This window comes from Leucoraja erinacea, chromosome 5 (assembly GCF_028641065.1).
Source record: "Leucoraja erinacea ecotype New England chromosome 5, Leri_hhj_1, whole genome shotgun sequence".
In the NCBI taxonomy this organism is placed as follows: Eukaryota; Metazoa; Chordata; class Chondrichthyes; order Rajiformes; family Rajidae; genus Leucoraja; species Leucoraja erinaceus.
Window position 1 is genome coordinate 52427314 of NC_073381.1, and position 288358 is coordinate 52715671.

Genomic DNA, 288358 nt, shown 5'->3' on the forward strand with positions numbered 1-288358 from the left:
TTCTTGGGTCAAGCCAGGAAGCATAGGCATTCCTAGGTTTGAGGCTGAGATTCGAGGTAATACCAGGAATATGACAGGAAATGGTGAGATCAATTCTGCATATTTATAAGGTGCTGGAACCACATAGCATGTCTATCAAATGTATTTCTAATATTCTTCAGCATTTTAGCATTTTAGCATTTTAATTATTTTTAAATTTGCCTTTGCATATTACTCCTTCAGATCATTATGCTTCTAAAGAACAAGCACACATTTGTTTTTATCTTGCTCAGTGATCACCCCATCTGTTGTTAATATTAACCTTCAGGACCCATTTAGTGCAACACATATTGAACATGTTGTTTTACTATCAAAGATAAAAGAAACCCGAGAAACCAAAGCTCAAAGCTGCACATGCTGGTAATCTGAAATTAAAACCAGAAAATCCTGGAAATGCTCGGCAGGTCACGTAGCTGCACCTGGTGAAAGAAAACATTTCAGAAATGACCTCTCCTCAGATCTTAAAGATGAGAGAAGGCATGGAAAATTGTCTGTGTAATAATCTGTAGGAAGGAACTACAGATGCTGGTTTAAACCGAAGATAGACACAAAGAGCTGGAGTAACTCAGCTGGACAGGCGGCATCTCTGGAAGGAAGGAATGGATGGTGTTTTGGGTCGAGACTTCATCTCAACCCGAAACGTGCTGCCTGTCCCCCTGAGTTTCTCCAGATTTTTGTGTCAGTGTAATAAACCAGCCTTTAAGAATGGTATAAGGCAAAGAACAAAGCAAACGCACATGGCTGGACAGGGTCTCAAAACCAAGGACGGGGTCACCTGCTGGCTCAAAAACCTTGGCTCAAGAACCTCACCAAGTGTGAGCTGCTGATATATGCCACATAGGAAACCCTTTAGCTCACTGCATATTGATCATTGATATTGATTATTTCCATTAGTGAGAGGGACATCCAGCTTTGCATTTGCACCCAGAGGACACATTGACAGTGCGGAACTGTCAAAGGGCATATATCCATTGAGGGCACTCCTCCTTATACAACAAAGGTGGTTAGCCAGTACAGTGGGCTGATAAGGGAGTGACCAATGCAATCACTACACATGTGTTACATTGGCAATTAGGTGATCTACCACACTGGCAAACACATTAAGTTATTTTCACTGCTTCCTCTCAGATACCTGCCACAGTCAAATCCTTGCCATGAGTGCTCTTTGTCAAATTTCTTCAATAGCTTGCCCAGATTTGTCTGCATTGCCATACCCCCCCCCCCCCCCCCCCCCCCCCCCCACACACACCCCCCTCCCCCCCAGCAACCCGCTCCTTTGAGTGGTCTGTCCCACCACCTTCCTCACTATAGTACGCTCCCACTCCTTGCCACTCTGCCCATTACTTGAAAGAGAGCTGGTTGTATTGTGGTGTAACCTTTCAAGGGCTGTCATCTCATGCCAAAACCTTGTGAAAAGATGCCACTGAAAGAGGAAATTCGACACTGAATACTCACTATTCCTAAAGAACAATAGGACTACATGTCGCTGCATACTAGTACTGTTTTGAAACTGGTTTGATGAATTTTTCAACATTATATAACCTGTTGCAAATGGTATCAGGGAAATTGCAAACACCATTTTAATGTTGGCAATATGGTGCAGATAAGATTAAGAATCTGTTCCAAGCATACAGCAAATTTAGAGATAGAGGGCCATGGAGAGAACAAAAGTAAAGATCTTTAAGAGGTTTATAAATTGCTGTAACGTACAATTTCCTCCCAACCTTCTCTCCCAGCACCCAGCTATAAGCCTTGATCTTCTGGTCATTAATGTCAACGGTACAGGAAAAAAACAGGTAGGGGGAAGGGGGGGAAGGGGTGAATGGGGAAGGGGTGCCTTGGGGAAGCTTGACTTTGATCAATCCAGTCAGATCATACCTTTGGTCTATATTTCACAGTCAATGGTTGAAATACAATTGATTACCATCTGGTTTATCACAGGACCATTGTGACAGGTTTTCAGCTTCATTGCCAGTTTAGCTCACCCATAATCTGGGGCACCAACTTGGTGGAGGGATTGAAATAGACAGGGAACTGCTGAATACAATTTATAGTTTTGATTAAAGTGTTATAATGCTTACAAATAGACATTAAAAAGTTCTTGAGTGACAAGTTCTTCTTGTTGATATCTTATATTTCTGTGCAACCTAAAATAACAAAATATTATCTGCCAATCTGGGAATAGAGCATCTGCACAGAATAACCCATTCTCAAAAATAATATTGCATACACTTTTCCCATGATGATAACTGTAGGGGAATTTGCATTCAAGAATTTTGCAAATATTTACTGTGTCTCCACACAAAAATAGCCTCGGAAACCTTCAGACCCATGTGTTCCACATAATGTTGGCACATTGATCTTAAAACTAAATGGTATCCAAAGGATAATTAACAAGAGTTTGGATTATCTCTGGTTTACTTTATGCCCTTTGCATTTATACTGTAGCTGCCTCCTGTTTGTTCAGTTTCCTTTTCATAATGCTATTTTGATAATTGTTATTCCAACAAATTTGATCATTTATATTTTCCTCCTTCCTTGTAGTTCATGGAGTTCTTGTAGCTTTAAGATCTTGAATCACTTAAAGTCAGATTTTGGGATTATTTTTTATGTTTGAATAGTGTTGGATACCGACATATTAGATAGAATTTCATCCTTGGTCAATAAAATCTAAATACATGAGAGTGTTGCGTCTGCACATGGTATTCTGCTTCCGAATTTGTGAAATAAATCAATAACCAATCAATAAACCAGCACAAATGCAAACACAATCTGCATCTTTATTGCTACCAACCAGCAATGTATTTCCAGGCACATTGGATGCAAGGAATTGTATGCTCAAAAATTAATCCAGAGTACAATTCAGCTTGTTCTTTCTGTTAATCTGTAATGAGCTATTTGTTTTTACTTGCAAAATAAGACTATTAAGTGATGTGCAAATAAATAACATTTCAGAAACCTCAGATACTTCCAGAAATCAGCAGGCAGCAAGATTTGCTACATTGAAGGTTATATCCAAGTATGGTAACTATTCCCCTCTGCATGGATGTAAGTCCTTGAATGTTTGCATGGAAGTGGTAAACAGTGAGATCAAAAGGATACTTTTTTTAATATATCACTAGTGTATAAATATTTGGGACTAAATCTCTTGGCAAAATCTGCTCTGGCAGTGAACATGCACTGTTCACACGAAGCATGCTGTGCCTGCCTTGCCTTGCTCACGTTCTGCCCAACTTTCATGTACTGGGCTTTTAATGTCTCTGAGCTACACTTGGCAGAACTTTGCCTTCTCAAGCTGAAGAATCCATCCGATGGCTCATAGCTGTGGTCTGGCTGCCAGCCATAACACTCTCAGCCTGCTGTTGAAGGAGAGTAAACCCTATCCTGAAGTCTAGGAGATCAATGGATGTGAGATTGGTTTTATAAAATGTTTGAGGTTAAATGGTCACCAATACCTGGGAGGGGGAAATGTTGGGATTTGCAACAGGTTAATATTGCTGCCAGGTAATCCAGATGAATGGACTACCTAAAGATCCTACCAAATTCAATGGCAAGTTTCTATGAAACTATTTACATGTTGGGAATCATATGTACTCAGTCAGGAGCAAGTAAAATGCTGTTGGGCAGAAGGACTACGGCAAAGTTGTATCCAGGAAATGAGGGAATCAATGGAGGAAATGATTGTAGGCCAGCAGAGGGTTAGTTTTGGCGGCAGGGATATCAATGGTCCGGCCTTTATAGATACTTTACAAAGGGCCATATATGTAATGGGTCTGATCTTGAGGTGGATGGTGAGGAGTGAATCATTTCTGCATGTCCTGGCCCTCAAACAGGAGTCATTGGTCTAACGGGCTGATGCCACTAGGATTTCTGGACAGGCATTGTAGGGCTGAGTATAGAATCGGAGGTAGGACAGCTGGTGGAAAATTAAATTCAAGTCAGGCAAGATGACCTTTTGAAATACAGTGGCAAAGAAAAAGAACATGTCTATTATTTAGATAAGATAAATTGTAGAAATAGGTGAGTTAAATCATTGCTGTTGTTCTGTATGCTTTGTGTATAAAAAGCCAAGCAGCTTAACAATGCATATGAAGTCTCCCCGCAATAAGCCTTTACTCAGTTTGCAAAGACAAATATGTTTTCTATTCAAACAAGATGCTATTATTGAAAGGGTTTAATTAACATTTAGAACGCACTGTGCCTCAGTTCTAATGAAATAAGATGCTCAAGAATATTTAGTCAGTGACTCTACGCTTGAAAATAAATTCAGATTACCCTCCAAATTTCCAAAGAACATAAGGGAACATTTCTGAGATATTCTATAAGCCACTAAAGAAATGGTATTTATTCTATACTTGATTTTTTTGTTTCCTTCCTGCTGTATTGTGGAAAACCAAGTACAAAGAATCCTTTTGGTATATAACTTGATCCAATCCGCCGAGTGTACACAGATAAGCCTTACTTGTCTTAGATGGGGTATTTCACTTTGGGGTGCAAGGGGTCTTTAACTTTGTAAGCACCCTTTATGGGAGACTATTTGCATACCTTGGTTATGCAAGCAAAGAATTTCACTGTGACTTGTCACATGTGACAATAAAGTATTCATTCATTCATTCAATTAATTTTTGGCGAGTCTCAAAAATTGACATCCTTGGAAAGAGTGGAAAGAGCTGAATAAAGATGCTTTGGCTACAATTTGATATGTAGGAGCATTATTGAATTAGACAATGAGGTATTGAAGGAGGTGAGAATGGTGAAGAGCAGCATGTGAATGAGGAAATTCATTTAATATTTAGGCTGACACCCTTCACAAAAGCTTATTATTTTAACATTTTCTTTAGAAATTGGTAAAACCTGCCCTACAAAGAGACCAGCCCTGCCCTTTGGTAGCAACTGAAATAACAAAGTTAGTATGTCTTTGAAATTCTGATTTTGATGGCATAAAAGGATTCATAAATTTTAACAGATTTATCAAATTGTTTAATCATAGTGCATTTCAATTTGAATTTAATTGATCACCAGTCCAAAAGATATAAGGTCTTTCTGAATTTGCGTTTCTACATTCCAGTATTAAATTTACCCTTTCATTGCATTTGAGAAAATCCTTTTAAGTGATATTTTTGGCATGTTCCATTACCTTTTTTCAGCAGACTTAGTTCCAAGGCATTGCAGAAAAACAGTCTACCTTACTGTTTATTCAGCTGGCATACTATGACTTGTACAAACTGTTTTCACCACAGTTTTGTTCTTTGTACTGCATTTGGTCTGAAGAACGTTCTGTGAATTTTTAGGGTTTTGTTTATGATTAGACCTTAGTGTGTGTGTTTTCTCACATCACATGGGAAGAACGTCTACAATATATCGATTAAATATTCATGCTTAGAGTTGCCCTTATGAGTTTTATCGTAGCATTTCTGTATTAAAATTATGAAATTATGTGAACATGTAATGTAATTTTCTTGACTGGAAGTTACACAATTCCTCAAGGGAAAAAGCAGTTCCACAAGCTCCTGAAGTCAAAGGTCAGCAGAGAACCCATTACCTAAAGAACAGACAGTGGAGAGAACACAGGAGCCTTAGCCAATTGCTGGCAACCAGACCTCACGTGGGTTCTTCAACCCTCTCTAGATTACATGCAGCCCAAATAACAAATTAAGTATCCACTGAGAACCAAGAGTGGGGTGATCTTGAAATAGACACAAAAAGCCGGACACCCTTCTTCAGACCCGAAATGTCACTGATTCCTTGTCTCCAGAGATGCTGCCTGTCTTCGCTTTGTGTGTCTATCTTCGGTTTAACCAGCATCTGCAGTTCCTTCCTACACAGTGGGGTGAACCTATCGGGAGCAGACAATAATTTATCAACAGCAGGAAGGCGCACTTGGAAATCCTCCTTATCATGACCTCAATCCATAATGAGAGTGCCCATGACTCAGTTTCACTGCCATCTATTCAGGCCAGCCTTACCATATTTCCTGCCTGATGAAAAAAAAAACAGAAGATAAAAAACAGATAGACACAAAATTCTAGAATTAGAATTAGAATTACCTTTATTGTCATTCAGACCTTACGGACCTAGAGTAACTCAGCAGGACGGGCAGCATCTCTGGATAGAAGGAATGGGTGATGTTTTGGGTCGAGACTTTTCTTCAGACTATATCCTGACAAAAATAAAGAGCAAAGCCTTGGAAGCAAATGGTATCACCACTGATATTCTAAAACTCAGCGGTGAAGAACTTCACTCATAAATTCACAATCTCATTGTTACATCTGGAAAGAGGAGGGTACACCAGGGGATGGTAGAGATGCTGGAATATTGACTACCTTCAAGAAAGGAGACAAAGTTCAACCTGGGTGTTACAGAGGATGTCTCCTCTGGGAAACTCATTGCCAGAATCCTCCTCAACCACCATCTCTGGGTGTTTGCAGAACTCTTCCCTAAATACATTTCAATCACCTAGACTCTTGGTCCTAGAGGTTGAGTGGGTATGATCTTCACCATATGCCAACTCTTAAAAATGCAGAGTGGCAACAACCACTAAACATCATCTTCTTCAGCCTTATCAAAGCCTTTGACTCCATCAAGCAGGAGAGACTATGGAAACACCAAATCCAAATTAATCTACCCACAAAAAATAGTCATGATCTAACACTTGTTCAACAATAGCATTGAACCAAAGGTTCTACAGCTGAACCTATATCAGTGAAGACCAGTGAGAAACAAGCATATGTCATTGTGCTGACACTATTCTTGTTTTTTCTTGCCACTAATGGGAGACTGTTCAATCTACAGCTACCACAGTGTAGTACCTTTGATGAGGGAGCGGAACCTAATTTCCATCAAGCCACCCTCAGTATGGAGCTCATTTTCAGAATTTATGGGAGATTGTTCAATCAACAGCTACCACACTCCAGAGGCAAGGTCCCACATCTCAGACATCAAAATGTGGACAGTACATGCATTTTGCATGCTAAGAGACCAAGCGCCAAATACTTGTTGACATCCAATAACGCATACAGAGGTTCTGCTTTACACTCAACGTCATAAGTCTGGTATAATCCTGATCTCCCAATCTACCTCATTGTAGCCCGTGCACTTTTTTTTATCTGCACTTTCTCAATAATAAACCAGTGCCAAAGCATCCGGAAGACAGAGCTCTACCGGCCCTGTCCCCATTGCACTATACTGCCATCCAACATTAAAGCTTTATAACGTGACACTGGAAAACATGGTTCATTCCCCATATCTCGGGCACCGGCTCTTGGTAAAAGCAGAGATCAACGATGAAATTCCCCACTGGTTTCACTGCACCAGCACAAGTAAAAGGTACTTGAAGATCAAGACCTCAACCCTGGACCTAAGCTCATGGTCCACTGGGAAACTGTAATTCCCTGCCTTCTTGTATGTTTCTGAGATCCTGGCCACTTGGAGCAGGCATCTTGAGGCTATGCCTCCAAAACATCCACTGAATTACCCGGAAGGACAAATTGAGACACGTCAGTTTTCTTGGGATTTTTTAAACTGTTCCTGTCCTTCAGTATGATGCACTAGTTTAGCTTAGAGGTTCGGACTCCTGGAAATGCCATTGTGTATGCAGTATAAGCACACAGAGCATCTGCTCAAGTGCATACCTTTAAGATTCCCCACGGCCAAAACAATGGCATTCAATTGACCAAGATCCACCTGGAGGATGGATTTTAATTTTCACTTTTATTCAGTAGAAATAGAACCTAAATTCCAAATGTACAGAAATACATTTAAAGACTCAATAGAAGTCTCCTTGCATGGAACACTGATACTGTATCCTAGTGGAACGGAATGAATGTTACAGATTTTCATGGTCTATTTGCTTTCAAGATTGCATGAAACCCCTGATGTGTGAAAGAAAAGGTATTTATTTTAATAACGGTCAAGAGGGGAAGGATTAAGTCAGATAGTACAGGAAGAAGTGGCCCCAAGACAGAGTGGTGTAGATTCTGGAAATCTGAAATAAAGGCAGTAAATGCTAGAAATACTTAGCTGGTCATGCATCTTCTCTGGAAAGGGAAACACAGTTAACATTTCAACCACTTTTCATCAAGATACACAAATAGTTCAAACTTTGTCTTCATTCACACTTTTAAAATATTCCTTGTGATATTATGATACCAAAGACATTTGTTGCAGGAAAAGTCAAGTCAGGTTTATTTATCACATACACATACAAGATGTGCAGTGAAATGAAAGTGGCAATGCCTGCGGATTGTGCAAAAAAACTACAGAACAGAATAGAACAGAATCAGTATTTACATATTAGGAAAAAAATAGCTATTTTTAAGATGACACAACACAGTACACAACATTGGTACAGTAAATTAGTCCCTGGTGAGATAAGAGTTTACAGTCCTAATGGCTTGTGGGAAGAAACTCAGTCTCATCCTCTCAGTTTTCACAGCATGACAGCGGAGGCGTTTGCCTGACCGTAGCAGCTGGAACCGACCATTGCTGGGATGGTAGTGGTCCCCCATAATGTTGCTGGCTCTGGATCTGCACCTTCTGATGCATCGTTCCTGCAGGGGGGGTGAGTGTAGTTCCCATAGTGCGTTCAGCCGAACGCACTACTCTCTGCAAAGCCTTCTTGTCCTGGGCAGAGCAGTTCCCAAACCAGATTGTGATGTTGCCGGACAAGGTGCTTTCTACAGCCCCAGAGTAGAAGCACTGAAGGATCCTCAGAGAGACTCTGAATTTCCTCAGCTGCCTGAGGTGGTAAAGGCGCTGCCTTGCCTTACTCACCTGTGCGGCAGCATGTGATGTCCATGTCAGATCCTCTGTGATGTGGACTCCCAGGTATTTAAAGCAGCTCACCCTATCCACAGTAGCCCCATTTATCTCCAGTGGCGTATACGTCCTCGGATGTTGTGCCGTCCTAAAGTCCACAATCAGCTCCTTAGTTTTTTTGATATTCAAGAGGAGGCTGTTGTCCTGACACCAGAGTGCCAGATCAGCCACCTCTTCCCGGTAGGCTTTCTCATTGTTATCGGAGATCAGGCCCACAGTGTCGTCAGCAAACTTGATTATAGAGTTGGAGCTGAACCTGGCCACACAGTCATGTGTGTACAGGGATACAGTAGGGGGCTGAGGACGCAACCCTGGGGGGATCCTGTGTTCAGGGTGAGGGTCTTCAATGTATTTCTGGGACCTGGCGGTGAGAAAATCCAGGACCCAGGCTCACAGGGGAGTGTTAAGTCCCAGTTCCAGCAGCTTCTCAGCAGGTCTGGTGGGGACTATCGTGTGAAGGCTGAACTGTGGTCAATAAACAGCGTCCTCGCATAGCCCCCCTTCTGGTTGTCAAGGTGAGAGAGAGAGAGCAGTATGCAGAACCTGGTGGACCGCATCATCCGTGGCTCTGTTCGGACGGTATGTGAACCGCAGCGGGTCCATGTTGCGAGGCAGGAAGGTGCAGATGTGGTTCTTGTCCAGCCTCTCAAGGCGTTTCATGACTACCAAGGTGAGGGCCACCGGTCGGTAGTCATTCAAACAAGCTGCAGAGGCATTCTTTGGTACAGGTACAATGATGGATCTTTTGAAGCAGGCAGGGACCACAAACTTGTCCAGGGAGAGGTTGAATATTGTAGTGAGCACTGGAGCTAGCTGAGCAGCACAAGACTTAAGTACTCGCCCAGACATGCCATCTAGGCCTACAGCTTTCCTCGTGTTCACCCGTGTCAGAGCCCTCCTCTCGTTGTGCTCGGACAACGAGAATGTGTGCCCATCCCCAGCGGAGGACCTCCCTCCAGCCTCGCTAGCCAGCGCGCTGGCGGTGTTGTTGTTAACCGGCAAGCTAGGGGTGATGTTGCCTGTCTCGAAACGTGCGTAGAAAGAGTTCAGGTCATCAGCTAGGGAGGTGCCGGCACTTCCTGTAGAGGGGGGGGGGGGGGTGAGGGGGGTGCTCCGGTTGTTAGTTATAATCCGTAGCCCCTGCCAAGGGCGTCTGGTGTTCTGCTGCTCCATCTGTGACTCCATCCTGTCCCTGTACCTCCTTTTTGTGTCCTTCACCGCCCTTCGCAGTCGGTAGGACTCTACCTTGTAGACGTCCATGTTTCCGGATGCCAGGCCAGAGTTGTTGGCAGCGGTGCGAGCATTCAAGGCAACACGAATGGACCTGTCCACCCAGGGTTTTTGGTTCGGAAAGGTGCTTACCCTTACCGTAGGGCCGATGTTGTCGGTTATTGTTGCAATGAAGTCCGTGACTGCTTCCGCGAACTCACAGACATCCCTGGAACTTGCTTGGAACATATTCCAGTCGACATCGGTCAGTGCCTCCTGCAGCATGGCCTCTTACTGGTCGGACCACCGCTTTACGTTTCTTGTCACTGCCGCCTCCCGAACTATCCTCTGTTTATACTCCGGCAGCAGGAAAATGGCAGCGTGGTCAGATTTTCCAAAAGGAGGAAGTGAAACGGCTTTGTAGTCTTTCCTGGACACAATAACACAATACCATTTATTAGTAAGATTAAACGAGAACTTACCAGTTTGAAGTTTGATCTGTATTTTATGAGGAGGAACGTTGAGGGAATACGTGAAGAAGCCCGCGTACGACGCATGCGTGTCAGCGGTGTGAGGTCACAGATACACTATAATGACCTAAAATAGTAAGATTATTAAAGAGATACCAGTTTAAGATATGACCATACGAGGGTGGGAGCGGAGGGCACGTATTCCCTCAACGTTCCTCCTCATAAAATACAGATCAAACTTCAAACTGGTAAGTTCTCGTTTAATCTTACTATTTTACTTCGGAGTCACGTGAGTGACTACGTGAAGATTTCAAAGCTCTGTGACCTCATGCCGTGGAACGAGTCCATGCTTCACAACTGCCTTGGTAGTTTGGGAGAAATTGTTAATGATATTCAAAACATTCATACCAATTATTTAATGGAAATGATAAATAATATCTAATTAATTCAAATCATAACCCCGTATTCTTCATGGATAAATTATCATACAGAACTTAAAATGTTCCCCGAAAACGTTCCCATACTGCTAACTGGTTTGTTATAAAATTTCTGAAAAACGTTTTCTCCGACAACCATCCTGAGGATTTGGTCCATGGATACATCAAGGCGTTTTGCTGCGGATGTAGCTGCAGCCCTGGTGGAGTGAGATTTAAATATGTTAGTGTCCACTCCCGCCTATCTTAACCCATATTTCAGCCACCGCGAAATGGTCTGAATTTACACTCTACGGTACGGTTTCTTATAGCTGATTAAACGCCATTTCCTTGCCTCTGATAGCCTTTGTCCTTTCACTGTATAACAAAACGTGCTTCACTATACAGAGGCGTTTGTCCTCCGGGTAGGCCATAAATTCTATGACCTGCCCCGCTGATCCTGGTCTATTATGTTTAATAACACGGTCCTGGATCACAAAAACCAAACTTCCTGCCGCCATAGTGAAGCCATCCAGTCTTACTTTTTTGCAATAACTGGACCCTTTGCGCTGTGACTAGCGCCATCAGCATTACCATTTCTTAGTTAGTTTATCCAGATTTAATGCTGTAGCCCGGCGACCAATTCCTTAGCATAGTCAGGACCACACTTACCTCCCAGATTTGTTGTATCTTGTTTTGGGTGGCTTGGTGTTAAAATTGCCTCTTAAAAGTTTAACTACCAGAGGATGTGATCCCACAGACTGTCTTTCTGTTCCTTGCCACCAATAACTTGACAATGCACTTCTGGCACTATTCACAGTGCTGTAACTAAGTCCTCCATAGTGCAGGCTGGTGAGAAAACTCTAGCACCGCCGGAACATCCTTATTTCTGTGGTCCAGAAGGTTATTATGGCAGTAATTAGTCCATTTTTTAATATGACCTAAATACTGTATTTGTGTAGACCTTCTTTGTGCTGCTGTGATCATGTCCACAGTTCTTTTTGATAGCCCCATGTCCCGTAGCGAGTCTTTCAGAGTCTACAACCCAATAATTCAATATTTTCTATGGCATGGATAGCTATCCTGAGTTACTGGATGCACCAGTAACTTAGGACTATGTCTTAAAGTTATACATGGTTCCAGCACCATGTCCTGTACCACGGAAACCCATGGTTGGGTAAGCCAATCAGGTACTAAGAAAATCCCAGATGCCGATTCCTGTTGAATTTCCCTTAGTACCCGATTGATTAGGCAGAAAAAAGGAGGAAATGCATAAATGAACCATTTCCCCCCAGTGCAGTGAAAATGCATCTGTAGCTTCTGCCCCAGGATCTGGTTCCAATGATACATACCTCGGTAACTGGTGATTTAAACCTGGATGCAAATCTAATACCCGGCCTTCCATACTTTACTGTGATTTCAGCAAATACCGTTCTATCCAACATCCATTCAGTACTTTCAATAAATTTTTGTGACCTGGTGTCTGCCACTAAATTAGTATCCCTGGTAGATACGTAGCCCATAACCAAATAGTCCTTTGGACACACCATTGCCAAATTGAGTTTGCCAATTCATCACAAGATGTTGATATATTTCCACCCATATGACTTATATATGCCACCACCGAGGTATTATCTATCTGCAATCTAACATGCTGCTGTTTCATTCCTGAGCAATAAGATTTTTAACCCATAAAATGCACTTAACATTTCTAAGTACTTTATACCCTTAGTGTTAAGTAGGTTAGCTTCTTGTATATTCCATCTCCCCCACAGCTCGAGATGGTATCAGTTGTACCCCAACCAATTGCACTGGCATCTGTTTGTAATAGCACAGACGGGTTGTCAATAACTATTGGGTTGGAGCCATACTTAACATTGTGTTCCCACCATTGTAATTCTTTTATGGCTTAAATTGTTAGCTCCATTGGCCATCAAAAAAAAAATGGCCTCTATTAATTTTTAGTGCTCTAATCCTTTTGTAACTCTGTGGCTTTTCCTATTAGTAAAGTCATTAACATATTAAATGTGTTAATGGTGTCAATTTTGACTTAATTGGATGGATAATGAATCCCAGCTGTTCAAACAATTGTTTTGTGGCAACCACTGCCTGACATGCCAATTCATAAATTATACCGACAATAAGTATTCATCCAACTATGTCATTACTCTATGATTTTGTTGTTGCAGCAATGCCAAAGCTGGTTTAAGAATTTTACCTCTGATGGGTATTGTATAGTAAGCATCTTTAAGATCAATACTTGCCATAAAGTAGCCTGCTGAAACTAACTCTTTAGCAGTGCTAAAAGTATCCATTTTAAAATGAACATATTGCACAACATTGTGAAGCGTTGATAAATCAATAATAATACGGCAACCCCCATCTTTCTTATTTCTAATAAATATGTTTGAGACAAATTCCTGTTGTTCAGGTTTGGTTTGTTCAATTACCCCTTTAGTGAATAATCTTTGTAGTTCTATGTGGGCTTTAGCTTGTTCCCATTTAGTAAGCATGTATATTCTGTCCAGTGTATATTGTACTGGAAGGTTTTGTTTGTGTAGAAACTCTATCAGATATCCCTTAATACTTCTAAGAATATATCTGTCCATAGTTATATTACACCATGCTTCCAAATGAAGTTGCAATGTCCCTCCAACTTCCGTGCTCCCTATTAATTCTGGAGCCCCAGATTCACCTACCTCCATGGTTATCGGTGGTAACTGAGTTATTTTCTTGGTTTCACTCGTGGTTGTGGAGGGCCTTGAGGTGGAGGTTTGGGTGGATGCTGAAGTAGAAGCTTTCGCATTTCCCACAGTGGTCGTCCCGGCCCAAATATTCACCATGTCACTGACGGCCGAACCTGCTGCAGCCACTCATACCGGTTCCCCAGCTCCACAAAAGTGGCCGCTGCTGGCTGCGCTATATCTTGCAGCTGCTCATCCTCACTCCGGTATCGGTAAGTATTATCCGGAGGCTGTTTCGCCACATCACTTTCGCAGTGATGTCTTTATTAACACTGGCAGCCATCCTGGCCCAGTCAGATCTTCAATACCCTCCTCAGAGGCGTCTGACATTTCATGCAGCCCTTATGGGAAACTGCTGTGGGACTTATATTTTTTGCCCACTGTGGCTATCCTCCATATCCCGGAGCCTGCCACTGTGGAGAAATTTACTCCAGCAACCGCTCCAGCCGACTTACATGCTCTCGGGCACTAGTCGATCGCGGGTGCTTTAATATATCAGACCGCTCCTGCCGACCTTGGTGCTCTCGGGCACTAGTCGCACGCGGTATTTCCCGCAGCCGGGCCCCATGCCTACGGGCACTGGTCGCTCCCGGCCGCCCGATATAACTATGCCGCTCCTTGTCCACATTCATGTGACTGCCACTATGAAGGAGCTCCTTTTTCCCCCGCTGTTCCCGTCCCCCGTACACACGGGCACTGGTTTGCGGGTTTTCCTCGCTCCGCCGCTGACCACACCGGTCCTGTATGTGGGTCCACCACTCCACCCGGTCCCGGTACTCCCAGGCACCTGTGCTGGCTGCTGATCATGCTGCAGCCACTCGTACCGGCTTCCTTCAGCGTGGGCTAGCGGGTCCAACGCGTGCTCAGTGCTCTTCGGCACTGACAGCTCGCTATTTTTAGAACATTGCGGAAGTGCCGTTAATGCGCCCTTTCCGCACTTCCAGCGCCTCGGAACCATCTAGTACTTTAACAAAAGGATTAACACACATATTTTATGAAAACCCCATTTTTGTTTTACACCATTTTCCCACATACCTATAGTAAGGGTCCGTGGTGTTGTACCCGAGTCGTCAGGAAACCCTGCTCCAGCGTCGTTATCCTGTCGCTGAAGTCGGCTCCGTCCCCTGTTTTAAAACAAATTAACGGGCCCCCAGCCTCTGCTGGCTGCCTGCAATCTGCAGACTCTCCCCAGCCAGCTGCTGGTCCTATATATCCCAGCTGTGGACAGGTGTAGTAAAAAAAAAAAAAAAAAAACGGGAGAAAATCGGGGGGGTAAGTTTGGCACAGCTATTCCCATAACGGGAATTCAGGCTGTTGCCTGTTTTCCCCCCCTGCCTCTATTCCAGCGCGGTCCAGCGGGGCCAACGCGTACTCAATGCTCTCGGGCACTGACCGCTCGCTCGCTATTTTTAGACCTGCGGAACCCCCGTCAGTTTCCGCACCTTCCAGCCCCTCAGACCCATAAATTAGTCATGCACTCACCGACTAGTGGGGCTGTTACGGAGTTGTCAGGAAACTGCTCCAGCGACCGTTGTCCTGGCTCTAAAGTCGGGTCCGTTCCTGTTCAAAAGAAATTAACGGGCCCCGGCCGGTACCAATTCTGCAGACTCTCCCCAGCCAGCTTCATCAGCCTTCTAGATAAAAAAAGGGTAAGTAAAGAAAACAAAGTTCCCTTACCTGTTGCAGGTTCAAGTCCTGCCGATTTGGAGGAACGTCCTTCCTCCAGCGATGACGAGTTCGAATGCGTGTAGCGATATGACACGCATGCGTCGTACGCGGGCTTCTTCACGTAGTCACTCACGTGACTCCGAAGTAAAATTGTCATTTGAACCTCACATGAGGTTCAAACAAAATTTGGTTTCTGCAGTCATACAAGAAAAGAGCCAAGACACACACCAACACAATTTACACAAACATCCACCACAGTGAATCTCCTCCTCACTGTGATGGAAGGCAAAGTCTTGTCTCTCCCCTGCTCCCCATTCTTCTCCCGATGACAAAGTCAAAGCCCCCGGCGGGCGCTTTCAACGCTTCCAGGTCACTTTCAACCCCGCAATTTGGGCGGGAGAAGTCGCCGTTGCCGGTCACCCGCAAAGCGGTCTCACACCGGGGACCCGCGAGCTCCCAGTGTCACCATCCACCGGAGTCGGGTCGCAGCCGCAAGCCACCACGGCTCTCCACGCTCCGAACCGGCCAGCTCCACGATGGTAGGTCTACAGCTCCGCCGGCTCCGTGATTTGAGCCCCCAGGTCGTTCCGGTTGGAGGCCGCTCCACGGTGCTAGGCCCCAACGACAACGGAGACCCGACAGGGAAAAGGTCGGGTCCCCGTGCAGGGAAGAGATTTAAAAGTTTCCCCCGCCCACACCCCGCCCCCCACACATACACATTTAAAAACCCACCACAAACTATACCCTCAACGGGACAAAAAAAAAAAAAAAAAAGACAGACAGACTGCAGAGGCCACTGCGACGTGGGTCGCTCCACCCACCCAGAGTATAACAGCGTATAGCAGTGGTCCAATGTTCTTTCCCCCCTGGTGGCACACGTGATGTGTTGGCAGAAGTCAGGCATGACCTTTTTGAGATTTGATTTATTAAAATCTCCAGCCACCACCATAGCAGCATCCGGGATATCCAGTCTCTGAATTTATATAATAGCAACAGTATTTATAAGGCCAGTTCAGGTCAGTTTCTGCTCAATAATAAAAATCGGATGTTGGTGCTTGGAATTTGATTATTGTAATGCCTTCAAAGGTCAGACAGGGAAAGGCAGCAGATTTTGGAAATGATCATTGTTTCATATGTATGTGGCTGGAAAATTGCTTGTTGTTTATCAGTCCAAGCCAGTAAGTTGTCCGTTATGAGGCGTACCTCATTACCTAAACCTTGGTGAGCCAACTCAGACACTTCATTGGAATTACAAAACTATTGCAACATGTCCAGAAAAGGCCTCCTACTGTCTTTTCTTCCATCTGTGCAACTCATTTGATGCAACAGATGGCCCTTCAGTCCCCAGACTAAATGCCAACTATTAGTCACACTACTCTCTGCATGTTTTTAGAAATGTTTTTCTTTATGTTCAAATTTTAAATATGTTCCCTTGCTCTGTAAACTACTTGTTAATGGGGCCTGCTTCCCTCTCCCTACTTTTCCTACACTATCAGCACCAAAATTGGTGGAGTTGTAGACTGTGAGAAAGACTGTGGGATATAGATCATTTACACATATTGGATGGATAAATGGTAGACAGAGTTCTACAATGATAACCAGGACACTACCATTCACAGTGAAGGCCCAACATTGGTTTAATTTCCTAAAGTGGATGTATAGGGTATGGAGGGATATAAATCACATGCTGACAGCAGAAATTAGTGTACCTTGGCATCTTGTTTGGCTTGGACACTGCAGGCCGAAGTGCCTGTACTGTGTTGTTCTATGTTCTATGTTCCATTCTCCTCTGAAGTCAGTGCAAGCATGGTTGCTCAATTATAAAATAATAGTCTTGTTGTGAACTGGAAATTGCTTTGCAATGGCATTAAAATGGCTGTATGACCTGACGGGCAGTTTCCAAGGCGTGCAAAACAACTGGTTGGTGGATCTAATTAACTATAGTGTTTAAGAAGGAACTGCAGATGCTGGAAAATCGAAGGTACACAAAAAAGCTGGAGAAAGTCAGCAGGTGCAGCAGCATCTATGGAGCGAAGGAAATAGGCAACGTTTCGGGCCAAAATCCTTCTTCAGACAAATTAACTATAGTGTTGGATATTATCTTTGAATAATACCTCAGAATTGCCTTACAGTGAAAATCGTATTTTCAGGCAATGGCACGATTTCATATTATTATTTTGCTTTTATTTGTTCTTTAATTGCATCTCAGCATTCAAGATTCAAGATTCAAGAGAGTTTATTGTCATGTGTCCCTGATAGGACAATGAAATTCTTGCTTTGCTTCAGCACAACAGAAGATAGTAGGTATGACTACAGAACAGATCAGTGTGTCCATATGCCATTATATAAATATATACACACATGAATAAATAAACTGATAAAGTGCAAATAACAGATAATGGGCTATTAATATTCAGAGTTTTGTCCGAGCCAAATTTAATAGCCCGATGGCTGTGGGGAAGTAGCTATTCCTGAACCTGGTTGTTGCAGTCTTCGGGCTCTTGTACCTTCTACCTGAAGGTAGCAGAGAGATGAGTGTGTGGCCAGGATGGTGTGTGTCTTTGATGATACTGCCAGCCTTTTTGAGGCAGCGACTGCGATAGATCCCCTCGATGGAAGGGAGGTCAGAGCCGATGATGGACTGGGCAGTGTTTACTACATTTTGTAGTCTTTTCCTCTCCAGGGCGCTCAAGTTGCCGAACCAAGCCACGATGCAACCGGTCAGCATGCTGTGCACCTGTAGAAGTTAGAGAGAGTCCTCCTTGACAAACCAGCTCTCCGTAATCTTCTCAGGAAGTAGAGGCGCTGATGTGCTTTCTTAATAATTGCATCAGTGTTCTCGGACCAGGAAAAATCTTCAGAGATGTGCACGCCCAGGAATTTGAAGCTCTTGATCCTTTCAACCATCGGTTGATATAAACGGGGCTGTGGGTCCCCATCCTACTCCTTCCAAAGTCCACAATCAGTTCCTTGGTTTTGCTGGTGTTGAGGGGCCAGGTTATTGTGCTGGCACCATATGGACAGTTGCTCGATCTCTCTTCTATACTCTGATTCATCCCCATCAATGATACGTCCCACAACAGTGGTGTCGTCAGCGAACTTGATAAAAGAGTTTGCACTATGACCAGCTATGCGGTCATGAATATAGTGTGAGTACAGCAGGGGGCTGAGCACGCAGCCTTGAGGTGCTCACGTGCTGATTGTTATCGAGTCTGACACATTTCCACCAGTACGAACAGACTGTGGTCAGTGAATGAGGAAGTCGAGAATTCAATTGCAGAGGGATGCGCAGATACCCAGTTCTGCGAGCTTGGTAACCAGCTTGGAGGGGATGATTGTATTAAATGCCGAGCTGCAATTAATGAATAACAGCCTGACATATGAGTTTTTGTTGTCCAAGTGGTCCAAAGCAGAGTGGAGGGCCAGCGAGATCGCATCCACCGTTGATCTGTTGTGGCGGTAAGCGAACTGCAGTGGGTCCAGGTTTTTGTCGAGGTAAGAGTTGATTTGCGCCATGATCAACCTCTCAAAGCACTTCATCACCACAGGCGTTAGTGCCACTGGTCGATAGTCATTGAGGCACGTCACCTTACTCTTCTTGGGCACTGGTATAATTGATGCCCTTTTAAAGCAGGTGGGAACCTCAGACCTCAGTAGTGAGAGGTTGAAAATGTCCGTGAAAAAACTCCAGCCAGTTGGTCCGCACAGGTTTTTAGAACACGACCAGGTATACCATCAGGTCCAGGCGCTTTTCAAGGGTTCACCCCTCTGGTCACCCCTCTGAATTGCTGGCCAGATCTGCATTTAACACCTAACCCAAACTGTCCTTTAAAAAGGCGATGGTAATTTACTTCCTTTAACCATTGCAAACACTGTGGCAAATGCCATTGAGTGCAGAGTTCTACACTGCTCTGTTTCTGGTGGATTCTTAAATTATTACAGTGAAATTTTATTTTTAAATAGTTGCAAATGGAACATTTACTCATTACCTTGCATCAGGAATTTCCTGTAAATCTCTAGAACAATAGCATAATATCGTAGAATCATTGATTTATACAGCATAGAAAACGGCAGTAATTCTGCTTACATCCTGTAAATGGTTTCCACCATTATTCTGCCAAATACAATTCTGCTGACAAGTAGGAACTTTTAGGATATTTCCATTGTTGGATTCAAATAACACTGCTATATTACATTAATAGGCATCCGACTCTTTCATAAAATCTGCCAGTTTTCATAGCTCAAATAAAAATAATAAATTTTGGTATTACGTTCACACCTGAACCAACAACTGTCTAATTTTTTGTGGGGGATTAATGCACCTATTGACAACACCTTGGTTTTATAAAGCACCACATTAATATCAACATAATCAAACAAAGAATGAAATAGACCCAAAGAAGATGTTTGATGAGAACTTGGTCAACAGATATATTTTTATGGAAGTGTTTTGTATGTTTTCATAATTCCAGAACCTAAAAGCTGGACAGTTGAAGGGACACCTCTACATCATGTGACAAAGGTCAATAGTGGATGGATGAAAGCCCAGATCTTGAGAATTGCATCTCTCTCAATGGACTGGTTGGCTGAAGGATGTCCCTGGAACAGAAACAACAGAAATCTGAACATATAGCCTAGTATTTTAAACGTTGATGAATCAGGTGCAATTTAGATCACTAGGAAAATTAGTGATTAAGGTGGTGCATGGGGGGATGGGAGCAACAGTGCTCTCCTTAAACAGTTTGAAAGAGTGAATGATAGAAGGCTAGGACGGAGCCTGCGGCCGGGGCCTGGGTCGACGGAGCCTGCGGCCGGATACTGCGTCAGAGCCGCAGAGTCGTCAGGAGTGGAGCTGCCGGTGCACGACGAGGAGGTCGGTGTGGTGGTCATCAAGGTCATTGTTGAGGTCAGGCCACGTGGGAACTTTGTGACTTTGTCAGCACCCTTTATGTGTCGACTATTTGCATATCGTGGGTATGCAAGCAAAGAATTTCACTGTGACTTGTCACATGTACCAATAAAGTATTCATTCATAAAGTATTCAGTTATTCATTCATTCATTCATTCAAAATGGTGGAGTCTGATGCTGATGAAACATGCTTCATGGGTTTACTGATGGTTCACCTGAAGTAGGCTCAATAAGAGAAATAAGGATGAATAAGAAAATATGGTTAGAAGCTCAGCATGTAGTTCAATAAAACTGTTCAATTCCCTTTCTCCAGAGATGCTGCCTGTCCCGCTGAGTTACTCCAGCTTTTTGCGTTCATCTTACCAAAATACCAATATGGCTCAGAAACCACGCCTGAAGAAGGAGATGTTTATCAGGCCAGCATGTATTGACTATTCTAATTGCCCTTGGAGGGTCATGGTGAGGTACTTTCTTGAACAACGACAGACTCTCCGGTGAGTTGCTTCCACAGTTCTGTTGGGTTGAGAATTTGAGGACATAGATGCAATAACAATGAAGGACTGTTGATATCTTTCCAAATCAGGTTGGTGTATGCAGCTTGGAGGGAAACCTGTAGATACTGGTATTTCTATGGATTTGTTTCCCTTTTCCCTTTTAGTGGTGGGATAGAGGTTTGGGAGTAGCTTAGCTAAGTAAGCGCAGTGTATTTGTATGTAATACACATTCAGCCACAGTGCTCCAGGACAGCAGGAAAGGATGACTTATCAGTCAAGTGGGTTGCTTTATCTTTCATTGGACTGAACTTCCAGAGTATCATTGGAGCTCCATTTATCAGGCGAGGGGCAAATACTTCATCACACGACAACTCGTACCTTATAGACAATATAAAGCTTTGTGGTGTGATGAATTGAGTCACTCACTCGTGGATCTCCAGCTTTTATCTGCCCTTGTTGCCTCAGTGGGTCTTAGGCTGGTCCAGTTAAGTTGATCCATGGTGCCACATAGAGATGGTGAAATACTCAGGCACAGTTAATATGAAAGGTAGGGTTAGATTGTCTCTTGTTGGCACTTTTGTTGGGGAAATGTTTCTTACCATCTATGTTCCCAGGCCAGAATGTTCACCATGTTATGGTGCATGAAAGCAAGGATTGCTTCATTTGCTTGGCTCTGTCTGTTGTAAATAGAATAGAGATTTATACAATTGTCAATGAGCATTCCCATTCCTGACCTTATGATGGAAAGAAGATGATTGATGAAGCAAATGGAAATGTTTGGCCCTAGGACACCTCCTTGAGGAACTGTTGCAATGATATCCATGATGACTGCATTCCAAACAAGCTTAATCATCTTTGTTTGTTTGAGGTAAGATTCCAAATATTGCAGTTTTCTCCTTGATGTCTATTGACTTTACTCGATCAGAACTCATTGGGGCCACACTCAGTCAAATGTTGTCTCAATGTCAAGGACAGTCACTTTAATCTCACTTCTGGAATTCTGCTCTATTGTCTACCGATGGTCTATCGATGGTCTACCGATGGTCTATCGATGGTCTACCGATGGTCTATTGATGCTCTGTCAAGGTCTTTGCAGCGTGGGAATGAAACTGGAGATGCTGGAGAAAATCCACGCAGATCGCGGGGAGAACGTACAAATTCCGTACAGACAGCAAGCGTAATCAGGATTGAACCCAGGTCTCTGGCGCTGTAAGGCAGCAACTCTACCATTGTGCCATTTGGGAAAAATTTAGCAGATAAAAACCTTGGCTGTTAAAACTGGGCTGCAGGAATGTATGTGGAGGGACGACATCATTTTCCTAGTATGGGAGTAGTCCACACAAGCAGTGCCATTACATTTTTTTGCCTTTGAGCTCTTCAAGTGTTTTAAATTTCCTCGTTTACAAGTACATTTAGACTTGGAAGTCATTCATACTTTTTTGCATAACATACACATGGTTTTTTTTCCAGCTGCATTTACTCCATGAACCACAGAAAGTACAGTAATGTTAACAATGAATTGCGTGATTAATTGTGTCTGCATGAATGACTTCCTATTTCAACAAAAATGAAGCATTTAGCACAGATTTCTGTCAGCAGCATCATGCATTCCTACTTAGTGTAATTTGAAACATCTGAAACGTTATTTTTAATCTTTTTAGTTGTGAGCTATCTTCTGGGCAGTTAAATTACTGGTCCTGCCAACCGCACAAACTATGATCTCATTTGTGTTGTCTAGTCTGCCAAATTAAGAAAGAAAACTGGGCCACTTACAGACAAGTTAAGAAATTCTGTGGAAAAAGTCTTAAAAAAAATTCCATACATGGCCAAAAATAGTTTGCTGAAAATTTGTATGGGCGCAACGTTAGCATGACTTATGACTTGGAGGGAAGTTCACGGGTAAAGATTTGGGTCTCGTGATTAATAGAGGTTGCAGGTGCTGTCAATGACGTGTTAACATGGAGCATCCACCACCATTTTCTACATGCTTATATCCTATGTTATATATACCAGCGATGAAGTTGTGTTATATAATAGACAATAGACAATAGACAATAGATGCAGGAGTAGGCCATATTGCCCTTCAAGCCAGCGCCGTCATTCAATGTGATCATGGCTAAAATAATGCTTATTTTAAGGTGGTAGATAAGCATTTTTACAATCTTATATACCATATGGATGCTATATATACCCAGTGATGAAGTTGGGAGGTTATAAGTAATGCCTCTACTTGGAACAATATACCAATAGTTGTACAAGAAATAGATGCAGGAAATGTAGGCCATTGGCGTACTGCGCATGTTTGTTCCATTGTTTAAAAAGGGTTCAAGCCAGCGCCGTCTTTGACTTCAGTGGTGGGCAAATGGAAAAGATGATCATGGATAAACAGGGTCTGATTAGGAACAGTCAACATGGATTTGTGCCTGGAAGGTCATGTTTGACTAATCTAAGGTTACTAGGGAAAATACGAGGGTAAGCATTTGTACATATGGACTTAGTAAGGCCTTTGACAAGGTTATGGAAGGTTGGTTAAGAAGGTTCAACTGTTGGTATATGCAGGAGTAGCACAACAGTGGCTGGAAGGGATGCAATACTCAGGGAGGTGTAATGATGGATGGCTGTTTAAAAATGTTGGATCCTTTGTGCCAATGAAGTGAATGATACCAAGGTGCCCAAAGTCTACAGAGTGATTTAGGCCATGAACGCAAAATCGTTGGCAGAGGAGTTTTGATAAATTGAGGTGCTACACCTTGGCCAAATGAAAATGGAGTAATGGTATGGTAGGGAATTGAAGAATACAGTTGAACAGAGGGATCTGGGTATAACCGTGCATAGTTCCTTGAAGGTGGAATCTCATATAGGTAGGGTGGTAAAGAAAGCTTTTGGTAGGCCTTTATAAATCAGAGCATTGAGTATAGAAGCTGGGATGTAATGTTAAAATTGTACAAGGCATTGGTGAGACCAAGTCTGGAGTATGGAGTACAATTTTGGTCGCCCAATTATAGGAAGGATGTCAACAAAATAGAGAGAGTACAGAGGAGATTTACTAGAATGTTGCCTGGGTTTCAACAACTAAGTTATAGAGATATGGTAAGTTAGGTCTTTATTCTCTGGAGCGCAGATCACATTTTGTTCTTTAAAATGATGAGAGGGATAGACAGAGTTGATGTGGACAAGCTTTTCCTTTGAGAATAGGGAGATTCAAACAAGAGGACATGACAATTAAGGGACAGAAGTTTAGGAGAATATGAAACACTCAAGAGTGCTGGGTGTGGAACTCCAGCGGCAGCATCAGTCTGGATTTAAAAAGGATAGGCATGGATGACGGAGGGTTATTATGAGTGCAGTCAGGGAAAAAAAAAATTTGTTCGGCACGGACTTGTAGGGCCGAGATGGCCTGTTTCCGTGCTGTAATAGTTATATGGTTATATGGTTATATGAACTGGAGAATATTTTACTATAGTCCTGACTTACCTTGTAGATGGTAGGAATGAAATGGGGATATTGTTTTGGGTCCAGAGAATGCCCAGGCTCTACATGTACTATGGTAGTTATGTCCCATTGTTCAACGTTAACTCCCAGAAGCCTCTCTGGAGAAAAAGGATTTGTGTCTTGGGGTCTTTGGGTATAAATGACCTGCATCTTTGAGTTTTCCAGCATTTTGTTATTGGTATAAACCTATTTTGGATTTCTGTTGTGGTGATTTCTGCTGCAGTAGCTGCAGTAGAATATTCATATTGATTGTTGATAATTAATTCCTTTGCATGCCTGTCAACCTTTTGCAGATTGTGTCATGTGACTGACTTCTCTCTGTATTGTAATAATATTTTAAACAAATGTTTCAGAGGAACCTACATAGAGCTCTTGAGCAAACTGCACACATACGGTATTGAGTGTTTAATTTTGAACATTCTTCAATGGACATCAGTAGGGGTTTAACAAGCAGCTGAGCACACATACCCTTAGCAGCTGTGGAATGTCAACAATATATTAATTCCCAGGGCACAAGTCTCTCTTGTCAACATGAGCCTGAATGTGACATGTTGGAACTTCCTCATTACCTGAGCCTGCTGAATTTCCTCTGGCTTCTGACTGGAACAAAAGGGAAATTAAACTTGACTAGGGAGGGCCTCACATCATTCACAAATTCATAAATGATAGGAGCAGAATTAGGCTGTTCGGCCCATCAAGTCTACTCCGCCATTTAATCATGGCTGATCTACAGTATCTCTCCCTCTTAACCCCATTCTCCTGCCTTCTCCCCAAAATCCCTGACACCCATACTAATCAAGACTCTATCTATCTCTGCCTTAGAAATACCCATTGACTTGGCTGCCGCAGCTTTCTGTGGCAATGAATTTCACAAATTCACCACCCTCTGACTAAATCATTGCATCCTTCCTTCCTCCTCCTCCTTCTGCTGATCATGGACAAAGGCCGTGTCCAATTTGTGGTGACATTTTGGAACAAAAGGATAGGTAATGTTTCGGGTCAAAGCACAAACTCCTTCCACATCATACGCGAGCTTGCTTCCAGTAATTAACTAGAAAAATAATCATTTTGATCTTTCAAGTTAATAAAATTATTTTATAGACTCTTCTGTGAATTAAATTCATTGAACAAGTCTGCCCTTTCAAGTCAATGTTTCATTAGCATACTGCTGAGTTTGGAAAATAACTTATCACTGACTTAATAGCCAGTAATTTGCCTCAAGCAGGGTGGGCTCTTTAAAAACACTTCAAAATAATACTTTTAATGAAAATTAATATATTTTAATAAATTAAAACAAATTAAAACATTACCCTTAATCAATTATTTAAGTTAGATTAATAACTGAATATTGTGAAGCTAGACTGTTTAAAAATGGTGTTGTATCTGTGATTAAAAAAAGCAAGCTGCTGAAGGCAAAAGGATGGTCAACATTTCAAGTTATGACTTTGCCTCAGGACTTCCAGCAATTTGCTACAGGTGCCAGCATCTACAGCCCCTTGTGTCTCCATCTCATATCTGTGATTATAGTTTTGCTCAAAAAGTGTAACCAAAAAAGAATCCAGTTTGGTTTTTGAAACATGGGTTTCAAACATAGGAAACATAGTATGGGTTTCACGGGTTATGGGAAGAAGGCAGGAGAATGGGGTTGAGGGGGAAAGATAGATCAGCCATGATTGAATAGCAGAGTAGACTTGATGTGCCAAATGGTCTAATTCTGCTTCTAGAACTTATGAAAGGGTTACAAGTAGGTGAGATTTCTGTATAACAGTAAACTTTGATTAAAATCGCTACAGATGCACTTTCGCAATAAAAGAGGCTGAAAATTTACAATAACAATAACAGAATGTATTGACAGATAAAAGAGATAATACAGGAAAGTATTATTTATTTCAGAAAATGGTCAGCCTAATTAAACAATTCCACAATACCCCAATCAGCAAGAATGCATATCAGATGGTAATTAACCCATTAGTCGTAGCAAAATAAACCCAAAGAGCTGGAGTAACTCAATGGCTCAGGTAGCATCCTTGCAGAACATGGACAGGTGATACTTCAGGTCAGGAACCTTCTCCAGACAGTCTGGGGAAGGGTCCCAACCTGACACGTTGTCTGCCCATGTCCTGGAATCCCACCTTGCTCACTGTGTTGCGCCAGCACTTTGTGTCTTTTTTTTGAAAACCAATGTCTGCAGTTCCTTGCATCTCCAGTTATAGAGAACATTTGATAGATTAATTGGCCATTGCAAGTTGCACCTAGTGTATCAGTGCGTGGTAGAATCTGGAAGAACTGATGAGAATGTTGCTGGAATAAAAAGTGGGATAATGAAGGATTAGTGTGATGGCTTGCATGGACTCAATCAGCTGAAGACCCTGTTTAAGTGCTGCATGATTCTATGGCTCTATGAGAGCGTGATCACAAAAATAAACTTGAGGAGAAAAATGCTTGCCTGTTTTGGACAATGAAATGCCTCATCATGGATTGTGTGCTGCCAATTACATGATTATTAAAAAAAATGCTTAGTTTGTGAATGCCAGGGATCAAAAACAGAGTCCACTACGAAGAAGGACAAGGTCTGGAATGTCTGCTCTTCCTTGTCTCTCCTCATGCACACACCTGTAGATATCAGGTTTTTACCTCATATTATTGCAGTTAATTAATGAACTGCATTTTCTCTGCTGGTTTGGTGGGGTTTGAACTCATGTCTCTGAATCTTTAGTGATAGCCTCTCTATGACCAGGTTCAGTAACTTTACATTTACTCTCAACAAGTCGGCAAATAATGCACAAATAATACAAGTAGAGGTTGTTGTGCCATTACCTTCATGGCTACTTTGCTTAAGGACACATGCTGGTGGTAGTTAGAAAGTGACTTCTTCAAACTATTCTTGTTGAAGCCTCTGGCCATGTTGGGAAAGGTGTTGGGGTATGCCGCCTGGTGTTTGTTGACCACACATCCTCCAGTGGTAGCCTATTGCCTGCCTGTGTTGGGATGTGGACCGCAGTCATAATGATGGCAGTCACAATAATTCCCATTGGGGTGTAGAAGGAACAGCGCTCAATGTTTAATATTCCAGGTGTAGGGGCCAGGAATTGGACAACACCATTACATCTGAGCATCACAAAGAGTTTACCACGAGGGGGATGCTGGAGGGATGAGTGGAGAGCTTGGGCCAACCCAAGTCTCTGTGAAATAGAGGAAACAGCATTCCGTCATGAAGCAATCGTGCCCTTCGGTCCTCAATCTTGTTTTCTCGGCACTATACATAGGGTGCAAAGGAGAGGAGCTACTAGACCCCAATGCTTCAATATCCCTGATGACCACATTCCAGGCACAATGGAGGCTTCCTCATTGCTTCCAGGCACGGTATCCCCTGTATCTGTAACGTGCAGGGTCAGGGATGGCCCTACCATTGAGGATATCCCTGTCAAAGGGAACTCTGATGCCGTCGAGATCTCGCAATAGCTCTAATCTATTTAAATGGGCGAACAACCTTTCTGTTGCAGCACTATTTTCTGCTGATTCTTTTCACTTAAGAAGTTTAAAATGACTATATTTAACGTTAACGTATTCTGCTGCTTGCAAAATGGCATCACATGCTGACACCATATTTTTTAGAATAATTTGAACACCTAGAATAAATGCTTCCTTGGTAAAAATGGTACTGCCAAGATTTGGTGTATAATTATATCCATAATAATACACTGTGGCTTATCCTTGAAAACATTATTTGTTATTTGTGAGGAATGTACAGAAATTATGGTAAAATACATTTTTGCTTTCAAACTACATTCCTGTCACATAATTATCATCTATCCGAATTTTCAGACATCTATCACGCACACTCGACATGAATAAATTCGAACACCTTTCTTAAATGTTTCCAACAAATCGCAGCTGATAATCAGCTCAGCAACCTTCAGTATATTGCCATGTATTTTATTGTCAGAATAGTTAGATTTTTTTAACAATTTTGCATTTGCAATACCTTTGTGAAACCTGTAGGGTAATCAAAACCACAGTTTACACAAAGAATGAGCTGAGCTCAGAACTAAAATGTGCCGTTGTGGAGATTTTATGCTGAGCCTGCATTCTTCGGAAAGTTTGAAAACAAACAGCAGAAAACATTACTCTGCTGCATGTGGTGCATGCCAAAGTATATCTGTGGTCAGCATCCTCTTCAAAATGGGTTACAATTAATTAGGTACTGCAGCACGATCCCAAAGTACCGTTCTTTATTTGACAGTTTATGTAGGGTCAAAATCCGAACATAATCCAGTCTCAGAAGAACATCCACTGTTTTGATAAAAAGAAGTTTGAGGCATCAGTGTCCATCATTAGCCATGTATAAAACAGAAGCTATATCAGAATGAAAGCTGGAATCTGCGTAAACATATGTTAAGTTTTGAAAGGAAGAGGAAAACAGCCATTTTTGGTGAATTTGGAAATCATTTGCTCATTAGAATGTATTTTAAGAACAGATTTAAACAAAGGTTCTTTTTATATCTAACTGCATGTTAGATACCTGTTTCCTTTAGGTGAATGGCTAAAGTCATTGGATCCAGGCTGCCGTTTTATTAAGGAACGTGAGACCATGCATTGGAAGCAAACAGAGATCCTGTGTATGCAATGGAAGGAGAAGTGTCTGGAGAAAGCGAGTTATGGAAGGTAGGCCAGTAATCAGACTTGATCTCACTGAATAGTAATACAGGCTAGAGAGCTTTCTGGGACCCTTATCATGGCAGAAGTATTTGGTCATTTACCAACAGATTATTTTGAGCTAAACAAGAGAAATAGTAAGATTAAACGGGAACTTACCAGTTTGAAGTTTGATCTTGATTTTATGAGGCGTTACGATGAGCGATTACATGAAGATGGGCCGTCCGTCTGCGTGCGCGTCAATCTTCAAAGCAGCGGTGTTAAATCACAGATAAAAAAGTAGACCTGAGAATAGTAAGATTGTGAAAAAAACTAGAACTTCCATGTGACCTTGATAGTATGAGGGTGGGAGCGGTGGGCACGTAATCGCTCATCGTAACTCCTCATAAAATCAAGATCAAACTTCAAACTGTTAAGTTCTCGTTTAATCTTACTATTTTACTTCGGAGTCACGTGAATGACTACGTGAAGATTTCAAAGCTGTGATTTTACGCCGGCTATGAATCCAGGCATCACACACTGAATGGATTGACCATGGATGAGATTATTGTTAAAGCATTCGGACGTAGTTAGTAATGACACTGATGCTTTAAAATAAAGGAAAAAATAAATGTTTTATTTGCTTCCCCTCCAAACCTGTGGGAAAGCTAGGTAACAAAACTTAAGATGGCAGGAGCAAATACCCCTGGTCCGATTATGGGTTTATTATAAAACCGCTGGAACGTTCTTTCGTTCACCCATCCTGCAGCTGCTAGGATGTCATCAAGGGGCACGTCCATCGTTCTTGCTGCCGACATAGATGCAGCCCTGGTGGAGTGAGATTTAAAGATATGAGTATTTATTCCCGCTACCACCATTACCTCCTTTAACCATCTGGAGATAGTTTGTGTCGACATCTTTCGGTGTGGTTTCTTGTGGCTGATGAGGACCGATTGTTCTGAGCCTCTGAGGTTTTCCGTGACTCTCAGGTAGTGGTGTAAATGTGTTACCACACACAATCGTAGGTCCTCTGGATATGCCAGGAACTGGATCTTCATCCCTGGCATTCCTGGCCTGCTCTGTTTGATCAGGTCCTTAACAATGAATGTTATATTATTCGTGTTGCTGGTCGTGTAGTCCAGTCGTAGTTTTTGTAGTGTCTGGACTCTTTGGGCTGTTATTAGCGCCATCAGCATTACCACTTTCAATGTTAGTTTAGACAAAGATAAGGCCGTTGGCTGTCCCCACTGACGAAGTAAGGTCAGTACCATGCTCACATCCCATGTGTCCGTGTACCTAGGCCTTGGGGTATCGAATTGTAAATTCCCTTCATGAATTTTATTACGAAGGGGTGCGTTCCAATCAGCCCGTGCCCTGCCTCCAGTGTCAAATAGGAGGATAGCGAACATCTGGCACTGTTGATTGTGCTATAACTTAATTTATAGTCATAGTACAGGGTTGATAGGAACTCCAAGACATCCGTTATCCGAACTGTGTTGTATGCTATATCGTTTGCATGGCAGAAAGCTTCCCACTTCTTAATATGAGTGGCGTACTGTTTTTTGGTACTGTCCCTCCATGCCTTTGTGATGACATCCACAGTTCATTTGGATAATCCAATGTCTTGAAATGGCCTCTTCAGAATCTGCAAACCAACAAATCAATCCGGTCAGAAAGTGGATGATTACTCCCTGAAACTGGGTTTACTAGGAGATCTCTCCTCTTAGGTACAACCATTAATGGCTGGACTATGATCCCCAGTATTTTTGGGAACCAGGCTTGTGTAGGCCAATCTGGTACTACTAAAATGCCTGTGGCTTTGTCTTGCTTGATTTTAGTCAAGCATCGGTTTATGAGGCAGAATGGTGGGAATGCATAAATATACATTCCTCCCCAGTTTAGGGAAAATACATCCACTGACTCTGCTCCTGGGTCTGGCTCCCAGGACACATATCTAGGTAATTGATGGTTTAATCTAGATGCAAACAGATCCAGATCTGGAGTGCCAAATCGTATAGTTATTTCATTGAATACCGTACGATTCAAAATCCATTCTATGTTGTCATTAAACATTCGTGACCTTGTATCTGCCACCGTGTTATATCTTCCTGGTAGATATGCCGCCGTGACCCAAATATCCCTCTCGATGCACCAGTGCCAAATGAGGTTAGATAATCTGTCACAGGATACCGATTTTACACCACCCACGTGATTGATATATGCTACCGCAGTAGTGTTATCAATCTGAATTTGAACATGCACATGTTGCATGTTGTTACAGAGAGACTTGAGTCCATATTGTGCCCCCAACAATTCTAGGTAATTGATTCCATATTGTTGGAGTATAGTTGACTCTTGCTCATTCCATCTGCCTCCACAGCTCCTGGCTGTGTTAGTGGCTCTCCATCCTAACCCGCTTGCGTTAGTTTGGAGAAACACTGATGGGCTCTCAATTAAGATTTCCCTTGAGCTGAGTCTTATGTTTGCCATCCACCATTGTAGTTCAATAATGGCTTCAGCTGGTAAGCGCATTGATTTGCCAAACTGACCTGCATGCAATTTCAATGCTCGTTCCTTTACACGCTGTAAATGCTGGTAATGCAAAGGTCCGTAGCGTACTGCAGGAAAGGCAGCTACCAATTTGCCAATAGCACTTGCTGTTTGTCTGATAGTTGGTTTGTGTTTTTCTATCAGATCATTGCAGGCTTTCCTCAAGTCTTTTTGTTTGCCTTTCACCAACATGGTTACTGTGTTGATAGTAAATCCTAGATAATCAATTACCTTGGTAGGAGTTAATTTTGATTTTACTGGATGGATTAGGAACCCAAGTTTTTCAAACAACTTTTGGTTGCCTTGACTGTTGCTTCCGCCAATTCTTTGGTAACTCCAAAGATGAAAATGTCATCCAAATATGCCATGACTATGTGATTTTGAGATCTTAGCAGCCCCAGAATTGGTTTAAGTAATTTGGTAAACAGTCTAGGGGCTGATGTCAACCCATTTGGCAGAGCCTTGTATTGCCATAATTGACCCATCCAGGTAAACTTCAAATATCTCCTATACTCTTTGTGAATAGACACCGAATAGTATGCATCTTTTAGGTCGATGCATGCCATATAGCCATTTTTGGAAACCAACTGAGTTGCTGTTCCAAAATTGTCCATTTTAAAGTGTTTGTATTGCACATATGTATTTAGTTCCGTAAGATCCAAAATAATACGGATCCCTCCATCTTTTTTCTCTTTTGGAAAAATATTGGATATAAATTGGTGAGGTTCTGTGTATGACCTCTCAATGACATTATTGTCAGATAGCGTTTCAATTTCTTTTTGTATATCCATTGTCTCTTTTTGGGAAAAGACATATGTGCGAGTATTAGAATGTGTTGGTGGTGGTGATAAATTTAAATTGAACTCAATTTTGAATCCTTCTATACTGTGCAATATGAATGGATCCTTAGTAACCCAACACCATTCTTTTAAGAAGTATTTCAACCTTCCCCCCCACCTGTAAGTGAGGTTTGTTTGGTATGTTCCCTGAGGAACTGGTTTGAATTACCTCTGTTGTTCTTCACGTAGTTACTCACGTGACTCCAAAGTAAAATAACCTGCATTCTATAAGATCATGACATAAGGGGAAACTTGATTCACTTTTACACTAACCGTTCTGCTTGCCCCACAACCGCACCCTTAATTTTTGTTGCATAACTCTACAAAATGATTTCTGTTGACATCAGCCACTAAATATCTAATATGCTTCAACGTGAGACATCGGTGTGGAATTTTAGCTCAGTAACTTCTTAAATAAACTTGTGCGTTACAATAACAAACAAAGGAATGCAATTGAATCCTTTCAACATAGATCTGCTTAAAACAATCCAAAGCTGTTGGTTATTAATGATATCATAGTAATTAAAAGTAGCTGCTTTATTTGGTCTTGAGGCTAAGATCAGTGCACATATTAGGCTGAATATATGGGACTGGATTTTTCAAGAGTCGATTATGATCTGCCATCAATATTTTGTTTAATTAATAATCAAGATGACTTCATTTTTTCTGAAGTATCACAGTATGGTTATTGCATGGAAGGAGCTCATTGGGTGAGTTGAATCCATATTGTTATTGGCAATGCAGTTATTCCTATCTTCTCATATTTCCTTATGACAAAACCTGATTAGTGCGGGTGCCAAGGGTAATGGGGAGAAGGAAGGAGAATGGGGTTGAAAGGGAAATTGATCAGCTATAATTGAATGACGGAGTAGGCTTAATGGGTTGACTGGCCTAATTCTGCTCCTATCACATGAACCTATGAATTCATGACATCGTCCTCTGGTCTTCACTACTCAACCAATGGTATCAGTTTCTCTTTATCTATTCTGAATATACTCTTAATGGTTTTAAATACCTCTGTCAAATCCTCTCACAACTTTCTCTAATCCAAGGAGAACCAACTTCAATATACATTTGTGAATGAAGTACTTTATCCGTGCTCCCTCTAAATCCCGTACAACTGTCCAGAAGAATGCATCCAGAATTAGTCGGTAATCCATTTATGATTGAACTGGTGTCTTTTAAAGATTCATCATGATTTCCTTGCTCTTGTACTCCATGCACCTGGTTATAAAGCTTAGGACCCTGTATGCTTATTTAAACATTTTCTCAAACTGCCCTGCCACTATCGATTAATTATTTAAATCTACTCCAGACATCACCCTTTTAACTTTCATTCCTTTCAGTTTTTCATTCTCCCTACCTGAATATAACAATATATTATATTTCACACTTCACCATTCTTCCTTTTGCACCAGCCTATATGTATCTCCTTAAAATAGTTACTATCCTTCTTTCTGTTCATCATGCCACCAAGTATTGTGTCATCAGCACATTTAGAAATGCCCTGTACACCCAAGTCTGAGTCATTAATGTATATTCAGAAAAGCTGTGTGACTAATGCAGATCCCTGGGGAACTTCACTGTTAAGTAATCCTTCAACACTGCTCTCTGTTTTCCGTTACTGAGACAATTTTTTATCCATGCTACTACAGCTATTTAATTCCATAGCCTTTAATCTTGACGACAAGAATATAGCATTGTCTTAGCATGGCACCTTGTTAAATTCATTTTGGAAGTCCACATATATCACATTACCATCATCTCTGTTACTTCCTTAAAGCAATCTATCAGCTTAGGTAGACATGATGTGCCTTGAACAAGTTTATACTGACTTTTTTTCTAACCAATCCATTGGGACAGTCTGACTCCCAAGCTAAAACTGACTGGTCTGTGTATTCTTACATTTTTCCAGTCTTAAGGCATCTCTGCTGAATCTATAGATGTTTAAAAGATTGTGTCTGGAGCCTCTGTAATTTCCTCCCTTATTTTTCTCAGCAACCAAGGATGTTGCCATCTGGACCGGGGGAATTATTCGCTCTAAGTGTAGCAAGCCTTTCTACACCTTTTTATCAATTTTAATCAATCCAGAAGACCAACTTCAAGTGTAGAACGGAACTGCAGATGTTGGTGTACAAAAATGCTGGAGTCATAGTCAGTCTGAAGAAGGGTCTCAACCCGAAACGTCACCCATTCCTTCTATTCAGAGATGCTGCCGGTCCTGTTGAGTTACTCCAGCATTTTGTGTCTATGCCAATTTCATCTTCATTTACTGAGGCACCAGCAGCATTTTCTTCTGCAGTGAAGAGTGTTGTGAGGTATTATTATTCATGTCCTCTGCCACAATGCATAGATCTTTTTTTTTTGTCTCTGATCAACCCTTCTCTTCTCTCACAGCCCTTTCCCATCCATTGCCTACAAAATATTTGTGGATGTTTTTAGCTGCCAGTTTTCTCTTTCGTTCCCTCTGTCTGTCCTATCCCTCATTGTTCCCACTGTATACCCGAGCAGCCTCTGGAGATTGTTTTATTTTATGTTTTAAGAAGGTATCTGTTCATTTGCAATTCTTCAATTACATTTGCAAATCCTCTGCAAATGAAGCAGCCCATGTTGTATGTAGCAAGAGCCAAACAACATTCAGGTGTTGCTTGAGAAATGGTAAATAACATTCATGTCACAATCACCATCTCCAACATTAGAGAATCTAACAACCTACCCTTGATGTGTAGGAAAGAATTGCAGATGTTGGTTTACATCGAAGATAGACACACAATGTTGCAGTAACTTTGTGGGTCAGGCAGCATCTCTGGAGAAAAGGAATAGGTGACGTTTTGGGTCAAAACTGAGAACAGTCTGAAGAAGGTTCTCAACGCAACATGTCACCTATCCGGAGATATTGCGTGACCTGTGGTGTTGCCGCAGCATTTTTTGACTATCTTCAACATATCCTTGATGTTTGATAGCATTACAATCACTGTCGACATTCATTAACATACTGGAAATCTCCTTTGACCAGAAATCCTGGATCATCCACATAAAGACCATGGCTACAGAGTTTGAGTATTATCCTATGATGAGTGATTTCCCTTCCCACACCACGGTCCTTTGTGCCATGCATGAGATAAAAGTCAGGAAAATAATTCTATATCTTCCTACTGAATGTCATAGCAACATAGCGGTCACAGTGGCGCAGCAGTAGAGTTGCGGCCTTACAGCTAAAGCAGCGCTGGAGACCCGGATTCGATCCCGACTATGGTGCTATCTGTACGGAGTTTGTACGTTCTCACCGTGACCTGCATGGGTTTTCTCCGAGATAGACAATAGACAATAGACAATAAGTGCAGGAGTAGGCCATCAATGTGATTATGGCTGATCATCCCCAATCAGTACCCCATTCCTGCCTTCTCCCCATATCCCCTGACTCCGCTATCTTTAAGAGCCCTATTTAGCTCTCTCTTGAAAGTATCCAGAGAACCGGCCTCCACCACCCTCTGAGGCAGAGAATTCCACAGATTCACAACTCTCTGTGAGAAAAAATGTTTCTTCATCTCCGTTCTAAATGGCTTACCCCTTATTCTTAAACTGTGGCCCCTTGTTCTGGAGTCCCCCAACATCGGGAACATGTTTCCTGCCTCTAGCGTGTCCAAACCCTTAATAATCTTATATGTTTCAATAAGATATCCTCTCATCCTTCTAAACTCCAGAGTATACAAGCCCAGCCGCTCCATTCTCTCAGCATATGATAGTTCCGCCATCCCGGGAATTAACCTTGCAAACCTACGCTGCACTCCCTCTATTGCAAGAATGTCCTTCCTCAAATTAGGGGACCAAAACTGAACACAATATTCCAGGTGTGGTCTCACTAGGACCCTACACAACTGCAGAAAGACCTCTGTGCTCCTATACTCAACTCCTTTTGTTACAAGGCCAACATGCATTCACTTTCTTCACTGCCTGCTGTACCTGCATGCTTACTTTCAATGAATGATGAACAAGGACCCCCAGATCCCATTGTTCTTCCCCTTTTCCCAACTTGACACCACTTAGATAGTAATCTGCCTTCCTGTTTTTGCTACCAAAGTGGATAACCTCACATTTATCCACATTAAACTACATCTGCCGTGCATCTGCCCACTCACCCAACCTGTCCAAGTCACCCTGCATTCTCATAGAATCCTCCTCACAGTTCATACTGCCACCCAGCTTTGTGTCATCTGCAAATTTGCTAATGTTACTTTGAATCCCTTCATCTAAATCATTGATGTATATTGTAAACAGCTGCGGTCCCAGCACCGAGTCTTACAAGTCACTGCCTGCCATTCTGAAAGGGACCCGTTAATCCCTACTCTTTGTTTCCTGTCCGCCAACCAATTTTCTATCCATGTCAGTGCTCTACCCCCAATACCATGTGCCCTAATTTTTCCCACTAATCTCCTATGTGGGACCTTATCAAATGCTTTTTGAAAGTCCAGGTACACTACATCCACTGGCTCTCCCTTGTCCATTTTCCTAGTTACATCCTCAAAAAGTTCCAGAAGATTAGTCAAGCATGATTTCCCCTTCGTAAATCCATGCTGATTCGGACCGATCCTGCTATCCAAATGTGCCGCTATTTCATCTTTTACAATTGACTCCAGCATCATCCCCGCCACCAATGTCAGGCTAACTTGTGTATAATTCCCCGTTTTCTCTCTCCCGCCTTGCTTAAAAAGTGGGATAAAATTAGCTACCCTCCAATCCACAGGAACTGATCCTGAATCTATAGAACATTGGAAAATTATCACCAATGCATCCACGATTTCTAGAGCCACTTCCTTAAGTACCCTGGGATGCAGACCATCAGGCCCTGGGGATTTATCAGCCTTCAGTCCCATCAGTCTACCCAACACCATTTGTTGCCTAGTGTGGATTTCCTTCAGTTCCTCCGTCACCCCAGATCCTCTGGCCACTAGTATATCAAGAAGATTGTTTGTGTCCTCCTTAGTGAAGATGGATCCAAAGTACCTGTTCAACTCATCTGTCATTTCCTTGTTCCCCATTGTTCCCCATAATAAATTCACCTTTATCAGTCCTCAAGGGTCCAACTTTGGTCTTAACTAATTTTTTCCTCTTAACATACCTAAGTAAGCTTTTACTATCCTCCTTTTTATTCTTGGCTAGCTTACCTATGTACCTCATCTTTTCTCCCCGTATTGCCTTTTCTCTTATCTTCTGTTGCTCTTTAAACATTACCTAATCCTCTTGCTTCCCGTTCATCTTTGCTAGGTTGTACTTCTTCTCTTATATTTTTATACTGTCCCTGACATCCCTTGTCAGCCACGGTCACCCCTTACTCCCCTTGGAATCTTTCTTCCTCTTTTGAATGGTCTTCGGTTTCCTCCCACACTCCAAGACATACAGGTTTTTAGGTTAATTTGTTTGGTGTATGTGTAAATTGGCCTTATTGGGTGTAGGATAGTGTTAATGTGTAGGGATCGCTGGTCGGCGCCGACCCGGTGTTCCGAAGGGCCTGTTTCCACGCTGTTTCTCTAAACTCATTATCATGAAAGAAAAAGCAGCTCACTTCATTGATTATTCATTCATCATCTGCTCAACATTCATTCCATTTACCACAGTCAAACAGTAGGTACCGCTTGTATCATCCACAAAATGTGTTGTTCAAACAGCATCCCCTCATTCATGACCTCCATCAAGAAAAAACAAGAACAGCATGTTCCTCTCCAAATTTCACTTTACATTGCCATGGAACTGTATTGCCGACCCCCCCTTGATATTCAGCGTAAACCTTGGACCTCCCAAGATAATAGCAGAATGAGAGACACCAAGAAGGCTGCTCACCACCAGCTCTCAAGGGCAAGTAAGGATAGGCAATAAATGTTACCTACCCCGTGATGCCTTCATCCCGCAAGATGGAATAACAAAACCTAAACTTTTTTGCTGTTTTTGATTAACCTTTTTTTTATATTCGTGGCTTAAAACCAGAAAAGCCACATGCACATCTGTGATTCACCATTGATGCTAGTATGCTATTTTTAGTACAGCGCAAATATTGATACTCTTATTTTAACAGTACCTTCCTTATTCTTCAGGATGTGTTTAAGATTTAAAAAAGGCATGTGGAGATTCTGTGTATATTTATATTTTCTTCTTTATAAACAAATCGAGAGAGGGAGGCCAACAAATACAAGAGTGTTTTGCTGCAGGTTGAAGCTGCCCTGTATAAGATAAAGATCAGCCACAGTAGGTGCATTGCAATATTTTTATTTTTATGATTATAAAAGCAAGCATTTTAATCCCATAATAAGTAACAATGTTAATTTAATGCTGGGTTTAGTCTATGGAGTGATTTGCCAAAATAAAACAAAATGTTGAATCATGCTATACTGCTTGGTAATATATTTTTTCTGTCATTTCTCTCCATTCTAGTTAATACACCAAACCTCTCAAGCACAGAGCTTCAAAATGCAAATAGTAATGCTCATGTAGGATTGTGTCATGAGTTTGGTTAGATTCCTTAAACAGGAATCTACAATATCAGTAATTATAGCGCCCAACAGACTTAATTGTTAATATCAATCTAAACTTGTAACAGAAAAAAAAACAAATCCTGATACCTAGACAACTTTCTTTGATATGAATCGAATGAATATTGGTTTTTATCTAAGATCCAGGAATGTGTTTACAACATTCCAGAACATTTTGTTACTCTGAATAACTTACCAGAACTTTAAAAAGGATCTTTTCATCACTCCAAATTAGTGAAGGTCTGGCAAAATGACAACGAGTAATCCGATTACTCACATTTCCATGGGTTCCTTCAAATACAAAATGACAAACAAATACATCCAGTAAAATCAGAGCATCCCAAACTTTCAACCTAGTATTGAAGTTAAACAGTTTGTAGTTTGAAATAAGTTATTTGTTAAAGTTATCTGGCTCTTTTAATCAAACATCCATAAAATGTTAAAATTGATAGAAATAATAAACAATATTAAATTGAATATTGGCCATTATTTTTATGACGAATCATCTGAGAAAGTCATTCTTCATATTTTTTGAAATGGTTAAATATATTTAAAATAAAGGTTTTTTTTGTACAAGTTGGCCGATGAACACAGAAAAAAACAATTTGAGTAAACCGATATGATGCCGCAAAGAAAGCTGGAAACAGACATGTCAATACATGGATCCAAATTTTGTTTGATGGTTGGGATTTACATGATTCGGATTGGCATCAAAAGCCACGGGGAGAAGGCAGGAGAATGGGATTGATTGAATGGCAGAATAGACGCGATGGGCTGAATGCCCTAATTCTGCTCCGATGTCTTCTGGTCAAATAGAATCATTGGAAGATTGGGACATTGGTGTAAGAAACACAATCACAACATTTGCTTGAGATACAACAGTAGGTTTGGTGAATGACAAGGCCAGTAAAAGTCTTCAAGATGAGTTGGTAAAATGAAGGGACAAGAATATTAATTGCAAATAAGTTGCCATCTTATCAACTTATAAGATAATATAAATGCACATTGGGATGAAAAGAAACAAGGAATGGAAAATGAACATCCAAGTCAAGTCAAGTCTAGTTTATTGTTAGATACAGTGAGGTACACATACAATGAAAATCCTTCAATAGAAAGTCTGAGAATAAAAGTTTGAAATACGTTATTCCCCTAAGTATGTGCGCAGGTTGGTAAGGTCATAATAAAGCCAATAAAATATTGGAGTTTATAAATTGGGAATAGAACGGTGATGGTGAAGACTTAATTGTAAATCTGCACAAAACATTAGTAAGAGCACTGTTAGACTACTATCTGCAATATTTTCACTGACTATGAAAAGAACATTAAAGTCAAAGGTAGAATGCATACAATAGATTGTTTTGAGGAAACATAAATTGCCTGCTACTGCAGGTACACCTGCTGCATACCAAATGCTATGCAGAGAATGTTCACGCACAACTTAACTTTGTTGTAGGTATTGTTATTTAGGTAATTACAGGACGTTCCCAGTGCACATACATGCCTCACCTTGTGCGTGCATAGAAAACTATGTAGAACAATTTTGCCAAGAAGATACAGCATCCAGTGGTATTCATCTGTTACGTCAGAAATCTGGCTAACAATATTGAGCAAGAGCGATATGAATGTCATCACTTTCCAACGTCCATTCATGTGAAACACAGCACAGGAAGACTGCCTCACATACTCCACATTAACCATTCATCGCCCGTTGATACTAATTCCACATTAATTCAATATTAATCTCACCACATTCACATCCACTGTCACCAGATTCTACCTCTCACCTACACATGAGAGGTAATTTACTTTGGCCAATTAACCTGCCAATGGGGATCATGACAGAAGCCTCCTCGTGGCGATGCCCGGAAACGACGACACGATGCACTCTGTGACGCGTCGGGCGACCAATTCTGTCAACATGTTGGACAACGACGGAAGCCAACAGCGAGCTATACGTCGTCTGACACATGAGCGAACGGACCTGCCGATCCGTACATCTTTGGAATTTTGGCAGGAAACCAGAGTACCTGAAGGAAACCCATGAAATCACAGGGAGACACAGGAACGACAGGTGCTGGAATCTTAAGCAAAACATATAGTGCCAGAGGAACTCAGTGGAGCATCTGTGGAGGGAAATGGACAGATGATGAGATACTTCTTCAAACTGATGGAGTGGGGAAAGAAAGCCGGAAATTCAGGTCGAGATACACCACCAGAGACCCAAGTTTGATCCTGACTACAGCTGCTGGCTGTATGGAGTTTGTACATTCGCCCCCATGTGACCGTGTGGCTTTTCTCCGGGTGCTCTGGTTTCCTCCCACAATCCAAAGATGTACAGGTATGTAAATTAATTGGCTTTGTTAAAATTGTAATTTGCCCTTTGTGTGTAGGATAGTACTAGTGTACAGGGTGATTGCTGGTAAATGCAGACTCGGTGGACCAAAGGGCCTGTTTCCATGTTGTACCTCTAAAGTCTAAAACTTATAACAGAAGACAATGGGTTGACAAAGTCATGAGGGTCTGCATTAATTGTGAAAGGCCTGAATGAAGTGAATGTGGAAAGGATGTTTTAACTAGTGCCAGAATCAAGGACCAGAGGCCAAAGCCTCAAAATAAAAGAATATTCCTTTAGAAAGGAGATGAGGAGGAATTTATTTAATCAGAGGGTGGTGAATCTGGTGAATTCATTGCCACAGACAGCTGTGGAGGCTAAGTCAGTGGATATTTTTAAGGTGCAGATTGACAGATTCTTGAGTAGTAAGGGTGTCATGGGTTTTGGGAAGAAGGCAGGAGAATGGGGTTGGGTTTTGATTGAATGGCAAGTAGAATTGAATGGCAGGAGAATTAGGGTTGTGAGGGTACGATAGATGGAGCCAGGTACGATACTGAGTTGGCAGATCAGCCATAGAATTGAATGGGGTGCAGGCGAATGGCCTAATTCTTCCTCCCTAAGAATGTTTCACATGAATGGGCTGAATGGCCTAATTCTTCTCCAAGAACACATGAACATGAAGTTATGAATGGTATAAGTCTATGGATTGACCACAGAATCGTGACCAACAAGCAGACTTAGTGCTCATTAAATATAAGCTGGCCAGTGGTTGAGACCATAGTCAGAAAATGGAACCTAACATTGTCAGTCCAATCCAATGGACCTACTCAACAGAGCTAACCAAGGTATAAAAGGACACAACGTGTTGGAGTAATTCTGCGGGTCAGGTAACATCTGTGGTCAACATGGATAGGTAACATTTTGAGTCGGGACCATCCTTCTACTTCTTTCTACAAATCAAAGTATGCTGCCTAAACTTGATATTATTTGCCCATTATCAGTAGGCAGGTATTGTAGCATTAAACCATATACCGGTCAATAAAGTAACTACAGTCTATTTGGCGCTGACACTCACTGAAAGTACATTCTTTCAGTGAGTGTCAGTGCAGTCAGATTTAGTAGGGAGTAAATCTTACTTATGCCCCATTATAACAGAATGCTCAAAATGTTATAACTATGGTCATTTGGGTCGTTTTAGGTTATGATGGAATTTAGTTAAAAGCTCTATGACTGTGGAAAGGCTTTCATAAGTAATAAATGCTCTTCTTGGAAATGGGCATTACTTCAAAACCCTCACACAGATTTAGGAGGAATTTATTCAGATAGAGATTTAGTAGATCCCGGAAAGCATTGCCATAGCAAGTGAATGAGTCAGATTTCCAATGTTAATTTGACAATTAAACACTTTTGACTCTTGACTCATACTCTTGAGTTATACAGCATGGAAACAGGCCCTTTCGCCCAACTTGCCCACGCCTACCAAAATACCCCATCCACCTGCCCGCGTTCAGTCCATATCTCTTTAAAACTGTTCTATCCATGTACCTATCAAAATGTCATTTAAATGTTGTTATACTCTTATTTGATTACATTTGAATAAGAAAAAATGGCAACAGGCCCTTTGGCCCAACTTGCCCATGCTGACCAAGATGCTCCATCTACATTAGTTCCACCTGCCTGCGTTTGGTCCATATCCCTTTAAACCTTTTCTATCCATGTACCTGTCCAAATGTCTATTAAATGTCCTGATACATGTATACTCCTATTTAATTATGTTTGAAATAGAGTGGTGCATATAGCAGTACAATTAGTTTGTGTTACTCCCTGGAAGAACTGATGCAGATCTGATGGGGTGTAAAGTACTCGCCTGTTACTGCATCATTTCATCATTCTATCCGAATATCTGGTGAATATTGGGAGTTATGAATCCGATTATATGCATAAATAAAATATATTGGATATTATTTCAAAACAACTAGTATTGATATAGTTCGATTAACATTATATAATGTCACAAAATACTGTGGAGGATCATTATCAAGTGAAGTTATCACATAAAGATGGAAGCATTTCAAAGGATGTGAGAGAAGCAGCAACGTAGTGGAGTTAAAAATGGGGAATTCCAGAGCTTAGGACACAGCATATGAGGCACAGCAGCCAAGAATCAAACAATTGCAACCGGTCATGCACAACAGGCCAGAAGTGAAGGAGAGCAGGTACATTTATGATTCATGTTTAAGGTTTCTGTGACCAGGTTTGATAATCAGCTAATGTAAAACAATCACCATTGCTTGTGAGCAAGCAAAATAAATCAAGCACACATATTGTGCATTGTTCTTATAATGTTGTTTAAAAATGCAACTACCGTACGATGTCCAACGTTGTTATTCTCACACACGTATTGTGCTGCAAAGTTAATTGCTGTAATTTTTCACAATTTCTCTGTTGACAAATTTGTTAAACGAAGTTTGTATAACTTATTGTAGAAACAGGAGACATCCTCAAGAGGGAGAGTGGGCAGCCGGAAGTGGTTGTGCACGTAGGCACAAACGACGTCGGGAAGAAGAGGAAGGAGGCTCTGCAACGTGAGTTTAGAGAGTTAGGAGGAAGGCTGAAAAGCAGGACTTCTAGGGTGGTTATCTCTGGATTGCTACCAGTATCTCGTGCTGGTGAGGGCAGGAACAGGGAGATAGGGGGTCTGAATGTGTGGCTGAGGGGCTGGTGCAGGGAGCAGGGATTTAGATTTATAGACCACTGGGATCTCTTCTGTGGTAGGGGTGACCTGTACAAAAGGGACAGGTTACACCTTAACTGGAGGGGGACCAACATTCTGGCAGGCAGGTTTGTTAGTGCTACACGGGTGGGTTTAAACTAAATAGCAGGGGGGGAGGGGTTGATAAATTGGGAGTATAAGGATGGAGTTAACGGGGAAGAGAGTACAGGAAAAGTTACGAAAGACACTCAAATTAATGGGACGGAAAGTTCAAGAAGGGATAAGAGAGTAAGGTCAGGTGAAATAGGAACGGGTGTGAGAGGGGAGGTGAATACCGAATTAAAAGTGTTGTATATGAATGCGCGGAGTATAAGAAATAAAGTGGATGAGTTTGAGGCTCAGTTAGAAATTGGTAAGTATGATGATGTGGGAATTACAGAGACATGGCTGCAAGAGGGCCAGGGCTGGGGACTGAATATTCAGGGGTATACGTCCTATCGAAAAGACAGACAGGTGGGGATGGGGTGGCTCTGTTGGTAAGGAATGAAATTCTGTCCCTTGCAAGGGGTGACATAAAATCAGAAGATGTAGAGTTATTGTGGATAGAACTGAGAAATTGTAAGGGTAAAAAGACCCTAATGAGTTATCTACAGGCCCCCAAACAGTAGCCTGGATATAGGGTGCAAGTTGCATCAGGAGTTCAAATTAGCCTGTAACAAAGGTGGTTATGGGAGATTTCAACATGCAGGTAGGCTGGGAAAATCAGGTTGGTACTGGACCCCAAGAAAGGGAGTTTGTGGAGTGCCTCTGAGATGTATTCTTAGAGCAGCTTGTATTGGAGTCTACCAGGGAGAAGGCAATTCCGGGTTTAATGTTGTGTAATGAACCAGATTTCATAAGGGAACTCGAGGTAAAGGAGCCATTAGGAGCTAGTGACCATAATATGATAAGTTTTAATCTGCAATTTGAGAGGGAGAAGGTAAAACCGGAAGTGTCAGTATTACAGTTGAACAAATGGGACTATGTTGGCAAGAGGAAAGGGCTGGCCAAAGTTGGCTGGAAAGGGACCCTGGCAGGGATGACGGTGGAACAGCAATGGCAGGTATTTCTGGGAATAATCCAGAAGATGCAGGATCATTTCATTCCAAAGAGGAAGAAAGATTCTACAGGGAGTAAGAGGCAACCGTGGCTGACAAGGGAAGTCAAGGACAATATAAAAATGAAAGAGAAGACGTATAACAAAGCAAAGGGAGTGGGAAGCCAGAGGATTGGGAAACTTTTAAAGATCAACAGAAGATAACTAAAAGGGCAATACAGGGAGAAAAGATGAAGTATGAAGGTAAGCTAGTCAAGAATATAAAGGAGGATAGTAAAAGCTTCTTTAGGTGTGTGAAGAAGAAAATTAGTTAAGGTCCCTTTAAGACAGAAACAGGTGAATTTATTATGGGGAACAAAGAAATGGCAGACAAGTTGAACAGGTACTTTGGTTCTGTCTTAGACAATAGACAATAGGTGCAGAGGAAGGCCATTCGGCCCTTCGAGCCAGCACGAAATGGCAGATGAATTGAACAGGTACTTTGAATCTGTCTTCTCTCAGGAAGATACAAATAATCTCCCAGATGTACTAGGGGACAGACGTGCTAGGGTGATGGAGGAACTGAAGGAAATTCACATTAGGCAAGAAATGGTGTTGGGTAGACTGATGGGACTGAAGGCTGATAAATCCGCAGGGCCTGATGGTCTGCATCCCAGGGTACTGGGAAGAAAGGAGGTGGCTTTAGAAATCGTGGACGCATTGATGATAATTTTCCAATGTTCTATAGATTTTCAAGAGAGTCAAGAGTCAATTTAATTGTCATTTGGACCCCTGGAGGTCCAAACGAAATGCCGTTTCTGCAGCCATACATTACACACAAATAGACCCCAGACACAACATAATTACATTTAACATAAACATCCATCACATAGCTGTGATGGAAGGCCAAATAAACTTATCTCTCCACTGCATTCTCCCCCCCCCCCCGATGTCAGAGTCAAAGTCATAGCCCCCGGCTGGCGATGGCGATTGTCCCGCGGCCATTAAAGCCACGCCGGGTGGTGCGAGGTCGCACACCGGGTCTTGATGTTGGAGCCCCCGGTGTGCGCTCGCAGAGTCCGCAGCCATTCCAGCCGCGCGGGGCAGTGATGTAGGCCCCGCTCCAGGAGCTCTTCGACCCCGCAACTCGGGCGGGAGAAGTCGCCGTTGCAGAAGCCCCGAAAAGCGGTCTCCCTCCAGGGAGCCGTGGGCTCCCGGTGCCGTCGTCCACAGACCCGTCGTTGGAGCCTCCGACTCTCCGGCAGCAGCGGCAGCAGCAGCGCTCCACCACCACTCCACCCGCTCCGGACTCGGCCAGCTCCGCGACGGCAACGGTGAGTCGACACCTGAGTCCCCGGTCTCTTCCTGTTGGAGGCCGCTCCTCGTTGCGGCCTCAACGACACCTGAGACCCGACGAGAAAAGGTCGGGTCTCCAGTGCAGGGAGAGATTCAAAAAGTTTCCCCCCCCCCCCCCTCCCACCCCACCCCCGCCCCCCCCACACACACACCCCAACATAAAATAACAAAAACTACATAAAAACACAGACAAAAAATAATAAAAACGCGGACAGGCTGCAGAGGCCGCTGCTGGCCAGAGCCGCGCCGCCTACCGGATCAGTTCCAGTGGATTGGAGGGGTGTTAATGTTATCCCACTTTTCAAGAAAGGATGGAGAGAGAAAGCAGGGAATTATAGACCTGTGAGCCTGACATCGGTGATAGGGAAGATGCTGGAATCGATTATCAAAGATAACAGGATCGGTCCGAGTCAGCATGGATTTATGAAGAGGAAATCATGCTTGACAAATCTTCTGGAATTATTTGAGGAAGTAACAAATAAAATGGACATGGGAGAGCCAGTGGATGTAGTGCACCTGGACTTTCAAAAAGCCTTTGATAAGGTCCCAAACAGGAGATTTAGTGGCCAAAATTAGAGCACATGGTATTGGAGGTAGGGTATTGACATGGATAGAAAATTGGTTTGCAGACAGGAAACAAAGAGTGGCCATTAACGGGTCCCTTTCAGAATGGCAGGCAGTGACTAGTGGAGTGCCGCAAGGCTCGGTGCTGGGACCGCAGCTATTTACAATAAAAGTTAATGATTTAGATGAAGGAATTAAAAGTAACATTAGCAAATTTGCAGATGATACAAAGTTGGGTGGCAGTGTGAACTGTGAAGAGGATGCTATGAGGATGCTGAGTGACTTAGACAGGTTGGGTGAGTGGGCAGCTGCATGGCAGATACCGTATAATGTGGATAAATGTGAGGATATCTACTGGAGGCAAGAAAGGGAAGGCAGATTATTATCTGAATGATGTCAGGTTAGGAAGAGGGGAAGTACAATGAGACCTGGGTGTCCTAGTACACCAGTCACTGAAAGTAAGCATACAGGTACAACAGGCGGTGAAGAAAGCTAATGGCAAGTTGGCCTTCATAACGAGAGGAGTTGACTATCGAAGCAAAGAGGTCCTTCTGCAGTTGTACAGGGCCCTGGTGAGATCATAGTGTGCAGTTTTGGTCTCCTAATTTGAGGAAGGACATTCTTGCTATTGAGGGAGTGCAACGTAGGTTCACAAGGTTAATTCCCGGGATGGTGGGACTGTCATAAGTTGAGAGAATGGAGCGACTGGGCTTTTAGAAGGATGAGAGGATATCTTATAGAAACATATTAAATTATTAAAGGATTGGACACGCTAAAAGCAAGAAGCATGGTCCCGATGTTGGGGGAGTCCAGAACCAGGGGCCACAGTTTAAGAATAAGGAATGGGCCATTTAGAATTGAGATGAGGAAAAATCTTTTCACACAGAGAGTTGTGAATTTGTGGAATTCTCTGCCTCAGAAGGCAGTGGGGGCCGATTCACTGGATGCATTCAAAAGAGATAGAGCTCTTAGGGCTAGCGGAATCAATGGATATGGGGAGAAGGCAGAAACTGCCTTGTTGTGGATGATCAGCCATGATCACATTGAGTGGCGGTGCTGGCTCGAAGAGCCGAATGGCCTACTCCTGCAACTATTGTCTATGTTTCTCTGTATATAACTGCAGATGCTGGTTTACAAAACAAAAGTCTCAAAGTGCTGGAGTAACTTAGCTGATGAGGCAGCATCTCTGGATAATATGGATAGGTAATGTTTCGGGTCGGGTCCCTTCTTAAGACTCTGAGGGTTTCAGACTTCACTGTGAAGAACCTTTATTTGTTTTAGCAGCACATTTAATTAAACCAGTCATTTGCCAGTGTAGGAAACAATCTCCTCACCGTTTTTGCTTCCATGTGGTTGTGCAACAGGTACTAAAGAATTGTAACCTGCCACCAGTGAAGTCATGAGATTTATAGATTTTGTTACTTATGTCTTTCTGTTTGCGAAACATCATGAGAACATAATGAATAATCCCTTCTCAGTGGAATGGAATTTTAGCCTAACTGACTGGGGCTATTCAGATTACTTTGCCTGATTCTGAAGGTCTTGTGATCACCATTGTATATTGAAAACAGATGTGCCCTTGTATTTTTAGTATCCAAGATATGTCCTTGTGTTTAAGGAAAGTTTTTAAAAAAATCTTTTCATGATATTTATAAACCACTCAAACAGGTATATTTGTTTTTAAGAGGGTGCCACGTTGGGGAATGTTTCCTCTAAGATTTTCCTGGATCTGCTGACAGGTTAACCAGAAGATCGTCATTTCTAATGTGTGGCCTTCTGCTCAGCAATGGGCCAGCCTCTGAGACACCTCTGCACTGTCAGGAAAGTCCTCATACATTCTAACGGCAAGTAAGAGGTAATCAACATGTGAGGTAGTGCAGTTGATGAAGTCTTCAAGACTTTTGATAAGGTCCCACATGGGAGATAAGAGCCCATAACACCAAAGACAATTTGATAAGTTAGATCCACAATTGGAGGCAAAGAGTTGGAGGGAAGTTTTGTGAATGGAAATCTGTCACCAATGGTGTGCCACAAAAATCAGTGTGGGATCCTCGCCGGATATTATTTACATTAATAATCTGGATATGTTAAGAAAACACGTGGATATTTGCACTCAGGTGGGGCATAAAATATAAGAGTGGGGAGGTTATGGTGCAACTGTATAAAACATTAGCTAGGCAACTGAAGGAATGCTTTAAGCAATTCTCATTGCCGCACTATAGGAACGATATGATTTGCACTGGAGCACATTTGGAGTGATTCACCAAGATGTTAGACACAAAATGCTGGAGTAACTCAGCAGGACAGACAGCATCTCTGGAGAAGGAATGGGTGGCGTTTCGGGTTCAGACCCTTCAGAAACCAGTCTGAAGTGGGTCTCGATCCGAAACGTCACCCATTCCTTCTCTCCAGAGATGCTGCCTGTCCCGCTGAGTTACTCCAGCCTCGGTTTTCAGGACGGACGATGACAGCGATGTCAACATTTGAAACATGGAAGATGGACATGAAAAAAGAAGACCAAGATGGTGCCTGGGATGGAATGTTTCAGTTATGAGGGGAGACTGGATCAGCTGGGTTTGTTTTCCTTGAAGCAGAGGAAGCTCTGGGGAAACCAGTTGAGGTGTACAAAATTATAAGGGGCATAGATAGGGTGGTCATGAGAAACTTCCCCCAAAGAAGAGGTGTCTGTGACCTGAGAGCATAGGCTTAACGTAAGGGTTAGGAGATTTCCAGGGGATAAGAAGAAGAATTATTAGACATAGAATGAGTTTAAGATCTGGAACTAACGATGTAAGTGAGTATTGAAAGCAGGTATGCTCATAACATTCCGTTAAGTATTTAGATGAGCATTGGAAATGCCATGGCATAGAGGCTATGTGCCAAGATCTGAAATATGGGATTAGTAAGGGTAAGGCTTGATTGTGTTTGTTTCCAATTGGGATAGGCTCAACATGGCACAACATCATATTCTATTTATCTCCTAGTTCTCGGGCTGCTAAATTTGCTGGTGACCCTGTGCCAACCAACCTGGCACAAGTACACTGACCCCGTCAAATGATCAGGAGAAATTGGCAATTGTGGGGAAAGGTGAGTTGAACTTTTATTTGATTCAACTGTTAATTAAAATGTTGGCAGAAGTATAATTTTCAAGTCTGTTTGGCGTTGTATGTGAATTTGTGGGCACCAAAATGTTTTAAGTTTTGTTTATTTTTTAAATTGTATTCAATTTTAACGTGTCCTGAATGTTTGCAAATGACAAGGTAAATGACAAGGTAATATGCCAGTGCTGTCTTTGACAACAAATGGATGGGGGGGTTGTGGCCTATTGCCACGGTGTGAGTGAATCTGACTGTTGGTACAGTTTGTCGTTGTCTAATGTGTGGCAGCCGGGCTCCAGGTGATGGACAGTACCTGGGACTCCACTGGAACCAATGGTGACCTCCACAGCAAACACCCAGCACTCCAAGGGCAGCAGATGATCTGCCCTGATTCTATGAACAGCCAAAAGTGAAAGCAGAAAATGAATGCACTTATTCATGAATTCAAAGATTTGATACGTCTTTTTAAATAGTTGCAAAAGTCCCTGAACCGAATGTCACCTATCCATTCCTGCTACAGATGCTGCCTGACAAGTTGGGTTCCTCCAACACTTAGTGTTTTATTCAAGATTTCGGCATCTGAAGTTTTTGGTGCACTAGCTTCAAAAGGTTGGACTGACCCATATTCTATTGTAAAAGTACATTATTCTGGAATATCTATAACCATATTTTAATATCTTGACTCTTATCTCATTCAATGACCTCTCTATTTGTGAGCCATTAACATATGGTGTGATTTATTTTCAGAGTACCTGTGCCAGTTCTGCCAAGTGGCTGTAGACTGACTTTCAGGAACTAATAAAGCCATTCTCATCGTCACTGCCAAGCTTCATCTTGTTTGCCTCTCGTGCCCAGTGTCTTAAGTTGCATTGCTGGATAAGTATCAGGAGCAGCATTTCAATCTCCAGTGCATGCATGTAATGTGACATAGATGGTTTTAATTGTTCTATGGGCCCGGAGAAAACTTGCAATCATTGCACCATTTGCTGCGATCTCACGACATCTCGAGATGGCTATGCAGTCTTCTCTGGAAGGAGCTTCCAGAACTTATTACATGCACAGCCACAGTACCACTTGGTTAATATCACAGAGGCACCCAGGAGTGCCTATGAAGAGATAGTGCCATATATGTTTAGTATGTTGGTGGCCTATATAGTCATGCAATGAGAACACTACCCCAAAAAGGCAGCTAACATTATCAAAGATCAACTGATATTGTTAATCAAGCTGTCAAGAGTATTCATATTCATTAAATAAAAATCAAACCTCTTTGTCTTCTTGTGCATCCCTCCATTTATCCAAAAATGTATTAAACCTTCAAACCTTCAAACCGAGGGAAACGGCGCTCCCGTGAGGGCGGCTCAGTCCGAGCGTAACGGCGCTCCCGTCAGGGTGGCCCAGCTCGAGGGTGGAACGGCGCTCCCGTCGGGGCGGCCCAGCTCGAGGGTAACGGCGCTCCCGTGAGGGCGGCCTGGCGCGGGGCTGAGACGCTCACGTGAGGACGACCCGGCTCGGGGCTGGAACGGTGCTCCGGTGGCTGAGACGGCGTTCTGGCGGCAGTGGCGTGAGTCCGGGGTTCGGCCGCGGGCCAGTGGACGACGTCGTCAACAGCTGCGTTCGCTGGACTGGAGGACGGCAGCTTCGACCACCCCGGGCCGTGGTGTTTGAACCGGCCCGTTCGCGGAGCTCGGTGAGCCGCGGGACTGATTTACCATCACCCGGTGGGGTATCGCCTCAGCGCAGAGGGAGAAGAGGAGGGAAGAGACTGCAGCCCTAAGATTTTTGCCTCCATCACAGTGAGGAGGTGCTTGGTGGATTCACTGTGGTGGATGTTAATTTGTGTTTACTGTCTGTTCTGTTGTCTATTATTGTATTATTGTATGTATGACTGCAGGCACGAAATTTCGTTCAGACTGAAAGGTCTGAATGACAATAAAGGAAATTCAATTCAATTCAATTCAATTAATTTCCTTGGCACATTGTCAACATCTCCATTACCCTTTAAGGTTGAATCTTACCCCTAAGTTGTTATTTTTGGCTTCTGCTTTCTGATAGTTGAAATGTTCTCCACTGTGAACAGATTTCTCCTGGACTAATATTTTTCAATTCAATTCAATTCATATCTTTGAAAGCTACTTAGATCACATCAAAGCCTTTTCAAAAAAGAAATACATTAAATTTCCTTAATTTTTCCTTGCTACTTAAATTCCTGATATCCAGAATCAAATTATTGAAGTGATTTTTTCAGCAGGAAATTCTTCGTTCCAAGGATCACAGTGCAATGACATATTAATAACGTAAATTGATATTTACTTAAGAAAGTTAACTCCTCAAATTACATTGTTTAAATGTCCTGCCCTACTAATGATTTTCATGCTGTTTGTGAAATAGATTTTTCATGCCAAGGAGTGGTGTTACTGTGAGCTCAGTTGAAGCCAGGGAATGTAATTATAATCTGAGACTAATTCAACCTCTGGCAACGTATCAAGTCATGACAGTGCGTCTGGCCAAAGTATTCCTTTATCTTCATGGAGCTGCACAAAAGAACACTACAAAATATCATTCAGGAACGGCTACTTCAGAATGTTGGATCTTCTGTAATATTATAGCTTGGGGTGAAAGCAGCCCAAAATGCATACAGGTAGCATTGTACTGAGCCATTTCTTTTAGTTTAAGTGATACAGCATGGAAACAAGCCCTTCAACGTATTTAGTCCACGCCGACTATCGATCACCCATTCACACTATTTCTATGGTATCCCACTTTCTCATCCACTTCCAGCACACTAAGGGCATTTTTTGCAAGGCCAATCAATCTACAAACACATATGTCTTTGGGATGTGGGAGGAAACCCGAGCATCCAGAGGAAACCCCGCGCTCACAAGGAAAACATGCAAACTCCACACGGGCAGCACCTGAGGTCAATTTCGAGCCCGGATCTCTTGCACTGTGAGGCAGTGGCTCTGCGAGCTGAGCCACTGTGCCACCTCGCTTCCTTACTATTACACTATACTGACAAGGAACAGCTTACTTTCACCTGTCAAATATAATTTTAAGAAAATGACAGTACCAGAAATTCTTCCATATTCCATATTTTGAATATTTTGTGCACAATGCAATACACACACCCCAAAGTATTTGATGGTGCCAAAGAAGAAATGGTCAAAAGCTTCAAGTTCCTAGGAATAAATATTATTAGCAATGTGTCCTGTACCAGCCACTTTGAAGCTATGGTGAAGAAAGCACACTAACGCCTCTACTTCCTTAGAATGCCTAGGATATTCAGCATGTCTCCAAGAAGCCTCATCGACCTCTATAGACGTGCCATAAAAAGCAGTTTATCGGGATGCATGCAGCCTGGTTTGGGGACAGCTTCATCCAAGACTGCAAGAAATTGCAAAGTTGTGGACATAGCCCAGACAATCACACAATCCAGCCTCCCTTCCATCGACTCTATCTACACTTCACACTGCCTCAGCAAGGCCACCAGCATAATCAATGACCAGTTTCATCGCTGTCAATCCCTCTTCTCCACTCTCCCATCAGGCAGGAGATATAGAAGTTTGAAAACCTATACCTCCAGATTCAGGAACAGTTTCTTCCCAGATATTATCAGGCAACCGATAAGCTGGACAGTGGTCTTGACCTCCCATCTATGAGATCTGTGAACTTTCTTTAATGAGACTTTACTGGACTTCAATGGTATATTTTTGCACTAAATGTTGTACCCTTTATCCTTTATCTGTGCAGTGTGGACAGCTTGATTTTATTCATGTATAGTTTTCTTTTGACTGGATAGCAAGCAAACAAAAACTTTTCACTGAATCTCGGCACGCATGACAATAATAAACTAGTTCACATGGAGGAAAGAACTGCAGATGCTGGTTTAAATCAAAGGTAGACAAAAAATGCTGGTGTAACTCAGCATCTCTGGAGGGAAGGAATGGGTAGCGTTTTGAGTCGAGACCCTTGGTATTAGTGCAGGATTAATGCAAATGTTGTCGGTGGGCTGGAGGTCTTGTTCCTGTGCTGTATCTCTCTATCTCTCCAGGACTATCCCAGAACATTGTCAATGAGCTGAAAATAAAAATAAATACTGCAATCACCAACGTATTTTTTAACAGTATATGAAGATTATTTTCTTGGGTCAGGGAATTTGTAATGAGGAAATAATAAAAATAAGCAAATATTTGGGAATATTCTGCAGAAAAATTGCAAAAACATTGGTGGTTGAGGAATGGAGGTTGTGCTAAAGATAGTATAGAATAGTGGAAAAAAGTTTGCATTCTCTTAATAAATATCTGGAATACAAGTTATATGTTCAATTAATTCAAAAACCTCAATAATCCTCTGACTGAAAAGATAACAGTATAGAACATAAAACAGTACAGCACTGGGTCCTTCGACCCACTATGCCAGTGCCGAACATAATGCTAAGATAAACAAATGTTATCTGCTTGCACATAATCCATATAGAGTACCTCTACTTTCTGCACATCAGTGTGTCTATTCTAAAAGCTTCTTAAATGCTACTACTGTATATGCCGCCACCACCACCCCTGGCAGCACACTCCAGGCACCACCACCCCTGGCATCACACTCCAGGCACCACCACCATCCTGGTAATAAACTTGGCCCGCACATCTCCTGTAAGCTTCACTCCTCCACATTCAAACTATGACCCCTACTCTTTAATTTTACCACCCTGGAATGTTAGAAAAATGTGGGATGATTGAACAAAACCATTTCCATTCATCAATTGCAATCAATAATTAAGCAGATTAGTTAGAGCAAATGTGAAAACAGTTTTCTTCTAGAAAACAGTTAAATCTTTCTTCCATTTAATGAACCATGCTTCAACTTTGACCTAAAATTGATCCATCACATGCTGCTGCACGTGATTGATCTATTGGGTGAATGAACAAAGCAATAAATTGCACATTTAAAAGTTAAACCCAGGGCGGATTTGTGTGAGAGATCTTAAAACACACGTCTTTTGTTTTGTATGTGTGGGTAGGGGTCTGGATGGGTGTCATTAAAGTAACAATTTTCAAGAGATGGGGTTGAAGCCTCTGTCTGCACAACACAGCAATGCCACTGTTAGCAGGACAATAGAGTCTGGGGCGCATTTATTTATCTGAAGACTTGGCAGTGAGAATAATGTGCCATACAAGGTCACTAAGTATTGCAACAAAGAAATGTTTAACTACGGAAAGGTATTTTAGTTAGAACTGCAACAAAAGATAATGCGCACCCTGTGATTACTTTGGTGATCACAAAGAAAAATAACCAATTAGAAGTTTGAAGATTATGTATTACATCTGGTTAAAATGTAGCACTTGTGGAGTTAATCTTACAAAGCTAGAATTATCCTGTAGAAACAAGAAACTGTAGATGCTGGTTCACCAAGGAAAGACACAAAATGCGGGAATAATAGATAGATAGATAGATAGCCTTTTATTGTCATTCAGACCGAAGTCTGAAAGAAATTGCAGCAGTCATACATATAATACAATACAATAAAACAACAATAAACACACATTAACATCCACCACAGTGAGTCCACCCAGCATCTCCTCACTGTGATGGAGGCAAAAGTCTTAGGTCTGCAGTCTCTTCCCTCCTCTTCTCCCTCTGCGCTGGGGCGATACCCCCCCGGGCGATGTTAAAAACAGTCCCGCGACTCAAACACCGTGGCCCGGGGTGGTTGAAGCTGCCGCCCACCAGTTCTGCAGACGCAGTCGCTGGCCCGTGGCCGAACCCCGGACTCAGGCCACCACCGCCAGAACACCGTCCCAGCCACCCTCACGTGAGTACTGTGCCGTCTTCAGCCTCGGGCTGGGCCGCCCCGACTTGGGCGTCCGAACCTCCCCCGGACCGGGCCGCCCCGACTTGGGCGTCGCTTCTCCCCTGGACCGGGCCGCCCCGACTTGGGCGTCGCTTCTCCCCCGGACCGAGCCGCCCCGACTTGGGCGTCGCTTCTTCCCCGGGCTGGGCTGCCCCGACTTGGGCGCCGAACCTCCCTCGGGCTGCCAGCGCCGCACCTTCCCGACCTCGGCCGCTCCGACGGGAGCCTCGTTCCACCCTCGGGCTGGCCGCCCTCATGGGAGCGTCCCAACCTCTTCCACCCCTGAGCCGGCCCACCCTCACGGGAGCGAGCTCAGAGCGAGTCCTGACAGTACTCTGCCTCCGGAGCCTCGAGGTCGTCAGCTCAATTAGGCCTCAGCACAGACGGAGGCAGAGAAGGGGAATATGACAAAAAGGTCGTATTCCCCCGCAGTGAGAGACTGCAAACCCCGTTTCACCCCCCCCCCCCCCCAAAAACACAAGCTAAAACCAAAAAACTAGACTAACCAAACAAAATAAACAACATAAAAAACACAAAACAACGGGACTGCCGGTAAGCCGCTGCAGCCAGAGCCGCGCCGCCACTCCATAACTCAGCGGGTTAGGCAGCATCCCTGGAGAAATGGATAGGTGATGTTTCAGGTCGGGTAGAGAGCCACAGTCTTTTTCCCAAGATTGGAGAATCAAGTACAAGATATCGTAACAATATTTAGATGACATTTGGATAGGTAAAAGGACATGAAAGGTTTAGAGGGATATGGATCAGGGTGGTTGACATAGACAAGTTGGGCAGAAGGGCCTGTTTCCATGCTATATGATTTTGTGATTCTAATACTTAATTTGCAAGGCCCGGTGATCTTAGAAACACAAGCTGTCACATTTTCTGACTTGCTCTGAGCAGCTCAATAAATTTTCCCTAAGAAAATTATACATCTGCATAAAACTAAATATTTTTTTCATCAATGTATTATTTGCGTATGTGTGTTCTGAGCAGATTGCCATCTGCTGGCAGTAACCGGAATTGAGTCCCAGTCCAGAGTACTGAACATTTCATGGACTGTATTTGTAGGTAAATATCAAATAGCCTGGGAACATCTCTGCAGACAAGTCATGAGACATAATTATGTGTTAGTTGAAGGTGCAGATTTCTATGATCAAGGAGTGTCAGTGATGCCCTGCTGAATGGGCCTTTGGCAATGTGAAACAGGAGATGATCTTTTCACCCATCTAACCCTTCAGTTTTGTCCAAGTTACGGATCATTGATGAGGATAGAATTTCTCATTTTTTCACTAGAGTTGTCTCGCGAACTGTTTTTCTGGAGATCTACCCAGTAATGTAGTACAGATGATATTTTTGTATAATTTCCTTGTCTCTCATAATAAAACTCTCACTATTTGAGGGGTGGGAAATTTAAGGAACATTGTGCAATAATGATGAAGAAACTAAGATTATGTCATTTTCAGGATGATACGTAATTTGAAAAACTGTCAGGTGATGTTTACATATTATACATATCCAGAGGACTGGGAAGGTGTGGATGTTATGCTGCGTCTGTACAAAGCCTTGGCTAGACTACACCTAGTATGCTATTAGCATTTCTGGGCACACACATTAAGAAAGGAGATATCATCCATGGAAGGAGTATTGTGTGGATTTATCAGAATGACACTGGGGTCCAGGGCTTAAATAACATGGAGGGATTGCACAAAACATGATTGTACTCCCTGAAAGTGTAATATTAATCAGCATATCAAGGTGAACTGTTAAGAGATAGCTTATTTCTGTTTAGGTGGCCATCACAGTATAGGACTAAGAGACATGACCTAAAATTTAGAAACAGGTCATTAGCAAATTAAAACAAGAAATAATTCCCTGCACAAAGGGTGAAGTTAGGAACTGTCTTTACAAATGGTAATAATTGCTAATTACTGTTAATTTTAAATATGAACGATAGAGTTTTGTTAAATAAAGATAATGGTGCAAGGGCAGGTAAGTAAAGTTAGGTCACACTTTTCCAATGCTTTTCCAAAGTGGTAAAAAGGGCTTAGGGACTAGATAACCAGATTCTCAGCCCATGCTGTTCCTTCACTATTGTAGCTTTTGCCATTCTTAACGGCATTATGTTTAAGGCTAGATTACGTCAGGATTATCTCGTTCTATGGTGGGAATTATATTTGCCCATCAATTATTTGGTACAAATGTTACCAGCCAATTATCAGTAAAAACGGCCAGAAATGTTTATGTTTTTTTTTAATTTAAAATAATGCTGTGTACCTCTAGCTATAGTCCCTTCACAAATCATTTAGTAATCTCATTTAGCTGGTTGTGACAACCATTTCAAACATTAGTGAGGTTTCTTCTTAACGTGACACTCGCACTGTACTTGGTGCAGAACTAATCTTATGTGGAATATAAGATCACCTCTCGTTCTCACCTGGAATTTGCACTTCCTGGAGTACATTTGTGCTCAAATTGTACAGTCTGCAATAAATGTATAACTTTAATGCATAAATGATCAATAATATAGTCAATGCTTTGGTAAAATTGAGATATTGCTAGATATGCTCACATGTTTCTCCATTTTCAATTTGGAGCTCATTTAGTGTGCATAATCAGTCGGGTTGCATATTTTCCTCAAATCCAAGACAAAAGCCCGCACCCCCCCAGTAATATCCAGGGACCTTTCCTTGCTGCTTAACCATTCTGCCTTCTGATAGTCAGACAACTAAACAGAATCAGCTGCACTCTACTTTTAAAAATTTATTCAGGTGTGTTTTTGGTCAGAGGCAGAAACCCATGTACAGGAGATTGGCACCACCTCTAAAAACCAGGAGGTCTGTTCTACAAAGGGTACATCAAACAATACCAATGGCAACCAGCACTTCCAGTTTATGGCAGCACATTAATCACCTTAAGGCCACACATTCCACCCAACTGCCAACTACATTATATTGCATGTCCATAAGTGGAATAAACACCTTCAATCGTGTCTGCTATGTAACCAACTAGTACAAATTTAATCTTAATCTGGCCAAGACTCCAGTCAATCCTTCCATAAATTGGATTTACAGTATTTTCAAATTCAAACATGTCTTTAACATGAAATTCGTATTGTACTTGGTGTCTTCAAAATTAAATTGATTTCTTTTTTTTAAACAAAGTTATTAATACAAGACGGTGTAAAATGAAGATAGACAAAATGCTGGAGTAACTCTGCAGGACAGGCAGCATCTCTGGAGAGAAGGAATGGGTGACATTTCGGGTGGAGACCCTTCTTCAGTTAAAAATGAGATGTGTGGCTATCTTAAATTAATTTGCCTTTTATCTCATCCCAGTGTTTTACCTTGTTTTTCATTTACCCTTCATGGCCTTAGAAAACTTTAAATGTTTCAGAGCCAATTAGTATTTCAGTAGTGTAGTCAGTAGAGGCAAACAAGACAGCCACTCTGAACTCAGCAAGATCCTGCAAACAGGAAATTAGATCATTGCTAAGATATATCTCATGGTTGAACGGTGGACTTTAGCCTGGTTGCTGCAAGAATTCCCTGCCCTTCTTTGCACAGGCTGTGAACAAGTTGTAATATAATGTCACGTTTATCCACTGTGAAATATCATTGAATGGACAAGATGCATGTTAACCCTTTCGTTCGAGTACTGAATGTACTTTGGAAATTTGTCAACCACCAAAAATCACCCTTTCCTTGTTACTTGAATCATATTCTGAAAACACATCAAATAATTGAAGTAATTTCATATTTGGCACCATGACCCTCTACCAGTCCCTCGCCCAATATATCATGTATCAAATGGTGCTGACTGTGCATTTGCATAGTGATCATCCTCCTGTTTAACTTCCCTTAATTATTTATATTTGGTTATATGTTTTGCATGAAATACTATTCATTAAGCATAGGATCATGTGTCATCTTTTTTATATTTTAAATATATTTATGTCAATATCAGTGGACATCACTTTGAAACCCAATTCCCCTCAAAGACCACCTATTTCCACCTTGGTAACACCTCTGCCTTTGGCCCTGACAATCCCTCAACTAAAACCTTCAAGAGGGCCTTTGTTAGTGGCTGGATGAACATTCCTAGATGATTTCTTTATCTGCTTCTGTGAGATTCAGTTTATTCAATATCTTGCTGAATACAATCTATCAATCCTCGGTCCATCTTCTATATTTTGTTTGTTAAGCACATTGACTCCATTTTCCTATAGATAACATTCTCATTTTGTTCAATAACATGACCAGCTTCACTCTCCATTTTCTCTGTGATCCCTTTCAGCTTTCCAGCACTCTGCTTTTCCTTGTCCAAACCCTATCTCTTCAGCCTGGTATGTCTCAAGCAATTGTGGCACGGAAATTCCTTCCTCAATCTTTTGCCCCAGAAAGCTCCTTACTTAAACAAAAACATCACTTGAACCAAACTCTTTATTTAGCCCTGTCTATTCTGGAGGAATATGGCTTCTGTGCCACACTCACTTCTGTGATAATGTAGTGAAGTGATTGCATTTTTGCTACTGCGCACCTAGTATAAGATATTTAGATCATATATCACCAGGTCACCTGAAACAACCCGTACATGGGCCCAAAAGAGATTTTGGGGTGTCCTTTAGAGTCATAGAGTTCTTTGGCACAGAAATAGGTTCTTTGGCCCAACTACATCTATTAGCGATGTTAAAAAACTTACCTTCTTATCTGCAGTTCTGCCACTGGCCATGCGCGCGACTTTCGCGCCTTTGACGGGGGCGGGTTTAAAATGCCGTTTTGTACTGCCTGTCTGAGGCGGATTTCCTCGGGCTGCTAGTTGCTGAAGAAAAATCGATCCGACTCCCGCTCACACAATTCAATATTTGGATTAAAATAAAAGTCGACTTCGAACGCCCTCAACGCCTACAACGTGACGGATCGCAAGAACGGGACGAAACAAAGTGTAAGTCGTGTATTTTACATATAATCTTCCTTCTTGGGATGGCTTTAATTTAATTTTACGTTGCGAAAATGTGATTTGGGCCCCATACGAACTGGCAGTGTTTTTCCTGCCGATATGGAGTTCAAATTCACCACAACCGCAACGTTCCAATCGATCGCGTTCCAGAAGCAAGATGATTTAAATGCCTTTTTTTTTGGACAATCATGTCATAAGCCGTCCAAATTGTCTATATTTTGTGTTATTCTCTCTCCATGATCATTATTTTTAAACTAAATATTCACAACAGTTTGAGTCACATGTATTGTGCAAAACATAATAATTTTGATTATATTTTGAGAGGATGTTTCTGGATTAATTTATGGGAATTAAATTCCTTCCATCTGGCATAAGAATTCATGACAGTGAGATTTAAAAATCATGTTATAATGTGAATTCTTGTGTGAATGGGATTAGCTTGTTATTTGGATACTTAGGCTATTTAAAATAATTATCCTTTTCTTAAGAAATCGAATCTACAGGACATTTTTAATGGGAAAGTAGTGGGCAGAAAGGCATGTCATGCCTGGTTTGAAGAGCAAAAACTTGTAGTTTACAATGCCAAATTGAAAAGTTGAGGAAAAACAGGGTGTACAGAGTTGCTTATTGGTTACAATCTGGGGAGTATGATGATGCTACTGATTATGATATGTCAACGTACCAGCTAGCAACTGATCTTCTCCATAAAGACTTGGTCTATTGCTAGAAATTGTAATTTATTTACCTGTCTGTTACAGACTTACAGCATATAATACAATAATATTAAAGTTCTTATCTTGAGAATATGACATTTTTGAATTTTCAAGGCAGTCTGGGTGTTTATTACTCTTTCCGTCACAACGGTCAAATTTGTAATTAGCTACAATTAGGTAATTAACTAATTATATGCTTTAATTTCAGGTCATCCAAGTAAGATGTTTTATATTTGTTTCAGAATGCTTCAATCTATAATAACTGAAAATGTCATTCAGTTCTCTTAATTTTTAAGAAAGTTATGGGCTTTTGACTGTCCTCGATCACAGCTTTTGCGTTAAGCCAATGTAAAAGCAATAGGGAACAAGATGCTAATTTCCGAGTATGAAAATAGCCATAACTTTTTTAATACTGAAGATATGAAAGTGAATTAGGTGTCAAATTAAACTTCTTTTTGTGCTTTATCTGATCGGATAAATTGCAGACTTGATTTTTAAAATCTCAAAATATTGTAACATTGCTACATCTATGCCAACCAACATGCCTATCTATACTAATCCCAATTGCCCGCATTATTTCCATATCCTGTACTCCCATCCACCCCACCCCACCCCCCCCCCCCCCCCCCCACCCTCCTACACCCATTCGCACCTCGTTCTCCCCCCACTATAATCAGCCTGATGAAGGGTCCCGAACCGAACTATCGCCTACATGGTTCTCCAGAGATGCTGCCTGACCTGCTGGGTTACTCCAGCACTTTGATTTTTTGCTCAAGATTCCAGCATCAGTAAATCGTTGTGCCTCTCCCCATGTCTTGCTCATTCAGCAGCCGCCAAAAGGTGGCCACATACGTGTACTGCCTGGGTGAGGTATTCTACATGATTTTACTGGATTGTATGCAAAAACAAAGCATTTTATTTTACGTGTGACAATGACATATCATTGAATCATTCAACTACCTGTCCAGATACCCTTATGTCTTTCCAAAATGAAGTTGCATTTGAAGGTTAGGTCTGAGCTATTTACTCTGACATTATTATTACACCCCCTTGTCGAGGGCATAGCTGGAGCAGAGGCCGCCACAAATCGACAGGCAGCCTGTTCTCAGACTGACTGATGTTAACATTCCCTCGACTTGTTGATGCGGTTGCGAGCCGTCACTCGTTCATTTTCCTCTTAATTTCCGAGTGCAGCTGCCAGATCTGAAACTCGCAATCCACGTCTAGGATCACGACCCAGAGGGGGGGAAGGTGCACGTCCTCATGTATACACACACATCGTCTAGCCGCTTTCCTGCAATCTTGGCTGTCTGAAACTTGTCTAATATCTGATCGGGCAGTGGGAAATAAAAATAATCAAAAAAAGGACGACATTCCAACACGTTCTTGTGCGATCTTGGAAACTTCAGTAGACATAACAACCCCCTTGCCACTCCTCTGCCAATGTTCGCTGCTCCAACACTTTATATTCAACGAATGCTGTAAATTTAATTTAATAAATGCATTCCTTGGCGTGAAATGAAATAGATAGTTGGATGTTTGAATTGGTATGCATTTCATATTCCACCCTCTCGCCAACGTGCTGAACACACCATGTTTCAAGTGCAAGGTGTTTCACATTGAAACAGCGAGTGTGGGCATTTGAACAGAGGCAAGTCCCCGACCCAAGCCCGCGTCGCTCTTGTTTTGAAATGCGCCGGGCCTGGAGGTATGCGGCGTGTCAAGAGGTCAGATACAATCCGGTGTGAGGCAGGAACTGCGAAGCTGCCCAGGAATGTTGGTGTTGATCCAAAGGCAAGTCTGCTTGGCCTGGGCGGCCGCCTGCTTACGTCAGCCCTGCCAAAACAGGATAAAAAGCCGTCGCTTCAGCCGTACAGCACACACAAACTGATCGAGACAGAGACAGAGAGAACAGCAAGAACAAGGCTCTGAAGACTGACCCCGTTTGCAACAGCTTGCAAGTGGAAGAAGAGAAAACTCCAGTGCGAAACAAAATGTTTGCTGTACTGAAGAACGTTAACTTTGCACCATTCCTACTGATGACACTGGCTTATTTGGTGAGTTACTCTGCGCTTACAGAGGCCGAGGAAATATCCATCAGACTCAGGCTGCGAAGCGAAAACTCGCCTCGCCGTGCAAACAAGAGGGGGAAAGACATACCCAGCAGATCAAACAGCATCTAATGAGAAAGGAACAACTATGGAGAAACTGTCTGATGTGCTGAGTATTTCCACCATTTCGTATTTTTCTTGCAGATTTAAAAGATCTGCAATGGAAATATCCACGTTGATTTACTCATGATTTTAACGTTATTTAGTAGAAGTTGCAATCCAGGTTGCTCGGTCTGTGTCATCCATCTGCAGGATGCAAGGTTTGTTTCTAACTGGTGTGATCTGTGCTTTACAGGCCTCTGCCGATGAATGCCGAGCTCCCTGCGACTGCCCGGTGCAGACACCTGTCTGCACTCCCGGAGTCTCCCTGATCACGGACGGCTGCGGATGTTGTAGGGTCTGCGCCAAGCAAGTGGGCGAGGTGTGCTCCCGTCGCCAGCCCTGCGATCACCACAAGGACCTATTCTGCGACTTCGGATACGCCACCTACGCCACAGTCGGTGTTTGTGCAGGTAAGAGTCGGCGGCAGCCCCCACCTACCATCTACACGCATTATGTTACACTGTGTTCCAGGGGCAACCATGGGAGGGCATTTAAACCGAACCCCGTGTAACTGAAATAAAGAAGGGAAAAATGCCGCGCATTTTGCCGCAAAAGTGTTGAAGAGCATTTTATATTTTGTAGATTTAAATATCATCGAAGTGAGCTTTAATATGCACATACTCTTGCAGCTGTAGGAGTTGGATGCATCTTTCCTACTGCTCTTTTCTATGATCTAGAAAATTAATTTACATATTGTGCCCAAACCAATGAATATGGGAGCAGAATTAGGCCATTCAGCCCATTGAGTCTACTGCACCATTCAATCATGACTGATCTATTTTTTTACCTCAACCCTATGCTCCTGCCTTCTCCCCATGAACTTTGATGCCCCTATTAATCAAGAAGCATCGTGAAATTGCAGCACTTTCTCCCCACCAGCATGTTTATCAGTTGTAATGTTTTGTTGGTCAAACTAAATAGCTTATGGAGATATCATTTGTGGTCTCTTGCAGCTAAGGATGGAGCTCCTTGCATGATGGATGGCGTTGTGTACAAGAGCGGTGAGACTTTTCAGAATGGCTGCAAGTACAGTTGCACCTGCATGGATGGTTCTCTGGGCTGCATCCCTATCTGCAGCCCCAGCATCCGTCTGGCCAGCCCAGATTGTCCACTACCCAAGAAGGTCAAAGTACCTGGCAAATGCTGTGAGGAGTGGATCTGTGAACAACCCACTCATGACGCTGTATTTGGGCCTGTGCTGGCAGGTAAGATGTTTGTCAATTATTAAGCATCAATTCCAAAGAGACACCTATTACACTATCATTATTATAGAAAATTGATTTGGATAAATTAATTAAATCAGGCCAATGTTTGTAACAATGAGATCAAGTACAAGAAGATTAAAAATTCCACAACAGGATTAACTGAGCTAAATCATAGATTCTTAAGTCATTATAGTATGACATTTTTAATGAGTTGATATTTTTCAATCATTAAAATATATTTAACTAACTTGGACAATTTGAAGGAAACAGGTGAACAATTGTTGATTTAGTTCTACAGTCACTGCTTCTGATGTGCAATATGGAGGAGAGTTGACTTATTTTTCATCTTTATCACTCCAGCTTACAGGGAAGAGGAGACCTATGGGCCTGACCCGTCCATGTTCCGTGCCAACTGCCTCATGCAGACCACTGAGTGGAGTGCCTGCTCTAAAACCTGTGGGATGGGCATCTCAACCCGGGTAACCAATGACAACAGAGAGTGCAGACTGGAGAAACAGTCCAGACTTTGCATTGTCCGGCCTTGTGAAATGAACATAAAAGAGACCATAAAGGTAAAAACAAAACCTTGCTCCATCAGCAGATTAAAAACTGTGATTTTGTTTTGAGTTATCTTTGCATTTGTTCCAAGTTTACTCTTTTGTAATTGGACTTCATCTTTTGTCATTCCTCCCACAGAGAGGTAAAAGATGTATCCGCACTCCAAAGGTTTACAGACCCACCAAGTTTGAATTCTCTGGCTGTACCAGCGTGAAGTCCTACAGAACCAAATTCTGTGGCGTCTGCACCGATGGCCGATGCTGCACCCCGCACAGAACCGCTACCCTACCCGTCGAGTTCAAATGTCCTAATGGACAGCTCATGAAGAAGAAGATGATGTTCATCAAGACCTGCGCCTGCCACTATAACTGCCCCATGGACAATGACATCTTCCAGTCCTTGTATTACAGGAAAATGATGGGCGATATGGCCTAAACTATGCAATTGATCCAATGCCACGTAACTGGAAAGATTTACCCTCTCGGCTGCAAAGCTCACTGCATAAAAAAGAGGAAAACACTGACATGGTGATGAGAGAATAAAAACATGTCACAGCACTCAGCCTAGATTTTGAAACTGCATTGCTTGTACACTGTTAGCTGTAATATTGTAAATAATGTATATATGTGTACAGTTGTCTAAGTTAATTTAAATGTGCCTTGTGTTGTTTGTTGGCCTTGCAAAATGGATATTGAGAGGCCATAAAGATGAAGTGGAAACCCTTCCATGATCAACAGATTTTAAATCAAGATTTATTTTGAATTATCTTTGATTACTGTAGTTATAGATTTGACAAAATGACTGTTTGATTATTTTTGTTTTTGAACAGTTGTTGTAACATTTGAGAAATGTAACCAAAATTTCAGTGTCTGCACTTTTCTAGTTCAGAATAAAATATATTTTTGATACAAACTTAATTAGTCCTTTCATAATTAACAAATCTACACAGATGGAACATTAACACACAACAATAACTGCAAATTTAATTTCCTGGATACTAATGCTAACCCTCTGCCACATCAACAGAGTGATTTAGATTGCCTGCAAACTAGGAGTGTCATATAACCATATAACAATTACAGCACGGAAACAGGCCATCTCGGCCCTACAAGTCCATGTCGAACAAATTTTTTTTTTTTTTTTTTTTTTTTTCCCTTAGTCCCACCTGCCTGCACTCATACCATAACCCTCCATTCCCTTCTCATCCATATGCCTATCCAATTTATTTTTAAATGATACCAATGAACCTGCCTCCACCACTTCCACTGGGAGCTCATTCCACACCGCCACCACTCTCTGTGTAAAGAAGTTCCCCCTCATATTACCCCTAAACTTCTGTCCCTTAATTCTGAAGTCATGTCCTCTTGTATGAATCTTCCCTATTCTCAAAGGGAAAAGCTTGTCCACATCAACTCTGTCTATCCCTCTCATCATTTTAAAGACCTCTATCAGGTCCCCCCTTAACCTTCTGCGCTCCAGAGAATAAAGACCTAACTTATTCAACCTATCTCTGTAACTTAGTTGTTGAAACCCAGGCAACATTCTAGTAAATCTCCTCTGTACTCTCTCTATTTTGTTGACATAAATATTGGTGAGGAGGCACCCAGATTTGAACTGGGGACCTCTTGATCTGCAGTCAAATGCTCTACCACTGAACTATACCTCCCTGTAATCCGATAGCGAGTTCAGTTTTGCACCACATTATATCATTAAGGTGACCTGTTTCTATTTACATAATATCATCCAACACTGTATCTGAGGATGGTAGAACCTATAGATATGATTATTTTAGCACCCTACTCTTAGCCCCTGTAAGCACAAGACTATCTCTGACTTTATTGCTCTGTTGTCAAACATGCTCTAAAATACTTGGTTAATAATTTTGCAGATGACACTAAAGTATGTGGTATAGATAGCAAAGATGGGTATCAAAACTTGCAGCAGGATCTTGATCAAGTGGGCTGAGGAATAGTTAAGGCAGATGAGTGTGAGGTGTCACATTTGGGGAAATCAACCCAGGTAGGTCCTACAAAGTAAATGGCAGGCCCTTGTAGAATGTTGTAGAGCAGAGGGATCTAGGAATGCAGGTGCATAGTTCCTTGAAACTCATCACAAGTGGATAGGGTGGTCAAGAAGACTAGGTGCATTTGGCCTTCATAAGTCAGTGTGCATTACTGAGTATAGAAGTCGGGGTGTTATGTTACAGTTGTGCAAGATATTGGAGAGGCTGCGTTGAAGTGTTCAATTTTGGTCACCCCGATATAGGAAGGATCTTGTTATGCTGTAAAGGGTGCAGAGAAGATTTACAAGGATGTTGCCAAGACTTGGGCTGAGTTAGAGGGAGAGATTGGGCAGGCTAGGTCTACATTCCTTGGAGTGTAGGAGGCTGAGTGGTGATCTTATCGAGGTGTATAAGATCATGAGATGAATAGATAGGGTGAATGCACAGTTGTTATCCAGATTGGTAGAATCAAAAACAAGAATACTTAGGTTTAAGATGAGAGGGAAAACATTTAATGGGAACCTGAGGGACAGCGTTTTCACACAAGAGGGTGGGGGTATATGGAATGAGCAGCCAAATGAAGCAGTTGTGGCAAGTACTATAGCAACATTTAAAATATAATGGACAATTACATGGATAGGAAAGGTTTAGAAAGATATGGGACAAAAGCAGGCAGATGGGATTAGCGTTGATGGGGCATCTGGGTCAGCATGGGGATGTTAGGCCAAAGGGCCTGTTTCCATGCTATATGACTCCATGCATTCACTTGTCAATGTTGTGCCCCATGATACACATTTAAGTTCCTGCCTGAGCAATGGCCCTTTATTTTAAGCTTTCATTCCTATTTTCAAATTAATCCGTGGTATCTGTTATCTCCTTCAGTTGTACAACTCTCCACAATACCTGCATTCCTCCCATTCGGGCCTTGAACAAATCCAAACAGAACCATACCCCCATTAGCAACACAGATGCCAAAGCACAAAGTCCATGCGATCTTCCCTAAACCTCTTTCAACAAGGTGTGTCTTGAATCTTCCTCTTTGATCATTTCTTTGGTATGCCTATTTCAAACTTTGTTTGATGACTCTCCAATAAAGTGTCCTAAGATGTTCAAAATGCAATATAAATGATATTATTGTTGGATTGCTTTACCATTTGACAAAGCATGCACGATGGACTTTAGATATCATATGATACTCATTTTAATACTCCCATTTCCTCACAATAGGAGGAGGGTTTCTTATGCCAACTGTCAGTGCATTCTCATCATTCCTTCAGTTAATTTCCTGTAACCTGATCTCTCTCACATACCACAGGAAAAATGGTCCCAATGTTGGGCGGGTCCAGAACCAGGGGCCACAGTCTTAGAATAAAGGGGAGGCCATTTAATACTGAGGTGAGAAAAAAACTTTTTCACCCAGAGAGTTGTGAATTTGTGGAATTCCCTGCCACTGAGGGCAGTGCAGGCCAAATCGCTGGATGGATTTAAGAGAGAGTTAGATAGAGCTCTAGGGGCTAGTGGAATCAAGGGATATGGGGAAAGGCAGGCATGGATTATTTATTGGGGATGATCAGCCATGATCACAATGAAGGTGCTGGCTCGAAGGGCTGAATGGCCTCCTCCTGCACCTATTGTCTATGTTTCTATGTTTCTACCCAGTAACCTCCCCATCCCCCGGTAATTTTTCCATCTACCTGCATAGAAATGCAATTTGCAATTGTTAATTAACCTACAACTAGTATGGGTTTGGGGTTTTGTGAGGAAACTGGAGCACTCGAAGAATACACTTGGTCATAAGGAAAACATGCAACCACTGCATAGCAGTTGAGGTCAAATCAGACCCTGACTTTCAAGCTGAAATGGAGACTGTTTCGCAAGCACTATAAATTCAATTCTAAAATGCAATAGAGCTTGGAATTAGTTATGCAAACAGGGGTAAATAATTCAGGACATCACAATAGCAACTTTGCAATGTGAAAGAAATTGCTGCCAAAATAATTTGTGATTTGTTTTCCTCTAATTGCACTTGCCAATCTAAATGTACATATTATTTGGAAGAATCAATTAGTATACAGCCCGTCTACATCAAATTTGCTTCAAGGTAGAACTATAAATTGATTTAGGATATTTATAATATTCAATTATGGCTGATCTATTATTCCCTCGCAACCCCATTCTCCTGCCTTCTCCCCATAATCTTTGACATCCTTCCTACCCAAGAGCCTATCAACCATTTCAGTAAAGCACTCAATGTCTTGGCCTCCACAGCTGTCTGTGGCAATGAATTCCACAGACTTACCACCCTCTGGTTAAATAAATTCCTCCTCATCTCTGTTTTGAAAGTACTGTACGTCCTATTATTCTGTGGCTATAACCTCTGGTCATAGACTCTCCCATTACTGGTAACATTCTCACCACGCCCGTTTTATCTATGCCTTTCATTACCAATCTGCAGATGTAATGGAAACTGTTGATCATGTTCACCTCAGATACTATAAACATGGGGACAGTTACTACATAATATATCCTTGAACTATAAGTGCATTATGTAGAAGAGACAGGTATTTAGCCTTGATAAAGTTATGCCACCTTTACAGGGTTTAAAATCATCGTGGGGCTGGTCGGCATCGCAGCGTGGGGAGCGGTGGTGACTCGCTGCTGCGGCCCGACCACATAGCTCGGAGGCTCCAGCTGCAGCCGCAGGTCCAGTGGACTGTCGGGACATCGGGAGCTCGCGGGTCCGGGTGGAGAGACCGCTTTCCGGAGCTCCCGCAACGCGACTTCTCTAGCCCGAGTCGCGGGGTTGGAACGACCTGGAGCGGGGCCGTACATCGCCCGGCGCGGCTTCATGGCCGTGGGCCATTCCAGCGCCTGCCGTGGGCTCCAACTTTGTGACATTTAGACCGGGAGCGGGGCTTGGACATCTGGAGAGAAATGGAAAACGGGAGAGAAAAGACCTTGCCTTCCATTGCAGTGGGTTCACTGTGATGGATGTTTTTGTAAATTGAATTATGTGTATGTCTGTAGGAAATTGTATTTGTTTGTATGGCTGTGGAAATAACTAATTTCCTGTCCTATCCATGTACCTGTCCAATGTCTCTTAACTGTTATGATAGTACCTGCCTCAACCTCCTCCTCTGGCTTGTCCCATATACCCACCACCCTCAGTGTGAAAAGTTACCCCTCTAATTTCTATTGAATCTTCCTCTTCCTCTTTGGTTACAATTTCTAGAGATAGTAAACATTCCAATACATCACTCGTGACAGTCATAGATTTTTCCATTCAGCATTTTAAATTGAAAGGAGAGAGCACGCTCTAAGTGGAAAATGAAGCAAAGCAATTGTTTTAAGAAGCAAGAGTCGGTCATTTTTGGCAAGATCATAAACTGTGCTTGAACTTTTCAACTTTTATTTTTAAATCAGTTTAGGGTTTGTTATTGGTGTTCAATGGACACATTGTCGTTTTGTCAAGATATTGGATGTGCTGAGAATCTTTGAGGGATACTGTCACAGAGAAAATATCTGACCTGGATAATTTCCATGTTGGTCATCACCATATTATTTCTACTCTTGCTTCCATTGCTATGTATCATGTGACTTTCATAGATGGTAATGGCTATTTAAAAAAAATATTGCTTGTAATGCATTACAAGTCATTTTAAAATGTATTTGACAAACAATCGCTGTAAATCTGGTGGCTTCCTACTGTCCCCAGGGACTCTGTAATTCAGAACTGGCTCGCCATCCACTTGATGCATAATGATTCCCCTGTTCCACTATTGCCTGAAAAACTCATGAGTTTGAAAGAAACCTCTTCTTGTACTTTCTTACCACCTTAGTTTCACTGTGAAGGGTGTTTGATGGGCATATGATCTGGGACTGGAACAATGGAATTCTAATGGGCCCGTCCCACTCAGGCGACTCTTGTGGCGAATGCCAGGGACTAGTTTTAATGGAATTCATCTACGACACCTGGCGACAACCTATGACAGCAAAAATTGTCACCACTGTCGCCAAAAATCTTTCACACATTGAAAATTTTGCGGCAGACGCCTGTAGTCGTCCAGATAATTGCCTGAGTGGGACAGGCCCATTACTTGCTGAAATGAGGAACAGTAAATGTTGGTTTACAAAAGACACAAAGTGCTGAAGTAACACACTGCGTCAGGCAACATCTCTGGAGAACATGGATAGGTGATGTTTTGGGTCGGGTCCCTTCTTCAGACTGAGTCAATACTGTACACAATCTATGGGTGGTCTCACCAATGTCCTTTCTAACTGAAACATAACCTCCCTATGTTTCACAGTACTAAACAATAATGTTCTGTTAGCAAGTAACTAGCAACAGTAAAACTGTGTTCTAGCCACTTGTGAATCAAGGCCATGTGTGTGCTCTTTGGGTTTCTCCCTACATCACAATCAATGTGCAGGTTGGCAGGTTAATTAACTACTGTAAGATGCTATTTTTCAATTTAATGGAAGCTTGTCTGAAATTTGGAAAATTGAAATTAACACATCAAACATCATGAATGGCCCCTTTTTTTAAAAAAGAGGCCATTGGTTGAAATGCATCAGGATCTGGGAACTTATCAGCCTACAGCTCCACCTGCTGCCCTGGTAACTGCAAAGTTTTCTGAGCTTCGTCCTCCTTTCCAAATCCCAATTTTCCAGCTATGTAGCCGGTTATGTAGCCTGCATCCTCTACAATGAATAATTTATCAGATATGGCTGAACCACATTAAATATTTCTAAAGTATATGTATAATGTATTTAAAATCAAGAAAGATTGTCGGTCTTTTTCCCGGGGCAGGTTATCTGGAAGTAAAGAGCATAGAATGAAGATGTGCTTTGGAAAGATGTAGAATGTGGAAAAGTACAGCACAGGAACAGATATGTGGATAGGAAAGGTTTTGGAGGGATATTGGCCCAATGTAGGCAAATGTGACTGTCTCAGGAAAATGCCTTTGTTGGCTTAAATGAATTGGACTAAAGGGCTTGTTTCCATGTATGACTCTGACTATTCATTCATCATTATACTTTTAATTTTAGAGATGTTATTCAGGTATTCGTGCATACGGATCCCATTTTATTTTGCACCACCAATGTAAAAGTAACAGATTCCAAGCTCCAATATTAGTAACTGTATTAATTACTTACCTGCCAGTCTTTGGTTACTACACCTTATCAAATGTGTGGAGTAATGCGTGCTTCCTAAGTCTTAGTTTCTTTGAAAGTGCCTGTATATGATCCATCCAGACCAGTGGTATACCCTCTGATTTAATTTGCCTAAATATTTATATATATATTGTACTTTCACTCCTACCATCAAACAAGATGATTTTTATAATCTCTCCAGTGAATATCGATGTGAAGCAATAACCTGCTTTTTCTGCCTTGTCCTTTTTAGTTTCCCCTGGAATTATCCTGTCTATAACCCCCCCCCCCCTTCAAGGTTCCTTACTAATGTGTTTATAGAATTTAATTGTAATTGTAATTGTAAATCTTTATTGTCATTTCCTGAGTATTCGCATACCCAGAGGAAACAAAAAAACGTTGCTCAACCAGTGTCCATTCAGTTTGCATTAAAAAAATAATTTAGCTTTTTATCTCTGCAAAATGTAATATTTCTTCTTGCCTTCCTCATTGATATTTTGACTGTGACCTTCTTTCCACCCTCCTCTCCGGAGTAAAGAATATTTAAGTTTATCCCTGCCTCGTGCTTTGAAATCCTCTTCTTAAGTTATTTTGTATCCTTGTTATTTCCTTGCTCTGTCGTTATTTCCTTCCTTTTGAATGACTGATTGTTTCAAATATTTTTTGGGGTCAGACTTTGGTTTTCTTCACTGTTCATTTCCACTTCCCTTTTAAGGTGCTGCTTGAAACCTAGATCTAACCAAACATCTGATTACCTATTCTTATTTCTCCATTTGTAGCTGCTGTATGCTTTCTGTTTGATAATTTTTCCTCTGAAGGGCCTAGCATTTATGTGATGCCTTTTTTAAAAAGTAGTGATAAAGCTATGTTGTTGAGTTCCTTTTTAGTTTTGTTTAGAGTTACAGCGTAGAAACGGACCCTTTGGCCCACCGAGTCAGCGTGGCCACGATCACCCATACACCAATTCCATCCGACACACTAGGAATTATTTACAGAAGACAATTAACCTACAAGCCCCCATGTATCTTTGGAATGTGGGAGGAAACCAGAGCACCTGGAGCAAACACACATGATCACAGAGAGAATTTATAAACTCCGTATAGATACTACTAGGTATGATGGTGGCGGATGATATGATAGTGGCATTTAAGAGGGTTTTGGATAGGCACGAATGGAGGGATATGGATCACATATGCAGGCATAGGAGATTAGTTTAACCTGGATTCATATTTGGCATGGATATTGTGGGACAAAGCGCCTATTCCTGTGCTGTCCTGTTCTATCTTCCATGTTAAATGAATGCAAATACCTAGTCTGAAGAAGGGTCTCGAACCGAAACGTCACCCATTCCTTCTCTCCAGAGATGCTGCCTGTCCCGCTGAGTTACTCCAGCATTTTGTGTCTATCTGAAAATACCTAGATATATACAACCAATTTTTTTTTTAGGCTAATTGACAAAGGAATTAAATATTATTACTGTCCTTGGGAATATCGGCACACTGGGTAAATTACTGGACCATAAATCCAGAGGCATGAACTCGAAATCCAGGGATTGGTTTAAATTTGCAAAATCTGGAGATCTGAGTGGGGTAGCACTGGTATCAGTTAAGGATATCATGAAACTTTCCAGAATTAGTAGTTGACTCTTAAATATACTCCCAAAATGACCTGGCATGACATTTATTTGTATTGCATCCACTGCTATAATGTACGGAACAGAACAAAATGGGATCGACCACTGAAATTGAGTCGGTTGCTCCCAGACCAGTCAACCTTACCAAGTCCTCGTCATGAATATCTGGTTGTCCAAATTGCGAGAGTTGATTCACAAGCTAGACAAGTAATCTGCTACAGGCAATGATGGTCCAATTCTATACTGCCATTGTAGAGTCTGTCCTCACCTTCTCCATCATGGTCTGGTCCGATCAGCTGAGAAGGTTGTTGGCTGTAACCTTTCTTCCCCCCCCCCCCCCCCCCCCCCCCCCCCTTCCCTCTGGAAGGCGACTCCGGATTGTCAAAGCCGCCACAGCCAGACATAAATACATTTTTTTTCCACGAGCAGTAGCTCTACTCAATAACCAAAAGTCTGTAGCCTCTTTTTGCTCTGGTATTTTATTTCATTCACATGTTTAACCTATCATGTTTTATTCTTAATGTTTACTGTATGTCGTGTTGTTACTAGTGAATGGAGCATCAAGGCAAATTTCTTGTATGTGTACATACTTGGCCAATAAACGTATCAATTAATTAATTAATCAATTAATTAGCTGATTAATTAATTAATTCGTAAGAACAAAATAATACATATGCATGGATGTGGAAGCAAAGTTGAGTTTAAAAAATCTGCAGGACTTTCCTTTTGGAAGATTTAACTGACAGAAAGGAATAAGGGCATGCTTGTAGATTTGGTATATTTGGATTATCAGAAAGGTTTTGATAAACTTGCATGTCGGACATTAATGTGCCTAATTAGAACAAATGGCATTGGGGGCAATATACTGGTATGGTTTGAGAATTGGTTGATAAACGGGGGAATAAGTAGGAACAAGTGTATCTAGGTGGCGGGCAGTAGAGTTCACTATAGTTTAGAAAAAAAAAAATCACACAAAACTAAACTGACTGGATGTAGGGAGAATGATGACTGAAGAATCTAGAAACTGGGTCAGTCTCAATTCCATCCTGGCCACATTGAACTGAGATCAGGAGAAATGTCTCCACCTAGTGGTGATGCAGAGAATGCTGGAAGAGGAACTTAAGTAACCTTTATATTGAGTGGTGCAGTAGGGCCAAATAGCCTATTCCTGCTCTCACTTCCTTGTCCTTGAATCATATCTATCATTCAATGTCTCGGACAACAATCATCAATTCACTGTTGTAGGCAGCAACTGTGTTCAACATTTCAATGTTTAGATATGTCCTGTCAATAATATTTTTCACGCAAAGGTGTTGGGTTTATGGAACAAGCTGCCAGTTAAGAAACAGTTAGACAGGTACATGGATAGGACTCGTTAGGAGGGATATGGACCAAATGCAGGCAGGTGGGACTAGTGTAGCTGGAACATGTCTAGGCAAGTTGGGCCAAAGGGCCCGTTTCACACTGTATCACTCTAAGACTAATAAAACTCAAGGTCCATTTAGTCCAGTCAATTACTATCAGTTATTCTCAATTGTCAGCAAAATGTCACTGACACAATATGTACCGTCTGCAAATTCATTACAGGTTTGAGAGGTGCTATCAGAATAACTTGAAGCCATCCTAAGTTGTTATTACTGGGCCTCTTAAAACCATGGGCTGTAGGGAATGAATTGGCTTGTTCCCACTGGAGTGTTAAATATAAAGGGTTCATATTGGTTTTATTTATTAAATTTTTTGTTTGTTGTCTTGTCTATTGAATACCGTGTTTAAAAACCTCTGATGCTGCTGTTGCAAGTAAGAATTTCACTGTTCCCTTTCAGGACATATGACAATGAAACTCTCTAAACCCTCTTGACTCTTAAATTGGATACAAGGTCAGCATTTTACCCAAGGTCAGAGGATCTAAAACAAAAACAGTTTAAGGTGAGAATGAAATGGTGCAGCCTTTCAAAAATACCACAGTCAGTCTGAAGAAGGGTTTAGAGATAGAGTGTGGAAACAGGCACACTACTTCCATGTTATCTCACTTTTGCATCCTGCATGCTAGGGGCAATTTACAGAGCCAATTAACCTACAAACCTGCATGTCTTTGGAATGTGGCTGTTAACCAGAGCACCTGGAGAAAACCCACATAGTCACAGGGAGAATGTGCAAACTCCACCCACACAGCACCAGAGGTCAAGATCGAACCCGGGGCTCTGGCACTGTGAGGCAGCAACTCTACAGCAGCCCCACTGTCTTGACCAAAATGCCACCTATCCATTTTCACCAGAGATGCTGCTTGACCTGTTGAGTTACTCCAGGCTTGTCTTGTTTTTGCAGTTCCTTGTGTCTGAAAACATATTTTCCGGCCACCTTTAGTCATTTTAAAATTCTCACTTTTGGGAAGAAAACTCTGTACATCTGAAAATAGGTTTAAACTCATTTAAATTAAATGTTTATGCATTGATGAATATAGAACGACTGTTCTGTTTCATTACATAGCTCAACTAGGTTAATTCAAGGAAGAATCTTACATTTTTGTTTTGACCTGTAATGTAACGTTGGCTAGGTTTGCCCTATTTGCCACATGTTGGATCCCACTGCCTTCATAGCAATGACAATTTAGGATGTAGACTGTGTTATTTAAAATAATGTCAGGATAAACAGGCAGTAAAAGTGGCAAAGGTTCAAAGGTTTCTTTATTAGTCACATACACCTAGGTGTAGTGAAATTCTTGTTGCCAATGCAGCACATAAAAAAAGAATACAAACATGACAATAATAAAGAACTTTAACATAAAAAACATCCCCCCACAATGGTTTCCATTATGAGGGAAGGCACTAAGTCCAGTCCCATCCCCATGTCCACCCATAGTCAGGTCTATTGAGGCCGCCGCAGTCGCCGCTACGGAGGCCTGATGTTCCAGGCCGTTCTTGCCGGGTGATGGTGCTCCGGCGTCGGGAGAATCCTCTCAGCGGCTTGGGACACCTGGAACGGCCGCCTCTTTACTTGAGACCGCGGCTTCCGAAACCAACAAGGCCGCGCCGGATGGAGCTCCACTACTGCCGATCTCGTCGCGAGATCCCAGGTTCCCGATGAAAAGTTCAGCGCCGCAGCCCGCGGCTTGTCGTTCCGCAGACTCGCAGCTCCGCGATGTTTTACTCGGCAGTCTTCAGCTCACCGGAGCTCCCGCGCGGCGACCCGGGCAAGGCATCGCCCGCTCCTCAATAGAGCTCCAGCGCTGTGCCGCCGCTGAAGCCGAGGTTCTGGGCGGTCCCCTCAGGAAACGCCGCTCCAGGCCCGTTGGTAGGCCGCGAGGACGGGTCGACAGTGCAGTCCGGAGAAAAGCTGCCTCTCCGACCAGGTAGGGACCCTGAAAGGTAGTTTCCCCTTCCTCCCCACCACCCCCCACATAAAAAAGACTAGAACTCCATAACAAAAACACTTTAACTAACTAAAAATTAAAAAAAGAGATGAAAAGACGGACAGCTGCAGGCTGGGCAGCCACACCCGTACAGGACCATGCCCCCTCTTGGAACCACTTGGAACATAATAATACAGATGGAATATTTATTGTCAGAATTCTAATTGTACCCGTATAAGAAAATGAACATGACAAACAATTAGGCACTCAGATTTCATGGTTAATCATGTCATTTTAATACAAATATATAACCATACAATTTCAGTATTGTTTGGAATGAGTAAATCAATTAAAACATTCATGAATTTTGTCACTTAAATATATGGATCAAGAAAATAAAAATCATGATTTCCACAATGCTGGAGGTGCAGCAGAAACCAGAAAGATGCAGCTGATCTTAAAATGTGATAATTTTTACTGAGTTTGCCAAAGATTTGTCCAATCTGTTTCAAAAACTAGATCTCCACTACAATACTAAAACATTAAAGATTTCATTGGATTAGCTCAAAACAATTAATCTTAGCTGCCTGTTTGTTTAATACAATGCAATAACATTCTTCAAATTAAAGGACCATTAAAGTTATTAGATACATTTTAGTTTTTAACAACTTATTTACTCACTTTTTCCAAAATAAAGACAATGTTAAAATGTATTAGTGTTTGAGGGGTGACGACTGGATCTTGTATGCATTGCCAAATAGGAGGCATTGGTGGTTTCGAAGTGCATTAAGATGGATAAAGTCCCCAGAGCCTGATCAAATGCAGCCTCAGACTTTGTGGGAAGCTAGGGAAGAAATTGCAGACTTGCAGAGAAATTTGCATCATCTTTTGCCACTAGTGAAATTTTGTAAAACGGAAGGGTGGTAGTTATTTTGCTGTTATTATGGTCAGCAAGGACAAGCGAGGGAATCAAGCCTCTCAGTGCCAGTTGATACTGACTTTGGGAGCTCTCTGTGTGGAGTTTGCATGTTCCCTCTGTGATCACTCTGTTTCTTCCCACATCACAAAGATGTGCAGGTTTGGCCTCTAAAATCGCCCCTAATGTATTGGGACTGGACAAGACAGTGGGATAATAGACTATAGATAATAGGTGCAAGAGTAGGCCATTTGGCCCATCGAGCCATTCAATGTGATCATGGCTGATCATCCACAATCAGTACCCCATTCCTGCCTTCTCCCCATATCCCCTGACTCTGCTATTTTTAAGAGCCCTATCTAGCTCTTTCTTGAAAGCATCCAGAGAACCTGCCTCCACCGCCCTCTGAGGCAGAGAATTCCAGAGACTCATCACTCTCTGTGAGAAAAAGTGTTTCCTCGTTTCTAAATGGCTTACTCCTTATTCTTAAACTATGGCCCCTGGTTCTGGACTCCCCCAACATCGGGAACATCTTTCCAAGTCCTTAACAATCTTATATGTTAACTGAGAACAAACTATCGATAGCCGACGGGCCTGTTTCCGTACTGTATTTCTGAATGTAAACTAAACCATAAGCTGGTGAGCCTGACATCAGCGGTGGAAAATTATTGTTGGAGGGGATTCTTAATGACAGGATCTACCAGAATGGACGGATTAGGGATTGTCAGCATGGCTTTGTGCATGGGAAATATTTTCACATATGTCCCAAGAGTTCTTCAAGAAGATTCATGCTGGCAGGGCAATGGACCTTGTCTATATGGACTCTAGCGAGGCCTCTGACAGGGTCCCACATGGTAGAGTAGTCTGGAGGTTTAGATTACATGCAATCCAAGACAAGCTAGCCAATTGGCTGGATTCAAAATTGGCTGGGAGACAGGAGTCAAACGAGAGTTGTGAAGGAAAGAACTGCAGATGATGGTTTAAATCAAAAGTAGACATTAAATGCTGGAGTAACTCAGCGGGACAGGCAGCATCTCTGGAGAGAAGGAATGGGTGATGTTTTGGGTTGAGACCCTTCTTTAGACCATTTAGAGTCTGAAGAAGGGTCTCAACCCGAAACGTCACCCATTCCTTCTCTCCAGAGATGCTGCCTGTCCTGCTGAGCTACTCCAGCATTTTGTGTCTACCTTCGATAGTTGTGAAGGGTTGTTTCTCATTGGAGATGTGTGACCACAAGAGTGCTGTAGGGATGAATGCTAAGTCGACTGGAAAAGGGTAGTGAAGAAGGTGTTGTTTGTCATCCGAATTGTTAATGTCGATTGTAGATGACTCTCAAATTGGTGCCAGAGGAAGCGTTAGAAGTGGATGCAATTACGACTTAAGACATTTGGACCAATCTATGGATAGGAAGGATTAGATGGGTATGGGCCAACTGGACAAATGCGACCAGCCAAGATGCCAACTTGGTCAGAATAGGCAAGGTGGGCAAAGGACCAGCTGCCATGCTATATAGCTCTTTAACAATGAATATTTACATGTAATTTGGTCTGGTTATGGTGATAAGTGTAGGAGACGGTTACTTTGAGAACATTTTTAAAATGTATCCAGAACACCTCTCATGGCACAAATAGCAGGAGAAGGCCATTTGGCCCATTGTAAATGCTCCATTCAATATGATCATGGCTAATCTTTAACTGCAGCACCTCTTTCCTACATCAATCCACACGATTTAACTGCTATTGAACTCTGCCTTGCATGTAATCAGCGACCAAGCCTTTTGGATTAAATAATTTATTCTCATTTTACTCCTGAATGGCTAACTCCTGGTTCTATTCATCTCTGGCAGGGAAAACATTAACACCCTACCTATTTGGTTAGGCCTCATGAGAGGTTTTGTTTCAATGTGATCATCTCTTATCCTTCTAATCACAAAGATTGCATAATCTCTCCTCAAACAATGAATCCACCATCCCACAAATCTATTTGGTGAACGTTTAAGCCTCTCAAATGTATATACTGCTTCTGGCACAGAGACCACACCTGTTAAAAATTCTCCAGAAGGTGAGGGCAACATGGACAAAATTAATCATCTTGATTGTATAACATTAAGGGGTGACTATACACTAATCTGTATGGGGGGAAATGTAACATGAAAGCTATATTTTTTTAATATCAAATTGAAATGCAACTGCAACAATGTTATAATGTTATTTTTATAGTGCAAATGTTGAAATTATACCTTTCATAGATCTGGTTTCAGAAGCAGTACATTCAATTTTGTCTGGTCATATCAATCTTCCAACTATGAGTACAGGTTTAATTAAAATGAATCTTGAACCTAAATGTCAGCACATTATTCTGGACATGCATGGTAAATCTCAATCTAATATTTCCACTGGAATTTGTCTCCTTGTAAAATTATGCTGAAAAAAAAAACTTGACAGGCAATAACAAATCCATTAAAAAAATCTGGAAATTAAAAAAATACTTCAATTGAATATGTAACAAAAGAGGTGACTTGTTCCATTGTATCACACTTCCATTCCTTTTCTGTACTCTAACACCTTGGGTTCTACCAGAACCTGTTTACAAAGCCTCCCTAAAGTGCACTTAAATTCACTTATGCATTAAAAAAATGTTAAAAATACTATTACCATTGACAAGGCACTCAAAATCATATTTGATCTTCAATTGTTGGTAGAAATGTTTTGAGCTGCAAGATCTCTGTGACTGGCTGCTTGCTTTCTTGATAAAGATCAAGTCCAGTGATCAACTCCACATCCCGTACTCGAGCTCTATGAGCCCAGATTCGCTCCTCTACCCACTGGGATTCATCTTTGCCATCCTGCCAAAGAACACCATTCATTAATCTATGCAGCATGCACATATTTATCTTGAAATATAGTAGGAATATGTTAACAGAAAATAAAACATCATGACATTTAAAAATAAAACCTCATGACATTTAAACATTTAACCACAGCAAACTGAAAAGATAAAACTAGCTTGTTACATTCTACGTTAGAACATAAAACATAGAAGTGAACAGCACAGGAACAGGACCTTCAGACCAGTGTCTATGCCAAACATAATACCAAGGTAAACTAATCTCATCTGCCTGCATGTGAACCATATCCTTCCATTCCCTGCATATCCATGTGCCCATCTAAAAGCCTCAAATGCCACTATCGTATTTGCCTCCACGACACACCTGGTAACCCATTCTAGGCCCCCTCTACCCTCAGCGTAAAACAAAAATTTAACTTGCACATCTTTAAACGTTGTCCCTCCCATCTTAAAGCTATGCCTGCTGGTCTTGACATTTGTACCCTGGGAAAAAGATTCTGAATCTATCTACTCTATGACATAATTTTACATACTTCTATTGTGTCTATCCTCAATCTCAGGCATTCCAGAGAAAACAATCCAATTTTGCTCAACAATTGATCACCTAATACCACCTAATCCTGGTTATAACTCAGCGGGTCTGGCAGCATCCCTGGAGAAAATGGATAGGTGATGTTTCATGTCGGGACCCTTCTTCAGGACCCTTTAGGACATTGCCTCTGACAAGAAGTTGCAAAGATCTATGTCAAGGCCCCTGCAATCTCCTCTCTTGCTTCTCATAATAACCTGGTATAGATCCCATCAGACCCTGGGATTTAGCTATCTTTTGCTCTCAAAAACCTCAACACTACCTACTTTTTAATCTTAAACTGCCCTTGCATTAATATTCTCCACACTGATCATGCTGTTCTCCATCCTTCTTTGTAAACGAAGACACAATATTCTCAGTACCTTGCCTACATTCTGACTCCAAGCACAAACTCCCTTCTTTGTCCATTAAAAGTTTACATTAAAAAAAATAATGGTACACGTCTAAGTCAATTAATTTCTATGGTGTGATTCCCATCTCCTATTGCTTCCAGGTTTACTTACTGCGCAACTTTCACTGTTGTCAGGTCTATGAGGCAGAATGAAAGCCAATACATCCAGTGAGTCATTGCACTGCAGAGGGCTTTGCATTTTGTTCTTGCAGCTAGTAAGAACTACGAAGAAATGAGTTGGTGGTGGGTTGTACCCGTCCTTGGCATTCCTTCAATATAAAGGTAAAAAATATTTTCATTGGCTATTATTGATTATATACTCAGTAACTGACCACTTATCCCATTTCTTCAAACACAGTACAAATTTGCAAAGTTGATGTTGCCGCATTCTGTATCTATAAGATACCTGAAATGTGGTCTAATAATACTGCTTTTGTTGGCTTGCACTTCAGTATCCACCAGTGTATTTTGTAAAAAAAATTCCGGAAGAATTTTGTACACAAATTGGTTTCCCACTTGAGCCATTTCAAGAACAGCACACTAGGGCTTAGCATCTCTGTTGACCTGTCCTGGCCCAGTACATAGATGTAATCTCAAAGTTGGCATGCCAGCATTTCTATTTTCTTAGAAGTTCAAAGCAATTTGGCATGGCACCGAATACACCAACAGACTTTTACAGATGCACTGTGGAAAGTATCCTGACTGGTTGCATCGTGGCCTGGTGCAGCCAATCCAATGCACAGGAATGCACGAGGCTGCAGAGTGCTGGACTTGGCCCAGTTCATTATAGGACACAGCTCTCTTCACGATTCAGTACCTCCACATGTAGTGCTGCTTCCAGGAGGCGGCATATATCAAGGATCCTTGCCATTCAGGCCATCCACTCTTCTTGCTGCTACCATCAAGCAGCTCACTAATTCACTCACTAATATTATTGATGCAAAAGTTTTCATACCCCTTGAACTTTTCCACATTTTGTCACATTACAACCACAAACGTAAATGTATTTTATTGGGATTTTATGTGATAGACCAACACAAAGTGGTGCATAATTGTGAAGTGGAAGGAAAATGATACATGGTTTTTAACATTTTTTTACAAATAAAAAACTGAAAAGTGTGGCGTGCAAAAGTATTCAGCCCCCCCTGAGTCAATACTTTGTAGAACCACCTTTCGCTGCAATTACAGCTGCAAATCTTTTGGGGTATGTCTCTACCAGCTTTGCACATCTAGAGACTGAAATTTTTGCCCATTCTTCTTTGCAAAATAGCTCAAGCTCAGTCAGATTGGATGGAGAGCGTCTGTGAACAGCAATTTTCAAGTCTTGCCAGAGATTCTCAATTGGATTTAGGTCTGGACTTTGACTGGGCCATTCTAACACATGAATACGCTTTGATCTAAACCAGCCGATAAATCCCCAGGGCCAGATAGGCTGCATCCCAGAGTACTTAAGGAAGTAGCTCCAGAAATAGTGGATGCATTAGTAATAATCTTTCAAAACTCCTTAGATTCTGGAGTAGTTCCAGAGGATTGGCGGGTAGCAAACGTAACCCCACTTTTTAAGAAGGGAGGGAGAGAGAAAACGGGGAATTACAGACCAGTTAGCCTAACATCGGTAGTGGGGAAACTGCTAGAGTCAGTTATTAAAGATGGGATAGCAGCACATTTAGAAAGTGGTGAAATCATTGGACAAAGTCAGCATGGATTTACGAAAGGTAAATCATGTCTGATGAATCTTATAGAATTTTTCGAGGATGTAACTAGTAGCGTGGATAGGGGAGAACCAGTGGATGTGGTGTATCTGGACTTCCAGAAGGCTTTCGACAAGGTCCCACATAAGAGATTAGTATACAAACTTAAAGCACATGGCATTGGGGGTTCAGTATTGATGTGGATAGAGAACTGGCTGGCAAACAGGAAGCAAAGAGTAGGAGTAAACGGGTCCTTTTCACAATGGCAGGCAGTGACTAGTGGGTACCGCAAGGCTCAGTACTGGGACCCCAGCTATTTACAATATATATTAATGATCTGGATGAGGGAATTGAAGGCAATATCTCCAAGTTTGCGGATGACACTAAGCTGGGGGGCAGTGTTAGGTGTGAGGAGGATGCTAGGAGACTGCAAGGTGACTTGGATAGGCTGGGTGAGTGGGCAAATGTTTGGCAGATGCAGTTTAATGTGGATAAATGTTAGGTTATCCATTTTGGTGGCAAAAACGGGAAAGCAGATTATTATCTAAACGGTGGCCGATTGGGAAAGGGGGAGATGCAGCGAGACCTGGGTGTCATGGTACACCAGTCATTGAAGGTAGGCATGCAGGTGCAGCAGGCAGTAAAGAAAGCGAATGGCATGTTGGCTTTCATAGCAAGAGGATTTGAGTATAGGAGCAGGGAGGTTCTACTGCAGTTGTATAGGGTCTTGGTGAGACCACACCTGGAGTATTGCGTGCAGTTTTGGTCTCCAAATCTGAGGAAGGACATTATTGCCATAGAGGGAGTGCAGAGAAGGTTCACCAGACTGATTCCTGGGATGTCAGGACTGTCTTATGAAGAAAGACTGGATAGACTTGGTTTATACTCTCTAGAGTTTAGGAGATTGAGAGGGGATCTTATAGAAACTTACAAAATTCTTAAGGGGGTTGGACAGGCTAGATGCAGGAAGATTGTTTCCGATGTTGGGGAAGTCCAGGACAAGGGGTCACAGCTTAAGGATAAGGGGGAAATCCTTTAAAACCGAGATGAGGAGAACTTTTTTCACACAGAGAGTGGTGAATCTCTGGAACTCTCTGCCACAGAGGGTAGTTGAGGCCAGTTCATTGGCTATATTTAAGAGGGAGTTAGATGTGGCCCTTGTGGCCAAGGGGATCAGAGGGTATGGAGAAAAGGCAGGTACGGGATACTGAGTTGGATGATCAGCCATGATCATATTAAATGGCGGTGCAGGCTCGAAGGGCCGAATGGCCTACTCCTGCACCTAATTTCTATGTTTCTATGTTTCTATTCCATTGTAGCTCTGGCTGTATGTTTAGGGTCGTTGTCCTGCTGGAAGGTGAACCTCTGCCCCAGTCTCAAGTCTTTTGCAGACTCTAACAGGTTTTCTTCCAAGATTGCCCTGTATTTGGCTCCATCCATCTTCCCATCAACTCTGGCCAGCTTCCCTGTCCCTGCTGAAGAAAAGCATCCCCACAGCATGATGCTCGCACCACCATGTTTCACAGTGGGGATGGTGTGTTCAGGGTGATGTGCAGTGTTAGTTTTCCGCCACACATAGCGTTTTGCATTTAGGCCAAAAACTTCAATTTTGGTCTCATCTGACCAGAGCACCTTCCTCCACATGTTTGCTGTGTCCCCAACATGGCTTGTGGCAAACTGCAAACGGGACTTCTTATGGCTTTTTTTCAACAATGGCTTTCTTCTTGACACTCTTCCATAAAGGCCCGATTTGTGAAGTGCACGACTAATAGTTGTCCTGTGGACTGATTCTCCCGCCTAAACTGTGGATTTCTGCAGCTCCTCCAGAGTTACCACGGGCCTCTTGGCTGCTTCTCTGATCAATGCTCCCCTTGCTCGGCCTGTCAGTTTAGGTGGACGGCCATGTCTTGGTAGGTTTGCAGTTGTGCCATACTCTTTCCATTTTCGGATGATGGATTGAACAGTGCTCCGTGAGATGTTCAAAGCTTGGGATATTTTTTTATAACCTAACCCTGCTTTAAACCTCTCCACAACTTTATCCCTGACCTGTCTGGTGTGTTCCTTGGGCTTCATGATGCTGTTTGTTCACTAAGGTTCTCTAACAAACCTCTGAGGCCTTCACAGAACAGCTGTATTTATACTGAGATTAGATTACACACATGTGGACTCTATTTATTAATTAGGTGACTTCTGAAAGTTGCACTGGATTTTATTTAGGGGTATCAGAGTAAAGGGGGCTGAATACTTTTGCACGCCACACTTTTCAGTTTTTTATTTGTAAAAACATTTGAAAACCATGTATCATTTTCCTTCCACTTCACAATTATGCGCCGCTTTGTGTTGGTCTATCACATAAAATCCCAATAAAATACATTTACGTTTGTGATTGTAACGTGACAAAATGTGGAAAAGTTCAAGGGGTATGAATACTTTTGCAAGCCACTGTATAAATCTGTCAGAATTGTTGTAATGATTCTTGCCATCTTCATCAAACAATAAGATGACTTTTAGAATGCTGGAGATAGAATATAAATTTAGGATCCTACCAAATGAAAGAGGGCATTTGGTTGCACATCACCAGGATCAAGTACACCCATGTTTCAACACCGGTCAGGGTCTTGAATCACTTGCACAACCCAAATCATACCTCTACAAATTATAGAAGCACTACAATGGAATATTTGTCGAATTGGATTTAGCACCCCAGAGTGCATGTATTGGAGATTTACAAGGATTAGTTTAGTTTATTGCCACGTGTTCCAAGGCACAGTGAAAAACATTTCCATGTTACCCAGTCAAACAAAAGACTACACATGATTACAATCAAGCTGTCCACAGTGTACAGACAAAGGGTACAACATTCATTACAAGATCAAGTCCAATAAGGTTGAGTACAGGTAGTTCAAATGTCTCTAATGAGGTGGATGGGAGGTCAGGACTGTACTTTAGCTGATGAGAGGACCATTCTGTTGCCTGATAACAGCTGGAAATAAACTGTCCCTGAATCTGGAGGTATACATTTTCAAACTTCTGTATCTCTTGCCTGATGAGAGAGGGGAGAAGAGGAAGTGACCAAGGTGAGACTCGTCCTTGATTATGCCAGTGGCCTTGTCGAGGCAGCATGAGTTGTAGATGGAGTCAATGGATGGAAGGTTGGTTTGTATGATGGATGTCTGCAAGACTAAAGATTTGTAGAAACAAACAATATGCTGGAGTATTGTTGCAGTGCTAAAGAAATGCACGTGTGGAAATTGACCAGTGGTTGTTGGTAGGTTTTGTTTCATTATAAGAAAAAGCAGAGGTGCAATGTATAAAAGGAAAAGTATCAGTAACTTTAAAAATGAACCATTGGATGTTATTAGTGCAAATGGTGGCTTGGGTGCTTTGGCTTGAAGTTGAAAGGCACTACTTACTGCAAATGGTGGCATGAAGTTGAAAGGCACTACTTACTGCAAATGGCAGCTTGGGTGCTTTGGCTTGAAGTTGAAATGCACTACTTACTGCAAATGATGGCTTGGGAGCTTTGGTTTAAAGTTCAAAATGCACTACTTACTGCAAATGGGGGCTTGGGGGCTTTGGTTTAAAGTTCAAAATGCACTACTTACTGCAAATGGTGGCTTGGGAGCTTTGGTTTAAAGTTCAAAATGCACTACTTACTGCAAATGGTGGCTTGGGAGCTTTGGCTTGAGGTTTTAAAAAAAATCACCATTCTCTCTGCTGCACCTGCTGGAGGGAGGGGGAGGGACTATAAAACCAGGAAGTGGTGTGCCTCACTCACTCTCTGCAAGATGGATGAAGCCAAGGGTCACGTCTCTCTGAGCTCTGAATGACACTGAACACATGTCTACACAACTGTGAGCACCCTTAATGTGTTTTGAAAATAAAAATATGTTTTTTTTGAAGTAAAAAGGCACTGCCTGCAAATGGGTGTTTTGGGTGCTTTGGCTTGAAGTTGAAAGGCACTACTTACCGCAAATTGAGTCTTGTGAGCTTTGGCTTGAAGTTGAAAGGCACTACTTACTGCAAATGGTGGCTTGGGTGCTTTACTTGAAGTTGAAAGGCATTACTTACTGCAAATGGTGGCTTGGGTGCTTTGGCTTGAGGTTGAAAGGCACTACTTACTGCAAATCGTGGCTTGGGTGCTTTGGCTTAAAGTTGAAAGGCACTACTTACTGCAAATGGTGGCTTGGGTGCTTTGGCTTGAAGTTGAAAAAGTCACTACTTACTGCAAATGGTGGCTTGGGTGCTTTACTTGAAGTTGAAAGGCACTACTTACTGCAAATGATGGCTTGGGTGCTTTGGCTTGAAGTTGAAAGGCACTACTTACTGCAAATGGTGGCATGAAATTGAGAAAGGCACTACTTACTGCAAATGGTGGCTTGGGTGTTTTGGCTTGAAGTTGAAAGGCACTACTTACTACAAATGGTGGCTTGGGTGCTTTGGCTTGAAGTTTAAAAAAATCACCTTTCTCTCTGCTGCCCCTGCTGGAGGGAGGGGGAGGGACTATATAACCAGGAAGTGGTGTGCCTCACTCATTCTCTGCAAGATGGATGAAGCCAAGGGTCACGTCTCTCTGAGCTCTGAATAACACTGAACAAATGTCTACACAACTGTGAGTCCCCTTAATGTGGTTTGAAAATGAAAATATGGTTTGTTTGAAGTAAAAAGGCACTGCCTGCAAATGGTTGTTTGGGTGCTTTGGCTTGAAGTTGAAAGGCATTACTTACTGCAAATGGTGGCTTGGGTGCTTTGGCTTGAAGTTGAAAGGCACTACTTACTGCAAATGGTGGCTTGGGTGCTTTGGCATGTGGTTGAAAGGCACTACTTACTGCAAACAGCGGCTTGGGTGCTTTGGCTTGAAGTTAAAAGGCGCTATTGCAAATGCACTTATTTCCTGTTTGCACTGCATATTGATTTTAGATAAAACGCTATACTTACGTCTGTGATTTTTGGCCATCTTACTCAATCCCCCCTGCGCTGAGCAGGTGCAGAGAATTCTTCCCATCAATGAAAAATGAAAGTGGTGTTAGTGTTTAAAAAATGTTGAGAATCTCTCTCCTGTCAATCACGCCCTGAAAGCCACACCTTTTCTGGTGGGAGGGGGAGGGGTTATAAAACCCGGAAGTGTGGGTGTGGCTCAGTCTCTGCATGATGGGGGAGGGAGAGGTCATGACTCGGTCTGAGCTGTGAATCAACACACTGGATGTCTACTGAACTGTGAGTTTGGTGTTTTATGTGGTTTTATGGTGATTTCACCCAGCATGAAATGGTATGAAGCTGCATTTGAATTTGGTGGCCTTGCACCCTGCTGAAAGTGGTATGAAACTGCACTTGTATTTGGTGGCCTTGGATCCAGCTTGAAGTGGTATGAAACTGCACTTGAATTTGGTGGCCTTGCACCCTGCTTGAAATGGTAGGAACATGGATTTGAATTTGGTGGACTTGCACCCTGCTTGAAATGGAATTTCAAGGAATAGTCATGAGTCAACTGCCAGCCCACCAGCCGTGAGTGAGCTGCCAGCAGATCAGGCTTGAGGGACTGAGGTGCCACCCCAAGAACCCATACCAGCACTCCAGAAAGCCCCCACACTGGCCACCAATATTGGAATTGGTGGAGGTGGAATATTGCGTCGGGGGACCAGCCCTCCCGTGTGAACATGGGACCCAACAGGTCCCACAGTCTATTCCTCCCCATTTTTAAACTTTGAAAAAATTCAAGCACTTGCAGACAGGACTTTAAAAAAAATTCCAATTACACTTCCCCTGCCTCCTCCAGCACTCCCTCCCCCTCTTCAGCCTCACTCTGCCAGGACTAAATTTCCTGTCCCACGAGCGTGCGACCTCCTTGCGGCAAGTGCGACCAAACCGGAAGTGGGGGCTGCGCGGAGGTCGAGTGATCCCCGTACAGGGCGTGTCCCACCAGCATGCGCCTGCAAGCGGCGAGCGTGACCAAATCGGAGGCGGGGGCCACGCGGAGGTCGAGTGAGTGACATGAAGTTCGAGCGAAGCCCGTCGGAAGTTCGCGAGTGACATACGGCATCAAGATGCTGCGCACACCCGTCAAGGCAGTGTGCACAGCGTCAAAAAAAATTTTTTTTTTTAAATGGCGCGGCCCTGTCCAGTCGCCGTTGTGGCAGCTCCGCGAAAATTGTGTGTGTTTTTAACTTTTATGTTCCTTTTTAACTTATTTCTAAGTTCTAACTCCCTAGTACTAACAAAGTATGACAGGGAAACCCTCTTAAATCTAAACTCCAGGGCAAATGGAGACTTTTTAAACTCTTTACTCACTGATCCAGCATGGCCAGCAGAGATCAGCAGAAGCTGCTGCAACAACAAAGGGAGCTCGGCTGCAAGGAAAACCCGGAGAAAGCATCGAGGGAAGCGGGGGGGGGATTCGGAATAGGCTGAAAGCCCAAGCCTTTCGTCCCCCTCTGCCCAGCATTCTTCTGGCGAATGTCCAGTCCCTGGAATACAAGCTGGATGACCTCAGGGCGAGGATCAGATTCCAGCGGGGCATAAGGAACTGCAACATCCTCTGCCTGACTGAAACAACTGACCTCACTGATTCCTGACTGAAACCTTCACTGTCCACCGTGCTGACCAGAAGCACTGGGGAAATCCAAGGGTGGAGGAGTCTGCTTCATGACCAATAACAAACTGGTGCAACCCTGGAATTCTCAAGATGCTTTCCTATTCCGGCTCGCAGGTGGAGCACCTGACGATCTCATGCCGCCCATTCTACCTTCCCCGGGAGTTCGGCTCAGTGATCGTCACAGCCGTCTACATCCCACCGCAGGCGGACACCGACGTGGCACTATCGGCCCTACACGATGTGCTATGTTGACATCAAAACAAGTACCCGGATGCGGCTATGGTGGTGGCTGGAGATTTTAATAAATCAAATCTCAAGAAGGTCATGCCGAACTTCTACCAACACATCACGTGTGCCACCAGGGGGGAGAGAACTTTGGACCACTGCTACACACCGTTCAGGAAAGGCTACAAGGCCGTTTCACTCCCTCCCCTAGGAAAATCTGACCACGCTGCTATTTTCCTGTTGCCGGAGTATAAACAGAGGATAGTTCGGGAAGCGGTAGAGACGAGGGACGTAAAGCGGTGGTCCGACCAGTCAGAGGCCATGCTGCAAGATGACTGAGTGATGTCGACTGGAATATGTTCGAAGCAAGTTCCAGTGACGTCAGTGAATTCGCGGAAGCAGTCACGGACTTCATCGCAACAGTAACTGACAACATCGTCCCCACGGTAAGGGTAAGCACCTTTCCGAACCAAAAACCCTGGGTAGACAGGTCTGTTCATGTGGCCCTAAATGCTCGCAAAGCTGCCTACAACTCGGGCCTGGCATCAGGAAACATGGACGTCTACAAGGCAGAGTCCTACCGACTGCGAAGGGCGGTGAAGGACGCAAAGAGAAGGTACAGGGACAAGATGGAGTTACAGATGGAGCAGCAGGAAACCAGAAGCCTGTGGCAGGGGCTACGGATTGTAACCAACTACCGAAGTACCCCTCCCTCATCCGCATGTGCCGGCACCTCCCTAGCTGATGACCTGAACTCCTTTTACGCTCGTTTCGAGAGGGGCAACACCACTCCAGGTCTGCCGACTATCGACAATACCGCCAGCGGGCTGGCTACCGAAGCTGAAAGGAGGAATGTGCACACATTCTCGCTGTCCGAGCACGACGTGAGGAGGGCACTGACACGGGTGAACACGAGAAAAGCTGCAGGCCCCGATGGCATCTCGGGGCGAGTACTCAAGTCCTGTGCTACGCAGCTAGCTCCAGTGCTCACTACATTATTCAACCTCTCCCTGGACAAGTCCGTGGTCCCTGCCTGCTTCAAAAAATCCATCATTGTACCGGTACCAAAAAAGGCCTCCCCAGCCTGTCTGAATGATTACCGTCCGGTGGCCCTTACCTCGGTAGTCATGAAATGCTTTGAGAGGCTGGTGAAGAAACACATCTGCGCCTTCCTCCCTCGGAACATGGACCCGTTGCAGTTCGCATACCGTCCGAACAGGTCCACGGACGATGCGGTCTCCCAGGTCTTGCACACTGCTCTCTCCCATCTGGACAGCCAGAACGGGGGCTACGTGAGGATGCTGTTCATAGACTACAGTTCAGCCTTCAACACGATAGTCCCCACCAGACTGGCCGGGAAGCTAATGGAATTGGGGCTCAACACCTCCCTGTGTGCCTGGGTCCTGGATTTTCTCACCGCCAGGCCCCAGGTAGTCAAGATGGGAGGGAATACATCAGAGTCCCTCACCCTGAGCACAGGATCGCCCCAGGGTTGCGGCCTCAGCCCCCTATTGTACTCCCTGTACACACATGACTGTGTGGCTAGGTTCAGCTCCAACTCAATAATTAAGTTTGCTGATGACACTGTGGTGGTGGGCCTGATCTCAGACAATGATGAGAGGGCCTACCGGGAGGAGGTGGCTGATCTAGCACTCTGGTGCCAGGATAACAGCCTCCTCTTGAACATCACAAAAACGAAGGAGCTGATCATGGACTTTAGGAGGGCACATCATCCGAGGACGTACACTCCATTGAGGATAAATGGGGATCCTGTGGATAGGGTGAACTGTTTTAAATATCTGGGAGTCCACATCTCTGAGGATATGACATGGGCATCACACGCCTCAGCACTCGTGAGTAAGGCAAGGCAGCGCCTTTACCATCTCAGGCAATTGAGGAAATTCAGAGTGTCTCCGAGGATCCTCCAGTGCTTCTACGCAGCGGCGGTGGAAAGCATCTTGTCCGGGAACATTACCATCTGGTTTGGGAATTGCTCTGCCAAGGACAAGAAGGCTCTGCAGAGACTAGTGCGTTCGGCCGAACGCACTATGGGAACTTCACTCACCCCCCTGCAGGAACTATACAACAGGAGGTGCAACTCCAGAGCAAACAAAATCATGAGAGACCCCTTCCACCCCTGCAACGGACTGTTCCAGCTGCTACGGTCAGGCAAACGCCTCCGTTGCCATGCAGTGAGAACGGAGAGGTTGAGAAGGAGTTTCTTCCCAGAGGCAATTCGGACTGTAAACGCCTATCTCACCAGGGACTAACTCTACAGAACGTTTTTCCTTCCATTATTTATTATGTAAAAGAATATGTGTGTTATGATTGTGTTTATAATTTGTTTGGTTGTTTTGCTGTTTGTCTTTTGCACAAAAGTCCGCGAGCATTGCCACTCTCATTTCACTGCACATCTCTTATGTGTATGTGACAAATAAACTTGACTTGACTTGACTTGACTTGACAAGGCGATGCACATGCTGCTGAGGAGGCTGAGGGCCAGCAGGCCGTTGCCGCTCTGAATTTTTGAACACGGTCAGTTTTTCAGAGCAATGTCGGGACCAGCTCCGCACAACTCCATATGGCTCAGGCAATCGAAGTGGGACCGGCCCCGCGAGGCCGTACGGCTCAAGCGACCACGTTAGGTCGCGCTTGCCGCATGGAGGCGCATGCTCGTGGGACAGGCCTTTAAATGTTCTATGATTGCAACATTGTCGCAAATGAGATCCCATCGTGACTTTCATAGCTGGAACTGCTAGCAACTGGCACAGCACAAAGTTATTGGTCTGAAAGTGGGATTTTGTAAAGCTAAAAATGTTAATAACGTAAAATAAAACATAATTCTGAATGAAACTTGTTGAAAACACACAAGACAATTGTAAGTAAGGTGGTGCACAAATTTTAGCGCTAGTGTGTACCGTTTTGGCGTAATTTCAGGATCTCACTCGCACGCATGCTCACATGCAGACATCCAAACAAGATGAGAGTTTTAGTAATCTATATTGAATATAGATGGGCCAAATGGGACTAGCTTAGATGGGGCTACTTGGTCGGCATGGACCAGCATTTTGTGTTCTACGAATTCTTTAAGCATTGATCTGAATTATAACCAAGCCCAATCAGTAAACGCTTGTCATTTTAAGGCAGGGAGATTTATGAAACATGGGCATCAGTGAAATTAACCACTTACTTTGCAATAACATCAGGAGTATCGAACCTTCCATTGAAATCAAAATCGAACACTGGTCCGCTGATCACATTGATGCCATTTCTTTGTTGAGCATACTTCACTAGCAGAACATCGTGGAAGTAATTCCATATCTCTGTCAAATAGCAAAACAATAAATTCACTTTTTTTCTTTCTGCTACACTAATAATTCAACTTAATAACACAATTCAACCCGACTCAAACTCTTCCTGACCCAATGTGTTTAGTTTGCAATTATTATGTGCAACAACTTGACTACATTTTTATTAGCTTGATCCAAACACATTGAACTGCCACTGGTGGTTGCCTTGCCTGTACCTCAAACTGTACCGTTTTGCTAATCCATTTATTGTTGATATGAAACTCCACAACCAAAAATAACGGGGGGGGAAGGGGGGGACTGGTTGGTGAGGACTAGGTAGGCCGAAGGGCCTGTTTCTGTGCTGAATATCTAAACTAAACATGTTTGCAGCACATCACACTTAAATTTATATATTATCGATATTGAGACTATAATTTTACTACGTACTACATAAAATGTATGTACAATTTAACTACATGTACTACATAAAAGTTATGTCCCATACACTGCCAATTATTTCTCTAGCCTAAAAGGGTGGTACACTCTTTGATCATGTGCATTTCACAAACAATTTGTATGGATTCTATGCAGCTGGATTCCAGTGAACCGGATATTAATGATAGCAGTAAGGTAGCAGCTTGAGAATGTCTACCTCGGTTTCAGTAGCTGCCTCCTGTCTGTGTGCCTGCCTGTTTAAAGATCCATGTGTTAAGTAATTTATCAGTTTGACCAACTCAATGGTTCATGTTTCCTCAAAATTTAAACATTGTCATGGAACAGAAAACAAAAAAAAACCCCAGATCTTTTATTTAGGCCCAGGAGACAGCGTGAAGGGTAATGTGTCTTGCTATCACCTCCAGGGTCTACCTTCCAGTCGATCCCAAGTCAAGGTGCCATCATTTCGCTACTGTGATGATGGACAGAACTGATCCATAAAATAGAATGTTTCCCCAGCATGAAGGGTTGACTCGCTCCATCAGATTTGGTCCTGATTGCCTAAAATCTTCCCCACTGTGAAAAGGAGTTTTGAAGAAAGGATTTTGCCTTTTGCAGGAATACGATCCTCCTTGTTCTTGTATATTGCAGAGAACATTCTGCCCATCTGGTCGATGCCTATACCGTCCAAATGTATCTCCTACCTTATTTCAGCCAGCTCTCTCAGTACCTGTACGTTTCTCCATTATGATTTGGCATATGCCAGTTTAAAGGGTGAAGGAACTAGCTTCAACATAAATCTACTAAAGGAAATTTGTATAAATACCTGAGCACAAGTCTTGGATGAAAGAACTAATTACAGTTAATTGTGTTTCCCTACAAAAGAGCTGGAACGAACACAGGGTAAATGGTTTTATTTGTGCTCATTCATTCTTTAATTCTCCAATTAATCACAAATAATGAACAAATCATGCTGTGACATGTGCTCCAAATTAGATTTTCTCAATGCATGAGGTACTGGCACAGCAGAAAGGTGTTTAAATAACAATATCAGAACTGGAATTTAAAATGCCCAGTTCAATAATCTCTTTGGTCTATGGTGCTCACTATAAATCATGTTAATATTATAATTAATTTAAGAATGAATGGAGAATAGTTTGCAATGAGTTAGCCTATGCCAAAAGCACATTCAACTTAAAATTAAGCTGCAAGAATATAATAACAATCATAATTGCAAGCAAGTTTTTGTTACAATAGGTAGGTACACTGTAATAGGAAATTGCTATACTTACTTTGGAAGGCTTTGTACATGGGTATAAGGTTGCTGGTAAATAAACCTTCAAACTGATTATTATCGGTCAGCAGATCTAGATTAAGAATGGGATAGATTTTTTTTAATGAATAATACAATACACATAAGCACACTTATCTAGTTGTACTTGTAAAACAAAATAAGACTTAACTATTGTAAATTGCATCAAGGTGTAAAGTTTTCATTTTGACCCAAAAATCCTGCATTAACTACATGTAAAATTGTGCCCTTTTTAAATATATATTTGTCAGGTCTCCCCTCTGCCTCCAACAGTCCACATTTGTCCAGCCTCTCCTTCTAGCTAATACCTTCTAATCCAGGCAGCATTCTCTGTTGCACCCTTTCCCTGCACATATTCTACACCTTCTCCAAAGCCTCCATTGGATAGAGTGGATGTGGAGAGGATGTTTCCACCAGTGGGAGAATCTAGGACTAGAGGCCACAGCCTCAAAATTAAAGGACGTTCTTTTAGGAAGGAGATGAGGAGGAATGTCTTTAGTCAGAAGGTGGTGAATCGGTAGAATTCTTTGCCACAGAAGTCTGTGTAGCCATCAGTGGATATTTTTAAGGCAGAGATAGATAGATTCTTGATTAGTACAGGTGTCAGAGGCTATGGGGAGAAGGCAGGAGAATGGGGATAGGAGGGAGAGATAGATCAGCCATGATTGAATGGCAGAGGAGACTTGATGGGCAGAATGACCTAATTCTGCTCCTATCACATGACCTTATGATCAAACTTACAACATTCTTAAGGGGTTGGACAGGCTAGATGCAGGAAGATTGTTCCCGATGTTGGGGAAGTCCAGAACAAGGAGTCACAGTTTAAGGATAAAGGGGAAATCTTTTAGGACTGAGATGAGAAAAACATTTTTTACACAGAGAGTGGTGAATCTCTGGAATTCTCTGCCACAGAATGTAGTTGAGGCCAGTTCATTGGCTATATTTAAGAGGGAGTTAGATGTGGCCCTTGTGGCTAAAGGGATCTGGGGGTGTGGAGAGAAAGCAGGTACAGGATATTGAGTTGGATGATCAGCCATGATCTTATTGAGTGGTGGTGCAGGCTCAAAGGGCCGAATGGCCTACTCCTGCACCTATTTTCTATGTTTCAATCCTCCTTGTTATGTGGCGACTAGATCTACTTGCAATATTCTAAATTCAGCCTAACCAAAGTCTTACAAAGCTGCTGCATCAGTTCCTGACTCGTATACCCAATGCCCTATCTGAATGAAGGTAAGCAAATCGTATGCCCTCTTTACCACTACCTATTTATGTTGTCACTTTCAGGAAGGCTATAGCCTGTGACCCCAAGACGGGTAATTTAAGGCCCCATTTCCGTAACCGGCTTCCGTCTCCGCACCAAAGATCCCATAGGATAATAGTGTGGAGACGGAAGCTGGTTACGGAAACATCCTCGTAAACCCTCGTGTGATGGGCCGCAGGCTAATAAGACAGATGGAGCTCCATGAGAGGAGGGTGATGGTGGAGACAGGAAGGTGATAAGCAGGAACACGGGTAACTATGGTGATCTGGATAACCAATGGAGGCGTAGGCAGATGGAATCAGATGGGGGAAGAAAATCTGGTGGGTAAAATGTGGGTCCTAGGTGGATGGAATCAAGAAGGGGTGGGGGAGGGGTGGGGAGAGAAGAGACAGACAGGATGGAAGGATTATCTAAAATGGGAAAATATGATGATTTAATACATGCCAACAACAAGCCATCTACACTTTGGCAATAAAGTAATACTAATTGATGTTTAAAAATGATCTTAATTGAGATATGAAATAATTTCTGTTGCTGTTTACAGTTGCAATGAATCTCATCATCAAAGTAGATCCTAGTGAAGAGAAACTGTCTCCCTTCGGCTTAAACTAGCATCCACAATTCCTTCCTAAAGAAACTAACATAATCTGGATATAAGTCAATGCTGTACTTACTGGGCGGGTAAAGGAACCCATATGTGTTGTTGTTATCTCTGCTGTTGTATGAACTATGATTCATAGTCAAAGGAAGTCGAACATCATCAAACGTACAGTTTGGAATGTTTGGCAGAGGAGAAATTAGACTTTCCTGTTGGAAAAATAAATATTGCAATAAAGGTTCTTGAACAATGACAAACATGATCTATATTCGATGTCAATGGACAAACAGATCCGACAGGGATGCGCACTTACTCTTTCTCAGATTTCACCCATGAGTAGAAACAAAACTCCAACAAATGTATTTTATACTAATGAGGTTGCTCAAGGTTGTTCCAGTCCATCTTGCATCCAACTTCTTGTTTCTAACATCTTTAAATATTCCCGTGGCTGAATCCTGCCATTAAAGTAATAAACCAAATCTTCTGGACAAAGAAAAGGGATAACTCTTGCCACTGACCTAACAAACCAACCTGCTGATGTTTTAATAGATGCTCCAGGGCAAAGTTCCTACTTCAGTGAGTCTAAGATCTATTGAAAACTTGTAGCATTCAGCAACAGTTAATCAAATAAACTCCCAACCAAAGCAGAAATTGAGATTTTAATTTGTATTTCATTCTGTGCAGGAAGCAAAATAATGATTGGGATATACCAGCATACTCCTTTTCATTTCTGATTTCATCAAAAGCTGTTGACTGGCATTAATGACTTTAACCTGTCCCTTGGTTGCTCGTATTTGTCTCTCCACCTGTTGTAGTTAATCTATTTGCAAGATGAATCTGTAAACACTTGGATGACTCCCCCCTCCCCCAACTGCAAAAATAACATCGACTGTTTTATCCAAGATCATCTATTTTATCTCCTTCCATTGATGCTGTCTACCTTTATAGGTGTTCCCAAACTTTGTAAGGATTTGCAATGTTTGTACTTCATATATTGGGGAGGGGGAGAGGGACACACACACACACACACTTTCCCCTTTCATTTCATTGAGCTGCTTGCCCTGGTGCCAGGTGAAATCTGCCCAGGGTTGAATAGGCAATTTTCCCAGCAGCCATGCGGAACTTGCTGGCACAGCAAAGATGTGAAGGGCTTCAGAACATGGCAAGAGCCAAAAACTAGACTTCAGCCAGTTCTCAGGAATCTCATAGTTCCACCAGTTAAATGGATGAAATGCTGGAATCTTTTAGACAAATGAGTGGGAGTATAACTGTCAGAGCTAACTAAATGCTGTTATTGTAATTGCCTCATGTTCCATATAATCATCACCCTCTCCGTTTAAAAAGTTTCCCTTCAGGTTCCTCCTAAATCTTGCATCTCTCAACTTAAACCCCATGTCCTTTGGTTCTTGATTCCCCTACCCTGGGTAAAAGACTCTGTGTATTCGCCATCAAGATTTTCTATACCTCTAAGAGCATCCCTCGGCCTCCTGCACGAAAGGAATAAAGTCCTACCTTCCTCAACGTCTCTCTATAGCTCAGGCACTCAAGTTCTGGTATCATTCTCAAATCATTTCTGCACCCTTTCAAAAAGCCATACTTCAGGTCAGCGCTGGTTATTTTGTCAATCGCCTTAATTTTTGCTTCCCAGGGTAACGAATGTTACTTCTGACTTTCTCTGAAAAATACACTGCCGAATGTTTCCTTAATTAGTTATACAAAATATCTTGCTTAAACCTTTTTACTTTTAGGCCAATGGAAGTTTTCAATGGACAATACAGAACAAAGATGGTTTAAATCAATAGCAGCTGACCAAAGTCTTTGAAACTCTAAAGCCACATCCATCATCTACAGCACATGCAACATTTAGTGAACTAAAAGCTTGTGCAGAAATAAAGGACAGATTCAAAATGATGAAAATAAATATGACCGCTTGCAGCATAAATGTTCTGGTACTGATAATGACATTACAGAAAAATAAAGGCCTTATCATAGGAATGTTTTGCATTTTATGTATCCGTTGTTGAGCTGCCAGCATTGGAACATGGATAATATTGAGCTGCTTACATTTGCTCCAGGTTTTTCAGTTTTCAATGTAAGCTTTAGATTTATACAGGTAATGGTCCTTTTACTCCATGTGAATAAACTACATTGTATTGGCCTCCAGAGGGCTTGATGTGGCTGTTTGTCATGTATGCTTATATATAGAAAACTATTGGTGCAAGCAAATGGATGGGACTGGTCGTTCTCCCTAAACAGATGTGGACAGATAACAAGCCACAGTAATTAGAGTTATAGTCAGAGTTGTACAACATGGAAACAGGCCCTTTGGCCTAATTTATCCATGCCGACCAAGATGCCCAATGTAAGCTAGTCGCATTTGCCCACGTTTGAGCCATGTCCCTCCAAACCTCCCCTATCCACACAACTGTACAATTGTGAGGAGCCACACAACTCCACACTACATGGTTTGCCCTGATGATTCTGGTTGAAGAAATCCCACTTGGATTTGTCTGACAGATACTTGATAATGGATGAAGTTTCCTCGCATGGATGGCAATGCAGATTAAATGTTACAGTTCGCAGCAGTGATCTTATTAAATGGCAGAGTAGACTTGGGTGGGCTGAGTATTCTACTTCTCCTCACTCACATTTTCATACAACAAAAATTGTCGAGACCCTTATGTCTTTTAACAAGTGCTCATCCTTGTTTAGAATTAATAATATGAAGATTTTGTATGTTACTTTTCTTAAATGTTAATAAGTCTACAATCAAGTGATATTTGCTGCATGGTATTCCTATCAATTGTTATAACTTTTAAGCATAAGTTTTCATTAGTAAAGTGTATTTAGCTATTTCTGAAGATGAGAAAATATGATTCTCTGGTAACAGAATGGACTCTGAGTTGCAAGTTCCTCCTTTTTGGATTAAAACCACAGATCACTTTCAGAATGTGAAAATTTGAACTTTTCCTATTCTGTTCTTTTCAAAAAAATATTTTTTTCTTGGTAAAGTATAAATATAACTTCTGAACAATGACCTGCTAAACTTGCATAGTAAAAATGGAGAGGGCATACAAGGAACTGCATATGCTGGTTTACAAAAAAAAAATTCTAGTGTAACTCAGCAGGTCAGGCCGCATTTTGGGAGAATATGGAAAGGTTACGTTTACGGTCGGGACCCTTCTTCACATTGTTGTGGTAGGGAGGGGGGAGAAACTGAGGAGAGGTGGGGCCAGGAATATGTCAGGCAAGGGATAGGTAGATACAGGTGTGGGTCAGGATTGGCAGATGATTGGATAAAGGTCTGATGAAAAGACAAAGTGTGAGATAATGATAGAAGAGGTGAAAATTGTGAAGACAGGAAGTAATACAGGTGGAAGTGGATGGGGAGAAATGTGTTTCAATTAGATTCATGGATCTTTAAATGAATTAGTGGGGGAACTAGAGATAAATGTATTACTTGGAGAATTGTTTAGGTGGTAGTAACAATGAACATATGATGCATTCAATAAATGTAAACACTCATCACAAGTGATACAGAGAGGAAACTTACTGTTTTAAGGACAGTGTATGCACTCCACAGCGGCATTAAATTGTTATGGCTGTATCCACTTACATACGAATGTTGATGCAGGAGACACCATTTAAAGTTCTCCTGCACAACCCTTGGTCTTCCATAGGGCAAATGCTCAGAATCTGCAACATCAACTGCAAAATACAATGTAAAGGTCAGCAACATATATACGAATACAAGGTAATTACAAGCTATGCACACTAAACATTTCTAATTCCTACCACACCATCCAGATAAACAAAACTCCATTGGAATGGATGCAACATGTTTTTGCGTGGAGTTTCACCCCAGTTGTTCATTCCAATTCAAACGGAATAAATTTGTAATAAACTACCTCTCTGAAGGGTTCCAAGTATCTTAAAGCAACACATTAAACTTTACAAGATGCTTCTATCAATACCTTAAGTCAAAATTCCAGAATGTTGAATCTTTGTCTTTAGGTTTAGTGACTACTCCCATTTAAAGCTTTAAAATGCTCTGGAATTCCACCTTTAAACTCATCTTCCTTTAAAATCTGTCTTTGCCTATTTTAAAGCCTTGGTGCCAATTCGTGCTTGACAATATACTTCTGTGAAACACTATATAATGTATTAATACATTATATAAACACACATTCCATCACAGTTCCATGTTCTGTAAAAGTACTCACAATACCTATCTCTATAAAACACCTGCTGCACAAGATAAATTGGGAGCAATGGAAGCTAATAGACTTTACGATATCATGCCAGTAGCTATTAGTGAGAAAGTGATCCTTTTGGACTTTTAATGAGATGCATTTACTAAACCTGTTCATATTTAGGCCAAATATCCGAAAGGTAATTCTGGTGTGTAAACATGTATAATTCCTTCAGTGCTAGTGTGGAACAAGTTGGAGCTACCAAAGGTGTCCTAAGTAAGTATTCAGTGTAGATGAGGATCGTGGAGTTTGGAATGTTATGAGTAGCTTCTGTCTTTAAACCCACTACTCAATTACTCATTGTTGTAATAGTGTGTTATCAAAGAGCAGATCTATATGACTTGAGAGATATAGCGTGGAAACAAGCCCTTTTGGCCAAGTTCATGCCAACCAGCGATCACCCTGTACACTAACACTATCCTACACACTAGGATCAATTTACAATTTTATTGAAGTCACTTAACCTACAAATCTGTACTTCTTTGGAGTGTGGGAGGAAACGGGAGAACTCGGAAAAACCTATGTGGTCACAATGGAGAACATGCAAACTCCACACAGACAGCACCCATAGTCAGGATTGAACACAGATCTCTGGCGCTATACGGCAGCAGGTCTACTGCTATGCCACTGTGCTGCACAAGGTTTATAAATTTTAGGATGAAACGGTGAGCTGTGGTTCTACTTTAAACTATTTAGTTGAACTCTTTTCATGAAAATCAAAGATATCTGTTGCTTCTGGACTTAGAACAATTTATACTAGGATGTATAAATAAGTCATACATTGCCATATGTTCATATTTATATTGCAATGGGCTTGTGTAAATTATTATCATCCTCCCACAAACTTCCAACAGGGAGAACATAATTACAGCATAACAGGTTTAGACGAGAAGCTTCTATTTAATAAGAATATTGAGAATTTAACAGTACATGATAACAGGGGATGAACGTTAATGGGCAGATGGGGGTTGCCCTGTGCCCTGCAATGCCCACAGGTGTACTCGCCTTACGTGGTCGCTAAGCAATAGTCAATGGTACCTGACATCTCACTCACAGACGTACATTCAATTAAACCAATTATTTGCACTTGCCTTTGCCAACCAGGTCCACATCTCCAATCAAATAAATGGGAGTGGGATTAATGGACCAACCATGGCTGGTGTAAAGTTGAAGGGCCAGACGAATAGTGCATTGGCCCCCACGAATTTAGAAGCTGATGCATTCAGGATAGAGCAGGAGACTAGATGAGCTCTTAAAACACATGCCTGAGCATAATTCACAATGATCTAGTAAATAATAACCAACTGAGTTCTATGAAAGGCTGTATCAGTTTCACCAGATACTATATGGGCAGTAAAGTAAAAAATGAATTCTTCAGTTTACCCAAGCATGATTTGGCAACAGTTACATTTTGTTTATAGTTTCCTACCTTCATCCAAGGAAAGATGTAGTTTCTCACATGGATTTTTTGGCAATGACGCCTAAAATGATAATATTTTGAATGATGTAAATAAAAGTTGGTCTATAAATCACTTGCCATATTTGGAAGAGTATTTGCAATACTAAAAAAAAGTAATTACCAGGGAACTGCATGTACATTTCATTTGCGGATTAATGGTTGGTGTTAAATCGGATGAAAGGCAGGAAGATGCTGAAGATGCTTCTTTTAAGTGGGTTGGGGTATACACAGGGTTCCTTAAAAGATGATTCAAACTTCCATGGGTGCCATTGTTGGGTGCAGGAGTGATTTTCAACAAATCTGTTGGGAAGAATGCATTTCCTAAGAATGAGTCTGCAAACATCAATAAGGATGATAGATTTTCTTCCCTACTAGGGAATTAATGAACAAAATAGGCTCTAATAACAATCCAACTGAAAGGAAAGTGATATGAGGGTGGGACAAAATCCCCATCCCCTTCCACCTACATTCCTTCCTCTGGCTTCACATTTTGTGCCTTGTCGATCCTTCTACTTTGCTTTTTCATCTCTGCCAATCAAGCCACCCCACCCCCATTTGTATCCACATATCGCTTGCCAGACTTTGCCCCACCACCGCCTCTCTTTCAAATTCCACCAAATTGTCGCCTATCCGTGTTCTCCAGAAATGCTGCCTGACCTCCTGAGTTATTCCAGCACTTTATGTCTTTTGTTGTAAACCAGCAATATTTATGGGTACCACATTAAAGGCCAGAGCCAAGAGATGAAGATGGCAATGGTGGTGGAGAGAGGAGAGGTACCATGCTGATGGGTGAGCTGTGAGCTACTATCCTGGAACCCTGCACGTGATCTGGGGGTTCAGAGGTTGGCTGCGGGAGGTGAGAGGATTGTGCATTTGTGGGTCGATGTGAACCTGGATTGAGCTGTTGGAGGCCTTGCAGCAGCCTGGAGATCCACAGAGCTGAGCATGCGGATAGGACGTGTATTGCAGTGGCATGGAGCCACTGAGGACGACTCTAACACAAACCTAATACAGCCACCAAGACACGACACTATAGCTTTAAGAACTTGAAACTTGAAGGACACAAGACCGTGCCAGAAATGTGGCAACTCTGTAGTGCCTGGGTGAAGTTTACTACTATTACCCTACAATTGTTTCACTTTTGTACTTATTTATGAATGTGCCTATGTATAGTATCATTTTACTGAATTGGATGGAAAACAAAGAATATCACTGTAAATGTGACAAAGTATCATTGGAATAGTGAGGAGGGAAAAACAATGCCAATAGTTAAGGCACCAGCATTTAAAAGAGGACATATAGACCAAACGCATCAAATGAGACAGAGGGATGTAGGGGCAAGACCATGCAGTATTCGAGAGAGGGTTGAATAACGCTGCTATATATTTCTCAAAGGCCAAAGTCCCACATATTGTATAATAGAGAACTAGATTCAAGATTCAAGAGAGTTTATTGTCATGTGTCCCAGATAGGACAATGAAATTCTTGCTTTGCTTCAGCACAACAGAATATAGAAGGCATGAATAAAGAACAGATCAGTGTGCCCATATACCATACACATGAATAAATAAAACAGATAAAGTGCAAATAAACAGTTTTGTTTGAGTTGAGTTCAATAGACTGTGGGGAAGAAGCTGTTTCTGAACCTGGATGTTGCAGTCTTCAGGCTCCTGTACCTTCTACCTGAAGGTAGTGGGGAGATGAGTGTGTGGCCAGGATGGTGTGGGTCCTTGATGATGCTGGCAGCCTTTTTGAGGCAGCGACTGCGATAGATCCCCTCGATGGAAGGAAGGTCAGAGCCGATGATGGACTGGGCAGTGTTTACTACTTTTTGTAGTCTTTTTCGCTCCTGGGCACTCAAGTTGCCAAACCAAGCCACGATGCAACCAGTCAGCATGCTCTCTACTGTGCACCTGTAGAAGTTAGAGAGAGTCCTCCTTGACAAACCAACTCTCCGTAATCTTCTAAGGAAGTAGAGGCGCTGATGTGCTTTCTTTTTAATAGCATCTGTGTTCTCGGACCAGGAGAGATCTTCAGAGATGTGCACGCCCAGGAATTTGAAGCTCTTAACCTTTTCCACCATCTACCCGTTGATATAAATGGGACTGTGGGTCCCCATCCTACCCCTTCCAAAGTCCACAATCAGTTCTTTGGTTTTGCTGGTGTTGAGGGTCAGGTTATTGTGCTGGCACCATTTGGTCAGTCGGTCGATCTCACTTCTATACTCTGACTCGTCCCCATCAGTGATACGTCCCACAACAGTGGTGTCGTCAGCGAACTTGATGATGGAGTTCACACTATGACCGGCTACGCAGTCATGAGTATAGAGTGAGTACAGCAGGGGGCTGAGCACGCAGCCTTGAGGTGCTCCCATGCTGATTGTTATCGAGGCTGACACTTTTTCACCAATTCGAACAGTCTGTGGTCTGTGAATGAGGAAGTCGAGGATCCAATTGCAGAGGGATGTGCAGAGACCCAGTTCGGAGATTTTGATAACCAGCTTGGAAGGGATGATTGTATTAAATGCTGAGCTGTAATCAATGAATAACAGCTTGACATATTAGTTTTTGTTGTCCAAGTGGTCCAGAGCGGAGTGGAGAGCCAGTGAGATTGTATCCACCATTGCTCTGTTGTGGCGGTAAGCGAACTGCAGTGGGTCCAGGTTTTTCTCGAGGTAGGAGGTGATTTGCACAATGATCAACCTCTCAAAGCACTTTACCACCACCGGCGTTAGTGCCACTAGTCGATATTCGTTGACCTTGCTGTTCTTGGGCCCCGGTATTATTGATGCCCTTTTAAAGCAGGTGGGAACCTCGAACCTCAGAAGTGAGAGGTTAAAAATGTCCGTAAAAACTCCAGCCAGTTGGTCCACACAGGTTTTTAGAACACGACCCGGTATACCATCAGGTCCAGGCGCTTTTCGAGGGTTCAACCCTCTGAAGGATTTTCTGACGCAGGCCTCTGTGACTGTGACTGAAATACCATCACAGCGAATGGGGGCTCGAGAAGGCACATCAGCGTTCTCCCTATCAAAGCGTGCGTAAAACGCATTGAGCTCATCAGGGAGTGATGCTTCGCTGACATTTGAGCTGCCTCCTGATTTCGCCTTGTAGGAAGTTATTGCATTCAAGCCCCGCCACAGCTGCCGAACATCCGTCTCATCCTCCAGCTTGGAGCAGGAGTCCCTTTTGGCTTTTTTGATGGCCTTACCAAGGTCGTATCTTGACTTCTTGTAGACCATTGTATCATCGGACATGAATGCCCGGTGTCTGGTTTTCAGGAGAGTGCGGATCTCAAAGTTCATCCAAGGCTTCTGATTGGGAAGCACTCGGAAGGTTTTTGGCGGGATGCAGTCCTCCACACATTTCTTTATGAAGTCTGTGACGACTGTGGCATATTGGTTCAGGTCTGTTGCCGAGTCCCTGAACATTGCACAGTCTACAGACTCCAAACAGTCCTGGAGTTGTTCCTCTGCCCCCCCCCGGACCATCTTTGTACTGTCCTCACCTCTGGGGGTGCGCTCTTTAATTGCTGCCTGTAGGCAGGAAGAAGCAGCACCGCGGTATGGTCGGATTTACCAAAGTGAGGGTGAGGAATGGAGCGATAGGCATTCTTGATGGTGGTGTAGCAATGGTCGAGGGTGTTTGGTCCTCTGGTGCAGCAGGAGACATGTTGGTGGAAGTATGGGAGCGATTTCGTACGGTTTGCTTTATTGAAGTCCCCAGCTATGGTGGTAAACGCCTCGGGGTAAGACGTCTGGTGTTTGTGGACCACGGCGTGCAGCTCCTCCAGTGCCAGACCGACATCTGCCTGGGGTGGAATGTAGAACGTAATCAGGATGATGGAGGTGAATTCCCTCGGTAGGTAGAAGGGACGGCACTTCACCGCCAGATGTTCGAGATGTGGAGAGCAGGAGTTGGACAGGACTGCCACGTCTGAGCACCATGCAGAGTTGACCACGAGGCAGACGCCCCCTCCTCTCGCTTTCCCAGATGCCAGTGTACGGAGAACCCTTCAGGCTGGACCGCTGTGTCTGGGGAGCTGGGGGTGAGCCATGTCTCTGTGAAACAGAACATAGAGCATTCCCTCAGCTCCCTTTGATAAAGCAGCCTTGCCCTCAAGTCCTCCACTTTATTTTCAAGGCACTGTACGTTGGCCAGTAGGATAGTAGGGAGAGGGGGCCGAAGTCTCCTGTACTTTAGTCTGACCTGAGGTCCTGCCCATCGGCCACGTTTCCGGACACAATGGAGGCTTCCCCTTTGTTTCCAGGTACTGTGCTTACTGTACCTGCTGTTACTGCGAACCTGCGCTGGAACGGGAATTCCCTCACAGACGGCAGCTCCAGTTCCGTTCGGATTGGGGATTTCCTTCCAGACGGCAGCTGCAGCTCCGTTGCTCCTGGGAAATCCTGCTCGTTGGTTCCGGAGGTGATTCCAGGTAGTCTCTTTGATTCCCAGTCCGATCGGGTTCTCTCGAGCGGTCCAGGGAACGCTTGCATTCGGAGGCTCCCGCAGTTGCGGGAAATCGCAAAATCGCTAGTACTTTCAGCTTGTCCGTTACGGCGCCAATTTCTGCCATGTTTCCTATCCAGGTAAGTTGCTCGTTGCTGTAAGTAATCTTCTTCTTCTGTTTGGCTGTTAGCAAAAAGTCACCGCTGGCAAACGCCATCTTAGGTGTCAAGATGCTTTAGACTTCAGAGTTACAGCGTGGAAACATGCCCCTTCAGCCCACACCAACCAATGATCACCTTGTAAACTAACACGATCCTACACGGTAGGGGAATTTACAATTTTAACAAAGCCAATTATCCTACAAACCAGTACGTCTTTGGAGTGTGAGAGGAAACCGGAGCACCCGGAAAAAACAAGGGAGAATGTACAAACTCTGGACAGCACCCATAGTCAGGATCACATCCAGGTCTCTGATGCTGTGAGGCAGTAGCTCTACCACTGAGCCACTGTGCATTCTTGCACAGCTTATATTGGAGTACCAAAAGCTGCTCGTCAGGATGTTAAAACACTTGATGGACTGAAGACAGGGCTCACAGTCAAAGGGCTCAGGGGAATACAAAATATGGCATCAAATAATATTAGCAGCCAGATTCTTTCCGCTTTGGAACCGGTGACCAGGTTTCTCAGGATCCAGCCATGATATGGTGTGAGCAACTCCCATCGAAAGTCTGAGCATCTTGGTGCCAAGTCAGACATTCTGGCTCTGGATACCAGCCTCCAACCATCAAATCCTTGATTAATTGAAAGACAGCATGGAAACAGGCCCTTTAGCTCACACCGACCATTGATCACCTGTTCACACTAGTTTTATGTTATCCCACTTTCTCATCTACTTCCTTCATGCTGGGGAACAATTTACAGAGACCAATTAACCTACAAGCCCACACGTCTTTGGGACGAGGGAGGAAACCAGAGCATCCGGAGGAAACGCATGAGGACACAGGGAGAACGTGCAAGAGAGCAGCCGAGGTCAACGTCAAACCCCAGTCTCTGGTGTGGTGAGGCAGCAGCTTTACCAGTTGTGCCACAGGTAGATGTGCTACAGTCAGGCAATGCACTCTCTACGGACTTAGCATCGGGAGATGCTTTCCCTGGGATTCAGTGGCTCCTCCAACACAGCACAAATACACTGTTCTCTTCCTCCCTCTGCCTGATCAATACCCAGTGCAAGCCGCTGCCATAAATACCGGGGGAGTGCTGCGGAAGCTGGCATTTCAGGCTCAGAACTGCTTCAGTTTGGCCGTCAACACCATTGGAGTTCTCTTCCACTGGATGTCAGCAGCCATTCACATTTCAGCCCCGACAGTATTATAGAGCAGCAAGATGAGCACAGGCAAAGGAACTATGAAGAAAGGAACCACAGTAATGCACAATACAAATAGGTTGGACAAACTTGGATTGTTTTCTCTGGAATGGTGGAGGCCGAGAATTGACCTGATAGGTGTATATAAAATTATGAGGCATAGATAGGGTAGACAGCTCAGACCCTTTTACCCATGGTGGAATTGTTAAAGACCAGAGGGCATAGTTTTAATGCGTGAGGTGTGAAGTTTAAAGTGGATCCCTGGAACACAGTGCCATGGGAAATTGTGAAATAGATACGATAATAGGATTGATGAGGTCTTTAGATAGGCACATAAATATGTATGGAATGGAAGGGGATGGATCACATGCAGGCAGATTGTATTTGTTTAACTTGGCAACACAGACATTGAGGGCCGAAGGGTCTGGTCCTGTGCTGTTCTGTTCTATGTTCTACTTAGCGTTACTTTATTATGCTCCTTCTTAAAAAAACATATCTAATGCATTGACTTCCATTTCAACACGTTCATAAATATGGAGTCTAGAATTGGGAATGTCATTAATGCATTTGATACCAATCTTCATCTCAAAGTCTTTCATGTCTGAGCAATAATAACCATGTTCTTACCACACAAGAGATTGTAGACTTCAACATTTGAAAAGGGTTGAACTTCAGTCCTGGCTTTAAATCCAGGTCCATGGCCGACAAAGATGGTCTGCCATTGTCAAAGAAAGGAGACAGAGCTACAGTTAGTTCTTCTGGAAATGGGGTCAGCGTAAAGCAACACATGGACATCGATCGCCCTCATAACGGAATAAGACAAATCCTCCTGCACCTCACCTGCATGTTCTTGTACTGATTATCAGAACCATGAAATCCACCCGTGCAATATTTAAATGGAAATTTCCTAAGAAAAGGTGGCACAATGAGTGACATATTAGCAATGCAGAATGCCGTGTGACCAGAATATACATTTATTTTGTGCAATGCATTGACAAAAGCTAAAAAGCACAAACGTGAGTAGAAAAATAAACCCCCTCAATGAAATGAAGATGCGGTGACTTGGGAAGGATGCATTCAAATGACGGACTATGTGCTTATCTTTATCGCTTTCCCATTGAAAAAAAAAGCCATGAGTTGCATGGGATGTACTGCTCTTGCTAATGCAGTGCATGTTTAAAAAGGTGAAACTCCATTTAGTTACCGCTTAGGTTACTGATAAAGGAAGGACAGTAATAGAGTTTGCCTTCAAACCACCAAAATAAAGTCACCAGCAAATTTCCTAAATGGGTACTTAGACTAAATGAACCAGAAAGAAAAATATACCAAACTATTGAATATTTGTGAAGAGGATTTGACCGAGTTACGGTATGAAAAATTGCCGGAGATGCGATTTTTTTTTTTCCCGGATCGCATCTCCAGTTGCTCTGCGGCCTACCATCGATGGAGCTGGAGGCCTCCTCGGACTGACTTTGAGCTCCACCACGGGGCAGGGACTTAACATCGAAGTCGATCCCTTGCCAGGGATCACTCCAATTTACCATCACGAGCTCGCAGTCTCAGGAGAGGCTAGTCGGGAGCTCCAACGACGCAGAGGCTTGACCAGTCCCGACGCGGGGTTCGATTGGCAGCGCGGGGGAGCTGACATTCCAACGCAGGAGCTGATCGCCCCGGTGCGCATGGCCCAAACGCTGCCGGCTACGGGAGTCAAGATCATCCCATTCACGGAGGGCTCGAGGCACCCGACAGCGGGAGAGCAAAGAAGTGAAGGGATCTGAACTTTTTTTCACCTTCTATCACAGTGAGGAATGTGGAGGAATTGGAGGAATCACTGGTGGATGTTTATGCTAAAATGTATATTGTGTGTTCCGTTACTTTTTATTTGTATGACTGACTTGGCAAATGAAATTCCTAGTATGTTGCAAAACATACTTGGCTAATAATTTATTATTGTGATTGTGATTGTGTGATTATTAGTTAATGTAAGCAGATCTGTAAATGTATTGTTGCCATGCAGGGATCAGAGGTTGGCTGCACCAATACTTATGGCATTACAACCTGCTTACTTCTGAACCTTCCAAATATAACACCTCTGTAAATAATTATCCACGTGTAAATTAAGTTAACAACAAAACTAAACTTAAGGTTAAAAATGCTAAAAGCATTCTGTAGGTGTTTGTGGAGGGAATTTTCCCTCCATCTCTCAGCGATGGTTCAATGCTATTTGATTAGCTCATTGACTCTCAACATATGCCACTAGACTGTCGAGCAATTTTTTGTTTTTCTTTCACAGTTCTAACAGCTACTTTTAATTTTAGTTGAACTTACAGACTAGCCTGCCATTGTGGGTCCATATACAAGTTAAGGTCTTCAATTCTTCTGCTGCTGGCATAGTGCAAACGCTTTGGCAAGTGATGCTTCAGGTAGGGTATGAAGTGCTGATCTGAAGATCTACACTAACGGGACAAAGATTGCATATTATCTTCTTTCCAAAATTGTTATACAGGCTGTAACAATGTTTTCTTTCACATTTCAAACAGCAGCTTTTGATTTGACTTTAACTGTAACAGGTAACAAACAGGTTCTCTTCTTAAAGACCTTCAAAAATAATTTTTGCACAAAAATCACTCTATGGTAACTATACCCCCACAGGATTGTAATAAATGGCATCAAAATATATTAGGCTGACAAAGAAAGAGCAATTACTAATAGTGGAAAGTGAGAGAAATAGTGGAAAGCATGCAGGTACAGCACAAGCATGCAGATACAGCAGGCAGTGAAGAAAGGGAATGGCATGTTGGCCTTCATAACAAGAGGAGTTGCATATCGGAGCAAAGAGGTCCTTCAGCAGTTGTACAGGGCCCTAGTGAGACCACACCTGGAGTAGCGTGTGCAGTTTTGGTCTCCAAACTCGAGGAAGGACATTCTTGCTATTGAGGGAGTGCAGTGTAGGTTCACAAGGTTAATTCCCGGGATGGCGGAACTGTCTTATATTGATAGATTGGAGCGGCTGGGCTTGTATACTCCGGAATTTAGGATGAGAGGGGATCTTATGGAAACATATAAGATTATTAAGGGTTTGGACACGCTAGAGGCAGGAAACATGTTCCCGATGTTGGGGGACTCCAGAACCAGGGGCCATAGTTTAAGAATAAGTGGAAGCCATTTAGAACAGAGATGAGGAAAACAATTTTCACACAGAGAGTTGTGAGTCTGTGGAATTCTCTGCCTCAGAGGGCATTGGAGGCCGGTTCTCTGATGCTTTCTGAGAGAGTTAGGGCATAAGGGAAGATGGAGAGAGAGATGGTGAGAGGGAGGAGTTGGAGGGACTCTGCCTCAGAGGCAGTGGAGGATAGGTGTCTGGAAGGGATTTCAAGAGAGAAGTTTAGATAGAGCTCTTATGGATAGTGGTGAAGAGAGCTAAGAATCATATGGAGAGAAGGCTCCGATTGTGGATGATCAGCCATAATCACATTGAATGATCAGCCATAATCACATTGAATGGCGGTGCTGGCTCGAAGGGCCAAATGGCCTACTCCTGCACCTATTGTCTAAAACTAGTTCCCTTATTCGAAGGAACAAATGTATGTTGTACATCATACTTTTAAATTTAATATTATTGGAACTCATTTGTATTTAGGCATGTCGATAAGTTAGGCATTCAGAACCTGTCTTAGAATTTTTATGTGGTTTCTTTCAAAATCCATCATGCATGTTAGTACAATGAGGAATCCACTTACAGCAAGCTTTTCCACAATTCCTTCTGAATCAACTGAAATGAAAAATACAAAAGTAAAGATAGTCATGTAAAAAGGATCAACTTTTCCCATAAGAAACCCATTCCCCCGCTCATGATTCTCACAGCTTCCCTTCCAAAAGGATTGGCTATAGTCTGAGACCAATGTTCAAAAATTGGTTCAGATGCAAAAGAGCCTCCGAATCTCACCATTATCAGGCAAGATACTAAGTGGAACACAAAGTCCTGGAGTAACTCAGTGGGTCAGGCAGCATCTCTGGAGGACGTGAACATTTCAGGTCTGTATTAAGCTCGCTGATACAAAAGTCACCACCTATCCATGTTCTCCAGAAATGCTGCCTGACTCGCTGAGTTACGGCAACACATTGTACAGGTGCACAACCTTTTATCCGAAGATCCAAATAACGAAAACCTCCGAATAGCGACATTTTTTCGGTCCTTGAAGAAAGGTCCTTGAAAACGTTCACCGAGGGCGGCCCGCAGAGGTGACAGCGGAACCTCCGGTCGGTCCTCGAAGAAAGGGGAACTAAATCCCCATTCATAAAAGAGAAGGTGAGGGTATATTGCGCGGGACGGTTAATAATTGACAATATGCTGCTACCTGCCAGCTGAGTTAAAAAGTTCCCACGGTAGACTCACGATACACAGTGTGTCGTGAGTCTTGCGTGGGAACTTTTTAACTCAGCTTGCAGGCAGCAGTAGATTGTCGCTCCCTTCAGTTTCACCCCACCTACACCCCTCTGCTTCCCGGCCATGTGTGTGACCCCTTCCCTCCCCTCTCCAGCTCCCCGCTCATTGCACCGGCGCGGGGGCTTTGTACTGTCTTCACGTCGCGATGCTAGCAGCACAGTGCCAGTCACCAGAGATGTCAGGACCAACGGAACACCGGCCCCCAGGCCCACTGCAAGCACGGAGATCCCAGATCAGCAACTCCAGCCCAGCCCCGTTCCAACTCCAGAGGAACACGCTCCCCGTATGGGCAGAAGCTGATGGTGTGCAAGGGATACGTCTTGTTCTTGGGGTCGCGCAGCTCGGGCTGTGGGCGAACTGCCATTTGTCGCCATAGCGGCCCATCGGGGAGCGGATTCCTCTGGAGTTGGAGGGGGAGGGGGGTATTGTGCTGTTTGATCGCTCCCTACTATTCCAGGGACAGGGAGATAGGATGTTCACCGAGGGCGGCCCGCAGAGGTGACAGCGGAACCTCCGGTCGGTCCTCGAAGAAAGGGGAACTAAATCCCCATCCATAAAAGAGAAGGCGAGGGTATATTGCGCGGGAGGGTTAATAATTGACAATATGCTGCTACCTGCCCGCTGAGTTAAAAAGTTCCCACGGTAGACACGATACACAGTGTATCGTGAGTCTTGCGTGTGAACTTTTTAACTCAGCGTGCAGGCAGCAGCAGATTGTCGCTCCCTTCAGTTTCGCCCCACCTACATCCCTCTGCTCCCCGGCCATGTGTGTGACCCCATCCCTCCCCTCTCCAGCTCCCCGCTCATTGCACCGGCGTGGGGGCTTTGCACTGTCTTCACGTCGGCGATGGCAGCAGGCCAGTGCAGTCACCGGAGACGTCAGGACCAATTGGACGTCGACCACCAGGCCCACCGCAAGCACGGAGAACCCAGAGACCCACAGCCAACAGCAGCCCAGCCCCGCTCCAACTACAGAGGAACCTGGGTTGCGGATGACGGGGCGCAGCTCGGGGCGTCGTAGGGGCCCATCGGGGAGCGGGTTCCTGTTGGTCCTGACGTCTCCGGCCACCTGCTATCCTCCGGGAACTGTACCGCCCTTGCAGGAGAGTGGGGTTGTTTGCAGTTGCAGAGGGAGGGGGCAAGGGCGGTACAGTTCCCAGTCTCAGCTCCAGTCCAGGGGGGTGGCCGGAGACGTCAGGACCAACGGGACAGCGACCCCCAGGCCCACTGCAAGCACGGAGATCCCAGAGACCCACAGCCAGCAGCAACTCCAGCCCAGCCCCGCTCCAACTCCAGAGGAACACGTAGGGGCAGAAGCTGATGGTGTGCAAGGTGTTCTTGGGGTGGCGCAGCTCGGGCTGTGGGCAAATTGCCACTTGTCGCCGTAGCGGCCCATCGGGGAGCAGATTCCTCTGGAGTTGGAGGGGGAGGGGGGTATTGTGCTGTTTGATCGCACCCTGCTATCCCAGGGACAGGGAGACACAGCGGCTTTTTAGACTGGTGGGCAATCACTTCCAAAGTTCTGCCCACACAGTCAGTACACCTCTCCTACACTGCATTTCACACAAACATTTATTCTGCAAGAAAAAACGACATTGAAGACTCAAACTCGCGACCGAGTAACTGCCGGGATCAAGGCGCAAACTCGCGACCTTGCGGATATGAGCCGAACACTCTACCACTGAGCCAGCCATTAAAATCTACGCTAAAAAATTTCCATTCCGAAGACCGACAAATTCTGAATTACGAAAAGTGTCTGGTCCCAAGGCTTTCGGATAAAAGGTTGTGCACCTGTATTTATGTTAAGATTCCAGTATCTGCAGTTCATTATATTAAGTGGACTTAAAATTCTCGGACGTCTGTTCACCTCACATCTTTTAAAAAATAAAATAAAAACACAGACTGTGCAGGAGTTGACATTGCCATCTGAAACCTACCATTGCATCACTGCTGTATCAATTATTTTTATGGATAGCAATTTTACATTTTAATTTATTTCCCCCCTAAAACTGCTGGGCAACTCATGCTGCTTTATATAGCAAAAAAATATTCATATTAATCCCTACAGATCTAAATTTTTGTTTTTGTTTACCTACATGTGAAATAATCTTCAGGAACGATTTTGCTCCTTATCCGAGGAGCTGGGCCAGTCCTTATATAAATGTTCTCGGTCGTGTCCAAGTAATCTTTCAGATATGCAATCTTTGAACAGTCTATTTCCTCCATTCCTAAAAAAGATATTAAATCAGCAAACCACAGTGAATATAAAAAACATGGATAAAAAACATTAACAGAAAAAGATGGAAAACTAAGGCAGTGTTTGGGAATATAAACACTGTGGGTTGATGACATTTCAATAGCATTGCACTGGCTCCAGATGCCATTTGATTGACCAAATGTTTTACCTCTAATTTTCAGCAACTGCATTATGATGTACAATATAGTATTTCTCCAATGTATTTAAACCAGATAATAAGTATTAACTTGATACCACAGTGTTCCTCAATTCTCTCCTGAGCCATTCTTTAGAATACTGGAAAGGACAGTGATGGGCAATAGAGGAAAAAACGCTAGAAAAAAATGAGCAGTAGTGGGAAAAAATGATGGTGCCAATTATTTAACTGTGAGTAATGCATTTAATAACACCCGGTCAAATAAATAAATCTAAATTGTTGCATTAAAGAGGGAGCCAACAGATTAGAGGACACAAATTGAAATGACAGGTAATCTATAATACTAAAAGTCTGTTCTTGACCGGCTTTGGCCATCTGTGCTGCGATTTCCGAGAGAACGCCGCCACCTACGGCCATCATTTTTGGCCACCTTGCTCAGAGCCCCCTTCCGCCATATGTGTGCCGAGGATTTTTCCCGTCGATGCAAAATGACAGAGATATTAATGATTTTACAAAATTCCCCATTCTCTCTGCTGCCCCTGCTGGCGGCAGGGGGGAGGGACTTTAAAACCAGGAAGTGGTGTGCCTCAATCAGTGTCTGCAAGCTGGAGGAAGGCAGAGGGTCACGTTTCTCTGAGCTGTGAATAACACTGAACACATGTCTACTCAAATGTAAGTGTCCTTAGTGGTTCTAAAACGCTGGCAGAATGTGTCTATTGGTTCTAAAATGTTTGCAAAAAGTGTTTATTGGTTCTAAAATGTTTGCAAAAAGTGTCTCTTTTGGTTCTACAATGCTTGCAGTATGTGTCTTTTTTGGTTCTAAAATGTTTTTTAGGTTCTCCCCCCCTTTTATCAGAATCAGAATGCATTATTGTCATTGCATGTGCCACATACAACAAGATTACTGTCTCTCCATTTAAAAGAACTTCAAACATTCACATACATACATTTTACACTCCCTCCCTCCCCAAACCCACCCATGGATTCACATTTACATAAATTAACACTGTCTCCCACCCCCCCCCCCCACCCCTTCCCCATAACCCGCTCCCGAGACAGAGTTCAGTTCCAAGATTGCTGATGGGTAAAAGTTGTTCTTGAGTCTGGCAGTGCGTGACTTTAGCGACCTGTACCTTTTTCCTGAGGGCAGCAGTGTGAAAAGGTGGTGACAAGGATGTGTAATGTCTTTCACGATATTACAGGTCCTGCTGCGGCACCTGGATTGGTAAATGTCCTCCAGAGGGGGCAGGGGGAGTCCAATGAGTCCAATTTCCTCTCACCCCCCCCCCCCCCCCCCCCCATTCTCTCCCTCCCCTCCTCTCCCCCCCTCCTCTCTTCCACCCTCTCCCCACCTCACCCCTCCTCTCCTCCCCCCTCTGCTCTCCCCCCTCTCCTCCCCTCTCCTCTCCTCCCCTCTCTTCTCCTCCCCTTTCCTCTCCTTTCCTCCCCCCCCCCCCTCTTTTTCTCCCCCACCCCCATCCCCTCCCCCACCCTCCCCTAAACCCCCTCCCCTCCACACACCCCCCTACCCCCTTCCCTCCACCCTCCCTGCTTCCCACCTCTCCCCTTCCCTCAGCACACCCTCTCTCTCCCCCCCTCTCTCTCTCCCCCCTCCCCCTCTCTCCCCTCCATCCCCTCCCCACCCTCCCTCCCCTAAACCCCCTCCCCTCCACACCCCCCTACCCTCTTCCTTCCACCCTTCCCCCCTCCCTCCCCCTCCCTGCTCCCCACCTCACCCCATCTCAACATCCCCTCTCTCTCCCCTCACTCTCACCCTCTCTCTCTCCTCACCCACCCTCCCACTTATCCTCCTCTCCACCCCCCTATCCCTCTTGCCCCTTTCTCTGTGTCTCTGTCTCTCTCTCTGCCTCTGCCCCTTCTCTCTCTGCCGCCACTCTCTACCTACCCCCACCCCGCCCCTCTACACGTGCCTGCAAGTTGGGGGCGATGTGTCAGTAGATAGGGTGGTTATGGGGTAAAAGGAGCAAATTAATAATATTAATATAATATCAAGGGGGTAATTAGCGCGAGTGCGGGGGGATAGTTAGTGTGTGTGACGCTGCATGCCGCCTCCCCCTTCCCCTCCCCCCCCACAACTGTACGTTGGGGGAACAGACCCAACGGGTCTGCACTTGGTCTAGTAACTAATAAAGTAATAACTTTCAGGAAAGGCAATTCATTTCAACCAGGAAAAAAGTCACACCTTTCCTCACAATGTCAAATTCAATGTAGAAAAACTGGACACAGACTATTGCAGGATATCTTGTTGCAAGAGACATCACAATCAAATAAATCACGTTTTTGCTTGATTTTTGTGTGGATCTTAAATATATAACCTCAGCTGCACTTTATATTCCACATCTGGGTCATCTTGTTCTGAATACACAGTAGCTGTCCAGGTAATTCACTATATTGTGGACAACTGGCCTTCTCACTCTTATACAATGAGTCTAGAATGTGTCCCCAAAAACTGTAATATGGTTTTCAAAACTTGAAATAGTCTTGTAGGAATGGAGCACTCTCTTTAAAGTTAAGAACCTGTCTTCAAGTCTTTCCGATTCCATCCCAGAAAACTTGCACGTCTCATCCCATATATCCATCCCTTTGCTCAGTCACCTTCAGTAGCTCCCAAAACACTAGCACGTGGACAGAAAAATCTTTGACCCTATCTTCAATTAATTTGTGTCTTTATTCCTCTTGATTATCAGAACCAGACGATCAGCTTACACTTACTTTGTGCCCCCCAATAGAATGTAGAGGAATAAAGGGGCCAGGCACTTTAGGTTAGTTTAGAGATAGCGAATGGAAACACCCTCTTCAGCCCACGCCGACCAACGATCACTTTTACAACTATGCAACCAATGCACAAAGGGAAATTTACAGAAGCCAATTGGCCTACAAATCTGCACGTCTTTGGAACGTGGGAGAAAACTGGAGCAACCGGAGAAAAGCCACACGGTCACAGGGAGAATACAAACTCCACACAGACAGCACCCATAGCCAGGATTGAATCCGGATCTCTGGCACTGTGAAGCTACAGTGATCTTGAGACACCTACACCACCAAAAACACATCTTTGGCATCTAGCAGAGCTTCCCACGTTGTAAGTTAGCAATCAGATGAAAAGCAGGGGTAGAAACTTGAAATTAATTTAGTGTCAACTTGCAACAGGAGCTATTATACACAGTGCCCTCCATAATGTTTGGGACAAAGACCCATCATTTATTTATTTGCCTCTGTACTCCACAATTTGAGATTTGTAATAGAAAAAAAATCACATGTGGTTAAAGTGCACGTTGCCAGATTTTATTAAAGGGTATTTTTATACATTTTGGTTTCACCATGTAGAAATTACAGCTGTGTTTACACCAGTGGTTCTTAGCCTGTTCAAACAAATGCCTTAAAACTCATTGGCCAGCAGTTCATTCAACAGCAAGACAATGATCCCAAACATCAATAAAGGAGTTTTGCAAAGTTAACAAAGTCAATTCTTGAGTGGCCAAGTCAATCACCTGATCTGAACCCAATTGACCAATTGAGCATGCCTTTTATCTGCTGAAGAGAAAACTGAAGGGGCCTAGCCCCCAAAACAAGCATATGCTAAAGATGGCTGCAATACAGGCCTGGCAGAGCATCACCAGGGAAGACACCCAGCAACTGGTGATGTCTATGAATCACAGAATTCAAGCAGTCATTGCATGCAAAAGATATGCAACAAAATACTAAACATGACTACTTTCATTTACATGACATTGCTGTGTCCCAAACATCATGGTGCCCTGAAATGGGAAAACTATGTATAAACACTGCTGTAATTTGTACATGGTGAAACCAAAATGTATAAAAATGGCCTTTATTAAAATCTGACAACGTGCCCTATAACCATGTGTGAATTTGTGGAGTACAGAGGCAAATAAATAAATGATGGGTCTTTGTCCCAAACATTATGGAGGACACTGTACACCAGATCTTTTGAGCTGCTTTTCTAGCTCATTCCATTCCATGAGGTCTCTACATTCCTGTAGGGACCTTGCTATAATTTTAGGAACTGAAGGTTGTCTGTTAGCCCTTCAAAGCTGGATCTAGGATTAAAAATTAAATCCTAGTCAATTTGAATCATTTAGCCCCAGATACAGAAATCCAACAAACATGTTTGAAATTTCCAATCAATACGACCACAACAGCTTTTTATGGTTGCAGGTTCCAGATTACTGCTATTGCTTCTGCTTCACGACCTGCCAGATGTCTGCTGGTCCGAGGAAGATGGTGGTGATGGAAGGGAATTATCACAGTGGACGAGGGAGATTGCAAGAATATATCATTTTAATCTCTGTCTCCAGCCCTGCTCCTACTGACAGTGGAAACCACATAATGAAAGATTTAGCTCCAGGTAAGACTCTGCCAAGAAGCATTATTAGTGAAATATAGGAACAGAGATAACAAAACCGAATTTTGACGAGTTAGAAATAGGAACATGGACATTGGGGGACGCAGTGTAAAAGACTATTGGTCATTTTTTGCAAATTGTGCGTTTCCAATCACAAAATCCTACCGTGGTCTGATATCACAATAAGGTTGACACATTGATGCAGGTTTCTTTGTTTAAGCCCATCCACTAACATCGCCACCATTGCGTCCACTCTCTCCAGCGCATTTCCTAGCTAGATATTAAGAGCAGAGGAGTAAAGAACGCAATAAATAACAAGTTCAAACTGCATACTATCACAAGTATACTTACCCCATCTCTGCTGCATATCAAAGAAAATCTCATCTCAGCCAGGCACACAAAAAATACCTGGCACCACATTACCTGGGCACCTGGGATGAGGAAGGCTAATATACCTTGGGAAACAATGGCCACAATAACGTCAGTAACAGGGACCTATTCTACAGAGTGTGAGCCCAATGTTATACACAAACATTTAAAAAACATCTTGAGAGGGCCACATTATTTTGACTTGAAGAGAACTAATTTGAAGTTGTAGAAAATTAAAAATCGTAGTTTCTGAGCTCTTTTAGACAACTTCCGACATCTGTATGATTTCACTTCTCAGCAAATCAAGTCGCGTTTAAGGTCATGAAGATGTACAGTGAGGTACAGGTATAATGAAAAACCTGATTGTAACTTTGTATTGTATTGTATTGTATTCAAATTTATTGTCATTGTCTCAATTTGAGACAACGAAATGAATTTCCCTTACAGGCAATATCATAAAAAAAAAATCACAAAAAAATAAATAAATAATAAATAAATAAATAATAAAACATATTAAAAATAAAATTGAAATTGAATTTAAAAAAAAGCACAAACACAGAAAGTCCACGACACAACATAACATAAATGGCACCAAGGTGAGGATGGCACCATAGTCCAGCCAGCCTCCCCTCCGTGTTCATCCGTGGTCGGGGCCTTCCGAGCACCCGCAGTCGCCGCCCCGGGTGGCCCGATGTTCAGGCCCTCACGCCGGGCTGGTGGAACGCCGACGCCGAACCCCGACGGTGAGCATCCTCCTCCTCAGCGGCCCGGACCTCCTGATCAGCCGCCTCCCGCTGCCGGAGTCTGCAGCTCCTGAGTCCGCAGGCCGAGCCGGGCAGAGTCGCAGGACCCTGCGCTGTCCATCAGCGCCGCCCGCGTTGGGAGCTCCGCAAACCGCAGCTCCATGATGTCGGTGCAGCAGGTCCAGCACTCCGGGCTCCAGATGGCGACCCCCGGTAAGGCATCACCAGCCCCGCGATGTTCCAGCGCTGTCCCGCCGCTGCTGGAGCTCCGGTCGATCCCGGCAGGAAAGGCCGCGCCAATCCAGGTAGGTAGGCCGCTGTGGGGGGAGGGGGGGGTGCGAGGACGCGACTCGAATAAGAGTGGCGTCCTCACCAGGAAGCGGTTGAAGGATGGTATCCCCCACACCGTGCCCTCTTCCCCCACATAAAAACACCAAAAAAACACAAAAAAACACACTTTTACATAACTAAATAAACAAAAAAACAAAAAGATACCGGGCTGTAGGTGGAGGCTGCTGGCACCAGCGCCACCGGAAGTACAATACTGCATCATTTCCACAGACTCGGACAACACGCAACTTATTACATATGAACCACAAATTCTACAAGACATTGAAATGAAAAGGACCATACCAAAAAACCTACATTATTGCAAAAATACTGAATTCAGAAAAAGTTCATGTTTTGTTCATGATGCGGTCTGTAGTATGACAAGGCAGAATTAGGGTTATGCAGACCAGTTCAAGAAGCTGATAGTTGTATGAAAGCAGCTGTTCCTGAACCTGGTGGTGTGGGACTTCAAGCTTCTGAACCTCCTGCCCAATGGTAACAGCAAGACGAGGGACTTACCCAGATAGTGTGGATCCCCGATAAAGGATTGCAGTAAAAAGGGCGATCACGTGGCGCAGCGGTAGATTTGCTACCTCACAGCGCTTGCAGCTCCAGAGACCCGGTTCGATCCCGACCATGGGCGCTGTCTGTACGGAGTTTGTACGTTCTCTCTGTGACCACGTGGGTTTTCTCTGAGATCTTCAGTTTCCTCCCACACTCCAAAGACGTACAGGTTTGTAGGTAAATTGGCTTGGTAAATGTAAAAAATATTGTCCCTAGTGTGTGTAGGATAGTGTTAATATGCAGGAATCGCTGGTCTGCGCGGACTCGGTGGGCAGAAGGGCCTGTTTCCGTGCTGTATCTCTAACCTAAGTGCAAATTGCGTGCTCGATGTGCTGTGTGTGTGAATGTCTGTAACTAAAAAAAAACTAATATTGAATCTGCTGTAGACGCTGAACAAAGTGCCCAGTAAGAGGAACCAGGATTCATGAGTAGAATTGAAATACAATATGTATATTAATTTCCATCTACCAGAAACAGAGAATGAAAGGTCACTTACATTCTTGTCATTAGGTCCACTTTTATGCCCTGTAGAATCTGGTTCTTCCAAATAGAGGGCGTAGAAATCAGGTCTGAAACAACAAATCAATTTTCAAAGGGCAATAATGGGCCAATTCTTTATTGTTGAGAAATTGTGAAAAACGCTGATATTGAAAACTATGAGTAATCACAAAATCACAGAGTCAATGAGGATAACGTTAACAACTACTTGCAATTAGCTTTGCTGATAGACAGGAACAAAATTAAAATTGGCAGCCTCTGAAAGGGGACATGCAATCAAAGAATCAATTGAGATTATTAGTTTGCATAATAATTTAGTAGATGAAAAATGATCTTGATGGTTGACGCAGTAGATAAGGTACAATTTCACAAGCAGCTTTGACCTGGGAGCAGATTGGGAAATCTTTTTAAAGGTAGATGGAAACAAAGTCAGCATGAATTGTTTTTTTATTACTGTCATGTTAAATATGTGGAGATGATCAAATTAAACAAAACATTGACTATGCATAGTATTAGCAGTGTACTAGTGTATACGTGCCGCACATTACAAGTGGGATTTTATAGAATGAATGCAATGAAGCTTCAATGAAATGAAAGATTTACCCCAGCAATGGAGCACATTGATCAAATGGAGAGTTGCAGAGTTTTGTGAAAATAACCCGTATGTGACTGTCGCCATTGGTTGGACCAAGAGCCTGTCCAGCCTGTCAGATGGTAATCTGAATTTCACTGTACCTTAATTGGTACATGTGACAATAAACTGACCTTGAAAGCTTGAAGAGCCAGAGACACTAATTCACCATGACCAGAATGAAGATGGGAAGTTAGAAGGAATACTTTACAAGCAATATTTTCTATCGGTAGTTACTGAAGCAGAAACAATCCAATTAATTCTGAATATATTTTACGCAGTTCTATTTCAGGAATAAACATTGACGTTCACCTTTGCTAAAGTCACATAAAATGAATTAAATAAACGATTATGAAGCAATCTGGCTGAATGGTTAACATGTGCACAAAAGGCTGCCATTCATCCCATATCTTATGGGAACCAAGAAACTGAACAGTAAATTAAAAAGTTTGAAGAACTGCAGATTCTGGAAAAATCAAAGGTAGACAAAAAGTGCTGAAGAAACTCAGCATCTATTGAGAGAAGGATTAGGCGACATTTAAAAAGCATGCTTGCAGGAGATCTCTTAAAAAGGAATGTTAAATTTAGCTCTTCCTAGACAAAGTAGGACCTGTTGGGTCCCATGTTTACAAGGGAGAGCTGGTCCCCCAACGCAATATTCCACCTCTCCACCAATTCCAATATTGGTGGTCAGTGGAGGGGGGCTTTCTGGAGCGCTGGTATGTGTGTTGTGGGCTGAAGGGACTGGTCTCCAGAAGGCTAGTATGGACATTGTGGGCCAAATGGATTCTTGGGGTGGCAACTCAGTCCCTCAAGTCTGATGTGTTGGCAGCTCACTTACGGCTGGTGGGCTGGCAGTTGACTCACGGCTATTCCTTGAAATTCCATTTCAAGCAGGGTGCAAGGCCACCAAATTCAAATCCATTTTCCAACCATTTCATGCAGGGTGCAAGGCCCCCAAATTCAAGTGCAGTTTCATAACACTTCAAGCAGTGTGCCCAAATTCAAGTGCAGCTTCATACCACTTCAAGCAGGATGCAAGTCCTCCAAATTAAAGTGCAGTTTCATACCACTTCAAGCAGGGTACAAGGCCACCAAATTCAAATGCAGTTTCATACCATTTCATGCAGGATGCAAGGCCACCACATTCAAATGCAGTTTCCTATCATTTCAAGCAGGGTGAAACCACCATAAAACCACACAAAACACCACACTCACAGTTCAGTAGACATTCAGTGTGTTCAGTTGATTCACAGACAGAGTCGTGACCTCTCCCTCCCCCATCATGCAGACACTGAGCCACACCCACACTTCCGGGTTTTATAATCCCTCCTCCCTCCTACCGGAAAAGGTGTGGCCTTCATGGCATGATTGACAGGAGAGTGATTCTTAACATTTTTATACACTAATAACACTTTTATTTTTCATTGATGGGAAGAATCCTCTGCACCTGATAAGCAGAAGGGGACTGAGTAAGATGGCCAAAAATCACAGCCGTAAGTTGTCAAGTTTAGACTTCCAACCATTTGCAGCTCTTTTGCTTCAACCCACACCCCCACCAACTATTTGCGGTGCTTTTGGTTCACCCCAAACCCCCACCAACCATTTGCAGTGCTTTTACTTCAAACCAACCACATTTTCATTTTCAAACCACATTAAGGGCACTCAAGGTCAGTAAAACCACATTCACAGTTTAGTAGACATGTGTTCAGTGTTATTCACAGCTCAGACTGAGAGACGTGACCCTCTCACTTCCCCCATCTTGCAGAGACTGACTGAGGCACAACACTTCTGGTTTTATAGTCCCTCCCCCTCCCACCAGCAGGGCCAGCAGAGAATCTCAACATTTTTTAAACATTAATAACTCTTTTATCTTTAATCAATGGGGAAATTCCTCTTGTCCTGCGCAGCAGAGGGGGACTGAGTAAGATGGCCAAAAATCTCAGCCATAAGTGGCAGTGTTTTTTCTAAAATCATGAAACAGAAAAACAAGAAGTGGTCAAGATCAGACTTTTAGTAATATAGATTTCGAAGAAGATATTGACCAGTGAGCTGCTTTGTGAAGAACCTAACTTTCACAATGAATAATCATTGAGAGGCACAAAGATTTGAAAAATAAGTACAGGTGCACAACCTTTTATCCGACAGCCTTGGGACCAGATACTTTTCGTAATTTGGAATTTGTCGGTCTTCGGAATGGAATTTTTTTAGCGTAGATTTTAATGGCTGGCTCAGTGGTAGAGTGCCCGGCTCATATCCGCAAGGTCGCGAGTTTGCGCCTTGATCCCGGCAGTTACTCGGTCGCGAGTTTGAGTCTTCAGTGTAGTTTTTTTCTTGCAGAATAAATGTCTGTATGAAATGCAGTGTGTTGAATGAGTTCCTGAATTTGTAAATGTGACCGCAGCATTGAATCACCTCCCGCACTCATGTCACCCTAGCAGGGCTACATGCCCTAAGGCGGCCTAAGGCGACATTTTCACACTCTTATATCCGTGTGCAGCAGAGGCGCCAAACGTGAGCTTTGGTGTGCAGACGACATCCTGGAAAAAATGTCTGGTTTCTTCCAGGTAGGCGATATACCCTCCCGCGCAATATACCCTCCACTTCTCTTTTTAGTTCCCCTTTCTTCCAGGACCGACCCGAGGTTCCGCTGTCACCTCTGCGGGCCACCCTCGGTGAACGCTCACTCAACTTTGTCTTGGGATTCCTACTCTCCCGGTCAATGTACCCTCACCTTCTCTTTTATGAATGGGGATTTAGTTCCCCTTTCGTCGAGGACTGACCGGAGGTTCCGCTGTCACCTCTGCGGGCCACCCTCGGTGAACGTCCTGTCTCCCTGTCCCTGGGATAGCAGGGGGCGATCAAACAGCACAATACCCCCCTCCCCCTCCCCCCCACCTCCAGAGGAATCTGCTCCCGGATGGGCCGCTACGGCGACAAGCGGCAGTTCGCCCACAGCCCGAGCCTCAAGAACAAGACGCACCTTGCGCACCATCAGTTTCTGCCCCTCTGGAGTTGGAGCGGGGCTGGGCTGGAGTTGCTGATCTGGGATCTCCGTGCTTGCAGTGGGCCTGGGGGTCGGTGTCCCGATGAGGGGGCACAGCTCGGGCTGTGGGCGAACTGCCACTTGTCGCCGTAGCGGCCCATCGGGGAGCGGCTTCTGCTGGTCGCGGCGTCTCCGGCCAGTTTGCAGTTTTCCTCTGGAGTTGGAACGGGGCTGGGCTGCTGCTGGCTGTGGGTCTCTGGGATCTCCGTGCTTGCAGTGGGCCTGGGGGTCGGTGTCCCGTTGGTCCTGACGTCTCCGGTGACTGGCATTGCCGACGTGAAGACAGTGCAAAGCCCCCACGCCGGTGCAATGGGCGGGGAGCTGGAGAGGGGAGGGAAGGGGTCACACACATGGCCGGGAAGCAGAGGGGTGTAGGTGGGGTGAAACTGAAGGGAGCGACAATCTGCAGCTCCCTGCCCGCTGAGTTAAAAAAGTTCCCACGCAAGACTCACGATACACTGTGTATCGTGAGTCTACCGTGGGAACTTTTTTAACTCAGCAGCATATTGTCAATTATTAACCCTCCCGCGCAATATACCCTCACCTTCTCTTTTATGGATGGGGATTTAGTTCCCATTTCTTCGAGGACCGACCGGAGGTTCCGCTGTCACCTCTGCGGGCCGCCCTCCGTGAACGTTTTCAAGGACCTTTTTTCAAGGACTGAAAAAATGTCGCTATTCGGAGGTTTTCGTTATTTGGATCTTCGGATAAAAGGTTGTGCACCTGTACTGCCAATTCAAGGACATTTTATCATTGAACAAAAAGGTCGTCATTCAGAAGGAGGGTAGGAATACAATTGCCTTTTCCTTGCCAATTCCTTGCCTTTCTTTTTTTTAATATTATTTCAGTTCACAGTTCAGGATATGGCCTATATCCAAATAAAACTACAAATATTACTTAGATATAGGAACTACACACTATATTCCTACCTCAAAGCAGCTTAGTCAAAAGAAGGATACTATATTTATTAATCTCTACCGAATAATAACAGATGTATGCCCTCATTAAATATGGCTCAGCACATCAACAATATCAGGATTAATGGCTCATTAATTCCACATTCAAAATTGAAAGGCAAAAGTAGGTGTATTCTAGGTGGAGACACAAGGAATTGCAGACAATGAGTGGGTCAGGCTGCATCTGTGGAGGGAATGGATAGGCAGTTTTGGGTCAGGAACCTTCTTCAATTCAATGTTTTACTATTATATTCTAGCCTTTATAAAACATGTACAACATCAAGACCAGTTTGAAGAAATTCCAGATGACATCGAGCAACTGGGAGCAAATTGCACTAGACAGGCGCTCCTGGAGGAAATCCGTGCAGGAAGGAGCTGCACGTCATGAAACGGAACTACGCCGTGTCGCAGAGACAAAACGACAGCAACGTAAGGAGAGAGAGAAGGGGGCTCGACGACTATCAACCACCGCCAGCCTCCACTGCCCACGTTGCACCAAGGTGTGTGGATCGCTGATCGGCCTCTACAGACATCTGCAGACCCACAAGTAGACTACACCATGGAGAGCAGTGGTCAGTTATACTCGTTTCGAGCGACCGCTGATGACAAGCACTGCATCGTGTGTTTTTGAACCGGGGTGCAAGTAGGTTGTAGATTGTCAAGTTGTATCGGTGCCTTGTGTGCTGGTCAGTTAAGGATGCAAGTGGAGAACAACTGGAGAAGTGGAAGTGGATAACCTTGCTTCTCACTCCCATATCCTAATGCAAGGATGCCTTTGTGCAAATGTGGTCATAAGTGAGAACATGACTGAAGAGACCTGTATTCAGTTAAGAAAATCTACCAACATCTTGCACATTCACACACACTCAATTTGTTTCTTTCTTCTTGCAAGGGTGCTTTGTGGAACTTTATCCCATCTTGGCCCAAAGTTTTCAAGGATGGTGGGAGGGGGGACAGAATGCCAAAGTGATAACAAAATATTGAATCATTTCAGTATTGGGAAATACAATGGGATTGCCACTGTGTGCACATTTTCCTAATTATTCTCTGGAATCCAAACAGGTTTGTGAGAGACTATAGAGAAACGTGTGCCATTTTTCAAGACTTTTCAGAAAACATTTGACAATGCTACTGCATGCAATTCAGTGGGATTGAACCCTTTCAAAGTTTGAATCACTTAATATGAATGAAAGTGCATTAGTTAATTCATTAATTAAAAAAATGATTACCTGTATTTCTCTGGCAAATCCAGCCACTTAAGAATTGTGAAAACTCTTTCTTCAAATGGAATGGTGCTTAAAAATAAATAAAAAGACACATTTGAAAAATCACATTGAAGCTATGTTTAATTTTATAGTGCTCCCACTTAATATGATGCTCCACATTCCTATAAAATTCCCCAATGCACGAGAGATAATTTTCAACTTCACCTGCGAGATTGTCATCTTATCACCAGGTGGAAGTCTACTATTCGCAGATTTCAGACTTTTTTGTAAAATATATTTCTGCATTGGCTATCATTTCCCATTCAATGGGAAGCTTCTCCATGTCAAACTGCAATGCTCAGATCTGAACAATGATTTGGGGTGGAAGATTGCAACCTTCACGTGGTCCACCCTGTTTCAACGAATGCAATCAACCTGGCGTGCACAATCAAGTAGGATCAAATAGAACAAGTTGTCCTACAACTTTAGGCTGTGCACGCCGTACGCAAGAAGAAGAAGAAGAGAACAATGATTTCAGTATTTTGAAACTTTCATTCAAATTAGGCCGAAGAGCCTGTTTCTGTGTGTGACTCAAACATGTAGTTACAGACCAGATCCATTTGCTCTCCAAACTATTTTGGAGTCCTCCTGCCATTTCTATAACTGTTTAACACAAACCACTTTAACTTGTATTTAGCTGCTATCTCTGGATGATTGGATGTACATCCATCCACCTTTTTCTCATCCTTCTCTTTCATCTCCACTTTCACCCATCTCCCCAACTAATAATACATTGTGTCATAGATAGATGGATAGATAGATAGATGATTGAGGAGATTTGGTGTGTCAACAAATACTCTCTTGAACTTCCTCAGGTGTACAGTAGAGCACTACTGATAGTGGAGAGTGTGTCTTCCTTGGGGGGAATTTTAATTGCACACCTGAGGTGCGAGACCGTTCTGGTACTCAGTGTGCCCCTGCTGTAGCGACAAAGCTGAGAGGTTTGATTGATTCCTCTGCGCTGGTTGATGCATGGTGGAACCTTCACCCCGATTCCAATGCTTTTTCGCAGAGGTCTGAGCGGGGTAGTTCCCGCATCGATCCCATGTACATCTCCGGTGCGTTTGTCTCCCGTGTCTCAGCAGCCTCAATGCGGCTGGTGCCGTGCTCGGCCCACTTTCTGGTGCGTGTGGACTTTTATCCAGCGCGTACACGGGCTGGGTCTGCGTACTGGCATTTTAATAACTGGCTGCTGGAGGATCGGTTTTTCCGGGAGTCATTCAGTCGGTTTTGGGTGAAGTGGAGAGAGAGGCAGAGGAGCTTCTCTTCCCTTAGGCAGTGGTGGGATGTGGGGAAAGCTCACATCCGTCTCTTTTGTAAGGAATACACGTGGGGGTCGATCGGAAGGCGGGACTCAGCGGTTGAGAGGTTTGAGAGGGAGCTACTGGGCGCAGAGTCTCGCCTGGGTCGGTTTGGTGATGACTCCTGTGAATGGGGAGAGTTTCAGGAGGAGAAGGAGGCCTTGAGGAACCTGCAACTTGAGCGGTCTCGGGGCGCTTACGTGAGGTCGCGGGTCCAGATGTTGCACAATCTGGACCGAGCTTCACCTTTCTGTTTGCGGACTCCCCGCCCTCTCTGGAGAAAGGGCGGGGAGCCCGCAAACAGCTCATAGAGCTGCTCGTGGATGATGGCTCTTCTGTCACAGATCTGGAGAGGATCGTGCTTTTGTCTGGTCCTTTTATGGGTCCCTGTTCTCCGCAGATTCAGCGGGGAGGCTCAGCGGGTCCTGTGGGAGGGTCTACCGACTGTAGATAGGGAGATGTCCGATCTTCTTGATGACCCCTTATCTTTGGAGGAGTTGACTCGTGCCCTGCACCAGCTCAGGAGGGGTAAGTCCCCCGGGCTGGATGGGTTGACGGTAGAATTTGGAAGAGCCTTCTGGGATATCCTAGGGGGGCGATTACTTGAAGGTTCTGGGGGAGATGCCTCTCTCATGGCGTAGGGCAGTTGTCGTCTTGCTGCCCAAGAAGGGCAAACTCCGCATGTTGAAGAACTGGCGGCCAGTCTCTCTCCTATGTACAGAGTATAACGTTTTTGCACGGGCGATGGCAAATCGCCTGGGCTCCGTGCTGTCTCAACTGATTCATCCTGACCAGTCCTATACAGTCCCTGGCCAGTCCATTCAGGATAACATCCACCTGGTTAGGGTCCTGATTCATCTAGCCCAGGGTATTGGTCAGTCAGCTGCTTCTCTGTCTCTTGATCAGGAGAAGGCCTTTGACAGGGTAGAGCATGAATACCTCTTTGGGACGTTGCAAGCGTTCGGATTTGGACCGCATTTTGTGGCCCGCGTCCGGCTTTTGTAAACTGCAGTGGAGTGTCTTGTGAAGGTTAATGGTGTGTTGTTGTCTCCCATTCATTTTGGGAGGGGGGTTCGTCAGGGGTGCTGTATGTCGGATCAGTTATGCTCGGTCTGTCTGGAGCCGTTCCTGTGTCTTCTTCAGAAGAGGTTGACAGGCCTGGCCCTACCTGGCCTGGGGCTGGAGGTGGTTCTTTCGGCGTATGCCGATGATGTGCTCCTTACGCTCACTGACCCTCGTGACCTGCGGAGGATGCGTGATTGCTAGAAGATTTTCTCGGCTGCATCATCTACCAGGATTAAGTGGAGTAAGCTCCGGACTTTTAGTGGGTCAGTGGCAGGCAGACTCCCTGCCAGAGGAGATGGCAATGTTTGCGTGGAGCACCACGCATCTCCGCTACCTGGGGGTGTACCCGAGTCCCACTGAGGATGCTTGGCCGGTAAACTGGCAGGAGTTGGAGACGAAAGTGGTTGCCCGGCTGGGGCGCAGGTCAGGCCTGCTTGGAGTTCTTTCCTTTCAGGGGAGGGTACTGGTCATAAACCAGCTGGTGGCCTCCATGTTATGGTACCGGCTGGCTACTCTTGTCCCGCCTTCCATTTTTGTAACTGCGTTACAGAAGAAGCTGGTGGATTTCTTTTGGGGAAGCACTGGGTTTCCGCAGCGGTCCTGAGTCTCCCGTTAGAGGAGGGCGGCCAGTCCTTGGTATGCATGCGTACCCAGGTGGCGGCTCTCCGTCTCAGGACTCTGCGGAGGTATATGTATATAGAAAACCCCCCCAAAATGGCATGCTCTGGCCACGTATTTTTTCCATCGAGGTCGTTGCCTAAGGGGGGTCTCATGGCTCCCGGAGGCAGGCATCAGTCGACCCACCTTAAGGGGTTTGCCTAGGTTCTATCGTGATGTGCTAAGAGTGAGGAATTGGGTTGTTTTCAGCCAGCGTGTTGCTCCACGAGGGGAGGGGGATGTTGTGGCTGCGGGAGTGGCCGGTCCTCACCCTGTCATGGCAGGTGTCGAGGAGAGGCGTGCGCCGAGAGTGGTTCTGACTGAGCTTACCCCCGCTCTGTCGGATTTGCTCATCGGGCCTCGGCTCCAGGATATTTCTCGGGCGCCAGCTCCACACAACTTGAGCCGCCTTTCCGAGATGCCCAGTGTGCCGTTTCGTGATGTAAAGAGACGCATACTGTATAGAATGCTCCTGCACATTCTGAACCTCCTTGCCTTCGTCTTCCGTCCTGATACACCTTGGCGGTCTGTGTTACCACCCGAAGGCGGGGGCGGTCCCCAGTGGGGGTCCCTCAACAAGGGAGTTGTCCCCCTTTACATTGGGGACCTGGGTTGTAGAGTGTTGCATAGAGCGGTGGCATGTCATAAACATTTGAGTCAGTTCATGGGCTCGTCGGCCGTCTGTATTTTCTGCGGTGAGGAAGAGACCATGTTCCACGCGTATATGGAGTGGGAGAGGTTACTGCACCTGTATCAATATCTGAAGGGGTTGTTCATCAAGTTCTGGTTGCATTTTAGTCCAACCATTCTAGTGCTTGGACATAAGGCAGGGAGTGGGGAGAGCCGGTCGTGGGGGGGGGGGGGGGGGACGGGGGGGGGGACGGGGGTGTTTGGGGACCACCCTGTCGGTTTGCTCCTGGGCCTAGCCAAGATGGCCATTCATGGGTCAGGTAGCGGGCAGTCAATGGTCATGCTAGAGTCGGCTGGCTGCCCCTCTTTTGGGCCTACGTCCGTGTGCACGTGTCCCTGCCCCCGCCTCCCCCCCCCCCCCCCCCCCCCTCTGGATTAAAGCAGCTGTTGTCAATGCACAGGCACACTGTTTTCCATGAGTTACGTCTTCACCCCCCCTCCTCCCCCCCCCCCCCCCCCCCCATTCTTCAAAAGGTGCAGAAAGAACGAGCAAGTTCTGCAGATCCCGAGGTCACCGGAGGTCACCGGCTTGCTTTTGAAGAACTTTCTTGTCGCGGCCTGCGCAGCGAGTGAAGTCACGCCCCTCCCCCGCCCACTCCCTTCCGCTGCAAGTCACATCGAACCACGCCGTCTTCTTGCTCGCGCTGCCAGGAGTGAGGGAGCGAGTGATTATTGCATCAGAGAACCAGCCCTCACCTCTGACGACGCGCCCCACCCCAACCCTCAAACTTTCCCCCCCTCCCTCTCTGTTTCTGCCCCCTCTTGCCCCTCTCACCCCCCCCCCCCCTCTCTCCCCCTCCCTCTCTGTGCCCCCGTGTCCCCCTCTGTGCCCCTCTCTGTGACCCTCTCTCCCCACTACATTCCTCCGCACCTCCTCTCTCCCGTCTACTCTCCCTCCGCCCCTCCACCCCCCCCCCCCACCCCCCTTCTCTCCCCCCCCTCTCTCTCTCCCCCCCTTCCCCCTGCTCTCTCTCTCCACACCCCCCCTCTCCCCATCCCCTCTCCCCTCCCCCTCTCCCCACTCTCCCACCACTCTCCCTCTCTCTCCCCCCTCTTCCCCCTCTCCCCCCCCCCCCCCCCCCCCCTCCCCCCCCCCCTCCCCCCCCCCCCCCCCTCCCCCCCCCCCATGTTGAAGGGCCGGGACCCAATGGGTCCCCCTTGGTCTATTTTGACAATAAAACACTTGAAATACCATTCATTTTTTCTTAAAGATGGGTATATTCACATGTCTTTTCTCTACATACCTGTTAAATAGTCGATACATGTTTGGGTACGATCCATTTATCTTGGATTCAGATCCAACCCAGAAGAAGGTCCCCGACTTCAGACCTTGATACTGAGCTGTCAGCCACAACTATAAGTAGAGTAAATGATTACTTAATGAAACCTGCACCCACTGGCACAATTCATTCAGCATTTCTGGTGCTGTCCATTCAGTGAGCCTTGACAGAGAATTTACCCGGCACGTGGGCTATAACAGCCACACGGTGTGAGTAAAGGGACCTGCATTAGGATTAGAATCAGGATTGTTTGAATAATAGCGCGCATAGAAAGAAATGCTTAATGGAGGCAAGATAATCCACCCCAAGGTGAAAAGCAACCAACAATAGCATTTCCAGCAGATCACAAAGGTTAACCAATGAGTGGCTGAGTTATAGAGAGCAGGAAAATTATGTCCAACTTTTCATCTTTCCTGAGATAGGGAAAAATATTTTTTTACTTTGGCTGTTGGTGCAAATGGACACGTGAATCAACAAAGTTGTATTTGTGGAGACTAAACACTACGACAAATCAGTAGTCTCCTATTTGGTCAGTTCTGGTTGACCAACAGTGAATTTCTCCTTGAGGGTCAGCTGTGCTAATTGTAGCCAATTTACACAGCCTTACAATCCCTGGGATCGGGGCCGCTACTCATCCCTGGGGAGACTTCACTGGGAATAATGACCATGAATTAGGTCTGTGAACTCTACATACGAAAGGATAAACTTGCCACATAAGGAGTGCTCCCGAAGTTTGCAAGATTGTTTGTTTCATTTAGAGATATAGCGCGGAAACAGGCCCTTCGGCCCACCGAGTCTGCACCGACTTACTTACAGTAGCACCATCTTACACATTAGGGACAATTTACAATTCTGCACTTGGCCTCACGAATATATAAGAGTTCATATCTGGAACAACGGATACAGTAGATGAGATTGGAGGAGGTGCAAGTGAATCTCTGCCTCACCTGAAAGAACTGCCAGGGTCTTTGGACGGGGTCAAGGGAGAAGGTATAGAGACAGATCTCTTAGAAGTGTAGAACCTTTCCTCAGGAGTTGGATGGGCAAATGCAGGAACAAATCATATATCTGGGTATCTACAATTAGGGATCTCAGTCTCAAAATAAAGGGTTCTCCATTCTGAAAGTCAGGGTTTTCTTGCAAAAAGGGAATGGAATTCTTTACCCAAAAAAGCTGTTGAATCTAAGTCACCAAGTACATTTAAAAGAGAGGTTGATAACCTGTTGGATTTTAAGGGAAGAAGACAGGGATATGAAGTTAGTGTCAGAAATTGGCACCGAGATAAAAGGTCAAATATGTTCTTATAGAACAACCCAGAACATAAAGTATAGCACAGGAACATCCCCTTCAGACAACAATGTATGTGCTGAATATGGTGCCAAGTAAACAAATCTCATCTGCCTGCACATGATCCATATCCATTTTGAATGGTGGAGTAGGAAGTATCTCAATAAAAAAACTCTGGAGCTAAACTTCTCCTTGTAGTTTTAATGTTGTCAATAATCAAGTACACTCTGGTGAAAACCATTATGTGCCCCAGATGTTTACAAAACCAGGAGAATTATTTAAAAGCATCAACAAAAAGTTTAGTATAATTTTAGATTCAGAAAACATGAGCCACAGATTTGAGACATTATTGTCTAATATCTCACGCACTCAAATCTAGACGCATTTCACTAAAGCAAAACGGGAATTCTTACAGAGAGATAACGACTTCTTCCAGAAACTCTAAGAAAGTCGGGTTGTGTTTGCCATCACTCAGCTGGAGTGGCCTGAAGGCTATGGAAGCAAAAACTAAAAATAGAAAAAGATCTGGAAATGTTCTTTCATTTTATGACCTGACAGCCTTTACCTTCATACATTCTACCAGAAACCACTGTAGTCTACATTAAACTAATGCCAAGGGGGGGAAATAATGTAAATTTCAATTAAAATGCATTAATAGTAACATTAATAGCCTTTTTCCAAAAAAAGTAGGCAATTAATTAGGAATGTTTGGATTCAGTTTCTGCAGTTTTCTGAAAATATTTGCAATGTTAAATTGGATTCCATCAGGGTGCACACGCGTCTAATGAGTGCTAGCAGCAGGCACTTTAGATAGATGATAATTTGGCGCAGTTGTTGCCATTCTCCAACAAGGCACTCCAGCCTGTAGTGGGTTTTAACTTTGTCTAATCTGAGATTAAGTGGCTAGAGTAGACTATTCCATTAAAAGTAATTATTAATTTAGTTACAGGTTGTGGGTCTAGCTTATGAACACCTGAAAAAAATGACTCAAAGTGCTGGAGTAACTCAGCGGATCAGGCAGCTTCTCTGGAGATCACAGAAAGGTAACTTTTCGGGTTGGACAAAGGCCCACTGCATAAATCCATGCCATTCATGTGCTTGTCCTATGCTGGTGCTTTCATTTGTTTGCCAGTGAGAGGATACCGACTATCAATGCAGGAAACTGCTGGTGGCACTGGAGGGCAATCTCAAACAACCCTGGCTTGAAAGTCCCAGCTTCATAATGTATCACTGAGATGTCCCCATTCTTTAGGGAATGGGGATTCCATTCTTCCATCATCCCCCATCTCCATCCTTTCCGCTTTCCACATGGACCATTCCCTCCGCAACTCCCTGGTCATCCCTTCCCACCCAGGCACTTTCCCCTTGGAGATGCAAAACCTGTCTCTATACCTTCTCCCTCCACCCCGTCCAAAGACCCTGGCAGTTCTTTCAGGTGAGGCAGAGATTCACTTGCACCTCCTCCAACCTCATCTACTGTATCCGTTGTTCCAGATATGAACTCTTATATATTCGTGAGGCCAAGTACAGGCTCAGCGATCATTTCACTGACCACCTCCGCTCTGTCCGCCTAGACCTATGTGATCTCTCGGTTGCTAAACACTTTAACTCCTCCTCACATTCCCACACTGACTGTTCTGTCCTGGGCCTCCTCCATTGTCAGAGTGAGGTCCAACATAACCCAACACCTCATATTTCGCTTGGGTAGCTGACACCCCAGCGGTATGATATTGATTTCTCTCACTTCAAGTATCCCTTGCTTTCCCTCTCTCTTCATCCCTCCCCATCCAAGTTTTCCAACTAGTTTCACTGTCCTTCTGATTAATTTTACTGTTTGTATGCCTCCTTGTCACCTTCCCCTCAGCTTACAATGAAACATTCTACATTTCCTTATCATCGTCATATCTCTAGACTCCCCCTCCCCTGACTCTCAGTCTGAAGAAGGGTCTCGACCTGAAACGTCAGCCATTCCTTCTCTCCAGAAATGCTGCCTGTCCCGCTCAGTTACTCCTGAGTTTTGTGTCTATACGTGGTAAGAGTCTGGATCAATCAAACAGCAGGCAACAGCAAGACTAGAGGCAGGGTGGCAGTGTTGGGCTCCTCATTGATATAATCCTTAAGGAGGACACCAGGAGTGTCATTGCCATTCAAGACTACACCTTGGTAGTCCTGATGATATGGTACAGAACAGATTGACCATCAACTGAGAAGTCGGAAGCACTTCTCAGATTCCGGAACACTGGTATCGAGATATTTCACCAGCAGTCTGAGCTTCTATTCCAATGCCTTCACCATGTAGTGGTCAAAATTATGAGGAATAGATCGGGTAAACGCACAGAGTCTCTCGCCCAGTGTAGGGGAATCGAGAACCAGAGGACATAGGTTTAAAGTGTGGGGGAAAGTTTTAATAGTAACTTGAAGTGTAACTGTTTAACACAAGGGTGTTGGGTGTATGGAACAAGCTGCGGGAGGAGATAGCTGAGGCAGGTACTAACGCAATGTTTAAGAAAAATGTAGACAGGTACATGGGTAGGATAGGGTTAGAGGGTTAAGGGCCAAATGCAAGCAGGTGGGACTAGTGTAGATGGAACACATTGATCGGTGTGGGCAAGTTAGGCCAAGGGGCCTGTTTCCACAATCTAGGACTTCTGGCTTATCAGGCTTCACAATGCTACATACATAAGCAAAGCTACTGTCCCATTCATCTCTCCCTCATTGCAGACATTGGACTTTGTCTCCGGAACTGTTGTGCTACAATGTTGAGAACTATATTCTGAAACTTTGCTCTAACTATTATACTTGTATTTGATTTGATTGTATTTAAGTATAGCATTATCTGACCTGATAGGATAGCATGCAGAACAAAGCTTTTCACTGTGCATCAGTACGTGACAATAATGAATGTACCTACCTAGACTGAATAGCCCTTGTTTTAAACAATAACACAGCGCAAACACAAAGGGTTCATAACAGCTTACCTCCACGCATGATTCATAGAAACATAGAAAATAGGTGAAGGAGTAGGCCATTCGGCCCTTCGAGCCTGCATCGCCATTCAATATGATCATGGCTGATCATCCAACTCAGTATCCTGTACCTGCCTTCTCTCCATACCCCCTGATCCCTTTAGCCACAAGGGCCAAAACTAACTCCCTCTTAAATATAGCCATGAACTGACCTCAACCACCTTCTGTGGCAGAGAGTTCCAGAGATTCATCACTCTCTGTGTGAAAATGAAAAATGTTTTTCTCATCTCGGTCCTAAAGGATTTCTCCTTTATCCTTAAACTGTGACCCCTTGTCCTGGACTTCCCCAACATCGGGAACAATCTTCCTGCATCTAGCTGTCCAACCCCTTAAGAATTTTGTAAGTTTCTATAAGATCCCCCTTAATCTTCTAAATTCTAGCGAGTACAAGCCATTACTAAAAAGGACATTTTTACAGGTTTCCACAACAAAAATAAGAAATGCTTACAAGAGCAGGTCTAGTAATATCTGTAACCGATAAAAACATATGCAGAAACAAAGAACTGCAGATACTGGTTTACCAAGAAAAGAGACAGAATGCCTGAGTAACTCAGCAGGTCAGGCAACAACCCTGGAGAATATGGATAGATGACGTTTTTGATCTGGACCCTTCTTTAGCAACACATGCATTCTGACCACATAATGCACTAGGAATGTTAGCCCATATAGCCCCGGCACTAATTTCAACAGCATGTTTGGTTTTACTTCAAATGCTCGGGAATGCAGCTTCCTTTCACTGATTTCAAAGCCTGTAATTGTCCTATGTAGGAAACCTGTGCCCAAGTTAAGTTGTTAAGCTGAAAATGAATACAAATTATTATCTTTTTTTCCCAACAGGCATACATAAATAACTTTAAAAACAAGTTGCAGTCTTGTTTTATTTGTGGCTCAAATGTATTTCAGCGCTTTATAATGTTGTTTGCTAGAATATTATCAAGCAAAAACAATTGTGATATGAATTGCAATTAAAATGTTGCAATTAAAGTGTACAAGTATAATTTTCAATACTCACAGGTTGACCTTTGTACCACTGAGGATTGTTCTTTTCCTTTCCTCGAATATTGAAAAAAGCATTCATGCCCACATCATACATGCTATTGTCAATCAGACCATGAGATTCTGGGTACAGCCCCTGAAATGAGAGAGAGTGGCACAAGGCTGATTTGATGTTTCATTGTGTGAAAACATGGTTTTGATAGAATGGTTTTGAATAGGTAGGATCCGAAAACAGATAAACCCAAAATGGATGCCTGGTACAAAATGGACACTGTATAAAGACTTTAAAATGTCATGGCTTGAGCAGGAAAGTGACGTGCGACTGATTCTATATCTATGTACAACCGTAGTGTCCGAATACAAGTTCCAACATCTGTTATCACTCCTGCCTAACAAGCTGACATGGTCATATGACTAACCTGTATAAAGGTCAAGCTTGAAAGGCAATCTGGGAGGCGACAGCGACTGCCCTGTTAGAGGGTATAGCATTTCTCCCAGAGCTCTGTCATTTAATAAAAGCCTTGTCTCTCACCTAATAGTCTAGTTTTAGACTAAGATCTTTCCAAATGTATCTCCTATTTGTGATAAATGTCTCCTTCAGGAAGCAACCTTGGCCTCTTGTATAAAGTCACATCATTTTTGGAGAGGAATTTTTGAAATTTTTTCAAAAACACTAAAAACAAAATTGGACCCCGACACGGAATTGATTATTCAAGGTACGTCAAAAGCCTGCTCTGAGCTATCATTATTTCAAAGACGTTTCCTTAATTATGGCCTGATAACGGCGAAAAAACGAATACTCAAATTTTGGAAACATACACCTGTCCCTACTCTTAAAATGTGGATTACAAATATGCCTGAGACGCTACATCTTGAAAATATTAGACTTGTCTTAGCAGAAAAAACAGATCATTTTCCGAAGACATGGACACCATTCATTGATTGATTATAAGGATAGTATGGTACAACACAACATTGGAGTTAAATCCAATTACGGGTTGGGTGATGGGTGGGGAGGGATGCGAGGCAGGTATATCACCACTTTTTTCTTTCTTTCTCTTTTTGTTTTTTTATTTTTCTTATTTTTTCTATTCCTCTCTTCTTTCTTCTATTCATTCACTCTTTGACTACACCACTGGTAGTCTAGGGGTTCTATTTTTGCACATTTCATTTTTTTTCTCTCTTGCCTTTTCTCCTTTCTCTTCTTCTAACTATAGCTAAAAGTTAAAATTGAAGCTGTACAATAACTGTATTATGTGGTATGCCGTTGGTTATATTTTTGTACATTTGCTTCTAATAAATAAAAAAATATTTTTTTTAAAAAGGCTAGTTTTTATGGGACCAATTTCCCACAACAGTTTGAAATCAGAAATAACTGATGAAGTGACTAAAGATTAAGTTCGCGCTACATGTATTGATAATCAGAAGGAACATACAAGGTGACTAGCAATAGAACTTGCTCGAACTTGAGACTACATGAAGATTTATTTTTGCATGACTGGTTAGGATTGGGAATACATTGTTCAATATGAAAAATGTTCTAGATTCAGTAGTTGCTTTGAAAAGGGAATTTGATAAATACATTGTAGGATAGTCACATGATATTCTCTTCTGTATGTGGTAATTCATCAGGATTTTGTCTGAAGGCATTTAATTCAAGGAGAAATTGCTTAGACTGGGTTTATTTTTAAAGGAACATAATTTTTAAATTTTAATAATAATACATTTTATTTATGGGCGCCTTTCAAGAGTCTCAAGGACACTTAGGATGCTGAAGAGTGATCTAATAGAGGTTTATAGAACCATGAGGGACATAGATCGGATAGTACAGTATCATACATACTATCCTACACACATTAGGGACAATTTAACTGAGGCAATTAGCCGACAAACCTGTACGTCTTTGGAGTGTGGGAAGAAACTGGAGCACCCAGAGAAAACCCACATAGGGCACAGGGAGAATGTACAAACTCCATACAGACGTACCCATAGTCAGGATCGAACCTGGGTCTCAGACGCTGTAAGGCAGCAACTCTACCGCTGCGCCACCATGCCGGTTGACTGATTATTTGGAGGAGGTTATAAGCACAGCTGATTCATGCTGTGCATTTCTCTCTAGTTTCAGAAACACGTTTGACATAACAAGCTGGTTATAACAACAAGTTAAAATAAATTGGAGTAACAAATTAGTTCAACTGGCAATAATATAGCATTGAAGGGATAACAGTTCAGGGGTACTTCTAAGACTGAAAAGCTGGTATGACTGAGATTCTACAGCACTCAAGCCTACTGCTACCATTCAATATTTGATTGTAATTTGATTTGATCATAATTTGAATTCTGCATTCCCATCTTCCCTGTAGTTAAGGCATCCTGTTCAATATCACAAATCTATCTACGTTGGCCATAAAAAAAACATTCAACAATGCTGCTTCTCGTACTCATTCTGGAAAATAATTTACAAATCCTCTGAGAAAAAAAATATTGAAGAAACCAAAAACTGCAGATGACGGTTTACAAAACAAAGACATAGATTGCTGGAGTAACTTAGTGGGTCAGGCAGCATCCCTGGAGAATGTGGATAGGAGACAGTTTGGATTGGGACCTTCTACATAACAAAATATTGCCCAAATGTCTTCTTCAATCGAGTTAAACCCCAAGTTCTGGATTCTCCCCCAATATGTAACATTGTCTCCATATTCACCCTGCAAAAACTCCTCCAGAACGTACACGTTTCAATCAAGTCACCTCTCAGAAATATCCTCCTGCCTGAAGAGTTTAATTTTGGTGATCTCTGGTTTTTGCTTCAGTTTTGTAAAGTCTTAGCCCTTTAATATGTTCCTATGTGTAAGTGAGGTTCTTGTGAAGCATTCATAACTCTAGTGACTAACGGTGTGTATCAGAGGTGGGTGCTGGGCCCAGTGCTGTTTGTACTGTGTTTAGTGTTGGTCACCCTGCTGTATGAAGGAAGTTAAGCTGGAAAGAGTGCAGAGACGATTTACAAGGATGTGGCCAGGGCTTGTGGATCTGAGCAATAGGAGCAGGTTGGGCAGGCTAAGACTTTATTCCTTGGGGAACAGAAAGCTGGGGAGTGATCTTATAGAGGTGTATAAAATCATTAGGGGTATAGGATGAATGCATAGGCATTTACCCAGAGTAGGGAATGAAAGACACGACGATATCGGTTTCATGTGAGAGTGTAAAGATTTAATTGGAATCCGAGGGGCGGCATGGGCCAAACATAGGCAGATGGGACTAGTATAGATGGGTCATCTTTGTTGGTGTGAACAATTTGGCCCATTGGGCCCATTTCCGTGCCATATGACTTTATGACTATGACATGTCTAGATTCTCCAACCTCTCCTCACAGCCAGAAATGGTGATAGACACATTAATTGCATTTTTAAAGCGCTTGAATGTGGGTTTAAGAACGTGGGCGTACTGATCTAATGCAGAAAGATGGGATTAGGGAAAATTGCTCTTCTTCAATTGGCAGAGGATCAAATGGCTTCCTTCCATTTCATAATTATTTTTATGATGCCTAGGATTACAATATTTATCGGAAATTATTAGTTTCTGAACAGTACTGTGCGACAAATGCTGCTCAAATAAATTAGATCCATTAAGCATAATTTCAATTAAATATCAAAACCCAATAAAGGGACACAAAAAAAGACAGATATGAAGACCTACCAATTCTATATTATCTTGCCAAATGTTGCAAAAGGCTTCACATACAAGTTCATTTAAAAATGCTCTGACAATTTGAAAGAAGCCTAAAAATGAAGAGAAATATTCCAAAAGATGTAGGCGGCTAATGGGCCAGATTGCCTGGACATCAGATGAAACTGCTAAAACCTTGCATGAGCTCCCTCCAACTCTGCCATTCAATGATGATCAGAAAACCAAACCAGGACATCTCCAGACTGAAGAAGGTTTTCGGCCTGAAACGTTGCCTATTTCCTTCGCTCCATAGATGCTGCCGCAACCGCTGAGTTTCTCCAGCACTTTTGTCTACCTACATGGAAAGCCTTGCGGTAGAGACTACATAACAAGCCAAAATGATTTTCTTAACCACCAAATGATTTTCTTTAGCTTGGCTCAAAACCATTAAGGAACACACGCATATCAAAAGCAACACAGTCTACTCACTGTGATAATTGAATAGTGGTTTGGAAAGGTTTTGGTTGGAAACACTGGTATCATGTATGGAGTTTGCACACCACAAGTTCCTGCCAAGAGACACAATAAAGAGATTAAGAATATGTTTATGTTGCTTTGCTGTAATGCAAGTGCACAAATTATCAGCTAGATACTATACTGCAAATTTTGGATTTAGGGCAGGTCGGATGGCACTCTTTCTGACATTATTGATTTCATACTGTGTATTGCAGAATAGTGTCAGTGCATCCTGTTGCTCTTGCGACATTTCCTTCCCATCCACTGTGCGAGCGAATGCTGTGATCCCTGCCGTTAGTAGTTTTAGTATTCTCTGGAGCTTGACATCCATGCTTCTAACTGCTGCTCCGACGTGTTTCCAGATGCAATTATTCACGACTGGAACATTCAGGGATACGCAATTTCCTGGTGCCAGATATTTGGCAGTGGTGTCCATCACAGCCTGTAGTTGCTTGAATGACAGGACATCAATGCTGGCAGCTAGTTTCTGTTCTAGGTTTCGTCCAGTCTGATTTGGCTGTATGTAGTTGGACACCATGTCCAGTAGATTTTCGCCTTCCTGCACCCCCTGCACACTTGTAGTTTGTTCAGCAAACCCCTCTTCGGGGTCACCCCAGAATTGACCCCCAGTACTCCCCTCTGACGAGGGAGATGCACTGTGCAGCCCTACGTAAGGTGCTGCTGTGGGTGTTATATATGACCCACGGTGACTAGACTCCATCTCCCGGAGTCTGTCACGTTGGAGCATTTGCTCCATGAACCGCTCCATCCGGCTCCAGCGCGCACAGCCGCTCCGCTCGCGGCTCCTCAAAGTCGGACTCATCAGAGTCAACGGCTCTGTTTGATTTTCCTTTTGCCTTCCCGCCCGGCCGCGGTGTTGATCTGGCCGGTGCGGGGGCTAAGTCGGGCACAGCTGATCCCATTACGGGTGATTCCTGTGCCGCCGGCCGCTGCTGGCTGCCCGCAACTCCGCGGTCCTCCCACGCCAGCTTTGTCGCAGCTCTGGTTGCTTTTTTGGATTTGTCCATCGTTTCCCCACCTGTGAAACAGTATGGGAAAAATAAAGACCGCAGAGTAACTACTTACCTGTCGGTCCCGACTTTTAAACTTGCTTCTGCGGGGGAACGTCGTTCCACCCTGCCTGTCGTTTCGCAATGCGTGTAACGATATGACACGCATGCGCCCTGGCGGGTTCTTCACGTAGTCACTAACGGGACTCCGAAGTAAAATGTGGGGTTATCCACTTTGGTGGCAAAAACAGGAAAGTAGACTATTATCTGAATGGTGGCCGATTAGGAAAAGGGAAGATGCAACGAGACCTGGGTGTCATGGTACACCAGTCATTGAAAGTAGGCATGCAGGTGCAGCAGGCAGTGAAGAAAGCGAATGGTATGTTAGCATTCATAGCAAAAGGATTTGAGTATAGGAGCAGGGACGTTCTACTGCAGTTGTACAGGGTCTTGGTGAGACCACATCTGGAGTTTTGCATACAGTTTTGGTCTCCTAATCTGAGAAAATACATTCTTGCCATAGAGGGAGTGCAGAGAAGGTTCACCAGACTGATTACTAGGATGTCAGGACTTTCATTTGGAGAAAGACTGGATAGACTTGACGAGTACTCGCTAGAATTTAGAAGATTAAGGGGGGATCTTATAGAAACTTACCAAATTCTTAAGGGGTTGGACAGGCTAGATGCAGGAAGATTGTTCCCGATGTTGGGGAAGTCCAGAACAAGGGGTCATGGTTTAAGGATAAGGGGGAAATCTTTTAGGACCGAGATGAGAAAAACATTTTTCACACAGAGAGTGGTGAATCTCTGGAATTCTCTGCCACAGTAGGTAGTTGAGGCCAGTTCATTGGCTATATTTAAGAGGGAGTTACATGTGGCCCTTGTAGCTAAAGGGATCAGGGGGTATGGAGAGAAGGCAGGTACAGGATACTGAGTTGGATGATCAGCCATGATCATATTGAAGGGCGGTGCAGGCTCGAAGGGCTGAATGGCCTACTCCTGCACCTATTTTCTACTCCACAACATTTGCTGAAAAAGAATCAGAGTTAACGTTTCCGACTGAAGACTTGTAAGCAAGTTTGGGTCTCCATATGTGCACAGGGAGTGGAATACCACAACCTTCTCATGGGCATCTGGGGCAGACTATAGTGTTGCTGTCAGCAAGGAAGGAATATTAAAAAACAATTGGAACCCATTCTAATTTAAAATTGTAAAATATCTTTATTCAATGAATGTATAAATGAAAAGTATACTGCAGGGACAGCAAAATTTAAAATGTTTAAATAAACCCACAATTTAACAAACAATGTTGAAAAATGTGAATCATGCATTCAACACAACTAATGTAACAATTTAGAAAAAATAACCATTTACTCCACTGAAATATATCTCAGGATTAAAGATAAAAAGCCTTTCATACAGTGTTTACATCCCAAAATTCTGAACAGTTCAGATCATTCAAAGGACAGCTCCTTCATCAGTGTCCAAAGATTTAGCCTACATTTATTAACTTGTTACTGGAATTGGACATTTTCCTTCAAACCTTGGCTCTCCGTGGGAAGAGTTATTGACTATTACAGTGTGGATAAAACACAACGTGCAGGTAAAATGCAAGAGTTTGAGGCCCATAGCCACAAAAGGTGCAGGGAAGTTCAAATCAGAGCAAAACACAAACCAGAAATGCAAAATATTCCCAATATTTATTTAATATTGGTTATCTGGAGAAAAGAGCTCATATTTATAAAAACACTTTTTTTCCAAGCTAATGATGTCTTCCAATGAAACCAGAAAGTGCTGAAAACAGGCTGCACGTCAAACTTCCATGAAAAGATAAACGGTGTCAACAATTCAGATCAAAGAGGCCCTTTGCAACCAAATCTCTCTTTGCACAGCATGGTCTTTGATGTTCATATTTTAAAATGAATACATGTTCTGGGGCTGGAAACTAATTTGTTTTGGTACAGATGCCCATTTTCATTGTTCGTAGTTGGCTTTCAATCTAACTACTGGAATTAAACTGAGCCATTGTAATCTGTGAAGTGAAAATGAATTTGTAAAAAATCTTTTTAGAAATCCAAATTTATTCCATTCCCAATGACACTCGGGTCCATTGTACAAAAAACAGCAGGATTGTAACTAATTTAAGATGCAGAAGATTGCAAGGACCAAGGCATGATCATTATGCATTTGTCGAGGAATAATGAATAGTATATCTGATTACCGCATGATAGACATTTTGCACAATACATGAGATTTCCAGCAACGGTGCAAAATAAATCTGGGAAGGAAAAAACGTGTGCACCATCCTGGTGTTGCCAGGTCGAGAGGGTGTGTGAGCTACAGGGAGAGGTTGAGTAGGCTGGGTCTATTCCATGGAGCGTAGGAGGATGAGGGGGACCCTACAGAGGAGTACAAAATCATGAGAGGAATAGATCGGGTAGATGCACAGTCTCTTGCCCAGAGTAGGGCAATCGAAGACTAGAGGACATACGTAGGTTCAAGGTGAAGGGGAAAAGATTTAATAGGAATCCGAGAGGTAACTTTTTCACACAAAGGGTGGTAGGTGTATGGAACAAGCGTAGGAGGTAGTTGAGGCTGGGATTACCCTGTCATTTAAGAAACAGTTAGACGGGTACATCGATAATGTCTGAAGAATGGTCTCGACCCGGAACATCGCCCATCCTTCTCTCCAGACATGCTTCCTGTCCTGCTGAGTTACTCGAGCATTTTATGTCAACCAGGTACACGGATAGGACAGGTTTGGAAGGATAAACGCAGGCAGGTGGGACTAGTGTAGTTGGGACATGTTGGGCAAGTTGGGCCGACGGGCATGTTTCCACACTGTATCACTCAATGGCCCTAAAACACACTTACAATTTACAGACACTTACAGAAGACTGAAGGGAATGCAACAGAAGAGCTTTTGGATAGATACTCACGCAGTTTACTCAAAACAGGTAAGCGACTATTCCACGTCTGAAAATAATCAGCTCGAAATCCGTCCAGCGAAAACAGGATGAGAGGAGGCCGAGTATACCTATTATTAAAACGAATCAACATTTAGGATGTATTCTGAACTTAACATTGTTGCAGGATTTTATAATCTCTTCTTATTGAGTCCACACACAAGATTAGTTGTTCAGCCAGAGCTGAACACACGTCTCGGCATCTGCACAATGGTGTCTGTCTTGTCGCTTGTTGTGCGTGGTGATGGAAACAGGGCAGAGACGTGAACCTGACCTCAAGGATTTTACAATGAACCATCCAGTCCACCACAGGCCTGTCACTTCATTTTATCCAGTCCATTTTCACCTTGTGTTGCATTAAGAAGACAAGCGCTATCATCAAGGACGCCTGCCACTCTGAGCATTTCCGTTTCTCTCTTCGACTGTCACCGAAAAGAGAGCCTGAAAGTCCATAACTCTACACTTAAAAATAAATAGCTCCTTTCCCATGGCTATCAGACTCCTGAACAAATTACCTCTATTACATCCCCCTTTACCTTGCCACTTACTCATCATTTTGGTTATTCTGCTTAATATTTTAGTTTTTTTGTTTTACATGAGCTTAGCGGTAGAGTTACTGCCTCAAACCCCTGTCTCACGGTGCGAGTCCACCCACGAGTGATCCCGAGTTTAAAACAAATCAAACTCATGGTAATCACGTAGAATTAACGTAGCGGGAACGTCGGAACTCGTGGACGTAACTTAGCGACTCATAAGGCTAATGGCAGGTACTCGGGAAACTTGTTAACTCGTGAAAATCTTTCAATATGATGAAAGATTTCCACGAGTCAAATTTACTCTTGAAGTAAAAATGTTAAACTTTTAAACTCGTTGTAAGAACGTAGTAGCCCGTGAGTTTACCGTAGTGACTCGTGAGTCTACCGTGGGCACTCTTTAACTCACCCGGACAGGCAGCATCTCTGGAGAGAAGGAATGAGTGACGGGATGTTGATTGTCACTCCCTTTCAGTTTCCCAGGAGGTCGGGACGAGGCTGGAGTTGGGATGGAAAGGGGTGGGGGGGGGGGGGGGGGGGGGGGGGGGGGGGGGGGGGGGGGGGGGGGGGTTGGGGTGACTTAGTACGAGAGGTGTACTGACTGTGTGGGCAGACACTTTGGTAGTGATTGCCCATGGGGTTTACTGTTCAGGACTTCATAATGCATAAACAGTGGAGCGATTAACCCTGGAAAGGGGGGAGACTTCTCTCTGAGTTTGATCCAGGAAACTGAAGCAGGCTCACTTAGACTTAATATTTTCTTGAGGTTATTAACGACAAATAAATGGATGGGAAGGGTTTAGAGGGCTATGGGCCACATGCAGGCAAATAGGACTACCCCAAGATGCCAACTTGGACGGCACGGCCAAGCTGGGCCGAAGGACCTGTTTCTGTGTTGTACAGCACCATGACTAAGGATCCACTGCGATTGACATGTTTTGTACTTTTTCTTTCTAAAGATGCAGTGTATTTTGGTGACTATTGCACACTGCAGACCAGAAGCGCCTTCAATACCCAGATATACCAGATCCACACAAAATCTTATTTTGCGGCAACTATTTATAATGCTCTCTGCATTATGAAGTCCTCGACAGTGAACCCCATGGGCAATCATACCAAAGTGTCTGCCCACAGTCAGTACACCTCTTCTACACTAGTCTCCCGTACTAAGTCACCCCAACGCCCCTCCCCCCTCCCACCACTCCCCTCCCCCCCCCCTCCCCCCCTCCCCCCCCCCCCCCCCCCCCCCCCCCTCCCCCTCCCAACTCCAGTCTCGTCCCCCGACCCCCTGGGAAAGTGAAGGGAGCGACAATCAATTGCCACGGATATCAACTGCCCGACTTTTGAGAATGGATTCGATGGTTTGTACCCACTCCCCCTCCCTCCCCCCCCCACCCTCCCTCCCCACCCCCCCTCCCACCCACCCACCCACCCACCCACCAAGCCCAGCCGACCCATCCCCATTACAGCGGCAGAAGCGACATTTCCAAGAGAATGGGGCAGAGAGCTGGGGCAGGGCTGGGATGGGAGCAGGGCAGATGAGGAGCACCAAAGGAACAAACAAGTTGATGGCTGCAAGGGGCAGGCAGCAGAGGTCTTGTGCCCCAGCGAGGTTGACCACTCTTCCCCCTGCTAATGCACACACAGAAAGAGAGAGATGAGAGCAGAGAATGATCCCAGCCTAACCCAAGAGCCTTGTCACCCCAGACAGATTAATAACGCCTGCGCATCCACCTCCCACCCCAACCTCCCTCAACCTCAACTCACGCCTGGGCACCAAAGCAGCTCAGGAGGTGAACCCTGAGCTCCGTCCCCCAACAATCTGATGTGCAACTGATGTGACATAACATCGGCTGCGGCCGGCCGACACCCGGCATGGACTTCTCACACCTCACACACGAAAAATGTGTGCGAATAAACAAAAACAAGGAATAAAAACAAAAAATATATTCCGCTTAGAACGAGCAGGCGCAGAGACATCTGTCCACATTCAAAGATTTCATCTCCCGTCTCCCTGCAGTGTGTAGACCTGGCAGTAAATTCAATTAGAATATAGCAAACCTCCGCCCGCTGGTCTTCTCACTACGTGATGCGTGTTTCAAATAAATCATGTATAACTGCTCTGGCACTGGACGGTGCGTATTTTCCCTTTGTAGGTCATATCAATAGATGCGGCCGCGCTGAATTCTATCTTTAACTCAAAGCCGCAGGATGGAGCTGTCTTCTTTAACACTGTTGCTTCGCCGCCACCGCCTCCTTGCTGCACAATGGTAGCGAGTGCGGGGCCGAGATCCTGCCTAGTTTTTTTAAGTTCTGAAATTGAATAACTTTCAATACTGAATCAGAATATACTTACTGAATGAGATGCTGTCCAGCTCCTCTATTTGATACTTAAAACAGACCTTCATTCACGGTTGGCTCAAGAGTAACTCAGGAGAGGAACTTGGTAACTCGGGAGAGGAACTTGGTACATCGCAGAAATGAGAAGTAAACAGCAAACTTAGATATACACGTGGGAACTCGTTTAAACTCATGAACATAAACTTGGAATCTCGTAGACAACCACGAGTGTGATTTTTTCTTTCACTCGGGATCACTCGTGGGTGGACTCGCACTGTGAGACAGGGCCATCACAGCGTCAGAGACCTAGGTTCAATACTAACTTCAGGTGCTTGTCTGTACGGAGTTTGTACGTTCTCCCTGTGACCTGCATGGGATTTCTCCAAAACTGCGGTCTCCTCCCACACTCCAAAGATGTACAGGTTTTTTGGTAATTGGGTTGGAGTAAATGTAAAAATTGTCCCTAGTGTGTGTAGGATAGTGCCGGGATTGCTGGTCAGTGCGTTCTCGGTGGGCCGAAGGGCTTGTATCTTTAAATTAATCTAAACTTCAAATTGTAATGCATCTTTGAACCCTTCTGCTCTTTTACATACATGTATTGTGTATTTATTGATGCATTATTGTATAGATTTTGTTTACTCAAGAGACCTTCATGTGAACTAGGAACTTCATTGCACCCTGATGTATAAGACAATAACAAATCTAAATTTGAAATTGAATTTCATTAACCATGTTCCTAGATGATTTTATTTCAATGTGTAACAACCAATTCACTCTTCCACATCGCATGAAAAATCAAATTGATTTTTAAGCTACGAGTGTTTTATTTTTCTCTCCTGTTTGAAAATTGTTTCTAGATTTCCCAAATGGGCAAAATAATCAGACTGCCTTGCAGTGTCACATCAGCTTCACACAAAAGCATTCTTAAGCAGTCTCTCGGGATCACTTAAATATACTTTGTTCCTTGAGCTACATTGGCACAGCATGACTACTTTTCAGCTTCATTTCAAATCATTCCACTGTTTAGTTTAGTTTAGAAATACAGTGGGAAATCAGGCCTTTAAGCCCACTGAGTCTACGCTGCAACATTAGTACACTAGTTATATGTCATCCCACAGAGGCTCCCTACACACTAGGGGAAATTTACAGAGGTCAATTAACCTATAAACTTGCATGTTCTTGGGATGTGGGACGAAACTGGCGCACCTGGAGAAAACCCACACAGTACAAACTCCGCACAGACACCACCCATAGTCAGGATCAAATCCAGCTCCCTAGTGCAGTGAAGCAGCAGCTCTACCGCTGCGCCACTGCTGTGTCTTAGCTCTCCAATTTTCTGTAACTGTGTTGGATGTTTATGTTAAAATATATTTTGTGTATTCTGTTGCTTTTTATTAGTATGACTGTAAGGCAAATCAAATTCCTTGTATGTTGCAAAACATACTTGGCTAATAAAGTGTGATTATGATTATGTTAAATGTGACTTTCAAACCTAAGAGTGTTACTGGTCCACCACATTAGGACCTGGCCATCACCAGGCTATTAACATCTGGCCTAGCAAGATTGTTTCTCTTTCATCAGACTCTGGATAACGTTCACCCCATATACTGAGAGTACTGAGGGTTTAACAAGGACGAAAATGGGGTAGTATTATTATTGGGGGGTTTTTTAAATGCATTCAAAAGGTCCCAGAAATTTTTTTTCTGGATCAACATACTGATATACTTCACTCTGCAGACTCTGACATCACGGGATCCGACCGTGCTGGATCCTAGTGCTAGTCCCCCTAACACAGGGAACCTCAGTTCCACTGGGGCTTCACCTTCCACCTCAAACCATGTGACCCCAGCTCTTCCCCACACACACTATAGTCCTCATACCCCCCTCCTCCCAGACCACCCACCACCCCCCCACCAGGCATCGCCTTGGTCTCAGTCCAGTCACCTGCCTTCCTCCAGCCCCAACCCCCATCCTTGCTGTGTGTTCACCATCCCCCCCGACCTCCCCCTCTCTGATACCGAACGGTTTGTCCTCAGCAGAGGCCTCACCTTTGCTCCCCTCCATCCCCACCTCAACGAGTTCCGTGTCTGCCACAATGTGGAGCTCTTCTTCCGTCGCCTCCACATCCAAGCGTTTTTCCATGGGAAGGAATCCTCACCTCCTAGTGAGGCCTTCTCCAACAGACCCCCTCCTCTTGGACTCCCCCTCATGGTCATCTTCCGGCTTTAGACCTTTTTATTGTAAACTGCCGGCGGGACATCAACCGCCTCAACTTCTCCACTCCCCTGTTTCACCCTAATCTCTCCCCCCCCTGAATGCACAGCCATCGACTCACTCCGCAACAACCCAGACTGGGTGTTCAAACCTGCCGACAAGAGAGGTGCCGTGGTAGTCTGGCGCGCTGATCTCTACAACTCTCAGACACCTCCTCCTACTTATCCTTGGACCATGACCCCACAGACAAGACAAGACAAGAGACAACAGACATTTATTGTCACATGTACCAATTGGTACAGCCATTATCTCTAGCACCATCACTGACTTCATCACCTCTGGCTCCCTGCCTTCCCAAGCCTCCAACCTCATCGTTCCCCAGCCCCGCAAGGCCCGATTTTACCTTCTCCCCAAAATCCACAAACCTGATTGTCCTGGCAGACACATTGTTTCTACCTGTTCCGTGTCCTACCAAACTTATTTCCACATACCTCGACTCCATCCTATTCCCCCTGGTTAAATCCCTCCCTACCTACGTTCAAGACACCTCGCACGCTCATTGTCGACTCCAGGACTTCCGGTCTCTAGGCCCCCATTCCCTCATCTTCACCATGGATGTCCAGTCACGCTACACCTCCATCCCCCACCAGGAGGGTCTCAAAGCCCTCCATTTCTTCCTCGACCGCAAAACCAACTAATCCCCGACTACTGATAATCTCCCCTGCCTAGCAGAGCTGGTCCTTACCCTTAATAACTTTTTGTTTGACTCCTCCCATTTCCTCCAAATACAAGGCGTAGCTATAGGCACACGCATGGGCCCTAGCTATGCCTGCCTCTTTGTAGGGTACGTCGAACAATCTTTGTTCGAGGCGTACCAGGGCCCCATCCCCATAGTCTAGATTGTAAAGCTCCGAACGCAAATTTTCACTTTTATGCTGACGACACAGTGATATATTGCTCTGCGTCTACCCCAAATCAGGCTCTCTGTCAGCTCCAAACTGCTTTTAACACTGTGCAACGTAACCCGTGTGATTTAAAACTTGTTTTAAATGCTGACAAGACAAAGCTTATGCTGTTCACTAAAGCTAAATCAAAGCCCTCGGATCTCCCTCCTATCACCACTTTGCAGGGCTCTGTGATTGAATCTGTGTCTCAATATAAATATCTGGGAATTATAATTGACGATTCTCTTTTTTAAACCTCATATCCAGCAATTTGTGAAAAAACTAAAGATTAAATTATGTTTTTACTTTAGAAACAAGTCTTGGTTTTCTTTTGAAGCCAAAAAAAGACTTGTTGCTGCAACGTTGATGTCTGTGTTGGACTATGGTGATGTTTTACATATGAATGCATCTTCAAAATGCCTACAGTCTTTGAACACGGTCTACCACGGAGCACTGAGATTTGTTACTAATTTTAAAACCCTCACGCACCATTGCTCTTTGTATGCGCAATTTGGATGGTTTGTCCTGTCCACCCGCAGACTCCATCATTGGCATATCCTTATTTATAAGACTATCCTCGGTGTTCTTCCTTCATACCTGCAGAAGTATGTAATTCGAAAAAGCACAGGAACTTATCAGCTCCGCTCTGAGGACTTGTTCTTACTAACTGCACCTAAAGTCCGTACTGAACTGGGGAAAAGGGCATTTAGTTATGCTGCTCCCTTCGCATGGAACCAGCTGCAGAATAAACTGAAACTTAAGGAGCTGGTTTCTATAAACAGATTTAAATCCCTTCTTAATGATGTTGAAGCGGGCTCTTCTGTCTGTACATGATTTGTTTGATGATGTTCTGACTGTGACTCTATTTATATGTTCTCTGTTGTTTTAAAATTATTGTCTGTAACTGTGGAACTGTGCTGCTGCCTGTCTTGGCCAGGACTCTCTTGTAAAAGAGATTTTTAATCTCAATGAGACTTCTCCTGGTTAAATAAAGGTTAAATAAAAATAAAATAAAAATCCCCAAACTCCACCCACGCTACATTGACGACTGCATTGGTGCTACCTCCTGCACCCACACACAACTCACTGACTTCATCCATTTCACCACTAACTTCCATCCTGCACTCAAATACACCTGGACCATTTCCGACATTTCCCTACCATTTCTAGGCCTCACTATCTCCATCGCAGGTGATAGACTACTGACCGACATCCACTATAAACCAACTGACTCCCATGGTTATCAGGACTATACTTCTTCCCATCCTGCTTCCTGTAAGGACTCTATCCCCTACTGCCAATTCCTCCATCAACACAGCATCTGCACCCAGGATGAGGTGTTCCACACCAGGGCATCAGATATGTCCTCATTCTTCAGGGAACGGGGGTTCCCCTCTTCCACTATAGATGAGGCTCTCACCAGGGTCTCTTCTATACCCCCTAACACTGCTCTCACTCCCCATCCTCCCCACTCGTAACCAGGGCAGAGTCCCCCTAGTCCTCACCTTCCACCCTACTGGCCGTCACATACAACAAATAATCATCCACCATTTTTGCCACCTCCAACGGGATCCCACCACTGGCCACATCTTCCCATCTCCTCCCCATCTGCTTTCCACAGAGACCGCTCCCTCCGTAATTCCCTGGTCAATTCGTCCCTTCCCACCCAAACCACCCCCTCTCCTGGCACTTTCCCTTGCAAATGCAGGAAATGCTACACTTGTCGCTTTACCTCCCCCCTTGACTCCATTCAAGGACCCAAGCAGTCTTTCCAGGTGCGGCAAAGGTTCACCTGCACCTCCTCCAACCTCATCCGCTGCTCTAGATGTCAGTTGCTCTACATCCGTGAGACCAAGAGTAGGCTTGGCGATCGCTTCACCCAACAGCTCCGCTCGGTTCGCAATAGCCAACCTGATCTCCCGGTGGCTCAGCACTTCAACTCACATTCCGAATCCGACCTTTCTGTCCTGGGCATCCTCCATGGCCAGAGTGAGGCCCACCGTAAATTCGAGGAGCAGCACCTCATATTTCACTTGGGCAGTTTACACACTTGCGGTATAAACATTGACCTCCAATTTCAGGTAGTCCTTGCTTTCTCCTCCCCTTCTCAGCTCTCCCTAAACACACTGTCTCCACCTATTCCTTTCTTCTTTCCGCGCCCCCACCCCACCCTCACATCAGTCTGAAGAAGGGTCTCAACCCGAAACGTTGCCTATTTCCTTCGCTCCATCGATGCTGCCTCATCTGCTGAGTTTCTCCAGCATTTTTGTCTACCTACTGATATGTTAGGTTGGATTGGGAAGAACTGAGTGAAAAATAACTGGGAATAATCAAGTGGGGTGTATTAGCTGGTGTGTTTTTAGTTTTTAGTTTAGTTCTACAGCGCGGAAACAGGCCCTTCCGCGCCTACCATTGATCCCCGCACACCAACACTATCCTACGCACACTAGGGACAATTTACAATTATACCAAGCCAATTAACCTACAAACCTGTACATCTGTGGAGTGTGGGAGGAAACTGGAGATGACGGAGAACACCTACGCAGGTCACGGGGAGAGCGTACAAACTCTGCACAGACAAGAACCCATAGTCAGGATTGAACCTGGGTCTCTGGTGCTATAGGGCAGCAACTATAACAGTGCGCCACCATGCCGCCCTGTGCGAGTGGTATGCTTTCTTCTCATATGGAGGATAGGCATCATTCGAAAGGCTATAGTTCATGCCTGCTGCTAATTTCTCAAGAAGACAGAAGTCAATGGTCTTGTTGAGTTGCATTGATGAAGATACCGTTACTGCTTTTATGTGGGAATGCCAGGATTTTGCCCCATTGATGTTTATAGGCCATCAATATATAAGATGTACAACTAGTAGGAAAACCTGCAGGTGGCGCTGTTTGCATTGTATTTCATGGTGGCAAGATTGAGGGTTTGAGATGTGCTGTTGTTTGACTTCTTTGCATTTTATTAAAAGTACACATCAAAGCCATGGAAACAATGAGCATTTAAGGTAGTGGATGTGGTGTCAGTAGATTGGGCTCCTACATCCTGGATGGGATTTCATTTCTGAGGTATTGTTGGAACTGCTCTAATCCAGGCAAGTGAACATTGCATCACATGCTTAACTTGATGGTGGTAAAGTCTGAGAATTAGAAGGCACTCACAGTATGATCTTTCCTACTATCACTTCTTACATTTTACATTTTAAACTTTGAGAAGCATTAAAGAAAGATGTGAGAACCAGGAGAGAACTTCTTAAACAAAAAATGTTGAATACAAGTTTTTGATTGATTGAAAGATACAGAATGGAAACAGGCCCTTTGGCCCAATGGGCCCATTCCGATCATCAATCATCCATTCATACCACCTCCGTATTATCCCCACTTTCTCATCCACGGCCCACCTATTGAGGGCAATTTACCGAGGCCAATTAACCTACAAACCCCCATATCTTTGGGATATGGGAGGAAAGCAGAGCATGTGAAAGAAACCCACGGAATCACAGAGAGAATGTGCAAACTCCATACAGACAGCACCCAAGGTCAGGATCGAACCCAGGTATCTGGCACTGTGAGGCAGTTGATCTATCAGCAGCGACACTGTGCCACTTGAAAAAGCCCCTAACCCCAGCCGTCTCCAGCTGTGTAGACCTGTGTAGACCTGAGGCCTGGATCAATTTGAATCTTATTTCTTGCTACATGGTCTATGATATTCCAGCCAAGGTTACACAACAGAATCCACAGATTTTAGTATTGCCTCAGTCTAGATCCAAAGGTCTAGCCGGGATCTTTAAAGTGTTGCTCAACAGACGAGCCACCAAGGACCAGATAATAATTAAACGTTTTGGAGATCGCCAAAATATTTTCACGCCACAATAATTCACTCGTTTGTGAGTGGTTAAGATGGGAGTCAGATAATTAACAATCTTGCTCTACACATCAATTCAGAATATGCCAGTACAGTGATTAAGGGAGTAGACAAATTAAAAATAACAAGTACAAGCCTCATCAGCACAATTTGGAAAATAGTAATTCAGCAAATCTCGCATTTATAAACTTGAACTAATGAGAAAAGTAGCCAGGTAAACTCTGAAACATATGAAAAAATAAGTTCACTCATGCCAGTCAGATAAGCAAATCAACAATTCTGACTGGCTCATGTCCAAACGCATCTTTGAAGTCAATATATAGTGTTGTTGAATGATATGGTCTTGGCTATTTGTTTGGATTAATATTAAATTTTCCTGTTCGAGCAACAATCATTAACAACTTTACAATAATAACCTGAGGTGGGCATTAAATGTGGCTTCTATATTGTTGTTCATTTCAATGTTCTGTTTGGGGCACATACCAATAAAACACTCTTGACTCTTGGCCTTGTGTGGGCTTTGTTAGGATACTAATTAATGTTTCTTATGCCTATTTCTAGGGATTTTGCATAGCTGAATTTTGCAAATCAGTGTCTACCAGAGATTTCTGCATGAGATCAGTTATGATGTTTGTAGTTCACGAGGACAAACTTTTCTCTGGTGTAAAATCAGACCCAAATCTCAGTAATAAATGGGCTTCTATGAACTCCCATGAATTTCCCTAACTGTTTATAAGACCATAGTGATAGGACCAGAATTAGGCCATTCGGCCCATCAAGTCTACTCCGCCATTCAATCGTGACTGATCTATCTCACCTTCCTAACCCCATTCTCCTGACACCCCTACTAATCAAGAATCTATCTATCTCTGCCGTACAAAAATATCTATTGACTAGGCCTCCAGAACCCTATGTGGCAATGAATTCCACAGAGTCACCACCCTGGGACTACAGAAATTTCCCCTCACCTCATTCCTAAAGTAGCATCCTATAATTCTGAGGCTATGACCTCTGGTCCTATACTCCCCCACTAGTGGAAACATCCTCTCCCCATCCACTCTATCCAGGCCTATCCAGGTTTAATCTTGAAGAACAAGCGAAGTCCTACCCTGCTGGACATTGGGGTGTCGCAATATCTTCACAATCTTCCTGAAGCCAGCTTTTTTCACCTATGGAAAAGTAAGAAGTTATTTAAAAAATATTTTTGATGAATTCTGGTACAAATTCCTTCCTAATTTAATAACTATGTTTAAAGCATAAATCTACTTCATCAAATCACCAATTATTCTGTTTCTTTACTAAAACTCATTGACCTTCTTAAAATATTGATTTAACCCACTACAAAATATTTCCAGTGTTTTAAAAAAAAGAAAACAACTCTTGACCCGAAACATCATCCAACAAAACAAAACTTCTCTCCGGAGATGTTGCCAGTCCCGTTGAGTTAATCCAGCTTTTTGTGTCTATCTTCTGTTGAAAAAGATCAGTCGGTCTGTTCAGCATCAGTGGCGAGAGACAACGTGTTAACGTTTCAGATCAATGACCTTTCAGAACAGATCTAACTAATTGTCACTAACCGAGTTATTAACTTCACCTTTCTACCATTCCTGAAAGTCAATGTGAGTATTTCTATCATTGCATCCAATCACTCATACAAGACACAAACAATTTTATTATTCTGTTACAGAATAGCAAGAATATCCATTTTATTCTATGTTTCAACCTTATTTGTTCCAATTATACCATTACCATCAGATGACATCCATTGCCCTTGTAATGATTCTATTCTCAAGTTCTGATGCAGGGTTCGTGACATTGATCACCCTTTTTCCTCCACAGATGCTGCCTGACCCGCTGACCTTCTCCAGCAATTTGTTTTTGCTCCTCGATATTGCAGCACCTGCAGTATCTTATCTCCATCCATTCTATTCTGTCTATAACTGACTTCTACCCCTCCCAATTCATGATTGCCACTTCATTCCCTTCCTTGTTATTCCTGAACAGTAAGGACACTGTCTTATAGTTCCAGTGGATCAAAACATTTTTTTGTGCTGAATTTAAGAAATAATTGAAGCAACTTATAGATGTTTTGTGATTATAATATTTACCTAAGGGTCAAGCAGACAAATTATAAAGTCTTAACAAAATATTGAGAATGCAATGGAAAATAAATTCAAAATGTTTAACACAGTCAAACAATTACACACAACTAATTAGAATCACAAAGATTAAGCCAAAGGTGGAAATGTTAATACCAGAGTTTACTGCAATTTTAGTGCAACTTAAGGGGTAAAGGAATCAAGGGTAAAAGCAGGAATGGGGTACTGATATTGGGTGATCAGCCATGATCATACTGAATGGCGGTGCTGGCTTGAAGGGCCTAATGGCCTACTCCTGCACCTATTTTCTATGTTTCTGTGTTTTAATTCAAGCAACAGCATTTCACACAGGTGAGTTTTGCCTTTTATATCTATTATTACCTTTACAAATTGAATTGTAGTCAGTGCAACAATCCTTCTTCTGGATGCAGTCATCAGAGCACGAACAGTGGCTTTCTCTGAGTCGCTTCTCACCACAGCGAGACTCGCACGTCCAGGTTTCAACTAAAATAAGTCAAATAAATGTAGAACATAGTTTAAAATGCACCTATTTCACAATTTGGATCACTTTTCGCACAGCACAATTCGTGGGAGAGGGGTCGGCTCTGCCAAAGCAGTTTGTCAATTACTATCTTTGTATCCAAGACGCACAGTTGAATGCAGCCAGAGAAATAGATTAGCTTCCACTAGTTCGCCAAGTCTTGCCAAGGTTTTAAAGGCCTGGTAGGGAAGAGGGAAGTGATTGCCTCTGTAATTTGCACCAAGGGGGTAGTGACTCTTTAGAATTATTTATCCGAGATTGATGCAGAGGCTTAGTCACTGATACATTGAAAACAGACATGAATGTTATTATTAAGGAATCAAAGTATAAGGGGTTAGTGGAAGAATGTAGCATGGAACTAAACAAGGTCTGGCAGAAGAAACTTTACATCAAACAATTCATATCTTCACATTAAAATAACCCAATGTTAGTTCCAGACACTTATTCTGGGCACATCAAAGCATGATGTATGAATTCATGTTTTGAACAGAATATCTTTACTATCTCCACACATCAATTCTCCATGATAACTGCACTTCAAATCTGGATTTTCTTTGCTCCTCCACAAGTGTCTCCTTTCAACTCCAATTCCTCCTGCTGCCCCTCTTTGTAGATATTCTTTAAAATCTACACATTCTATCAGATATCTGGTCTGCTAGCATGCCTCAGTGCATTCTTAGGAAAGTCTGTTTTAGCTGTGCTTGATAATCACAACAGTGAAGTATCTTGGATCCTTTGCATTACACACAAGAACATATTGTTCATAGAGTTCTAATCTGCATCAACCTCCCTCACTGCTGGTAGATATTTTGCTTTTGGAAGAACTTTGCCCATTGGTTGGAAAAGAGCAGCTTTTCCCTTTGTTTGGGGCAGAAAATATTTCTAATTTTATAAGCAGCCACATGATTTCAAAGTTTCCATTCAATTTAGAATGCGCTGATTTTTAATAGCACAATTTTATTTGTTCTATCATGATGACACAATGCTTTCAATTCAAATATTTAATCTCAGAAAGGAAAATTCAACCAATTCTCAAAGATCTTCTCATGTTATCAAACAAACCGCAGAAATCACAGTCATCCAACATCTCAGTACTTGTCTTTATCAGCCTCAGCACTTCGCAAGTTCCATTAGAATATTGTTAATCACCTGCATAATGTTTTAAAGCAGTAATGTAATAATGATGAGCAAAAAAAAAAATGCTGGAGAGACTCAGTGGGTCCGGCAGCATCTTTGGAAGGAATGGTGCGTCACGCTTTGCTGCCTGTCCGTCAGATGCTGCCTGACACACCGAGTTCTTCCCATGCTTTGTGTTTTGCACAAGATTCTAGCATCAGCTGTCTCTTGTATCTCCAATATAATAATTATGATCTTTTAAGAACCCCCTTTATCCATTAAAATCAAGCTAGGGCAGCGCAATGTAACCTGTAAAATGCACATTCTCTACCACATGGGAACTCCACGACATTTCCCCATTCCAGGACAACCAAGGTGAAGGAAACGTCTTCATCTGGAAGACTCATCAAGCTCATCACGAGTGTTGTGGAGAGCACTTTACAAGTGATGTTAATACATCATACATTTCAAGAGACTGTACACACTGAGGGAACGGGTGACTGCCAGACACCAAAAATAATAGATGACGCGTTTCCTGTACTCTTAACATACTAATTTTAGTTTAGTTTATTGTCACGTGCACCGAGGTACAGTGAAAAGCTTTTGTTGCGTGCTAACCAGTCAACAGAAAGACAATACATGATTACAATCGAGCCGTCCAGTGTACAGATACATGATAAAGGGAATAACATGAATGATTATTTAGTCCAATCAAAGATAGTCCGAGGGTTTCCAATGAGGTACATAGTAGCTCATGACTGCTCTCTAGTTGTTGATGGGATGGTTCAGTTGCCTGATAACAGCATTTCTGAGTACTGTTGGGGAAAAAGGTTCACCATGGGGAGTGCAGCAGAGCATGGCTTTAGCATCATAGATGGCTCAATTGAACGGGGTGGGAGGAGGATAGCAACAGTTACAAGCGAAGATGCCTCTCTGGGATAGGTAAAGGCCACTCAGCTCATCAAACCTGTTCTGCAGTGGCTGATCAGATTCTACCTTCAAATCCAAAATCCTATAAACCCTTGGAAACCCTTCACCCTCATTTATCCAGAATGGATGTACTTTTACCTTAAACATATTCAAATACTCTGTTTGCTCTGTCCTTTAAGGAGGATAGTTTCAAATTTATACAAAAACCATCCGTGAGAAATGAAAAAAAAATCACATATCTCTGCCGTAAATGGACAACAACTTACTTCTAAAAGATGATTCCTTGTTCTGGATTCTCCCATGAAGCAAAATAATCTCCACATCCAAACTCAGGATTTTACATGCTTCAATCAAATCCAGGCTCGCTCTTCTAAACTCCACTGAGCACACATCCATCATCTCCAACCTTCTTCATAATGCAACCTGCTATTCCATGTACTAATCTGAACATACAGGAACGGGCCCATTGTCCTGTGTCTGTGCCAGTCATCATTCTACATTAATCTAATCCTCTCTACCTGCATGTGATCTACATCTTTCCATTCACTGTATAAACTTGTGCCCATCTAAAAGCCTCTTAAATTCTACCATTGGATCTGCTTCCACCACCACCCCTGGCAGACCATTCTTGGTACCTACCACTCTCTGTGTAAATACAAAAAATAGCTCCACACATCTCCTTTAAATATTCCCTCTGATCTTACACCCATGCCATCTAGTCTTTTGACATGTCAACCTTAGAAAAGTGGTTCTGCCTGTCTACCACATCTAAGTCATAGATAGACACAAAAAGCTGGATTAACTCAGTGGAACAGGCAGCATCTCTGGAGAGAAGGAATGGGTGAAGTTTCAGGTCGAGACCCTTCTTCAGACTGGTTACGGATAAGGGAAACTAGAGATATAGACGATGATGTGGAGAGATAAAGAACAATGAATAAAAGATATGCAAAAAAGTAACTATGATAAAGGAAATGGCCCATTGTTAGCTGTTTGTAGGGTGAAAAAGAGAAGCTGGTGTGACTTGGGTGGGGGAGGGATAGAGAGAGAGGGAATGCCGGGGCTACCTGAAGTGAGATAAATCAATGTTCATACCACTGGGCTACAAGCAGCCCAAGCGAAATATGAGATGCTGTCCCTCCAATTTGCGTTGGGCCTGACTCTGACAATGGAGGAGACCGAGGACAGAAAGGGTTTGTGTAGGAATGGGAAGAAGAATTAAAGTGTCCAGCAACCGGGAGATCAGGTTGGTTCTGGCGGGCTGAGCAAAGATGTTCTGCGAACTGATCGCACAGTCTGCGTTTGGTCTCGCTGATGTATCAGAGTCCACATCTTGAACAACGGATACAGATGAGGTTGGAGGAGGTGCAAGTGAACCTCTGCTTAACCTGAAATGGACTATTGGGGTCCCTGGACAGAGTCGAGGAAGGAGATATAAGGACAGGTGTTGCATCTTCTGCGGTTGCCAGGGAAGGTTCCCGGGGAGGAGGTGGTTTGGGTGGGAAAGGATGAGTTAACCAGGGAGTCGCAGAAGGAACAGCCTCTGGGAAAGGAGGAAAGGGGCGGAGATGGGAAATTTTGGCTCGTGGTGGGATCCCATTGGAGGTGGTGGAAATTTCAGAGGATTATGTGTTGTATATGACGGCTGATGAGCTGGAAGGTGAGGACTAGGGGAACTGTCTCCCTTGCGACTAGGGGCAGGGGGAGCAAGGTTGGAGCACCAAGGAAACACGAGTGAGTGCCTCACCAATGATGGGAGAAGGGAACTCTCATTCCCCAAAGGATGAGGACATCCCGGATGTCCTAGTATGGAACACCTCATCTTGGATGCAGATGTGGCGTAGACGGAGGAGTTGGGAGTAAGGGTTAGGAAGCAGGGTGGGAAGAAGTGTTGTTGAGATAGTTGTGGGAGTCCGTGGGTTTGTAATAGACATCAATAGTCTATTTCCTGGGATGGAGACTGTGAGGTCAAAAAAGGGGAGGGAGGTGTCAAATGTGGTCCAAGTAAATTTCAGTGCAGAGTGAAAATTGGTGGTGAAGTTGATGTAGTCCATGCGTTCTGCATGGATGCAGGAGGTAGCACCGATGCAGTCATCAATGCAACAAATATAGAGTTCGGGGATAGGGCCAGTGTACGCCTGGAACAGGGATTGTTCATCATATCCTACAAAGAGGCAGGCATAGCTGGGGCCCATGTGGATGCCCATAGCTACGCCTTGGACTTGGAAGAAGTGGGAGAAGTCAAAGGAGAAGTTGTTGAGTGCGAGGACCAGCTCCGCTAGGTGGAGTAGTGTTAGTAGAGGGAAATTGGATGATTCCGCGCTCGAGGAAGAAACGGAGAGCTTTAAGGCCTTCCTGGTGGGGGGGATGGAGGTGTAGAGTGACTGACCATCCATAGTAAAGATGAGGGAGTGGAGGCTCGGAAAGCGAAAGTCATTAAAGAAATAAAGAGCATATTGCATGCAATGACTGCTTGAAATCTGCGATTCATGGACTTCATCAGTTGCTGGGTGTCTTCTCTGGTGATGATCTGCCAGGCCTGTATTGCAGCCATCTTTAGTTTATGCTTGTTTTGGTGACTAGTCCCCTTCAGTTTTCTCTTCTGCATATAAAAGCCATGCTCAATTGGGTTCAGATCGGGTGATTGACTTGGCCACTCAAGATTTGACCTTTTTTTAAGCTTTGAAAAACTCCTTTGTTGCTTTAGCAGTGTGTTTGGGATCAACAGATCCAAGATGGTGGCGCGCACAGTCGCAGCGGCTCGAAGCTCTCCCTTTCGGTGCTTTTTTTGTGTGTTTTTGTTTGTATGTCTGTTTGACAATGTTACGTTTTGTCGTGCGAATCTCACCTTCAGACGACAGGATCTTCTGATTATCGAATTACAGCGTAAACAGGCAGTTAAGTGTGTTTTTCTGCATTCACGCAACATACCGGAGGAGATAGCCAGGACACCGGGCTCTCCGTGGATTGTTGTCGGCCCCAGCAAACGCCGGAGACGGAGGAGGCACAGGAAGCAAAAGCGTGGTCGCCGGTCCGGACTACTCGCTAGGCTAAGGCAACAACTACATAAACCACCGCTACCCAGCATCATTCTCACCAACGCCAGATCTATCACCAACAAAATGGACGAACTAAGACTACAGGTCGCCGCAAATAAATTCATCGCGGACAGTTGCATTCTGCTAATAACAGAGACGTGGCTACACGCACTTGTACCGGACGGAGCCATTGAGCTAGCAGGCCGCACAGCATTTCGCTGGGATAGAAACAAAGACTCCGGTAAGAGCAAAGGAGGGGGGTTATGCATCTACGTTCACAACAACTGGTGCACAAATACCACAATCATAGACAGACACTGTTCTGCTGATTTGGAGTACCTGATAGTTAGATGCAGGCCTTTCTACCTTCCACGTGAGTTTACCATGGTCATAGTTACAGCTCTGTATATCCCATCGGATGCTAATGCTCGCATAGCCCTAGGCTACCTCCATAGCGCTATCAGCAAACAAGAGAACACCTACCCCAAAGCAGCCCATATCATAGCTGGTGATTTCAATCACGCAGACTTAAAATCAGTTCTCCCCAAGTTTGAACAACACATCAAATGTGCAACCAGGGGAGAAAATACATTAGACAAGGCCTACTCAAACATCAAGAAGGGGTTTAGAGCCACACCACTACCACACTTAGGCCAGTCGGATCACCTATCCATTCACTTAGCACCAGCATACACCCCCCTCAGGAGAAAAGCTCAACCCACCACCAGGACTGTTAAAACTTGGCCTGAAGGAGCTTCCTCACAGCTACAGGACTGCTTTGAAAGGACAAACTGGGACATTTTTGGAAATCAGGACTTGGAGGAGTACACATCCACGGTACTCTTTTACATCCAGAACTGTGTTGACAACGTCACCGTCGACAAACTCATCCGGGTGTACCCCAACCAGAAGCCGTGGATGACAAAAGAGGTCCAAACTCTCCTCAAGGACCGCAACACCGCCTTCAGGTCTGGCGACAGAGCCCTGTACAGCGCTGCTAGAGCCAACCTGAAGAAAGGCATCAGGGATGCCAAAGCGGCCCACAAGAGGAAGATAGAGGACCACTTTAACAACAACGATCCACGGCGGGTGTGGCAGGGCATCCAGCACATCACCAACTACAAGCCCAGCAACAGCACGACGGCCGACGGCCACGCCTCACTGGCAGAGGAGCTGAACTGCTTCTTTGCTCGCTTCGAGGCAGAACCAGAAGAGCTCGTCACCATTCTCCCACCAGCCCCTAACAACAACAACTACACCCTCACTGTGCAGGAGCATGAAGTGAGGCGGGTGCTCAGGGCGGTGAACCCGAGGAAGGCTGCCGGCCCGGATGGCGTGACGGGAAGGGTTCTGAAGGAATGTGCAGACCAGCTCTCCGAAGTCTTCACGAAAATCTTCAACCTGTCCCTGTCCAAATCCATCATCCCACCGTGCCTGAAGTCTGCCACAATCATCCCACTACCAAAAAAGCCTGTTATCAGCGGCCTTAACGACTACCGACCGGTCGCTCTCACACCAGTCATCATGAAGTGTTTCGAGAGGCTGGTCCAGCAGCACATCAAAGCCAGCCTCCCGCCCACCTTCGATCCACACCAGTTTGCCTACAGAGCAAATAGGTCCACTGAGGATGCCATCGCCACTGCTCTTCACACTGCACTAACCCACCTCGAACACCAGGGGAGCTATGTGAGGATGCTTTTCATTGATTTTAGCTCTGCCTTCAATACCATCATCCCCAGCAGACTGGTCACCAAACTCATGGATTTAGGACTCTCCCAACCCATCTGCCTCTGGATCAAGGACTTTCTGTCTAACCGCCCCCAGACCGTCAGACTGGGCCATCACCTCTCCACCCCCATCACACTCAGCACCGGCTCCCCACAGGGCTGTGTGTTGAGCCCCCTCCTCTACGCCCTCTACACCCACGATTGTGCCCCCGCCCCCTCCACCAACACCACGTCAAGTTTGCGGACGACACGACTGTGGTTGGACGTATCTCAGGAGGAGATGAGACAGCCTACAGGGAGGAAGTCCAAAGACTGGCAGCGTGGTGTTCAGACAACAACCTCATCCTAAACACCACAAAAACAAAGGAAATGATCATAGACTTCCGTAAGAACAGTGCAGCCCCCAAACCCCTATACATCAATGGGGACTGTGTGGAAAGGGTCTTAGACATCAGATTCCTGGGCACACAAATTACGGAGGATCTCTCCTGGACTACAAACACCACCACAGCAGTCAAGAAGGCCCAGCAGCGACTCTACTTGCTGAGGATCCTCAGGAAAAACAACCTGGAGGAGAAGCTGCTGGTGTCCTTCTACCGCTGCTCCATCGAGAGTGTGCTGGCGTACTGTATAACCACATGGTATGCCAGCTGCTCTGCAGCGGACAGGAGAGCCCTTCAAAGGGTCATCAACACTGCACAAAAAAATCACTGGCTGCCCACTGCCTTCCCTGAAGGACATCTTCAGCTCTCGCTGCCTTGGCAGGGCAGCCAACATCCTGAAGGGCCCTTCCCACCCTGGACACAACCTGTTCCACCTGCTGCCCTCTGGCAGATGGTACAGGTCTTTCAAAACTCGCACAAACAGACTCAGAGACAGCTTCTACCCCATAGCTATACGTGAACTTAACAATGCAAAATAAGAAATAACACTCACATTCAACTGAATGGTTCTACCTCAGCTGCTATTGTTATTTATCTGTAATTTTTTTTAATATGTATATATTTTTACCTTTTCTTTTCTTATATATTTAAAATTGGTCTTGTGAATCGCACCGTGGGATTGACTTTAAAATTTCGTTGTACCATGTGCAATGACAATAAAGAGATTCATTCATTCATTCATTTATTCATAGTCTTGCTGTAGAATGAACCACCGGCCAATGAGTTTTGAGGCATTTGTTTGAACTTGAACACATCGGATGTGTCAATACACTTCAGAATTCATTATGTTACTACCATCAGCAGTTTTATTATTAATGAAAATAAGTGAGCCTTCATGAAGTCTTCTGCAGACATTGGTCATTGACAAATCTACAGCCGACTCCTCAAGAGTGATCTGTCGGACAGGTGTTTGGGGATTATTCTTTATTATAGAGATAATTATTCTGTCATCAGCTGTGGAGGTCTTCCTTGGCCTACCAGTCCCTTTGTGATTAGTAAGCTCACCAGTGCTCTCTTTCTTCTTAATGATGTTCCAAACAGTTGATTTTGGTAAGCCTAAGGTTTGACTGATGTCTCTAACAGTTTTATTCTTGTTTCTCAATCTCATAATGGCCTCTTTGTCTTTCATTGGCACAACTTACTAGAGGAGGGGCAGTGCTGGACCTCCTGTTAGGAAATGAGACGGGACAGGTGGCGGAGGTATGCGTTGGGGAGCACTTCGGGTCCAGTGATCACAATACCATTAGTTTCAATATAAATATGGAGAGGGTCAGAACTGGACCTAGGGTTGAGATTTTTGATTGGAGAAAGGCTAACTTTGATGCGATGCGAGATGATTTAAAAGGAGTGAACTGGGACATTTTGTTTTATGGGAAAGATGTAGAAGAGAAATGGAGGACATTTAAAGGGGAAATTTTAAGAGTACAGAATCTTTATGTTCCTGTTCGGTTGAAAGGAAACAGTAAAAATGGGAAAGAGCCCTGGTTTTCAAGGGAAATTGGACATCTTGTTCGGAAAAAGAGGGAGATCTACAATAATTATAGGCAGCATGAAGTAAATGAGGTGCTTGAGGAGTATAAGGAATGTAAAAAGAATCTTAAGAAAGAAATTAGAAAAGCTAAAAGAAGATATGAGGTTGCTTTGGCAAGTAAGGTGAAAGTCAATCCAAAGGGTTTCTACAGCTATATTAATAGCAAAAGGATAACGAGGGATAAAATTGGTCCATTGGAGAGACAGAGTGGACAGCTATCTGCAGAGCCAAAAGAGATGGGGGAGATATTGAACAATTTTTTTTCTTCGGTATTCACCAAGGAGAAGGATATTGAATTATGTGAGGTAAGGGAAACTAGTAGAGTAGCTATGGATACTATGAGGTTCAAAGTAAAAGAAGTACTGACACTTTTGAAAAATATAAAAGTGGATAAGTCTCCAGGTCCTGACAGGATATTCCCTAGGACATTGAGGGAAGTTAGTGTAGAAATAGCCGGGGCTATGACCGAAATATTTCAAATGTCATTAGAAACGGGAATAGTCCCCAAGGATTGGCGTACTGCGCATGTTGTTCCATTGTTTAAAAAGGGTTCTAAGAGTAAACCTAGCAATTATAGACCTGTTAGTTTGACTTCAGTGGTGGGCAAATTAATGGAAAAGATACTTAGAGATAATATATATAAGCATCTAGATAAACAGGGTCTGATTAGGAACAGTCAACATGGATTTGTGCCTGGAAGGTCATGTTTGACTAATCTTCTTGAATTTTTTGAAGAGGTTACTAGGGAAATTGACGAGGGTAAAGCAGTGGATGTTGTCTATATGGACTTTAGTAAGGCCTTTGACAAGGTTCCTCATGGAAGGTTGGTTAAGAAGGTTCAACTGTTGGGTATAAATGCAGGAATAGCAAGATGGATTCAACAGTGGCTGAATGGGAGAAGCCAGAGGGTAATGGTGGATGGCTGTTTATCGGGTTGGAGGCAGGTGACTAGTGGGGTGCCTCAGGGATCTGTGTTGGGTCCTTTGTTGTTTGTCATGTACATCAATGATCTGGATGAAGGTGTGGTAAATTGGATTAGTAAGTATGCAGATGATACCAAGATGGTATCATCTGCATACTTAGGTGGAAATAGGTGGAAAGCATCTTGTCCGGGAACATTACCATCTGGTTCGGGAATTGCTCTGCCAAGGACAAGAAGGCTCTGCAGAGAGTAGTGCGTTCGGCCGAACGCACTATGGGAACTTCACTCACCCCCCTGCAGGAACTATACAACAGGAGGTGCAACTCCAGAGCAAACAAAATCATGAGAGACCTCTTCCACCCCTGCAACAGACTGTTCCAGCCGCTACGGTCAGGCAAACGCCTCCGTTGCCATGCAGTGAGAACGGAGAGGTTGAGAAGGAGTTTCTTCCCAGAGGCAATTCGGACTGTAAACGCCTTTCTCACCAGGGACTAACTGTACAGAACGTTTTTCCTTCTATTATTTATTATGTAAAATAATATGTGCGTTATGATTGTGTTTATAATTTGTTTGGTTGTTTTGTTGTTCCGCGAGCATTGCCACTTTCATTTCACTGCACATCTCGTATGTGTATGTGACAAATAAACTTGACTTGACTTGACTTGAAGATAAGGGGTGTTGTGGATAATGAAGAGGGTTTCCAAAGTCTACAGAGTGATTTAGGCCATTTGGAAAAATGGGCTGAAAGATGGCAGATGGAGTTTAATGCTGATAAATGTGAGGTGCTACACCTTGGCAGGACAAATCAAAATAGGACGTACATGGTAAATGGTAGGGAATTGAAGAATACAGTTGAACAGAGGGATCTGGGTATAACCGTGCATAGTTCCTTGAAGGTGGAATCTCATATAGATAGGGTGGTAAAGAAAGCTTTTGGTATGCTAGCCTTTATAAATCAGAGCATTGAGTATAGAAGCTGGGATGTAATGTTAAAATTGTACAAGGCATTGGTGAGACCAAATCTGGAGTATGGTGTACAATTTTGGTCGCCCAATTATAGGAAGGATGTCAACAAAATAGAGAGAGTACAGAGGAGATTTACTAGAATGTTGCCTGGGTTTCAACAACTAAGTTACAGAGATAGGTTGAATAAGTTAGGTCTTTATTCTCTGGAGCGCAGAAGGTTAAGGGGGGACCTGATAGAGGTCTTTAAAATGATGAGAGGGATAGACAGAATTGATGTGGACAAGCTTTTCCCTTTGAGAATAGGGAAGATTCAAACAAGAGGACATGACTTCAGAATTAAGGGACAGAAGTTTAGGGGTAATATGAGGGGAACTTCTTTACACAGAGAGTGGTAGCGGTGAGGAATGAGCTCCCAGTGGAAGTGGTGGAGGCAGGTTCATTGGTATCATTTAAAAATAAATTGGATAGGCATATGGATGAGAAGGGAATGGAGGGTTATGGTATGAGTGCAGGCAGGTGGGACTAAGGGGAAAAAAATTTGTTCGGCACGGACTTGTAGGGCCGAGATGGCCTGTTTCCGTGCTGTAATTGTTATATGGTTATATGGTTTAACTTTGGTCCTCATGTTGATAAACAGCAATAAAGTTTGCAAAGGTGATGGAAAGATTGGAGCTCTCGTATACCTGCATTAAGGAGGCAATTAAACACACCTGAGCAATTACAAACACCTGTGAAGCCATGCGTCCAAACATTATGGTGCCCTGAAATGGAGGGATTATATATAAACAATTCTGTAATTTCAACATGGTGAAACCAAAATCTATAAAAATGGCCTTTAATAAAATCTGACAATGTGCACTTTAACCACATGTGATTTTTTTCTATTACAATTCTCAAATTGTGGAGTACAGAGGCAATTAAATAAATGATGGGTCTTTGTCCCAAACATTACGGAGAGCATTGTACAGTGATGTCCCCCAATAGGTGCCTCTAGGTCCCACTGCTTTTCTTAATATATATTCGCAACTTGGATTACAGAGCGCAATTTGCAGGCTTGTTAATGACACAAAACCCGAGGGTATACCTGAACTATGAGTGGGTTAGTAGTAGACTTGTGGGAGATAGTGACAGGCTGACAAAATAGAAGGATAGATAGTACAGAAAACCTGCTGCTGAGAGACATGAAATGTTACATTGTAGGAAGAATGAGAAGATGCATTATAACTGGAGAGCACAGTTCTAACATCAGAAATATCTAGGGCTATATGCGTACTCTTTGTTAAAAATGAGGGCTGTTTTGAAAAATGATTTAAAAAAATCCTCCAGGTTGTGTGCTCAGTCCCCTGTTCCACTCACTGTCCCGTCATGACCGTGACCAAGTGGAGTGCCATCTTGATCTTTAAGTCCACTGATGATACTTCTGTTGTCAGTCGGATCAATGGAAGTATTGCCAAGGATGCTGCTGCCCTGCCCATTCTCTCATCTAACATCTGGGAGAAGATACAGGGATTGATAGCCCAGATGTTTAAACTTAAGAACAACTTCTTCCCTATCAGATTCTTCAACAAATCAGCTCTTTTACACCCCCCTTCCTGGAAATGCTGCCATGAACTTTACTCTCAACTCTACTTCACTCAGTTATTCATTTCATGCACTTTGTTGTTTATGCATCACTTCATATTGCACTACAATATTCGCACTGTTTTGCATTATACCATTGTATTTATTATTGTATCTATCATTAGCATGTACACCGTTTACTCCAGGAGCTTCATACAAACGAGAAATGTCATTGCACCCTGGTGCTTATGACAATAAATTAACCCAATTTGTAGTATGGGGCCTTGGGTTTTATAAATAGCATTATAAATAGCATAGGTAGACAAAAATGCTGGAGAAACTCAGCGGGTGAGGCAGCATTTATGTATAGATGCTGCCTCACTCGCTGAGTTTCGCCAGCATTCTTGTCTACCTGAGACTTTCCAGCATTTGCAGTTCCTTCTTAAACGTTATAAATAGCATTATGGTCCAGAGGAGGTTTACAAGAATAATCCTAGGAATGAGTGGGTTAACATATGATAAATGTTTGACAGCACTGGGCCTCTACTTGCTGGAGTTTAAAAGGACGAGGGGGTACCTCATTGAAACTTACCGAATTGCGAAAGGCTTGGATAGAGTGGATGTTTCCACGAGTGGGAGAGTGTAGAACCAATTATAGCCTCAGAATAAATGACTTTCCTTTAGGAAGGAGATGAGGAGGAATTTATTTAATCCGAGTGTGGAATCCATTGCCACAGAAGTGTGTGGAGGCCAAGTCAATTATATTTTTAAGGCAGTTAGATTCTTGATTAGTTAGGGGTTACAGGGAGAGGGCAAGAAAATGGGGATGAGGGGGAGAGGTAGATCAGCCATGATTGAACGGTGGAGAAGACTTGATGGGCTGAATGGTCTAAATCTGCTCCTATCACGTATAAACATGAAATTATCTGGAAATATACGGGGAAAGTGCAAGGAAAAAGGATTAGTTGGATTGCTCTTAAATAACACACCAGTAATTTGAACGATCGGATGAATGCTATTCCATAATGATTCCATGCAGAGTCAGTTTCTTTTCCCATTTAAAGCCATATATGGGGATGTTAGTATAGCAATAATGGGGTAGTAACTATATATTTATTAATCCATCATTATTTGACGTATTAAAGTACAGACACTGAATGGAATCATTGTGGAATGGAATTCATTTGATCGTTTAAATTACTGGTGTACTATTACTTTAAGCCTCCTGCGGAAACCTTGGCCAGGGACATTTTTCACTTCTGACACCCCTCAGGTAAACACTCACCACGCCAAGAAACTCTGCCCTCTGAAAATAAATTAGCAGCTACTATAAATAAATAAAACATTCAACATCAACATCGATGTGTTTTTAAAAGTTTCCTAAAAGCTCATCATACCACAAAACAGGAAGCTACGTTTCCACACAATCTGGTTTGAAACAGTGTTTACGCTCAAATAAGAGAGAGCATGGTTCCAAACCTAATTTATCATTAAACCACGGATTTATTTTTATGCACAAATTGAAACCAACCATTTTGTTGAAGATTCTCTGTGGCATTCCTCAAGGATGTGGTTAAATGCTTTAGAACGTCTGCCTTTTACTCAATTGAAGAATGTCCATATAATGCTTCTAAATTTAATTGGATTCCAGGCCATAATTTTTTATTGTATTACAATGTTGTAACACAATGAATGTTTAAACAATAACGTGCATTTATGTAGCATTTTGAATATAGTCAGTTGAAACATTTGACACTGGCTCAGATGTTAGAATAGGTGATTTAATATGTTTGGTTAAGGATTTCAACTAAATTGAAAGCGATGTAATCTGGAGTGGAAATTCCATAGGCCAGGAAATTGGAGCCACTGAACAAATAACCTGACCCTCTACAAACAAAAAGTCAACAATTTCCAATAGTGCAGTATATTACATACACAAGCACAAAAAATTCTGCCGTGGCAACATCATATATTATGGCTACTATATTTAACAGTAACACAAAGACTAGCATAAGACCAAATCATTTTATTCCAAATTAATATTCAATGCAGGTTTTGCATTGCTTACTGATGGTACATGGCATTGCATTACCACAGCCTGCTCAACAGTTTATATTTTAAGGTTCCCACTCTGAGCAGCAGCAATAAGAGGACACTATCCTGCTTCCATGGTATCACATAACATCTCAATCACAAGTGCAGTGATCAACATGCCAAGTTGAAGACTAAATCGAGTTTACTGTACAAAAAGCTATAATTTAAAGAGAGAATTTTGTTTAAAAGGTTCACAGCCCTAAATTATAGGGATACTTTTCTAAAAATAAAACTTACTTTCTCCCTCCATTCCCTTTTGATTTCATTAAAGGACAGACAGATGAATTACTTCCAAAACTCTTCCCAGTGGCTCTCATTTACCACAAATCAGGATGTGGCAAAAAAAAAACCAAGATCAACCAAAATTAATTCTTCTTTCAGCTCGACTTCCCATATATGGAAGCTGTGGCCATGGTTCTGATGCTTTCTTTAATTACGCCTATAACCACAAGCTTACTTTTAGCATTTCATGGGACCCTGTAGGATGGTTCTGCACTATTGTGCAAGAAATGAACAAGTAAAACCCATAGGCATGGCACTACAGCAAAACATGCAATCGTCAAGATCTTCAGCTATGGGATTTTTTTAAAAATTCAAAATATACTATTTTTTTTAATGAGGAAACCAAAGTTTTATTTCAAAACATCCGAGTACTCCCTATCATTCAGGTAAAAAAAAAGGTAAAATACATCGTAAAGGCAATGACCTTCTTTCAGGCCTGGCCAATTCTTGGTCTCCACGTCAAGCAATATGTGTTGATGAATCCAATATGGGTTGGATTCATCAACCAGTCAGTTCAAACCTTAGTTTATGAATTTCAACTGTATGTTAGGTAGTTGTTGAAATCAAAAATCTTGAATAAAGAGCTGGTTAAAAATAATGATAACCAAAAAGTTAGTGCAAAGTTATTCAAAATACAACTAATTTACTGTAAGTAAAGTTGCCATTCTTAGTTAGGCAGATCTCATGTCAAGAGTTCCCTCAAAAAGCCGGAGAGGAGCAGAGGGTGATTCAGTCATGTTATTCAATAGGGGTTGCATGGATAGGGTCTCAGGATCTGCCATCTCAGATTCAGATTCAGATTCAACTTTAATTGTCATTGTCAGTGTACAGTACAGAGACAACAAAATGCATTTAACATCTCCCTGGAAGAGCGACATAGCATATGATTTGAATAAATATTTACTTTAGCATATATACAGACATAGTGTTTTTCCTGTGGGAGGAGTGTCCGGGGGGGGGGGGTTGATTGGCAGTCACCGAGGTACGTTGTTGAGTAGAGTGACAGCCGCCGGGAAGAAGCTGTTCCTCGACCTGCTGGTCCAGCAACGGAGAGACATGTAGCGCCTCCCGGATGGTAGGAGGGTTCCAATGCATTTTGTTGTCTCTGTACTGTACACTGACAATGACAATTAAAATTGAATCTGAATCTGAATCTGAATCCGAGATGTGCAGGGCTGGATAGAGCACTTTTTAAACAGGGACCAAGCCAGGAGCATTGTTAATCATGCAGAAGATAAGCTCTTCCCCAGATGTAATATGCAATGAGATGTAGAGAAGACTCCATGAAGTGGAAATGAAAGCTCAACAGAGGGTACAATAGAAGTTGATTGGAAATTAACATGAATGAGGGATTAAAAGGTATGTGGATGGGCAAGAGGTTGCAGCCATACTTTTAGCAAAAAGAATGTTAAGCAGCAGATTTATTGAATCATGAAAGTTTGAGAAACAACACCATAACTTGTTGTTGGTGAAAGTATCAGTGGTGAGATGTGATTCATGGTCAGCATGAACTTGGTGGGCTGAAGGGCCTGCTTCCATGCTGCATCTTTCAATCAATCCAAAGTTCTGCTTTCCCCAAAAAGAGTGCATTGATTTTCAACCTAATGGCTGATTGTGGTGGTGGAAAGACTCAAGTAGCTCAACGCTGAGAGGATAGTGGAACTGAATTTCCCATTGAAATACCCAGCGCAGACCAGTAAGCTATATTCAAAGGGCTCATTATAATGAGATCCAACACAAGCTTGAGGAACAGTACCTGGTGTACCGTCTGGGAACGTGGCAGACTTGTCAACTTCAACATTGAGTCTACAACTTCAGGTAACCTGATATATCTGTTAATATCATCCATCTGCAATGTTGGCTCAGTTTATTTGTTATTTTCTCTTTTCACTCTTTTTTCCTTGTGCCCAACCCAATCTGCTGAGCATGCAACATGCAGAACATGAAGATAACTCCTACATTATTTGGTCAATGCTCTTGTGACTCTTTCCATTCTAACTGCACCCATTGATACATTGACTGGATGAACTGGTTAATAGCCTATCCTATTAGAGATTGCCAGCTCATTCTTCCCTGCAGCTCAAAACAAGCTTTTGTCTCTTCCCCAGTTTTGGCAAAGAGTTTTCTATCTGAAAGCTCTGTTTCTCTACCTACAGTTGTGGCCTGAACTGCCAAGGAATTCCAGCATTTTAAATCTTTTTTTTAGTTACCTGTACTATCCATCAAACCTTTTGAAAAAAAGGTTGAACGGCACATGTGGAAGATCCAACATAAGAGATTTACATGCAGTTTCATTTTAGCATCTCATCCAAACAACAGCAGCCTTGCACTGAACTATCATCAATGCGACGTCAGCCTAGAATGGATGTTCAAATTTATGGAACAGATCCAGAATACAGAGCTGTGAAACTCCGGAAGCAGGAAAAAGACCAGAGTGCCAAACCTGACTCCCACATGTGAGGATAAATATTTGTTTTGCAATAGTCACATTAATATGCCTCAACTGGTGTTCTTTTTTGCAAACCATGGAATGGAACAATTTTTTTTTTTAAAAAAAGCATTTTTATATTACCTTTCAAAACCTCAGGACAACTTGAGTTTAACAACATTTGACAAAATTTAAAACAATGTACACACATGCTCCCATAAACTACAATGATCATTAACAGTTTAGCATTGTCGAAAAAATGATAATTTAGAAGTCTGAAATTACCGACCCAAAACAATTCACTTTCAGACTTCAATAGTTTAAAGAGAGTTACCACAACCACCTACGTAACAGGAATCGATTAGTAATTGCACAGCTTTCCATGGCTCCCTACCGCCCAGAGACAATTAAAAAACAATAAGATTGAAAAAAAATAATTTTTTTAAAGACATATACAAGTAGCACAAACTTATTTACAAACAAATTCAGTGACGTATCTGATCAAAGCCAAATTCTCAATAGATGATGGCAAAAGGATACACTTTTGATACAAGTTAGCTTTACAATGTTACAAGAGAAATATTTGGTCATTTCTCAATGGTTACTTTTGATTTCCAAGCAAGCTGAGATGTGTAAAATGTGAAGAAGTTGGTGAAAAACAAATAAAACAGTTTAAGGATAAGGGGGAAATCTTTTAGGACCGAGATGAGGACAACATTTTTCACATGGTGAATCCCTGGAATTCTCTGCCACAGAAGGTAGTTGAGGCCAGTTCATTGACTATATTTAAGAGGGAGTTAGATGTGGCCCTTGTGGCTAAAGGGATATGGGGGTAGGGAGAGAAGGCAGGTACAGGATACCGAGTTGGATGATCAGCCATGATCATATTGAATGGCGGTGCAGGCATGAAGGGCCGAATGGCCTACTCCTGCACCTATTTTCTATGTTTCTATGCTACATGGATCAAAATGTTATCGGCATCGCAGTTGTTCACCTTTCGTCAGTATTTTGCAGGTACTTTTAATATTTATATTTATTCAGCCGTAATCAATGAAAAGGAAAACAGAGGACAAGATGGATGGCATCAAGGACACTACTAATTTGTGGCGACAGTCGTATAGGGAGAGGTTGAGCAGGCTGGAACTCTATTCCTTGGAGCACAGGAGGATAAGGAGTGATCTTATATAGGTGTATAAAATCATGAGAAGAATAGATCGGGTAGATGCACAGAGTCTCTTGCCCAGAGTAGGGGAAATTGAAGATCAGAGGACATTGGTTTAAGGTGAGGGGGAAAGATTTAATGGGAATCAGAAGGGTAACTTTTTCACACAAAGGGTGGTGGATGTGTGGAGCGAGCTGCCCGAGGAAGTAGTTGAGGCAGGGACTGTTGCAAAGTTTAAGAAATAATTAGATAGGTCCATGGATAGGGCAAATTTGGAGGGATATGGGCCAAGCGCAGGCAGGTGGGACTAGTGTCAAATGGACATGTTGGTCGGTGTAGGCAGGTTGGGCCAGAGGGACGGTTTACAAGCTGTATGGCTCTATGAGTAGCTTCAGGATGCAGAGAGAGGCTATCAAGGCCGACATCCTACTTGGTTTTCTATTGGTTTGCTCACCTGCACACTGACAAACATGTTTCTTGAACAAGAGCACATAGAACTCCCAGAACAACATAAATCAGTCTCTCACCATTCACACTATCCTCTGTTATTCAATCTCCACCCCAAAATGGATAAACTCGTACTTCCTCATCTTAAACTTCAACTGCTATATGTTTGCCTGTTCATTTAATCCGTCTTTCCCTCTTTACTTTACAGATATTCTGTGCCCTCGCTGTTTACTTTTTGACCCCGTTTTAACACTAAACCAGACGTATTGCACTTGGTCCATTTGTTTAAGCTATTCATGTAATTTGAAAACAACTAAGATTCCAGCACAGATGCCCTTTGCACTATTGAATTACCAATTACTTGATTTTGTTGCCACATCCTGGCAGTCCAACCATCATCAGACTTTGGACAGCAAAGCAGGACAACTGTGTGGCAAGAAGGTAAAGAAAAGGGGTAGTAGTTCTTTGGCAAAGAGATTTGAAAATCCCAAGGGACTGCTGAGCCTTCTAGTAGAAATGAGAATAGACACACAACTGGCATACGATTCCGGTCCTGAAACCACTTCTATAACTTTTAAAACCGCTGAACTGCTCAGTCCGTCTAAACCTACCCGATCTTGCAATTGCCAAACACTTTAACTCCCCCTCCCACAAAGACCTTTCTGTCCTGGGCCGTCTCCATTGTCAGAGTGAGGCCCAGCACAACAGAACCTCATATTTTGCTTGAGCAGCTTACACCCCAAGTCAATGAACATTGACCTCTCTAACTACAAGTAACCTTTGCTTTCCATCTCTCTCCATCCCTCCCCCTTCCCAGTTCTCTGACCAGTCTTACTATCTCCAACTACATGTTATCTCTGTTTTGAACAGAGATTTAAAAAAAAAACTATTTCCCAACCAACATTTATCTATTCTCCATTTACCTTAAGTCTCTTATGTCTTATGATGTTAAAGAGAAACAGAAACAATGGCAGGAGTAGGCCATTCGGCCCTTTGAGCCTGCACCGCCATTCAATATGATCATGGCTGATCATCCAACTCAGTATCCCGTACCTGCCTTCTCTCCATACCCTCTGATCCCTTTAGCCACAAGGGCCACATCTAACTCCCTCTTAAATATAGCCAATGAACTGGCCTCAACTACCCTCTGTGGCAGAGAATTCCTGAGATTCACCACTCTCTGTGTGAAAAAAGTTTTTCTCATCTCGGTTTTAAAGGATTTCCCCCTTATCCTTAAGCTGTGACCCCTTGTCCTGGACTTCCCCAACATCGGGAACAATCTTCCTGCATCTAGCCTGTCCAACCCCTTAAGAATTTTGTAAATTTCTATAAGAAATGATCAAAAATATTCAAGGATATCACAATAAAGTTAAGTAACAATCTGTACATTTGATGGAGGAAAAGGCTGCATTAAATACCTGCATTTGATCGGAGCCCAAGTCCAAGGACCAGTCCAAGGAGTAATATGAACAGCAAAGCCAGGAGCACCTATGCAGAATGAAATAGATACCATAGGTTTACACAGATCCATTTATGCAGTTCCAACACTTTGTATTTTGGCATAAAACATCAATTGTTAGCTGGATGTATCACAAGATAATTGTACAATTGGGGGTAATTTTCACCTTTTCAACCCATTAGGTTGGATAAATTGACCACACAGTAAAGTTTTCTCCACTCTTTGTTTGCATTGATTTATTAATGTCGAGTGTCATGAAATACAGTGAAAAACAATTGGTTTACATGCTATCCAGATAGATCATACCACACATTAGTAACAATTAAACCATCCAGGTACTACAAAAAACAGAAAGGAAACAAAGGGATAGAATAAGGGGTAAGCCATTTAGAACGGAGAAGAGGAAAATCCTTTTCACCCAGAGAGTTGTTAATCTGTGGAATTCTCTGCCTCAGAAGGTGGTGGAGGCCGATTCTCTTGATGCTTTCAAAAGAGAGTTAGATAGAGCTCTTAAAGATAGTGGAGTCAGGGGATATGGGGAGAAGGCAGGAACAGGGTACTGATTGTGGATGATCAGCCATGATCACATTGAATGACGGTGCTGGCTCGAAGGGCCGAATGGCCTACTCCTGCACCTATTGTCTATGTAAAGCACAGAATGTAGTGTCACAGCTATGGAGGAGGTGCAGATAAAAAATGTGCAAGGATTGTGCTGAGGTATAGTGGGAGATTGAGAATAATCTTTAGCTACTGAGAGGTCCATACTAGGGTTTGATCGCAGGGGGAAGAAGCTATTCTTGAATCTAGTGGCATCTACTTTAAAGCCTTTGGATCTTCTGCTTGACAGGATAGGGGAAAAGAAGGAATGGCTGAAATATGAGTGGTTCTTGGTTATATTGGCTGCTTTCCCACGGCAGCATTAAATGCAGAGAGAGAAAATGGGGAGAGGCAAGGTTGCTTTGTGTGATGGACTGGGCTGTGCCCAGAATTCTCTGCAACTTCTTGTTGTCTTTAATTGGATATGTCCACACTTGAAGAGGCAGCTATAAAGCCAAGGTGCCAGATAAGAAGTTTGTCTAGACCCCTGGCTCAGCACAGCTAATCTCTGAGAGAACCCACTGTGAATGGGGGTTAGATGCTTTTAATTAAGAGCTTGTACTTTGATAATTTCATCTATTCTGCTTCAGTGCGGCTTTTTAAATATAATTTAGTCCCTAAAGGACACCAGTGAACCAGATGTGCATTGTTTTTAAACAATCCATTAGTTTCCCAATGACCATGATAATCTAGCATATGATTTGAGATATGTTTACTTGAATTAAAAGCCTTGGCTAAACCATGATCAGGACCTCTGGTCCATAATCCTTGTCTTAATGCAACCGCATTAATAGTTCTAACATTAACAGCTCAGACCATTTCACCAGAACATACACCAGGGAGCAGAACCATCAGAGTTAATTGGCTCAGCTCATCAGCCTTCCAGACATGGATAAACTGACCACTGTCCATTACTAGGTTTCGAGTTGACACAAAAGAAAACAGAGCATTAAGGGGCTGGCACGTCAGTGCTGGAAGAACTCCCAATTGCCACTCAGCAGAAGCATTTGAGCCAAGGTTCCGACTTCCAGTGCTGTCTGAAGTTTGCCCATTCTCCCTGCAACTGAATGGATTTCCCCAGATGCGTTGGTTTTCTTCCATTTACCAGCAATTGTGATGGTTCTTATGTGAAATGGCCACAGTCAAAAATCCCTACTGTAGATGGGCAGTAGTAGAATCAATGTTTTGTAGAAAGATTATTACGAGTCAATAGGTCACAGGGAGGTATGTAGAGAAATGTGAATGCTTTCAGGATTTGCGTGGACTCAAAAGACGGAAGAAAAATGTAAAATATGAACTCAAAGCTCACAATGAAAGAGCAGTGAAAATAACAACTACATTTATGACTATTATTGACTGAGCTATAGATTTCCTTCTTCAATCTGCATAAAGTTTAATCGTTACCATCAGAGTCTGATTTAGCACATTTAGAGCTTTTGTGTTTGATTACCTGTTTAGAGGAATACATCTGGAACAGATTGTGCTTTAATCTACCAGCAATTACAACCATATTTCAGAGTACAAAATTCTTGCACTTTTCTGCATAAAATCACAAAACTGACCAGCTGTTTTAAATTAGCCACTTTCCAAATTCAGAGTGAACCCGCGTTGCAAATGTGGCTGCCCAGAAAACAGAAAGGTACTGAAAAATATTTCACTCATCAATTTATCACTTGCCTATTCTGAAGGAAAAAATGTATTAAACTTCTGAACAACTGGTTGAATTTTAATATAATTGCAAAATATCTGTTTTATGGCTTCTAAATCCAAGATGTATCATAAATATGTGTCTAAACTCTGTCAGAAAACTACCCCATCAGTAAAAATAAAAACACAAATAAATAAACAGACAAATAGATACATGTATATCCATCTATCTATCTATCTATCTATCTATCTATCTATCTATCTATCTATCTATCTATCTATCTATCTAACTAAAACTCCCAGCTTCAGATTCAGATTCAGATTCAATTTTAATTGTCATTGTCAGTGTACAGTACAGAGACAACGAAATGCATTTAGCATCTCCCTGGAAGAGCGATATAGCAAACGATTTGAATAAATAATAATAAGTGTCCGGGGGGGGGGGGTGGTGATTGGCAGTCACCGAGGTACATTGTTGAGTAGAGTGACAGCCGCCGGAAAGAAGCTGTTCCTTGACCTGCTGGTTCGGCATCGGAGAGACCTGTAGCGCCTCCCGGATGGTAGGAGGGTAAACAGTCCATGGTTGGGGTGAGAGCAGTCCTTGGCAATGCTGAGCGCCCTCCGCAGACAGCGCTTGCTTTGGACAGACTCAATGGAGGGGAGCGAGGAACCGGTGATGCATTGGGCAATTTTCACCACCCTCTGCAATGCCTTCTGGTCGGAGACAGAGCAGTTGCCATACCATACTGTGATGCAGTTGGTAAGGATGCTCTCGATGGTGCAGCGGTAGAAGTTCACCAGGATCTGAGGAGACAGATGGACCTTCTTCAGTCTCCTCAGGAAGAAGAGACGCTGATGAGCCTTCTTGATCAGAGTAGAGGTATTGTGGGTCCAAGACAGGTCATCGGAGATGTTGACTCCCAGGAACTTGAAGCTAGAAACACGTTCCACCTCCGTCCCGTTAATGTGGATGGGGGTGTGCGTGCCGCCTCTGGACTTCCTGAAGTCTACAATGAGCTCCTTGGTCTTCTTGGACTTAAGGGCCAGGTTGTTGTCAGCGCACCATGCTGCTAAGTGCTGGACCTCCTCCCTGTAGGCCAGCTCATCGTTGTTGCTGATGAGGCCAATCACCGTTGTATCATCTGCATACTTGATGATGGTGTTAGTACCATGTACAGGTGTGCAGTCATAGGTGAAGAGGGAGTAGAGGAGGGGGCTCAGCACACAGCCCTGTGGAACGCCGGTGTTCAGGGTGAGGGTTGAAGAGGTGTGCTTGTCTAACCTCACAGACAGGAGTCTGTTGGTTAGAAAGTCCAGTATCCAGTTGCAGAGGGAGGGGTCGATGCCCAGGTTACCGAGTTTGGTGATCAGTTTTGATGGTATAATGGTGTTGAATGCTGAGCTGTAATCGATGAACAGCATTCTTACGTAAGTGTCTCTGTTGTCGAGGTGGGAGAGGGCGGAGTGAAGTGCCGTTGAGATGGCATCCTTCGTACTCCTGTTCTTGCGGTAGGCAAACTGATAGGGATCCAGTGTGGGGGGTAGGCAGCTTTTGAGGTGTGCCAGGACCAGCCTCTCGAAGCACTTGGTGATGATGGGGGTAAGTGCAACTGGGCGGAAGTCGTTGAGGCTTGCCGCAGTGGAGTGTTTTGGCACTGGCATGATGGAGGTGGTTTTAAGGCAAGTGGGGACAACTGCTTGGGCAAGTGACAGGTTGAAGATGTCAGTCCAGACGTCTGTCAGCTGCGCAGCACAGGCCCTGAGCACGCGCCCGGGGATGCCGTCAGGGCCAGCAGCCTTACGGGCATTAGTCCTACTCAGTGCCACGTACACGTCGTAGGGGGTGAGTGTGAGGGGTTGGTGATCGGCAGGTAGCACAGCCTTGATGGCTGTCTCTAGATTGTCCCTGTCGAAGCGGCCATAGAAGTGATTAAGCTCCTCAAGGAAGGAGGCGTCGCTGGATGTGGGGGTGATGTTGGAGGGTCTGTAGTCCGTGATGGCCTGGATGCCTTGCCACATGCGTCGGGGGTCGGAGTTGTTGTTGAAGTGCTCCTCAATCCTGAGCTTATGGCAGTGCTTGGCCTTCCTGATGCCCCTCTTCAGGTTAGCCCTGGATGAACTGTAGGCTCGAGCATCGCCTGACCTGAAAGCGGTGTCCCGTGCTTTCAGCAGTAGCCTGACCAAGCTTGTTTGTTTGTTTGCATGTGTGAGTGGTCCCAAAACTCCGCCAAAACGACAGCGCTACAATTTTTGGCCCACCTTACTCACCATTGTCCTGCGATGTAAATGAAACAAGTTTTATTCAGATTTATGTTATATTTTACATGGAACCCATCAGCTGCGCCCCCGCAGTTGCGGGCTATGGGTGAGTGGTGGAATATTGCGTTGCGGACAGGGCCCAACGGGTCCTCACTTGGTCTAGTGTACAATAAAAAGGCGTAATGTGTAGAAAGGACCTGCAGATGCTGGTTTAAACCAAAGATAGACACAAAATTCTTGCATAATATACACTGTATTAGTATAGAATGATAAATTATTTACCTCTCTCAAACAAGCTTGAAATAATCTACTCCCTGTTACTGTGTGTACTCAGAAGCTAAGGTCAACTGATGGCAGCTGAGGACAACATGCTCATACTCGTATATTGCTCTTAAAACAGCAAAATGCACAGGACACAAGAGTATTTCATAGCCTAATGAGAAAAGGAGAGATTAGGATGAATTATACAATGTCAAGAAAGGCAGAATTTAATGAAAATCTTAGAACGATGAAGGGCAGTACGATTTAGAGAAAGAAAATTATAGTCATAGAGTACAGAAGCAGTCTGCTTCAAGCAAACCTTTCAGCCCAACCTGTCAATGCCAACCAAGATGCCCATTTAAGATTATCTCAATTGCCCATGCTTTGCCATATCTCCCCTAACCCTTCCTATCCACATATAATGCCCAAATGACTTTTAAATGTTGTTATTGTTCTTGCCTGAACCACTTCCTGGCAGCTCGTACTTTATACCCACCACCCTCTGTGTGAAAAGGTTGCCCCTCAGGTTCTGATTATATCATCCGCACTCACCTTAAACTTATGTACACTAGCTCTCCGATCTCCTATCCTGGGAAAAAAAACTCTGTACATTCACGCACTATTTTATCCACCCCCAAGATTGTCCTCAGCCTCCTGCGCTCCAAGGAATAAAGTCGTAGCCTGTCTAACCTCTCCCTGTAGCTGAGACCCTTGAGTCTTGGCAACATCCTCGTAAATGCTTGCTGCAGTCTTTTCACTTAATGGCAGCTTTCTTACAGCAGGGTGACCAAAACTGAACAAAATACTCCAAGAGCAGCCTCACCTATGTATTGTACAACTGTAACATAACGTCCCAAGAGAGGAGCAATTTGGAGGTGATCACAAGGCCAAAACTGGAGGAGAGCTAATTTTCAAAATGTACATGTAATTAAAACTTGGAGGTGTAAGGAGGTATGAGGTTAGCAAAGGACCAACGGGATACAAGCAGGTTGCTGGAATATAATGGAGATATGCATAGAATATTACATTTAGGAGGAGGAGAAGAGGCAGAATGAATTAGAGGACACAAAGTTAAGATGGCTCCTTGAACAGTTGAGTCAGGGGAGTTCACATAGTCAGCATAGTTCACTGAAAGGTGGCAGGGTTTGTCGAGAAACAAGTTAAAGGTATTTGGGTGTACGGAATTTATCAATTAGGGCAAAGAGTTCAAGAACAAGGATGACATGACGAACCTTTCAAGTACGGCTTTCAAGTACGAGTCGGAATATGCAATCTGTATATGGAACAAGAGGAAGTAGTTGGGACAGGTATAATAACATTTAAAATATATTTGAACATACATGGATAGGAAAGATTCAGAGTGATATGGGCCAAACAAGACCAGAGGGGTGGGAAATGGGTTATTTCAGTGCTGTTTGACTCTAATTCTACACTGATATTGGAGAAAGCCAGAGCAGCCGAGAGAAATCAATGTGTGAGCACAGGGAATGTGCAGACTCCACACAGGCAACAGCAGAGGTCACAATAAAGCTCACGTTCTTAGAGCTGTGAGGCAGCATGACATGTACAGCTCTCATGTTGAAGGACAACTTAGTGGGCATCGTCCAATAAGCTACTTGAGCTTGTCTTCATCACTGTACTTGTTACCAATACACCCAACCATTAACACACACATAGCCTGCTGTATCCCTCCCTAATGTCAAAAGCATTCTTGTTGACTATCCCTCTGCCTCTACAGATGCTGCCTGGCCCACTGAGTTATTTCAGCAATTTATCTTTTGCTCCAGTATCTGCAGTCTCTTGTGTTTCACAAGCTGCATCATGGTTTGTTACAGTTGTACATGTTGGTGGGACCGCACCTGAAACATTGTGTTTGTAGTTTGTTTGGTTGTTTGTTTGGTTGTCAAAGTCCGCGAGCATTTTGTATGTGTATGTGACGAACAAACTTGACTTGACTACATTTCCGATTGTCATATTATAAGGCTTTGATTAAGCTAGAGAGGGAGCAGAAACGTTTCACAAGAATATTGCCAGGAATGGAGAGCTTGAGATGTCAGAAGAGTATGTACCTCAGTACATGTGACAATAAACTAAACTCAGAACTCAGGCCTGATAAACTGGGACTGTTTTTCCCCAGAGAAAAAGGTTGCTAGGGGTGGCCTTGATGATGTTCATAAAATCATAGGTGGCACAGGTAAGACAGATGATCATACACCTTTTTCCCAGGGTAGAGTCTAATACTAGAGGACACGGGTTCAAGATATGAGAGAAAAACATTTAAAAGGGAAATGAGATGTAAGTTTTCCCCACACAGTGGGTGGTAGGATATGGAACAAGCTACAAGAAGTGGTAGTGGCAGGTATAATTTGGATGGGTACATGGATAGGAAAGTTAAGAGGGAAATAGATTCAGAACACATCAAGGAACTCAAACCTGAAGACTGCAAAGTGCTTTTAACTAGCATATTTTAATTGCAGAATGGTATGTGCCCTCACAGACAAAGGACAGGACAAAAAGACAGGACAGACAAAGGCGAGTCAGTAGATATCGTTTACTTAGATTTTCAGAAAGCCTTTGATAAGATGCCACACGTTAGGCTGCTTAGGAAGATCACAGTATCAAAGGGCAGATGCTAGCATGAACAGCAGGTTAGCTGGATGGCAGAAGACAAAGAGTGGCAATAATGGGGCATTTTCTTGTTGGCTGTAGGTGACAATAGACACAAGTGGAGTTCTGCAAGGGTCGATGCTGGGGCCGCTACTCTTCACGTTGTATGTTAAAGATTTGGACGAGGGGAAAGGCTTTGAGGCAAAGTTTGCGGATGATACGAAAATATGTGGAGGGGCAGGTAGAGTAGAGAAAGCAGGGACTCTGCAGAGGGACTTGGACAGGTTGGGAGAGTGGGCAGAGAAGTGGCAGATGGAATATAGTGTTGCAAAGTGTGGAGTCATGCATTTTGGTAGTAGGAATAAAGGTGTAGACTATTTTCTAAATGGGATGAGAATCCAGATATTGAAGGTGCAAAGGGACTTGGGAGTGCTGGTGCAGGATTCCCAAAAAGTGAAACTGCAAGTCAAATCCATAGTAAAGAAAGCAAACTCAATCCTAGCATTTATTTCAAGAGGGCTTGTAAACAAAAACAGATGTTATGCTGAGGCTTGATAAGGTGCTGGTAGGGCCACATATGGAATATTTTGAGCAATTTTGGGCACCATATCTAAGGAAGGGTCTGCTGGCTCTGGAGAGGGTGCAGAGGAGGTTTACAAGAATGATCCCAGGAAGGAGTAGGTAAACCTATAATGAGCATTTGTCTGCACTGGGCCTGTAATCACTGGAGTTTAGAAGAATGAGGGAACTCCTCACGACCATGAAGGCGACCGCCCGTGAACATGAGGCGACCGCATAGTCTCCTGCAGTCGACTAAAAAGTCACCTAAGTGGGACAGGCCCATTAGTCCTAGACTCGCCCATTAATGGAAACATCCTTTTCCACATCCTCTCGATCCTTTCACTATTCTGTATGTTTCAATGAATTCCCCTACACTGTGCTTTCACCATCTTCATTACAGCGCCAACATTCCTGTTTATCGCGGTGTGTGTCTGTATCACATTGGCTTGTGTGACTTTCACTCAGACTGTGGTCTGTGAATGAGGAAGTCGAGGATCCAATTGCAGAGGGATGCACAGAGACCCAGATCTGAGAGCTTGGTAACCAGCTTGGAAGGGATGATGGTGTTAAACGCCGAGATGCAATCAATGAATAACAGCCTGACACATGGGATTTTGTTGTCCAAGTGGTCCAGCGCGGAGTGGAGAGCCAGTGAGATCGCATCCACCATTGATCTGTTGTGGCGGTAAGCGAACTGCAGTGGGTCCAGGTTCTTGTCGAGGTAGGAGTTGATTTGCTCCATGATCAACATCTCAAAGCACTTCATCACCACAAATTTTAGCGTCACTGGTCGATCGTCATTGAGGCACGTCACCTTGCTCTTCTTGGGCACCGGCATTATTGATGCCCTTTTAAAGCAGGTGGGAACCTCAGACCTCAGAAGTGAGAGGTTGAAAATGTCCGTAAAGACTCCAGCCAGTTGGTCCGCACAAGTTTTTAAAACACAACCATCAGGTCCAGACGCTTTCCGAGGATTCACCCCTCTGAAGGATCTTCTGACGTCGGCCTCTGTGACTGTGAACGAAATACCATCACGGTGAATGGGGGCTCGGAAAGACACATCAGTGTTCTCCCTATCAAAGGGTGCGTTAAATGCATTGAGCTCGTCAGGGAGTGATGCTTCGCTGACATTTGAGCTGCCTCCTGATTTCGCCTTGTAGGAGGTGATTGCATTCAAGCCCTGCCACGGTTGCCGAACATCCGTCTCATCCTCCAGCTTAGAGCAGAAGTCCCTTTTGGCCTTTTTGATGGACTTACCAAGGTCGTATCTGGACTTCTTAGAGTCCTCTGCATCGCCAGACCTGAATGCCTGGGATCTGGTCTTCAGAGGAATGCGGATCTCATGGTTCATCCAAGGCTTCTGGTTAGGAAACACTCGGAAGGTTTTTGTACTATGAAGTATTGTGTGCAATTTTGGTCTCCATATTTGAGGAAGGACATTATTGCTATTGAGGGAGTGCAGCATAGGTTCACCAGGTTATTATTCACTGGAATCTAAAAAGATTAGAGGAGATCTTATAGGAACATATACGCTTCTTAAAGGATTGGACAAGGGAGATGTAGGAAAAATGTTCCCGATGTTGGGTGAGTCCAGAACCAGCGATCACAGTTTAAGAGTAATGGGTAGGCCATTTAGGACTGAGATGAGGAAAAACTTCTTCACCCAGAGAGTTGTGAATCCCCTGTGGAATTCTGCATGCATACGCTGCATGTTGTTGACTCCACCCCTACCCCCCACAGTTTTGTTTAAACCCCATCCGTGTAGCACCAGCAAACCTGCCTGTCAGAATGTCAGTCAAATAAGGCAGAGATAGATAGATTCTTTATTAGTACAGATGTAAGCGGTTATGGGGAGAAGGCAGATGAGCGGGGTTAGGAGGGAGAGATAGATCAGCCATGATTGAATGGCAGAGTAGACCTGATGGGCCGAATGGCCTAATTCTAATCCTATTCCTTATGACCTTATGACCTCACACCCATAACTCCAGGGCATGGTATGTCCATCACACTACTGCTTTCATCAGGTCTAAGAATTAATCTTTGTTCAACGAAGAACAAGAATAAACATGTCAGCAGCAAAATCAAGCATGCATTAAAGTTATGTAGTAACACAGCCCACATGAATATTAAACAGCAGTTTTAAATTGCAATATTTAGTAGCTATGCAATCTCAGTAGATCAATTAAAGCTTTGCAACCCCCCCACATGAAACAATTAAACAGCTAACAGTTGGGATGTCCATCCTCAAAAATGACACATCCAGTTTGGGTGGCTAAGACAAGTCTAAAGTTTTTACCATCCACAGGGGATTTGGTGGAAACTTCTATAATGTACGTCTCAACTCAGTCCTATAAAAAAATAAGGCACTCCTCAAGCAATTAGGTTCACTTCATATGCTATTGTGAAATGACTCATTAATTAGCATTATAACCAAACATTAATGTGGATTCCAACTGTTAATTTTGGCATATGAAATCCCACTGATAATTGCTTTCAGTCATAAAAAAGTCTGCCAACCACTTTGTTTCCTGCGACTATACCAATTTTGGATGTAACCAGCCATTCCCCCTTGGATTCCATTCATCTTTATTTATCTGATCAACCCGTCAAGTAGGATCTTGTTAAAAAACATTGCCAAAGTCCCGGTAGCCTACATCAAAAACACCCTTAACAACTCTCCTTGTTATGAAAAGAATCAATCAAAGTAGGAAGACATCACATTGCCATAATAAATGTATGCTGACTGTCAGCGATCAAACTGTGCTTTTCTTAACAAGTTTCCTAAAATGGATTCCAATAATTTACCGATGCTGATATTGTGTTAACTCAGTTGTTTTGACCTGGTTGATCTCTTCCTCACTTTGTAAACAATGACACACTGCTAGCAGACTTCCAATCCTCTGGCACCACTCTAATGTGCCAGGGAGGATTGAAAAATTGTACTGGGATATTTCATAATTTCCTCTTTGTTTCCATCAACAGTCCAGGATGTACTTGAGATGCCTGCCAATTATCTGTTTTGAATGGTTCCGAACCCATTAATACTTCCTCACGTACTATATTAATTCTATTCAATATTTATTCTATTTATTCTATTCAACATTATGCTGCTGAATTTCATTGTTCTGTTTTCAGTACACCTGGCAATTCAACACTCTTGACATACTCTTCTAGAACCAGACCCGTGACTGCAGGAATGCCTGTCTGCTCAGCTAGCAATGAAACCCTATTTAACCATTGCGGACGCTGCTTTACACCAACGATAGACACAAAATGCTGGAGTAACTCCGCGGGACGGGCAGCATCTCTGAAGAGAAGGATCTTTGGGGTGGAGACCCTTCTTCAGACTCAAACTGTATACTGGTTGGGGGAAAAAGACAATTTCAAGGATCTCCCGAACTATTTGGTTGCTCTCTGTAATCTATTGGGGGTTTACCTGCGCTCTCTTGGAGTGGTGGGGGAAATCACTTGCTATAATGTAATTTCTAAAGGAAAGTTGTCATCAGTTGTTGCTCAAGGTTCAAACCCTGGTAGGCAGGCTCCTGTGGTTGTCCATGAGAAAGACAGCATCCCAGAGCTCTCCCACAGCACATCACTGTCATTCTGGTGGCCTTGGCTGCGTGCCATGTCTCTATTAGATTAGCTTTCCCAGGAGAACCCTGTTAAACATCATATCCCGAGCTGCATCAATACCCCTCACCATTTCCCATCCTGTTTATGAAAATGGACTTGTAGAGGAAGTTATTTCACGCCTCCAAATGGAATCATGCCGAGTAAAAGAGGATATCTGTGGATGTTAGTACCTCAGCATTTCATTGCAAAAGTGACCGGTTCTGTCAATGACTTTCCCTCTGGTATGTAAAGTCAGAAATGGGGACCTATTAATGATTTGCAACTCCACTGATTAAGCTATTTGTACCTTCACGTTGCAGGCCAGATAACATAGAGAGTTGGGCTCTATGCCCAGTAAGAATCGCATTCACAAAATCCCAGACAATAATCACATCCTGCAAGGTTCAGTCTAACTACAACCGTCATGATGTTTGGTGGAACTGCCTTCGCCACAGCCCCCACAGAAACTCAACTAACAGCCCAGACTTGCTACACAAACACTGAGTCTATTTTAAGTCAAGAGGACTGGTATTTTGCAATGATTGATGAACCTCCTGCCTCCCCCATGCCTTTGCACCATGTAGGTACACAGTGAAGCACTCCCCACTTGCCAAGATGGGGAACAGCACTACAACTACACACAGCCATGTCAATATAGTTTGCTTGACTACCCACCGGCTCAAATATTCATACTTTCCACACCAAGAACACAAAGGAAATGGATGTTTAGTTAACAAGTATGTTCGAAGCTGGCACTGCACAACTATTTTTTGGTCACTACAATAACTATCTATGGCAATGCTTCAGTTGGGTGGGAGGGGGGCAGGACTGGAGGTTTGAAAAGATATGTGAGCAAGTTGTAATGGAAGCAGACACCACCCCAAACTCAATAAGGTCACCACACTGGATGTTTCTGATTAATCATGGGATGTGGGTGTCAGTTGCAAGGATGGCATTTATTGCCCCTGGGCAAATGCCCCCAGTTATGTTATTAAGTCACTTCAGAGGGAAGCTAAGAGTCACCAATGTTGTTATGGATCCATGGCCAAACCCTGGCCTGATCAGATCAGGATGCTATGTTTTTTAATCAGTAAGCCATGTAGATTCTTCTGATTGTAGAAGAACAACTGTAGACCTTGGGATAGAGGATACATGGTTCCATGAAAGTGGCAAGACAAGAGTTCAGGGTGGTGATAAGGCGTTTGGCATTTGCTTGCCTTCATTGGTTAGGGTATAAAGGAAATGGGAATATCATGTTATATCGAGACGATGTTGGCAAGGCCACATTTGGAGTACTGTGTACAGTCAGGACAGCCTGCTATAGGAGCGATTCCATTAAACAGGAAAGGAAGCAAAATGGATTTAAGAGAATGTGACCAGGTTTGGAGGATTTGAGTAATAAGGATAGGTTGAATAGACTGTGTCTTTTCCCTGGAGCATAGGTGGCTGCGGCTTGACCTTACAGAGGTTTATAAATTTGTGAGAGGTCTAGACAAGGTGAACAGTCAGTGTCTCTTCCCCAAGGGAGAGGCATCCAAAACAAGGCACAGGTTCAAGGTGAGAAGGGAAAGAAGACAAGGAACCCAAGAGGCAACTTTTTTTCACCCAGAGGATGGTGTGTACATGGAACAGCTGTTAGTGGAAGTAGTAGAGATGGAACAATTCTGACATTTAAAAGACACTAACAGGTTGATCGCAAAGGTTTGGAAGGAAGTGCGCCAGGCACAAGTGAGTGGGACTGGCTCCATTAGGCAACTCGTGGATACACACAGTTTGGGCTGGAAGCCCGACTGCTCTATGACTTGGAATCAACATTAATTATCAGAGTCCAATTTGCGTACCAATCATTTATCATGTCCCTCTGCTTACTATCGTTAAGATAATTTCACATCCATGCTTTTTAATCTCATAAACATCTAGTTTACTAAACAGACTTACGTAAGACTTCTTCAAATGACTTCTGCAAATCCATGTCAGCAATACCACCTGCATTCCTTTCATCGGCTTTCTGTTACTTCATCAAAAAGGCTCATCCAGGTTAGTGAAAACCAACTCAACAAATTTGTGATGGTGTTTAAGAAGGAACTGCAGATGCTCGAAAATCGAAGGTACACAAAAAAGCTGGAGAAACTCAGCGGGTGTAGCAGCATCTATGGAGCGAAGGAAATAGGCAACGTTTCGGGCCAAAACCCTTCTTCAGACTGATCGGGGGTGGGGGGGCAAGAAAGGAAAAAGGAGGAGGAGCCCGAAGGCTGGGGGATGGGAGGAGACAGCAAGGGGTCTGAGGAAGGGGAGGAGATAGCAAGGACTAACAAAATTGGGAGAATTCAATGTTCATGCCCCCAGAAATTTGTGATGGTGCTTCTTTATTAGATCAAACGTCATATGTTTATACTTTTTTTTTCCTTCACCCTATTGTTTCTAAAGTCTTTCCAGCATGGTTAAACTGACCAGTCTTTGACTACTGGTGTGAATTCACACCATGTTTTGAACAATAGAGCTGCATTTGTCATTCTGCACTTCACTTGTATTCACGGAACATTAGTCGAGGTGAATTATTTAACTCATAGCCAGCACCACTGCTATGTGCTTTTTGCCAATCTTCACTCCATCCACTATTTTCACTACAAAATTAAAATTCGAAGAACAACACGTCATAATTCATTTGGGCAGCTTATAACCAAGCAGTATGAATATTGATTTCTCCACCTTCAAGTAACCTTTGACTCCCCCCCCCTCGCTCCATCCCTCCCACATCCTAGTCGACATACTAGTTTTACTGTCTGTATTACTCTTTATCACCTACCCCATAGCCAACAATGGACCATTGTGGGCTTTACGTTTCCTTGATCATCGTTGCATTTAGGACATCGTTCATTCATTTGTTCTATGTACCTTCGATATCTCTCATTTCTCTTCCCCCACTCTCAGTCTGAAGAAGGGTCTCGACCCGAAATTACATATTCCTTTTCTCCAGAGATGCTGCCTGACCCACTAATTCACTCCAGCATTTTATGTCTATCTTCAAAAAAAATTCCAACTTTAGCTAACTCTTACCCCATGTCCCCCACCCTCTCTATTTTCTATGTATCTATGTATGGTAATTGACTGTATCTGTTTGGATAGCTTGCACCACAAAGCTTTTCACTCTACCTTTTAACATGTGATAATAATAAACTTAATCATGGTTCCTCTTAAGATCGAAGATAGACACAAAAAGCTGAAGTTTCTCAGTGGGTTAGACAGCATCTCAGGAGGAAAGGAATAAGTGAGCTTCTTCAGTGTCTCGACACAAAATGTCACCTATTCCTTTTCTCCAGAGATATTGTCTGTCCCGCTGAGGTACTCCAGTTTTTTTGTCTATCTTCGGTATCAACCAGCATCTGCAGTTCCTTCCTCCACTTAAGACCTGGGACACTGGTACCAGGTTTAGTACTGCCTACTCTTGACAGAGATCCTAGCCCTCCAATCAGAACACTCACAGGTATGTGTCTGAACTGACCGTTGAACACATTAAAATAATGGTGGACAGCTGTGCGGCCGCACACAGCAAGGGGGAGCAGTGACTTCCATCTTATCTCTCAGGAGGTGACGGACTGGAGTATCCAAGCGGTCTGACAACACACAGAGCCAATGCGGCAGTCCTACCGATTGTTGCACCCACTGTGCCAGTCGGCTTGTGGTCCTGAGCCCCACAGCTCGATGCCAAGTAGCTGCACTGCTCAGCCTGGCTGGGCAATGCCAGTGCCCCCATGGGCAGCCTCTCCATGCTGAGCATTGGGAAGACTACAGCTGGATTTGCAGCAAGTTCCCTGCACAGCAGCGCGCACAACAGAGAGGGCAGGGCTTATGCCATGTTCTCGGCACAATCGTGCGGCCTTTCGACATGTAACACTACAGCAACTACTTTCATCACTGAATCCATTTTCTCCCTGGGATCACATCTGGCAAACCAAGCCAACTTCCCCTGTACTTGTTGACTATTCCACCCTTGCCCTATACCACGGAGCATAGGTTACCTTCATGCTTTGTCACCTGTTCCACCCCTCCTTCTACTATTTAATGTACTTGCAGAAATCTTCTAGATTCTTTTTTATGTTAACTTCTATATATTACTTGTCTATGAGTAATATATAGAAGTTAACATCAGAAAGTAAAGCGGTCTTTCCAGGTGCGGCAGAGGTTCACCTGCACCTCCTCCAACCTCATTTATTGCATCCACTTTTTATGTTAACTTCTATATATACTTTTAAAATCTTATTGCATTATCCTTAATCCAATATACCAGAGCTATATTCATGCTCCCTTGAGTATGCTCCTAAAACACTCCTCAATCCCCTACATGCAGGTACAGCAGGCAGTGAAGAAAACTAATGGTGTGTCAGCCTTCATTGCAAGAGGATTTGAGTTTAGGAGTTTAGGTCCTACTGCAGTTGTACCATGCCCTGGTGAGAGTATAGTGTGCAGTTTTGGTCTTCTAATTTGAGGAAAAGTATTCTTGCTATTGAGGAAGTGCAGCGTAGGTTCGCCAGGTTAATTCCCAGAATGGCGGGACTGACATAACCATATAACCATATAACAATTACAGCACGGAAACAGGCCATCTCGGCCCTACAAGTCCATGCCGAACAAATTTTTTTTTTCCCCTTAGTCCCACCTGCCTGCACTCATACCATAACCCTCCATTCCCTTCTCATCCATATGCCTATCCAATTTATTTTTAAATGATACCAATGAACCTGCCTCCACCACTTCCACTGGGAGCTCATTCCACACCGCCACCACTCTCTGCGTAAAGAAGTTCCCCCTCATATTACCCCTAAACTTCTGTCCCTTAATTCTGAAGTCATGTCCTCTTGTTTGAATCTTCCCTATTCTCAAAGGGAAAAGCTTGTCCACATCAACTCTGTCTATCCCTCTCATCATTTTAAAGACCTCTATCAGGTCCCCCCTTAACCTTCTGCGCTCCAGAGAATAAAGACCTAACTTATTCAACCTATCTCTGTAACTTAGTTGTTGAAACCCAGGCAACATTCTAATAAATCTCCTCTGTACTCTCTCTATTTTGTTGACATCCTTCCTATAATTGGGCGACCAAAATTGTACATCATACTCCAGATTTGGTCTCACCAATGCCTTGTACAATTTTAACATTATATCCCAGCTTCTATACTCAATGCTCTGATTTATAAAGGCTAGCATACCAAAAGCTTTCTTTACCACCCTATCTATATGAGATTCCACCTTCAAGGAACTATGCACGGTTATACCCAGATCCCTCTGTTCAACTGTATTCTTCAATTCCCTACCATTTACCATGTACGTCCTATTTTGATTTGTCCTGCCAAGGTGTAGCACCTCACATTTATCAGCATTAAACTCCATCTGCCATCTTTCAGCCCATTTTTCCAAATGGCCTAAATCACTCTGTAGACTTTGGAAATCCTCTTCATTATCCACAACACCCCCTATCTTGGTATTATCTGCATACTTACTAATCCAATTTACCACACCTTCATCCAGATCATTGATGTACATGACAAACAACAAAGGACCCAACACAGATCCCTGAGGCACCCCACTAGTCACCTGCCTCCAACCCGATAAACAGCCATCCACCATTACCCTCTGGCTTCTCCCATTCAGCCACTGTTGAATCCATCTTGCTATTCCTGCATTTATACCCAACAGTTGAACCTTCTTAACAAACCTTCCATGAGGAACCTTGTCAAAGGCCTTACTAAAGTCCATATAGACAACATCCACTGCTTTACCCTCGTCAATTTCCCTAGTAACTTCTTCAAAAAATTCAAGAAGATTAGTCAAACATGACCTTCCAGGCACAAATCCATGTTGACTGTTCCTAATCAGACCCTGTTTATCTAGATGCTTATATATATTATCTCTAAGTATCTTTTCCATTAATTTGCCCACCACTGAAGTCAAACTAACAGGTCTATAATTGCTAGGTTTACTCTTAGAACCCCTTTTAAACAATGGAACAACATGCGCAGTACGCCAATCCTCGGGGACTATTCCCGTTTCTAATGACATTTGAAATATTTCTGTCATAGCCCCGGCTATTTCTACACTAACTTCCCTCAATGTCCTAGGGAATATCCTGTCAGGACCTGGAGACTTATCCACTTTTATATTTTTTAAAAGTGTCAGTACTTCTTTTACTTTGAACCTCATAGTATCCATAGCTACTCTACTAGTTTCCCTTACCTCACATAATTCAATATCCTTCTCCTTGGTGAATACCGAAGAAGAAAAATTGTTCAATATCTCCCCCATCTCTTTTGGCTCTGCAGATAGCTGTCCACTCTGTCTCTCCAATGGACCAATTTTATCCCTCGTTATCCTTTTGCTATTAATATAGCTGTAGAAACCCTTTGGATTTACTTTCACCTTACTTGCCAAAGCAACCTCATATCTTCTTTTAGCTTTTCTAATTTCTTTCTTAAGATTCTTTTTACATTCCTTATACTCCTCAAGCACCTCATTTACTTCATGCTGCCTATAATTATTGTAGATCTCCCTCTTTTTCCGAACAAGATGTCCAATTTCCCTTGAAAACCAGGGCTCTTTCCCATTTTTACTGTTTCCTTTCAACCGAACAGGAACATAAAGATTCTGTACTCTTAAAATTTCCCCTTTAAATGTCCTCCATTTCTCTTCTACATCTTTCCCATAAAACAAAATGTCCCAGTTCACTCCTTTTAAATCATCTCGCATCGCATCAAAGTTAGCCTTTCTACAATCAAAAATCTCAACCCTGGGTCCAGTTCTGACCCTCTCCATAATTATATTGAAACTAATGGTATTGTGATCCCCAACGCATACCTCCGCCACCTGTCCAGTCTCATTTCCTAACAGGAGGTCCAGCACTGCCCCTCCTCTAGTGGGTACCTCTATGTATTGCTGCAAAAAACTATCCTGCACACATTTTACAAACTCCAACCCATCCAGCCCATTTACAGAATGTGTTTCCCAGTCTATGTGTGGAAAGTTGAAATCTCCCACAATCACTACCTTGTGCTTACTACTAATCTCTGCTATCTCCTTACATATTTGCTCTTCCAATTCTCGTTCCCCGTTTGGCGGTCTATAATACACCCCTATAAGTGTTGCTACACATTTCCCAATTCTCAATTCCACCCAAATAGCCTCCCTAGATGAGCCCTCCAATCTATCCTGCCAAAGCACTGCTGTAATATCTTCCCTGACTAGCAATGCAACACCTCCACCTCTTGCCCCTCCAATTCTATCACACCTGAAGCAACGAAATCCTGGAATATTTAGTTTCCAATCACAGCCCTCCTGCAACCACGTTTCACTGATCGCCACAACATCATACTTCCAGGTGTCTATCCAGACTCTAAGCTCATCCACCTTTCTTACAATGCTCCTAGCATTAAAATATGCACATTTAAGGAAACCCCCGTCTCTTATTCTCTGTTTATTTCCTTTTTTTTCTTTCTCCTCTTGTGTCCGAGTGCTTCCCATTTCTGCTTCCTGCCTCCCATTCTGTCTACTACCTTTCGCTATTTGAGTCCCTCGCCCCAACCATTCTAGTTTAAAGTCTCCCCATAAGTGTAAAGAATGGGTCGACTAGGCTTGTATTCACTGGAATTTTGAAGGATGGGATCTTATAGAAACATACAAAATTCTTAAGAGTTTGGACAGGCTAGATGCAGGAAAAGTGTTCCCCACATTGGGAGAGTCCAGAACCTGGGAGTCACAGTTTAAGAATAAGGGGTAGGGACTGAGATGAGGAAAACGTTTTCACCCAGAGAGTTGTAAATCTGTGGAATTCTCTGCCACACAAGGCAGTGGAGACCAATTCACTGGATATTTTCAAGAGAGAGTTAGATTTAGCTCTTAGGGCTAACAGAATGAAAGGATATGGGGAAAAAGCAGGAATGGGGTATGGATTTTGGATGATCAGCCATGATCATATTGAATGGCGGTGCTGGCTCAAAGGGCCAAACGGCCTACTCCTGCACCTATTTTCTATGTTTCTATATTCTTCCAGAGACTTGATCCTAGCTGTCTATACCTGACCCATGCCTCCTTTTAGCTGACCAGAGCCTCAATTCCATTCCATGTTCTTAACTCTAACAGGAAGATGCATGCATTGAACTCACACTATCATCCTTTTTAAAAGTATCCCACTTTCCAGACATTCTTTTGCCTGTAAACAACTTGCCTCAATCAATTTTCACAAGTTCGTGTCAAATACCATCAAAGTTATAATTGTAAAATTTATCAAACTTTTTACTTTAATTTAAACTTTTACTTTAAACTTTAATTTTGAACTTTTTTTAATGTGCCCCATCCCTTGGGGAGCCCTCCACATGTTGCCTGAGGAAACTTTCCTGAACACACGTGACAGACTCCACCTTCTTAATTTCTTGGCACTGTGGCAGTCCCGAACAATATTGGGGGTGTTAAAAGCTCCTACTATGACAGTAGTTGTGATCTGGACTGCACTAACTGAAAGGCTGATGAAAGCTGATCGAATTATAACTTCATAATGAAATTGAATTAACATTTTACTTCGGAGTCACGTGAGTGATTCCGTGAAGAACCCGTTCAGCACGCATGCACGGCATTACGTCCAGCAGAGCAACAGCGGCACAGTCGGGTTCTCCCGTTATGGAGGTGAAAGAACGGACCGTCAGGTAAGCTGACGTTGGTTTCCTTCACAGGGAGCCTTCTGCTGTCCGGCAGAGAAGAAAGGTTCTGCAACAAACCTGTCCCCCGCTCGACTCCACGGAGGAGCGTCCATCTGGGGGGGGGGGCAGCAACAGAACAAACCTGTCCCCCGCTCGACTCCACGGAGGAGCGTTTCCATCGCGGGGGCAGCAACGGAACAGACCTGTCCCCGCTCGACTCCACGGAGGAGCGTTTCCATCGCGGGGGCAGCAACAAGGCGGTAGGACTGCTTACCCGGCGCTCCGCTATCCCGACACTGCGCCGAGCCCAGCCCCGCTAGCGCCTAAGCAGCAGGCTGGAAGTAATGATGAAGCCGAATTTTAGTTAAAAATATAAGAAGATATTAAATTGGCTTCTGGGCTAGCTTACAGCTTATATTTAGTGTCAAATTAGGCTTGCCTCAGGTTGCGGTGTGTGTGAGATAATAAATCCTATAACATTGTCTCCCAAGTGAGGAAGTGACAGAGAGGAAGAGAGATATCTTTGAAGTAAGATGCCATAAACCAAATGACCAATGTTTATGGGGAGGAGGCAATAAAGGAAGAGAGAAATAGCCAGTCACATCTTTGTAAACAAATGACCTATGTTTATGAGTGACCAAATGACAGAGGAAGCAGCGAAGTGCTAGGGTGGTCTATTTGGAGATAAAATGACCTAAAGCAAATGGCCAATGTTTTTAGTATATCTTGTACCATGTAAACAAAAGGTTTGATGTGATGCATTCTGTGGAAACCTTTTCCTGTACCTCTGACCATGACTAATATCTGTGGAATGTGCTAAGGGGACAAAAAAACCCTATTTAAGGCAATGTAATTCTGTTGTTAAGGGAAGGTGGCTGAGCACAGTTAAGTGTCTACATTGGTCACTTAGCTGGAATTCTCGCTCCCTTCCATCGGCCGATGTTAAGTAAAGTTTTGAACTGGTCTACCAAACAGTTTGTGTGGTGTCTGTTTATTAAGAAGCGAACCTGGTTTAGTAGTTATAAAAGTAGATTTTTCAGTAACGCCACGGAGGCGTCTGGCCGGTGGCTCCGACTTATCGGACGGGACATCTTTCCACCCGCACGGGAGGAAAGACAGCCGCCTGCACAGACCTGCCCCCCGCTCGACTCCACGGAGGAGCGTTTCATCTCGCGGGGGCAGCAACAAGGCGGTAGGACCGCTTACCGGGCGGTCCGCTACCTCGACACCACGACCGAGCCCAGCCCCGCAGCGGGCTGGATGTAAAAACCAAGGAAGAGGCTTTCCGGCCGGTGGCTCCGACTTATCGGACGGGGACGTCTCTCCACCCAGGCGGGGGAGAGACAGCCGCCTGAGCCGCATGGAGCGGCTCTTGGAGCAGGAGCTCCAGCGAGGTGCACCCCAGGAGGGGCGCTCTCGCAGAGGGGGTCAGGCTCTCCCTCCACAGTGCCTTGTGCACTGTCCATTGCTTCCTCCTTTCCAGAGGATAGCTTTGGTGACCAGGACTGGGCTGGTCAAGAACAGGGGCAATGGCTGAAGATCTCGGGAGTATGCAAGGGGTGCAGGAACAGGAAGAGCTGCTAGGTGTGGTGTGTGGTGGACAGCTACGTGGAAACCCCACGTGCAGGAGGCGTTAAAAGCCTGACGACAGCCATCACATCGTTTTTTCCTCGTTCCATGGACAAATACGGAGATGACCACAACCTTCGTAAACAAGTCATAAGACCCCAGCCACTGAGCCAGACCCACTGCTCTGTGGCAAAAACCTCACAAAGCATATGAAGGACATGCAAGAGGTTTTACAAAACTTTCGGCTCATGAGGGCAGGGCCGGGACGAGTAACCAAAAACAGTAATTCCTACGCAGCAGCACCCCATCGCATCCATCAGTCAACGTCTACCATATCGGACTGATGAAAGCTCGGGGTCCGCATCTATCACCAAAAGTCTTATTTAGACCAGGGCCCAGAGCGGACCCCATGGAAAATGTGCCACCCCCCAACGTCACCGCCACGTCAGACGACGTGCAACACTCGTTGGACCAGCAGGAAACAGAAGAATACCCATAACCATGGAGGTAGGTGGGTCTGGTTCCTACCAGTATATAGAGCATACCAACACATGGGAGTCTATCACGAGTGATCAGTATATACTCAATGGCATTAGTGAATACAATTCATACTAGAAAAATTGCCACCAGGTCAACATTCACCCCAGAGGGTATTTTTCCTCTCTCCGTTAAAGAAACAAGAGGGACAAGCTGAACTGGTGAGACTAATTACAAAGGGTGTCATGGGGAAACCTGAACCCTTGCAATTCGTATCAAATATATTCACTAAACCCTAAAAAGATGGCGGATGTCCCATCATCATTGGCTTAACTTCACTAAATATGTTTGTTAAGTATATACATTTCAAAATGGAACCGGGTGTTACTGCCAAACAACTAAATTCCAAAGGATACTTCATGGCAAGCATTCATCTTAAAGATTTTAGTACCATTCACAAGGATCATCGCAGATACCTGAAATTTAACTGGATGGGGCAGCTATAGCAGTTTAAAGCGTTACCCAATGGGCTCACATCAGCCCAAGAGTGTCACCCAGACACTAAAACCAGCTCTGGCAATATTCAGAAGACAAAAACATATTGTCATGGCATATCTTGATGATATCCTAAATGGTAGGCAAGACCATGAATTTGACTATGTTAGCTGTTCAGCTACCAAAACCCTGGGGTTGTCTTACATCCAGATAAATCTAAGTTGAAGCCATCCTCTATCATGGACTTCTTGGGCTTCACAATTAATTCAGTCTACGTGACTGTAACATTGCCAAGAGACAACATAGTTGAATTGGCACAATCATGCAACAATTTAATGGTCAACAAACTACCAACTACTCGACAAGTAACAGAGTAATTGGGAAAATGGTAGCAGCATTTCCAGCTACATAATTCGGACCTTTGTACCAAAAACGACATACAGGTCATTATGATTGTTTCATGAAGTTACCCACTGAAGTAATATCAGAACTACAGTGGTGGGCAAAAAACGTTTGACATAGTTTCAGCCTATTATCATCGTTACCACTTACACTGGGCATTAATTATCTAGAGATGTTTGGGTGACTTTTTATGGTTTAAAAGCATATGCATAAATATGCATCACTTGCATGTACGGTTATAAATAGATAATACTACGGTGGTGGCCTACATTAACCATATGGGCTGCATAAAATCGGTATTATGCGACAAGTTGGTCAATACAATTTGGCAATGGTGTGTCCAAAGACATATTTGGCTATCAGTAACTTACCTACCAGGTAAGCTAAATACAGTGGCAGACACCAGATCACGTAAATTTAATGACAACATCGAATGGATGTTAAAACCCCCAAAATATATATTTTTCACAAAAGTTATCAAGCAATATGGCACGCTAGATATCGATTTATTTGCATCTAGACTAAATCACCAGGTACCTATGTATGTCGCTTGGGAACCAGACCCTGAGGCAGCAGCGGTAGATGCATTCGCGCTGGATTGGGGAAATTTTTCTTCTATTTATTTCCTCCCTTCTGCCTCATCAGTCGGGGGCTACGCACAGTACAAATGGACTCTGCTTCAGGTATTTTGATAGTACCCGACTGGCCTACACAGCCATGGTTCCCAATACTCCATGACATGGTTGTTGAAACTCCGATGGTATTCCCCAGTGACCCAGAGTTATTAACACCCAGTGTTGGGCACAAGCCACCCGTGCCATGAGAAAATCAAACTCCTGGGTTGCAGATGCTGCACAAACCACTTCTGGGACTGGGATTATCATAACAAACCATCGACACCATGTCAGCATCCCTCTGAACATCCACTAAAAAACAGCACTTGTCCAGCATCAAAAAATGGGAGAAGTACTGCTTGGATACAGGGACCACCTACTCAACCGCTACAGTTACCAACGTACTGGAATTCCTGACGAACCTTCACCACGATGAAAGACTTCAGCTACAGAGCCATCAACACAGCTAGAATTGCCCTGCCTGTCTATTTAAAACCAGCTCCAGGACAACAGGCCATGGGGTCCCACCAGCTGGTGGTCAAACTAATGAAGGGTATTTACAACTCTAACCCCTAGACCAAGGTACACCCATATATGGGATGTCAGTGTGGTCCTGACATACCTCAGGGGATGCCCACCAGCCAGATCCCTCAACCTGAATCTATGCTCAAAACACTCATGTTGATGGCACTTGTAGCTGCAAAGAGGGTCCAGTCACTACACCTATTGCGACTGGACACCATGCTCACAGCTCCAGACCAGATCTCTGTCATTATCCAGGGAATGATCAAACAGAGCAGACCAGGAACACCTAATCCAGTCGTGGAATTCCGGGCTTACCCGCCAGAAACACGGTTATGTGCCATGACCCTATTATCCTACATAGACACAACCAAAACATTCGAGGGAGATGAAAAGCCTTGTGGGTCAGTCATAAAAAACCTTATGGTCAGGTGACGAGCCATTTCGAGATGGCTCAAGCAGGTGCTAAAAGCTGCTGGGATAAAAACTAACATGTACAAAGTTCATTCCACCAGGGCAGCATCCACGTCGACGGCTAAAAGAATGGACGTGCCTATAAACCACATCCTGGCTACAGCAGGATGGTGGGGGGAAAGACCGTTCAGAAATTTTATAATAAGCCGTTGGCAAAACCTGTTTTATTTGCAGGAAAGATTTTACAGACTGCAAATATTTAATTTAAGCCCAGGGGAACAATTTAATTTCTTTGTTGTTACAGGTGCACAACCTTTTATCCGAAAGCCTTGGGACCAGACACTTGTCGGATTTCGGACATTTTCGGATTTCCGAATGGAAGATTTTTAGCGTAGATTAGGTAGGTAGCGCGGGCGGCTTGAAAAGTCTGGAGCAGCTGCCTCCTCCCCGGAGACCGGGAGAATCATTGCATAAATGTTAGTCAGTTAGTTTGGAGGGATTTTATGTGGTGGTGGTGGAGTAGGGGTGAAGGGGGAAACTTTAATTCTTAGTCCCCTACCTGGTCGGCGACTCCCAACCTCGCGGAGCTGGGGGCTCCGTCCGGCCGCGGCAACTCTACCATGGCAGTTGGAGCTCCGACCCCGGCAACTCTACCCCTGGCTGCGCGGCTCCAAATCCAGCGACGCTCCGCGAACGTTGGGTCGGCGGCCACAGCGCTCCGGAGCTTGCCGCACGGCGACCCGGTAAGGCATTGCCCGCTCCCCGCTGGTATCCCAGCGCTGCGACGTCGCCGACTCCCGACATTCGCGGAGCTGGGGCGTCTGGCCGCGGACCGCGCTGGATTTGGAGCGCCTCGCAGCCAGGGGTAGAGTTGCCGGGGTCGGAGCTACAACCGGCGCCGCCCGCAGCCCCACCGGCCACAGCGCTGCGGAGCTTACTGCACGGCGACCCGGTAAGGCATTGACCGCTCCCCGCCTCTCCGACCAGGTAGGGGACTAAGAATTAAAGTTTACCCCTTCACCCCCCCTTCACATAAAAGCCCTCCAAACTAACTGACTAACATTTAAGCAATGATTTACAGATGTTTAAGCGTCTCCCGGTCTCCGGGGAGGAGGCAGCCGCTACAGTAGTACAGACCTGGGTTGACCGTGGGTCGTTTCGGGTCAAGTTTGGCGCCAAACGCGAGCTTTGGTGTGCAGACGACATCTGGAAAAAATGGCCGGTTTTCGGAGTTTTTCGGTTTCCGGAACACCGGATAAAAGGTTGTGCACCTGTATTGTTAAAAAATACCATTGTGTTTTTCTACAAACAGATTCATTGGTTGATTACGATAACACACTTCCTCCCTCAAAGACTTCGGCAGTGATGTTGTAATAATTGTTACACGGTTTGAAATCACAGAGCTTTGAAATCTTCACGGAATCACTCACGTGACTCCGAAGTAAAATAGTAAGATTAAACGAGAACTTACCAGTTTGAAGTTTAATCTGTATTTTATGAGGAGTTACGATGAAGGATTACGTGCCCTCCGCTCCCACCCTCAATAATATGGGTCAAATTCATAAACTGATGTCTCCTTATCTTTACTATGTTTACTTCAATAACTGTGTCTATCTGTGATTCCACACCGCTACTTTGAAGTATGCCGCACATGCGTGCTGAACAGGTTCTTCACGTAATCCCTCATCTTAACTCCTCATAAAATACAGATCAAACTTCAAACTGGTAAGTTCTCGTTTAATCTTACTATTAAATCTCTCTTTACCTTCCAAATGGGCAAGTTGAAATTCTCTCATCAGGCAATTTATTCTTATCTCCTCCATCTTCCTTTGCAATCAAATCCTTCTTGTAATAAGATCACCAAAACTGTACACAATATTTCAGCCGCAAGAGCCTGTAGTTGCTGGAATCCACAGATGCTGCCTGTCCCACTGAGATCCTCCAGCATTTTGCTTTTTGCTCACAATATTCCAGATATGGCTGCATATTGGGTATCCCCCCCCCCCCCTCCCCCGCACACAATGACCTTCCTGCTAAAATATATTATAGCTTACATTATAAAGAAACAAAGACAAAATTAATTGCAAATCCTCTCCGAGTCCATAAACAACTAAATGAAAGAGAATTATGTAGCAAATAAGTTAAATGAAAACATTAGACATTCATGTATACAATTTGCACAGCGAATAGAAACATAGAACATAAAAAATAGGTGCAGGAGTAGGCCATTCAGCCCTTCGAGCCTGCACCGCCATTCAATATGATCATAGCTCATCATCCAACTCAGTATCCTGTACCTGCCTTCTCTCCATACCCCCTGATCCCTTTAGCCTCATGGGCTACATCTAACTCCCTCTTAAATATAGCCAATGAGTTGGCCTCAACTACCTTCTGTGGCAGAGAATTCCAGGGATTCACCACTCTCTGTGTGAAAAATGTTTTCCTCATCTAGGTCCTAAAAGATTTCCCCCTTATCCTTAAACTGTGACCCCTTGTTTTGGACTTCCCCAACATTGGAAACAATCTTCCTGCATCTAGCCTGTCCAACCCCTTAAGAATTTTGTAAGTTTCTATAATATCCCCCCTCAATCTTCTAAATTCTAGCGAGTACAAACCGAGTCTATCCAGTCTTTCTTCATATGAAAGTCCTGACATCCCAGGAATCAGTCTGGTGAACCTTCTCTGTACTCCCTCTATGGCAAGAATGTCTTTCCTCAGATTAGGAGACCAAAACTGTACGCAATACTCCAGGTGTGGTCTCACCAAGACCCTGTACAACTGCAGTAGAACCTCCCTGCTCCTATACTCAAATCCTTTTGCTATGAATGCTAACATACCATTTGCCTTCTTCACTGCCTGTTGCACCTCCATGCCTACTTTTAATGACTGGTGTACCATGACACCCAGGTCTCGTTGCATCTCCCCCTTTCCTAATCGGCCACCATTCAGATAATAGTCTACTTTCCTGTTTTTGCCACCAAAGTGGATAACCTCACATTTATCCACATTATACTGCATCTGCCATGCATTTGCCCACTCATCCAGCCTATCCAAGTCACCTTGCAGCCTCCTAGCATCCTCCACACAGCTAACACTGCCCCCCAGCTTCGTGTCATCCGCAAACTTGGAGATGTTGCATTCAATTCCCTCGTCCAAATCATTAATATATATCGTAAATAGCTGGGGTCCCAGCACTGAGCCTTGCGGTACCCCACTAGTCACTACCTGCCATTGTGAAAAGGACCCGTTTACTCCTACTCTTTGCTTCCTGTCTGCCAGCCAGTTCTCTATACCCATCAATACTGAACCCCCAATATCGTATGCTTTAAGTTTATATACTAATCTCTTCTGTGGGACCTTGTCGAAAGCCTTCTGAAAGTCCAGATATAACACATCCACTGGTTTGTCCAATGATTTCACCACTTTCCAAATGTGCAGCTATCCCATCTTTAATAACTGATTATAGCAGTTTCCCCACTACCGACGTTAGACTAACTGGTCTGTAATTCCCCGTTTTCTCTCTCCCTCCCTTTTTAAAAAGTGGGGTTACATTAGCTACCCTCCAATCCTCAGGAACTACTCCAGAATATAAAGAGTTTTGAAAAATTATCACTAATGCATCCACTATTTCTGGGGCTACTTCCTTAAGTACTCTGGGATGCAGCCTATTTGGCCCTGGGGATTTATCGGCCTTTAATCCATTCAATTTACCTAACACCACTTCCCGGCTAACCTGGATTTCACTCAGTTCCTCCATCTCATTTGACCCCCGGTCCCCTGCTATTTCCGGCAGATTATTTATGTCTTCCTTAGTGAAGACAGAACCAAAGTAGTTATTCAATTGGTCTGCCATGTCCTTGTTCCCCATGATCAATTCACCTGTTTCTGACTGCAAGGGACCTACATTTGTTTCAGCTAATCTTTTTCTCTTCATATATCTATAAAAGCTTTTGCAGTCAGTTTTTATATTCCCTGCCAGTTTTCTTTCATAATCTAATTTCCCTTTCCTAATTAAGCCCTTTGTCCTCCTCTGCTAGTCTCTGAATTTCTCCCAGTCCTCTGGTAGGCTGCTTTTTCTGGCTAATTTGTATGCTTCATCTTTTGTTTTGATCTATCCCTGATTTCAATTGGTATCCACGGATGCACTACCTTCCCTGATTTTTTTTTTTTTGCCAAACTGGGATGAACAATTGTTGTAGTTCATCCATGCAGTCTTTAAATGCCTTCCATTGCATATCCACCGTCAACCCATTAAGAATCAATTGCCAGTCTATGCCAGTCTATCTTGGCCAATTCACGTCTCATACCCTCAAAGTTACCTTTCTTTAAGTACAGGGCCCTTGTTTCTGAATTAACAATGTCACTCTCCATCCTAATGAAGAACTCAACCATATTATGGTCACTCTTGCCCAAGGGGCCACGCACAACAAGTCTGCTAACTAACCCTTCCTCATTACTCAATACCCAATCTAGAATAGCCTGCTCTCTCGTTGGTTCCTCTACATGTTGGTTTAGAAAACTATCCCGCATACATTACAAGAAATCCTCTTCTTCAGCACCCCTGCCAATTTGATTCATCCAATCTAAATGTAAATTGAAGTCACCCATTATAACTGTTTTACCTTTGTTGTACACATTTCTAATTTCCTGTTTGATGCCATCCCCAACTCCACTACTACTATTAGGTGGCCTGTACACAACTCCCACTGGAGATTTCTGCCCCTTAGTGTTTCGCAGCTCTACCCATATTGATTCCACATCCTCCAAGCTAATGTCCTTCCTTTCTATTGCGTTAATCTGCTCTCTAACCAGCAACGCTACCCTACCTCCTTTCCCTTTCTGTCTATCCCTCCTGAATATTGAATATCCCTGGATGTTCAGCTCCCAGCCTTGGTCACCCTGGAGCCATGTCTCCGTGATCCCAACTATATCATAGTCATTAATAGCTTTCTGCACATTCAACTCATCCACCTTATTACGAATGCTCCTTGCATTGAGAGACAAAGCTTTCAGGCTTGTTTTTACAACACTCTTACCCCTTATACTATTATGTTGAAAAGTGGCCCTTTTTGATTTTTGCCCTGGATTTGTCTGCCTGTCACTTTTACTTTTCACCTTGCTACCTATTGCTTCTACCCTCATTTCACACCCCTCTGTCTCTACGCTCACACATTTAAGAAACCCTTTCCCTTTAACTCCATCCACAAGTATCCCATTCGACACCCCACCCCCTTTATTCAGTTTAAAACCACCCGTGTAGCAGTGGCAAACCTGCCTGCCAGAATGCTAGTCCCCCACCTGTTAAGATGCAATCCGTCCCTTTTGTACAGTTCCCCCTTACCCCAAAACAGATCCCAGTGATCTAAGAATCTAAATCCCTGCCCCGTGCACTAGTTCCTCAGCCACACGTTCAGGTCCCGTATCTCCCTGTTCCTGCTCTCGCCAGCACGAAAGCAGGAACAGGCCCCCCCCAGCAACCTTGTGATTTTATAACTACACATTGTAGGTATGTTACAATACTTACCTTCAGCAGCGCTGCAGTACTGCCACTGGCCGTGTGCGCGATTTTGGCTCGTTTTGGGGGGGGTTAAAACGCGATTTTCTCTTACCTTGTGCTGGATTATATTTTGTCAGGGTGCAAGCTTTTGCTAAAGAATTGTTCCGACGGCCGTTCTGTGTCTTTTTTTAAAATCGCCCGACAATTTCAGCACTGGAGTCATTTTAAAATCAGCTTCTAAAGCCGTCAACGCCGACAATGGCGACGGATTTCATGTAGGTGACAGGTAAAAGAAAGTTGTTTATTTTTATGTATAAAAGTGTTTCTTAAGATGCCTTTAGTTCACATTTTAAGTTGCGAAACGGTGATTTAGTTCTCATACGAATGGGCAGTATTTTTCATGCCGATACGAAGACTAAATCACCCGCAACCGCAACATTCCAAATGGTCACGTTCCAGAAAAACCCACTCGCAAAATGATTTAAATGGCCATTAATTTACAGGTCTCAAAAATTAAATTCCTTCCATTTGGCCTATAAATCCATGGCAATGAGATTTAAAAAACATGTTTTATTGTGAATTTGTGTGTGAATGTTATTTGGACACTTAGGCTATTTAAAAATGTTAATCTATTCTTAAGAAATTGATAGATGTTTAGATCTAGTAATTGAAATTTGTAATTAGCTACAATTAGATAACAAATTAATTATATGCTTTAATTTCAAGTCATCTAAGTAAGATTGTTTCATATTTGTTTCAGAATGCTTCAATCTATAATAACTGAAAATTTCTTTCAGTTCTCTTAATTTTTAATAAATTTATAGGCTTTTGACTGTCCTCGATCACAGCTTCTGTGTTCAGTCAAGGAAAAGCAATAGGGAGCAAGATGCTAATTTCCGAGTATGAAAATGGCCATAACTTTTTTAATACTGAAGATATGAAAATGAATTAGGTGTCAAATTAAACTTCTTTTTATGCTTTATCTGATGGGATAAATTACAGGCTTGATTTTTAAAATCTCAAAATGTTGTAACATTGCTACACATTGCATTTGTTTTCTCAGGTTCTTAAAAAAAACAGTTATGTTACGTTATTAGGGAGCATTTATTGTGGGAATTAATTCACCGTTCACGGCACCACACTTTGTTAATTCTATCCACAGTGGAATATTGGCACAGAATAAGACGGGATGCAACAAGCGAAAGTGAACTTGAAAATAGCAAAAGGTTGCAATCCTGAGCACAGTTCGGGGGCTATGGTGGTTCGTGCAAGCGCAGGGCACCCGATCTCTGTCCTACAACAATTGCTCATCGGTGATCAGAAACCCCCCATAATATGCTGAAAACATTCAATGTTCACGTTTCATGTCCAGGATCTTTGGTCAGAATGTACTAACTAGACTGGAATTAGACTTTATACATTAAGATATCCCTCTGAAAATAGACACAAAATGCTGGAGTAACTCAGCAGGACAGGCAGCATCTCTGGAGATAAGGAACGGTATAAGTTTCTGGTCGCGACCTGTCTTCAGAAATCTGAAGGTTCTCGACCCACGTCACCCACTCATTCTCTCTGGAGATGCTGCCTGTGCTGCTGAGTTACTCCAGCGTTTTGTGTCTATCTTTAATGTCTATCTGGTTCCTTCCTACACAAGACATCTCACCCTTTCTATCCACAGATGCTGTCCAACTCGCTGAGAGTTTCCACTATTTTCTGTTTGGTTTCAGATTTCTAGCAACTCCAGTATTTTTCCCCACTTCTTCGAGTTCCTCAAGTTTCTGAGGTAGAAATTCTAACCCAGTGGTGGAAGTTCTGTCAGAGAATTTGTAGTGGGCATAAAAGTGTCAGCTGTGTGCGGAGATATAGCGCGTAATTTACACCTATAACTGTGCCACATTTTAAATGAATATAAGACTCCAGATACAAAAGCAAATATTTTGTGTAACTTGCACAATATTCGCATTAACACTCCAAACTTTGAGTAAAAAGTAAGCAAAAAGTAAATCGGTCAGAAATTGACCGGTAATCTGCAGTAACAGGGTGGTTAATTGTAACAACTTGACACTGAGCTGCGGGAAACTGAAACGGCGAGTTGTATGAAGTGAGTTTGTGTAGAGTTTTTCCACTGCACTCACCCCAGTGAGCAGCCGGCATCGGCGGCTCTGCCAGCGGCTCCTCGCTGGCGGCTCCCCGGCGCCGGGTAGCATGGACGCCCGCTGCTCCTCGTTGGAGTAGTGCGCTTCGCAGCCTTGTTTATCTCGCCCCAGATCCATGCCGTATCCAACTTAGTCGTCTGTTGCACAGCGAACAAAACAATCTCAGCAGACGAGAGGGTGAAGGGGGGAAGTCGTTGCGACGGTCCACCCCTCCTGGGGTGGCCAAGCAAATCCCAAGCCATGTGGGGCGGGAAGAGGAGAGGGGAGGAGGCGCTCCCAGACCCAGGGCAGCGCGGCTCTGAGTGCAGGTGAGCTCACCCACAATGTACACAGGGATCAAGGACGTCTCACTGCAACTGTTGCAAGTAAACTGTTGTTTGCGACAGTTCGCTGCATGTTTATTCCATGTGATTTACGGACTTTTAACCCGACAAAAAAATGATAGGGAAAGCGAGCAAATATGCACGAGGGTCACCCTTTCCATTTGGTTGTTAATATTTGATCATTGCATGGTGTTTTTCACTAAACGCAGCCTTAAATTTAAGATTTTCAAGGGAAAATATAATATGAACTAGTTGCAATAATGTTTCCATATCCAGAGATGGGTTTAATGTTCCTAATTATTATTATTATTATTATTATTATTAAAGCTTTATTTCAGTCACGGGTCCATATACACATCAAACAGTACAAAGAATTACAAAGATACATTAAGAAATTGCATATTAGCCTAAAATATATATAAGCTATTGCACCAATGTCTTCCTTCTTTCCGTTAATTATGTCCTGCCCTTCCTGATAATTCAAGTTCACAGGAAACAACCAATGAATACTGTACAATAACAATATGCATTCATATTGCTCCCTTTATCATCACAACCAATCCAAATTTTAAAAAAAATACCCCAAAAGAAACTCACATGTGGCTCAACTGGTAGGATTTCTCTTCTGTCAGGAAATAGTAACCTTCATAGATGAATACTGAAATTTGGGCGTGAGGGAGCTAAATTATGCCCAATCCATATTTGGCCTCTGGCAAATATTGCTATGCTGTAGGAGGGCTACCGATAATCAACTTGCATCCCCGCCTGAAGGAGTATTCAGTCAAGGTTGCGTTGCAATCTCCTGCTGTTTAAGGACTGTGGAGAAATTGATTTCGAGAGCAGATTGTGAGTAGTGAAGATTAATTACATCAGGGAACAATGATTTGGATGAGAACATACAGGGCAAGATTAGCGAGTTTGCTGATGTTACAAAAGTTAGTGATTTTGCAGATAGTGAAGATGGTTGTGAAAGATTGCAGCAGGATCTGGATCGATTAGCCAGGTGGGCAGAATGGTTGATGGCATTTAATACAGAAAAGTGTGAGGTGTTGCATTTTGCAGGGCTGCCAACATTGGGTGAGAGTTGACAGTGAGAAATTGCGAGGGAGGGTAGCGACTGGGGGGATGAGGTGGGGTGTTCCCCCTCCCACGGTAGGGAGCTTTTGCATTTTTCAGCTTGAAATTGTGCAATCTGGTGCATACTGTAACAAGTCTTTTAATTTGCATTTGAATGCAACATTTATGCTTTAAATTGGATTAGGTATGAATAAGGTAAGGCTAAATTACATTCCACAATAGAGCCAGGCTCTGATCAACAGATTTGTGAAAAGAAAGAGATTAGTTCAAACAAATGTAGGTCCCTTGCAGTCAGAAACAGGTGAGTTGATCATGGGGAACAAGGATATGGCGGACCAATTGAATAACTACTTTGGTTCCGTCTTCACTAAGGAAGACATAAATAATTTGCCGGAAATAGCAGGGGACCGCGGGTCAAAGGAGTTGGAGGAATTGAGTGAAATCCAGGTTAGCCGGGAAGTGGTGTTGGGTAAATTGAATGGATTAAAGGCCGATAAATCCCCAGGGCCAGATAGGCTGCATCCCAGAGTACTTAAGGAAGTACCTCCAGAAATAGTGGATGCATTAGTAATAATCTTTCAAAACTCTTTAGATTCTGGAGTAGTTCCTGAAGATTGGCAGGTAGCAAACGTAACCCCACTTTTTAAGAAGGGAGGGAGAGAGAAAATGGGGAATTACAGACCAGTTAGTCTAACATCGGTAGTGGGGAAACTGCTAGAGTCAGTTATTAAAGATGGGATAGCAGCACATTTGGGAAGTGGTGAAATCATTGGACAAAGTCAGCATGGATTTACGAAAGGTAAATCATGTCTGACGAATCTTATAGAATTTTTCGAGGATGTAACTAGTAGCGTGGATAGGGGAGAACCAGTGGATGTGGTGTATCTGGACTTCCAGAAGGCTTTCGACAAGGTTCCACATAAGAGATTAGTATACAAACTTAAAGCACACGGCATTGGGGGTTCAGTATTGATGTGGATAGAGAACTGGCTAGCAAACAGGAAGCAAAGAGTAGGAGTAAACGGGTCCTTTTCACAATGGCAGGCAGTGACTAGTGGGGTACCGCAAGGCTCAGTGCTGGGACCCCAGCTATTTACAATATATATTAATGATCTGGATGAGGGAATTGAAGGCAATATCTCCAAGTTTGCGGATGACACTAAGCTGGGGGGCAGTGTTAACTGTGAGGAGGATGCTAGGAGACTGCAAGGTGACTTGGATAGGCTGGGTGAGTGGGCAAATGTTAGGCAGATGCAGTATAATGTGGATAAATGTGAGGTTATCCATTTTGGTGGCAAAAACGGGAAAGCAGACTATTATCTAAATGGTGGCCGATTGGGAAAGGGGGAGATGCAGCGAGACCTGGGTGTCATGGTACACCAGTCATTGAAGGTAGGCATGCAGGTGCAGCAGGCAGTAAAGAAAGCGAATGGTATGTTAGCTTTCATTGCAAAAGGATTTGAGTATAGGAGCAGGGAGGTTCTACTGCAGTTGTACAGGGTCTTGGTGAGACCACACCTGGAGTATTGCGTATAGTTTTGGTCTCCAAATCTGAGGAAGGACATTATTGCCATAGAGGGAGTGCAGAGACGGTTCACCAGACTGATTCCTGGGATGTCAGGACTATCTTATGAAGAAAGACTGGATAGACTTGGTTTATACTCTCTAGAATTTAGGAGATTGAGAGGAGATCTTATAGAAACTTACAAAATTCTTAAGGGGTTGGACAGGCTAGATGCAGGAAGATTCTAAGCCCATTCAGAGCAGCATAGAGTCAGAGTTATACAACATGTACGTGGCTGGCCCAATTTGTCAGAATACTCAGAATAGTTTTGAGTATTGCCCTCTCCTGTTCCTGTTCCTGAACCAAGCCTATCAGTTCCAGAGATGAAGCCCAATGAGGTAGGTTGGATAATCGGGACTGTACCCTAGCTTATGGAAGGACCGTTTAGAAGTCTAATAACAGAGGGGAATAAGCTATTCCTGAATGGTGGTGTGTGCTTTCAAGCCTTTGTATCTTCTGCTCAATGGGATTGGAGGGGGGGGGGGGGGGGGGGGGGGTCACTGCTTTCCTGAAGTGTAGATAAAGTGGGGAGTCAGGTCTGTGCTATTTCCGTAGCCCATTTCCTGCAAACATCAGGTTCTTGAACCAACCTGCACAGCCCTAATCCTATCTCAGTAACAAAACACTGCAGACCACTTCTTCTAACACCATGGACTTGTGTTCTAATCGTGTGTTAGGACTAATGTTTTGTTTCATATACACTATTTTTTCTTTTCACTCTTGTATAATTTATGTATCATTTATATTTTCTGTGATGTTGCAGTCTGTTCCTGTGATGCTTGACAATAACATAAATACAACAACTGGACAACTTAAAACTGGACAACTTAACTTGATTGAGATGTCATAAACTAGATTGTTGTTGAATTGATTTATATCCATGGAGATATACATGGAGATGGAGATCTTTTACTTATTTATCTACCATTATGTATTTATTTATTTATTTATTTATTTATTTATTTATTATTATTAGAAGCAATTGTACAAGAATAAAACATTCGGCATGTAAAATTATACAGTTATTGTACAGCTTCAATTTTAACCTTTTAACCTGGAAATGAGGGAAAAGAAGAGAAAAACAACAAGAGAGGGAAAAAGTGAAAAGTGAAAAGATAGGACCCCTAGACTACCAAAATAGTGTGGCTAAAGAGTGAATAAAGATATGAGAGACAAAAGAAAAAGAGAAAAATATATAAACCTGCCCCTCGATATCTTTTTTCGGTATCAGTGTAATTGTTGATTCGGCTAAAGTTTGTGGTAGCTTATGTTCTTTAAATGCGTGTATATAAAGGGGTTGTAAATGCGGGGAGATTAAATCATAATTTTTTTAATGAAATTCATTACTAAACCCATCTGGGCCTGGCGTTTTACCATTATTCAGTGATTTAATAGTCTCTTCAATTACTTTTATTGTGATCTGCGCTCCTACTTCTTCACATTCCGCCGTGTTAAGTGACGGAAAATTGCAATTGTCGAGCAAGTTTTTCATTTTTATCGTTTCTACTGAAGTTTTACATGTGTATAATTTTTGATAGAACTGTAAAAATCTTTCGTTGATATCTTTAGGGAGTGTAAACAACTCACCTTTTTCTGATCTAATTTTTTGAATACAATGATCTTTTTCCATTTTTCTCAACTGGCGTGCCGGAAGTTTATGCGGTTTGTCACCGAATTCAAAGCTTTTCTGTTTAGTAATTTGAAATACCCGGATAACTCTTGCAGAGAGAAGTTGATTTAACTTGACTTTTAATACTGCTATCTTATTGTGTTTATCCATAGAAGGATCTATCGCATTTTCTGAATCCAACCGTCTGATCTGTTCTTCTAATTCCAGTTATTCCATCCTATTCTTTTTATTTTGATATGCTTGATATGAGATAATAGAACCTCTAATAAAGGCCTTAAAAGATTCCCATAATAACGAAGCCGAAATACCTGGTGTTTCATTTGTCTCATAAAACAATTCCATCTGTTGCTTCAGATATTCACAGTAAGCTGGGTTAGTTAATATTTGAGGATTAAATCTCCAGAATGTTTTTTTTATTGTACATTCCTTCTAATTTTAGGGAGAAAGTTAGAGGAGAATGATTGGAAATAATGTTATTATGATATTTGGGATTTGTTGTAAAAGGTATTAGTTTAGTGTCCACCAGAAAGTAATCAATACCTGTATACATTTTGTGCACGGCTGAATAGAAGGAATATTCTCTTCCGGATGGATTCGCAATCCTCCATACGTCGGTTATATTTGTGTTTTTTATATACATGTTTAGGAGTTCGCTAGATTTTGATTTTGTATTATATCTCCTTTGTTGTGAGGATTTATCCAGATATTGATCCCGAACACAATTGAAGTCTCCTCCAATTATCCATGGAGATATACTTCTGTCTCAGCGTATGTCTTTATTTTCAGTTCATTCTCAGTGTATGGGTCACCTTGATAAGGCCAGAGTTTATAAATGTTTTTCAAAACTGCAGATGTTGCAAGTTTGAACTAAAAACTAAATCCTGGAAATACTCAGCAGGTCAGCAGCATCTGTAGTAGGAAAGGGGTTGGACAGGCTAGATGCAGGAAGATTGTTCCCGATGTTTGGGGGAAGTCCCGAACAAGGGGTCACAACACAGTTTATGGACAAGGGGGAAATGTTTTAGGACCGAGATGAGAAAAACATTTTTTTCATTAACAGAGAGTGGTGAATCTCTGGAATTCTCTGCCACAGAAAGTAGTTGAGGCATACACACCCAACCCTCCATCCTTCTGCCAGTTCATTGGCTATATTTTAGAGGGAGTTAGATGTGGCCCTTGTGGCTAAAGGGATATGGAGAGAAGGCAGGTACAGGATACGGAGTTGGATGATCAGCCATGATCATATTGAATGGTGGTGCAGGCTCAAAGGGCCGAATGGCCTACTCCTGCACCTATTTTCTATGTTTCTATGAAAGATGAGTAAGGTTTCCGGTTGGATACCAATGCCATCATGAAGTGCCATGAGTGTACTTCCACAATACAGTCATAGTAGGGATTTTTTATCCAGTTGTGAAGAAAAAACAGTGATAAATTTCCAACTCTGAGTGTTTTTTAACGAGGAGAATTCGGAAGTTCTCAGGAAGGGTATCCTTACATAACCTGGGAACTGCCTGTGCTCCTGATGTGGTAGAATCAACCACATGCATCTTCTTCCAAGCATTAAGACATGAATATTTCACCATTTCTCAGTACAAACAGAGCCCTTCATTACAAATCTGATTTGCTTTCTTTATTGTGTAGTTCAAATAGAATGAAGTCTTGTTCTATTGTGGAATTTTGAGATTAATTCAACATGTTGGCAATGTTCCACATTGCAATTGTAATGTGGCTGTAAGCTTTCTCTTGTTTTCTGATGTTAATATTCATTCCTAAGGAGACATTACATTAATATTCTTGGAGTACTTAGAAAGGCATGCAAGAGAGGTGTGTTTCTACGCAAGAAAGATTATGAGAGGCTGCTTTTTTCAATTACATTTGCATTTCACGAGCAATCCACTGTAATCCTATCTTTTTTGTTAAATTTGTGGATGTGGGTATCACTTGCAAGGCCAGCATTAATTGCCTGTCTTTAATCCCTTTGTAGAAATAGTTTATGTTGCCTTTTCTTGGCTATTGCAAGTAGTAGGGCAAATGTACTTCTACACTAACATTGAGTGGGCAATTCATGGAATATCAGTGAAGAAAAGACAACATATGCACAAACATAGGGGTGTGACTTTGAGGTGATAGCTTTGTAGTCCTGCTGCCCATATATGTTATGTGCGAGAAGCAGCAGGTTTGAGTGATTTGCCTGATCATATTGTAGCAAGGCCCTTTAAAGATAGTGTAAATACCTTAGTCTCACACAGGTTGAAGCACAAGCATCTTTATTGTTCCGTTCATCATCATCTATGCAGTACATCATACGTTCACTCCACTGCAGCTACTGAAGACAGTAGGTGAGTTCTTACACTATAAAGCATGCATTAGGCAGAGTTATAATTACTAAGCATTCTGATTGGCTAACATGCAATAGCCAATCTACAGCTCTTCTGGTATAAATGAAAAAGCAACTAAGGCATTTTAAACAATAAGCAATCTGCAAATAGTTTACACTACCAGCCACAATATGCAAGGCAGAGAGAACAGGTATTTCAAATCGTGGAAGACAATCAACTGAAACACTTTGTCAAGGATTATGTTATACCTTGAGAATCCCAGTAAAGCTTGTCAGATGCTAAGGCACTCTTTTAGGCTAGCTTAGATATGTCCTGGGACCAGGAGAAGGGTGGGTGACGGGGCAGGCAAGTGCCATGGGCCAGGATGTATGCACCTTTCCTCCACATTCCCCTACGTATGTTTCAATTCAAAGACTTATAATTGTATTTCTGTATCTTCATTAAGAAGAACTCAGCAAGCTGGGCCTTATTGCACGTAACACTATATTACCATGCAAGAAAATATGGTGTCAAAATCACTTCAGTAGACACCATAGAAATTATAATTTAGATAACATCTAACATGAACGGTTGTGGTGATGGTTTTAATTAATATAATGCACAAAGAAGAAATTATGATTGTATTTATCTATTTTATTGCAGTGATTTATTTATTTATCTTGGTTTGTTTCCAGGAGCATCTGGGAGGAGATGAGATCAGCCGGTAGTCATCAGCTGACAGACATGCCTTCTAACCACTAGATACTCAGTGACATTGGTAAAAAAAACTTGAACTCTCCTGTGATGACACATCTAGGCTTACTAAACAGCTAAGTGGAAAAATAACCCTAAACGAAGGCCAATTTTTTTCAACGGTTTGCATTCTATTGATATTCCAAATCCACCATGAACAAAAGATCAGATTCATCATTATAACTGTATCCCACAATAGTCAATTCATTTTAAACATCTGGCATTTTACATCTCAGTCCCAAATAAACATCTCAGTCCCAAATAAATGTTTTGAGCTGTAAAATCTCTGGAACTGGCTGATTTCTATCCTGATAAAAATCAAGCCCAGTGAGCAACTCCACATCCCGTACACGGGCTGCATGGGCCCAGATTCGTTCTTTAACCCACTGGGATTCCAATTTGCCATCCTGCGAAAAAAGTTACAGAAACAGTAAATCTATTACACAGTCAAATAAAATTAAAACATTTGCTGCTTGCAGGTTGGAAAATGTTGCTGGATCATGTAATTTTCAATCATATGCCTTTAGGCGGTTTATTTATGTGATTAGTGATGTGTCCAGAATGGGACAAGCTAAAATATTTATTGATGATACAGCACTTTTGATATTTCTTCTTTGCACTTCACACCAGAGCCCTCAAACCTGAAATGTTAACCTGCTGTTTCCATTTTTTCTTCAGATTGGGGGTAGGTAGGGGGGGGGGGGGGGGGGGGGGGGGGGGGGGGGGGGGGGGGGGGGGGGGGGGGGTGGGGGGGTGTCATGCAGTGCATGTGCCTTAATTGAATCTAATAGATAGAATGGTTGGCCTACAGCATGCAGCCATGATACTCTCTTTGAATGGCTGATCTTGACATAAATCCTTAAAAAATCCTATCACCAATTTTTCTCCATCAATTGTACTTGCTAGACACTCAACAATTTGCTTTTTCATAAAGTCCTTCTGCATGAGTGCATGAAATATACAAAAAAGGTTTCATGAATATGTATAGGTTAAATGAGTGCACTTAAGTAAGAAAATAAATTGCAGGATTTTTTTCACATTTGTGAAATGTTGGTGTAGGAGGACCTGGGTCTAATTGCAAGCAAATTGCAGGAAGCTAATATGCAGGTGAAACTAGTAATTTGGAAGAAAAATGGTGTTTGTCTTTATTGCAAAGGGATTAGAGTAAGGAAGCCTTACTATATTAATGTAGGACTGGTGGGACTGTACCTGGAATTCTATGTTAATTTTGGTCTCGATGTGTAAGAACTGATATATTGCCACTTGAGGGAAGGCAATTTAAATCTACTGAAAGGATCCTGGAATGGGGGAGATTTAGATTAGGTTCATTACTTCAGTTTAGATGATCAAAAGATGATTTACTTGAAATCTAACATTTTCATGGGGCTTGAGAGAGCATATCCAGGAAGTATGGTTCTTCAAGCTGAGAAGATTACAACGAGAGATCAGATTCTCAAAACATGAGATCAACAATCTATAACTGAGATAGAGAAAGTTCTTCAGATAAAGCATGGCAAACCATTTGAATTCTTTACCTGAGAGGACAGTGGATGCTTATTTGTCAAATTTGTTCATAAAACAGATTTTTGGATTTTCATGTGATAAAAAAGTGTGGAGACATTGGAGAAAGACGATTGTGGTAAAAGATCAAGGAACGGAGAAGCTCCTGCTCCTATCAATTATTTCCCATTTTTTCTCCCTATAGAGGAAGCCATTCTGTCCATTAACTCTAAAGTGGCACTTGGTATAATCCTTCTCCCCTACTTAGTTTCCCCATAACATTCTTCCCACATGCCATCAACACCCTCGATCCTCCTACTACCCACCTACTCTTGTGACAACATACAGCTGCCAATTTATCAACCAGCCAAGCAGAAAGAACATCTTTGGGATGCAGGAGGACCCGGGGGAAATGCATGGTCATCGAGAGAACATGCAAACTCCACAGAGTGTTTTAAAGATTCTTGCGCATAAAGATGCGCTCCTCATGAATACTTGTTTCAGACACTGTTTCTGCTTGTCCATGAAGTTAACAATATAACATTGATAAACCGACGTGCAGTGTTTTAAGGTAAAGATTTGCTGTTATTTCTTTATTCTGATTTAAACAGGGAATAGTGAAGAGGAGCAGAATGTTTCTCCTGTGTCCCTGATTCACCCCCACATCCTTGCTGAAGTTATATATTTTGGCAGCTGGGTATGTCCAGAGTATTCACAGGCTGCTTCAGGAATCTTAGCAGATGTGTTTGCTAAAGACCCAAAATAGGATCAAGAACTATTTGGGAGGTGGTTAGTCCAGAAGAAAGCAGGTTGGAAATGCATCAAGATCAGTACAAGGCTGGGGCCTTGTGAAAATAAATCAGTATATGTTAAGAACTGAATGTCTGTCGGCTGTACTTACCGGGCAACTTTCACTGTTATCCACTCGATGTGGTAGAATGAATGACATTACATCCAGTGGGCCTTCACAAGTCAGGGGAGTCTGAACAGTGTTATTACAGCTGGTAAGGATTACATAAAAATGCGTAGGAATGGGGACCTTTGTATTATTAACATACCTGGAGAAATAACATGAGAAGTCATTCAAAAAATGTCAACATTTTATCAGTGTCAGTGCCAGTATTTTATAATGTCATTGAATTGGATTCTTTGAATGAATCCCACAGCCACACTTGCCTGAATTCTCCTTCATCAGAACTACACATTCATTCTCGTTTTCCCCACACAGTCTGGAAGCTGAATGACGAGGCCCTGAGCAGTGGCAGTGAATTGGCCAGTGAATGGCAGTGAATCTGGCCATGCCCAAAACCCCCCTTCAGAAACCTTTATTTTTTTTATTTATTTATTTATTTATTTATTTTTTAAGAGTTACAACATGGAAATAGGCCCTTCAACCCTTGCAGTTCACACTGACCATTGATCACATATTCATACTAGCTCCATGTTATCTCACCCATACCCTACACATTGAGGCCTATATCACAGAGGCAAATGAACCTACAAGTCCACACGTTGTTGGGATGTGGGAGGAGACAGGAGCACCTGGAGGAAACTCTCACAGTCACAGGGAGAACATGCAAACTCCATACAGACAGCACCCAAGATTAATGTTGAGAAAGGCCTGCTGTTTTCCCTGGATCTGCCACCAAAACTGAGCAAAGCCCAGGCCAATATTTGGAGTGAGGCCAATTAGCGACATTTATGCAGTAGCCTACTGGTGAGCTAGTCTGATATGAGAACATGCGATGGTTCATGTTGTTGATTTGTTTAACCAGATTCAAATTGGATGCCAATTGAAAGCATAAAATGCTAGTAATACACATCAAGGCAGGTTACATATGTCAAAATAAACAGAACTAACATTTCAGATACAAGTCGTTTAGTCAGAACTGGGGAGAAGGCAAAGGCAGATTTTATTAAACTGCACGTGGGATGGGGAGGGTGATAGGTTAGAATCGGGGTGAACATGGGGAAAAGCTGTAAACAAGGCCATCTGGTCAATGCGCGATAGAGAGCGGTTAGAGAATGAGAACATGGACTAAAGAGTTGAGGTGTAGTTGTGGAATTGAATTTAATTTACTCTTTAAGAGATTTGATGTCTTGAAATAAAATATTGCACTTTCCTTGGAAATATCTATTTATTCATGATCACTATCTCCAATTTAAAACCGTGATGAGGAGGAATTTCTGCTCTCAGAAGGAAGGAAGAACAAAACAAAACATGATTATGTGGCACAGTGGAGCACCTGATAAAGCTGCTACCCCACAGGGCCAGAGACCTAAATTCAATCCTGACCTCAGGTACTGCCTGTGTGGAGTTTGCATGACCACGTGGCTCTCCACCGGGAGCTCCGTTTTCTTCCCAAATCCCAAAGACATACGGGCTTGTAGGTTAATCGGCCTCTGCAAATTGACCCCAGGGTGTGGGAAGTGGGATAACATAGAGCTAATGTGAACATGTGATCAATGGTTGGCATGGACTCAGTGGGACGAAAGCTCTGTTTCCATGCTGTATCATTTAATCAATCAAATAAATGGAAGGACACTACAAAATGGTGCCGTACAAAATGACTTTCTGCAGTTCACCTCCCCAGAGCTGCAGGGGCAGAGCCATGGAACATGGTAAATGGTAGGGAATTGAAGAATGTAGGTGAACAGAGGGATCTGGGAATAACTGTGCACAGTTCCCTGAAAGTGGAATCTCATGTAGATAGGGTGGTAAAGAAAGCTTTTGGTGTGCTGGCCTTTATAAATCAGAGCATTGAGTATAGCAGTTGGGATGTAATGTTAAAATTGTACAAGGCATTGGTGAGGCCAATTCTGGAGTATGGTGTACAATTTTGGTCGCCTAATTATAGGAAGGATGTCAACAAAATAGAGAGAATACAGAGGAGATTTACTAGAATATTGCCTGGGTTTCAGCAACTAAGTTACAGAGAAAGGTTGAACAAGTTAGGGCTTTATTCTTTGGAGCGCAGAAGGTTAAGGGGGGATTTGATAGAGGTTTTTAAAATGATGAGAGGGATAGACAGAGTTGACGTGGAAAAGCTTTTCCCACTGAGAGTAGGGAAGATTCAAACAAGGGGACATGACATGAGAATTAAGGGACTGAAGTTTAGGGGTAACATGAGGGGGAACTTCTTTACTCAGAGAGTGGTAGCTGTGTGGAATGAGCTTCCAGTGAAGGTGGTGGAGGCAGGTTCATTTTTATCATTTAAAAATAAATTGGATAGTTATATGGATGGGAAGGGAATGGAGGGTTATGGTCTGAGCGCAGGTATATGGGACTAGGGGAGATTATGTGTTCGGCACGGACTAGAAGGGTCGAGATGGCCTGTTTCCGTGCTGTAATTTTTATATGGTTATATGGGACAGGACAGCACTGGAACATGCCATTTAATATATTCAATGTGGGATTGACAAGTGTTCAAACTAAAAGATCTTTTCCATCCACAGACGAAAACAGACAGGATCTCAGTTTAACATCTAGTCATAAATATGGCAACTGCTTTAGAACAACAATGGAATGCCAGCTAGTCATAGATACTCAGGTCATTGGAATAAATCTTGAATCTGCAAACTTCTAACTCAATAGTGGGAATGCTTCTGAACTACCCATAAATGTGTTCCATCTTGCATATCCTGTTATATAAATGCTTTATAATCATTAAAGCAACTGGTAGTTTTCTAGACTTTGTGGCTTTACACATCCAGACTAAACAAAACATAATGAGCTATAATAATACATTTTTAGCAATTTCTGCATCACATTTGGCTAATAAATCACTTCAGGAATTTTAAATAGGTTGGTTATCCTAAGCTGGTTTAAGGGCCTGTCCCACTTTCACGACCGAATTCACGACCTTTTTTATTCATGGTCATTTATCATCATGCTAGAAAAATGCCCCAACCTACTCGATGTCACGAGTACCTACGACTAGCATCACAACCTACCTATGACCTCTTGACGACTATGCTGCGAGTACGAGTCAAGGGCAAACTCGGCAGAGGTCGTGAATTAGGTCGTGAAAGTGGGACAGGCCCTTTACTCTTTCAATGTTTCTTAATTATGCTCTCACCCAATGGTAGTCAAAGTTTACATTTTGTATCAAACAATATAAAGTACAAAAAACATATTCCTTACTTTTTTATTTGGTTAGGTGTATCAAAGTGACCATCGTAATTATAGTCAAATACTGGTCCACTCAATACATTGACTCCATTTTTCAGCACAGCCATGTCTGGCAGCATAACCATGTGAAAGTAATGCCAAATCGCTACAAAATAATAAGAACTTGGTTATTTTGAAATGTAATAAATGAAAAGATCTGTTTAATACCCCATTCATAGACATTTCCATAGAATTCCCTTTATTTTCCATGACATGGCAACGGGCTTCTAAAAAGAACAATTTATTTTAAGCTTTCATACTTTTTATCTGTAGCTGATTCATTGCAAGAAATATCTTTCCAAATGTTGTGCTTTATCTTTTGCAGAAATGTAGTTAGATATTGTCCATCCTTGATTTATTTTTCAAGATTTCTTTAGTCTGAAGTTATCCTTATATAGATATTGCAGTACATATAATTATATTGCTGGGAATTCTGAACAATACTAGGTTTTTAAAGCAGAGGTAACACAGTGGTAATCGGTGTTTAAGTCACATTTTCTTGTGCATTCCAAGAACATCATACCTACAAATCGATATTCTTTTAAATGTGCTATCCTCACCTTGTTTCCACACATTGTAGGTCTTGTCACTAATAGCCACACTATGATTTATCTTGCCAGAACCTCCCTCTTTATACCCATTCTAAATTGCCAACTTTCAATGTCCTCATCAAAAAGTTCAATTATTTTGTCTGCTTGTTGATTTTTATTTATCACTACCCCCATTATAGACAATAGACAATAGGTGCAGGAGTAGGCCATTCGGCCCTTTGAGCCAGCACCGCCATTCAATGTGATCATTCCTGATCATCCACAATCAGTACCCCGTTGCTGCCTTCTCCCCATACCCCTTGACTCTGCTATCTTTAAGAGCTCTATCTAATTCTCTCTTGAATTATGCTACTTTATACTCTCCCATTGTTCTCTCTGCTATGAATTTGTGTTTTTTAGAACATAGAAGAGTACAGCACAGGAACAGATCCTTCCGCCCACGATGCTTGTGCCAAATATGATTCCTAATTAAATTGATCTCATCTGTCTGTACACGATTTGCATCATATAGAGCTGTTATTTGCATCATATAATGCTGTTATGGATCCTGCCATTAACTACAACAACCTCCCAAAGTGCAATACCTCTCACTTCCATCTTCCATTTCTCTGCCCATTTCTGCAGCTGATCTATATTCCACTGTATCTTCTAACAGCATCCCTCAATGCATCAGCTCCAATTTTGGTGTCATCAGCAGTCTTACTCACCAACCCATCTATATTTCTATCTCGAACATTTATATATATCACAAACAGCAGGCGTCCTAGCAGAGAACCCTGTGGAACTCCACTGGTTACTGGCCTCCAGCCAGAATATTTACCTTCAGCCACAACCCTCTGCCTTCTATGAATAAGCCAGTTCTGAATCCACACAACCAAGTCATTGTGAATCTCATACATCTTAATCTTCCGGATCAGCTTACAATGAGGGACCTTATTGAAAGCATTACTAAAATCCATGTATCAACACCACCCTACCTCTTCAATCCCCTTTGTCACCTCATCAAAAATTCAATCAAATTAGTGAGTTATGACATGCCATGTACATAGCCATGTTGGCTATCCCTAATTAGCCCACTCTCTTCCAAATGAGAGTAAACCCTATCTTGAAGAATTCTCTCCCAACAGTTTCCCTACCACTGATGTGAGGCTCACTAACCAATAATTTCCTGGGTTCTCTCTACCTCCTTTCTTGCACGAAGGAACAACATTGCCCACCCTTCAGATTTCTTAGACTTCGCAGTGGCTAGCGAAGAAACAAAGATCCTCGTCAAGGCCCCCATAATCAACTATCTTGCCTCGCTCAACAACCTGGGATAGATCACATCAGGGCCCTAGTTCCTCAAAAGAGCCACAGTACCTCCTTCATCCCGATCACAAACTGCCCGAGCATATTTGTATGCTCCACACCGATCTCGTTGTTCTTCCCCTCTGTGAATACAGATGCAAAGAACTCGTTTGGTACCTCTCTGACATCCTCCAACTTCAAGCATAGATTCCCTCCTTTATCTTTGAGCTGTGCTACCTTCTCCCCAGTCACCCCTTTATATTTAACATATGTATAAAAAGCCTTGGAATTATCCTTAATCTGACTTGCCAATTATATTCCAGGGTCCCTTTTGGCCCTTCTAATCGCCCACGAGATCCTTCCTACTCGCTTTATATTCCTCATAAGCCCTGCCTGATGCCACCTTCTTAAACCTGACATGTCTCCTTCCTGGCCATTTTTCTTCCTGACCAAATGTATAACCTTCTTGGTCATCCACGGTTGTTTTACTAGTCTTTCTAGTTCTGGCAGCATCCTCCTTACTGGAATGCTGATCCTGCACTTTGATCTACTGACCTTTAAACAACTCCCTCATGTCATCTGTAGACAAACCCAAGAACTGCTCAAATTTACCATCCTTAGCTCCTGCCTAAAAACATTGTAATCTGCCTTGCCCCAATTAAGTACCTTCCCCCAACATCTAAATCTGTCCCTATTCAAAATAATCTGAAAATCTATGGTAGTAAGCAAAGATCCTATAGCTAGCAAGATAGTCCCCTCGACAAAAAAGACGTAGTACGGTCATGGGACGATTCATGGGTAATTTTCGGCCCCATTTCCATAACCGGCTTCCGTGTCCACACCAAAGATCCCATAGCGAAGCAAAGATACTAGTGTGGAGATGGAAGCTGGTTATGGAAACATCCTCGTAAAAATAAAAGTTCTTTGGTAAAAAATCTTCTCCTCATTTTCAGAATTATAATTTATTAACACAAACTGTTCCCCTGCAACGTTGATTACACTGCGAGTCGGGTTACTGAAATGGATGAAATAAAGGCCAACATTCCGTTCCGTTGCATACTACACGTCAGCCCATTGCATTTAGCAGGTGCGGTCTATCTTGCTCCACTACAGGATCTTTGGTTGTGAGCACTGTCTCCAAATTCTTCTTCCACTGCAACACCAGTCATCTGGCTCGGCTCATTTCCCAAGACACGGTCCAGTGTGGTCCCTCCTCGAGTCAGACTATCTGTATATTGTTTAAGGAAACCTTCTTTGATATACCTAACTAATTTTGCCCTGAGTAAATCCCGGTCCATTTTGGGGAAGTTAACGTCACCCACTACAACAACTTGTACTTTCTTGCATCCTTCCGAAATCTGTCTACATATCTGATCCTCTATCTTCTGCTGGCTACTGGGTGGTTTATAATATAATCCCATTAGAGTAGTTGCTTCTTATTTTTGAGCTCAATCCATAATGCTTCACGAGACATAATGCTTCACACTCCAGTATGTCTCCTCTGTGTACCATCATAACATTCTCCCTGATTACTAAAGCCGCACCTTCACCTCTGTTAACCCAACTCTATTTTGCCCGAAATATAGATTAATTTCTGTATGATTTGGGATAATATTGGCTTCCAGAGCTTATTCCAGTGATCCAATCATATAAACCGTGCCTTAGACAACAAATGGCTGTATGCCAAGTAATTTAACAGCAAACCAAACATTTGCTCATGTTTAACCCTAATCTCCACCACAAACACCGAGACATCGAAAAATTGCAGTATAATTAGTGTTCAATTTCAAAATCATTACAAGTATTTCACCAACATTTCATAACCTTGTGTTAGAATCATTTAGAGGCAAAGAGTGATACAATGTGGAAACGGGCCTTTCAGCCCAACTTGCCCACCCATTCGTCATTCAAGGAACTATGCACCTGCACTCCTAGATCCCTCTGCTCTACAAAACCACCCACCCACTTATGTATCATCAGTAAACTTGCAAAATTTGCAAATATTTTGTTAATAAAATAGTTAACTTGAAAGGGTTTCATCTGATGTGCCTCAAATAATAAGTTGTTTAGTAAAGAGACAAATTGGAGACATAGAATTATGGTTACCAGGGAAACTATTAATCACAGATTTATCACACTTACTTTTGAAAGCTTCATACATAGGCACAAGGTTGCTGGTAATTAATGCATCAAATTGCTCAATGTCGTTTCTGAGATCTGCAAAAATACCATCACATATTATTAAATGGAACTAATATTCTGGTCTGAACTAATTTAAATCCAAATCCCTTCATCAACCGCTCCCCCTCCCCTCCCCCAACTCTACAGATCAATCAAATAAATCATAGTCTCACAAGATTTGAATAGCATATGCCTTTGGCCAGTTGACTTTCAGAAAATGAAGTTTGCCATTAACCTTTGCACAATATTCAATCACACTTCCACAGTCCTCCATTGACCTTTTCAAGGTGAAATCCTGTTCTAGAAATCCATATTTCAACATATGCTCCAGTTGGACCTCTCGGATGGAAAAGTTTTCCAGTTTGTGAGTTACAACTCGGAATGATGACCACCAGGATAACCAGTTTTGAATGTAGTGGGATTGTACCACAACCAGTGGCTAATGGTGTTTAGCTGAGATTCCTTAACACATTCAGTGCCTCTTGTCAATATCAAGCTATACCAAATTCACTTACTTGGAGGATAAAGAAAGTCAAAGGTCATGTTCAATGTGGCGTTAAGATTTGAACACTGTTGGCTATTATTTGCAACGATTCGAGGATCAGGCCGTAGGCAGTTCTGAATAACTGGAGGCAGAGGTGGAACTCCCAGCTGGTGAAATACAAGAAAAGGTTAAACATAATAAAAAAGGCTTAGTCTGAAAAGGTAAAGCAAGATTTACACTGTACCTGTAACTCACCGTACTTGTGGATCTAACAATAAACTCAATTTAATTCTGCAAAAATCTACAAATCCCTTGGCAGTGTACACAAAGTAATGTCAATGCCTCTCCTAGGCAATGGCCCTAGCTCTGAGACCCTTTATATTATTCACTGGATTGAAATGGGCAGACCATGTCAATTTCAGCAACAAATTCACAAACACAGACTGTAACACCAAGCCCTGTAACACAAATGACAGCCAATGGAGATAGGAAATGACTCCAGACAACATGTAACATTCTCACTGGCACATGACTACTCAAAATGGAGGAGCATGAAGAATGGCAATGAGAACCTCAAGTCCATGTGACAGAAGCCCAGAATAAAGCAAACTACCTCCATAACTACCCACCTGCTTCCCCCCATCAAACTCCTACCCCACACATGACAGAAACTGTGGCTCCCACATTGGCCTTGCAAACCATCTCTGAATGCACACACCTGGAGGGGAAATGAGTCACCTTCAGCACACCAAAGAATCAGCAGTACCTACTGATAGTTTCAATTTAGCTCATGTTCCTCACATGGCTTATGGCCCCATGAGGGAAAAATTACAAAAGATTCTCGAATTAATGGGAAGGAAAGCTCGAGAATGGACAACAGAGTAAGGTCAAGGCCAATTGCCAGCGGTGCAAGGGGGGAAGTGAATACGGAGGTTAAAGTGTTGTATATGAATGCGCGAAGTATAATGGATAAAGTGGATGAGCTTGAGGCTCAGTTAGAAACTGGCAAGTATGATATGGTGGGAATTACTGAGACATGGCTGCAAGAGGGCCAGGGCTGGGAACTGAATATTCAAGGGTATACCTCCTATCGAAAAGACAGACAGGTGGACAGAGGGGGTGCGGTTGCCCTGTTGGCGAGGAATGAAATTCAGACGCTTGCAAGGGGTGACATTGAAACAGGAGATGTGGAGTCAGTATGGATAGAACTAAGGAATTGTAGGGATAAAAAGACCCTAATGGGACTAATCTACAGGCCCCCAAACAGTAGCCTGGACATAGGGCGCAAGTTGAATCGGGAGTTAAAAATTGGCATGTAGCAAAAGTAATGCTGTGGTTGTTATGGGAGATTTAAACATGCAGGTAGACTGGGAAAATCAGGTTGGTACTGGACTCCAAGAAAGTGACTTTGTAGAGTGCTTTTGTGATGGATTCTTAGAACAGCTTGTATTGGAACCTACCAGGGAGAAGGCAATTCTGGATTTAGTGTTAGGTAATGAACTGGATGTGATAAAGGACCTCGAGGTTAATGAGCCATTAGGAGGCAGTGATCATAACATGGTCAGGTTTAATATACAATTGGAGAGGGAGAAGGGTGGATCGGAGGTGTCAGTGTTGCAGTTGAATAAAGGGGACTATGGGGCCATGATAGAGGAGCTGGCCAAAGTTGACTGAAAAGATACTCTACCAGGGATGAGAGTGGAACAAAAATGGCAGGTATTTCTAGGAATAATACAGAAGGTGCAGGATCAGTTCATTCCTAGGAGGAAGAAAGATTTCAAGGGGAGAAAGGGACGACCATGGCAGACAAGGGACGTCAGGGACAGTATAAAAATTAAAGCGAAGAAGTACAAGGTAGCAAAGATGAGCAGGAAGCAAGAGGATTGGGTAATGTTTAAAGAACAACAGAAGATAACCAAAAAGCCAATACGGGAAGAAAAGATGAGGTACGAAGGTAAGCTAGCCAAGAATATAAAGCAGGATAGTAAAAGCTTCTTTAGGTATGTGAAGAGGAAAAAATTAGTAAAGACCAAAGTTGGACCCTTGAAGACTGAAAAAAGTGAATTTATTATGGGGAACAGCAGACAAGTTGAACAGGTACTTTGGATCCGTCTTCACTAAGGAGGACACAAACAATCTTCCTGATGTAGTAATGGCCAGAGGATCTGGGGTGGCGGAGGAACTGAAGGAAATCCACATTAGGCAGGAAATGGTGTTGGATAAACTGATGGGACTGAATGCTGATAAATCCCCAGGGCCCAATAGCAGCCACAGGATTGGTCCAAGTCAGCATGGATTTACAAAGGGGAAATCATGCTTGACTAATCCGGAATTTTTTGAAGATGTAACTAGGAAAATGGACATGGGAGAGCCAGTGGATGTAGTGTACCTGGACTTTCAGAAAAATTTGACAAGGTCCCACATAGGAGATTAGTGGTCGAGATAAGGGCACATGGTATTGGTGGTAGAGTGCTGGTTTGGATGGAGAAGTGGTTGGCAGACAGGAAACAAAGAGTAGGGATTAACGGGTCTCTTTCAGAATGGCAGACAGTGACTAGTGGGGTACTGCAAGGCTCGGTGCTGGGACCGCAGCTATTTACAATATATATCAATGATTTGGATTAAGGGATTCAAAGTAACATTAGCAAATTTGCTGATGACACAAAGCTGGGTGGCAGTGTGAACAGTGAGGAGGATGCTATGAGAATGCAGGGTGACTTGGGAGAGTGGGCAGATGCATGGCAGATGAAGTTTAATGCGGATAAATTTGAGGTTATCCACTTTGGTAGCAAAAACAGGAAGGCAGATTACTATATAAATGGTGTTAAGTTGGGAAAAGGGGAAGTACAATGGGATCTGGGGGTCCTTGTACATCAGTCTATGAAAGTAATCATGCAGATACAGCAGACAGTGAAGAAAGAGAATGGCATGTTGGCATTTATAACAAGAGGAATTGAATATAGGAGCAAAGAGGTCCTTCTGCAGTTGTACAAAGCCCTGTGAGACCACACCTGGAGTATTGTGTGCAGTTTTGGTCCCCTAATTTGAGGAAGGACATTCTTGTTATAGAGGGAGTAGGTTTACAAGGTTAATTCACGGGATGGCAGGACTGTCATATGCTGAGAGAATGGAGCAGCTGGGCTTGTACACTGGAGTTTAGAAGGATGAAGGGTATCTCATTGAAACATATAAGATTGTTAAGGGTTTGGACACGCTAGAGGCAGGAAACGTTCCCGATGTTGGGGGAGTCCAGAACCAGGGGCCACAGTTTAAGAATAAGGAGTAAGCCATTTAGAATGGAGACGAGGAAACACTTTTTCTCACAGAGAGTGGTGAGTCTGTGGAATTCTCTGCCTCAGAGGGTGATGGAGGCAGGTTCTCTGGATGCTTTCAAGAGAGAACTAGATAGGGCTCTTAAAAATAGCGGAGTCAGGGGCTATGGGGAGAAGGCAGGAACGGGGTACTAATTTTGGATGATCAGCCATGATTATCAGCCGAATGGCCTACTCCTGCACCTATTGTCTATTATCATACACCTTCCTCTTGCTAAAGAAGAAGAATGCAGATCTCCAGTAGACCTGCTGTAAAAGCTCTGTTATTTTGCTTGTGAACTTAAGTATAGTGAACAAAACCGCTAATTGTCACATGAAACATATACTACGCAAAGTTATGTCATAATGTGCCTTGGGTTAGTATTAGAGTTGGAATCTCACTAAGGATGTGGAAAATGTGTTTTTTTTCCATGTGTTTTTGTTCTGTTCGGATTATTTTAATGATTCACGGCTTTCACTCCCACAGCACAAACACACCATTATTGGTCACCAAACCACAACCACTTCCACATCTCGCTCATGTACTAACATTCCAGTGAGTTTTACTTGGACTTCTTTGTTATTGCTAGTTGTTGATGCCTCAATTTTCTCTAATTTCATATTCTTTGCATTTTGTTTATTAGTTCCTCATTATCAGAACATCAGTTTTCACTTCTATTTATTTCCTCTCTTGATCTCTCTGCACCACACGATTTCTCCTGTTTTGCTTTCCAGTTGTTTCAGTTGCATTTCAGTTCCTTACCCACCTCCCATTACTCACTTTCCTCTACTCTTGTTTTCTTTCCTCTCTTACTTAGTCTTTCTGTTCCTGTTTCTTCCTGACAATTCTAAGCCCAGAAATTACATTGTTTCAATGAAAATACATGAAAATACTTGGCACTGTTACCGTGCAAAACTCAGACCAACTTCTGGCATCCGATGTCTGCACTCAAATGCAGAAATTGTTAAGTCTTGTATTGTATTGTATTCAAATGTATTGTCATTGTCTCAATTAGAGACAACGAAAATGAATTTCCCTTCACAGTCAGTCATATTAAAAATAAATAAATAATAAATATTAAAACATATTAAAAAAATAAAATAGAAATTAAAAAAAAAGCACAAACACAGAAAGTCCACGACACAACACAACACAGTGGCACCAAGGTGAGGAAGGCACCATAGTCCAGCCAGCCTCCCCTCCGATCTTCCCAGATGTTCATCCGTGGTCGGGGCCTTCCGAGCACCCGCAGTCACCGCACCGGGCGGCCCGATGTTCAGGCCCTCACGCCGGGCTTGTGGAACGCCGACGCCCGATGGTGAGCATCCTCCTCCTCAGTGGCCCGGACCTCCCGATCAGCCGCCTCCCGCAGCCGGAGTCCGCAGCTCCCGAGTCTGCAGGTCGAGCCGGGCAGAGTCGCAGGGCCCCGCGTTGTTAATCAGCGCCGCCCGCGTTGGGAGCTCCGCAAACCGCAGCTCCATGATGTCGGTGCAACAGGTCCAGCACTCCGGGCTCCAGACGGCGACCCCCGGTAAGGCATCGCGAGCCCCGCGATGTATCAGCGCTGTCCCGCCGCTGCTGGAGCTCCGGTCGATCCCGGCAGGAAAGGCTGCGCCAATCCAGGTAGGTATGCCGCTGGGGGGGGGGGGGGGGGGGGGCGAGGACGCGACTCGAATAATAGTCGCGTCCTCACCAGGAAGCGGCTGAAGGACGGTATCCCCCGCACCGTGCCCTCATCCCCCACATAAAGACATTTAAAAAATCATAAAAAACACACTTCGACATAACTAAAGAAACAAAAAAACAAAAAGATACCCGGCTGAAGGTGGAGGCTGCTGGCACCAGTGCCACCGGAAGTACAATACCGTACAAGTCTCCACCATCTTCACAGGAAGTGCTGTTGTTATGAAGTTAAACAACTTATATTTGATTCACAGTGCAAAAGAAAACAACAAGAAACATTCAGCCAGGATAATTGTGTCTTTAGTAGCAGACTGACATTGCTGGCTCTGTAAAGCTACTCTGACAGTTGTGCAGTTTCATTCTTCTACAAGGTTATTCAAATGTTGTCAATTTACCATAAAATAAGTTATGCTTTTTTGCTTTGTTCTGATAATTAACTTCCTTTCTATTCTATACATATTTTGCAACTATAGGTTGGATGGTGGCGCAGCGTGGAGTAGCTGCCTTACAGCGCCAGAGACCCGGGTTCAATCCTGATTACAGGCGCTGTTTGTACATTCTCCCTGTGACCTGGGTGGGTTTTCTCCGGTTTCCTCCCATACTCCTACGACGTAAGGGTTGTAGGTTAATTGGCTTTGGGATAATTGTATATTGTCCCTAGTGTGTGTAGGATACTGTTAGTGTGTGGGGATCTCTGGTCGGCACGGACTCAGTGGGCCGAAGAGTCAAGGGGAGAATGTACAGAATAACAGTTAGTTTACATGAGATGTTAAAATGAGACCATGCCTACTTGTCCTGCAAATAAGAGTTCTTGTACCAACATTAAATAAGGAAAGGGAACTCTCCCAATGCCACGAACAATAATCTCTCAACCAGTATTGCTGAAAACATGTTGACAGGTTGTATTTTATGTTTGTTGTCAATGGAAGGTTACTTTACATGATGTACATTGCCTGCTACTAATTAATCAAAGTCCTTGGTATTGCAAATAATATTGAAAGCCTCCTGGTGTCAAAGGCAAAGTGAGAATCTGAGGATTTGTACTGAAACGCAACCATCATGTTTTGAAAGCCAGTGTATTCTCTGCCTTATCCATAACCTTGACAATTACTGTGACAGCTCTCAATTTTTTTAATGATTTTTAGTTTAATGATTTTTTTGCATGCCTTTCCATAAACACTATCTTCAAAAATCCAGTTTTGCTACTCATCTTAACCATCACATCCTCTCTGTAAAGTACTTATTTTGCATTGATTTTACTCCTGTTGTAAGCCAGGTCTGGATTTGTTTTGTTGTGATTTCTTTAATGCGGTGTACGTACTTAGTGACGGGAGAAAGTTAATGAACGCAACACACTTACCGATTTGTTAACAGTATATGAACTCCACAGAGGCATTAAAATATCAGAGCTATATCCAGTTGTGTAAAATGTTTGAGTCAAGAGACAATATTCGCTGTTGTGCTGTAAAACTCGTGGTCTTCCATAAGGCATGTTTTTAGCTTCAGCTGTTTTAACTAAAAAGACACACAAGATTAACATTATACATTTAAAGCTAGATTAATTTGTGGTAGTTAATAGCTAGTGCAAACTCAGTGGGCTGAAGGGCCAATTTCTGTGCTATTTTTTTTCTATGACAGTGATTCTAGTGTGAATTTTATGCAAGTAAAAGCATTTCATCGATAAGTGGAAAAAACAGGTATTTGTGTTGACCTCCCCTGAAAATGAATAAACCTCAATGGTTCAATGATTTCTTTATTATCAAAGGTACCAAGGTCCAATGAAATACTTTGTTTTGCATACAGTTCAGCAAGACTTTCATCATACAATAACATAATCCCCCGGTTAGTACAGAATGTGCAAAACAATCCATCTTCCCTGCACTCATCCAGTTTCCTACAAAGGACTCAATTTTGATAACCAACGACCAGGCATGTATAGACTTGGTTTGATGCGGACCCAAAATGACATAATAGAAATATAATAAAAGACTAATCTGTAAGTTGTTATGGGTGATTTCTCTAAATTTTTGCTGGTAAACTAATTTAATTTCTTTCTACTTGATGGGGGGCTAATGTAACATGTATATATATTGAACAAGGTCAAATGGTACAGACACGAGAGGCTTTGGTGAGAAGGCTGTGCAGAGGCTGACTGTAAGACGTGGTTAGATCTTGTTTTTGTGATTTTCTTCTTTAGTCTAAGTGTAAGTGGGTTATGCTCCTCCTGCAGGATTTGGGAGAACGGAGAAACTTCCAGTGTCCCCGAGGACTACACCTGTGTGATGTCCACCCAGCTGCAGCTCCTGGCTGAATCAGTGAGGAAACTGGAGCTGCAGCTGAAACACCTCAGGATTGCCCAGGAAAATGAGAGGGTCATAAATAGGAGTGATAGTGAGGTGGTCACACCGAAGGTGCAAGCAGAAAGTAGATGGATGATCGCAGGAAGGGTAAAGGGAGTAGGCAGAGAGTGCAGGAGGAGAGTGTGGCCATTCCCCTCAAAAACATGTATACCCTTTTGAATAATGTTGGGGGGGGGGTTGTAGCCAGTTGTTTGCACCAGTTCTGGCTCTGAGGCACAGTGGTGTAGGGTGAAGGCAGACAGCACTATAGCGATAGGAGATACTATAGTTGTACGAAACGAACGTTTACCCATATGTCTGATTCTGAATTGAATAATGTTATGGGTATGTACAGGTACCAGGATCCCTAAGTCAATCTCTCTTTGCCCAAGGATGGCCTGTACATTCCATTCATCAGAACACTTTCTTGGAAAATTTGATGTTCTTTTAATAATGACTTCACTCATGTTCACTCATGCCTACACTTGTATCTTTCAAACATGTTCATATTAATTAATATCTGCTGAGTGTTTTTTTTTACAGTAGTTGATTAGCTGCTATAATTTAGTCATAATGTAGTTAATGTGGCTGCATCTCGATGCCGCTACTTAATACATTCTATTTTGCATATTTGCAGAACTGCTAAACAGCTTTCACAGTTAAACACTCATAAAACCATTACAGTATCCTACCTTGATCAGCAGTTAGCTTGATTCTGTTATTCATTTGCTCAACTGTAGGAGTCTAAGGGGCATAAGTACATTCTGTTGACGTTAAGAGTTTAAATGTTCTTCCAGAACTCCCTTTATAAAACTCAGATGTTTTCTCCTCGGTATCCAGTAGCTCTGCTATTCTTCCCCCCGCTCCCGTCGTATCAGGGACCCAAGTTCCCCAAGTCCTCATCTTTCACCCCATCAGTCGTCGCATACAGCATCTAATAGTCTGACATTTTCGCCACCTCTAACGGGATCCCAACACTAGCCACATCTTCCCATCTCCACCCGTTCCGCTTTCTGCAGAGGTCATTTCCTCCGCATTCCTTCTCTCTCTGCCTCTCCCCAAAACTAATCATCCGTCCAGTTCCACTGTTCGCATCCATATATCCTTTTGTTTCCACCTCTTACACAGCCAACAATGGACCCTGGTGGGCTCCATCTTTCCATGGCCATTAGTGCCTGCTCTGATTCAATCTTCCCGATATAGTAGTGGCCAGAGGATCTGGGGTGACAGTGGAACTGAAGGAAATCCACATTAGGCAGGAAATGGTGTTGGATAGATGGATGGAACTGAAGGCTGATAAATCCCCAGGGCCTGATGGTCTGTATCCCAGGGTACTTAAGGAAGTGGCTCTAGAAATCGTGGATGCATTGGTGATAATTTTCCAATGTTCTTTAGACTCAGGATAAGTTCCTGTGGATTGGAGGGTAGCTAATGTTATCCCACTTTTTAAGAAAGGCGGGAGAGAGAAAACAGGTCATTATAGACCAGTTAGCCAGACATCGGTGGTGGGGAAGATGCTGGAGTCAATTATAAAAGATGAGATAGCCGAACATTTAGATAGTAGTAACAGGATCGGTCCGAGTCAGCATGGATTTACAAAGGGGAAATCATGCTTGACTAATCTTCTGGAATTGTTTGAAGATGTAACTACAAAAATGGACAAGGGAGAGCCAGTGGATGTAGTGTACCTGGACTTTCAGAAAGCATTTGATAGGAGGTTAGTGGGCAAAATTAGAGCACATGGTATTGGGGGTAGAGTGCTGACATGGATAGAGAAGAGAGATTATGAACATTGAATTCTCACAATTCTGTTAGCCCTTGCTGTCTCCTCCCCTTCCTAGCTCTCCCTCAGCCCTCGAGCTCCTCCTCCTTTTTCCTTTCTTCTCCCCGCTTCCCCCCACACCCCATCAGTCTGAAGAAGGGTTTCGGCCCGAAACGTTGCCTATTTCCTTCGCTCCATAGATGCTGCTGCACCCGCTCAGTTTCTTCAGCATTTTTGTGTACCTTGGATAGAGAAGTGGTTGGCAGACAGGAAACAAAGAGTAGGGATTAACGGGCCCCTTTCAGAATGGCTGGCAGTGACTAGTGGGGTACCGCAAGGCTCGATGCTGGGACCACAGCTATTTACAATATACAATAATGATTTGGATGACGGGATTCAAAGTAACATAAGCAAATTTGCAGATGACACAAGGCTGGGTGGCAGTGTGAACTGTGAGGAGGATTCTATGAGAATGCAGGGTGACTTGGACAGGTTGGGGGAGTGGGCAGATGCATGGCAGATTAAGTTTTTTAATGCGGATAAATGTGAGGTTATCCACTTTGGTAGCAAAAACAGGAAGGCAGATTACTATCTAAATAGCCTCAAGTGGGGAAAAGGGGAAGTACAATGGGATCTAGGGGTACATGTGCTGGACATCAATCTATGAAAGTAAGCATGCAGGTACAGCAGGCAGTGAAGAAAGCGAATGGCATGTTGGCATTTATAACAAGAGGAATCAAATATAGGAGCAAAGAGGTCCTTCTGCAGTTGTATAGAGTCCTAGTGAGACCACACCTGGAGAATTGTGTGCAGTTTTGGTCCCCTAATTTGTGGAAGGACATTCTTGCTATTGAGTGAGTGCAGTGTAGGTTTACAAGATTAATTCTAGGGATGGCGGGACTGTCATATGCTGAGAGAATGGAGCAGCTGGGCTTGTACACTCTGGAGTTTAGAAGGATGAGAGGATATCATTGAAACATATTAGATTGTTAAGGGTTTGGACACGCTAGAGGCAGGAAACATGTTCCCGATGTTGGGGGAGTCCAGAACCAGGGGCCACAGTTTAAGAATAAGGAGTAAGCCATTTAGAACGGAGACAAGGAAACACTTTTTCTCACAGAGAGTGGTGAGCCTGTAGAATTCTCTGCCTCAGAGGGTGGTGGAGGCAGGTTCTCTGGATGCTTTCAAGAGGGAGCTAGATCGAACTCTTAAAATAGCGGAGTCAGGGAATGTGGGGAGGAGGCAGGAACGGGGTACTAATTGGGGATGATCAGCCATGATCACATCGAATGGCGATGCTGGCTCGAAGGGCTGAATGGCCTACTCCTGCACCTATTGTCTATTGACCCCCTCCTTCTCAACGCTCCTGCCCTCCCCGCAACTTTACCCCTGGCCAAACTCCCCACACGCTGTGAAAGGAACTCTCCCCCCCAATTGGTCCCTTGAACTAGTATTGTCATTCAATACGATCACAACTGATTCAACTTGTCCCGGCGTGCTCCCGTTTTTCCCACCATCTCTCCACCTGCCGTCACCCTTCACCCCCCACACATTCAGTAATTGTGAATGAAGGAGATTTGGAACCCTTGGGCAAATTGAATTGTTACTGTCATTATTTTTATTCTTTATTTTTACGGAGAGGAGAACAACCTGTGCAAGCGCGGTTTAAGATTTTTTTTAAGACGACTGACTGCCTACCCTGAGTAATTACTCACGGCACATGCCTGCTACACACACTGGGGACAATTTACACATACACCAAGCCAATTAACCTACAAGCCTGTATGTCTTTGGACTGTGGGAGCAAAACGAAAATCTCGGTGAAAACCCACGCGGTCACGGGGAGAATGTACACATTCCGTACAGACAGCACCCGTAGTCGGGATCGAACTTGCTTCTCCTGGAGGCAGCTACTCTGCTGCTGCACCACTGTGTTCTGAACTGTTTCAAACCTCTAGTTTCCCTCCACACTGACTCTCAGTCTGAAGAAGGATTTCGACCTGAAACGTCACCCATTCCTTTTCTCCAGAGATGCTGCTGACCCGCTGAGTTACTCCAGCATTTTGAGTCCATCCTAAGTTTACAACAATTCATTAAATGCCAGTCCTCTACTTACTTGATTTTCACATGAACATCCCAGATTGTCAGTTGGATTCAATGTGGTGAAGTGACAGTCCTTTAAACTAGATGCCTCGGGAGGATGAGTAGGATTCTTGCGCGGTTTCTTCAGCAGATGGTTTAAGCTGCCATGAGTTCCATTATTAGGTGCAGGTGTGATATCCAATAGATCTAACAGAAACACCACAAAGTAATCATGTCAGATTTCTGCACCTCAGAAATTTACCTTGAATTTCTGATAGCCTAGGAGTAGGTACCAGTAAAAAATGGACTTTGGATACAGAGTAAGGTAATTTTAAGTGTGGCACAAACACTTTCACACTGAGATGTTTGGATGTTTTAATGCACATCTGAAGGAATAGTTTAATGACTAAGTAAAACAACAAAAAAGATACATGATTCATAAACAAAATAACTGGATTGTACATTAGCATGTAGTTCCCTAGAGGACTGAAGGTTTCTGTTGCTCAGGCTTTAGCTTGTGTCCAACTTCCATGATTCCACACTCTCGCTAGGGGGCGCTGCACTGGCAGCAGCCTCTACCTACAGCCTGTCTGTTATTTCTGTCTTTTTTATTATTTTTAGTTAGTCCAAAGTTTTGTGTTGGGGGAAACTTTAACTTTTCTATGTGGGGGAGGGGGGCAGGGTAAGGGGGAAACTGTTTCTCCGTCTCTTCCTGGCGGGGACGCGACTATTTTTCCGAGTCGTGTCCTCGCCCCCCACCTCACGGCCTACCAGCTGGATCGGAGCGGCGTTTCCTGCCGGGGATCGGGAACCGGACCAGGGCTGCTACAGCGGCGGCGCAGCGCTGGAGTCACCGCGGAGCGGGCGATGCCTACCTGGGTTGCCGTTGGAGCTCCGGAGCGTTGGGCCGCTGCTCCAACATCGAGGAGCTCTGGTGCGGAGAGCTTCCAACGCGGGCGGCGCTGAACGGCATCGTGGAGTCCTGGGGCGCCTTGCAGAGGGTCTACAGCAGCAGTCTCCACCCGGCGCGGCCTGCGGACTTTGGAAGCCGCAGACTCCGGTAGGAGGGGGCCGACTCTGTGTCCACGCCGCTGAGGACGTCCCGCAGCCCCGACGTCGGACTTTTAACACCCCGGCGTGCGGTCCTGAACATCGGGCCGCCCGTAGCGGCAACTGCGGAGGGCTTGGGGAGGCCCTGACCACGGGGAATAGTGGAGGAAGAAGACTGACTTTGGTGCCTTCCCACACAGTGGGAAACTTTGATTCTGCTGTGTGGGGATGTTTTATGTCAAACCCTATAGTGTGTTGTGTCCTGTTGATTTTTATTGTATGGCTGTATGGAAATTCATTTCACTGTGCCATCAGGCACACGTGACAATTAAATCTATCTTGAATCTTGAATCTTGATTGCACAGGCCTGAGGCAAACTGAAAATTGGATTCCAAAATATCTGGGCTCCCATCCTGTCGCTGACTCAGCATCAGCAAAGTGTTCTGAAAAGAAGGTCGGATGCACTTCATTTTCTTACTTTCGACTGTACCTTCAACTTTATGCTTTCATCTTTACCTTCAACTCGATACGAAGGGATGGAGACACAAGAAACTACAGGTGCTGGAATTGTAGCACTGGTATGGAAAGTAAAGGGCCTGTTCCACTTGGCCGTCATTTGCGCGCCATTTACTCCGCCTCCAAATATGTGGCCTCAGTTTGAGCTAAGTCTAACCGTTTGTATTATAATAATCTTATTTATATAATAATCTTATTTATATAGCACATTTTTAGTCAACTTGCATTGACCCCAAAGTGCTTCACATAATTACATTACATTTACACACAGGCAAAGGTGGGTGAAGTGTCTTGCCCCAAGGACACAACGACAGTATGCACTCCAAGCGGGATTCGAACCGGCTACCTTCCGGTCGCCAGCCGAACACTTAGCCCATTGCGCCATCTGTCGTCCCAATTCAACTTCAACTTTATGCTTTCTCTGCTTTATGACTACTTCTCTGCTTTGTTGATTGCTTGTGGTCAACAAGCAGGAAGAAGAGTGATACCATTTCAGGATGGAAGCAGTCAAGAGGTTGCACTAAAATTGCAACGCTGCAAGTTGCAAGAATTAACTGCCAGTAATTTTCGTCCAAGAATAAACCTAATGTGCCCTGTTATATCTTCACTGTGGAGAATATTGTTGGCAAGAAAAGATGCCTTTCATGAGCCAGGGAAGTTCCAGCATTATAATTCCTTGGAATTGTAGACTTTATTCCAATATTAAAACCACCTACCACACATCAGATTGTAGAGTTCAATATTGTCGAATGAATTGACCTCCGTCTTGAATTTGAAGCCAGGTCCATTAGCTATGAAGATAGTCTGGAATTTTCCATCAAGGCAAAAGGCAGTTAACACAAAATTGCAAATACAGTTTGGACAATTTAGTTTAAAAAGTGTTCAAATGGACAATTTAAATTAAATTATTGGCCTTAATTCTTTCAAAATAAACATTCTCCAAGAAACAGGGCTTACGTCTTTAATTACAATTATAATGAGAAACTTCATCAGCGTTATTATTTTCAACCTTGCAAATTTACATCTATTTTCTTTTACATTTTGCAAGAAAACTCTGTTGGCAATTGAATTATAGAAACATAGAAACATAGAAAATAGGTGCAGGAGGAGGCCATTCGGCCCTTCGAGCCAGCACCACCATTCATTGTGATCATGGCTGATCGTCCCCTATCAATAACCCCGTGCCTGCCTTCTCCCCACATCCCTTGACTCCACTAGCCCCTAGTAAAATATTATATTATATTTTACTATTTATTACTCAAGTTAAAAAAAGTCAATTATCCACCAGGAGGATGATTTTAGAAGTCAATGCTACTGTTGTAAAATTTCACTGATTAAAAATATCTGATTGGAACTTTGCAAGTATGTTACTTATTGTTCCATTACAATCTCATTGCTATCATATACCTGATATTATAGCAATACCAGTTTACAGTCATAATGCACACCAATTACTGTAAATAACCCCATTGGAAAACTGGCTCATAAAATTACCTCTCCATTGTTTTCACATATACCACACTAATGGCAGCTGATAACTTCCAGATGCATTCCAAGATCCAGACCAAAGCATGTACTGAGTCATAGCACCAAGGAAACAGTATATTCGCTGTCACATTATCTATTTTTGTGATATGTCATGGCAATTTGAAAGTTAATGGAAAATCATTGTGCTGTTATAATTTTCAAGATGAGCTGAGCCATTTTCTAACATTTGGTTATGGTAGATGACATTCTGTACCAGAATGCAGAAACTGAATGCAGAATAACTGGAAAAAGCAGAATTTTAACTATGTCAAATGACAACTGGTGTCACTTACATGCATGTTTTCATATTGATGTTGCAGAACCTAGTGATCTCTGAAAAAACTAAATCAGTATCAATTGCAAAGAATGGAAATGATAAAACATTGATAAAGAAAAAATTATCAACTACACATAGTACTGCCCCCGATTTGAATGACAACTCCTTAGATATAACACAGTTTAATATATTTAGTTACTTACATGCATGTTTTCATATTCATTATCATAGCCATGAGCTCCACCATTGCAGAACCTGAATGCATCCTTATCTCTGAAAAAAAAGGTTAAATCAGGATATCAATTGCAAAGAATGGAAATGATAAAACAATAAGACAATGTAAAAGAAAAAATACAGGTATCCTTACGTACCACACTTGCTGGAGATTGCAGGTTATAGCTGTACATGCCCGATTTGAATGGAGGCAAACATACTGTGAGATACATGGGGATGTGGGGGGAAAACAGTTGGGGAAGAAGGAAGAGGGACTATATTGAATACTTTTGTAAGTTTGTCGGCAGCCTTTACATCTGTGCAAGGACTCTTGCATCCTTGCACAGTATGTAAACAAAGATTCTCACTGTACCAAGTACACATGACAATAAAGTATCAATCAATTTCAAAGGATATGCTGCCTCTCTGAACTTGGATGAAAAAGGAGCAGAGATTGTGGTCAAGTTTAGATGCAATGCATGAATGTGTTAGAGGTATTGAAAAGTGAATTGCAGAGTTAGGCATTACATTGAAAAATGAGACTTTACGGTATTGATTTCCAGTTAAAATTTCTGTCTGCTGGACTTTAACAGGTTAAGGAGAGCCAAGTAAGAAAGATTAACAAGTGATTCATGTTTGGTGCATGAAATAAGGATCACGTCACTGGGGCACTGAAGTGATAACTAACATAAGAGCTATCACAAAGAATGCATCTTGCTAATGCAACGTCTTTGCAGGGAAAATAAGTTGAAAATCTAGTGCAGGATGAGAAGTGCCTATGTTTATGCCCACATGGTGAGAATCGGATTGATATATTAATATAAAACATTAGCAAGGCCACAGGTGGACTATTATGTGCAGCACTATTAGAAATATGTGATTGCAAAGATTCACTATGAAGTTGTCTGGTATTAAGTATTTCAGTTATGAAGAGAGACTGTCAAGTCAAGTCAAGTCACTAATAATTTCAATAGCACATTTAAAAAACAACTCCCGTTGGCCAAAGTGCTTTACATTGGTGGAGGTACTAATGTTATACAACAATGGTTCATAGATTAAGTACATACATAAATACATACATTTAGCCCTCACTCAGAGGATGTCAAGAAAGTCATGAGAGTAAAGATGAGTTTTAAGTCTCGACTTAAAGGAGTCGATGGAGGGGGCAGTTCTGATGGGAAGAGGGATAAAGCTGCAACCGCAAAGACGCCGTCACCCCTGACCTTATGCCTAGACCACGGGATGTTCAGTAACCCAAAGTCAGCCAATCTGAGGGACCTGGAGGTGGTGTGGTGAGTAAGCAGACTATTGATGTAGGTGAGGGCAAGCCCGTTAAGGGCTTTGTAGTCATAAAGGAGGATCTTGAATGTGTTAAATACCGAGCTGTAATCGTTGATTAACAGCCTGACATGAGTTTTTGTTGTCCAAGTGGTCCTGAGCGGAGTGGAGGGCCAGCGAGATCGCATCCACCGTTGATCTGTTGTGGCGGTAAGCGAACTACAGTGGGTCCAGGTTTATGTCGAGGTAGGAGTTGATTTGCTCCATGATCAACCTCTCAAAGTACTTCATCGCCACCAGCGTTAGTGCTACTGGTCAATAGTCATTGAGGCACGTCACCTTACTCTTCTTGGGCACTGGTATAATTGATGCCCTTTTAAAGCAGGTGGGAACCTCAGACCTCAGAAGTGAGAGGTTGAAAATGTCCATAAAAACTCCAGCCTGTTGGTCCGCATAGGTTTTTAGAACACGACCGGGTATACCATCAGGTCCAGGTGCTTTTCGGGGGTTCACCCCTCTGAAGGATTTCCTGACGTTGGCCTCTGTGACTGAGACTGAAATACCATCACAGCAACTACTCGTGGATAAAAACTGTTTTTATGTCTGGCTGTGGCAGCTTATGGCCTAAATTTAGAAAGTAGGGCAAAAATAAGGCTGGAAAAAAAGTAATATTTAGAAAGGCAGAGAGGGAGACTGGAAAGGAAGAGGTGGAATGGCATTCCCAATGAAATATTATTTCACAGTGTCTGGGATGTAATAGAACAAATACTACATATTGTAGAACAATATCTACATGGGTAAAATCTGGAAAGAGCAGGAGATAATTGCATATTTTGTTTCCATTAAAGATAACTACAGTGGATATCAGTAAGAAGTCATGTATATCAGAAATGTTTAGGTATCTCAGTATAATATCGTAGGAAAAGTGGCGATTATAAATTAGGCACCAAAGCTGAATAAAATGACATACCGCCCAGCCAGCCATTGTGTGTCCAAGTACAGAAGGACCTCCTTGTCTATCCTAGTGTTGGCGGCATAGTGAAAACGCTTTGGCAGGTCACGGGCCACATATGGTATAAAATGCTGGTTTGGATTCTTGCACTAAGGAGTAATAAAACAAGCATTAGAAATAAACAGGTGATAACTTTATAATTTTATGCCCCAGTAATGAAACCCAAATCTTTCTATACTATGAAAGAACAATGGTTCAAAGGGAGCAGAATGTTTGCTGCGTGAAAGATTATTTTTAAATTATAATTTTTAAGCAGCTTTATTGGGATATTTGCTGAAAAAATAATAGATTACATATGTGTTTTAGTTAAGGTGTTTTAGTTCCACCTTACTAATATGCTTACCATACTGAAAATACTTAACATACTTACCAATACTGAAAATATGAAATTAAAATAAAAACAGAGAATGCTGGAATATACAGCAGGTTAGGCTGCTTTGCAGAGAGCAGATGTATTAATATGTCAATTAACCAGGAACCTATAGATAGGAAAGGTTTAGAGGGATATGGGTCAGATGCAGGGTCAGGTGAGAATAGTGTAGATGGGGCATCTTGGTCAGCATGGGCAAATTGGGCAGAAGGGCCTGTTTCCATGCTGTATGACTATGAATGGCAGAGTTAGGAAACCAGCATATTTTATGTTGCAGAGATGAGAGTGGTAGAAAGAACAAGAAGAATGAGCGTAAATTAGGCCAAGTGAGGGCAGTGAATGTTTGTTAATCGCAAATGATCGGCCTGGAGAAGAAGCAAGCAGAAGAAGATGAAACGGGAGGTGTGAGAGAAAGGGATGAAAGGCAATATGAGATATAGAACACTGCAATTGTTGTAAACACTCAGGGAATGTAGCATCTGTGGAGAGGAAACAAAATAATTATCATTATTGGGAATGTGAACACTTGCAGTAGTGTGTGGGATATTTGACAAATTGGCCGATGCTGACTGGGTGAAAAGATGCCAGGAGAGTGCTATCAAGAATAGTAAACAGGAGGAAGCGATGGAATGAACTCACCAATCTTAAATATGCACTGCATGTGTAAATACAGAAATAACTTTTTACAGCTGACTGAGTTGTAAAACCCCACACCCAAACTTGAACAGCTGTCTAAACATAAATTATTTTAAATATTTTCTAGATTTTCTCATATCCAAAAACATTTCAAACTACAAAGATAAATCAGATTGTTAAAAAATACTTAAGATTATAAAGAACATTGCAAAACATTTAAAATAAAAACTAAAACTGTTACAGTGGCTTGCAAATGTTTTCATAACCCTTGAACTTTTCCACATTTTGTCACGTTACAACCACAAACGTAAATGTATTTTATTGGGATTTTATGTGATAGACCAACACAGAGTGGTGCATAATTGTGAAGTGGAAGGAAAATGATACATGGTTTTTAACATTTTTTAACAAATAAAAAACTGAAAAGTGTGGCGTGCAAAAGTATTCAGCCCCCTGAGTCAATACTTTGTAGAACCACCTTTCGCTGCAATTACAGCTGCAAGTCTTTTGGGGTATGTCTCTACCAGCTTTGCACATCTAGAGACTGAAATTTTTGCCCATTCTTCTTTGCAAAATAGCTCGAGCTCAGTCAGATTGGATGGAGAGCGTCTATGAACAGCAATTTTCAAGTCTTGCCAGAGATTCTCAATTGGATTTAGGTCTGGACTTTGACTGGGCCATTCTAACACATGAATATGCTTTGATCTAAACCATTCCATTGTAGCTCTGGCTGTATGTTTAGGGTCGTTGTCCTGCTGGAAGGTGAACCTCCACCCCAGTCTCAAGTCTTTTGCAGACTCTAACAGGTTTTCTTCCAGAATTGCCCTGTATTTGGCTCCATCCATCTTCCCATCAACTCTGGCCAGCTTCTCTGTCCCTGCAGAAGAAAAGCATCCCCACAGCATGATGCTGCCACCATCATGTTTCACATTGGGGATGGTGTGTTCAGGGTGATGTGCAGTGTTAGTTTTCCGCCACACATAGCGTTTTGCATTTAGGCCAAAAACTTAAATTTTGGTCTCATCTGACCAGAGCACCTTCCTCCACATGTTTGCTGTGTCCCCAACATAGCTTGTGGCAAACTGCAAACAGGACTTCTTATGGCTTTTTTTTTTTCAACAATGGCTTTCTTCTTGCCATTCTTCCATAAAGGCCCGATTTGTGGCCCGATTCTCCCACCTGAGCTGTGGATCTCTGCAACTCCTCCAGAGTTACCATGGGCCTCTTGGCTGCTTCTCTGACCAATGCTCTCCTTGCCCAGCATGTCAGTTGAGGTGGACGGCCATGTCTTGGTAGGTTTGCAGTTGTGCCATACTCTTTCCATTTTCGGATGATGGATTGAACAGTGCTCCGTGAGATGTTCAAAGCTTGGGATTTTTTTTATAACCTAACCCTGCTTTAAACTTCCCCACAACTTTATCCCTGACCTGTCTGGTGTGTTCCTTGGGCTTCATGATGCTGTTTGTTCACTAATGTTCTCTAACAAACCTCTGAGGCCTTCACAGAACAGCTGTATTTATACTGAGATTAGATTACACACAAGTGGACTCTATTTACTAATTGGGTGACTTCTGAAGGCAATTGGTTGCACTGGATTTTATTTAGGGGTATCAGAGTAAAGGGGGCTGAAACCTTTTGCACGCCACACTTTTCAGTTTTTTATTTGTAAAAAAATTTGAAAACCATGTATCATTTTCCTTCCACTTCACAATTATGCACCACTTTGTGTTGGTCTATCACATAAAATCCCAATAAAATACATTTACATTTGTGGTTGTAACGTGACAAAATGTGGAAAAATTTAAGGGGTATGAATACTTTTGCAAGCCACTGTATTCCCTTATAATTCACTTCCATTGACATCAGTGGAAGAGAATTCTAGGAGTCATGTTAAATATATCATAAGATAGACATAAAAAGCTGGAGTAACTCAGCGGGACGGGCAGGATCTCTGGAGAGTAGGAATGGGTGGCATTTCGGGTCGAGATCCTTCTCACCCATTCCTTCTCTCCAGACATGCTGCCTGTCCTGCTGAGTTACTCCAGCTTTTTGTGTCTATCTTTGGTTTATAAATTTTCACCATGATTTACACCAGCATCTGCAGCTCCTTCTTACACATATTGAATATATAGCAGAAGTTCTTCATGTGGATTCCTGAGGTAAGTACAGGGAAATGGTTGCAACATTGCACTCAACTCTTGCATCCATGACTGTTCAGTCCACAATGTAGTTGGGAAATAGCAAGTGAACCACAGCCAGCAAGTGCAAAGTTTCCAATTCTTGCAAGTAATCCTGAACTCATTGGCAATTCCCTGCAAAATCCAGTCGAATCTTTACAGCAAATGGATATTATTTTTAATTACTTACAGAAATGTTCTTAACAACTCCTTCTGGATCAACTGGAAAAAAAACCAAATCATTGTAAAAAATTCATAGAAATCTGTAGGAGTTGTAATTTAGATCTACTTTGATTCCCTCTTGCCCCAGGCCTAATGAGGGTAAAATTACATGCTCGGTGTGCAGTTCCATTGTAGTTTGTGACCCTCAACTAACATCATAAGCGAGACAAAGTTCTGGGAAAAGGCTAAAAAATCTCCTGCAAAACTTTGGGCTTATTACATTTAAACCAGAACAAAGGTGTCGGAAATAAATTAGCAAATAAACCCACAATTAACCATTCACTAGTAACAAAATTAATGCATTTGAAGTGTTATACAAAAGCATTTACTTACATCATTCCGAAGACTGTAAAAGTTTTGATAGATTTGGATAAAAGGAAAAGTATAGCACAAGTCAAGGTGGTTCATTTATGGTGTTTAAGAAGGAACTGCAGATGCTGGAGAATCGAAGGTACACAAAAAAGCTGGAGAAACTAAGCAGGTGCAGCAGCATCTATGGTGCGAAGGAAATAGGCAACGTTTCGGGCCGAAACCCTTCTTCAGACTGATCGGGGGCGGGGACAAGAAAGGAAAAAGGAGGAGGAGCCCGAAGGCTGGGGGATGGGAGGAGACAGCAGGGGGACTGAGGAAGGGGAGGAGACAGCAAGGACAAACAAAATTGGGAGAATTCGATGTTCATGCCCCCAGGATGCAGACTCCCCAAACGGAATATGAGGTGCTGTTCCTCCAATTTCCGGTGCTGCTCGCTATGGCCATGGAGGAGACCCAGGAGACGGAGTGGGAGGGGGAGTTGAAGTGCTGAGCCACCGGGAGGTCAGCTTGGTTATTGCGGACAATAGTGTTGGAGAAATTAGAGTTACAATTTAAGACGATAGTGGAGCCACATTTGGAGTATAGTGTTCGGTTTTGGTCACCATGCTATAAGAAGGATGTCATTGAGCTGGACGAGCACGGAAAATATTTCCAAGGAAGTTGCCAGGACCCGAGGGCCTGAGCTAAATGGAGAGGTTGGGCAGGCTAGGACTTTATTTTGTGGGGTGTAGAAGACTGGGGGATGATTTTATAGACGTGTATAAAATTATGATGGGAATAGATGGGGTGAATTATTATGCCCAAGTTAGGAGAATCAAGAACCAGAGCACATAAGTATAGGTGAAAGGGGAAAGATTTAATACAAACCTGAGGGGCAACTTTTTCACATAGGGTGGAGGGTATAGGGTAGATGGAAAAAGCTGCCAGAGGAGGTGATTGAGGCAGGTACTGTAATAGCATTTAAAAAACAGTTGAAAAGTACATGGAAAGGAAAGCTTCAGAGGGATTTGGACCAAATATGATCAAATGGGTGAAAACGTAGAAACTACATGCAGGAAGATTGTTCCCGATGTTGGGGAAGTCCAGGACAAGGGGTCACAGCTTAAGGATAAAGGGGAAATCCTTTAAAACCGAGATGAGGAGAACTTTTTTCACACAGAGAGTAGTGAATCTCTGGAACTCTCTGCCACAGAGGGTAGTTGAGGCCAGTTCATTGGCTATATTTAAGAGGGAGTTAGATGTGGCCCTTGTGGCCAAGGGGATCAGAGGGTATGGGGAGAAGGCAGGTACGGGATACTGAGTTGGATGATCAGCCATGATCATATTGAATGGCGGTGCAGGCTCGAAGGGCCGAATCGCCTACTCCTGCACCTAATTTCTATGTTCTATGTTTCTATGTTCTATGTTTCTATGTCTATAGATGCTGGTTGAGCCAGCCAAAGATAGACACAAGGTGCTGGAGTAACGCAGAGAGACAGGCAATATCTCAGAGTGAATACTTTGCTCCAATTATATGGAGGCCAGGGTGAGCCTCATAAGCGTATAATGCATATGTCTGGCGTCCCTATCTAAGGAAAGATATTCTTGCACTAGAGGGCATGTGCACAGATTTGCCAGGATGATTCCTGTGAGGGGATTCTGCCCTTTGAAGGAAGATTATGCAGACAGGGGCTTAAAAGAATTAGGAAGAAGCACACAAACCTATTACTGGCTTTCACAAGGTAAATGCCTGAATAAAGTTTCCCCTGGCTGGTGTTTTCAGAACCAGGGATTCAGTTTCAAAATATGAAGCCAGCTATTCAAGACACAGCAGGGAAGAAATGTCTTCACCCAGAGGTGGGTGAATTATTGGAATTCTCTACTCAAAGTTGCTGTGGCAGCTCAGTGACTGTATACATTTGAGGCCGAGATTAATAACAATGTTGCTATTTTAAGGGATCAATGGATATAAGACAGGATGGTGGAGCGGTGATAAAATATCTCCCATGATCTTTTTGAGTGGTAGAGTGAACAGTAGGGACTGAATGGCTTACTTATGTTATCTTATGTTGTTACTATTGATTATGTTGTACATAAAATTGTGCTACTTTAACCAATCCTGGTTTTAATTTGGGAATAAGTACTTACATGACAAATAGTCCTCAGGAACATTTTTGGCTCGGATGCGAGGAGCCGAGCCTCTGTAAACAAATATATCCTTCACACTGTCAAAGTAGTTGGTCATATACTCAACACGGTCACAGGAAGTTTCTTCCATTCCTGAAATATATCAGAGGAAACATTGTAATATCTCATTGAAATAAAATCTAGATCTTTAAAGTTTAATGCTTCCAATTGAAAGGGTTAATTTTTCCAAAAGTAAAACATTGACATAGAAAATAGATGCAGGAGTAAGCCATTTGGTCCTTAGAGCCATTCAATATGATCATAGCTGATAGTGCAAAATCAGTATCCCATTCCTGTTTTTTCCGCATATCCCTTGATTCCGTTAGCTCTCAGAGCTATATCTAACTCTCTCTTGAAAACATCCAATGAATTGGCCTCCATTGTCTTCTGTGGCAGAGAATTCCACAGATTCACAACTCTCTGGGTGAAGAAGTATTTCCTCATCTCAGTCCTAAATGGACTACCCATTATTCTTAAACTGTGACCCCTGGTTCTGGATAACATTACTGGATAACAGTAACATCTGTATCGAGTGCGGAAATTAAACTTCAACATGTCCTTCAATTTTATTATTCCCTTTGTGTCCACTTTGGTTCATAAATATCATACATAACAATTAATGATATAACTCTTACAATTTTTACTGTGCAGTGAAGCCTTGCTCAGCAGATGTCTGTTTAGGTCAGCAGACTGCAGTTTTTCTATTGCTGTGTGGGTGCCAGTATATCAGCCAGCTGATTAATTCTCCTAACACTGAATTACCTTGATTTAATTTAGTAGCGGACCACAATATTACACCTTTCTAGCTCTGGTGCAAATCTCTTCAAGTGAATTTTAATTTTATTATATTTAAGTCACTTGGATAAATGTTCACACAGAGAGCAAGAATGTCCATCCTCAAATTAGGGGCACTCCTTCAATAGCAAGAATGTCCATCCTCAAATTAGGGGACCCAAACTGCACACAATACTCCAGGTGTGGTCTCACTAGGGCCCTCACATTTATCCACATAATCTCACATCTATCCACTTTAAACTGCATCTGCCATGCATCTGCCCACTCACCCAAACTGTCCAAGCCGCCCTGCATTTTCATAGCATCCTCCTCACAGTTCACACTGTCACCCAGTTCTCTCTGGGATTTCCAGTTTCCTCCCACACTCCAAAGATGTACAGGTTTGTAGACTAATTGGCTTGGTATAATTGTAAATTGTCCCTAGTGCAGGATAGTGCTAGTGTACGGGTCGGCACGGATTCAGTGGGCCGAAGGGCCTGTTTCCACGCCGTATCTAAACTAAATTAAGAATAATAATTTGTTCTGTGCATTGTGATGTAAATAGGTTTTGGTATCTCCACTATGTTAATCTCTTAAAAAACATTTCAATAATATCCTTTCAGTAAGTTGATGTTTGCTACTCATTTTCCCAACAATATATTTTGCTTTGATGAAAATTGACACAACAATGCTCATACCATGATCAGCTAAGACGATGAGGTTAACGCAGTTATGTAAATTCCTCTGTTTGAGCTCATTCATCAACATTCCTATGATCTGATCAACTCTCTGCAAAGCTTTAACCACCTGCAAAATGAGCAACAGTCACTTTCAATTAAAAAAGGCAAAATTATTCAATCAGAGAGAATGATTTAATTAAATATTCAAGACATTATATCTTGAATTCATCCAAACAGTACTAAAAATGAGCTGCTCTAAAAGTGATATATTTTTTAGTGAGATTGTCTCACTACTGATACAAAACCAGAAAATAACCACAGTTTAACATCACCAAGTGTGAAAACTCTGTTGCAAAACTACTCACAGCATGATAGTGAAGTATTACACATTTCAGCTGGTTTCTCAGCGAATTGTCTAAGGGACAATTAATACAAGATATCTGAGGTATTCGGACACATATGATTTCGTTTATTTATAGATATTGTTTATGACACTTTATAAATATTCTTGTTTTGTTTTTTGTATGCTGTTTCACACTTGTTTTTTATTCTTTCATTCTATTCAAAATAAATAATAAAATAAATAAATAAAACAGCACAATAAATTATAATTGCTAAGTTAGCAGACAAATTGCTGTGCTATAAATATAAAAGGCATTAATAATGTTTTTTTTAAGGTAGGAGACTATGATTATAAGAGTTGGGATATCATGCTGCAGTCACACAAAACATTGGTTAGGATGTTAACACTTGAAATAGTGTAGAACCTCCTGGTCACTGTGCTACAGAAATTACGTGGAGGCAACAGAATGTGTAGAAGTGATGTTGCCGGGAATTACAAGGAGAGATTGGATAGGCTGGGTTTGTTCTCATAGCAACGCAGGAAGCTGGGGGTTAACCTTATTGAGGTTTATAAGATAATGAGGGGCATAGAAAGAAAAGATAGTCAGAGTCTCTTTCGCAGCGTGTCAAAAACGGTAGTTATCAGGTTTAAGGTGAGCGGTATAAAATGTAAAGAAGTTCTGAGAGGCAGGTTTTTCACACTAAGAGTGGGTTATGTGGAACAGGCTGCCAGAGGAGACAACAGAGATCAATGCAATCAATGCAACATTTGGACAGGTATTAGGTTCGGAAAGTAGAAGAGGGTTACAGGCCCAAGTGCAGACACATGGGTTTAGTGTAGACAGGCAACACGGTAGGCATGGACAAGTTGGGCTTGTCTGCGCTGTACAGCCCTACGACTCTATATTTCAGGGATTATGGTGGTAAATCCAACCACCCTCCCAGAAAATGGCAACCTGATGTGTCCAGTGGAATATGAAAAAAGGACTGCTTTTTATATTCAAGAGAACTGTTAAATCAGAGAAGATGATTTGACAAGAAATCAAGACAGGATTACTACTAATGGTCTGCTGCAGACTGACATGTTGGTCAAGATAACATATGTAATACTTAATGAGAAGAAGCATGGGCAAAGAAAATGCCATGGTGGGAGTAGTATAAGTATAAGGATTGCTATATTTCAAAAACAAAATCGATACAGCAACAGTAGGGAAGGGATCAAAGTAAAAAATAATTGAATCATCCTTTAGTACAAGAAGCGAGTTTACAATTATAGATCTAAGAAAGATGTGTGCAAGGCAAGTAAACATTGTCAAAATAGGTAATAAATATATTTCAAACACTTAATTAAAAACCCCAAACTCACCTCGCCACTAACAGGTCCATAACGATGTCCAGCACGGTCTGGTTCTTGGAAATAAAGGGTATACAAATCTGGCCTAATTTAACAAAATCAATGAATTAGTAAACAACGAGTAAGATGTTCAGCAAAATTGTATTGTTAATTTTAATGGTAGAATTATGGCATTGCTCACAGTAGTTGTTGCATCTTTCTTCCCATCTCAATCATACAACTTATCTCATATACTCTCCTTGTAATGTTCTATATCTGTCAATGTATGCCTCCCCCTCTCATTCCCTCTCTAAATCATACATGTTTCTTCTCATTCTTGTCTCTATCTGTGATGCTCCCTGTTGTTTTTACCCCCTCTTTTATATATCTCCCAGACTCATGATGTTTCTTTCTTTGTCTTTAGTTGTTTCTTTTTGTCCTCATCTTTTCCTTCAACATGCTATGTATGTTTCTTTTTTTACTTTCTCTTTTTCCCTTCATTTGGTATAGATTGGGTCCTGAGAAAGAATGGCATACCTGGAACTATAGACAGGGGAGGACTGGGACAGGCTGAATCCAGGATAGGAAAAGTTGGTGCAGTGTCACAGCTAGTGGAGCCACTGTCTCACAGTTCCTGTCACCCCCTGACATCCAGAGCTGTCTGAGTGGAGTTTAAATGTGATCCCTGGGATCTGCTGCCTTTCACATCTCAACGATGTGCAGGTTGATACGTTAATTGGCCTCTGTAAATTACCACTAGTGTGTTGGTAAGTGGCAGAACCCAGGGCGTTGAGGGTATTATAGAGAAATGTGAGGTTATCCACTTTGGTGGCAAAAACAAGGGGGCAGATTATTATCTCAATGGGGTTAGGTAAGGGGGAGGTACAGCGAGACCTGGGTGTCCTTGTACACACAGGTCACTGAAAGTTGGCGTGCAGGTACAGCAGGCAGTGAAGAAAGCTAATGGATGGTTGGCCTTCATAACAAGAGGATTTCAGTATAGGAGTAAAGAGGTTCTTCTGCAGTTGTATTGGGCTCTGGTGAGACCACATCTGGAGTATTGTGTACAGTTTTGGTCCCCTAATTTGTGGAAGGACATCCTTGTGATTGAGGCAGTGCAGCGTAGGTTCATGAGATTGATCCCTGGGATGGCGGGACTGTCATATGAGGAAAGACTAGGCTTGTATTCACTGGAGTTTAGAGAGATGAGGGGATTTCTGATAGAAACATATAAAATTACTAGACTAAGTGGGACCCATTGGGTCCCATGTTCACACGGGAGGGCTGGGCCCCCAACGCAATATTTCACTTCTCCACCAATTCCAATATTGGTGGCCAGTGGGTGGGGGGAAGGGGGGGGGGGGGTACGGCTTTCTGGAGAGCTGGTATGGGTGTTGTTGGCTGCAGGGACTTCTGGTCTCCAGAGAGCTAGTATGGACATTGTGAGCCAAATGGATTCTTGGGGTGGCTGCTCAGTCCCTCAAGCCTGATGTGCTGGCAGCTCACTCACAGCTGGTGGGCTGGCAGTTGACTCATGACTATTCCTTGAAATTCCATTTCAAGCAGACTGCAAGGCCACCACATTCAAATCCATTTTCCTACCATTTCAAGCAGGGTGCAAGGCCACCAAATTCAAGTGCAGTTTCTTACCTCTTCGAGCAGGGTGCAAGGCCACCAAACTCGGGTTCAGTTTCCTACCACTTCAAGCAGGGTGCAAGACTACCAAATTCAAGTGCAGTTTCATACCATTCAAGGAGGTTGCAAGGCCACCAAATTCAAATGCAGTTTCATACCATTTCATGCAGGGTGCAACAACACCACATTCAAATGCAGTTTCATACAATTTCATACAATTTCAAGCAAGGTGAAACCACCAGTTCAGTAAGACATTCAGTGTGTTCAGTTGATTCACAGCTCAAAGTTGTGACCTCTCCCTCCCCCCATCATAGTGAGACTGAGCCACACCCACACTTCAGGGTTTTATAATCCCTCCCTCTTCCACCGGAAAAGGTGTGGCCTTCATGGTGTGATTGACAGGAGAGAGATTTGCAACATTTTTTAAACACTAACAACCATTAGCAGTGCATTTTTACTTCATTAGCAGTGCATTTTTGACTTCAAACCAACAATATTTTCATTTTCAAACCACATTAAGGGCACTCACAGTTGAGTCAACATGTGTTCAGTGTTATTCAGAGAGATGTGACGGTTTCCTCCATCTTGCAGAGACTGAGTGAGGCACACCACTTCCTGGTTTTATAATCCCTCCCCCTCCCACCAGCAGGGGCAGCAGAGAGAATGGCAAATTATTTAAAAACATTAATATCTCTCTGATTTTTCATCGATGGAAAATATCCTCCAGCCAGGAAGGCCGAGGGGTGCTCTGAGCGAGGTTGCCAAAAATGACAGCCGTAGGTGGCAGCGTTCTCTCAGAAATAACAGCACAGCGAGCCAAAAGCGGTCAAGATCAGACTTTTAGTAATATACTAGACCAAATGCTGACCCGTTGGGTCTGTTCCCCCAACGTACGCTTTTACCCCATAACCACCCTATCTACTGACGCATAGCCCCCAACTTGCAGTCATATCTAGAGGGGGGGAGGGGAGGGGGTAGAGAGTGAGGGCAGAGAGCGAAGGGGCAGAGACAGAGAGAAAGGGGAGGAGAGAGAGGGTGTTAAGGGAGAGAGGTGGGGGACAGGGAGGGGATGGAGGGGAGTGGGGGAGAGAGAGGGGGGGGAGAGGAGAGAGGGGGGGGGGGGGAGAGGGGGGAGGGGGGGGGAGGGGGGGGGGGGGGGGGGGGGGGGGGGGGGGGGGGGGGGAGGGGGAGGGGGAGGGGGGGGGGGGGGGGGGGAGGGGAGAGGGAGAGAGAGACCCAACCCCCAACCCCCCCCCCAAACACAACCATTTGCAGGCAGTGCGTTTTTTCCTTCAAACTAACCATAACCATATTTTCATTTTCAAACCAAATTAAGGGTACTTACTCACAGCTGTGTAGACATTTGTTCAGTCATTCAGAGCTCAGACCTCCATGTTGTAGAGACTGATTGAGACACACCACTTCCTGGTTTTATAGTCCCTCCCCCATCCCACCAGCAGGAGCAGCAGAGAGAATGGGGAATTTTGTAAAAACATTAATATCTCTGTCATATTTCATTGACGGGAAAAATCCTCGGCACACGTGCGGCGGAGGGGGGCTCTGAGCGAGGTGGCCAAAAATGACGGCCGTAGGTGGCGGCGTTCTCTCGGAAATCGCAGCACAGATCGCCAAAAGCGGTCAAGAACAGAGTTTTAGTAATATAGATAAAAGGACTGGACAAGCTAGTTGCAGGAAAAATGTTCCCAATTGTTGGGCGAGTCTAGAACCAGGGGCCACAGTCTTAGAATAAAGGGGAGGTCATTTAAGAGGTGAGAAAAACTTTTTCATCCAGAGAGTTCTGAATTTGGGGAATTCCCTGCCACAGAGGGCAGTGGAGGTCAAATCACTGGATGGATTTAAGAGAGAGTTAGATAAAGCTCTAGGGGCTAGTGGAATCAAGGGATATGGGGAGAAGGCAGGCACGGGTAATTGATTGGGGACGATCAGCCATGATCGCAATGAATTGCGGTGCTGGCTCGAAGGGCCGAATGGCCTCCTCGTGCACCTATTTACTATGTTTCTGTGTGGGAAGATTAAAATGAATTTAGTGCCGGATTGATGTTCAATGCTAGGTAAGTGGGCCTACGGGCCTATTTATGTGCTATATGACTATGCTACTCTGTGACTATGATATAGCAGGAAGACTGATGTGTAGCAGCAAAGAAAGTAAAAGTTAAACATAAATGTAGACATCAGGCATAACATGTGAAAAAGGAAGCACATTACAAGAATTGGCACACAAAGACAAAAAGAAGAAAACAGAGGCTGAGGAGTATGTTTTGGACGACAGTGAAGCCTATTTACTGGTAAATGGAACAACTAAAGCCAAGGAGATCAGAATGAATAATGGAACATAACATGGTCAAGTTTATATTATTAATAATAAAGCTAAATGTCAAAGAAAAAAATTACCGCTCAGATTCAGGTAAACTTAGCCATTTCAAAATAGTCAACACTCTATCTTCAAATGGAATTGATCTGAAAATACAAAGAGTTATGTGAATAAATGAGACCAAAAAAAATTCAAGATAAACATTTGCTTACATTGTTGATGTTATGATACATTGAGTACAATTATCCACGAGCCACTCCAAAACGTACTTAGTAGGACCGAGGGGCCTACAAATTAGTTTGTACTAGAGAACATACTGTTGTAGGTACATACCACACCAGACTGACCTGGTAAAGATTGCCCATCAATATTTGGTTCCACCTCATTATCATCAATCCATTGTCCATCCAACAGCAACAGTGATGTCTCACTTTAGGGCTTATTTACAGGGCAAACATTTTTCAAATAACACGCATTGTATACTAATTGATCCATTTACAGAATGTCGATTATGCTGGCAGAGCCAACATTTATTGCCCATCTCTTATCCTTGCGAGGGTACTGGTGAGTAAGTTTCTGAACAGCTGCTCCCTTGTGGTAGAAACTTTAATATGTTTGAAACTCTCAAATGTCTGAACCACCCATCCCCAGAAGTTATCACAGATTTGGTCCAAACTGAATTAAATAACTGAATTACTGAGACGAGGAGAGAGTGATCTCCCTTAGTAGCATTCCACAGGCCAGTGAGAGTCTAAGGGGAAATTAATTCTACCAGTTGGAATTAATCTACATGCACACGAAGGTGGTTGTGGTTGCTGGAAATCAATAATCTCAGCCCTAGGATATTGCAAGAGGAGTTCCTCACGACAGTATTCAAGGCCTAAATATCCTCAGTTGCTTTATAGACAAGTGGGATATTTGCTTACTTTGCACAATGTTCAATTACATTCAATTATTTGCACAGCTCTGTGCCTCCATAAAACAAAAGATAGACACAAAATGCTGGAGTAACTCAGCGGGTCAGGCAGCATTCCTGGAGAGACCCTTTTTTAGACTAGAGCCAGGAGAAAGGAAAATGAGAGATGTAGACAATGATATAGAGATATAGTACAAATGAATGAAAGATATGCACAAAGGAATGATGATTTAGGAAACAGGCCACGGTTAGCTGTTTGCTAGGTTAGAACACTCGTCTCCAAAGACGTGGAGGTTTATAGGTTAATTGGCTTTGGTAAAATTGTAAATTGTTCAGAGTGTGGAGAATAATGCTAGTGTATGGGGTGATTGCAGGTCAGCACGGACTCAGTGAGCCAAAGGGCCTGTTTCCAACTGAAGGCCAGTGTTTCCAGTGAAGGCCAATTCAATACCCAATGTGCTGAAAAACCTGGCACAGCCAGCACACAATGTCTTGGCATTGTCTTGTGAAAAACATGGTAAATCTTTCTACATTTGCAAACACAGTTGTCCAAACTTAATTCTTATTAAACTCTGCTGTTTGTATTGGATGTCATTTTGTCAAGCTTTATCTTCTGCCATTGGTTTCTCTTCGCAAAGACAATCAGGTAACACCATGATAGTAATTATTTTTTAAACGTATTTCCACTCACTTCTATTTTAAAATAGTCAAAGTAATCCTATTCAAAGTGATACACAGCAGCTTGCTTTCAATTGTGATTTGTTATGAGATTTGGGATTTGCTTTAGACATTCAGCAGCGTTTTACCAGTCATTAGAAAGATATTCAATTAAAAAAGAACTGTTTCAAATGCACTCCACATTAATTAATATTTCTTATTCATTTATTAACTACATGAGACTGTAACAACAATATTTGGTGCCCTCTAATTCCAGCAAAGTGAGAGGTGAATGTATTCCTGGGTAGAGTAGACAGTGAATTTGCAATTTTAAATATACCTTTGTCACAAAGCCTTCAGAAACATTAAAAATAATGTTCTGATATCCACTAGTTTGTCTTCAGTCGTATTCTACTAACTCCACAGATGGGGAGCAAATAAGAAACCAACAAACAAACCGACAAACCAACAATCCACATTCCCACTTTACAATGTAATCCCACTGTGAACATCAGTGTTCGGATACGAATTTCTTAATCTTCTGAGTTTATAGTTTCATTCAGTGAAGAATAATGAAAATGTAAACCTTAGGTATTGAGCCCAAAGTTAGGGTGAAATTATATCCAAAAAAATTAAAGTCTTCATAAGTTAAATGAAAACTTGATTTAAAAAAAAGACCTACCACTCCCTAAACCACTACATTTATAAAATGTGATACATCATGCTGAAAATAGACTGCCTCTCACTCAATCAACACCTGGCTCCAATTGATCTGAGCACACTGACCCCCGACTTGTAGTGAATATTGACATTTTCTGATTGCAAAATCAATTAACAGAAAATGTTGAAATGGTAACAAAAAATATCAATTATTTGATCTAAATGTGGACAAGCCTTACCACAAGATTTACTACAATGTTCGTTTTGTCATTTACCAGCATATTTTCAAGTCTCTCCGCTTTATTTCCTATGTAGTGATACTTACGAATTGTAAGGTACATATCTGTTTGGGTACGTTCCATTAATTTTAACATCCGATCCAGGCCAGAAGTAGGTGCCTGCTTTCAGGCCCTGATACATGGCTGTCAGCCACAACTATGAGAAGTACATAAGCAAAATTAGTACACTCTTATGTGATCAATGATTCATATGAAAATTATTATGGCAACAGAGATTCCAGGACCAAGTCACAGGGGCACTCATCTTACTTTCCCAAAAGCTCACATTGGGGTACGCCCAGATACACATTATGACAGGTGAGCTGGCAGTTTACTGGCCCCATCACAGATTGAGGTAGTCCTTGGCTTTGTCTGAGTAGTAGGCGCCGTGATGATGCACTACATAAAGATCAACACTGCCTCTCTGAAATACATAAGTTTAGTTTAGAGATACAGCACTGGCCTCTCTGAACCATACCTCACACCACCGAATTTTACAATTTTAGTTTATTAGCCTACAAACCTAGATAGACACAAAAAGCTGGAGCGGGTCAGACAGCATTTCAGGAGAAAAGGAATAGGTGACGTTTTGGGTCGAGACCCTTCTTCAGAAGAAGAAGCAATGCTGTCCGACCTACAAAGTTACTCCAGCTTTTTGTATCTATCTTCAGTTTAAACCAGCATCTGCAGTTCCTTCCTACACATTTAACCTACAAACCGCTTGGCCTGTCCCCGCCCTGCCCATCCGCCTATCTGCCTGCCTGCCTGCTCGCTGCCGCCGCCAAGCCGGGCCGACCGTAGGGGTTGGAGTTGTGTAAACATGACCACCATTGCCGCAGAGGAGGTAGGGGAGAGAGGTGAGTGATGTGAGTGAAGCGGGAGGGCCTCCACGAACCCCCCACTGCGGCCGCAGGTGAAGGGAAGACCGTTTACGTGCCGTGGCAGAGAGGAGTGACAGGGGAGAGGCCGCGGCGGTGCAGTACCAATCTGCCGCACGACTGACAGGAGAGGAGACCAGCGCAGACAGGAGAAAAGACCAATCTGTGCATGCACAAATTTTAAGATTTTTTAAAACCTTAATAACTTTAAAAATATAGCATAAATCGGAACAAAACGTGTTGCACTTGCAGCACAAGAGAATGGTGAGTAAGGTGGCTGAAAATCATATTGTATTTGTATTGTATTGTATTGTATTGTATTCAAATGTATTGTCATTGTCTCAATTTGAGACAACAAAATGAATTTCCCTTACAGGCAGTATCATTAAAAAAAAAAATCATAAATAAATAATAAATAATAAAACATATTAAAAATAAAATTGAAATTGAATTTAAAAAAAGCACAAACACAGAAAGTCCACGACACAACATAACATAAATGGCACCAAGGTGAGGATGGCACCATAGTCCAGCCAGCCTCCCCTCCGTGTTCATCCGTGGTCGGGACCTTCCGAGCACCCGCAGTCGCCGCCCCGGAGGCCTGACGTTCAGGCCCTCACGCCGGGCTGGTGGAACCCCGACGGTGAGCATCCTCCTCCTCAGCGGCCCGGACCCCCTGATCAGCCGCCTCCCGCTGCCGGAGTCTGCAGCTCCCGAGTCCACAGGCCGAGCCGGGCAGAGTCGCAGGACCCCGCGCTGTCCATCAACGCCGCCCGCGTTGCGAGCTCCGCAAACCGCAGCTCCATGATGTCGGTGCAGCAGGTCCAGCACTCCGGGCTCCAGACGGCGACCCCCGATAAGGCATCGCCAGCCCGCAATGTTCCAGCGCTGTCCCGCCGCTGCTGGAGCTCCGGTCGATCCCGGCAGGAAAGGCCGCGCCAATCCAAGTAGGTAGACCGCTGTGGGGGGAGGGGGGGGGGGCCGAGGACGCGACTCGAATATTAGTCGCGTCCTCACCAGGAAGCGGCTGAAGGACGGTATCCCCCGCACCGTGCCCTCATCCCCCACATAAAAACACCAAAAAAACAAAAAAACACACTTTTACATAACTAAATAAACAAAAAAACAAAAAGATACCGGGCTGTAGGTGGAGGCTGCTGGCACCAGCGCCACCGGATGTACAACACTATCATAACGCTATCGCTTACCGCTTTTGCACAAATTGAAAAACCATGTAAACCGGAGGAGCACAAGATCAAAGTTTTAGTTATGTAATAGATAGAAGAAGAATATAGGTTGTCTTGAAGTTAGAATTGAAGTACATTTCATTTTGTAATGTAGGCAACTCTATGTGTTTAACTGGGGATTGTACTTACGTACAGCAATAATCTTACTGATCTGGATGCAATATAAGAATTTCACTGTACGTTAGTGCACGTGACAATTTTGGACCCATTGAATAATTCTAATATGCCATCATAAAGGCATTGAATGTCAATAGAGAAAACCGATTCTCGTCATTGTTACTCACACAGAAGATCCCTAATTATGTGCGGCAGAAAAGCAGAGAGAGTTCTATGCTTGATTACAACATTCGGTGATGCAAAAGCATCATTTGGACCATCATCCATAGCCTCTTCTGCTAGTATTTACAGCTTCCAATTATATTCATGCGGACTATCCCCCATTGCGCTAGACAGCAAGTTCTATACAGACACAACTTTACTGTATATGCAAGAATATTCATATATCAATAGTCAATAGTCTATTTAATTGTCATTTGGACCCCTGGAGGTCCAAACGAAATGCCGTTTCTGCAGCCATACGTTACACACAAATAGACCCCAGACACAACATAATTTACATTTTACATAAACATCCATCACATCGCTGTGATGGAAGGCCAAAAAAAACTTATCTCTCCACTGCACTCTCCCCCCCCCCCCCCCCCCCCCCCCCCCCCCCCCCCCCCCCCCCCCCCCCCCCCCCCCCCCCCCCCGTCAAAGTCAAAGTCAAAGCCCCCGGCTGGCGATGGCGATTGTCCCGCGGCCATTAAAGCTACGCCGGGTGGTGCGAGGTCGCACCCGGGTCTTGGTGTTAAAGCCCCCGGCGTGCGCTCGCAGAGTCCCGCGGCCATTCCAAGCCGCGCGGGGCAGTGATGTAGGCCCCGCTCCAGGAGCTCTTCGACCCCGCAACTCGGGCTGGAGAAGTCGCCGTTGCAGGAGCCCTGAAAAGCGGTCTCCCTCCAGGGATCCACGGGCTCCCGGCGCCGCCGTCCGCAGACCCGTCGTTGGAGCCTCCGCATCAGCAGCAGCAGCAGCAGCAGCGGCAGCAGCAGCAGCGCTCCTCCACCGCTCCACCCGCTCCGGTCTCGGCCAGCTCCGCGACGGTGAGGTGAGTCGGCACCAGAGTCCCCGGTCTCTTCCTGTTGGAGGCCGCTCCTCGTTGCAGCCCCAACGACAACTGAGACCCAACGAGAAAAGGTCTGGTCTCCAGTGCAGGGAGAGATTTAAAAGTTTCCCCCTCCCTCCCAACCCACCCCCACCCCCCCCCCCACACACACACCCCAACATAAAATAACAAAAACTACATATAAACATAGACAAAAAATAATAAAAACGCGGACAGGCTACAGAGGCCGCTGCTGACCAGAGTCGCGCCGCCTACCGGTCAAAAATGCAAGAATATATGCAAGAATACTCATTCATTTTGATGGAAGTAGGTTCTGATATTATTGATAATTTCATTATTTACCAGAGTAAATAAATAGTGTGTGCAGTGAGCATTATATTAGGCATGCAATGGTAAGCTTTCCAAACATGTGGCCCCATTTTGAAAATTCCTCTATTGGAACCATTATTCTGAAAATGACAGATCAATGATATCGTACCCCATGTTAGGTGTAGCATATTGACCTGAAGTGCTAAGCAAATACAAACATTAAGCTCGCTCAAAGATCCGTCATGTGGAACACCACAAGAATTGGCAATTTCTATCCCATTAGTGTGAATCATTCCTTGTTAGACCCCAGAGTTAAAAGGCCAGTAAATCATCCCAGTATATCTAATGTATTTTATTTATGTATAGTTTAGAAATAACTCACAAATTTTTGGATTAACAGGAAAATTAGGTTTTAAATTCTATTTTAAATAGAATTTAAAATAGAATTTATCTTTAGCTAACCCAGTACATGTAGCCCTTCACCTACAAACAAAGCCTCACTTTCTCAGTAAATTGAAAAACAAAATTAATCGATTTAGAAAATCTGAAATAAGTATCATAACAATACCAGGAAGGTAATCAGCATCTTAAACAAAACACGGTTTAATAAGTAAAAATGTGATAGCTTTTTAAAAATGATGACTGACCTGCATTGCGTTTCTAGTATTTACTATTTTATTACTAATGTTTGTACTTTATAATTTTTTACCATCAATAGATAATACACAATGACATGTCAGTCACAATTGAGTCACTAACATTTATTATTCCACATGCATTAACCTTAGATATCCAGAACGGGCTTGAAACAAACCAATTTCTAATTACATAATACAGAAATATTAATATTATACTTACTGGCTGCCCTCCCCACCAAACTGGATTGTCCTTTTCATTACCAGAGAGGGAGAAGGACATGTCTAATTTGTAATCGTACATGTTGTTGTCAACTATGCCATGTGTCTCTGCATACTGCCCCTAAAAAAAGTACATTAACTTGAAATAAAAATACATTGACTTAAGATTAATTGAATTCATAATTATTTCAACATAGGGCAATTATATGGAAGCAAGGAATAAGAGCAAGTTAATGTGGGGGATCAGGAAGGAATGAGAATTATTATATTGTTAGATTTTGCCAGATATATGATTGCGAATGGCTTCTGATGCAATCTGGAGTCAATAGTTTGACTTTCAGTCAAAATATTTGTTTGAGTTTTTTAAAGAGGTGATCAAGAGGATTAATAAGTACACTATAGGCAATATCTCCAAGTTTGCAGATGACACTAAGCTGGGGGGCAGTGTTAGCTGTGAGGAGGATGCTAGGAGACTGCAAGGTGACTTGGATAGGCTGGGTGAGTGGGCAAATGTTTGGCAAATGCAGTATAATGTGGATAAATGTGAGGTTATCCATTTTGGTGGCAAAAACAGGAAAGCAGACTATTATCTAAATGGTGGCCGACTAGGAAAAGGGGAGATGCAGCGAGACCTGGGTGTCATGGTACACCAGTCATTGAAGGTAGGCATGCAGGTGCAGCAGGCAGTAAAGAAAGCGAATGGTATGTTAGCTTTCATAGCAAAAGGATTTGAGTATAGGAGCAGGGAGGTTCTACTGCAGTTGTACAGGGTCTTGGTGAGACCACACCTGGAGTATTGCGTACAGTTTTGGTCTCCAAATCTGAGGGAGGACATTATTGCCATAGAGGGAGTGCAGAGAAGGTTCACCAGACTGATTCCTGGGATGTCAGGACTGTCTTATGAAGAAAGACTGGATAGACTTGGTTTATACTCTCTAGAATTTAGGAGATTGAGAGGGGATCTTATAGAAACTTACAAAATTCTTAAGGGGTTGGACAGGCTAGATACAGGAAGATTGCTCCCGATGTTGGGGAAGTCCAGGACAAGGGGTCATAGCTTAAGGATAAGGGGGAAATCCTTTAAAACCGAGATGAGAAGAACTTTTTTCACACAGAGGGTGGTGAATCTCTGGAACTCTCTGCCGCAGAGGGTAGTCGAGGCCAGTTCATTGGCTATATTTAAGAGGGAGTTAGATGTGGCACTTGTGGCTAAGGGGATCAGAGGGTATGGAGAGAAGGCAGGTACGGGATACTGAGTTGGATGATCAGCCATGATCATATTGAATGGCGGTGCAGGCTCGAAGGGCCGAATGGCCTACTCCTGCACCTAATTTCTCTGTTTCTATAGTAGATGTTGTCTACATGGAGTTAAGTAAGGCCTTTGATAAGGTACTCTATGGTAGGTGAATCTGGAAGGTAAAAACACACATGGGTGAGCTGACCAAAAAGGTACAAAGTTGACCTAGTGGTAGGAGGCAGAAGGTGGTAATAGAGGGTTGTTCTCAAATTGAACAGGCATGTAAACAGGAGTGCACCACAGCGACCAGTGCTGGGTGCCCTGTTGTTCATATATATTTAGATTTTGGGTTCAAAAGTAGGTAGCATGTTTAATGATCTTGCAGATGACACTAACATTTATGTTAATATTATATTAATGGTCAGTGAAGAAGGTTGTCTAAGGTTACAGAAGAACTTTGATCAACTTAGAAAGAGAACCAAGGAATGGGAGATGGAATTTAACTCGGACAAATGCAAAGTGATGCATTTTGGAAAATTAAACAAGACCAAGTCACACATGGTGAATGGAAGTTATTTTGAACAAAAAAAACTTAGAATACAAGTACATTATTCCTCAAAAGTTGAAGAACACAAATAGTATGTTTGACTTAATTGGCCGTAAAATTGAGTACAAGAGTTGTGATGTCATATTACAATTTACAAAATATTAAATTGACCATACTCCCTGTGCAGTTTTGCTCACAGATCTGGTATTGTATGCAGTTTGTGATGACGCTATAGGAATGATGTGATAATGCTAGTGATGGTGCAGCAAAGATTCGCAAGGATGCTGCCTGGACTGGAGGACTTGAGTTAAAGGAGAGTTTGGATAGGCAGAAACTTTTCTCTGGAGTGAGGGAGGCTTTTGGGTGACATTATAGATATTCATTAAATTATGATGGACATAGACGGGTACGTTGGCACTGTCTTTCTCCTAGGAATGGGAAGTCCGAAATTAGAGGGCATAGGTTTAAGATGAGAATGGAAAGAATTAAAGGGGATTCAAGGGGCAAGTTTTCCGCTCAGAGTATGGTGCATGTCGAGGATGAGCTGCCCGGGTAGGATGAAGAGGCAAGTACAATTATCAATCATTTGAATAGTTACATGATAGGGAATGCTTCGATCTCCAGACGTTGATCTCCAGGCTGCAGAGGAGATGAGAACAGTCACTCTTCCTGTGGGGAAAGGTTTGCTTCTAATGCAAGGGACTTCCTGCAGAACTGGTGTCTTAAAACTCTAAATCTGGTAGGAGAGTACTTTGGAGGCGAGACCTTGGAAAATAAGTAAGTAATCTGCATTCTGCAATGAGCATATTTAAAAACCTGTCCCTTGATGGATATCTATTTTATCTATTTACAGATAAAATGGAAATAAAAGTAGAGAATGGTGCAAATATTCAGAGAAGACTAGAGCTAATTTCTATGGGGCATGGAATGGGGTCAATTTCTTAGAATAACATTATTTCATCAGAACTCTGTTTCTCCATCCAAAATTCCAGCAACCTTTCAAGCTGTTTTACATATCCAGCATTAGTGGTTTTATTTGCAATTCAACATTTTTTTTAATTTTGCTGTTTGCATTATTTCAAATAACCTGGATGCAATCAAAATGGGCATAAACTAAAGGCCACATGTTATGATTTTCAACTGCTTTCCTGATTTTGTGAAGATAGATATTTTCTAGAATCACTGTGACACTGCAATAACTCCACAGACGTTCTATAGCTCCTGCACAGTATAATTTTTTATCATCCAAAGCCAACCTAGGTGGGGTGCAAATTCCTAAATATTGGCAATATCCTAAAATTAAAGTGAAATAGGAAATTTCAAGATTTTTTCCATGTTTCCATTATTTAGTGTATCCATGGCAGCAAGCTGAGTCACTGAGGATGACTAAGTTAATGTCCACTGACTAACTTGCTTACTACTGTGCCTGTGCTGCAGTTTTTATAATCTAATTTTCAAAGTTACACGCAGAATGGAAACTTGACAGAAAGTCACTGTGGCTTAAATGAAAAACTTACCGTGACAATTGTGTAATGATTGGGAAACGTTTTAGTGGGATACATAGGTCTCAGATACTTGGCGTGTGTTCCACAGGATCCTGGAATAATTACATCATGTTTAGTTATATTTTTAAACAGTCACGATATTTCACAACAGTTCATTTGCAGCTTCTTGAACTGACAGTGCTGTAGTTTGAGTAACAATTAGTCAATATAGTTCAAAAACAGAATGCATAAAATATAGCTTGGGATATTTGGATTGCAATTGTTTTGTAACTCCAGTCATCACACAACTGCAATCCAGTGTATAGTCCAGATTGAAACAAAGTGGCTCCATAAAATCAAAGATAATGTTGTAATTCACTGAACTAAACATTTAAGTGCATCAATGCAAATAATAAGGAACTACTTTTGCCGACAAACCCATCAGAAACAGTTGTGAAGTTCAACGGAAAATAATAGAAATGCAGCAAAATGTAAAGAGATGAACTTTGTTGAGAATGTTTGGAAGTCCTCTATCTGCTTCGCATTTATTTGTTGTATACGAGACAGAAACAAAGCAGAACTTCCAATCCAAACTTCAAAAGACACCTGCAATTTCTTCCTCTATCTTAGTGGAGAAAAATCTACTCTTCCCATATACTGATTTACAGAACATCTTGCCTTTATTAAAAGGAAGTCATTTCTTTTGGTCTTAATATGAACAAGAGTAGTTCTGTACAGTGTTAGTTTGAGGAAACAGATAACATCCTTCGAGACTCCCTTGAGTCGACGGAATGATCCATATTCGAGGACTGTGACAATCCTGAATGAGTATGCACTGCTGGCACAGACCTCATCAGTAAGTGTTTACAGGACTGCATGCCAAAGAAGACATTACGAGTGTTCCCCAACTGGAAACCATGGATAGAAAAATAGAAAATAGGTGCAGGAGTAGGCCATTCGGCCCTTCGAGCCTGCACCGCCATTCAATATGATCATGGCTGATCATCCAACTCAGTATCCTGTACCTTCCTTCTCTCCATCCCCCCCGATCCCTTTAGCCACAAGTGCCACATCTAACTCCCTCTTAAATATAGCCAATGAACTGGCCTCAACTACCTTCTGTGGCAGAGAATTCCACAGATTCACCACTCTCTGTGTGAAAAATGTTTTTCTCATCTCGGTCCTAAAGGATTTCCCCCTTATCCTTAAACTGTGACCCCTTGTTCTGGATTTCCCCAACATCGGGAACAATCTTCCTGCATCAAGCCTGTCCAACCCCTTAAGAATTTTGTACGTTTCTATAAGATCCACCCTGAATCTCCTAAATTCTAGCGAGTACAAGCCGAGTCTATCTAGTCTTTCTTCATATGAAAGTCCTGACATCCCAGAAATCAGTCTGGTGAACCTTCTCTGTACATGTTAACATAGAAAAAGTCATTGTAATCACGGTACAATTAGAGAAATTAGCACGACCTTTTAGCAAAATGGCAAAAAAAGGTTGATTTAGGCACTCGATCATGAAAAAGGCATTATCTTGGTGAAATCACCAAAAAAGGCATGAAAAGGCACATGGCATTTATAGCAAAATCCTGGCTCTAGTTACCAGGCTTTTGACTGGTCCTTCCATAAGCGAAGGTATGGTTTGATTCACCTCTACCCCATTGAAGACAGTAGATTTTGTCTCTGGAACTGAAGCACTATAATGCACTACAATGCTGAGAACTATATTCTGCACACTGTATCTTTCCCTTTGATCTATCTATTGTATTGGTGTTTGACGATTGCATTTATGTACGCTATATCTGATCTGCTTGGATAGCGTGCGAAACAAAGGTTTTCACATGAATGTTAGTACATGTGACAATAATAAACCAAAATCTAGCACTCTACTCTGCATTCTGGTTATTTTTCTCTTTGCGTAAAGGGTTCAGTCCAGATCTCGGGCTCTGTCTGTATGGAGTTTGCACGTTTTCCCTGTGATCATTTGGGTTTCCTCTTGGGTTCCAGTTTCCACCCACATTCCAAAGACATGTGGGTTTACAGATTAATTTCCCCATATAAATAGCCGCTAATGTGTAGGAAATTGATGCGATAGTGGATAACAGAGGACTAGTGTGAACGGGTGATCGACAATCGGTGTGGACTTGGTTAGTCGAAGGGCCTGGGTCCATGCTGTATCACTAAACTAAAACTACTCACTGTACTTGTGTATGCCTTGAATGTACTCATGTATGGTATGTTTTGACTGCATAGCATGCAACAAAAAAAATCCTCATTGTATCTTAGAACACATTACAATAAAAACCTATAACAATATTAAACCAATAATAATAATAAACACATAACAATAGCAATGTACTTGCCATTTTATTGTAAAGGGAATAAAAGAACAGGTATGGTATTTGTCAAGTCAAACTGAAATGAAAGGATTAATGCTAAATTAAAATCACAAGCACACAATAGTAGGAAAAGAGCATATACCGTACAGGTGAAATGGAGTTAAAGGGGGAGGAGTGTTAGGTATGGGATAATTAGGATAAGTAATTGGTGTCTTGTGATGTCTTGAGCAAGTGAGCAGGGGGACACTGGAGGTGGCGTCCTGCAGTAAAGAAGCTTGTATGATTCCTCCCGTGTCCGAGCCTTTATTCAAGACTGTTCAAAGCATCCGAATACACAACAATTGGCGACGAGGATAAAAGAACGAAGATAAGAACAAGGCCAGCAAGAAGAATCAAAAACAAACGTTAAAAATAGAAGTAGTATTTGGAAACAAGTGGAACAGCACCAAGCCAAATGGTTTTGAATTGGCGCCAAAAAGAAAAAAGGTAGGAACAGGAAGCAATAGCTCAGGGAAGAGCTAGGAAAACAAGCAAGGGCAGCAAGGGTCACCAAGCACGGTGTCAGCTTACCTGGAATGTATCCAGGGCTGTGCAGCCCACAGCCAAGCCCAAGCAGCAGCCACAGACGTCGGGTGGGGGCCTAGTACCGTGAAGGCCACGGACAGGTCCAGAGAAGCCACCGACAAGAGGACTGTGTAACCCACGGCTAGCCCCAGTAGCAGCCACAGACGTCAGGTGAGGGCCTAGTACCATGTAGGCCACGGACAGGTCCAGAGAGCCACCGACAGAGGCTGAGTCTTCAGCCCAACTGGGAACAGTCAACCCGGTGGGGGGAGAAAACAGAGAAAGCCCAGTCGGGATCAGAGTCAGCCCGACCGTGAACATAAAAGTGGACAGGCCCGCGAGAGAAGTTGACTTGCGGCTAAAACATGAACAGTATAATCTAAGAGACTGTCCTAAAAACTGCCGCGATCGCCAGCAAAGGCATGCAGGACTGATTATCTACAGCACCTGATTGGCAGCCGGTTTTTAACCTGCTAAAAGACTAAACTGCTAAATACCTTAAGACCTACAACATCCAAATGCCTTCAAAGTAATGGCTGAAGCAATAAATCAAGTGGAACTGTAAATTAATTGCTGAATCTGCCAAAATAAAAAAGGGTAAAAAAGAAAATGGAAAAGAAGTGTTTGGTCATTGAGTGAAATCCAGTTCATCATTTCGGGGTGGATAAATCAGATCCCTTTCAAGCGGGGAATCTGCACAAAAACATTAGAAGACCTGACAGTATTGGAAATATCGTGGTTAAATGATGATATTTCAGTTTTAGAAGTGGAATAGGAGAAAGAGGGTATTCAAGTATTGGTTCTACTGGAGTATATGGAGGGTGGTAGATAGGAAAATTGTACCAACATCCATGAAATGAACTTTGGAGACGCCTGCTGTTAGGTATACAAATTGTTGCAATGTTATGGTTTCAAACTGATCTAAATGTGTTCTCAAAAATGTATAATTTTGGTTTTACAATTTTACGGTCAGAATATCAGTCAGTAATCTAAAGAGAACATTTAATTGCTGTTTTTAATCACTGTTCAAATATGCTTGGTGGACTGTGGTACTTTACATTCAAAGTTATTTTATTTCAGACTTAAAAATTACTAAATTGTAAAAGAAAATGGATGGAAAACGTACCATATGGCATGGGTTACATAATACCTTTTCATGCTGATAAAGATATGAATCCATATATAACTATCATGTCACGGGAGCAGAATTAGGCCATTCTGCCCATTGAGTACTGCACCATTCAACCATGGCTGATCTAGCTATCACTCCCAACCCCATTAACCATATAACCATATAACCATATAACCATATAACGATTACAGCACGGAAACAGGCCATCTCGGCCCTACAAGTCCGTGCCGAACAACTTTTTTTCCCCTTAGTCCCACCTGCCTGCACTCATACCATAACCCTCCATTCCCTTCTCATCCATATGCCTATCCAATTTATTTTTAAATGGTACCAATGGACCTGCCTCCACCACTTCCACTGGAAGCTCATTCCACACCGCTACCACTCTCTGAGTAAAGAAGATCCCCCTCATGTTACCCCTAAACTTCTGTCCCTTAATTCTGAAGTCATGTCCTCTTGTTTGAATCTTCCCTATTCTCAAAGGGAAAAGCTTGTCCACATCAACTCTGTCTATCCCTCTCATCATTTTAAAGACCTCTATCAAGTTCCCCCTTAACCTTCTGCGCTCCAGAGAATAAAGACCTAACATTCAACCTTTCTCTGTAACTTAGTTGTTGAAACCCAGGCAACATTCTAGTAAATCTCCTCTGTACTCTCTCTATTTTGTTGACATCCTTCCTATAATTGGGCGACCAAAATTGTACACCATACTCCAGATTTGGTCTCACCAATGCCTTGTACAATTTTAACATTACATCCCAGCTTCTATTCTCCTGCCTTCACCCCATAACCCCTGATACCCTTACTAATCAAATCAATCTCCACCTTAAAAACGTCCAAGGACAGCCTCTACAGCCATCTGTGGCAATGAATTCCACAGATTTACCACCCTCCGATTAAAAAATTAATTCCACCTCATTTCCTTTCTAAAGGTATGTCTTTTTATTTTGCGGCTATGCCCTCTTGTCAGAGATTCTCCCACTAATGGAAACAACCTCCTCACATCCACTCTATCCAGGCCTTTCACTATTTGGTAAGTTTCATTGAGCTACCCCCTCATCCTTCTAAAATCCAACGAGTACAGGCCCACTACCGTCAAATGTGCATCAGATGTTAACCCATTCATTCCTGGGATCATTCTGGTAAACCTCCTCTGGATCCTCCCCAAAGCCAGCATATCTTTCCTCAGATTTGGGGCCTAAAACTGCTTACGATATACCAAACATGGCCTGCGAGTACTGTATAAAGCCTCATTATTACATCTCTGTTTTTATATTCCAGTCTTATCGAAAAAAATGCTAACGTTGCATTTTCCTGCCTTACCACCAATTCAAATTGCAAATTAACTTTTCAGGAACCTTGCACCAGCACTCCAAAGATGACCCTTTGATTTCTGAATTATCTCCCCATTTAGAAAATAGTCTCTGCCTTTATTCCTGCGACCAAAATGCATAACCGCACATGTTGCTACACTGTATTCCATCTGCCACTTCTCTGCCCACTCTCTCAACCTGTCCAAGCCTTCTGCAGAGTGGTTTGGGAATGGCTCCATCCAGGACTACAAGAAATTGCAGCGAATTGTAGTCGCAGCCCAGGCCATCACAAACCAACCTCCTTTCTATGGACTTCATTTATACCTCATGCTGCCTCGGATAGACCAGCAGTATAATCAAGGATGAGTCGCACCCTGACCACTCCCACTTTTCCCCTCTCCCATCAGGTAAAAGGTATAGAAGTGTGATAACGCACACCATCAGATTCAGGGACAGTTTCTTCCCAGCTGTTATCAAGCAACTGAATCATCCTACCACAACCAGAGACCAGGGCTGAACTATTATCTACCTCTTTGATGACCCTCTGACTATCCTTGATCAGACTTTGCTGGCTTTACCTTTCACAAAATGTTATTCCCTTATCAAGTATTTATGCCCAGCACCAACCCCAATGGAACACTACTAGTCACTGGCAGCCAACCAGAAAAGGCCCCCTTTATTCCCACTCTTTGATTTTTGCCATCCAGCCAACTTTCTATCCATACTTGTATCTTCACTCTAATGCCATGGGCTCTCATCTTCATTAGCAGCCTCACAAGCAGCACTTTATCAAAGACCTTCTAAAAATCCAGATAAACAATATCTACTAACTTTTCTTTGGTTGACTTCAGATTTTTGTACCAGGTGCTTCTAAGTTCTCAGAAACCTCATCCTTTATAATGGACCTATAAACCTTACCAATAGTTTTCCCGTCTTTAGCTTCGCTCTCTTCTTCAACATCGGAGTAACATTCACAATTTTCTAATCCTCTGGAATACTCCTGCCTTTAGTGATTCTTCAAAGATCACCACTTTGATCTCCACAATCTCGAAATCCACCTCATTCAGAACCCTGGTGTGTAGTCCATTTGGTTCACGTGACTTATCCACCTTCAGATCTTTCTGCTTCCCAAGCACCTTCTCCTTAGTAATAGCCACACCAGTAACTTCTGTCCCTTGACTCCCTTGAATTTCAGGCAAATTGCTGATGTCTTCTGCTACGAAGACTGACACGAAAAATATATTCAATTCATCTGACATATCCTTATTCCCCGTTATCACTTCTCCAGCATCATTTCCCAGTGGTCCAATGTCCACTCTTGCCTCTCTTGCTCTATATATATCTGAAGAAACGTTTGCTATCCTCTTTTATATTGTTGGCTAGGTTACCTTCATTTTTCATCTTTTCTCCCTACATTGCCTTATTAGTTATCTTCTGTTGGTTTTTAAAAGCTTCCCAATCAATATATTTATTGTTTTTATTAACACATAGAGATATGAGAATATTGTAAGGCTGTATAATCTTTGAATGCTACCATTGAACAGATCTTTTAATCTATTGGATTTTTGTTGGAAAGACATATTATGGCAGGCCGTGTGCATTTAGCTGGTATTTATTTCTAGTGTCTTACTGAGTTTCTCAATAACTGGCATGAACATGTTCCACGTCTCTAGATATTCTGCACGAAATCCATCTAGTGAAACCAGTATCAAAGGTGGACGGGAAAATCTGAAATCCAAGGATAACATGTTATTTTAATTATAATGATTGAATTTGCATCAATGTTATCACAGATATCAACTTTCTTAACATAGCCCTCAATCTGTTTATTTACATGCAATTCACATTGATAAGTTTATGTTCTAGGAGCTGAATTAGGCCATTTGGCCCATGAAGTCTACTCTGCCATTCAATCATGGCTGATCTATCTTTCCCTCTCAACCTCATTCTCCTGCCTTCGCCCCATAACCCCTGACACCCTTACTAATCAAGAATCTGTCAATCTCCAAAATATATCCATTGACGGCCTCCACAGCCGACTGTGGCAATGAATTCCACAGATTCACCACCCTCTGACTAAAGAAATTCCTTCTCATCTCCTTTCTAAAGGTATGTCCTTTTATTCTGAGGCTATGCCCTGTGGTCCTAGACTCTCCCACTAGTGCAAACATCCTCTCCACTCTATTTGCCTTATCAGCCTTGTTTGTCTGAAGGGTCTTTCTGAAATATTCTCTCTTTTTATTTCCATTGAAGCAGCCTGGCCAGCTGAGTGTTTCCAGCATTCAAGTCAATAACCTTTCATTAGACCTTGAAACATTTAGTAATGTGAAAACCAAGGTGAGATGGGAGGACAAAACAAATAAGAAGAACTGTAACAAGGAACAAGGTCGAAATTGAAAGATTACAGGGCATAGGTTTAAGGTGAGAGGGAATTTAAAGGAAAAGTGTCGGGAGCAATTTTTTTTTCAAACGGGGAGAGTAGATGTCTGGAACACATTGCCGGGGGTGGTGGTGGTGGAATGAAACATGATTGTGATGCTTAAGGGGCATTTATTCCGACTCATGAACATGCAGGGAATGGAAGATTGTGGATCATGTGCAAGCAGATGGGGTTACTTTATTAGACATCATGAACATAGAACTTTTCCATGTTTGATGTTCCATGTTCTGACTGAATAGAACTGAGCCTCAGCTGACGTAAGCAACAGGCATCCAACCGAAGATGTTTCCTCTCACCTTGCCTAAACATTAACACTCACATCCCCACCCCCCCCACCCCCACTCAACTGCATCTACAATTCTTATTTTGGTTCGAACTCGAGTTGAACCATTGAAACATTGTGTTATTGGAACCATCTAGTTTAGTTTAAATTAATGGTAAGCTGATGGGATCATACAGACATTTCCCACAGGCAGTTCCGGAATGGAATCAAGCTGTTACTAAATTAAGTTACAAAATAATTTTATACACTTTGGAAATGTTGGGAATTCATATTAATTACTTCAGAACATCGTTTGTTCTTTTTCTAATTCAGCGCAGCTGCGTTTCGCTGCGTTCTCTAAATCATGAGCCACTGAGCTGATGTATTTATTTAATTATAGATACCCTTACCCTGCAGGACACACAGGAGTATTGATTTCTTCGCACTCATCGTCCCACCAGGATGTTTCCACTGCACACAAAGTAAGATCATTGAAATTATATCTGAAATTTTCTCATTCAGATCAAACTTCACATTTTCATTAAATTAAACAAAGTTCATGCTTTGCACAAAAGAAATAGAAGCTTCATGTCAGCTACAATAAGATCACAGCTGCCGCAGTCCTGTACAAGACCTACATCCAGGTAATTGCGGTATCTGAAACTTATATGAGAAGGTACTGAATAGTATGCATCTTCAAGGTTGATGTCTACCATAAAGTATCCTTGGTCCCATGGTAGTAGTTACAAATCCCATGAATGGGTATACCTGGTGAATACTCAAGTGGTTTATCAATGATGGTGCGACATTCACCATCTCGGGAGGGTAGACCCCTTGGGGTGCTTGCTAAATTGGTGGCAAGATATTGTATATAACTACCAAAGTGATAGCTTCCTAACCAGGTGTGATTCACCCACCCCTTGTTAGTACAACCCTTCACCTTTAGGTGGAGGTAGGAACCATACTTATCTGTCTTTATTGCTGTTTTCTTTGGTTTCTGGTTCCTTATTCTTGTAGGGATGATGTTTGTTGGGGGTGGCACATTTTCCCTGGGGCCTGCTCTGGGCCGTGGCCTAAATCCTACGGGTTTGGCATGCAGGCCCCGAGCTTTCACCAGTACCTTGGGGTAGACGCCCCTGGTGGACGCGGAGAGGTACTGCTGTCTGGTATTCTGTGTGGTGCTCATTCCAGACTCTGCCCTCTTGTGCCGAATAGTTTGAACACTTTGTCCAGTTTTTTAGGACTGGTTTGGTAAATGCCAGGTAGCAGGTTCTGTGCTTGTGAGGTCGGCATTCTCATAATCCTGTTAATTTCTTAGATTGAGGGCAGGTTTGTGACTTCACTAGAGACGTTATGGGGTATACCGTTGAACATTAGGGTCAGGTGTTTTGCCATACTACCCTGCCCTTCTGGAATGAGCAGGTGGACATGATAGCCGACGTCAGGTATCAAATGCATTTTTAAAAACATTTAGGTTAAATGCGCTGCTCAATCTATCCCCCAATAATGGCGGGTACTTTGAGTAAATGCAATTTAGGGGTGGCGTGATTTCCTGTATCTCATGCGTACTCCCGATGTTGTTCAGCCAGTGCCCCTCTTCTTGACCAGCCCAGCTCTGGTAGCCAAAGCTGTCCTTATATGAGGAAGAAGCAATGGCCAGTGCATGAGGCACTGTGGAGGGAGTGCCTGAACTCCCTCTGCGAAACTGCTCCCCATAAGCAAGTCTCGCTGGAGCTTATGCTCCACGAGCCGCTCCATGTGGCTCAGGCGGCTGTCTCTGCCCTAAGCGGGCGGTGAGACGTCCCCGTCCAACGAATCGGATACCACCGGCCGGATTGTTGACATCCAGTCCGCTGCTCAGGCGCTAGTGGAACTGGGCTCGGCTCGGTGTCGGGGATGGCGGAGCGCCGGGTTGGCGGTCCTACCGCCCTCTGTCCCCCTGTGATGAGACGCCTGTCTGCTGGAGCCGAGCTGGGGACAGGTTTCTTGGAGAGTCTTGTTCTGTTCTTTCTTCTTGGCTGTTGGAACAAGCAAAGAACTCTCCTTTGCCAGTTAAACCGACCTCAGAGTAGACTTACCTGATGGTCCATTCTTTAGCGGGAGCGCCTGACTCCCGTGTTTTCTGGACTGGAACCCTGCACAACTCCCTGTCTGTGGACCGCAGCGTGTGCGGACCTGGTGGCATCTTTCCCCCCTTCCGCGAACGGAACACTCCTTCCCCGGAGTCCAAGGGGGGTCGCTTGCATCCGGACTGGCACCGGTGCAGCTCTCTGTCCGTGGACCGCAGCGTGTGCGGTCCTGGTGGCGTCTCTCCCCCTTCCGTGGAACGGAACACTCCTTCCCCGGAGTCCAACGGGGGCCGCTTCTTCTGCTGCTTTGCTCCTCCTGGAGCAACAAACAGACGCGAGTCGCTGTTGACCTGAAGGTAAGACTTACCTAGCTTCTTTCAGGGTTGTAGCGGGAGAGCCTAACTCCCGCCTGCCGCTGTTGCCTGCTGAAACGTAATGCCGCGCATGCGTGCTGAGGCGGGCTCTTCACGTAGTCACTCACGTGACTCCGAAGTAAAACCATAGATTCTATGATAGTTTGCTGTGATTGTAATTATGCAGAATTCCACAGAACCATTACTCTTCTAATTAATTATTGATCTGGATTGATCTGCTTGTGGGCATGATTTATAGTCAACACAAACTCTTGTACACTGGTAAGACAATATTTTATTGCCAGTTCATTGGCTATATTCAAGAGGGAGTTAGATGTGGCCTTTGTGGCTAAAGGTATCAGGGGGTAGGAGAGAAGGCAGGTACAGGATACGGAGTTGGATGATCAGCCATGATCATATTGAATGGCGGTGCAGGCTCTAAGGGCCGAATGGCCTACTCCTGCACCTATTTTCTATGTTTCTATGTCATGCGACACAACCTTGAATGACATAAATTCTATCAACACGTATGTTTTCTGTCAATTTCCATTGTTCCTTTGTCTCCTACCAACTGACCCATGATCACCTGCTAATTTCAATCTTTGAAGACAATAATGTAAAGTCCACAGGCTAATTAGCTTGATATGGTATCTACATCGTGGTTTGTATGTTTTAGTTTCCAAAGTAGTACATTGATAGGAAATTTGTTGGAATATTGGGAGAGTCCCTTTTCGCAGACAATATTAAAATCATCATAGACGGCAAATTTTTAATTTGATTTCAACCAACTTTTTTTAAATGATGGAAGTCTTTTTGGTTTCAACAGAAAATAACAAACAGCCTTGTTACAAATTTTACAAATGGTGCAGCAATAATCAGTCATTTGCAAACAACCTTAGTGGCTTGTCAGTGAATGTTTTTCACTGTGATGGAACATCTATAGCTCAGCACATTACACAATGATCCAGTTAGCAGCACAGAATCAGGCAGGTATAACTGGTAATGAACTTTATTACGCTACCGTAACCCAGAGTAGAAACACAGGAATGAGTACACCGTACTCACACAGAGGCTCAGGATTGAGCGAGGGTTCCAAAGAGGGGCAGGCAGGAGACGTAGTCAGGGTAGCGGAAGGTACGGTAACCAGGAGATCCAACACACGATGCAAACAAACCAGCGAGGGACAGACGAAAGGAGAGTCGAAGCCAGGCAGGAAGTCGAGGAGCCGTTGCAGGGATACACCAAACAGCCCAGGAGAGAGGCAGACAGAAACCAGGAGGTATGGGACAAAGGCCGTGGTCGGGGACAGAAGGCTGAGGTGCTATCCGGGAAGATGACAGGACGGAATGGTCAGGGGCAGGCAGGTTCGAATCCGTGTAGGCAGTCGTGAAATCGCTGGAGAGTCTTGCATGAATGCTGAGAACAATCTGGCAGTGTGTGAACGGTGAGGAGAGTCTATATACCGGGTTAAAAGGTGATCAGAGGCAACTGAGTGCAACAGGTGAGGAGAGTTAGGCTGATGAGAGGGGAGTGTCAGGCAGGCAGGTGAGGGGAAGGCGGGACCGGTGCAAAAGTACTGGGAGGTGAAGTGGATGAGAATGAGGGGAGGGCAGACTGTGACAGAAAGCTCGGGGATAACGCCAGGTTCGGCAGTGACCTCACTGACACTCACGTGAAATGCATGTGATATGTTTTATTTACAGTGACAGGAAACTCCAGGACTGCATGGGGACGCTGTCCCTCATCGTCAGGGTGCATATAAGGTGCTGCTGACAATCTCGGGCTTGTCCTGGCGGCTCAGTCCTGGCATCATAGGTGGGGGCCTGGCTATATCAGGCTTCTACCCGCAGTTTACCCATACCTTGAGAGGAAGTAACTGGCACTCTCTGGCTTATCTTGGTAGCTCAGTCTTTGTTTCTCTGTGAGGGCGCCGTCCCTCGTTGTCCGTGGACAGGAAGAAGCACTGGTAGCTCAGGCTTGCACTGGCCGCTCAGTCTTAGCTTCAGTAGTAGTGCTAGCTGTCTTGGGCATCTTCCAGGCAGCCCAATCTTGACCATACAGTGGCACTGGTTGTCTCGGGTTTGTCCCAGTTGTTCAGTCTTCCTTAAACTTAGGACAAGGGAACACTTTCCGCTCCCTTTCTCTCCCTTCCACGTTTTCTTCTTTCTTTCTTTTTCTTTCTTTCTTTATTTCTCTTTCTTTCTTCTTCCTCTTTCTCGTGGTTTGTATAAGAAGTATGCTGACGAGGTGCAGGTGGGCCAATCTGATGTCAGTTGATTGGATCCAGTTGTAAATTAGTTACGACTACATCATATTCTGCACGCGTAGCTTCCAACCCAAAGGGATGAATGCTAAATTCTCAGATTTTAGATAATTGCAACTCTCCTTCTTCTCCCCTACCCTTTCTCCCCCCCCCCCCCCCCCCACCCCTTTCCCCCCCCCCCCCCCCCGTGCCCTACCTGGAATTACACCTATTTCTCCCCTCCTCCACATATTCCTTCCTCTAGCTTCACAAATCGCAATCCTTGAATCTTTTTGTCTCACACCTTCTGTCTTTTCATCCCTTGCCTTTGCCCAACTATCTGCTTATCAAAAACTCTCCTCAACTATATCTGCCCTTTTACTTACCATGGTTTATCCTCCAGATTTTCTTTCCCCCCCCCCCCCCCCCTCCCAAATTGGCTGAAGAAGGGCCTTGATCTGAAACATCACCTGAGTTACTCCAACAATTTATGTCTTTTTTTGTAAACATCTGCAATTTTTTGCTTCTACTTCAACCAATGCTGTCATTATGCATCTGCAATGAATATACTGTATTGGTGAGATTGGTAGATTTATTCCTTATGTTGGTTTACTTACCACATTCTGTAACAGTCTGACAGCCTTAACATTCAGGACTCAGGCCAACTTGGTCATTGGTGCTGCCGCCAAAACACTCAGTAATATGAATTCTCACAACAAGAATCCATTCTCTTTCGTTGCAGGTCCTTTACAACTTGTTCTCTATGAAGAGGCTCTGGTTCATCAATCAAGGTGAGTGGCCAGGAAAGGAAGCTTCTCTGGTAAGTATTTGACCTGATACCGTGAGACTTCAAGATGTCCAGTATCAAAATTAAAGACAACTGGGAGAACTTCTCATTTCTGCTGAGCAGGACCAGGATCACAATGAGAAAACCGTGACATTGACTGATTGGATGTGATTTATTGAGTCATGTTATTTCTTGGCCAGTTTATGGTTCAACTTTCTCAATTAAGATGTTGCTCCCCAGTTGTTTGAACAAAATTGACTGGGTTGGGAGTCAATTTACCATCTTCAAATCCTCACCTCCAGTGCCTAGTCCTATGTTGGATGGTCTGTCCCATTTTATTCTTATATTTAAAAGTAGGGGTTGATGCAACTGAATGGCTTGGTTGATCATTTTTTAGGGCATTTAAGGGTTAACTACATGGCTATGTCAAGAGTCGCACATCGTTCCAGTCAAATAAGAACATCCGATTTTCTTGATGAACAAGGTTCAATTGGGCCAGTCCAGTGAGTGGGTGTGTGCCCAAAATAGCACAGGGCAGCTTGGTGTCCTTCCTCTCCCCCACCCCCTTACCTTTCCTCCTCACCTCCAAGGCATACTCTTATGCTGCTGTCCTATGCTTGCTATGGAGAGAGTGAGAGCTGACTTTCTTCCCAGTGCTAAGTGCTGCAATTATTTTTGTTACGGGCAACTAAATTAGGCACGAGTGCTTCACGCAGCATCCTTTTAATACGCCATCAAATAGTATATTGCAAATCAAATCATTAAATAAATCTAGTCAATCACTAATTTAACGATGAATTGTGTAGGAAATTTATAAATTAAACTTACCTTTCTCTTGCACAGGTGATGACTTACGTTTCAGCCCCAAACCTAGTCCAAGTCCAAGAGCTACAACAATTAAGCAGACAACCAGCACCTGCAAGAAAATATCATCACCTCTTTAGCTGAATAAGACTACTCAAAGTGTAGTGCACTAATAAAACATGATAATAAGCCATAACAGTTTTTTCTGCAAAACATTGTCATAGAAACATAGAAACATAGAAATTAGGTGCAGGAGTAGGCCATTCGACCCTTCGAGCCTGCACCGCCATTCAATATGATAATGGCTGATCATCCAACTCAGTATCCCGTACCTGCCTTCTCTCCATACCCCCTGATCCCCTTAGCCACAAGGGCCACATCTAACTCCCTCTTAAATATAGCCAATGAACTGGCCTCAACTACCCTCTGTGGCAGAGAGTTCCAGAGATTCACTACTCTCTGTGTGAAAAAAGTTCTTCTCATCTCGGTTTTAAAGGACTTCCCCCTTATCCTTAAGCTGTGACCCCTTGTCCTGAACTTCCCTAACATCGGGAACAATCTTCCTGCATCTAGCCTGTCCAACCCCTTAAGAATTTTGTAAGTTTCATCTAATTTGAAAGTTAAAAACCATACCTCATTGAAGATATTCTTCGAAATAATCTTGCCAAAAGATAATATTCTTGAAATAGCCATGCCTGGTCAAAACATACTGCCTTCACGCTTAAATCATGGGTACGAAGTATAAGCACATTTTTTGCAGGAAATGCACTGTCTGCCATATATTAATAATCAAACTAAAGACGCAGAACCAAACGTTTGGAAGAACACAATGGTTCAAGCAGCATCTGTGGGGCAAAGGGATGGTCAGCAATTGGGGTTGAGACCCTACACTAGAGGGTGGATATCAAATGTAATGAGGTGAGAAAGATGGGTGAGACAGGAGCCGATAGGTGATAAGCGATAGGTGAAACAAGATGAAGATGAGTTGATGAGTGGATGGAGGCTGATGGGAGACGTGGAGGCGAGGATTTTGAGCAAGGTCTGGCGGGTCATTGACATTGAGAGATAAGAAAAAAGAATGGGACAGGTGAATGCAGATAGGGGAAAGGTAGAGTGCAAGATAAGGGAGGGATGATGGGTAGATGGAACAAGATGTGGGAGAGGTTAGGAAAAGTAAGCTAAGGAAGAAGGTGGATAGGTCTGTGGGTAATGGGAGAAGGAACCAGACAGGGGAGGGTGATGAATCTACGCAGGATTGGAGGGGGAGGGGGTGAGGGTGGAAGAGAAAGGTTAACAAATGGAGAGAGAACCTAGGTGGAAAAACATGAGTTTGAAATGAACGTGCAGGGTTGGGGGAGGTGGGGTGTATAGTCTTCTCAATGCCTGAAGAAAACATTCTGTTACTTTAACCTACCGATAAGGGAATAATTATTCCTGCTGCAACTTATGTTTAACCTGAGGTATTCGGCATCACACCAATAAAGGATAAATATTTCCCCAAACCACTGCCACAGCCCAACGTCAGTGCCTGTCCCAAGCCCATCCACAAAACAATTGGACAGGTATGTGGATATGAAAGGTTTAGAGGGATAGGGGGGGAAACAAGGGCAACTGGGACCATCTCTACCATGCTGCACACAGTACTCACTCATCTGGAAAACAAAAATACCTACGCCAGAATCTTGTACATGGACCAGCTCAGCATTTAATACCATCATCTCACGGAGACTTGTGGAGAAACTAACCCTGCTGGGCCTCAACACCACCCTGCGTCACTGGATCTTGGACTTTCTGACAGAGAGACCGCAGTCAGTCCGTATTGGCAAGAACACTTCAGGCTCGATCACGCTGAGCACCGGCTCCCCTCAAGGCTGTGTGCTCAGCCCGCTGTTGTTCACACTACTCACACATGACTGTGAAGCCAGATTCAAGGACAATGAGATCATAAAATACGCGGATGACACGACAGTGGTGGGACTCATCAGCGGAGATGACGAATCAATGTACAGGGAGGAAGTAAAACATCTAGTGGACTGGTGCAGCAACAACAATCTAGCATTAAATGTCGACAAAACAAAGGAGATGGTTGTCGACTTCAGGAGGGCACAGCCAAAACACACACCCCTCAACATTAATGGCACCACGGTGGAGAGAGTGGAGAGCATAAAGTTCCTCGGAGTGCAAATTACAGACAGTCTCACCAGGTCCAGGAACACCACTGGGACCGCCAAACGGGCCCATCAGCGACTGCACTTCCTGAGGAAACTAAAACAGGCCCCACTCCCCACCAACATCCTCAGGACTTTCTACAGGGGCACGGTGGAGTCTGTACTCACGTACTGCATAAACACATGCTACTCTAACTGCAACTGCACGGACAGGAAGGCTCTACAGAGGGTAGAAGGGAGCAGAGAGGATCATTGGCGTCTCCCTACCCTCGGTACAAGAACTGTTCCAGAGCCGCTGTCTGAAAAAAGCTCTGAGAATAGCTAATGACAAACTGCACCCCCTCCACACACACCTGGATCTCCTGCCATCAAGCAAGAGATACCGTAGCATCAAAGCCCGGACTACAAGACTGCTAAACAGCTTCCTGCCACAGGCTGTGAGGCTGCTAAACAATCACTCTGTACTCACAGTCACCTGATTCTGTGGCTTTGCACTGACATTTTAATAACTCTGGCACTGGCCACTCAAATCAGCTGACCCGGACATTTTAATGATTGGTTTTACTGTATTTTAATGTTGCTGTTTTACCTGCTTTTAACTATTTATACCGTTTCATCAGGGACTTAAATGTTTTTAGTGTTATTGTGTGTGAAATGTTTTAAGTTTCATGTGCGATGTTCCGGTATTCCCTGGGAAACGTCTTCTCATTTTGCACTGTACAATTGTTGCTTTGCAAGATGACAATAAAGGTTGATTGATTGATTGATTGATTGATTGATTGATTGATTGATTGATTGATTGATTGATTGATTGATTGATTGATTGATTGATTGACTAGCTCAGACAAAGCATCTTGTTGGCATGGACACATTCTGCTGAAGGGTCTGTTTCTGTGCTGCATCTCTCAATGAATCTATAGCAATATTGACAATGCCTTCAATCTTTCCACCATGACCACACTCTAATCCCCTAACAAGAAGTATAGTTCACTTCAATCGCCTTCATACCCAATTACGCAACAAACTTTAGTTTAGTTTAGAAATACAGTGCGGAAACGGGCCCTTCAGCCCACTGAGTCTGCACCGACTAACGATCCCCACACATTAACACTATCCTACACCAGGAACAATTTTTACATTTATACCAAGCCAATTAACCCTCAAATCTGTACGTCTTTGCAGCGTGGGAGGAAACCAAAGATCTCTGAGAAAATCCACGCAGGTCATGGGGAGAACACACAAGCTCTGTACAAATGTGTGGAGAGGAATGAAGACCATCACTGGCTTCAAGGAGAAGAGAAGCCAGCCGGCAGGAGTCGTGGACAAGGCCAATGAGTTTAACCTGTTCTATAACAGGTTTGATCTGGTATCCCCTCCCACCTCTACAGGTGCAGCCTCTCCCCCACCATCACCTCCACGAGGCAGCCCCCCCAACACCACAGC

The 288358-nt window shown here is 43.1% G+C and overlaps 3 protein-coding genes and 1 non-coding gene across 4 annotated transcripts in view; 1 reads left to right on the forward strand and 3 right to left on the reverse strand.

Moving 5' to 3' along the window:
* Positions 1-63317: 63317 nt before the first annotated feature.
* Positions 63318-66346, forward strand: ccn2a (cellular communication network factor 2a). The gene is made up of 5 exons (XM_055635605.1): positions 63318-63515; positions 63865-64081; positions 64625-64876; positions 65237-65448; positions 65573-66346. The coding sequence occupies exons 1-5, from the start codon at positions 63453-63455 to the stop codon at positions 65867-65869; spliced, it is 1041 nt and encodes a 346-aa protein (XP_055491580.1). The 5' UTR covers positions 63318-63452; the 3' UTR covers positions 65870-66346.
* A 682-nt stretch (positions 66347-67028) lies between these two features.
* On the reverse strand, positions 67029-67100 carry trnac-gca (transfer RNA cysteine (anticodon GCA)). The gene has a single exon. It is a non-coding gene; the product is annotated as a tRNA-Cys (tRNA).
* Positions 67101-79600: 12500 nt separating this feature from the next.
* LOC129697252 (venom phosphodiesterase 2-like) lies at positions 79601-212631 on the reverse strand. Its single transcript, XM_055635606.1, has 24 exons — positions 212318-212631; positions 179927-179996; positions 159706-159828; positions 158334-158394; positions 147304-147401; positions 143329-143408; positions 139193-139312; positions 133832-133941; positions 128839-128904; positions 122975-123047; positions 120638-120746; positions 115789-115920; positions 112986-113017; positions 111574-111701; positions 110086-110152; positions 109873-109960; positions 103553-103731; positions 103402-103453; positions 101273-101427; positions 97796-97928; positions 95841-95915; positions 94014-94146; positions 82428-82584; positions 79601-81333 (listed from the first exon to the last, which is right to left on the reverse strand). The coding sequence occupies exons 1-24, from the start codon at positions 212453-212455 to the stop codon at positions 81163-81165; spliced, it is 2550 nt and encodes an 849-aa protein (XP_055491581.1). The 5' UTR covers positions 212456-212631; the 3' UTR covers positions 79601-81162.
* A 6575-nt stretch (positions 212632-219206) lies between these two features.
* LOC129697253 (venom phosphodiesterase 2-like) overlaps positions 219207-288358 on the reverse strand; it is an 84114-nt gene continuing 14962 nt past the window's right edge. Inside the window, exons 3-24 of the mRNA XM_055635608.1 lie at positions 284772-284859; positions 278903-278963; positions 277421-277518; positions 270476-270555; positions 267176-267295; positions 262766-262875; positions 260288-260353; positions 256274-256346; positions 254584-254692; positions 253073-253204; positions 250602-250633; positions 247187-247317; positions 244929-244998; positions 243638-243725; positions 241390-241562; positions 238204-238255; positions 236533-236687; positions 230209-230344; positions 229655-229729; positions 225648-225780; positions 222405-222561; positions 219207-220410 (exon numbers count right to left, since the gene is read on the reverse strand). Of these exons, the coding sequence (XP_055491583.1) occupies positions 220255-220410; positions 222405-222561; positions 225648-225780; positions 229655-229729; positions 230209-230344; positions 236533-236687; positions 238204-238255; positions 241390-241562; positions 243638-243725; positions 244929-244998; positions 247187-247317; positions 250602-250633; positions 253073-253204; positions 254584-254692; positions 256274-256346; positions 260288-260353; positions 262766-262875; positions 267176-267295; positions 270476-270555; positions 277421-277518; positions 278903-278963; positions 284772-284859 (2295 nt within the window). The 3' untranslated portion in view covers positions 219207-220254. The remainder of the gene's footprint in view (positions 220411-222404; positions 222562-225647; positions 225781-229654; positions 229730-230208; positions 230345-236532; positions 236688-238203; positions 238256-241389; positions 241563-243637; positions 243726-244928; positions 244999-247186; positions 247318-250601; positions 250634-253072; positions 253205-254583; positions 254693-256273; positions 256347-260287; positions 260354-262765; positions 262876-267175; positions 267296-270475; positions 270556-277420; positions 277519-278902; positions 278964-284771; positions 284860-288358) is intronic.

Coding starts and splice junctions, on each gene's coding strand:
- ccn2a (XM_055635605.1), top strand. CDS start 63,453: ATGTTTGCTGTACTGAAGAACGTTAACTTTGCACCATTCCTACTGATG. Junction 64,877..65,236: donor ATTTGGGCCTGTGCTGGCAG/GTAAGATGTTTG, acceptor TTATCACTCCAG/CTTACAGGGAAGAGGAGACC. Junction 65,449..65,572: donor ACATAAAAGAGACCATAAAG/GTAAAAACAAAA, acceptor TTCCTCCCACAG/AGAGGTAAAAGATGTATCCG.
- LOC129697252 (XM_055635606.1), bottom strand. CDS start 212,455: ATGGATCTGGGGCGAGATAAACAAGGCTGCGAAGCGCACTACTCCAAC. Junction 82,585..94,013: donor ACTCCTGATGTTATTGCAAA/GTAAGTGGTTAA, acceptor TTTATATTGAAG/GAATGCCAAGGACGGGTACA. Junction 81,334..82,427: donor ACAACAGTGAAAGTTGCGCA/GTAAGTAAACCT, acceptor GTTCTTTGGCAG/GATGGCAAAGATGAATCCCA.